At 37.7% G+C, this 213,862-nt stretch overlaps 1 protein-coding gene across 8 annotated transcripts; it reads right to left on the reverse strand.

Annotated features, from left to right (window-relative positions):
* Positions 1 to 6,310: 6,310 nt before the first annotated feature.
* On the reverse strand, positions 6,311 to 178,884 carry DMXL2 (Dmx like 2). Of its 8 annotated transcripts, none has more exons than XM_055363012.2 (44): positions 178,326 to 178,884; positions 134,571 to 134,696; positions 127,002 to 127,073; positions 123,624 to 123,702; positions 122,659 to 122,794; positions 121,916 to 121,982; positions 106,077 to 106,255; positions 104,426 to 104,609; positions 101,175 to 101,349; positions 97,069 to 97,308; positions 96,345 to 96,616; positions 95,023 to 95,719; positions 94,529 to 94,650; positions 75,785 to 75,874; positions 73,167 to 73,284; positions 65,869 to 65,988; positions 61,513 to 61,740; positions 57,246 to 58,925; positions 53,709 to 53,819; positions 50,267 to 50,436; positions 47,230 to 47,327; positions 46,636 to 46,801; positions 44,754 to 45,018; positions 39,228 to 40,309; positions 38,636 to 38,827; positions 36,974 to 37,050; positions 35,293 to 35,423; positions 33,051 to 33,299; positions 29,928 to 30,106; positions 24,651 to 24,778; positions 24,032 to 24,117; positions 23,141 to 23,342; positions 21,851 to 21,968; positions 18,079 to 18,141; positions 17,194 to 17,280; positions 16,991 to 17,112; positions 15,814 to 15,952; positions 14,775 to 14,835; positions 14,532 to 14,659; positions 13,618 to 13,695; positions 12,017 to 12,108; positions 10,160 to 10,212; positions 8,638 to 8,855; positions 6,311 to 7,727 (listed from the first exon to the last, which is right to left on the reverse strand). In XM_055363012.2, exons 1-44 carry the CDS (start codon positions 178,410 to 178,412, stop codon positions 7,518 to 7,520), a joined length of 9,177 nt encoding a protein of 3,058 aa, XP_055218987.2. In that variant the 5' UTR covers positions 178,413 to 178,884; the 3' UTR covers positions 6,311 to 7,517. The 8 variants fall into 8 exon arrangements, with proteins under 8 accessions (XP_055218987.2, XP_055218988.2, XP_018866661.4 ...); XM_055363013.2 differs by having other exon boundaries at positions 35,293 to 35,420; positions 178,326 to 178,852; XM_019011116.4 differs by lacking the exon at positions 18,079 to 18,141 and having other exon boundaries at positions 35,293 to 35,420; positions 178,326 to 178,852.
* Between the last annotated feature and the right edge of the window lie 34,978 nt (positions 178,885 to 213,862).

The raw sequence follows: 213,862 nt of genomic DNA on the forward strand, positions 1-213,862 counted from the left end.
ACTTGACTGCTCCAGCTGATGTCTCGCGTGTCCTCTCCAAGTCCACTGTCTGTCTTGGTGTAATTCAGCACTAGGACTTGCCTAAGAGTTGCAGTCCTTATGGCCTAGACTGCCTTTCAAGTTTACCTGGAGACACAGAGCACTGTTGCCCTCAGTGGCAAGGTTTATAGGTACTCAAGTTCAGACTGCTGGGATCAGCGATTCCCCTCTGGGTAGGGTTGGTTTAAATGTTCCTTCCATGGGTGAGCATCAGCTGAGTTTGGTCTGGTTTTCCTTTCTGCTCTAACAGGACAGCCCTGAGTTCACTGCCTCACAATTGCGGTGTTCTCCTTCCCCCAGTGCCCAGAGATCCCTGGCTTATCTCACTTAGCATAATGTTCTCCAAACCCATCCATGTTGTCATGAATGATAGTATCTCCTTCCTTATAAAGATTGAATAATATTTCATTTGTATATATACCTCATTTTCTTTATTCATTTTTTGATGGACCCTTAGGTTGATTTCTTAAGATGACTATAGTAAACAGTGATACAATAAAGATAACTGCAAACATCTCTTCAACAAACTGACTTTTGAGTAAATATCCAAGAGTGTAGTTGCTGAATCGTAAGTCTTCATTTGTTTAGGGTCAGTTGCTGGTGCTTTATTTTGTTCTTTTGGTTGTGTCATGTGTCCCTGATTGTTCTTGATTCACGTGGCCATGCATTCATGTCAGAAAGGGACTGATTAGAGTCTTTGCAGGCTTGCTTTGGTTGGGCAAGGACTTCACCAGTCAACCTGTCCAGAGATTCTGGCCACTATCTGCTATGGCCCATGGGCAGGCTTGCTTCTTGTGTTCTTGGGCAGGCGGGCCTGGTGCCTAGGTCTATGAACCTAGATTCACTGGAGTGGACCTGTTGATTAGGTCCATGGGAGCTGATCTAGTGCTGGGGTACATACAGGCTTTGACTTTGAATCTGCAGGGTCTAGCCAGGCAATGGGATGATCCTGGCATACAAGTCCACTGGGAGAGACTTTGAATCTGAGTCTGTAGGGCTAGGTCTGGGTCCTGAGTCTGCACGGGCTAGCTTGGTACTAGGTCTACTAGGACAGGTCTGAACCTTGGGTCTGCTGGAGCGTGGGTTTGTAAAAACTGGACTGGCACTGGATAGGCCTAGAGCCCGTGTCCACACATGCCAGCTTGGGACTGGGGTTTGTGGGTGCTGACCTAGTGCTAGGGCCTAGACCTAGGGCCTAGGCATAGAGCCTGGGACCATGGGGGCCAGCTTGGTGCTGGGAAAACCTGGAGGCTGGGTCTATGGATGCCAGCCTGGAGTCTGGGACTGCAGAGGCCAACCTGGAGCTAACACAGACTGATTCCTGAGGCAGCAGGTGCCAATCTGGTGCCTGAGGATAGGGGTATCTACCTGGTGCTGGGGTGGGCCTGAAACCTGGGGTTATATGGGCCAGCATGCACTGAGCTGCTCTGGAGCTCAGGACTGCCAGGGCCGTCTGGTACTGGGGTCAATGGCTGCCAATCTAGTGCTGGAGCAGGCCTACAAGATGGGTCTGCATGTGCTAGCCTGAAGTCTGGGGTTGTGAAGGCCCAGCCTGGCACTGGGGCAGACTGGGTCCCTGGTCTGCAAGGGCTGGCTGGAGGCTGGGTCCATGAATGCTGGCCTGAGGCTGAGGAGGACCTGGAAACTAGGTCTACAAAGGCCGGTCTGCAGTCTGGGGTTGCAGGGCCAGCCTGGAGCCTGAGGCTGCTGGTGCCAGCCAGCCAGGTGTTGGGGCAGTCTGGAGCCTCAGGTCACTGGGGCCATCCTGGCAGTGTGACAGGCCTGGAGCCTGAGAATGGTCTGATACCTGAGGCTGCAAGTGCTAAACTGGTGCTAGGGCAGGCCTGGAGCTTGGGTCCATGGGTGTCCCCTTGATGACTAGGGCTGCAGGGACCGGACCAACACTGGAGGGAGCATGAAGCCCAGGGCTATAGAGGCCAGCCCAGCCCTGGGAACAGTCTGGAGCATGGAGCCACTGGGGACAGCCCAGCCCTGGGGTAGGCCTGAGAGAATAAGTCCACTGGCACCAAGGCAGGCCTGCAGGCAGCTCCATGGTGTCTTGTCTGGAGCCTATATTCACTAGGGTCTGCCTGTTGCTGGATGGGTCTGAGGACTGAGTCCTTGGGGCCATCCTGGAGCCTGACTATGGTGTCTGGCCTGGCATTGGAACCAGTCCAGAGCCTGGGGCTGCTGCGGGCAAGCTTAGAAATTGTACGGGCCCAGAAACGAAGTCCAGTGAGGGGCCTGGGGCTGCAGGATCCTGCCTGGTGCTTAGATGGGCTTAGAGGCTCAGTCTGCGGGTACTGGCCTGAAATCTGGGCAATAGGGATCTAGCACTGGGTTTTACTGGGGCAGGCCTGGTGTTGGGGTCCGAGGCACCATTCTGGTGCTCACCTCCCTCTCTATCCCCCATGCAGAAGGTATCTCTCCCCACGTCATACTACCCAGGGTTGGAGGGAGGGTGGCATGGATGGGTCATGTAAAACTCTTTCCTATCCTCTTCACAGCATCTTTTCTGATTTCTGTGCAACATTCAGGTGCTGTAATCTCTCATTTGGTTTCCTTAGCTCTTGTGAGTGTATTTTCATGCATGGATAGTCCTTTAAATTGGTGTTTCTGTGAGGGAGTGAGCACTGGAAAGTCCCATCCTGCTATATTGCTGATGTCACTCCCCAAACTAATTATACTGTAGATTTTTATCTAACTTTAAGTGATATATCACTTCACATATAGTGTAAAAAGTTTACAACAGTATACTTCTAGTTCTCTCCTGGCCTTTATGCTGCTGTTGTCATACATTTTACCTGTACATATACACACAATAAATTATTACTTATGCTTTTTTTTATTTTTTTGAGACAGAGTCATGCTCTGTCACTCAGGCTGGAGTGCAGTGGCGCAATCTCCGCTCACTGCAATCTCTACCTCCCAGGTTCAAGCAATTCTTCGCCTCAGGCTCCTGAGTAGGTGGGATTACAGATGCCCACCACCATGTATGGCTAATTTTTGTATTTTTAGTAGAGACAGGGTTTTACCATGTTGGCCAGGCTGGTCTTGAACTCCTGACCTCAGATGATCCGCCCCACCTCGGCCTTCCAGATTGCTGGGATTACAGGCATGAACCACCATGACTGGCCTTACTTATGCTTTAAACAATTGTCTAGGAGAGATTTAAACAATGAGGAAAAGTCTTTATGTAATTTACTTATGTAGTTATAATTGCTGGTATACTCTTTATTCCTTTGAATAGATCCGTATTTCCATCTGGTATCATTTTGCCTTCTGATTGAGAAACTTTCTTTATATTCCTTTGATATTTCTTATAGTGCAGATTTGCTGGCGATGAATTCTTTTACCCTTTTCATGTCTTTATGTAAACTTCATTTTTGAAAGGTATTTTCACTGGTCAAAGAATTCTAGATTGACAGCTTTTTTGCTTCCAGTACTTCTAAAGATGTCGATCCACTTTCTGGTTTGCATTGTTCCTGAAATAAATCTGCCGTCATCCTTATCTTTGTTCTTGTGTATGCAATGTGTCTATTTTCTCTTTGTGATCCTAACATTTTTCTCTTATCATTGATTTTAAGCAATTTGATTATGATGAGTATGGCTCTACTTTCCTTGTTTCCTGTGCTTGAGTTTCATTAAAGCTCTTGGATCTGTGGTTGAATCAAAACTGGAAAATATTTGGCCATTATTTTAATTATATTTTTCCTTTACCCTCCTCCCTCACGGACTCCAATTACACATATATTAGGATGCTCAAAGTTGTCCCAGAGCTCACTGGTGTTATTTGGTTCCAACATTTTTTAAAAGTGTTTCCTTTTGGATAGTTTCTATTGTGCCTTCATATTCACTAATTTTTCACTCTGCAATGTCTAATCTGCTGTGAATCCCATCTAGTGTATTTCTTTATCTCAAACATTATACTTTTCATTTCTGTAAGTTTGATTTGAATCTGTGTGTCTTCCACATCTTAACATTGAATTTTTTCTCTAGCTTCTTGGACATATGAAATAGTTATGCTATTAATTTTATCACCTGTGTTATTTCTAGATCTGTTTTGATGTATGTTTTCCCTCTCATTATGGTTTGTATTTACCTACTTTTCATGCATTTTTTTTAATGTCAAACATTGTGAATTTTACCTTGTTGAGTGTTGGATATTTTTGTATTCCTACAAATATTCTGGAGCTATGTTTTCAGATAAAATTTAGCTATATGGCTTTTGGTCATTTCCTTTTTAGCTTTCTTAGGCAGGACCATGATAGTGTTTATCCTAGGACTAATTTTGTCCTGCTACTGCAGCAAAATCCTTGAGAGTACTACCTAATGCCCCATGAATTATGAGGTTTTCCAGCTGGTTGGTGAGAATATGAATTACAGTAGTCCCCCTACCTTATCTACAAGGGAGATGTTCCAAGACTCCAGTGGATGGATGCTTGAAACTGCAGATGGTACTAAGCCCTATATATGTGTTTTCCTCTCTCTATATACACATATGATAAAGTTTAGGCCAGGCATGATGGCTCATACCTGTAATCCCAGCACTTTGAGAGGCTGAGGCAGGCAGATCACTTGAGGTCAGGAGTTCAAGACCAGCCTGGCCAACATGGTGAAACCCCATCTCTACTAAAACCACAAAAATTAGCCGGGCATGGTGGCACATGCCTGTGGTTCCAGCTACTTGGGAGGCTGAGGTATGAGAATCATTTGAACCCGGGAGGCAAAGGTTGCAGTGAGCTGAGATCGCACCACTGCACTCCAGCCTGGGCGACTCACTGAGACTCTGTCTCAAAAAGTGTAATTTATAAATTAGGCACAGTAAAAGATCAACAATAGAACAATTAATATACAGTAATAAAAACCTATGTGAATATGGTCTCTCCGTCTCTCAATTTCTTATTGTACTGTCCTCACCTATTTTCAGACCACAGCTAACCACAGGTAACTGAAACCACAGAAAGCAAAGCCACAGATAAGGGGGGGCCTCCTGCTGAATTCCTAGCTTTGTGTGATTAGATTGTTACCTCTAATCCCTTTTGATGGCTATTGTTCTGGGTGCCAGCAATTTGCTCATACACATACACTGATTCCTTTCTCAGCAAAATATTGAGGAAGATCTTGATGTGGTTTGACTTTGTCCCCACCCAATTTCATCTTGAATTGTAGCTCCCATAATCCCCAAGTGTTGTGTGAGGGACCCAGTGGGAGGTAACTGAATCATGAGGGCAGGTTTTTCCCATTCTGTTCTTGTGATAGCGAATAAATCTCAGGAGATCTGATGATTTTATGAAGGGCAGTTTCCCTGCACATGCTTTCTTGCCTGCCGCCATGTAAGATGTGCCTTTGGTCCTCCTTTTCCTCCTGCCATGATTGTGAGGCCTCCCCAGCCATGTGGAACTATGAGTCCATTAAATCTCTTTCCTTTATAAATTACCTAGTCTCAGGTATGTCCTTATAGCAGTGTGAGAATGGACTAATAAATACAGACCTTCTGTGTACCTCTCCCTGTGCCCCTCTGTGGCCTTTGGCCTGCAAACTCTATCCTCATTATATTCCCCAGACTCGCAGTTCTATCTTGGCAACTTGGAGAAACCATTAGGCTCTGCCTGGGTTCTCTCCCTGCCTGTGGCCTGGAAACTTTCTTGAGGTGGTAAGTTGGGACAATTAAAATGCTCACCTCTCAAGAATCACTGTCCCTCCCTACCTGATGCTTAATGTCTTGAGAACCACTGTTTATATATTTTGTCTTCTTCTTTCTTTTAGTTGTTTCAAGCTAGAAGGTGAATCTGGAGTCTCTTACTGCTTTTACCTGACAGAGAAAGTTCTCTTCCCTTTTTTCTGAAAGCTCCTTTGAATCAGTTTTGCTTTAGGCATTGAGATGTCGCTCACAAGCTAATTTTCCTGGCTCTTCTTATCAGTGGGCATATTCTGACTTCCCTTACTTACTTACGAGCAAGCAAATAGCCAAGACTCAGATTTGAGTTTTGGGTACGAGGTTAGTACTTCATTCAATAAACTTCAAATCTGTCTGGAGAAGGTATAGTGAGGTTAGCTCTTGCCCCGCTAAATCTCAACATTGTGTGCTTTCTCTGTCTGGCTCTCCACTGTATCCCATTTCCTAGAATGGCTTTTGGTATAGAAGGTATTCAGTAAATACTTTACTTATGAATGAACAGACTGCCAAATAGCTTGCAAATTCTCTAACAGTTAAACATTTTATCAAATTAAAAATCTCAACGGTCAAAAACAGTATCAAACTAAAAACTCTAACAAATAACATTTATTTTTCTTTTACATATATATTTCACAGCCTGAACATCACATCTTCAGAGAAAGTTACTTTTATGCCATTGTATTTACTATTTACCACACAGGCATTGAACATTCTCATTAACATGATAAGACAATTTGCTGGTAAACATTTAAACACACAGACATTAGTTTCAGTATCTCAACATATTTTTGGTCATAACCAAGGAAATACATCAAAATAATGACAACATTGGCTAATATTTTACAAGCAAATATTTAACTCTGCATAGTTTATACAATAGGCTGTGGCAATAAATAATATCACCAATCTCATCAACTATTAACTGGCCACAAGAAGCCTAACATTCATTTTAATTATGATATGAAATGCTCTATTGGTGTAGTTTCAACATATCCTTAAATGTTTGGGTGTTTAACCTTGAATACACAAAAAGAAAAAATACTAAACTGGACTAAGAAGGTGTGTTTGGTTAACTACAAATATGTCATGTTCACATAGTACATTCCTAACATGAAGGCAAATATTTAAATAGAAAAACTAGCAGTCCAAAAAATGTGAATGTGCAAATTGTGAGTAAAACATTGCATTTAAATTTGCACTCATTTGCAAGTTACAGTACTAGCTCAGTATAAACACTAACAGGAAAAATATTCAGCAGGAAAGAATGGAAATGGCCTCTCACAGCAGAGAACTGGTCACTGCGCACTGCTCCACAGCTAAGAAAGTTTTCCAGGTGGTCTAGCGCTCCTAACACCTTATGATTATCCTTCATTCAACAGAGGAGGAGACTGCAGGCATGCTTCAGTCAGTGGTAAGAACAGGAAGAAAAACCCAAATCAGCAACATTTTCTTCCTTAATTTGGTATAAACGTCCTTTTCATTATTTCAAGTTACTAATTTCAAGTTACTAATTTGCTAATCTCAAATGTTTTCTGAATCAGGTTTGCTAAATGCTGTAAAGAATAGCTATCCTTCATACAATACTAGGTTTTATTTTTTTTAGTATGTCAGCATAATAAGGTACATGCGCATTCATTCCACCAACCTGTTTAGATAATACTCAGCTTGGGTCATATTCAAATTCTACACAGAGAGAGATTCTCTGTTTTCAATACAACTGCTTAGAAAGCAGAATTGCCTAGTGATGACTGTAGTGTGCCTTTTAACTGAAATGTATATAAAAATAAAACCCCAATCTTTATAGAATGTCAAGAATTCTGTTAGGGATGTTAAAAGCATTGGGCAAAACCCTGGTTTTCAGCGTGCCATCTGCACCACAGGAGAAGAGCCGATTGCCCTGGATGATGTCAATCTGCATGACTCCAGCCCCAATGTTTCGAAATATGGACTGCTTAGCATGTTCACTTTTAAATGAATGAATTAGGCCATGGCCTGTCAGTCTCCAAACCTAGTGCAAAACAAAAGGAGTTAAAAATATATTACGAAAAGACCAAAAGCAAAAACATGGCCCTTCTGCTCCCTTGGCCCAAGTGATCTCACTAAAGCCCAACCTTCCCACCCACTGCCTCTTTCCTAAGAGCTTATCTAAGTGGGAAATGATAACACCACTCCCACGATTCATTTACTGTCCTTCTTTCATATTTTCCTTCACATCCTCTTGTGGCTTCATATTAACCATATGTAGCCCATCTCTAATTCAATTAACTATTTGAGTTAATTCAGTTAAATGTGTTCCTCATGCTGAGCTAGGTCCTAAGGCTATGTAAAAGTAGTATGGTACAGACAGTCCCCTACTTACGATGGTTTGACAAGACTTTTTGACTTTATGACAGTGTGAAAGCAATATGCATTCAGTATGCTCCTTGGCTTATCCTGAGGTTAGTCTCAATAAACTCATAGTAAGTTGAAAATATTAAGTTGAAAGTATGTTTTTCAACTTAACAATATTTTTAACTTATAATGGGTTTGTTGGGACATAATCCCACCATAAAGTCAAGGAGCATCTGCACTAGCTCACTTACTGGAAACGTCACCTCCACCACACACAAGAGTACTGAGGGAGAGGGGAGAAGCTTCTAAGGAGCCAAACTAATGTCATCAAAAAATTTCATGCATTAAACTCATACACTTTATTCAAAATAGAATGCTTTAAAGCTTTCTAATGGCCTGAGTCCAATGAGTTTGATAATCTCATTGACCATAACAGTTTAGAAAGAACCATACAGGAGCATGGGGAGGCGGCAGAGTGTTGAGATATGCAGTATCTCCATGAAGCTTTATTTCAAAGAATGTGGAGTTTTTGTTTTTTCTCTTTCCAATCAGTCTTTAGCACATTCCAACCTCTTGTACTGACTCACCTTTATGTTACCTTCTGCTGAACCTGTGGTAAAATATTCCTCATAGGGATCCAAGGCCAGAGCCTTAATAGCTGAGTCATGGGCCTGGAACGTGTGAATGAGCTGCCTTTGCCTGATGTCAAAAATGCAGACGTGTCCTTTCCTACCCCCCGAGATTAGGAGTTGCTGTTTGGGTGCATACTGAAGTACCGTGGCACCATGATCGTGGCACGTGAAACCTGAAGAAGAAAAACATCAGAGAATTTCTCAAAACAATTTCTTGTCTTGGTAATTATGATGTCTAAATCCACATTTAAATACAGACATTACTGATGCATTTTTCATTCTAAGGTACATTTATTGTTTTGTAAGTCATTGAATTTCTGTAATCACATGATTAAAGAAAAATGTTAAGCAATGTCAGAACAAACTTTTTATCCATAATCCCAATATGAAATGAACACAGAGAGAAAAAGAAAGTTTAAACCTTAAGCCCTAAGTGATACTGCCTCATAAAAAGTATACAGAAGAGCAGAGACCAACCTTCTCAAAGTTGGTGAGTATTAACCCAGCCAAGTGCTGTACCGTACAAAAAGTTCTTTTCAGGTAAGTAATTGAAACAACGACACTATGAGAAAATGTGTGAATATTTTCAGTTAGTTACAAGTTAAGAAGTTCATTATCCTTCCCAGGAGTATTTGCATTTTAATATGATTAAAGATTCAAATTAACATGCAGAAAATTTGTAAGCAATGTTAACCACTGTTCGCAGAATTCTGCAATAAAATTGAGAAGTAACTACATGTTTCAAAATGCACATCAGTGTATTAAAAGACAGAATCTTTCTGTCTTTCTGACAATCTACTTCATTTAACCAAACTTACTTGAGCATGGAGCACTTTTTGGGTGGTACTATGTGGAAGACAGAGTTAGGACACTAATTTGGCAAGTATTGTCTTAAAAGGAATAATATTTAAATGGCACTGTTTACATTTCTAGTCATTATAATAAGGTTAACCTTTGTTTTATTTTATGGTTAGGGCCAGGTGTGGTGGCTCATGCTTGTAATCCCAGTACTTAGGGAGGTAGAGGTGGGAGGATAGCTTGACCCTAGGAGCTTGAGACCTGCCTGAGCAATACAGCAAGACCTTGATCTCCACAAAAAGGAAAAAAAGACAAAAAGTATTTTATGATGAGGTTTAATTCTTTAAAATATGCTATTTTCTATTAAGCTCAATGAATACTTTGCAACTAATTTCTTAAATAGCCTTGTTAGTAGTACCACTATCCATACCATATTTTCTGAATAGAATACAAAGAAAGACTATTTTGGATTTCTGAGACCATATATCTTTAACTCAGCAAGGAAGCCAGATATGCTAATTAACTTTCCAAATTTTTAGTCATTCATTCTAAATATTTCTCCATTTTCAACCTGTCAATAAATACTCACTGGATTCACTAATTAAAACCAAGAAAGCATTCCTTCATGGTGTATTATTCCTTCATGGTATATTTTTAAAAATCATAGACCTTAACTCACCATGAATGAGGCTGTTTCCGGGTGATATTAATGTGTCCCAGAGGCAAACATTTCTTTTAAAGAAACACAATAACAAAAATACATCATAAATGATTGTTCTAAGTCATCACCAGGGACAACCTGTCTTTCAGTCAAATATTTTGCTTATTCATTCTTATCTTTTTTGTTCACTCACACCTATAGAGAGTAGTGATTCCCAACTAGGATGGGGGTAGGGTCAAACTACACAGTTCCATCTCACATGGTCCTACCCGTCTCTGCATCCTCTACCCCATCTCCTTTCCACTGCCACTCCAGGAAACTGATATGACTTCCTGAGTATAAGGAATGCTTTTATATCCCCAGGTGGTAGCCACTGCAGGGAAACAAGATGTTATTCATGGGCATGTGTTGCTAATGAAAACCATGTGAGGTCAAAATAAATGTTGAGAATGATGGGGACAGTGTCAAATACCTGTTAGTCCCTGAATCCTCATCTCTCACCTTATACAAAAATTAACTCAAGATGGGTCAAACTTAAATCTAACACTTGAAACCATAAAAATTCTAGAAGATAACATCAAAAAAAACTACGCTAGACATTGACTTAAAGAATTCATGACCAAGAACCCAAAGGCAAATGCAACAAAAATAAATAAATGGGACCTAATTAAACTAAAACGCTTCTGCACAGCAAGAGTAAAAAGGCAACCTGCAGAGTGGGAGAAAATACAATGTATATATCTGACAAGGGACTTATATCTAGAATCTACAAGGAACTTAACAAGAAAAAACAATCCCATCAAAAGCGAGCAAAGGACATGAACAGATAATTCTCAAAATACAAATGGCCAACAAACAGGAAAAAATGCTCAAAACCACTAATTACCAGGAAAATGCAAATTAAAACTCCAAAAAACAATAGACGCTGGCATGGAGGTGGTGAAAAGGGGACACTTCACTGCTGGTGGGAATGTAAACTAGTAAAACCACCATGAAAAACAGTATACGGAGATTCCTTAAAGAACTATAAGCAGAACTACCATTCAATCCAGCAATCCCACTACTGGGTATCTACCCAGAGGAAAAGAAGTCATTATATGAAAAAGACACTTGCACATGCCTGTTTAGAGCAGCACAATTCACAATTGCAAAACTATGGAACCAACCTAAATGTCCATCAACCAACAAATGGATAAAGAAAATGTGGTACATATACACCATGGAATACTTCATAAAAAGGAATGAGATAATCACATTTTGCAGCAACTCAGATGGAGTTAGAGACCATTATTCTAAGTGAAGTAACTCAGGAGTGGAAAATCATATGTTGTATTTTCTCACTTGTAAGTGGGAGCTAAGCTATGAGGATACAAAGGATCAGAATGATATATAATGGACTCTGGGGACTTGGGAGGGGTGGGAGGAGGGTGAAGAATAAAAGACTACACACTGGGTACAGTGTACACTGCTCAGGTGATGGGTGCACCAAAATCTCAGCAATCACCACTAAAGAACTTATCCATGTAACCAAACACCACCTATTCCCCCAAACCTACTGCAATAAAATAAAAATGTTGAGAATGATGGTGACAATATCAGATGCCTGTTAGTCCTAGAGAAACTAACAGTGTTAACAGTAGTAGTTTAAAAAAGACTGAATAGCCTTAAAATAAAAATTACATATGTTAGGAATAACTTTCATTTTTACTTTTCTCTTTTTGGTAAGAAAAAACACTCTGAAATAAGAATTATGTAACAAAGTTTTTTTTTTAATGCCTAGAGTGGAAAAAACCCTACTAATAGAAAAGTATTCTTGCTAAAGGTATGGATTTCTAACGTTTTTATATTTCTTACTTTGCTTTTCTGTCAACCTACCTATTGTCATTGGAGTGTCCAGATGTGGCAACTAGACTTGAAGAGGTAATAAATGCAAAGTCACTTGTGGCTTTACTGTGGCACTGCCAACTCTACGAAAAACAAAGTGCAACTGATGTTATTTTACCATCGGATAAAATTTGATACAGTACCAACATACATGTCTGCTAATAACATACTATATGCATGAGCTAAAAATAGTTTTTAAAAACTCAGTCCAGGATAAAAGAATAAGTGATAGTACGAGGCTTAACTGTCATGTGTATATTATTTGGCTACTGTCCAATAATTTTTAATAACTGGAGTTGGTAAAAACAGAATTAAAGGTCATGTTTTTCAGATTATGTAAGAATAGGACATCAAAGTACATGAACCTACCTAAGACCCGTCAATTTTAGTGCTAATGATCTCAAATACATGTAATAAACTTTAACAGTCACAAAGGAAATGCTTACAGACCCAACTAGTCTTAGGATGTCAAGGTATTTTAAAATATAATGCATGTTTTTCTGTCTGGAATTATAGTGGTACAGATCTGACTGAAGACAAAAGTATAAATTTAAGATTACTTCCATTTCTGCATAGACAAGGTACAGTCTATAGTGTCCTAATTTAAGAGAAATATCTTATACACATAATTAAGAACATATGTATAGTTTACCCAAATACTTTTTAAAATTTTTCTAATCTATCTGTTCCCAGGAGGTTCAAGGCGTTCTGAACCTCCCTCCATATATGTGAAACCTGAAGTTTCACACAGGACAGCATCACCTTCCACCCTCCCCCATGTTCCTTTCCCCCACCATATCTCCATCAGGTAAAGATCTACTTGTCTTCATCACCAACTATTTTGTAATCCAATTTGGATTAAGGTGGCTCATTGGGATTGGTTATTTTATAATCTGGTAAGCACAATTCTGGAACAAATTGGAACAGATGTTTGGAAGCTGATTCTTTTTTTTTTCTGAGACGAACTCTCACTCTGTCGCCCAAGCTGGAGCGCAGTGGCACAATCTCAGCTCACTGCAACCTCCGCCTCCTGGGTTCAAGCGATTCTCCTGCCTCAGCCTCCCGAGTAGCTGGGACTACATGCACGTGTCACCATGCCTGGCTAATTTTTGTATTTTTAGTAGAGAGGGGGTTTCACCAGGTTGGTCAGGCTGGTCTCGAACTCCTGACCTTCTGATCTGCCCGCCTCGGCCTCCCAAAGTGCTGGGATTACAGGCGTGAGCCACCGTGCCCGGCGGAACCTGATTCTTAATGACAGAATTTTATCATGTGTATATTAAGAAGATAGAATTTTCAAAATGGATAAAAGTATAATAATAATTTAAAAAACCCCAAGTTGTACCACACACAGGGAAAGCCCCCAAAATTTTTAAAATATAAACTGTACTTCAAGGTGAAAAGCAAGGCTTTTTGTTTTTCAGGTCACTTCAGTCTAAAACTAGGGTAAAGATGGGTGCTGCTGTTAGGCTGGGATTGCTGAAAAAAATCATCCTTTTCCCAATAGGACCGCCAATGAGATTCACTGTCTGAAACAGACACTTCATGAACAAAATGTTGTATATATGCGCCCTGGGAACATTAGTGATACTTACCATATAAGGTTTAGGATTTGATGCAGTTTGGTTAACTTGCCAGATACTCAGAAAACCCTCTCCATCCGCAACACCACACTGTAAGAACAGTATAACTACTAAACACATGTTCTTAGCATCCACAGCAAAGGTAAAAACATGGAAGGAAGATTCACTAAGGCCCTACTAAATAAACATTCTGCCTCTAACTATGTTTCTGTTGCTGTCATTCCCAAAAAGTTCAAGTGCTAAAATATTCCCTGTCACTTTTTTTTTTTATTTTTTTAGAGACAGGGTCTCATTCTTTACCCAAGCTGGAGTGCAGTAGTGCAATTATAACTTACTATAACCTCAAACTCCTGGGTTCAAGGGATCCTCCAGCCTCAACCTTCTGAGTAGCTAGGACTAGAGGCACATGCCTGGGCTTTTTAAAAAATTTTTTGTAGGGATGTGGTCTCCCTTTGTTGTTCAGGTTGTCTCAAATGCTGGAGTTCAAGCAATCCTCCTGCCTTGGGCTCCTAAAGTGTTGTAATTACAGGTGTGAACCACTGTGACTGGCCCTTCCATTACTTCTTAACTGCTTACCTGTTTCACTGTTTTCCTCTAACCTCTTACTGATGAAATTTAGTAAGAAACTAGGTTTCTCTCAAGAACTTTACTGTGCTTACAGGAATCACCAACACACTCAACACAGGCAGTTTTTTAACTCTCGCAGTATATTTAGTATCTTTAAATAGATGATTAATCCATACTAAATTTTGTAGATTTTTGCTTCTATTGGAAGAAAAGAGAGTGTATGAATAGACTCCAACAAACTGTCTACTCAGTTTAAATCCAGGGTCACTGAATTAATTTTTCGATGCACTTTTATCACTTACTCCTAAATATCCACAACTATTTTCAGATGAATTTAGCAGTAGCCCCCAGAAACTAACCTTGTTGCCTTGTGAATTAAAATATAATCTAGTAACTCTTGCATTGCCAGCTTGACGAAAGCAGACAAGTTGCTGAGGCCGCGTCCATTCAAACATTCGTACACTGCCGTCCTGAGCACCTGTAAGATCTGAAACACAAGAGAAAAAGCAGGAAATAAGAAATTAAAGAGTTCCAATATTTTCTATTCTATAAATCAACCTCCAAATGAGGACACTTACAATTATTAGGTCATAAATACTTACAGTATTGATGGACTGGGTGTGAAGTCATTCTCTTAACATTATGTAGATTCCTTTTCATAAGCTTTAAAAGAAAATTTTAAAAATTTTATTTTGTGTATGCAGAAGAGATGAGGAAGGATATGCTTCAGGATAAATTCTGACATTTATTCTCTTACACCTTGCTTATTACTGAGATAAAGCCTGTTATGGATGTTCTGAACCACTACATAGAACACTTGTCTGAAGAGGGTGAGGAAGCACAGTCACTTGCTGGTATAGCCCTGGCCTGTGAGGTTACCAAGGTGCTTCATCTCATAATAAAGGAACTCTTCTTCAAGTGCCCCTCCCTGAGGATATTCAGGAGCACCTCCAGATGCTTCAGAGCAGAACATGAGAATGGGACCCCTCCAGCTACAGTGACAAGAATGTTACTGACGTGCTTTCAAGCACTTAGAAGTAGACATGAATTCCCCTTTAACTTTGCTTTACCATTTTGTATCTGTTTATTCATCTGTAAAACGATAATGGAGGGTAATAATAGCACCTACCACCTAGGATTGTTGTGAGAAAAAGCATGCATCTGACACTAAGAAAGTCATATGAGGCCAGTGTGGTGGCTCATGCCTGTAATCCTAGCACCTTGGGAGGCTGAAGCGGGTAGATCACTTGAGCTCAGGAGTTCGAGAACAGCCTGGGCAGCGTGGTGAAACCCCATCCCTACAAAAAATACAAAAATTAGCCAGGCACGCTGGCATGCACCTGTAGTCCCAGCTACTTGGGAGGTTGAGATGGAAGGATCAATTGAGCCCAGGAGGTCAAGGCTGCAGTGAGCCGAAATTGCACCACTGCACTCCAGCCTGGGCGACAGAGCCAGACCCTGTCACCAAATAAAAAAGCCACAATAAATAAAAAAGCCACAATAAATGTCAGCTGTCATTATCATGGCCTATCTACTGGTGTTTGTCGCTGAAATTTAGGATCATTCCTATGTCAAAGAGATTCCAACTGATTTTTCAGAGAGTCCAAATCCAGAAATGATACCTATAAGTAAATAACATACCACACTAGCTCCAGTGCTAGTCTGTCCAGTGCCCAGCCATGGCAGAGATGAAGGTGGATGCACCTGACTTGCTGAATAGGATGTTGCACTGGGTTGATAAAGAGTTGTAGTGGAACCACGATAATCAACATCATCTGAACTGTGAAAAACATTCATGTGTTACTGTGAACATTCCCTTTTCTCTTAACACAAATTCCAACTAAAAATCTTCTTATGTACCCATAGGACAATCTTTATTTTAAAAACTAAGTAGCCATGAGAAAAACTTAGGTACAAGTCCTAATCGCCAATGTTAATACTGGTTAACTTTTTTCCCTTTTGGCAAAATGTAAATTTAGTCTAATGTTGTTTGGGGACAACTTTATTGCTGCACAAGTTGAAACAAAAGTTTGTTTTTATCTATGGAAAAATATTATGTTCTCTTCAAGTACAGATAGCTCAGTATCAAATTAACACGTTTAAAGAAATTTGAGTTTAAAGATTTCTTGGAGTAAGATATATAAAATGTGAAAGTAATTGTTGTGATGGATTGTATCATAGTACATGGTTATATCTACTCTGAAATGTGATATTAAATCCTAGTTATATCACATACTAACAAAAAAAAGAATTCAACAAAATGAAGAGAGAAACTATCATGGCACCATCCTCAAGCATGAACAATTTCTAAGAGTCTGGAGAAAAGCAGGAGGGAAGGCAAACCACGAAGAAGAAACCTCAAAATAGGTAAGAACGGCAAAACACTCTTGGTGCAGTGTCCATAGCTTCATGAAAAGTAAAGCCGTCTACATTTTTATGTTTAAAAAAAGGTATGCTTATCAGGTGATAAGAAGAAACACTGCAAAATTACTCGGTAAATGTGACTCAGTGTAATTAACATATTTGTGTATACTGTTTTAATTATCCAGATCAGATTAATTTACTGAATATCATGAAGCCAAGTGTTAGGGATTATCCTTATTGAAATATTATCAATAGTGTAGGGTTTAATGGAAGTGTAATTCATTCAGTTAATGTAGACAAAGACTTTCACTGGCAGCTAAACCAATTATATTTGTCACCTACCCAAATGAAGGAGATACATGTATACCTTTTGAAATAATTCAAATCATGTGCATAACCATTTAGTGGGTACTTCTTACAGAAAACTATATGTAAAAGTGACTATGCGACAAACCTTTTGGATTCTCTGTCATATTCTTCTCCGATCCATATGTATGACTGACAGGCCAGTAGAGAAGTAACATCAAGTTCTTGAACATCATGTGTTGAAGCCAAAACAATTTCATTACAATTTGCCTATAAAGCAAAGGCAGAATCAATGATTTAAGCAATTTCACTAAGGAGAAATACACTGTTTATAATGATGAGAGCTTTTACCTTATTAACAGAAAATGCCATGATCATATCAGATTCCTTATGGATGACTTTCGCCTTTCCACCTGGATAGCCCAGATCAGCTTCAACCTAGAAAACATTCATCAGCAGTTTTAGTTGCTGCAGCACAGCTCTATTTAGAGTTATGCACATCCCATAAGATTTAAAAGTAGGATAAGAAGAAAATGTAGCAGCAGCAGCAGCAAGAAAAAAGGGTAAAAGTAACTTTAATGTGTTGAAAACGAGCTTTGGAAAATTTGCTTAAATTCTCTGATGTCCTGTAATCACCCCAATTTCCACTGTGATGGTAAGATACTGATTAATTATAAAACATGGCTAATACATTTTTATTAGTAATTTATACAGTAGTATGTCTCTCTTAGCTCTTCCAAAAGTGCATAAATATTCTGCAATAAGAATGTGTATACATTAAGAGGCACAGAGTGGAGTAAAAAGCCATAGAAAACCACAAAGAAACCACCCTTTGAAGTAAGGGTGGTGAGACAGAAATAAGGAAAAGTTGGAAAGAGGGATACTTCGAAAGGAATAAAAGAGACTGATGAGAGGAAGATGCAATGGCTTAGGGTTGGTGATGGGAAGGAAAGAAAAGGCAGAATCAAGACGGAAAGATGAAACAGCCATGCTTAAAACAGAAAAAGTGACAAGTGAAGATGGGACAGGGAGCAAGAAAGAGAAGAACCAAGGGCAAGACAGAGCAAGCCAGATACAGTGAAGCATCTCCTCCCCTGTGCCACTGAAGTGGCATGGGAGTACTATGAGTTCTCTGAGTAGTTAGCCAGTTGGGCAGGTCATGGTTAGTATCAGAGATGAGGCGTTAGCTCCTTGAACTTTAAAGAATGAGCTAAATACAAGATCTTGGAATACTACCTTGATGTGGCAATCTTCTGCTACGCAGTTTTGGTTGACCTGCTCCACATGTTCTTCTATAGACTAAATACCACCACACCGTCACAAACACAAAACACATGCATGGAATGAAATTATAAAGACAGTGAAATATTTCAAGCTGAAATGGCCACTCCACCACTTAAAGATGATAAAAATGAATTTGCAAAATCAAGAAAAAATTAAACCGAATAAAACAGTCATCAAATATACACAACACAAAGCCAAAAGGGCAAAATTAATGTGACTATTACATAAACACAAGAACATAAAAGCTATTTCAAAATAAAAATTAGTTATCTGTATACAGTTTTAAGAAATTTAAGTTACATAACTGGTAATCTATAAAATTAAAAGCCCATTTGTATGAGCAGATGCAGAAGATGCTACATAAATTCCTGCCCTATAGGGGTTGATTTAAAATACAAATTAAAATATTTATTTCTAAGCATAGATTCAAAATATTGATAATTATTTCACTCTTTTAAGGAATATGATGATTTTTCTCTAAGTAAATAAATGTTTAATAAAATCAGGCATGGAAAAAGAAATCACTCAGTAATTTGCTCCCGGGTTGATGCAGGGTCCAAAGGATGGCTGCAATCAGAAGTTATATTTCTGCTCTGCTGTGGAAACTCTGAAGGTTTGATCAGAGAAACAAACTCTTCCTCATACCTTTTCAGGTGACTGCCTCCCTTTCATCACGAAGGGCCATTCAAATTTTCTGCCCATGCCTCTAGGGACTCCCCTATGGCTGCTGCAGCTGATAAAGATGCATCCAAGAAAACTTCCAAGGAATGGTCAATGTGTGGCACAGCTAACTCAGTGAAGGCCAAACTGCTGAAGAATCTATTTGTCTTAACTAGCTGAATTCACCAATCTGTTTCCCAAAAACTTGTTTTGTGAAATATTTTCCTGTAATATCTTCAGTGAATAAAAGATCTTATTCTTATAAATATATCTATAACTTCAGCATTTCTCAGGGATTTTTTTTAAATGCACCCAGCATTTTTAGGATTAGCCTGCCAATTTTATTGGTCAATTTTCTGAATTTGCCAAATTCAGTGATTACCAAAATCCTATTTGACAATTTTAAAGATGTAAGCACTCTTACTGGATTGGGTAGAGTTTTAGTAAGTTTTGCATATTTCTGAGCCTAGCGACGAGTTTTTATTTTGTCCTAACAGCCTTAATGTTTCATTCATAATTTTTTTCTTAATGAAAACACCTTTTTTCCAGATCTGAGCTATTCAAAACAGCAATCACTAACCATATGTAACTATTTAAATTTAGATCAATTAAAATTAAAATTCAGTTTCTCAATCATGCTAGCCACATTTCAAGTACTCAGTAACCACATGTGGCTGGTGACTACTATGTTGGACTATGCAGATACAGATTTCCATCATCACAGAAAGTTCTATGGGACAGTACTGGACAAGACAGTAATTCCATTCAATGTTTTAAAATTAAAAGGGTACATGATAAAAATTCTTCCATCCTAACTCCCAGCCATGTACTTCCCTTCCTTGGAGCCAACTGATGCTTATATAGCACTTTAAGAAACATTCCGTTTATCTCTGTCCTACTTCCCTGTTCATGGGGACCCACTACTGGAAGAAAAATAGAACACACAGAGACTGAGGAGCATAATGGAAGGGAGACTAAGGGGCGGAGAGGGGGAGAATTAGTTAAGGAAGAAGCAAACTCGTGGGGAAGGGCAAGACGAGAATGGGAGGGTCCAAGAAACCCAGACACCTGGCTTCCCACAGCACTCTACACTCTGACAAGTCAACCAGTCAAGCTGCTATCAACCTTACCAATACTTAAAACATACTTGTGATAAATCATTAATTTTAATAATTTGAAGAACAAAACACTCAGAAAATTGATCACTCAATGAACTGGTTTTCTGTGAATAACAGAGCCCCTAACTGACCAGAAATCTTATTGATTAAGATAGGGTCTCACTTTGTTACCCAGGATGGAGTGCAGTGGTGTGTGATCTCAGCTCACTACAACCTCCACCTCCTGGGCTCAAGCAATCCTCCTGCCTCAGCCCTGCAAGTAGCTGGGATTACAAGCATACACCATCACACCTGGATAATTGTTTTGTATCTTTTGTAGAGACAGGGTTTCACCATGTTGCCAAGCTGGTCTCAAACCCCTGAGCTCAGGAGATCCCCCACCTAGTGCTAGGATTACAGGTGTGAGCCACTGTGCCTGGCTAAAATCTTTTATTTTAAATCACTATCTTAGATTCCTATATTTTAGTTTATGGAATTTGGACTCAGCATCACTATAGGAAATGCTATACACAGTGGTTTAAATAACAGAGGCAAATAATTTGCCTCTGATTTCCCTAACAAAGTCACATCAATAATTTCAATGCCATAAGGGTCTTTTGTTATGAAAAAGCTTATAACTAGGACTCAAAAGGTCTCTACAGTTCATTCTTCTACTTCCTCATTTAAGTATATAATTTTTAAATCCATAGAGAAAACAAATGACTGTTCATAAGGGCTGACCACAATTACTATTCAGGTAAGTGGGTGAGTGGGAAAAAGAACAAGTATGGTAGGTTCCACTGCCCTGGGCATGAGGAAAAACTGAGAAGCAGTCTTATACTTTATCTCGGGAAATCGAGCCATATGGACTCTCTCTGTTTTCACTTTTCTAAGCGAAATATAATTCATTTCTTCTCTTCTCATTGATTGTGTTTGCCAAATCTTTATTTTTTTTGAGACGGAGTTTCGCTCTTGTTGCCCAGGTTGGAGTGCAATGGCACAATCTTGGCTCACTGCAACCTCTGCCTCTCGGGTTCAAGCAATTCTCTTACCTCAACCTCCCGAGTACATGCGCCACCACGCCCGGCTAATCTTTTGTATTTTTAGTAGAGATGGGGTTTCTCCATGTTGGTCAGGCTGGTCATGAACTCCTGACTTCAGGTGATCTGCCCGCCTCGGCCTCCCAAAGTGCTGGGATTATAGGTGTGAGCCACCATGCCCCGCCATGTTTGCCAAATCTTTAATTACATCAGACACTCAACTCTGAACACTCTTCAAACTGCTCATTACCTCACTAATTACCTCACTAAATAGCCAAACAGACTGAAATGCTCATATAAAAGGTCCTACTTTTATAAGGAAGAGGTCACTTGCCAATCTCCCAAACTGCTAATTCTTCTTGAACCATGTCTGCTATTACATTACTAATTGTATTAGCTTAAAAATAACCATGCAATGCAGAACCTCTGTCTTGCTTTGTAAGAGCAATCTTCCTTCATCTTGTATTTGCTATTTCTGTAGTTTATTCTCTCACAAAAGTATCCTGAATTTGTTGCTTCAAATCATCATTCTGTTCATTTCTAAGTGCTAAGTAAAGAAAATGCTTTTAAAGGGCTATTTTATATTTTAAGTACATATTTGGAGAATATTATAGAGTAAGCTTATATATTAAATTCCTCAAACCATCCATCACAATGTTTATTACGTGTAAAAACCTAATGACAAACACTGTAAAGTACCAACTTTCACTTGAACATATGTAATTTATCAAAGTACCTATATTGTTTCATTGCTATGAAATGAAAATTATAAGGTTTTAACTTAAAAGTAGTTCACGGTAGTTTAGTGAACTTTGACTATTACCCAACCAGAAAGAAAATTTCAGAATAAATCAAGCACTGATTTCCTTAGAAATGTTAAAGAAAACTAAAGAAAAATTACAATAGAAAATATTTTTCTCAAAATACCTCACTCTGCTTTCTTTTCTTAGTGAAAATATATCTAATAAATGTCTCTTGAAGGACCTCTTGTTTAACAAGGAAATGCCAAAGTCGTTTGACTGGAAATGCAGAAGAATCCCGGGACCTATTAAAAAAAATTAACATATCAAACTACTTTAGTCTATAGAAAATATGTTTATATTTGCAGATATTTATTTTTAAAACCTTCACAATCTATTGCAAAGATATTTATTTTTAAAACCTTCACAATCTATTGCAAAGAAGACACACCATTAAGCTCAACAAAACTGTACAGTTTACTTTTAATTTTTAGTTCTCCTAAAAATCATTTCATCTAGCAACTAATTCTCTAATTACACTGAATGAACCAGTTAAGCTGAGAGTCAAATGAATCTCTTATTATTCTCTTTTTAAATTATACTTTATGTTGGTTCTCTTGGTTAAAGCATATCAGCAATGAATACAAGTCATAGATACCGATTCTAACAGCCTAACAAGCTAAAAAGCTTTGTTCTTTCAAGCTTATTTTAATAGTAAAAACTATTAATCAGGGTCCACTACCTCAAAAAAAAAAAGCATGCTGCTTATCAAAAGGGACCTAGATCGGCAGGTAAAAGATCAAAACATCAGTTAAAAACCTGTAATGTGTTTACTGTTAAATTACTGACAAAAGTCAGAAGCACCTTATTTGCATATATAGATTGTTAGAAAAAAATTCTGTAAGAGTTCTGACAATAAGAACATAAATATGCCGTACGCAGTGGCACATGCCTGTAATCCCAGCACTTTGGGAGGCCAAGACCAGGGACTGCTTGAGCCCAGGAGTTTGAGACCAGTGTGGGCAACATGGTGAAACCCTGTCTCTACAAAAAATACAAAAAAAATTAGCCGATGGCGCTCGCCTGTTGTTCCAGCTACTCAGGAGGCAGAGGTGAAAAAGATGGGTTGAGCCCAGGAGGTTGAGGCTGCAGTGAGCTGAGATTGCACCACTGCTCTCCATCCTGGGTGACAGAGTGAGACCTTGTCTCAAACAAACAAACAAACAAAAAACACCACACCGGAAATTAATACAATAAAGACTTTTTCCTTTATGTAAATGGAATGCCTATGAATTACAGATAATACTGGGAAAAATTCTATTCAAATTTCTGATATTTTTCTTAAGCGTATTCTGCTAAAAATAGGACTGCAGGTTCAAAATTATGAATGTTTTAAAGTATATTGGCATACTTAGCCAAACTGTCTTCCAGAAAAGTTAAGCTATGCTCTTTATCAGCATTATAAGAGCTTTCTTACTTGAATGGGGTATTTTCAGGTTCTAGCATTGCTTTATTTCGAAGAATAGCTGGTCCAGCTCCCACTGAAAGGTCAGTTGGATATGTGTTGATATAGTTAGGGGGTGGACCTTCAAACTGATCCATTTTCTCTTGCAAGATCTGTTCCCAGTTCTCCAAGTTTTTAATCACAGCAATACCTAATGGTGATGTTACAGGCAGCTCTACAAGGTGACAGAATATGTTATTTATTTTAATAAAAAATATCGATCATCACCCAAATATTTATAGAATCTGAATTCTCAGAGACAATACTTCTGAAAATACAAATAAATCTGCAAATGTTAATGTAATACAGTTTAGATTCTTAATGCTTTCAACAAAACAGAAGTGGGTTTCTGCTCTTTCTCAATCTTCTGTGTAGAGAGTGATTCTTGATATAAACTAAAGTATTAGACTGAAGCCAGGTGTGGTGGCTCACACCTGTAATCTCAGCACTTTAGGAGGCCAAGGCAGGTGGATCGTTTGAGCCCAGGAGTTCAAGACCAGCCTGGGTAATGTGATGTAACTTTGTCTCTTACAAAAAATACAAAAATTAGCCCAGCATGGTAGCACATCTATAGTTCCAGCTACTCAGGAGACTGAGGTGGGAGGATGGCTTGAGCCTAAGAGGCGGAGTTTGCAGTGAGCTCTGATCGCACCACTGCACTACAGTCTGGGCAACAGAGCGAGACTCTATCTAAAAAAATAAAAATAAAGTCACAGATTGGAGCCTAAAATAAACAAGACTTTATAAAATATCTAATGCACTATTTTTTAAGTACCAAATGACCTTATATATAGATTTTGTAAAGAGAAACTTGACGGCAATTTATTATACTTAATAACATTAATTTTTAAATTCCAAACTCACCAGAGAATTCCAGTCCAGCAATAGGAAAGAAATTCTTGACATTGTGAAGTGCTAGTTTAACCATTGTCAAATGTAGAAGAGCCCAGCTGTTCAAGGAGGGGCAAAAAGAGTCTTTAAGTGAAAAATAAAATCATGGGAGAAACAGAGTGGTGTTCCCTGCCAACTGTTTAGCCCACTCTCCAACCCAGAAAAAAAGCTGTCATTGAGATTTACTATGCAAAAATGGCACCTCTGTGGTCACTGAATATAAAAAACTTGCAATACTATATTACACTTGCTGAAAATTACCTCGTGGAAAAAGATTTACCACGTAGTCACATGAAACCTAATAGTATACCAATAATTTATATATTAAACTCTAACAGTATATCCATGAGTTACATATTTTTTCCTCACTAAAGATGCTTGTGTTTGCACTCTCCATAAAAGCTAGTCTTTGGAGGTGGAGAAAACACTATGTAGACATTGACCTCAAAGGTGTAGAATTTGTAACCTGGAAACATAAGTCATTTCTTATATAAATTCAGGATAATAATGTTATTTAAAATTAATAACATTGGGGTTTTCTACAAAAAGAAAAGCCAAAAAAAAAAATGAGAGAAAGGAAAGTCTTATTTACCTATAGGAATTTGGATCTTGGTGCTCCTGTATTTGTGTATCTGAAAAAAAGGCATCATCTTCTTCATCACTATGAATGCTTTCATCAGAATCATATATAACACCACTATCAGACAAAGGAAGAAATGGCTGCAATAAAAGGTAAAATTATTTTTTAAAGATTATAATTTCATAAACATATAAAATATATTTTATGTAACGTATATATATTTAATATAGAAAATATTTTTAGTATATAATTATTTTTGTTCTAACATAAAAGTAAACATTTTAAATGGTGTCAGCATAAGTAAAAATTTTCTTTTGCAGATGATGCTACATCTACAAAAGTCAAGATGACTAGGTAAAACTCTCAGATTCAATAACTGAATAGCTAGATACGAAATTTTTTTAATCAATAGTTTTCTTCTTATAGATCAGCAATAAATAGTTAGAAAAGTCTAAAGAAATACAAAAGGACAAACTATGAAAGCTGTGAGAGAGCTATTGTGAAGGAAATTATAAATCTTTATAAAATTATATGAAGGGAAGGACTGAAATGTGTAAAAACTGTAATTCTTTATAAGTTAATTTACATAGGCTTTAAGTAATTTCAATAAAAATCTCCCTGGGAATTTCTCTTCCTGTTTTGGAACTTTAAAATGATTCTGAAGTTCGTAGAGAAGAAAAAATAGATGAGATTAGCTGGGGAATTTTTTTTTTTTTTTTTTTTTTTTTTTTGAGGCGAAGTCTCGCTCTGTGGCCCAGGCTGGAGTGCAGTGGCGCAATCTCGGCTCACTGCAAGCTCCGCCTCCCGGGTTCACGCCATTCTCCTGCCTCAGCCTCCCGAGTAGCTGGGACTACAGGCGCCCGCCATCACGCCCGGCTAATTTTTTTGTATTTTTAGTAGAGACGGGGTTTCACCGTGTTAGCCAGGATGGTCTCGATCTCTGGGAATTTTTTTTAAATAAAAAAATCCCATTTTTTTAGTGGACATTAAACTAAGAAAAATGTAGTCTAGATTGATGCAAAAATATAATACAAAAATCATATACGTATAAGAAGTTAATCTGACAAAGGTAACATCTTAAGTCAGTAGGAGAAAAAGAAAGATTATTTAATAAATAATAATGGAACAACTAGTTAGCTAAGTGTGGGAATGGGAGATGAAGTCTGATCCAGTCTGTTCCTCACTTTATTCTAGATAAATAAGAGAATTAAAAGTTAAGGAGGAGGAAAAAGAAAAAGAACAGGAGGAAACAGAGAAGGAAGGTAAAATAAATGTACACATTTATTAGTGGAAAAGACTTCTGCTGAAAAACAATGTAATCAATAAGGAAATGTATGGATGGATCTAATTTTTAAACTTTTTAAAATTTCTGTGCATGATAAACTTTTTAAAACTTCAAATGCATAATAAACAAAATTTTAAAGCAAATAAACTAGAAAAAGCTTAACAAGATAAATTAATAATATCCCTAGATAAAGTATCCATAAAAAGGAAAAACACCATAATCTCAACAGATAATTTAGGTAAGAATATGAACAGTCAATACCTCAAACTGGAAAATCAAATGGCAATAAGATCATTAAAATTTTAATGTCACTAACAGAAAATAAAAATCATTTAATCTATCAAATTAACAAAAATGAAAAAGGAATACTTAATGCTAATAAGGGGGTAAAGTTAGATGCATCCTCTCACTATTCTCAAGAGAGTACAAATTAGTAATGTGGAAAATAATCTGGCAATATGTATTAAAAGCCTTATTTAAGTTTATAGCCTTGGACCTAGTACTTCTTTTTTTTTTTTTTTTGAGACAGAGTCTCACTCTGTTGCCCAGGCTAGAGTGCAGTGGCATGATCTTGGCTCACTACAAGCTCCGCCTCCCGGGTTCACGCCATTCTCCTGCCTCAGCCTCCCGAGTAGCTGGGACTACAGGCGCCTGCCACCACGCCCGGCTAATTTTTTGTATTTTTAGTAGAGACGGGGTTTCACCGTGTTAGCCAGGATGGTCCCAATCTCCTGACCTCGTGATCTGCCCACCTTGGCCTCCCAAAGTGCTGGGATTACAGGCGTGAGCCACCATGCCGGGCCTGACCTAGTACTTCTTAAGGAAATAATCTGCTCATAAACAAGTCATATTTTAAAAGATACTATTCTTGGCATTATAAACATCAAATCACTAACAAAGTGAAAAGTTACATGGTCACTATAATTGATGCTTATCTAGAAACAATGATCAACCAAGTAAGAGCGAGCACCCCAGCATCTGACTGTAGTTTCTAAATATAATTTCTCACAAAAAGGAACCAGGTTATTTCAAAAAAATGATTGTTCTCAGTCACGGGCAGGAAATATACATGATTAGCCTAGAATAAAACTAGAAAGCAGGCAAACTCAAACACTAGTGGAATAATCTCAAAAAGATTCGGAGCCAATTGTGGAAGAGGCTCTCACTGGCAAAGATGGATAATCTGAGTCCCCATGAGAAAAAAATAACTGCAATAGATTAAAACATATAAAATATGTTTAAATCTATAAGTTCATAACAAAACTGAAAGCAAAACAAAACTCACTGGCCTCCTCTGAAGGATGCTTGGGAACCAACTCATCATTTTGAAAACTGGTACACAAAAGCAAAAGAATAAAGCATTTATCCTGTCTTTCCGACTCAAAATGTACTTCAGGGTAATTGAATAGGTTGATGAAGAGACATTCCAGCAAATACATGAAAAATGAATGACAGGATTATATTATCATAATTTAAAACTTTCACTGAAATAATAAATGTAGGCAAAGATCAACTAAAATCATAAAAAGCTTCCTGACAGAAATATACAAAACCACCTATGAAGTTAATCCTGTACTCCCTCTTCCTATCCAATCAGAATGAAATTGGATTTAATTTTCACTTGACAAGATTCAGAGGAACAAAATATGGTGATGCCATCAGCAAAATCCATTGAAAAATTCTAAAGGTCAAAATTCTTTCAGGGCAAATGAAAAAGGTGGGAGTTAAGTTAAAAAAAGAGAGAGAGAGAGAGAGATGGAGGTGGAGCCTATAGATTAAAAGAGACTGAAGATGTAGCAACCACTTGCAAGGTATGAATCGTATTTTAGATCCTGATTTGAACAAATCAACTATATAAAAACATTTAAGATGCAATTGGTGAAATGTGAATACTGTCTGAATATGTGATAATATTAAAGAATTGTGGGTGTGCTTCTGTGGGTGTAACACTAATGTAGATCTATTTAAAATCCTTTTTCTTTTTCAAAAACAAATACTGAAATATTTTTGAATGAAATTTCATGATGTTTGGATTTGCTTCCAAACAAAGTAGTGGGGAGAGGTATAAATGAAACAAGACTGTCCATGAGTAGATAATTTTTGAAGCTACATGATGGTAGATAAAAGATTCATATGCTATTATCTCTCCTTTTGTGTATGTTGGAAGTTTTCTACACTAAAGTTTTTAAAATGACAGCTATATAAGTTTTTAATGGCATAAAAACTGTTTACCTTGTTAATGTTAACAGAAAAAAAACTACATATACTGATCCAATTATACATTTTTTTAATCTGAGGAAAAAAGATTAATAGTAAATTGGCCACAATGGTAACAGTTATCTTTGTTGCATAGATGAGTGCTATTTCCCTTCTTTATAATATTTTGCATTTTCCAAATTTTCAGAACATATATCAGGAGGAAACATTTTTGAAAAACAAAAATTTAGCACATTACCATTTACAAATCTTAATGTTGTTATCACTCACATTAATGATGCAATGAGCTTTCATTCGTGGCAAATAAAAATTTTAAAAAGGTAGGAGTGGGAACTGCCTATACATTTTTAAGAGTACTTTATTACTTCCCTGGTTTATTAGCTAAATACAACTAAGTGCAACTCAATTGGCAGCCTTAAGGGATAGGCCAGAATGACTCTGGAAGTATAACTCGGACCCTGATAGAGTGTAAACCTGGAAATCTGCACTCACAATGTGCCTAAGCCATAGTTCTCAAACTTCAGCACACATTAGAACCATCTGGAGAGCTTGTTAAGACATAGATTGTTGGTTCTCACTCCCAGAGTTTCTGATTGAGGGGTCTGAGGGAAGACCCAAGAATTTGCATTTCAAACAAGTTCCCAAGGAATGCTGATGCTGCCGGTTCTGAGACCACACTTTGAGAACCACTGACGTAACCAAAGTCTTTTTTTTTTTGGGACACTGTCTCAGTCCGACACCCAGGCTGGTGTGCAGTGGCACAATCATGGCTCACTGCAACGCTGACCTCCTGGACTCAAGCAATCCTCTCACCTCAGCCTTTCAAGCAGCTAGAACTACAGGCAAACAGCACTGCACCTACTTTTTAAAATTTTTTTGGCAGAGACATGGTCTATGTTGTCCAGGCTGGTCTCAAACTCCTGGATGTAAGCAATCCTTCCACCTCAACCTCCCAAAGTGCTGAGGTTACAGGTATGAGCCACTGCACCTGGCCTCAGAGTCTTTAGATAACAAAACAAAGCTTCCAAACTCATGTTGAAAGACTTTTTAAGGATCAGCTTAGCATACGAAAAATGGAGCGGGATCAGCACCTCAATAACTCTGAGATCTAATAAAAATCTAAAAATGGGAAGAGGCATGACTCTGGAGATGTATTCCCTAATGTGTATGCACAGCAAGGTAACAACAGAGTTAACACATGTAAAAGAGGGAAACATACCAATAGAAGGAGAATCATGAGCTCAAAAAAGCAAAGTGCAGAAAAGCAAACATTAGCATGCACCCAGCATGGTATGAAATGGGGCTATACCAGATCTAGTCACCATGAGTATTCTGATCCCCTGAGAAGTTTCCTTTGCGCTGGGAAAACAGAGATGTATCATGGGGCCTCATCATGGCCTGATAAAACCGCCAAATGTCCATCCATCTCCTTCTATTCTAATTCCATGCTTACCAAGGGAGCCACTGATAATTAGAAGAGGGGTGCCTAGGTGGTAGATGCAAGTATTCCAGTCACTCGAAAAAGATGGTGCTGATTATATAATAAGCTGACTTCTAATTTATACATAACTCCCATGTGATTTTAATTTTGTCTCCTACATCATCAGGTAACTGACCATCCTCGAATTTACTATGACTATTCAGTTTCTGGACTTCATAAATTAAACGTCTAACCTATGGTGATTCAATCCAAAAGCTACCCCATCATTCCTATGTGAGACACATGCAAGAGTTAATAAAATAGATGATAGACTTCTCTTAAAGCTTGCATTCCTCACACTCCTTACCTTTGCAACAAAATAATCCCACATACTAAGTTCGGGAGGAATAAATTTTTCTTTGTAAGATGGTCTTTCTGCAGGCACCGGTGGTGGGGTAGCATCTTTTACAGGCCTTCCAGGGACGAGCATTCTCATGTTAAATCTCCTACGGTGTTTATCTATGTCTTCAGAAAGGACAGGAGGTGCTAAATGAAGATAGAAGGAAAAAAAAATCTAGCATTCATTTTCCATTGTTAATTGATAGAGTTAAGCTTTCTTTTTATCCTACTCTTGTCATGTTTTGGTCTAAACTAAATTACTTATTCCTGTGCTTCTAAACTTTTCTAGTTACTGAATCAGCTTTCCAGCAGTCATGGCAGAAATACAGATGGAGATAAAGCATTAAAGGCTATCTTGCCCTGTGCTCCCTAAAATAAGGATTAAAGTAATTCTATATAAAATATACTAAATAAGTGGTATATTCAATAAATATTAAAGTGAGTGATTGACTGATTATCCCTGGCTATGAGGTTCAAGAAAGATTCACTGAATATGTAGAATTTAATAGTGTGCCTTAAAAGAAGGGCAGAAGTTCAATGGTAAAATGGAAAAGGACAACATAAACAAATAAAGAAGGTTTGGGTAAATGAGGAGTAAATTACTTTTGGTAGACAGGAGTCATGGAGGGAAGTAATATCAACAACAATCTAGAGTTAGGTTAGGACAAGTCTGTGGCTATGAACCTGGGAACTTATGTTTTGGGCAATTCTCACTAACACCTCTTAAGTTTTAGTCACACAATGAGGTATGGCTTGTCTGATCAATTAGAGAGGGAGATGGAAGATGACATAAGAACAGCCTGCACTAATATGGTGGGTGGTAAAAAGTAGAGGAAGGGTTGTATATGAGTGATACACAAAAGAAATAGCAAAAGGATTCAGGAATTGGGTATGGGAGGGCCAGAAAGTAGAAGTCAACCTGCTCCTCTCCTAAACCTCCCCATCACAGAAAATAATTTTATCTCAACTCTTCTTTCTTCCCTACCCCAGACACAATTCATCAACAAATCCATTGGCTCTAACCTCAAACTATACCCAGAATATGATCACTTTTCACTCTGACCATAACTAACACCCTAGGATGAACCACTATTATTTCTTTTTAATTGAGGCAAAATTTAAATAACATAAAATTAACAATTTTTAACGTGTACAATTCAGTGACATTTAGTACATTTAACATGTCATGCAACCACCACCTCTATCTAGTTTCAAAGCATTCTCCTCACCCCAAAAGGAAACACTATACCAAATAAGCAGTCACTCCTTATTTCTCCCTCCCGCTAGCCCATGGCAACCACAGTCTACTTTCTGTCTCTATGGATTTACCTATTCAGGATATTTCATATAAATGGAGCCAGACAATATGAGACTTTTTGTGTCTGGCTTCTTTGGCTTAGCCTATTTTTGAAGTTCATACAGATTATAGTATGCATTAGTACTTCATTCCTTTTATAGCTGAGTAACACTCCACTGCACGAATATACCACGCTTTGTTGATCCTTTCATCCTTGATGGTAACCCACAATTATCTTTTAAGTGAACTAGCCTCCCTACCACCAGCCTCCCTACTCTTATTTATGTTACCCAGTCTATTCTCCACAAAGCAGCTAGAGCGGTTCTTTTGAAAAGCTGAATCAGATTCTGTCACCTCCTCTCTTTCTTTAGAACAACTAACGCTTTTACCACGATCCTAAAGGAACTTGCCCCAGCTACTCTTCTATTCTCATCTCCTACAACACTCCCCCTCTTCATGAGAGCCATGATGGTCCCTGGGTAGTTCTTGGAAAAGGCCAAACTCAATTCTACCTCAGGACCTTTGCATTCATCTGCCTGGAATGCTCTGGTCTCAGATATCCACATGGTATGATTCCCAACTTCCTTACAGCTCTCCTCAAATGCTATCTCATCAGAAATATGTCTTCCAATCACCTTAACTAAACTGGTCCATTCCCATTCCCTCATCACTGTCTTTCCACTTACTCCATTTTTATCACAGTTCTTATCATTACCTGAAATATCTTTGTTAACTGCCTGATAGGTGTTAAGTGAATAAATTAATGCAAATATTAATATGTACTGGCAGGTTTTAAGCATGGATGATTTGATGGATAAATTACCATGAACAAAAAATCAGAAAACTCAGGCAGAGAAATAAACAATTTTGGAGAAAAACTTTCAAGTTTAAAGTGGACTATAACCAAGCAGCAAGAAAGAGATTCAGATATCCACATTTGATGGGAATGGAAGCAGTGGGAGTTGATAAGATCATCTCCCTTACAATGACTTACACAGGAACCTATTTATTTAACTCAATCACAGACAATGAAGACAGAGGTTAGTGTCATTAAACTTGTGTGCCACTGATTTCTCATCTGTAATATGTCCATTTCTAAGGATGAATTAAGATGATTTCTGTATATCAGCATCAAGATAGAAATCTTTCCTGTGGCATCAGTCTATACCTCACCATATCATACCATTTTCAAAAGTGGGATGAAAAATATATTCTGGCCATGAGGGAAGAAGAAACACACAAGGAAAATGGAATAATACTATCACATTGAACACTAAAGGAACATATTTTGGAGAATAAAAAAATAGAATTTAAAAACTGTGTGTATGATTGGAATGGCTATCTTGCACATGACCACACATTTAATCTGAAGCCAACTGCTGGTATGCGCTAAAGATTTTGAACACTTACTTAAATTTTCTTCTTTCTGTAATTAAGAACTATCCGTTTTGTTTTTGCTTTTTTTTTCATTTTATTTTCTTATGAACTACTCTTTTTGTATGACTTTGTTCCTTAACATTTTTTCTGTATTTACCTTTACCTTTCCTCTATTTTTAATCTTCTTCAAACATGTCCTGCTTTACCAACCTCAAAAATGTTATTTCTATAAAAATAAAAGTAACAAACTACATGTTTATTATATCATGGGTTTAATTATTTGCTGTCATAACAAGAGTGATTATACTTTAAGCATCGCTTATTTTCAAAGTGAAATTTCTTAAAACATTAAAAAAATTTTTAACATTCAAAATGATTACATTTTACATACATTACTGGTATCAAACGTTATCTTACCTGAAATATTTTCTGATTGTCTTCGAGGTTTCACAACAAGTTTTACACCACCTCCAAAAACAGCAGCCCACATTCGATTATTTAATGGGTGGGCTGCAAGCCGAAATAATTCACTGGAGGAATTGGTGGCAAGAGCATGTATCAATAAACTTAAGTAAACAGCAACAACAGCTTCACATAGCAAAATGTTCAGTTTTGGCTGGTCTTCATCTTGGGCTGAACTCAAGAGATTAATAAGTGAGCTCACACCTATAAGGGTATATAAAATCATAAGACATATGTCAGGATGAAGCACCAGAAGGAAAAAACATCCAAATTTGCAACTTATCCAAAATTATGCATTTATATTTTACAAAATATTTCCATAATTTGAGTAACAAAATAAATAATGATAGGAATGGATTATAGCCTATTGAATAAAATCATCCATTTGTCTACACTGATATAATGAGTAGATAAACAAAAGGTAAGAAGGGGAAGCTCTTCCTTAAAGTACAATTTCAACTAATACATAAAATGAGTGATAGTGTTAGAAAATCACCATCTAGTAACCCCACAGTAATACCTGATTCAGGCAAAAATCATCACTAGATGCTAAAATTAGCAAGTGAAAGTATAATATTTTACACCATCTCAAACTAACTCTTCACAAGATACTGATTAATTACAAAGAAAAAAAAGTAACTTTACAATGGAGAAACCTGGCAGAAACCACCTTACCAAGTGATCAAAGTTAACAGCAGCTGGGGCCAAATGACATCATATGCCTCTTGATATCTCCTACTGAGAAAGACACATCTTTTTTGTGGTATCCCTGCCAAAAAATACGTAACCTGAATCCAACATTAAGAAAAAAATCAGGGCTGGGCACGGTGGCTCACACCTGTAATCCCAGCACTTTGGGAGGCCGAGGCAGGTGGATCACCTGAGGTCAGGAGTTCGAGACCAGCCTGACCGATATGGTAAAACCCTGTTTTTACTAAAAATACAAAATAATTAGCCGGTCATGGTGTTATGCGTCTATAGTCCCAGCTACTCAGGAGGCTGAGACAGGAGAATTGCTTGAACCCAGGAGGCGGAAGTTGCAGTGAGCCAAGATTGCGCCACTGCACTCTAGCCTGGGCGACAGAGCAAGACTCTGTCTCAAAAAATAAAATAAAATAAATAAACATAAAGAAAGATAGAAAAAAAAAATCAGAAATGCCCAAATTGAGGGACACTTAAAAAAACAACTGGCTGGTACTCTTCAAAAGTGTCAAAGTTGTGAAAGAGAAAGAAGGAAGACTTTACTCAATATAAGAGGAGACTAATGAGACATGACAACTAAATGTTACATATGGGCCCCCAAAAGCACATTAGTGGGACAACTGGCAAAATTCAAAAAAGGTCTGTAGATTAGAGAACATAAATGTTAAGTTGGATAATTATGTGAGAATGTCTGTTTATAGGAAACACACATTGAAATGTTTAGATGGAAAGGGACATCTGGTCTGCAACTTACTCTCAAATTTTTCAAAAAAAATACACTTAGATACACAAACAGCAAGTGAGTGAGAGAGAAGAAATGAATGACAAAGCAAGCATGGTAAAATGTTAACATTTGGGGAATCTGGGTGAAATTTAGTATTATGTTTGCAATTTTTTGCAAGTCTGAAATTATTTTGAAATAAGAGGTTAAAATGAAAACAATGTGTTTCTACAAGGCAATGGTTAAAGTAATCTGAAATATACACTTAGGATATTGAAGAGAGTGGAGAAGTTTTGAAACAACTGATGTAGAGAATGAGGAAGAGAGCCAACAAGAAAAAAAGGACTGTCAGACAGCATGATATATGTACCACAGAATAGTCACTCCTACCCCAATACATAAATTTACACGCCCGAGAACAACTAACTGTATTTTCTCTGGTATGTCTGTGAAAATATGTCTGTGATTTTCTAAGACTCTAATTTAAAATTTCTAAGAAAGATAATGTGCTCCATCCTTACGAAGGATGTTAAGACATTGCTTTTTTTATGTTGGTTAACATAGCTGGTTTTATGAAGCCTTAACTTCCTGAGTCTTCAGACAATATTGCAGTACTTAATAGTTCCTAATCCATGGCAGAAAAACATCATCAAAAAACAAAGAAAGAAAGGAACCACTCACTAAATCCAGCAACAAGCAGGAAACTGGTCAGTAGGCTTTTAAGAAGAAATTGCCAACTAGAAGATTTTTTTTTTAAATCATTTAAATTCTCACCAGGCCATTGAGCAGGAGATGAATTTGGTGTTGCATGTTCTTCAATGCTTTCTGTCCTTAGTCTTCTACGATCACTTAAAAGAAGTCCTTGATAAGCCATTCCTGTAAACTGATTTCCTTCTGTTTGACTGCTAAAACAAATAGGTTCAGTTATTTATCATCCTGAGAGGTAATAAAAAATTGCACTTTATGTACATCATCTATTTTAGACACCTATTTTAAGAAACAAAAATTCTTAAAATGCATTCACTGTTCTAATAAAAATTTTTTTTAGAAAATTACTGAAATTAGTTACAAATGCTTATTGTTTTTTTTAAACAAAATAACAAATTTTATTATGTTGGGCAGATGATACTTATTCCTTTAGAATTTTTTCCAGATGCCACCTTAATACTTTAAAATCTTTTCTATTTGCAGTAATTTTTATTTTGTGTTTTTACAAAGTCTGAGGTAAGGAGACTACTGCTGGTACTAGGATACAGCAGGCAGAAAGTTTCAGGGACTAGTAGGTTGCATTTCTTTTCTCTGCAAAGTTGTGCAAGTTTAACTCTAAATTAAAGTTATGAACTAAAACCCAGAGAATCACATTTTAGAAATACCTAAACCTAAAACCAAATGTCCCTAAATATTATTTAATAATATTTACTTCCCTCTCTATAATGGCTATCTTTGTGAAGCTGGGGAAAATATAAAAGCGGAAAGTCAAGCTGAGTGTAGTAAATCATAGCCGACCAACTGGAAAATATATATTTAAAAACAATGTATTTGCATTTTCATTTGGTGCCATTTTAATGGTGACTTACATCAAACAAGTTATCTTTGATCATTTAGATGACAACAGTCAACTAAATCAATTTTTTTCCTTATTTACATTTCTAATCTTTGGAGTTATTTAGACACAGCCTAATTAGGTTACAATCAGAGTACAGGCCATTTTGATAGATAATTCTTTACTTGATACCAAATGTTCCCACAAAAGGCTGCTACCATTACAAGAAAGAAAGCTAGAAGTATATTTAATATCAATTTAATGTGAATCTACTATTATAAACTTTTCATTTATTAACATAATTCATTTAAATCTAGGTTATCTTTCCAAGTGATTCAATTTCTTGCTACTTACATTGCTCTAGTCATTAAAATGCAAAGTATACACTAATGAAGGCAATTATACATTTAGAAAAATTCAATCCATTTCTTCTAATTGATATCACTTCCAAAGACTTTTACATCATATGTAAATGGGTAGGTAAAAGTAATTTAAATAATTCCATTTTAGGAATGTACTTTTTCATTTTTCAAAAGTATTTTTTATTTCAATGGATAATTAGTTAAATAGCTGCTAATCCAATGTAAAAAGAAATGGTTTCTAAGGAAAAACAATTGGAAAATTTCATATCATAAGTTATTATGGACAGTAAACTCTTCTTTCTTAAAAACAAAAAGGATGGTAATGATGGTAATTTACATTTACTATTTGTTACTTTCTATATTTCTCTGTGACTACTAGGTGACAACTAAACAAATAATTATTTTATTTCTGATTCTCTCACATCTATTAAAATATCATGGCTGTCATATTTAGGGATTTTTCAGTCCCTAGGAAATAGAAACTTAATATAACTCTGGAACAGTTTAATGTTTTTGCTGTATTAATACTATTTTGGGTGATTTTTTTTACCTGTAGCTATGACTGTCACATAATGCTTGGTAAATTGATGCAGAAAGTGATGCTGCTAGTGAATGAAGTGTGTGCACCTAAAACCAAAACAGTCACAATTACATTTTGTACTAACATTTCTACACAACAGTAATATTTCAAAAATTAGAAAACATCCAGGAAACCTAGCAACATCATAAATAAGACTGAATCCTAGATGAGACTACTAACTCTGCTTTAAATCTTCTAAAGTAACTGTCACCCACCTTTATACACATGCCACAATAAAGCCGATTGTTTCAGACACATTTTAATCAAACATTTACTTACTGTGAGCCTGCCGTTTACCAGGCCCTGAGCAAAGTGCTAATGTTCATATTACAGGCATTTGTCCTACCCTAACAATTAGCTTAAATAGTAATATTCAAAAAAAAAAGCAGAAGAAAATAAGAATAGAATTTTCAGAGCTTTTATTTAAGCTTGCCTCACGAAATTCGCCTTGATGAAAATAAAGACTTAATCTTATCAATGAAAATGAAATAAATCTTTTCAGTAAATGTGTCAATCACTGTGTGAAACAGCAAATTTTCCAGAAAGTAATTTACTTGGTACTCATGAATTGAGGACAGTCTTAGAATTTTACATTTAGAAAGTTTTAAATTTCTCCATATAATTAAAAAAAAACCCACCACCCTGAAATGCTATACTGAATCAATATTTTCAGACTCACAAAATCTTTAAATTTGAAGGGACCTTAGAAACAGTTTCATACCTTATACATTACTCTTTGAAAGCCTTATCCAAATTTCTAGGACCTAGAAATGTTTACTTTGAATTCATGTTTTTTATGCCTTTTCTGCGTGTCCCTATTCACCTAACAAATGATTTAAATAATCTCTGCTAAAATACTAATACAGGTTAATTCATAATATGGATGAGAAGTCCCTAATTGGTTATGACCAGGCCTTTAGAAGAATGTGCTGCCAGAGATTAAATGTGCCTGTCAAACAAAACAAATAAAAAATAAGAAAACAGGGGACCTGAATTGTGCATCAGCCACTAGAACTGGAAAAAGCATAGCACAAATACACTTAGGCTGGGACAGTGAAAAGTCTGATCAGCTAGCTCCCCAGATCCTGCCAAGCTCCCTAGTGTTTCTTGGACTGTATCAGTTTTTAAGATCTTAGCACAGGGTATCAATATAGTTCGCAGTAGTAACTGCCAAAACTCTGATTGCCTCCAATAAACAAAACCACCAAGGAAACAGTAATAAGGACACTCTCTCTGGGACCATTTGTGACCAATCATGGTTCCCTCCCAGATACTCCCCAACTTGTATTTTCATAATATCTTGGCATGTAAACAAATAGTCATATTTCCAACTTAATGGTTCATTTAAGGGGAATGGAGGATCTAAAGGGATATTAAGTAGCAAGAATACTGTCAAGAAAATTAGTTTTATTGCCAAAAGTATTTGTCTGTCTTAAAGGAAGACAATAACTTCTCCAGAAGTAAGAACACTTACTTTTAAACTACATTCATTGGACTAATAGTCTTGAACTGATCATGAGTGAGAAAGGTAGCAATTTAAAATATTTCCTCTAAGTTCAAATTAAAAGACAGGTATAACATATTTACCTTCTCAGGGTGTATAATATCAAATGATCATAAACTTTACATTACCTTCACATCTTCAATACTGGGATGAGGTGGTGTTTTCATCTGAACAATAGTATAAAGTATATCATGGATGTGATTATTTAAGTACAATACAGGATTAGCTATGACTGTTTTTGTTGACGCAATACTTGCTGAAAGCAGAGGTAGGGTGGTAGGCAGTGGTAGTGGAGACTGGAGCTGCTTTACTGTAGTTTCCTGTGGGTGATAGTGAATTATTTTTTTCAAAGTAGTTTAAAAAATTTTATCAGTTCTCTGATAGAAATACTGGTGATAAACATTGTGTAAAGGGAATATGTTCGCTCACTCATTCTACACAAATTTATTGAGCACCCAGTATGTACCAGGTACTATGCTAGATGTAGATGGTATAAAGATAAATATGACACAAGAATACTCTCAAGCTGTTAAGCCTACTCCTTATTATCAAAACTTCAGTCTAAGACACAGAGTATAAATATCTGCCTCCTATAAAGAGAGGAGCTGAACATATTTAGATTAACTAGTAAAAAGTAGTAAAAGAGCTTTATAGCTGTAACTGGAAGAGCTACTGAAATTACTGAAATAACCAAGATTGAAAAAAAAGTGATATTCACACCTGTTGTGATTCTTGTAGCAAAAATTTGAGTTCCATCCTCACTGAAGCCAAACCACCACCTTGGGCCCCATGAAGGCTACAGTAGCTGAGAAATACTCTCAGGAGATCTTGGTTTTTCTGCAACCACGACTTTCGTCTTTCTGCATGCTCTCGTTTGGCCTGCAATCTTCTTCTTTCTATTTGATGGCGCTCATAGGAACCAATATCTGGTTTGTCTACCATTTCTTCCTGATCCAGTAGATCACTCTCTACTTTGGAATATGTCTTACTGGAATACTCTTTAATAACTGATTCATGATTACATATCTCATGCAAGGCAGCAATTTCCTTTTCAAGCCAGTTATAGAGTTGAAATCTGAGTTTTCCTCCATCTACTTCATAACCTGTAGCCAATGTTCTTAATTCAGTCATAAGGATCTTTAAACAAGCTCTGAATTTTAGTTGTTCAGCAATCACATCAACTTCAGTATCACCTTCAGGATCATCCTCTTCCTGAGGTGTTAATAACATGTTAGGGTCTGAGGCCTTCTGATCTGATTGTTTATCTTTTTCCCTGGCATCTGTACTTTTCATCACTAAACCAACAGCATCGTCTTCCTCTTCATCTAAGGCACTGTCGTGATCTTCACCCCAATCAAGATTAAGAGGTTCCTCATCAACTTTTACTATTGGCTGACTCCAGTCATACTGTGATGAAGTTACATTTGACCATTCAATGCCAGAACTTCCATTGCCATCACTCAGAGCTTTTGAATGTGAAGGTACATCATCCATCCTGTGAGAAATGAAGTCAGGCTGATCTTTTTTTGCAGATAAGGCAGATGTTTTGGTTACTTTTGGAATTTTGGAGAGTACCTCCAAGGCTAAAACAGGGCATCCAACTTTAAAATGAGCATTTGCAGTGGTAAAGAATAATTTTCTTTCTATGAGGTTAATTTTATCAACAAAGTTTTTCTCAGTTTTGAGACCTAAGGTTGCCAAAGTTCCTTCAGGGGAGGCAAGATTTCTTCGAATGAGCAAAGGATGAGTTCGAAGGTAGTTATAAAAACTAAATGCCACCGGGTTACAAGACTTGATGATAACTATAGAAATCAAACAGATAAAATCACAAAGCATTGTGTTAATATGTATTTACATTATAAAACAATAAAATACGTCAGCATTTCTTCAAAAAAACAACATGTAAATATTAACCTACGATAGGTTAAACTACGGCACATACAATCATTACAACTGTACAGCTGAAACAGAAAGAATTTCCCAATATGCTACGGAGTGATTCCCATCACTATAGAGTGATGTCCAGGATACACTAAGAAAAAGAAGATGCAGAAAGTACATGTAGTAAGCTACCTTTTATCTATCTAAGACAGTGAAGAGGAAATACAAATACACACTCATGCATATTGGCTTATCATTTTTAAATGGAAGACAAACACAAAAAATTTTAATTGATTCCTTAAAAGGGGAGAGCAAAACAGGGAAAAAAAGAGCTAGATTTCTCTGAAAATACACTGGTTTTATATATTTTATTTTAACACCATGTCAACATTTTACATAATTTTAAAATAAAACCAAATCTAAACCACAATTCACAAAAGGCAAAATTAAACAAATCAGTCTATCAAGTTGGTAGCATAATCACACAGAGATGAACTCTAAAAAGTGAGTTAAAAACAAGTAATTTGACTGTACATCCTTAGCAGAATGTACCATAAAACAAAAAAATTCTGCAAAAAAGCTTAAATTATGTTCAGAATCATGTTATTATAAAAATATCTGTATTATTATTCTGAAACTTATATGCACATAGATAGCAAATAACTATGTTCATGCCATGAGAATCCAAACATTTCATTATAAGACACAAACTTGACATCTAAGAAGAAAGAACCCTATAATCTATATGTGCATGAGAAATAGCAGGGTAAACTCCTAAATTCTAAGGAAAAAAAATTTCCTAATTCCATTCATTGCAATAGTCTAGAAATTATGACAAGATTAGTACCAATGAGGATCCTGGTGCCCAAACTATAGTTTCTAAATATTATTCCCCACTAAAAGGAAGCAGAATGCTTTGGAGGAATGGTCATTTCCAGGTCTGGGGCAGGAAATGTACAAGATGACCCTTAAACATTTTGTAGTACCAGAAAGCAAAACTATCAAGAAATAATGCCAGAAGAATTCAGAAACCTGAAGAAGTTCCCACTTGTGAAAGAACAATCTGGGCATCCATAAAAATAAACCAAGAGAATCATGCCAGCAAGATGGCTGCTAGACACACCTGGCATTCATCCTCCGAAAAGAAAGGACCAAGGCAATGAATAAACAGCTAAGATTTGACTGGAGTGTCAAAGGGAGAGCACTAGAGTGCAGCAGGGGAGTGGAGATGCACCTGTGGTGACTGCAAGTCTAGGAGAGCAGTGTGGAGGTACCCGGCCTCTGCAGCCCTATCTCCCCCATCCAGACTGGATCTGCCCACAGTCAGGAAGAACTTCTCATTGCAGAGGGGAAAAGGTAAACAGAAGTCCCCATCAGCCCTCATGGCCACCACAAACATCTACAGTCCTTACAACAGAAGAATCCCACAGTACTTGCAAGCCCTGTGTCCAGTTTGGAGAGATGTGAGAAGTTCACGCAATGGCACTGACCCAGATTAGGAGCATAAGGTGTGTGCCCTCCACCTACCGCCAGTGAGCCAAGCTGCTGCAGCACAAGCACTATCTTGAGACCAGTCACCTCTGGCATGCACACTGCTCTGGGGGCCAGGAGTCATTGTTCCTCTCCAACACTGGGGACCCATCTTCATTCCAAGCCCACATGGGTAGCTGAATGCTACAATCCCAGCTATGCAGAGCCTAGGACCACGACTGGCTATGACTTTGGTCCTGCATGGCACGGAAATCAACCCCTACCATCACGCTTTTGGTCAGAGAAACAATCTGGCAGTCTTGCCCAGGGTGAACCTGCCCTTGAGCCAGCCAAACCACTACATACATACCCTCCCCCAAATGGGAGAGGTCTCCAAGCCTACGAGCAGCTGATATGCCCCCAGGCCAGCAAAGCAGCTACATGCCCACACTCAGGACCTCAGAAACAGCCTGCAGCGCCCCTGCTCCCTGCACTCAGAGTTCTGGCCTGCCAAAGGCCCTGCGCCTGCAATCAAAGCCTGAGAAATAGTCCTTCGGGCCGCCCCTGGCAGCACACCACCAGGCCAGCCAAGCAGCCAAGAGCCCACTTCCACGGCCCTGTGGGCTATCCCTGGTGGACACATCCCAGCCTGGTCAAACAGCCCTGCAGGCTGCCCCCAGTGTGCACACCCCTTAGCCAGCTGAACAGCCTTGCACCAGTCTCAGACCTGAGAAATAGCCCCATGAGCCCCTAACAGAAACGCCCCCATGCCAGCTGAGCAGCCTTATGCCCACACCTCAGGCCTGAGGAGCAGCCTCACTGCCACCTCAGCTAACATAGTACCAGACCAGCTGAGCAGCCCTGCACCTGCATCACAGGTATACAAATAACCCATGGGCAACACCCTGCAGAAACACCCCCAGGCCAGCTGAGCAGCCATGCAATCGTGTCATGGGCCTGAGAAATAGCCTTATCCCCACCCCTAAAAGACAAAACCCCAGGCCAGCTGAGTAGCCGTGAGGCCACATATGAGCCCTGCGGGCTGCTTCTGGCAGGCACACCTCCAGGCTGGCCAAGTGACCATGTACCCACACTCCTGGCCAGAGTAACAGACCTGTGGCCCCAATCCCAGCCAACCAGACCCTAAGCTGGCTGACCCATTGTGTGCACATATGCACCCCAACCTGAAAAACTGCCCAGCGAGCCCACCCTGGCAAAGCTACATGGCCATCACCGCAAACTCTTTCAGCCTAGGCAACTGAGAGGATTGCAAATGCCACTAATGTGGATTACAGGTGAAGAAGCTACATGGAGACTACACTACTGTATCCATCTAACCACTGCACTCCACCAAACCAACACCTCAGGACCTATTCATAGTAACAAGTCTTTCCCTATGAAACCTACTCCATAAAATTAGAAGAGGCAACTTTTTCTGCCAGATACATAGAAATCAATGTAGAAACACACCAACCATGAGAAAGCAAGGAAATATGACACCAAAGGAAAAGAATGGAAAGGAAAATACTAATTCTCCAGTAACTGACCCCAGTCATAAGGAAACACGAAATGCCAGAAAAATAATTCTTAAGGAAATCATAGTCTTAAGGAAACTCATTCAGATACAAAAGAATACAGATATACAACTAAATGAAATCAGGAAAAGAATACATGATGTGAATTTGAAATTCACTAAGGAGATAGATATCATACAAAAGAACCAAACAGAAATACTAGAGCTAAAAAATTCAATGAATGAAATAAAAAATATAATCAAGAGCTTCAACAACAGACTAGATCAAGCAGAAGAAAGAATTTCTGAACTTGAAAACAGGTCTTTCGAAATAACTCAGGCAAACAAAAAAAAAAAAAAAAAGGAAGAAGGAGGAACAGAAAAAAAGAATGAAGAAAGCCTACAGGATTTATGGGACACTATTAAGTAAACAAATATTCATATTATGGGCATTCCAGAAGAAGAAGAAAAGGGGAAAGGTGAGGAAAACATATTTAATAAAGTAACAGCCCAAAATTCCCAAGTCTTGGGAAAGAGATAGGCATCTAGGTCCAAGGTGTTCAAATAATCCGAAATAGATTCAACCTAAAAAGATCCTCTCCAAGGCACATGGTCAAGTTGTCAAAAGTCAAAGACAAGGATCTCCTCATTTTTATTCCCAAAAGGTAGCCAGTGACCAATGACCAGTATTTCATTTCTTATGATTTGTTTCAGGAAACAACCAAAGGAAATGGAGGAGGCAGACATAACATGTGTGCACATTCAGGTGCATGTTTGTACAACATACATATGCCAAGTGCAACAAGAACCACACTGCTGTGCATCTTACTTTTTTCACTTAAAAATACAGCACATATTAACATATGTATCTACCTCAATTTTTAATGACACACTGTTTCTATATGTGGATATATTAAAACGTATTTAACTATTCTATTGACAAAAACTTAAAATGTTCCATTCCTTTCAAATTATTGAAAACAATGCTGATAAATATCCTTTAAGTGCTTGTAATATCTAAATTATTTAGGATAACAAGGAAAAAAGAAAATTTATCACAGAGGCATAAAGTTTTTCCAGGCCCATGTGACAAACCAATACATGTAACAGCCAAAATTTCCATTTAAAAAAAATGGCTATATGATTATGTAAAAAGAGCTACAGAATGTGGCAAACATTTTGTATGCTTGTTAAATATATACGTAATTAGAATAGGATGGTAATCCTATCTAATCCTTTAGACACACAAGAAATTTTAATAATAAATTCTCAAAGTTGAAAAGCAAATCTGGTAATGATTTTTCTTAATCTAAGTGAACATTAGTTCAGAAAGTGTCTCTTCCTTTAAAAAAGAAAAAAAAGAAATCCACAAAATGTCCTACCTTGATGTTCATCATCCTCCTTTGGTGTTTGTTCCAGTAATGTGTCCAAGGCTCGGGTGTAATCTTTCATTACCCAATAGGCAAGACTACGCAGGAAAGGATCAGGATGTAATCTTTTGCAACTGAATCCTGAGCCATCCTTTTGGCAACCCAAAATCTTCTGATTTAGGATGGATATATAAGTGGATGAAGTCTCAAATTCAGATTCATATAAACGGGCAATAACCATGGCTAGCTGAATATCTTCCATTTTTTCAAGACATACCTGCAAATTTAAATATTAATACTTATCTTACTTAATGATAATTATTTAGAGAGATGAAATAGCCCATCAATACCCTGAAATTATCTACCATTTATATCCTAATGGTGGGCGAAGGGACAGTGAAGGGTAGTTAAATGATTGATAGGAGATTAAAGAACAGCAAAAAGAGTAACAGGTTGGAACCCAGTAGCTTCCAAACTAGACAGATCATTTATAAAATAAGCATGAAACAAAGTATATTAATAACATCTCAGACTTAAGATCAACTTAAATAACATTCATTTTTAAATTAAATACTATATGACACTAGAATTTATATACCACTTCCTCTTAATTTCCAAATATATTTCTGCATAATCATAATTATTACTATCTGCCTCATATTTAAATAGTAAATAAATTATGAAATACAGCCATATGTTCTATTCATAGTCTCTGGGAGCCTGTATTCTAATGCAACTACCAGTTCTGAGCATTGGAAGTCATTTAGGCAATATGAGCATCTCTCAGTCAACACTTCTCTTTGCTTGAATACCTTTCTAAGCTAAACTTCCAATTTTAAAATCTTAAGTATTTGTTATTTAAAAAAAGAAACTCACATGTCTGGGATAATTGTAAAAAAAAAACCCAACTAATTCTAAATTTAAAATACTAAAGTACTTTCACTTAATTGAATATTTCCTGTTTTTCTATCATGTATTATTTCCAATTGTATTTGTCCTTTACCTGTTCATATTGTTCATGATAGTAATCTAAGAGGAAGACATCAGAAGTAAACAGAAACATTTGTAATTACTCTCATAATCAGCTGCTAGGATTACATATCAAAAAGTGGGAAGTTTTACCTCCTCACATCGTTTTCTAATATAATATTCTAATATTATAAACTATTATAAAACAGTACAAACTGGAGTTTCAGTTCCTTATTTATGAATTTCATTTAAAAAAAACAGCTTAATGTATCTGCCTTTCTGCACAGAATAAGGAGGTTGTGACCTATGTATTTTAAACAGTTCAGAATCACAAGATGGTCTGGAAGAAGACATTCATAAACTATTTTTCAGCATTTTTTTCATACATTTTACACATAGTCTTGAAATGCAATGTGCCATATATGAAATTTTTCTTTTTTTCTTTTTGAGATGGAGTCTCACTCTGTCGCCCAGGCTGGAGTATAGTGGCGCAATCTCACCTCACTGCAACCTCCGCCTCTCGGGTTCAAGCAATTCTCTTGCCTCAGCCTCCCGAGTAGCTGGGACTATAGGTACGTGCCACCACACCTGGCTAATTTTTGTATTTTTAGTAGAAACAGAGTTTTGCCATGTTGGCCAGGCTGGTCTTGAACTCCTGACCTCAGGTGATCTACCCTCCCTGGCCTCCCAAAGAGCTGGGATTACAGGCGTGAGCCACCATGCCCAGCCTGAAATTTTTCATTCATTTCTCCCTTGAATTTATTCATATTTTCCTTTACCACAGTGCCACTATTTTAAGTACAGCAACCTCTGTAGTTATTCTGTGTCCTAACAAACATATGACCAAAAGTTACAATCTCCTTTACAACCTTCTTAGGTTTTCAATCTTTTACAAGTATTATATAGTGCGTTTTCTTATTTATACCTCTATGGCATCTTTCAATGAACCAGCTAGCAAGAAAAAAGCAGCCGATTGTTCAAAGCGTTGTTTTCCAAGTAAGGAAAAAGCATTTTTCAAAGCAGCTTTTCGCCATCTATCTTCATTAAAGTTGTGGCTGAAAAATGTTGTCATTTTTTCATCATGCTGTGACCTGGGAACCGAGCATAAACATAAAGTGGTTAAACCAAATTTAAAATGTTCTACAGAATGTATAATAATATAAAATAAAAACCTCAAACAGAAATCTAAAAGAAGAACAATAACTTCAAGGACAGGCATTTGTTATCAAGCATCTCTTCACTTCTTCTAAGAAGGAAGGTCAATAATGCCTTATGTATACATAAATAGGAAACAGCATTTTTTACTTTGCAAAGTGCTTTTATCAACTTTTAAAACATCCCATCCTCTAGATTAAGCTGAAAAGATATTTTACCCATTTTTTTCAGCTAAAGGAACCAAGTCGCATAGAAGTGGATTTGATGAAGCTCATACACCTAATTATTTTCAAAAGCATTAGGTTTCTTACTCACAGCACAATCTTCATTCTGTTGAATCACGTTAAGTGTCAAGGCAACTTACCTAAACAGACCCCACACTACTGCTTTCTTCTTCATTGAAAGGTAGAATAGTGCAGAATCTAAGGCATCATTGTTCCTTTGAAAAGAAGCTTTGGCAACCTAAATGATAAATAAAATATTAAATTCACAATTTGACATAAGAATTACAATCAATTAATCAACAATAATGTTCCCCTGCTACTTCCATGGCTGATAGAAACTGTGGAGACAGAAAAAGTTGGTTCTGTTTCACAATCTCCAGTAGGTTATAATATTAATACATGCTCCTAGAGATAACCATTTGCAAGCCAGTAATTATGGTAAAAATCCTAATTACAGCCAGCACTTATTGACTATTTACCACGTACTGGGCACGAGTCTATGCACCTTTTGTTATCTTATTGATACAAACCATGAGGTACTATCATTATTCCCATTTTACAGATGAAGTGACTGAGACAGAAAGGTTAAGTGAATTGCCTACAGTCACACAGTAAGGGTTAGAAGAGGGAATAGAAACCACGTAGAACTGAAACTAACATAGAAAGCAATAAAGAAGGCAGAATATTCAATAGATGTGAGCTTTTTCTTGAAAATTCAACATGTTATATTGTATGCAATCATACTGTCTTAAACATAAGAGCATATAGGCCATACCTTATTTTTCCAAGATGCTGAGATATAGCCTCTGCAAATCATTAAGTTGAAAGGCATAATGACAAAACAACAGTGGATGTTTTATTAATTAGCTCACATTGATGGCAAAGCAGGAAGCTATAATACTAAGGTATGGGAGAAAGGGAAAAGACATCTAAAATTACATCATGAAAATGCTTTACTCTCGGGCCGGACGCAGTGGTTCATGCCTGTAATCCCAGCATTTTGGGAGGCCGAGACAGGCAGATCACTTGAGGTCAGGAGCTCGAGGGCAGTCTGGCCAACGTGGTGAAACCCCGTCTCTACTAATAATACAAAAATTAGCCAGGCATGGTGGCGCACGCCTGTAGTCCCAGCTACTTGGAGGCTGGTTGGGAGAATTGCTTCAACCCAGGAAGAGGAGGTTGCAGTGAGCCGAAATCACGCCATTGCAATCCAGCCTGGGCGACAGTGCAAGACTCTGTCTCAAAGAAAAAAAAAAAAGAAAGAAAAAAAAAGAAAAAAGAAAATGCTTTACTCTCAATACTCTTTTCCCTTCCCCCTTTTAATTGTGTTGTCTGCCCCCTATCATTTAACTTAGTGCTTCAATATGTTAGATCATTTTTAGAGGAATTTTATTTGTATTCAGCTGATTTATAATATACATTTTGAGGCAGAAAATGTACATATCCCTTTGATTTAATTTTAAGAAATAAATTACTTGTGGAAATAAATCATGTGTATATTAGCACAGATAATCATAATGACAAGACACATGTTGACAAGAAGTAAAATCGTTGTGGGATACATCTGAAACATTTCAGATAAAATATGTCCTCTTTTATCCAGTGCTTTGGAATATAAAAAATTTAATGTAGAAACTGTATCATTTATATCCTTTAACAATTAACTTTTCCTGTACATCAGATATCACATTTTTTAGTTGGTGCAGGAATGAATTCCTTCTTATATCTGTGCTTATTTTGAGAAAAGAAATACTGATATTTTGTTGGCAGCCTTACATGTAATAGTAAAATAATACTTTTATACTCACATTTAAAACTGTGATCTGAGAACCATGCACACCAGAATCATGGGATGCTGATTAAGATGAAGAAACCTCAGCCCTACCACTACTAAATTAAAATCTCTGGTTATGGGATGGAGAATATGCATTTTACATAAGTTTACCAGTTGAGTCTTCTCTGGGGAACTACTATTAAGGAATAAATCAGGAAAAGGTCTTTGCATCCTTCGGAGAAACAAATTCATACTTCACAAATATAGTACCACTGATTGTACTCCAGGGAATTCCAAAGGACTAAAAGGAAAATATGAATGAGAATTCCACTTTCCTAATCCTGCTAAAGTAGAAAAGGCACAGGCTAAATCTAACATTTATAAATGACTGGAGTTTGGGCTTGTTACCCATCCTCTCTGAATCTTAGTTCCACCATATGTAAAATGGAGATGATGACATGGGGTTGATTAGAACATAACATGGAATTATTTATGAAAAGCAACTGGCACCAAACCTGGTAGAGAGCTGAACTGAATTTTTTTCCTAAAAGGAATCTACCAGAAAACTGACTCCAAAAACCTGCTTTAAAAACTTTTATAGCCATTTCACTTGCTGCCACAGATATGTTCTTCAAGTACATACAAATCAAAACTGTTTTTATCCAATGAGATTTCAAGTGTGCAAAGAACGTTTGCTACTTATTCAACTAGTGATGCAGAGAGTCCTTTGTATAAAAAGAGTTTTTTAATGTATTGTAAATAACAAACAAGAACTCAAGTTTACTTTCTAAAGTTAGATTTTTCCATTTTCTTAAACCAGGGCACACCTCAACTAATAACAGAAAATATTATTATTCCACGGATATATTATAAATTCAGCCTATATAGAAAGACACAATATCATACTGCACGGACATTTTATAAAGGTCAAGTTTTTGTAATCTCCAAAAACTTTATTTAAAAAAGTCTCACCAGGCATGGTGGCTCATGCCTGTAATCCCAGCCATTTGGGAGGCCGAGGAGGGCAGATCGCCTGAGGTCAGGGATTCGAGACCATCCTGGCCAACATGGTGAAACCCTGTCTCTAATAAAAATACAAAAATTAGCTGGGTGTGGTGGCACACGCCTGTAGTCCCAGTTACTCAGAAGGCTGAGGCAGGAAAATTGCTTGAACCCAGGAGGCAGAGGTTACAGTGAGCCAAGGTCACACCATTGCACTCCAGCCTAGGCAACAAGAGCGAAATTCCATCTCAAAAAAAAAAAAAAAAAAAAAAAAAAAAATTCTCAAGACCTCAAGATAGACACACAAATTTCCCACTACAGGTTTTCTGGGAGATAGTATCTTTTTTTCTTTAGGAAAAGGTTTTTTTAATATAACTCAAAATCCACTAAAGAAAAGTTACCTTTTCAATGCATCTTCGAAGCGTGTTAATGTTCCTCACCCACCACCCTATGCCCATAGCTCTTAATTCAGACCACTGGGGGTCCCCTCTCTGAATTGCTGGAATCATATTAATCAGTTCTTCTTCAGCCTCAGAATGAAAAGCCCAGGCAAAATGGCATGTAGAGACACCTAAATTGGAAATATAAAATAATCTGCGTAACTGTATCAAATAAGAAGAAAAACAATTTTTCATGCAGTCACATACGCATTCATTTTGGAAAGAATTTTGAAGCAGAAAGAAAGAATGAAAGGCAGTCTGTCATCATTCAGGACTTTATACTATAAAAGTTTCTGAATACAAGATCAATAATGTGATATATAAAATCCAAATCTCTTTTTCCCCAAACATTTGTTTTCATTTCCCCTACAAAAATAGGGACACTAAAACTTAATCATTAGAAAGAAAAATATTTGAATATCAGGCCATTCACATGTACGGCACACCAAATTTATCAAGAGGTCATAAGAGCTGCCCAAGCTCACATAACTAAGAAGGTAGGGCCCAGGCCCGATTCCAGGTTTCTCTGTCACCAGGACCTGTGAATCCGGCCCGCCCAAGAGGACACAAGGTGTGTTGTCCCCCACAAGAGCCCAGGGGAAGGAAAGTGTGGTGAAAGCTTTATTCAAGTCAAAAGCACTTGGCTCACAGGCCTGGATGTCGATTCCAGTGCCACTACCCCATTCTTCTCTCTAGCCATGGAGCTAAATATCACTTCAAAGCAAGCTCTAAACTTCATAAGAGTTCCAGAAAATAATAAGGATAAGTTACAATCATGATGTACATTCCTCTGCTTTTAGTGCCTTCAGTTAAAAGTTTAAAGCTGCCTAATACTGATTCTTTTTGGTGAACATTGTTTTTTGTTTTGGGTTTGTTTGTTTTTTTTTTTTACCTGGGAGAAGACTGACAGGGATCTAGGCTGTTTGTAGAGGCAACAAAATCTTTACTGACGCTATTAGACTTTTAAGTACTAATGGATTTATCAACAGTTCAATTACTGATAATGCTCTTACTGATATTCGACTTACAGCAGGTAAAAACGAAACATAATGAATGTGAACCACACAGAATGGTAATCAATAATGGGAATGCTGGCAAGAACTCTGGGAAGCCTTGGAAAGAAGCCAGACTAGTCCAAGTAGCCATCTGTATGAATTCATTTTAGAAACAAAGAAATGTCTGAGGTCAATGAAAGTCACATTACAACATAGGCCTCTCAATGCTATTAAGTATCTATATTGTTACACATAATTTTTTTCATTTTCAACTACTATATGGATTTTGTACATAGTTTAAAGCTTTTCTAATAATTACTGCTTCACTGTAATTTCTTTAGAAAGTATAAAATAAAAACTATTATGATTATTTTGAATAACAATCTTAACTCTTTTAAATTTCCCACTGCCAACACTCATATAACAACTGTGTTTGTAATCATACCACAAAATTAATGCAACATGTCTTGGCTGCCACTATAAATTTAGGGGAAAACACCAGAAAAAATTAATAAAATAAATTTAGTTTTTTATAACCTGAAAGGCAGACTAATTTTTTCACTATTTAAATCTCTGTCTGCTGTGAGAGAATTACTTTATCAAATAATTGATATTCTGCTTCAGAAACTAATATACAGCAACACAAAATGCATAATTTTGCTGATATAAAATGTATAATATAAAATGACAATACATAGCATATTACATTCTATATCCTTAAATTAATTAAAATTTTGGTATAAGAAGAAACAAAAATACACACAGACATGTCAGAAGAATTAGGTTCAGAAAGTAAGATTAAGAGCAGTGAATGTATTTGAAAACCTGCAGAGGTGAAAAAAGTTATTAGGGAAGAAAAAGAACAGGGGCACCAATAGGTATTCTTTTTATTTACCTACCAATGGCAGGCTATTCTCTGCAGTTTACCTCTGCTCTTCTCAGCTTTTCTATCTACGTACTGGCTACTTAACTTTTCCCTGAAAACTGCTCCCAGGACCAACACCTACAACACCAGTCACTTCTCATCGCCAATGTTTTAACTGCAGTCAAAGGGAAAATGGAATTTGACACAGCTTTAGAAATTTGAAGTGTTTTAGACTGCCCTAGGAAATGTATAAAATTGTCATTAATTGATTCAATACCACTTGACTGTCACCCAAAACTAAAATTTAAGAGAACGTGGAGATACCATTTTAAAAACCTATCCAAATGGCATAGATTGCTTAAAATGTTAATATCAAATGTGGGCAACGGAGTTGAGATTTGGCATCATCAAACTTCTTTTTTATTTTATATTTTTTATAATTTTTTGTTTTCAATTTTTGTTGGTACATAGTACGTGTATACAAACTTCTGGGAATGTAAATGAGCACAGTATTTCTGAAGGGCATTTTGGTGATACTTATCAAGACTGAAGAATTTTCATGCCTTTTGATTCAGTAATTCCACTGCTAGAAAACTAGCATGAGGAAATAATCAGGAATGCAAATATTTACATGCCAAGGTACAAGGTTATTCATTAGAGTGATAATTCAAATAGAAAAAAAACCTCAGCAAAATCTATTTCAAAAACAAAGGATTGGGCAGATGAAATATAGTTTAGACACAGAATCTCAGATAGCTATTTATAGTTATGTTTTCAAAGAACATTCATAGGTTAAAGAGTAAGTGCCATGGGTAAGAATAACAGTCTATCAAGCCTAGTGTTCTAGGTTCTATAATACTAAGACGTATATTATGGGACTCTTTCCAAGATGTTGGTTTCAAAAGAAATATAGTCCACTGAAATAAGCTCTGGACTGGGATTCGCACTCCCAACTCTTCTAATAAATAGTCCTGTATCCTGGGCAGGTCACTTTTAATTCTATAGTTTCAATTTTTTAATCTGTAATACAAAGGCTGATATAAATCCTTATGTCTCAAATCAGGTGTGGCAGTATGCCTGAAGTACACAAATCCACTGTTATCAATATGGCAGATCTTCCTGAATCATCAACTTTACTTGCTGGCAAATAACTAGAACATAATGCTTACATTAAAGTAAATATAAAAACACATCGCAGAGCAAAGTTTACATAATTTTTCAAAGAAAAGACATCAAGATATTCAGGACTACTCTGCAGACAGCCACTTTGGGTTACAACCTCAGGCATACCACATTTACCCCCTAAGCTACTACTCTAGTAAATAAATTCTAAAAAACTTAGTTAGATGAGCAAAAGTCACAGAATAGAGCTGAAGGATACATAGAAAAATGGTAAGTGGGTACTATGTGACAGAAAGATCTTAAGGCCAGTGATAGGTGTGCACGTAATGACTTACCTAATGTTTACACACAAACATGATACACCCCATCGCTCCAATATTAAGTAAAAGTTGTGCAAAGCTTCAAACAGTGAGTGAATTACCTTGATGAAGTAGCTGCACTCGGTATAAAGGAGGCAGCGATGTCAAAAGGCATGTGTGTAGGCGCATAGCTAACAAGTATCTCAAACCACACTCATCTAATGTATCTCTTCCTGTAATTCAAACAGGAAATATGTTTAAGGAAAAAAGAATGCAAGAGGCCACAAACTGATAAGCTATAAAACAAACATTAAACTTAGTCATAATTTATATAAAATACATAAGATTTTTTAGTGTATTCCTTCCTGAACACTTTAACATCTTTACAAAAAATTATCTTTACAAAAAAAAATGTGACTACTAAACTCTTAAAAGAAAAATGATTTGGAGAAATACAATTAACTATTAGAATAGATAACAAGAGCATTTATATTGACTCATAATAAATGAAAGACATCTTGAAATCCAATAAAAAATATATTAACTATGGTAAGTTAGGTACAACTTTTAATAATATTTTCTACATGAATTCCAATGAGATGTAATGGAAATTACATAACTGATATGAAATCATTTGTTATATATTTAAGCAGGTAATATTTTCTACTTTGGTTAAATTAACTGAAATATGGTACTATCAAAGATTTAAAATTTGAATACCCAGGCTAGTTAGTGTTACATGGTTAGGTTGAACCTTCACCTTGATTCTACAAATTTATTTATACAAATTAATTCCACTTAGTCGAAGTATGAAGGTATGGCAAGCGTAACCAAAACTATAGCCACTGCTGGATAAAAGCAAAGCAAAAACACTGACAGCACCTAGCCCAATAACTGACACTTTGGAAGTACTCAATGATTATAGAATCAAATAGTATTTTCCAGAAAAAAAAAAAACAAAAACTTTTAAATTGCCAAAGATCAAGCCCCAGCTCTGCTTCCCATTACCTATATCAATCCATCCATCTATCTATTTATTTAGCTAGATAGATAGCTATTAGGTTGGTGCAAAAGTATTTGCAGTTTTGCCATTACTTTTGCACCAACCTGATATGTATCTATTTATTTATTTATAGACATGAGATCTCACTATGTTGCCCAAGATGGTCTAAAAGTCCTGGCCTCAAGCAATCCTCCTACCTTAACCTCCCAAAGTGCTGCCATTACAGGTGTGAGCCACCATGCTCATTCGTCCGTTTATTCATTCAACAAATCAAGCATCTATTACATGTGAGGGACTCTTCAGGTACTGGGAATTCAGCAGTGAATAAGGCAAAGTCCCTACTCTCTTGGGGATCATATTTTAGGAGGTAGAGACAAACAATAAACAAATAATATGTGGAAATTAATGCTATGAAGGGAAATAAAGCAGGACTGAGAGATAGGGAATGCTGGAGTAAGAGAGTTCTATTTCATACAGTGTGGCCAGGAAAGAACTCTCCAATAAGATGACATGCCAGCAGCAATTTGAGGAAGTAAAGGAACAAGCCATGCATGAATCTGGAAGAAGAGCATTCTAATAGAGTAGAAATGAGCATAGATCATGTGGGGCCTTTTAGGCCACTGTAAGGCTCTTAACTTTTATTCTAAAGTGAGACAGGAAGGCACCAGTATATGTTGAGCAAAGGAGAGATTTAATGTGATTTGGGTTTTAAAAGAATCACTGGTTCCTAAGCAAAGAACAGATGGAGGTAAAAAGAATAAAGCAGTTAGGAGATGACAAGGACTTGGACCAGAGTAGTAACTGCAGAGGTAATGAGAATTGATTATTGGATTCTGGATATTAATAGAACTGATAGCATTTGCCAATGAACTGGATATGGGGTATGAGAGAAAGCAGAGTCAAGAATGACTGTAAGTTGTCTCACCTGAACAAATGGAAGAACTCATTTACTTAGAATCCATTTACTGAGATGTGTAACTCATTTAATCTCTGAGCTTCAGTTTCCCACCTGTGAAATGGAGACATTCATTCCTGCCTTATTACCTCATGAATGTCCACTGTGTCCAGGATACACTATTTCTATATTGCTTAGCCAATGATACAGTTTTGTATTAGAAAGTATAAACTATTTTTTACAAATTATGCCATGCCTACTTTCTTAATGTCCCACAGTAAAAACTAATATATATTAAACACACAACACAAGCTTAAGGTTGTTCTGGGAAGAATCTCACTCAACTGCATACAACCTCATAATGGTTAAGATTTTTCTTTTCCAATTAATAGTGAGAAAATAAGTCATAGGCAAAACCCTAGAAGTTCTCTAGTTATTTTAACCTGCAGAGAAGAAAACTTTGGGGGATATACTATAAGGATGTAAATCTATATGAAGAGATATTTTCCAGCTACCTTTCCCCCACAGATCTGGAAATTATGAAATAGTTAAAAGGGTACAGGCTTTGAGTCAACAGTTTATCCACATATGAACCCCACTTCTACTCCTTAATGCCTATGTGATCTCAGATGAGTCCCTTAATTTCTTAAGGATCAGTGTCTTCATCTACAAAGTTAAACATAATAATAGCTATCTGCTAGAAGACTGTGATAATTAAACATGATAAAGTAAAGAAAGTGCCTGAAACATAGCAATTTTTCACTCCTCCAAAATATTTATTGAATTAATGAAATTTTGATCATTAATTTTCAGTTTCCTTTGTCAATGCCATCATTTGCAATCAACACCATTACCCTGAACTATGTGCATTAAAGAGAATGGAATCTAGTTCCAGGAAGCAACCAAAAATTTTCTAGTTACAGAATGAATTAGGCAAAATACGTATGACATTAACTGTATGGAAATCTCGCTGAAGAGACTTTTTGGAGAAAATTAGGTAATTGTAAAAAGTTGTTTATGGCTAGAAATCGGAAGACCAACAAGTTGAGCCCATGAGGTCCCAATAAGCCTCATGATTCCATAGTAACATTAACAAATGGGCTGTTATTATCACAGAAAAAATCATAGGGATCAATCCGTGTTAAAAAACAAGAGACTTGGCCAGTCCATGGTGACTCATACCTATAATCCCAGCACTGTGGGAGGCCAAGGCAGGAGGACTGCTTGAGCTCAGGAGTTCCAGACTAGCCGGGGCAACATAAGGAGACCTAGTCCCTACAAAAAAATAAAAAGAAATTAGCTGGGCCCCATGGTGGTGCACACCTGTGGTCCCGGCTATTTAGGAGGCTGAGATGGGAAGATTACTTGAACCTGAGAGGTTAAGGCTACAGTGACCCGTGACTGCACCACTCAACTCCAGCTTGGGCAACAAAGCAAGACCCTGTCTCAAAAAAACAAACAAAAAACCCACCCAAACACACACACAAAAAACAAGATTATAAATCCAAAATGACACAAAGGTTTCAGTGTAAAAACTCATGAGAGAATGCACACGGATCTCACAAATCCATGCATTCATATGCCGGCCTCAACCGTCTTTTCTAACCGAGCATATTATATAATAGTAATTACCTATCAAGGAGGTCTTTTCCCTGCAAAGTCTGAAAGTTGAGACTGCAATTCAATAAATGAGTCAGTATAGAGATAATACAAATATTTCTATTAGGTACAACTTTATAAATTTTTAGCGAGAATATTTACCTGAGCAACTCTTATCTCTGCTTTCATCAAGCTCAGTACTAGTAGTAGCCACTGTATCAGCCAAAGCTACAAGGAACATCTGCTCCAAACGGGTAAGGCCTGGTAGACTTGAGTGCATAAGATGACTTGAAAGTACCCTTGCATGTTCTTGGCCAAAGTAAGCTGGTCCATATTGAGAAAGATTTATTACTTTTGATTTGTTTTCTCTCTTTTCAGGCTCTAAATCAATATCATCCGTTGTTATATCCTGGATTTGAAACAGCTCTGAATACTGATCCTCTGGTTGACTTACTGTCTGATCTTCATAGCTCTGTGGTATCTTTGTACTTTCTTCTGAAATTCTGTAGGATGTATCTTGATCTGCAGCAAGTAATGCATATAGTGGTAGTGGAGGGATAGAATCTATCTCAGTATAATCTCGAGTACCATCTTTTCCTACGGTGACTGTTTCCTTTGCTGTACTGCCACTTACACTAATAGTTCGAGAGAGATGTCGCTTAGTTCCTTCTCCAGCATCAGGATCTCTAACTATTGCTACTTCACCTGCAATACATTTTACTAAATGAGACAGAATGGCTTTAGCCCTTCGCACTTTCCCTAAATCCATCAATTCTAACAGCTGAGTTGGATGATATTGTGGCAGAGTAGGGGAAAGTACATGTGCAGCCTCAAATAAGCCACCATCTTGAATTACAGTTGGTGAACAAAAAACATCATCAGAAATAGCTGTTCCTTCAACAATACTTTTTCTTGCCAGCATATTAGATTTAAAGGTCGAATGATCTTGCATTGCTGCCTCTTCTGCATTAGGACTATCAGCTTCAGTGTCTCCAAATTTGACTGCATGCTTCCACTGTGCATATACATGCATTTCACAATCCATTCCTACCACCAATATCCCATCTCTTACCCAAGAGAGAGAAACAGGCAGTGAAGGAGTACCATCAACAGAAGATACCAAGTCTATAGATCTAAGAAGAACCCATCTTGACTTAACTCCTTGCTTGATACTACCACCTAGTGGTAAAGTGATGACAGCTACTCCATCCTTACTGTTGGTTTGCTCAGTCACAATTCCTGAAAGCCTTCCATACATGAAGATATTCGCACCGACTCCCACTGTAAGAATGTGGGAGCCATCTTCTTTTGATACCCAGTCCAAATGTACTAAATGTTTGATATTCGGAATAAGATATCTATCCTTGCTCAAGAGTGCATCTGACTTGCTATATACAAACAGATTACTGTCGACGCTGACCCTTGAATCAAGTACACTCCCAACCTTAACCAAGTCATCAAGATGAATTGTTTGTTCTAAAACCCACTCTGATCCTCCTGTAGATTCACATTCAAATATACAAACATGCATGGAAAATTCTTTAGAAACAAAACCATTATGGTGGATAGGCTGCTTATAAGCCACTGCAAGGCGACCTGTGTATGAACAGCTAACAGCAACTGGTCTTCCCACAATGCTCACTGTACTGCTATTATCTTCTCCTTCATCATTCATCAAAGGCCATCTCTTCCAATGATAAATTTCTTTCTCATCACTTTTATTACACTCTGGGTTGGCTTCCATACAACATTTCCAGAAGCGTACTTTATTGTCAGAACAAGCTGTAACCACTAAATAAGGTGCAAGGCACACTGGATAAATTGAAGAAGAACTCAGATGGCCTTAAAAAAGAAAAAGCAAGTAGTTAGTTATAATAATAATAAAGCCACAAAATAATATGGTAGTAATCAAATTCTGGAATGTGATCAATTCAAAGTCACTATGAGCTTCTTCAGAATATCTCTGCAGTCTTCCTCTTAACTAGTATCCCACTAAATGTCCATTGGCCAACATATCTATAAAGGTCTTGAAGAGCCCATCAGTGAAATCAAGGTATGCAATAATAATCACTTAATTTGTTTTTAGGTAATTAAGTTTAAATGAGGCAACCATTTAATTAAAATAAAACTCAAAAGCACTGAAACAAGTCAGTCCTTAATGTGTTTCTATTATTTATATTTACCTTCACAACATGCCTCCTTAGAATTTCATACTATATATTTAATCATTTTCATCATGAATACTTAACTGAGCTTTACAATTTGACTTTCAAATGCCCCTAACCTTCCCTCAAATAATCCAGACCCCAGGTGGTACATCAAATTTTGTTTCAGACCGCAAAACAGACCAATAGATCTTACCCATTTTACCAAGTTTAATTCATCCTCTCTTAGCACTGAACCAGAACCCTCTTATCTATTCCTGACTGCCAAAGACTAACAATGCACATCTGTTGTCAACTGTAAGACAAGGGGATATAGAGATTAAAGATCTGAGGTCAGAAGATCTGGATTTGAGTTTCAACCCATCAATAATTTCATTAACAGTGGGAAAGCTACTTAATCATCTGAGCCTATTCCATCTAAACAATTGGGATCAGTTACTGTTTCCCCTAGATTACTATTGTCAAATAAGACATTTTATAAGGCGTCTGTAAAATATAATTTATTATCATGAACTCCAATAAACTTATTTGAGTATAACCCAAACCTTTCAAATATTTTGAAAGATTAACAAACTGGCCTAGATCTGCACCAGCCACAAAAGCCCAAGAGTACACTCTTCTCAATATGATCTTTCCAACTGTGAATGCAAACCTGTCTTACGGATGAATAAGAAAACACCCATACTGAATATCATTCACCAGTAATTTTAGCAGCCCCGAACCTCCAATTTTGGTTTCCCAAAAACACTATTCTAGAAACTCCCCAATTAAAATTCTACAAGTAGTTCACTTTAAACACAGCTGCCAGACTTGCCCTCAAAACATCTACCTTGCTAAAGTCAGTATCATTCCAGACCACCCAAACTATAGTCTTTTATCCTACATTTTTCCTCAGAGTATCTGCCAACTCTTGTTCAAACATTCTTAATAAAAGACGTGATTACCACAATGTGAATGAAAAGTCTTAAATTTTAAAAAAAGCCTCAGTGGTTTACAAATGAATGTATTTGTTCTTCAAAATTTTACTATCATTATATTCCAAAGTATAGGCAAGACACCTCACATTAAAATATTTTCACTTTTGGCTGGGCGCAGTGGCTCACGCCTGTAATCCCAGCACTTTGGGAGGCTGAGGTGGGCGGATCACGAGGTCAGGAGATCGAGACCATCCTGACTAACACGGTGAAACCCAGTCTCTACTAAAAATACAAAAAATTAGCCAGGCGTGGTGGTGGGCGCCTGTAGTCCCAGCTACTCGGGAGGCTAAGGCAGGAGAATGGCATGAACCCGGGAGGTGAAGCTTGCAGTGAGCTGAGATAGCACCACTGCACTCCAGCCTGGGTGACAGAGCGAAACTCCATCTCAAAAAAAAAAAAAAAAAAAAATTTTCATTATTTTGGCCGGGCGTGGTGGCTCACACCTGTAATCCCAGCACTTTGGGAGGCCGAGGTGGGTGGACCACGAGGTCAGGAGATTGAGACCATCCTGGCTAACATGGTGAAACCCCGTCTCTACTAAAAATACAAAAAAAATTAGCTGGGCATGGTGGTGGATGCCTGTAGTCCCAACTATTCGGGAGGCTGAGGCAGGAGAATGGGTGTGAACCCGGGAGGTGGAGCTTGAAGTGAGCCAAGATAGCACCACTGCATTCCAGCCTGGGCGACAGAGCGAGACTCCGTCTAAAAAAAAAAAAAAAAAAATTTACACTATTTTCTGTCAAGCTGATTACATTTATCACAGGAAATTGTGTGTGTGTGTGTGTGTGTGTGTGTGTGTGTGTGTGTGTGTGTGTGTGTGTGTGGAGTCTCACTGTGTCGCCCGCCCAGGCTGGAATGCAGTAGTGTGATGTCAGCTCACTGCCGCCTCCACCTCTCGAGTTCAAGCAATTCCCCTGCCTCAGCTTCCCAAGTAGCTGGGATTACAGGCACGTGCCACCACGCCCAACTAATTTGTGTATTTTTAGTACAGACAGGGTTTCGCCATGTTAGCCAGGGTGGTCTTGAACTACTGACCTCAAGTGATCCACCCACCTCAGCCTCCCAAAGTGCTGGGATTACAGAAGTGAGCCACTGCACCCAGCCAGGAAATTATTTCTAATAAAGACATGTTTCTAACCATCTAGACATATCATTAATAGAAAATAAATCTTTATTTTAATGTCAACATAGCACATATTTCAGAAGAGTTCATCCATTTTATCCACTAAAGAGTTCATACATTTTATCACTCTGAGCTACCACTGCCCAGTCTTAAAGTGACCTTACCTGCTGAAGGCGTTGCTCTTATTACTTCAACTGATTCTGGGAGATCAAGGGGTTGGCTATACACCAGTCTAGAACTCAGAATAAGTTTACTGGCAGTTTGAAGATTGGCAATTGATGAAGAATGTGGCATGGGGCTCACACTAGGAGAGGTTTCTGGAGAAGAATCTACATTCTTCTGTCCAGGGACTGAAAGTAGACTCTCAGAGGAAGCCCCTTCTGAAGCTTTAGCTTTAAAAATAAATTATAAAATTACAAAATGTATGTATATCATTACTATAAATAGGAGCTAGAATATTACTTTGTTATTATTTAAGAAACATAGCTTCTTAAAAATATTTTGGAGGTGAGGATATAGAGAAAAGAGAACTCTTTTTAAAACAGAATGACCATATGACTCAGCAATCTCACTACTAGGTGTTTACCCAAAGGAAAGGAAATCAGTATATCAAAGGGATAACTGCACTCCCACATTTATTGTAGCACTATTCACAACAGCCAAGACATAAAATCAACCTAAGTATCCATCAATGAATAAATGGATAAAGAAAATGTCATATATATACACAATGGAATACTATTCAGCTATAAACAAGAATGCAATCCTGTCATTTGCAGCAACACAGTTGGAAACTGCAGGTCAGTATGTTAAGTGAAATAAGCCAGGCACAGAAATACAAATATCACCTGTTCTCTCACTCATATGTGAGAGCTAAGAAAGTGGATCTCATGGAGGTAGATAATAGCATAATAGATACCAGAGAATGGGAAGGGTTGTGAGGTGGGTGAAGAGACTCTTTAATAGGTACAAACATGAAGGTAGAAGAAATAAGTTCTATTGTTTGATAGCACAGTAGAATGACTACAGTTAACAACAATGTATATTTCAAAAGAGCTAGAAGATCTGAAATGTTCCCAACCCGAAGAAACAATAAATTTCAAGGTAATGAATATCCTAAATACCATGATATGATCATTACATATTCTATGCATGTATACAAATATCACATGTACCCCATAAATATGTATAATTATTATGTATCAATACATTTTTTAAAAAAAATTACTTTGCAGACAAGATCAATTTTCAAACTTTTGCTTAGTTACCCTGATAAGCTTAAATTTTTTTTTTTTTTTACAATTTTACTCTTTCTTAGCACCAACTCCATCATGCAAGACTGACAGGGAAGAATCACAACACGTAAAAGCTAAAAGAAACCCCTTATACAGTCCAGTGCTTACAACCTTTAAAACACATTAAAAGCTTGAGGAATTTGTTAACACGCAAATTCCCAGGCCTAACCACAGAGACACTGATTTAGATGATATGGGGTAGACCACAGTAAAGCAGCCCAGGTGTTTTTGAAATAGATGGATCATGAACCAAACTTTAAGAAATAACAATATACTGCCTCACTTTTAGATTAAGAAATTTAAACTCAGAGAGCTTAGTGATTTTCCTGAGGCCATGTAATTAGCTAGGGGCAAAGAAGACATTAGACTAGCAGCCTCCTATCAAGTACTCAAATCAGAGAATGATTTCAAGAATAAACACAAAAACCAAAAGTTCTAAGAAAATTTAAGATAGCATTAGTTGACAGCCTTTGTAAGCCATATTGACTTGACTGATCTTCCAAAGAACTTCCAGTGAGTGTAAATCTCTGATTCAGTTATCTGTTCTTCCGTGACATATTAAGAGATACTCTATATTTATTTATTTATCTGTCTCTCCCCATTGGACTACAAATTCACTAAAGGCAGGGATGATGTGTTGTTATTGCCTTGTACATCTCAAAGAGCACCAGAATATCCAATAAATAATAATCAATCCTCTTTTGTTTCTGTTAAACATGTCAATCTATCTTATAATGGCAGGCCACTAAGTAAGAAATATTTTCACATTTTTTTGTAAAATGAAATAAGACTACAAACTTGGATCCGCAGTCAGAAGACAGGAGTCCCACTCCTGGCTTTATCACTAATGAGATGTGTTTCCTTTGGCCAGGCACTTCACCACCATCTCTGGCTACTTTCTCACCAGCAAACTAAGGTTAAACTACATCATTTCTCTTCCTGTAAATCATGCTATTTTCTAACATATATCTCATGCTAAGAAAGAAAATAAGAGCAGGAAAAAAAGCAAAGACTTTAGAGTCAACAAGGCCTGATTTTGAAACTTAGTTCTGTGACAAACCATATAATGGGACTTGGTCAAGTTACATACCCTTACTCTATTAGTAAACTGGGGATAATATCTATTCACATATATAAAGCACCAGTCTCAGTGCCTGGCACCCAGAAGGTACTCAACACGTTTCCTTCTCTAACAAAATTTAAACCAATCATTTATCCTCTAACAGGATATTCACTACTGCAGTAAATTCAAGCGTTAAATGTGAATGGCAGGATACACTGTTAAATCTGCAGCAAAGATTAGAACAAAAAGATAGATGCTTTCTATCACAGCTAAAAAGAGTACATTATTTGCCTCTACTGTAATCTCATTGTCTGTGACCTACTGCTGTCACAAACAGGGTAGGCAAGCAACTCAACTCTAGCCCTGGTTTTAGTGAGACACACGCTTCATAAGCAGTGGGGACAAACAAAATCACATGGATCCTGTCCTCCCACAAGGACCCTGTCCTCCCACAAGGACCTGTTACTACCTCTATAAATCTCTTCAGAGCCACTCCCATTTCTGTGCCCAATTCTAGAAATTACTACATTCTCTGGATGAATCTCTTCCTGATGAACTGGTTTCAGATCCCTTCTCTTGCATTTCTATCAAACAACATATAATGCAAAGAATTAACTCCAAAGGCTTTGAAAGAATTTTTAAATTCCTGGTGCCTCAAGAAGATTAGGCTCAACTAGGTGAAGGTAAAGGTTCTGTCACATAATTTGGCTTTTCTAATGCCAATTCATGGCCCAGTTAGAACTGCTACATTTGTGATAATGTATAATACATGTGAACAAAAAAGTACAAATTATTCTTTCACTGTATTAAATGTTATATAAAAAGTTGTATAAAATCAATTAATTACAAGACATAATAAAATCTTACAACTCAAATATTTTGAGTTAACAGTTTAAAGCAGATTCAATGTGATATGGCTATCCATGCAGTTCTTCATTTTAACAATTATCTCTCAAAAAGGAAAAGTTTGTTTTTAAAAAATCTGTGATCAATTTCTTTGCTTCATACTACAGATTTCCCAATTAGTTTAGAGATTAATCTAAATGTGTACAGCGAAAGAATGGCTGAAGTAATTTTTTAATCATAATTGCATTTCTTTTTTTGAAATGGAAAAATTGACAAGGGTCTCACTTTGTCACTTAGGCTGGAGTGCGGTGGTGCAGTCTCGGCTCATTGCAGCCTCTGACTCCAGGGCTCAAGCAATCTTCCCATCTCAGCCTCCCAAGTATAGGCACATGCCACTGCACTTGACTAATTTTTTATTTTTTTGTAGAGATGAAGTCTCACTATATTGTCCAGGCTGATCTCGAATTCCTGCGCTCAAGCAATCGTCCTGCCCTAGCCTCCCAAAGTGCTGGGATTATACGCATGAGCCACCATGCCCATGCCCAGCCTGTATTTCTTAATGCTGTACAAAAACAGTTCTGCTTATAAGCCTCAGGCACTCAATCATATTTTATCAAACAGCAATTCTGCTTTTTTTTTTTTTTTTTTTTTTTGAGATGGAGTCTTGCTCTGTCGCCCAGGCTGGAGTGCAGTAGTGCAATCTCAGCTCACTGCAACCTCTGCCTCCCGGGTTCATGCCATTCTCCTGCCTCAGCCTCCTGAGTAGCTGGGACTATAGGCACCCGCCACCATGCCCGGCTAGTTTTTTGTATTTTTAGTAGAGACAGGGCTTCACTGTGTTAGCCAGGATGGTCTCGATCTCCTGACCTCGTGATCCGCCCACCTCGGCCTCCCAGAGTGCTGGGATTACAGGCGTGAGCCACCGCGCCCAGCCAATTCTGCTTATTTTAATGATGATAAAGCTGATGATGTGCAGTGTATTGGATGGGAATGTGTATCAACAAAAAAGTACAATATTAGTTCTATGGACATCTAGAACAGTCATAATGTACACTCAATAAATATTCACTGAAAAAAATAAACAAAGCTTTTATTTTTTTTTCAATATGTCTAATGTGCCCTTAGGCTGGTTTTTAGAATTAACTAGTTTCATTAATGATTTATGACCTTGTAATTAAAAGTTTAGAAGAGACATAATTCAGCAACTCAATTTACAGTTTAATGGAACTTCATTTTACAGAATTAACCAAAGTAAAGCACATTCTATAAAATAAATTTATTATGTATCATCTCTGTATAAAACTATAATTACTTACCTAAACATGCTTGTACAGATTTAAGATGAAGGTGCCACATATGCAGAATAGAGTTATTATTGCTGTCCTTCTCAATTACTACTAGAAAGAACTTTTCTGAAAATGGTGGTGGGCGGTATCCTATTATTCAAAGGAAAAGGATATTTAAATTAGTATGTTTTTATGGGATTAAAAAAACACTTTTTAAAAGCTACCACCACCTCTTGATATGCATGGAAGGTGGGAAGAAAAGGCAAGAAAGACTTTAAGGAGGAGTTTTATATAATTTTTGTACCAAAAGTTAGATAGCTATCAAGGACTAATGAAATTACGTCAAAAGTACACAAAAGCTAACACGAAAGGATACCTACTAGTCAAAGAGGGGACAGTTTGAGCATCAAAGAATAAAACTGAATACAATTTGTTAAAACATATTTATCCTATTACAAACTATGAGTTCAAACAAATACCAAAAAAGGGTACATAAAAAAAGAAAGGAAAGGAAAGAAAGCAGCAGAAGAAGAAGGGGAGGAGGACAGAAGGGAAGGAAGCGGGGTGCTAAGCACACAAAAGCTCAAGCCAGCCTCACAGGATGCCCCTGGAGTAACTGGGCCACTTACTCCTTATTTAGAAAACTGGCAATTAAAAAGAAATAATAAAATAAACATTCATCCTGATTTTCTTGCATGAAAACAGCATTAAAAAAAAACTTAAGTTGTGGGGGAAGGAGCAGTGGTAGGGTAAAGAAAAAATTTTGTAGAAATTTCATGCATTTTTTAAAAAAAGACGTTACTTGTATATATAATTTTCCCTGCTGAAAATTAGATTCTTCATAACTGAAAATGAGATCTATGCAGGATAATAAAAGCTTTCCTTAATCATTAAAACTCATAATGACAACATATTGGTAATGAGCGCTGCTAGAGTTAAAATTGTGGCCTCTAACCATTTTCATCAGAAGAAACAGTCTGGCACTGCATGTTCTCACTCATAAGTGGGAGTTGAACAATGAGAACACATAGACACAGGGAGGGGAACATAACACATTGGGGCCTGTTGGGGGGTTGGGGGCTAGGAAGGGGAGAGCATTAGGAGAAAGACCTAACATAGATGACGGGTTGATGGGTGCAGCAAACCACCATGGCACGTGTAAACCTATGTAACAAACCTGCATGTTCTGCACATCTATTGCAGAACTTAAAGTATAATAATAATTTTTAAAAAAGAAACAGTTTGGAAAGATGATTCCATTCTTGCAAAGGACAGCTACAAGATAAACCCAGGAAAATCTTAGGCCTGAAAGAAAGTGAACTATTACAATAATGAGGTTATGTCAAAAGGACACAGGACCTACTTCAAATGCTACTTACTAGCCTAATATAGCACTATGTAAGCATTTAAAAAATGACTGCAACTGATTGAAATATCCTACATACCTAAAAATCCGTTGAGTTATATGAGTACTTCTCTGTATGTATATTATAGTTCATTAAAGAGTTTTCTTAAAATGAGTTCATATTGATACTTAAAAGAAAAAGAAATCCAACAACAACAATAAATTCAACAGTAGCAGCTAGAGATAACCAGCGCGCAGACTCCTCATTCTGAAACTGTCAATTAAATGGAAAGAACTAAGCACTTAACCTTTCCAAAAAGAACTGTTTTTCAAAGTAATCCAATAGCCCTAATTGATAAAGAAATGCTTTTCTTTACAGATGTTTTCCAGCTAATAAATAAATGAGAACTGATAAAATTGGAAAATCATAATTTTTCAATCCCTAGTGAAATAACTGGTTTAAGATCAATAATATTCAATGGAAGAAGCCATGAGATAAAGACTGCTGTCAAACTATAATGACACCACCAACTGAATCTTCTGAATCTTAATATGACTAAAAGTGAGATATCCAAATATTTTTTTTCTGGTATGATACATATGAAGTACACGGCATCACCTAGAATGTTGAACCCAGATCTAATCAAGTCTGTAGAGCTAACTTCCACTGTACAGGCAATATAGTAGACAAGAAAAAGTTTAAACAACATCACAAGTAAGTAGTCAGAGAAACTTCTTTAAAAAAAAAAACTTGCTCTAGAACTGAAGGAGACAGAGACACAAAAAACGCTTCCAAAAATCAGTGAATCCAGGGGCTGGTTTTTTGAAAAGATTAACAAAATAGATAGACTACTAGCCAAACTAATAAAGAAAAAAAGAAAAGAATCAGACACAATAAAAAATGATAAAGGGGCTATCATCACTGATCCCACAGAAATAAACACTACCATCAGAGAATACTATAAACACCTCTACACAAATAAACTAGAAAATCTAGAAGAAATGGATAAATTCCTGGACACATACACCCTCCAAAGACTAAACCAGGAAAAAGTCGAATCCCTGAATAGACCAATAACAAGTTCTGAAATTGAGGCAGTAATTAATATCCTATCAACCAAAAAAGCCCAGGACCAGACAGATTCACAACCGAATCCTACCAGAGGTACAAAGAGGAGCTGGTACCATACCTTCTGAAACTATTCCAATCAATAAAAAAAGAGGGACTCCCCCCAAACTCATTTTATGAGGCCAGCATCATCCTGATACCAAAACGTGGCAGAGACACAACAAAAAAAGAAAATTTCAGGCCAATATCCCTGATGAACATCAATGCGAAAAACCTCAATAAAATACTGGCAAACCGAATCCAGCAGCAGCACATCAAAAAGCTTATCCACCACGATCAAGCTGGCTTCATCCTTGGGATGCAAGGCTGGTTCAACGTACACAACTCAATAAATGTACTCCATCACGTAAACAGAACCAATGACAAAAACCACATGATTATCTCAATAGATACAGAAAAGGCCTTTGATAAAATTCAACAGCCCCTCATGCTAAAAACTCTCAATAAACTAGGTATTAATGAAACTTATCTCAAAATAATAAGAGCTATTTATGACAAACCCACAGCCAATATCATGCTGAATGGGCAAAATCTGGAAGTATTCCCTTTGAAAAGCAGCACAAGACAAGGATGCCCTCTCTCACCACTCCTATTCAACATGGTACTGAAAGTTCTGGCCAGGGCAATCAGGCAAGAGAAAGCAATAAAGGGTATTCAAATAGGAAGAGAGGAAGTCAAATTGTCTCTCTTTGCAGATGACATGATTGTATATTTAGAAAACCCAATCGTCTCAGCCCAAAATCTCCTTAAGCTAATAAGCAACTTCAGCAAAGTCTCAGGATACAAAATCAATGTGCAACAATCACAAGCATTCCTAAACACCAATAACAGACAGAGAGCCAAATCATGAGTGAACTCCCATTCACAATTGCTACAATGAGAATAAAATACCTAGGAATACAACTTACAAGGACCTCTTCAAGGAGAACTGCAAACCACTGCTCAAGGAAATGAGAGGACATAAACAAATGGAAAAACATTCCATGCTCATGGACAGGAAAAAATCAATATTGTGAAAATCGCCATACTGCCCAAAGTAATTTATAGATTCAATGCTATCCCCATCAAGCTACCATTGACTTTCCTCACAGAATTAGAAAAAAACACTTTAAATTTCATATGGAACCAAAAAAGAGCCCTCATAGCCAAGACAAACCTAAGCAAAAAGAATAAAGCTGGAGGCATCACGCTACCTGACTTCAAACTATACTACAAGGCTACAGTAACAAAAACAGCATGGTACTGGTACCAAAACAGATATATAGAACAATGGAACAGAACAGAGTCCTCAGAAATAACACCACACACCTACAACCATCTGATCTTTGACAAACCTGACAAAAACAAGCAATGGGGAAAGGATTCCCTATTTAACAAATGGTGCTGGGAAAATTGGCTTGCCACATGCAGAAAACTGAAACTGGACCCCTTTCTTACACTTCATACAAAAATTAACTCAAGAGGGATTGAAGACTGAAACGTAAGACCTAAAACTATAAAAACCCTAGAAGAAAACCTGGGCAATACCATTCAGGATGTAGGCATGGGCAAAGCCTTCATGACTAAAACACCAAAAACAATGGCAACAAAAGCCAAAATTGACAAGTGGGTTCTAATTAAACTAAAGAGCTTCTGCACAGCAAAAGAAACTATCATCAGAATAAACAGGCAACCTACAGAATGGGAGAAAATTTTTGCAATCTATCCATCTGACAAAGGGCTAATATCCAGAATCTATAAGGAACTTAAACAAATTTACAAGAAAAAAATAACCCCATCAAAAAGTGGGCAAAGGATATGAACAGACACTTCTCAAAAGAAGACATTTATGTGGCCAACAAACACATGAAAAAATGCTCATCATCACTGATCATTAGAGAAACGCAAATCAAAACCACAATGAGATACCATCTCATGCCAGTTAGGATGGCAATCATTAAAAAGTCAGGAAACAACAGATGCTGGAGAGGATGTGGAGAAATAGGAACGCTTTTACACTATTGGTGGGAGTATAAATTAGTTCAACCATTGTGGAAGACAGTGTGGCGATTCCTCAAGGATCTAGAACCAGAAATACCATTTGACCCAGCAATCCCATTACTGGGTATATACCCAAAGGATTATAAATCATTCTACCATAAAGACACATGCACACGTATGTTTATCGCGGCACTGTTCACAATAGCAAAGACTTGGAACCAACCCAAATGCCCATCAATGATAGACTGGATAAAGAAAATGTGGCACATATACACCATGGAATACTATGCAGCCATAAAAAAGGATGAGTTCATGTCCTTTGCAGGGACATGGATGAAGCTGGAAACCATCATTTTCAGCAAACTAACACAGGAACAGAAAAACCAAACACTGCATGTTCTCACTCATAAGTGGGAGTTGAACAATGAGAACACACAGACACAGGGAAGGGAACATCACACACCAGAGCCTGTTGGGGGGTGGGGGGCTAAGAGAGGGATAGCATTAGGAGAAATACCTAATGTAGATGATGGGTTGATAGGTGCAGCAAACCACCATGGCACATGTATACATATGTAACAAACCTGCATGTTCTGCACATGTATTCCAGAACTTAAAGTATAATAAAAAATAAAAATACAAATAAACTTGCTCTAAAACAAGTCAGTGGCATAATAAGGGTGTATATAAGGTATCACTTTAGATTAAAATACTCTTTAAATAGACAATGAAAACACAATATGTAAACTTTGTTTGGATATAGATTCAAACAAAAACACATAAACAAAAAGCTCAACATTTTTTAGACAACTGGAAGAAATATGGAGTAGTTATTGCACGATTCTGAGGAATTATCAATTTGATAACAGCAAATATGTAAGGAAGTTATTTTTAGAAACGTATATGGAAGTGAAACAACACTGTAGGTGGATTTGCTTTAAAATATTTCAGGGGGGCCGGGCGCAGTGGCTCACGCCTGTAATCCCAGCACTTTGGCAGCCAAGGTGAGCTGATCACTTGAGGTCAGGAGTTCAAGACCAACCTGGCCAACGGGGTAAAACTCTGACTCTAGTAATAATACAAAAAAATTAGCCAGGTGGGCTTACAGCCGAGTAGCTGTAATCCCAGCTACTCAGGAGGCTGAGGCAGGAGAATTGCTTGAACCTGGGAGGTGGAGGTTACAGTAAGCTGAGATGACGCCACTGCACTCCAGCCTGGGCAGCAAAGCAAACTCTGTCTCGGAAAAAAAAAAAAAAAAAAAATTTCGGGGGGAAAAGGAAAAGAAAAATTGTGTAGACAAAGCAAGTGTGATAAAATCTTTAACCTACATTATGGGAATATGGAGGTTCATTTAATTATGCACTATAATTTTGTCTATTTTTGGCATTTTTCTTAACTAAAAGAGTAATTAACTTTAAATTAAAACTTAGAAAGTACAAAATAAAGCAGAGGCAGAGAAGAGGAGAAACCTACACAAGTCCTTTAAGAACACAGCTATAAAATCAGGAAGAAAGAGAAATTTCACACAAAAACTAAAGGAAAACCAAGAAAGCACTGAGGAAATCTTTTGGCCTGATTTAGCAGTGGCATAACAAATATCAAAAGCGAGAAATAAAAAAAATTTTTAATGCAAGTCAATTAAAATATTATAAAGAAAAGTACCAACTTTATATAAGCATTGAATTCTGATAAGTTGGCATATCTTTCCTGTTAGAAATAACGTGACAAATGGCAGCGACATTTGTTGGAAACCACATTAAAAAGATTAACCCAGGCAAAGGTAAGATACTACAGAAAAGTAAATTTTAAATTGGTAAAGCAGTACTGCTGTTATAATGATAGTGAAATAAAACTTAACATAATTGAATAACACAAATAAGAAAAGTTTTGTGTATGAGGAAAGATATATGAAAGAAAAACAAGTTAGTCGTCTGACGAGTGAAAAGATGTTTGAGCTAAGCTTCTTAGAATACAGGACCTCAATCTGATTTTCCACTAAAGCGAAGGAAATTGTCTGCACAAATTACATAGAAACAGTTTCCTTAGATGCTATACATAATTTCATGATGAAGACTACACTAAGAAAATTAAATATGTCCATCTGGATATTCACAATTTGTAACCACATGAGATTAATTATCTGAAAACCCTTTGTAAACTAAATATTTGCCATAGACACTTAATTCTTAAAGACATGGCTTTTCAAATAGAACATGTTGGTTTTATAATTATGAAGTTATATATATACACACAATTTTATTTGCCAATTTAAAAAACTTAAAAGTTTAACGTCTGAAGGGAACATTTTAAGCTAAGTTATAAAGTTTAAACTAAACATCATATTGTTTGTTTTTTAAAGGGTTAAACTACTTACTTTCACAAAAAGGAAAAAATACCACACTTCAAAGCGGAAAACTGTGAGACGGTACCTTGCATTCACTATTTCCATGAGGTTTCTAGTGTCCCACACAACATGCTACCTTATATCTTATATTCATCATTGGTCTGAAGCAATTTACTGGTAATTTTTTAAAACCTATAATAAAATTAACTGTTTTCCTTAAGATACCAAATGGAACTACCCACCAAAATAATTTAATTATAGAGTTGAAGAAACTTACTTTTTAAAACAAATTACGGTTCACAGATACCACTTCTTAGTAAAAGTCGATGTCACCAATGAATTGTCTTACAAAATGTAATTTTCACCCACATGCCCTCTTTATCTACAAGCAAGCAATTTTGACAGAACTAACTGGTGTATCTGTCAAAAATTATGAGAGTGGTAACTTTTGAAGATCCATACTCAGTGAAAACTTAGAGATCATTTTTTAGCATGAAGGTAAACAAATGCAGACTATTTTTTTAAAGTACCTTGTGATGGCTGAAAAAATATTTCTGTTTCCTTTTTCTCCATATCTTCCTTATGTGGTTTATATCCTATAATGAAGTCTTCTTGAAACACATGAAGCAACTGTGTATTTGAGCCACACTACAAATACAAAAAAAAAAATGAAGAGGTTTTATCTTTGAAATTCCCTGTCTCCCATCTCCCATCTGTCACCTCCCCAATGCTAATGCAGAAGAAATATATCTAACAATTTCTATTCTTTACCACTACTAATTAGAAAGAAAAAAGCAACAGAAAAGAATCATTAAAACTATCCTGGTCAGAGAAAAATTGCTTTCAAAAATGTCACAGCCAATAGCAGAATAGAAGAGCTCTAGTAGAAACAAATCAACAGGTTTGCTTCTCAGGAAAAAAAAAAGATGCTAAAAAACCCAAATTTAAAGAACAGTTAAGCAACCTTCACTACTTTGAGCCTGAAAGCATCAGATTCACAACTGACTGGGGAGGGCTGCACTATGTAAGACACACTAGACTACTACACAACTTGTAGTTTTTTCAATTCCACTGGAGAACCAAAAAACAAAACAAAACCCAGAAAGCTCCTCGAAGTATCCCAATAGCTCTGTCTAGTGGGAATTATGAGGGATCCTATAACAGCCAGCAGGATGATACATCTCTAGAGAACTAAACTTACACATAAGTAACTAGAACCCCTCGAAGGATGGATGAAACATCACTGTCAACTGCTATGCTCCATGACCATGTTTTAAGACTATCACGAATGGCTACTTAGAACCTTAACGGGAACTGAAGTTCAAGGAAAGGCTAGATCCAAACAAAAGCTTATTTTGGAAGTGTATTAAGACAATCAATCAGATGGCTCCCCCAGAGATTTCAAGAAAAGGAAGCAGCTATGATTATCTTGGCATTGGATGAGGAGTCTATAATATAGAATAAAGGAAAACCTGCCTCTTTACATAACAGAAAGAAATAAAAGGATTATAATATTAGGTTGGGCCATACAATTTTATGAAAGTTATAGGGTATTTTGTGTTTATCTAGGTAGAAACATTAAAAATCTCTTCACATTCATTGTCTAGGAGGTCATTTCCCCAAGGGACAAACAATAGATGAAAGTAAAGAGAAGGGTGATGTCTTCATGGATATAGAAATCATACAACACATTGGGAACAAACCTAGAAAGAATTTTAAACTTTGTCATTCATTGTTGCTTACAGTTTACCAGCCCTTGTGTTAAAAATAGGCACAAGGAGCAGGGGAAAAAATGTTGAGCAAATATGAAGTAAAAAAACTGCTTTGTGAGAGCAGACTGTATTAATATGCCATGGTAATGAGTGCAAAGGAGGCTAAAGTAGGGGATGAATTTAACATCCAATCCATTAAAAATTAAGTTATCTATAGGAAGGAAGCCAACCCACTCTTCTACATTCCTATTGAGTAGAAAAAAGAAATCACAGGCTGAATCTGAAGAAAGGTGGGGCACTGGGGATTAAAAAGTTAAGCATTTCCCAGGAGGTATTAGCAATATGGGTCTGGCAGCCCCAGTTCTGCTATCAAGAGATGATGTATTTTATCTATATTAGCAGAAATGAGTACATTTTCCCCAATAGAAAGTGCAAGACACTAAAGAAAATTTATGATGTAACTATACTTGCTTTCAACTATAGTTGGCTCTTTCTTCATTTCCTTGTTTAAAACTATTGGTAGCTTCCTTACCAAACTAATCCTTTTCACATTTGGAATAAATGTTAGTTCTATCCCTTAGACCATAAACATAGTCCTAAAGAAACAAATATCCTGAGGGCTAAAATGGGTTTTACATCTCCCTGTAGGGAGAAGGGTTCTCCTTCTTTCCTAGGTAGTAGCTAGGGAGGAATACTACACAAAGGACCTGTGATTAAAAAGTATATGTCCACTTGGATCTGACTTTCATCTGCATTTTAAAGGACCTCACAAAAGTACCCAACATGGGGCCTAACAAGGCAAACACTCTGAAGCTGAGGTTACCCTCTATTGAGTTGAAAAGAGTAATAATATAAAATGAGAAACCACAACCCGACCCTCTATGCAGCTGCACTGTATTTTCTCTCAGCATTTCAAGATCAAGGTCATGGTTTCTCTAACTGAATCAAATTTCCTTTGCTACAAATACAATTCAATTGGAGAAGAATAATTCCTTTTTTAAAACATTTTACTTAAATAGCTTTTGGGGTACAAGTGGTTTTTCTGTTACATGGATGAACTAGTAGTGAATTCTGAGATTTTAGTGCACCCATCACCCGAGTAGTGTACACTGTACCTAACATGTGGTTTTTCAAATCTCTAGTTCCATTTCCACCCTCCCCCTTCTGAGTCTCTAAAGTCCATTATATTGCTCTGCATGCCTTTGCATACTCATAGCTTAGTGCTCACTTATAAGTGAGAACATACAGTTCTTGGTTTCCCAAGGAGAAAAATAATCCCTAAATCATTAGTAGATTTTCACTATGGGAATCAACATAAGTTGTCTGCATTTAATAACAAACAAGAAAATTATTCTGAGAATGACATATATCATATACATATAAAACACCATGGGATAAAGTATACGAATATCACCAATTCACAAGCATGTTTTTACTTGGTTGGTTATTGCATCGAGTTCAATAATGCAGCCAGGTCGAGCAGTAGACTGTTGGCTCACAATATTAAACACTTCTCCAATAAGTTTCTGTAAATAAAAAACACAAAATGTTAATGGCCAACAACTTATAATCTAATGTCAATATGATACAGCATCTTGGACATTTAAGGCCCCCTCTAAATATTCACTGATTGGCAATGGAATGTAATACATTCAAAGAAATACTTCAACTTTCCATACTCATTCTCATGTTAACTCTAAAGTTAAGCAGAGAGAAAACTATAATGTTTACAAAAATAGCATATAACTTCAAGGCATCATATCTTCTTCATTTTTGCAACCTTAAAGCCCAAGACAGACATGGCTGAAGATCTCGCCCAATGCCTGAGTGGTCTGCAGATGTGCAATGCCATTTAAAAGTACAACCCTACCAGACCGAAGGTAAGAGCAATGGTTGAGAAGAAGTGGGACTCTTGTGCCTTGGGATAAGGATGTATGAACAAACAAATGAAGCCTAACTTTGGAACCCCAAAACCCCAAAACTTTCTGCTAAAAAGAACAGTCCTCCTCACCCATGTTCCAACCAGCCTTCTCTTGCATAAAAACCTTTCAGTAACTTCATCTGAAACGGTTGCCTCAGAAAGAAATGCCCATTCTCCTCAGCACCCACCTTTACCACTTTTCACTACCTCAAAAAGGCCAATAAGAGGGGTTAAAGGCTAGCTTCGCCTAGAGATATAAGTACAAGGTAGGGGAGAAAGCACCCACCTTTACCACTTTTCACTACCTCAAAAAGGCCAATAAGAGGGGTTAGAGGCTAGCTTCGCCTAGAGATATAAGTACAAGGTAGGGAGATATAAGTACAAGCATATACACTGGAGTTGTAGAAACTTTCTTATTTGTATCAGTAGGATTCCAGGGAGCAGGTAAGAAAATTGATTCTAGGGTTATTAGATCAAAAGAAAAAAATATGTAGTTAGGTAGGGCTGAATTTACTGATATGGGTATGTTCACCCAAGATTCATGATTTAAAGTGTTAGCTCAGACATTTAGAAATGGTGTTAACAGGGCCAGGGTGGTGGCTCACACCTGTAATTCCAGCACTTTGACAGGCCAAGGCAGGTGGATCTCCTGAGGTTAGGAGTTAAGAGACCAGCCTGGCCAACATGGTGAAACCCCGTCTCTACTAAAAATATAAAAATTAGTGGGGAGTGATGGAGGGTGCCTGTAATCTCGGCTATTCAGGAGGCTGAGGCAGGAAAATCACCTGAACCTGGGAGGCGGAGGTTGCAGTGAGCCGATATTGCACCACTGCACTCCAGCCTGGGTGACAGGGCGAGACTCCGTCCAAAAAAGAAAAAAAAAAGAAATGGTGTTAACAGTCTGCTGGGTTTGTTCATTGAAATCTGGACTCAACTGTGGCCTATAGTTGGTGAGGTGAAAACAGTGAAATTTTTGTAGCACACAACAAAGCTTTGCTACTCAAAGTGTAGTCAATGGACCAGCAGTGATGGGAAGCTTTTTATGAATGCATACTTACTCCCTGAAACTAAGACATCTGTATTTTAACGAGACTTCCATAGGATTCATGCATATACTAAAGTTTAAGAAGTACTGCTGTAGATCACTGGTTCTCAATCTTGGCTGCACACTGAATCACCTGGAGAGCTTTAACAATCAATGATGCTTAGGTCCCACCCACAGAGATTGAGGTGCTTCCAATGTGCAGCCAAGGTTGAGATCCCCTCACAGGAATAATTATGTATTCCAGCTAAGGATTTGCTTTCCCTGCCCACAACTCTCTGCCAGCACTATAATTAACAGACTTTCTGAACACTACACTACAGAATTCCAGAATTCTACAGAATCTCACTCAACATCACCTCCAACCAAGGAACTCATTTTATAGTGGAAGATACTACTGGAAATTAGAATGAAGTGAAGCATTCGCCCAGGGTGCAAAATTTAAAAGAGTGCTCAAAAATTCAATAATCAAGAAAAATAACATTTTAATGCAATATTTTAAAATCAAAATTAATGTAAACAATCCATAATGAGCAAAATATCAAACATTTAAATATAGAACCAAAGAGTATCTTAATCACTAATACCATTAATGTGCATCAAAACTGCACATATGTGTTTTGATTTTTTTTTTTTTTAATGGTTAACATTCTTCTTTTCTTTTTTCAGGGTCTTGCTCTATTGGCCTCCAACTCCCGGGCTCAAGTGGTCCTCCTATCTCAGCCTCCCAAGTAACTAGGATTACAGGTGCATGCAACCATGCCTGACAAATTTTTTAATTTTTTTGTAGAGACAGGGTCTCACTATGTTGCTCAGGCTAGTCTCAAACTCTTGGCCTCAAGCAATCCTCCCACCTCAGCCTCCCAAAGCACTGGGATTACAGGCATAAACCACCACACCTGGCTGTAGTTAACATTTTTCCAGAACATCAAAGTAGTTGAAAAATGCTAAAAAATTGAAAAGTAGGTGCATTAAAACTCACATATTACTTTAAGTTTAAATTTATTTATACCAGAAATTGGACTAATTATAGTTTTATTTTTCTGGCTTTAATGGAAACAAACACATTAATAATATTTTCAAAATCTCCTTCTTTGCTTCTCTGGTTTTGACAAAGTCTCTTTTTTGTTGTTGTTGTTGTTGTTTTTTTGAGATGGTTTCACTCTTGCTGCCCAGGCTGAAATGCAATGGCACGGTCTTGGCTCACTGCAACCTGCGCCTCCCGAGTTCAAGTGATTCTCCTGTCTTAGCCTCCCGAGTAGCTGGGACTACAGGTGCACGCCACCATACCTGGCTAATTTTTGTATTTTTAGTAGAGACAGGGTTTCACCATGTTGGCCACGCTAGTCTTGAACTCCTGACCTCAGGTGATCCACCTGCCTCGGCCTCCCAAAATGCTAGGATTACAGGCGTGAGCCACCGCACCCAGCCCTGAATTACATTTTAAGGGCATCATTCTAACTCCTATGTTGAGAACAGACTTTGAGAAAGCAGAGCAAAATCATAAAGAAAGCAATACAAATTTTTTCACAATCTAACCTCTAACTTCCTATCCAGTCTCAGCTATTTCCAACAGCCATTCACATTCTATGTTATGGCTGTAATAAACTACTTACAGTTTACTATGCACATTCTTCTACCTCTGTGCATTGTTAGTTGCTGTTATCTCTACCTGAAATATCCTTTTCCTCCTTCACTTTCATGTCCTACCCATTCAGTAAGTCTTATCTCAGATATCTATCTCCACCAGAAATTCTTTCCTAACCATCACAATCTGGATTAAATGTTGCTTCTAACTAAGAAAAGCCATCTTAACTGACAGCATTGGATAGAGAGAGGATAAATCACTCAGCAAGGTCAGTTAACCCAGAGAATCATTTTTAAAATAATATGTATACTTTAAACATTTTGTTTTATTTTAAACATAAACGTATACAAATAACTGATATTTTGGTGTTGAGTAAGACCCTGGAGCATGGGCTTGCTAATGGGAATTACAGGTCTTTCTTGCGTATGCCACCCCTGTAAGGCCCTGGCTGTATTTTTCAGTTCTTTAAATGGGAATAGGCTGACACGGTGGCTCACGCCTCTAATCCCAGCACTTTGGGAGGCCGAGCTGGGTGGATCACCTGAGGTCAACAGTTCGAGACCAGCCTGGCCAACATGGTGAAACCCTGTATCTACTAAAATACAAAAATTAGTTGGGCGTGGCGGTGCGCACCTGTAATCCCAGCTATTCGGGAAGCTGAGGCAGGAGTATCGTTTGAACCTGGGAGGCAGAGGTTGCAGTGAGCTGAGATCGCACCACTGCACTCCAGCCTGGACGACACAGCAAGATTCGGACTCAAAATAAATAAATACATAAATACATAAATACATAAATGGGAGTAAAAACATTTGCCTACACCTACAAACACCTACAAAGACACCTACAAAGCAATTCGAGTGCAGTTTTTCTTAAACCATTTCCTCCTGAATCTTTTACACTTGTTTTGACCATGCCTAATTAATGATTTTTAGCAAAATTGCTTCCAAAGCACTTATTTTTATAAAAACATTCACGTTTTTTATATTCACATTTCATCAATTTATATAATACTTAATTAAGAATGACACTAATATGTACAACTTGACATATACAAGGTTAAAAATAAACACAGCTGGCTCTTGAGAGACAGTCAACGTAGTTGTAAGAGTTTGGTCTCTAGAGCTAGGCTGCTTGGGTTCAAATCCTGGTCCTACCATTGCTAGCTGACTAAACTGGGACAAGTAATTAAGTTTCTCTATGCTTCAGTGTCCTTACCTCTAAAGTATGGATAGTAATATTACATTTTTCTTAAGGTTACCAGGAAGGTTAAGTGAGTTAATACATGTAAAACATTTAGAAGACAGCCTGACATACAATAATCACTAGATAAAAGTTTGCTAGTAGTAGTAGTAGTAGTAGTAGTAGTAGTAGTAGTAGTAGTAGTAGTAGTAGTAGTAGTAGTAACAGTATTTTTTTCAGGTTAAATAACTTTCCCAGCTGTTATTATTGTTGAGGTTACAAGTCAACTTGTGGAATCAACAAAGCCTGGTATACTATTCCCTATGAGCATCCATCCAATATTTTATAGAAGGAATGGACAGCATCAACGAATCCAATGAGCTGGCTTAAGTGGAGGCCAATTAAATGAATTTCACATCCTGAAATCAGCCTTTTCTTCTAATATACCACTTATTACATACTATGTGTACATATTTATATGACTCTATAGATACAAGATCCTTGAAAGTAGGGACTACTTCTATTCATTTTAACACTCTTAGCACCTGGTACAATATGCACATTTATTCTTCCATGTACTATAAGGTTATGCACAGTGAGTCCTCAATAAAAATTAAAGATTGAGTAAATAAATTACTGAGTGAAAACAAATTACACTTTAGATCATTCCTACTTTAAAAGCTTGTTTTTACTAATAGCAGCACACACTATACCACCCTATCTTTCATCATGACTTCTCCTTTATTTATTTGTAGAATACCTTAGTAAGTACTCACTAAATACCTGAATGAATGGATCTCACCAATCTAGCATCACTGGGTGAAGATATTCAAAAGCTTATTTTTTAGGCACCAAAACAACTGTATCTTTGATACTTTAAATGGAATAAAAAAAACTTAATCCCTGTCTTCATAAATAACCTGCTAAACATAAATCTCTTCTTGATGACTGACAGTCATATTTATGAACATTAACTATTACTAATGCCTTTAGAGATCTAATGACTTCAAGTACTGTCTTTGTAATAATAAATCCCAAATGTGCACCGGTACCTAATGTGGAACATTAGGAATATCTCCAATCTAAACCAAACTTAGGGGCTGGGCACGGTGGTTCACGCCTGTAATCCCAGCACTTGGGAGGCCGAGGCGGCTGGCTCACTTGAGGTCAGGAGTTCAAGACCAGCCTGGCCAATATGGTGAAACCCCTAGCTACTAAAAATACAAAAATTAGCTGGGCATGGTGGCAGACTCCTGTAGTCCCAGCTACTCAGCAGGCTGAGGCACAAGAATCACTTGAACCTAGGAGGCAGTGGTTGCAGTGAGCTGATATCATGCCACTGCACTCCAGCCTGGGCTGATAGAGCAAGACTCTGTCTCAAAAAAATAAAAACATAAAATAAATAAATAAACAAAACAAACAAGCCAAACTTAGGAATCTAAAACCAAGGTCACCTCACATTCAACGTGTCCCAAATTTAACTCATTGTAAATACCTCAAAACTATCTTGCCATAGCTACTGGAACAACTATCACAAATTAGAAACCTTAGAATCCTGTTTTCATATCCATATTCAAGCAGCTACTAAGCTCTGCTCTTCTCCTTTCCTAGACTATGAAATCCCACTTCAGATCAGGTTTGTTTTCCCACATGCTTAGTTGACCTCAACAGACTCCCTGCTATCTCCATGCTTCCAGTACCTACCAATTCTCCTCTACCCTGCAAGTTAATCACTTTATTTCCCTTCCTGTGCTCCCTAAATCTACCCCTCTATCTACAGAACAATATTTATAGCTTTCAAGTATCTGTTACAAAATTTTTAAAAAGCTAGCCTTTACTCGTCATCTACTAAAAATCTCATTTAAGGAATAGGAGAGCATGTGACAAATTCTTGCTACATTTTGCCTCACAATTAGTAGAAGAAGTAAGTAGGAGAACTGCTATTGTGTTAAGAAAATCAAAACGATGAGCAGAAATAATGGAAATGTGACAGAAAGTAGTCATGTCATCTTAAGAGTTTAAGACTGAAAATAAGAGCAAGACTCTATAGTCTATATTTTAGAAAGGTTAAAAAATCCCAGAATGCCTTATAGCGTGGGGGTCTCAAAGTCAAAATGGCTCAAGGTAGTCTGGAGGCTCAAGAGACTTTGAAAGTTCCTGACTATGCAACTACAAAAATATGAGAAAAGAAAGCTGATCAGAGTAGTGGGTTAAATAGTGTCCTCCCAAAATTCATGTCCACCCAGCATCTCGGAATGTAACCTTGTTTGAACGTAGGGTCTTGCAGCCATAACTAGTTTAAGAAAAGGTCATACTGGATTACAGAAGGTGCAAAATCTAATGACTGCTGTCCTTACAAAAAAAGGATACGCAGAGACACTCAGATGGACGAAGGCCATGAGAAGACAGAGGCAGACTGCAGTGATGCAGCTACAAGCCAAAGAACACCAAGGACTGCCAGGAGCAATCTAGGAAGAGGCAAGGAAGGATCCTCCCCTTGAATATCAGAAAGAGCATGGCCTTGCCAACACCTTGAATTTGAACTAAATGTATATACACCAAAGAACAGTGCTGAAAACTATGTGAAGCAAAAACTTATAGAAGTAAAAGGAGAAACAGAAAAATTCACAATTATAGTTGGAGACTGCAATACCTCGCTCTCAAGACTTGACAGAATGATTAGGGAGAAAATCAGTAAAGATACAGAAGAACTCAACAACACCATCAATCAAAACAGGATTAACTAACATTTATAGAACACTCTACCCAATAACAACAAAATACACATTCTTTTAAGTGCTTAGTGAGTGGAACATGTACTAAAATAGACCAGGTCCTGGGCCATGAAACAAACTTCAACAAACTAAAAAGAACTGAAATCATACGGTACATTTTTCTACCATGACGGAATCAAACTAGAAATCAGTAACAGGACGCTTGGAAGCTAAATCTTACACTTCTAAGTAATTGAGGGTGGAAGAGAAATTCTCAAAGGAAATCAAAACATATGAGGAAGTTCTCCTCTAGGTTTGTTAATTTTCTTGATTCCTCAACTTGATAAAGAATATCTACAAATAACCCAACAGCTGGAGGTAGGAATAGAGGAAGATGGCAGAATAGAAGGCTCCCCCAATTGTCCCCCAAGCAAGAACACCAATTTAACCACTACACGAAAAAAAGCACCTTCATAAGAACCAAAAATCAGGTAAGCACTCACAGTACCCAGTTTTAACTTCATTATCACTGAAAGAAGCACTGAAGAGGTAGGAAACACACACTTGAATCACCAACACCACTCTTCTCCCACACCCTGGCAGCAGTGGCGTGGTGCTGAGAGAGTTTCTGTGCACTGGGGAAAGGAAGAGCAAGCAACTGTGAGCACTGAAGTCGGTGCTGCCTTGTTATATAGCAGAAAGAAAAACCAGACCAAACTCAGCTGACGCTCACCCATGGAGGGAGCCCTTCCCAGAGGGGAATCGCTGATCCCATCTGTCTGAGCTTGATTCCCCAAAAGCCTTGCCACCACAAGGCTCAGGTGCTCTGGGGCCTTAAATAAACTTGAAAGGCAATCTAGGCCACAAGGTCTGCAACTCCTAGATGAGTCCTAGGGCTGAACTGGGCCAAAGACAGTGGGCTGGGGAGGCATGCAACCTACTGAGACACCAGGCGGGATGGCTAAAAAAGTGCTGGCATCATCCCTTCCCTAACCCCAGGCTGTACAGCTCACGGCTCCAAAGGAGACTCCTTCCTTCTGCTTGAAGAGAGGCGACAGAAGACTGGGGAGGATTTTGTTTTGCATCTTGGATACCAGCTCAGCTACAGCAGGATAAGACACCAGTCAGAGTCATGAGGCTCCCTTTCCAGGGCCTATTTCCCACACGACATTTGTAGACACATGCTGGGCCAGAAAGGAATCCACTGCCATGAGGGGAAAGACCCCTGGCAGAATTCATCACCTGCTAACTGAAGAGCCTTTGGGCCCTGAATAACCAGCAGCAATATCCAGGTACTATGCCAGGGGTCTTGGATGAGACCCTGAGACTGGCTGGCTTGAGGTGAGACTCGGCACATTCCCAGCTATGGTAGCTACAGGGCAAGACTCCTGCTAGAGAAAAGGAGGGGCAATGTGCTCGCTTCGACAGCACATATATTAAAATTGGACAGAAGCAGAGGCAAAAGTAAAGGGAACTTTTATCTTGCATCTTAGGTACCAGCTTGGCCACAAGGGAGTAGAGCACCAAGCAGGCTCTTGGAGTCCCCAGTTCTAGGACTTGGCTCTTGGACAGCATTTCTGGATCTTCTGTGGGCCAGAAGGGAGCCCAATGCCCTGAAATGGTGAGTCTCAGACTAGGCAGCATTTACGACAAGCTAACCAAAGAGCTCCTGGTCCTTAAGAAAACATTGGTAGTAGTCTGGAAGTATTCCCTGTAGGCCTGAGGTCCTGGAGGCCACAGGGTGAGGCTCGTCTGCCTTTGGAAAGGAGAGAGAACGGTGGGAGGGACTGTGTCTTGTGGTTTGAGTACCAGCTCGGCCACAGTACAATAGAACACCAGGTAGACTTCTAAGATTATTGACTCTGCTCCCTACCTCCCAGATGGTACTTCTAGACCAGCCCAGTGTATGGGGGAACTTGTCACCCTAAAGGGAAGGACACAGGCCCAGCTGACTTTGCTACCTGCAGACTGCAGGAGCCCCAGGGCTTTGAGAGAACATAGGTGGTAGCTGGGGAGTGGTTACAGCAGGCTTTGGGCAAGAACCAGTGCTGTGCTGGCTTCAGGTGTGACCCAGCACAGTCCTAGAGGTGATGGCCACAGGGGTGCTTGTGACACTCCACTCCCATCTCTAGATGGCTCAGAAAAGAGAGAGAGAAAGAGAGAGAGGGGGAAGGAGAGAGAGGGAGACAGAGGGGGTGGGAGAGAGAGAGAAAGAAGGGGGGTGGAGGAGAGAGAGAGAGGGGGAGAGAGAGAGGGAGAGAGAGAATGGGAGTTTGTTAGGAATAAAGTAAAAGAAGAGAACAAGAGTCTCTGCCTGGTAATCCAGAGAATTCTTCCAGATCTTGTCCAAGACCATCAAGGCAGTACCTCGAAGAGTCTGCAAGAACCACAGCATTAATGGGCTTGGGGTCCCCCCAAAACAGATACAGCTTAGATCACAAAACCCAAGTCCTTTTAAATACCTGGAAAGCCTTCCCAAGGACAGATACAAGTAAGCTCAGACTGTGAAGACTACAATAAATACCTAACTCCTCAATGTCCATGCACCAAAGAACATCTACAAGTACCAAGACAATTCAGGAAAACATGACCTCACTAAATGAACCAAATAAGGTACCAGAGACCAATCCTGGAGAAACAGAGATATGTGACCTCCAGACAGAGAATTCAAAATAGCTGTTTTGAGGAAACTCAAAGAAATTCAAGATAACACAGACAACAAATTCAGAATTCTATCAGATAAATTTAACAAAGAAATTTAAATAATTAAAAACAAGCAGAAATTCTGGAGCTAAACAATGCAAGTAGCATACTGAAAAATGCATCAGAGTCTTTTAATAGCAGAATTGATGAAGCAGAAGAAATAATTTGTGAGTTTGAAAACACACAGAGGAGACAAAAGAAAAATGAATAAAAAACAATGAAGCACATCTACAGGATCCAGAAAATAACCTCAAAAGGGCAAATCTAAGAGTCATTGACCTTAAAGAGGAGGTGAAGAAAGAGGTAGGGGTGGAAAGTTTATTCAAAGGGATAGTAACAGGGAAATTCCCAAGACTACAGAAAGACATCAATATCCGAGTACAAGAAGGCTACAGAACGCCAAGCAGACTTAACTCAAAGAAGACTACCTCGAGGCATTTAATAATCAAACTCCCAAAAGTCAAGGATTCAGAAAGGATCCCAACAGCATCAAGAGAAAAGAAACAAATAACATACAATGGAGCTCCAATACGTCTGGTGGCAGAATGTCAGTGGAAACCTTACAGGCCAGGAGAAAGGCATGACATATTTGAAGTGCTGAAAAGAAAAAAAAATTTACCCTAGAAGAGTGTATCTAGTAAAAATATCCTTCAAACATGAAGGATAACTAAAAACTTTTTCAGACAGACAAAAACTGAGGGATTTCATCAACACCAGACGTGTCATACAAGAAATGTTACAGGAGTTCTTAAATCAGAAAAAAGAGGACATTCATGAGCAATAAGAAGTCATCTGGGCCAGGCGTGGTGGCTCATGCCTGTAATCCTAGCACTTTGGGAGGCCGAGGAGGGCAGATTGCCTGAGTTCAGGAGTTCAAGAACAGCCTGGGCAACACAGTGAAACCCCGTCTCTACTAAAATACAAAAAATTAGCTGGGCGTGGCAGTGTGCGAGTCAGCTACTTGGGAGGCTGAGGCAGGATAATTGCTTGCACCCAGGAGGCAGAGGTTGCAGTGAGCCGAGATGGTGCCACTGCACTCCACCCTGGGTGAAAGAGCGAGATTCTGCCTCCAAAAAAAATAAAAAAACTAAAAAATTAAACAGAAGTCATCTGAAGGTACAAAACTCACTGGTAATAGTAAGTACACAGAAAAACACAGGATATTATTACAGTGTAACTGTGGTGTGTAAATTGATCTTAAGTAGAAAGACTAAATGATGAATAAATCAAAAATAATAATTACAACTTTTCAAGATACAGATGGTACAAAAAGATACAAATAGTAACAACAAAAAGTTGTAGCAGGACAAAGTTAAGGAGTAGAGCCTTTATTAGTTTTCTTTTTGCTTGTTTATTTATGCAAAGTGTTAAGTCATAATTAGCTTAAAATAATGGGTTGTAAGATAATATTTGCAAGCTTCATGTTAACCTCAAATTAGAAAACATACAGTGAATACACCAAAAATAAAAAGCAAAAAACTAAATCATACCACCAGCAAAAATCAACTTCACTAAAAGAAACACAGGAAGGAAATAAAGAAGGAAGACCACAAAACAACCAGAAACAAATAACAAAATGGCAGGAGTAAGTCCTTACTTACTAATTACTTGGACTAAATGGACTAAATTCTCCAATCAAAAGACATATAGTGGCTGAATGGGTAAACAAAATTCAATAATCTGTGGCCTGCAAAAAACACACTTCACACATAAAGACACACATAGGCTGAAAATAAAGAGGTGGGAAAAGATATTCCATGCCAATGGAAACCAAAAAAGAGCAGGAATAGCTATACTTATATCAGACAGATATACTGATATCAGTATCATTATATGTCTGATACTATGTATCAGACAAAATAGTTTTCAAGACAAAAACTGTAAGAAGAGACAAAGAAGGTCACTATATAATGCTGAAGGGGTCAATTCAGCAAGAGGATATAACAATTTTAAATGTATATGCACCCAACACTGGAGCACCCAGATATATCAAGCAAATATTAGAGTTACAGAAAGAGATAGACCCCAATACAATCATAGCTGGAGACTTCAACATCACTCAGAATTGGACATATCTTCTAGACAGAAAATCAACAAAGAAACATCAGACTTAATCTGTACTATCAAAAAGAGGGACCGAATAGATATTTACAGAATATTTCATCCAACAGCTACAGAATATACATTCTTTTCCTCAGCACATGGATCATTCTCGAGGACAGACCATACGTTAGGTCACAAAACAAGTCTTAAAACATTTTAAAAAATGAAATAATATCAAGCATCTTCTCTGACCACATTGGAATAAAACTAGAAATCAATAACAAGGAATTTTGGAAACTATACGAATATATGGAAATTAAACAATATGCTCCTGAATGACAAGTGAGTCAATGAAGAAATTAAAAAGAAAATTGAAAAATTTCTCGAAACAAATGATAATGAAAACATGACATACCAAAATCTATGGGATACTGCAAAAGCAGTACTAAAAGAGGGAAGTTTATAGCTGTAAGTGCCTACATCAAAAAACAAGGAAGACTTCAAATAAACAACCTAACGATGACTCTTAAAGAACTAGAAAAGCAAGAGCATACCAAACCCAAAATTGGTAAAGGAAAAGAAATAATAAAGATCAGAGCATAAATAAATTAAATTGAAACAAAGAAAATCATACAAAGATTAATAAAACAAAAAGTTAATTTTTTGAAAAGATAAAACAAAATTGACAAGTTTTTTCCCAGACTAAGAAAAAGAAAGAGAAGACCCAAATAAATAAAATCAGAGATGAAAAAAGGGATACTACAACTGATGCCAAAGAAATTGAAAGGATCAACAGTGGCTACTATGATCAACTATATGCCAATAAATTGGAAAATCTACAAGAAATGGACAAATTCTTAGATACATACAACCTATCAAGACTAAACCACAAAAGAAGTCCAAAACCTGAATAGATCAGTAAAACAAGTAACAAGATCAAAGCCATAATAAACAGTCTCTAAGTAAAGAAAAGCCCAGGACCCAATGGTTTTGCTGCTGAATGCTGCCAAACATATAAAAAGGAACAAATACCAATCCCACTAAAATTATTCTGAAAAATAGAGAAGGAAGGAATACTTTCAAACTCATTCTATGAGGCCGTATTACCTTGACACCAAAACCAAACAAAGACACATCAAAAATAGAACACTACAGGTCAATAACTCTGATGAATATTGACGCAAAAATCCTAAACAAAACACTACCAAGTAAATTCAACAATATGATTAAAATGATTAAAAGATCATTTATCATAACAGGGACACAAGGATGGTTCAACATATACAAATCAATCAATGTGATACATTTCATCAACAGAATGAAGGACAAAAATTTTTTAGCATCAATTAATGCTAAAAAAGCATGATAAAATTCAACATCCCTTCATGATGAAAACTCTAAAAAAACTGGGTATAGAAGGAACATACCTTCTATACCCTAGTATCATGCTGAATGGGGAAAAACTGAAAGCCTTTCCTCTAAGATCTAGAACACAATAAGGATGCTCACTTTCACCACTGTTATTCAACATAGTACTGAAAGTGCCAGCTCGGGCAATCAGACAAAAGAAAGATATAAAAGGCATCCAAATTGGAAAGAAGAAGTCAAATTATCCTTGTTGGCAGAAAGCATGATCTTACATCTGGAAACACCTAAAGACTCCACCAAAAACCATTAGAATTGATAAATTCAGTAAAGTTCCAGGATATCAATCAACATACAAATACCAGTAGCATTTCTATAGGCCAACAGCAAAAAACCTGAAAAAGAAATTTTGAAAAAGTAATCTCAGCTGGGCACAGTGGCTCACCCCTGTAATCCCAGCACTTTGGGAGGCTGAGGCGAGCAGATCACGAGGTCAGGAGATCGAGACCATCCTGGCTAACACAATGAAACCCCATCTCTACTGAAAAAAAAAAAAAAAAAAAAAAAAATTAGCCGGGCATGGTGGCACATGCCTGTAGTCCCAGCTACTCTGGAGGCTGAGGCAGGAGAATCACTTGAACCTGGGAGGCAGCGGTTGCAGTGAGCTGAGATCACACCACTGCACTCCAGCCTGGGCGACAGAGACTCCGTCTCAAAAACAAACAAGCAAACAAAAAGTAATCTCATTTACAATAGCCATACATAATATTAAGAACCTAGGAATTCACCAAAGAAGTGAAAGATCTCTATAATGAAAACTGTAAAACACTGATGAAAGAAATTGAAGAGGACAAAAAAATGGAAAGATATTCCATGCTCATGGATTGGAAGAACTGATATTGTTAAAATGTCCACACTACCCCAAGCAATCTACAGATTCAATGCAATCCCTATCAAAACACCACTGACATTCTTTATAGAAATTTTTTAAAGATTTAAAATTCATATGGAACCACAAAAGACCCAGAATAGCCAAAGCTATCCTAAGCAAAAAGAACAAAACTGGAAAAATCATATTATCTGACTTCAAATAATACTGCAGAGTTACAGTAATCAAAACAGCATGGTACTGGCATAAAAACACACACAGAGAACAATGGAACAGAAAAGAGAACCCAGACACAAATCCACACACCTACAGTGAACTCATTTTTGACAAAGGTGCCAAGAATATACAATGGAGAAAAGACAGTCTCTTCAACAAATGGTGCCAGGAAAACTGGATATCCATATGCAGAAGAATAAAACCAGACCCCTATCATAAACTGCATACAAAAATCAAATCAAAATGGATTAAAGATTTAAATCTAAGACCTCAAACTATGAAACTACTACAAGATAACATTGAGGAAACTTTCCAGGACATTGGTCTCGGCAAACATTTCCTGAGTAATATATGACAAGCACAGGAAACCAAAGCAAAAATGCACAAATGGGATCACATCAAGTTAAAAAGCATAGGATACAATCAGCAAGGTGAAGAGACAACCCACAGAATGAGAGAAAATATCTTCAAACTACTCATCTGAAACGGGATTAATAACCAGAATATATAAGAAGCTCAAACAACTCTACAGGAAAAAATCTAGTAATCTGATCAAAAAATGGGCAAAACATTTGAACAGATATTTCTTAAAAGAAGACATACAAATGGCAAACAGACATATGAAAAGGTGCCCAGTATCACAGATCATCAGAGAAATGCAAATCAAAACTACAATAAGATATCATCTCACTCCAGTTAAAATGGCTTATATCCAAAAGACAGGCAATAACAAATGTTGGCATAGATGTGGAGAAAAGGGAACCCTCATATGCTATTGGTGGGAATGTAAATTAGTACAACCATGATAGAGAACAGTATGGAGGTTGCTCACAAAGCTAAAATAGACCTACCATACAATCCAGCAATTCCACTGCTGGGCACATACCCAAAAGAACAAAAATTGGTATACTGAAGAGGTATCTGCACTCCCATGTTTGTTGCAGCTCTGTTCAAAACAACCAAGATTTGGAAGCAACCTAAGAATCCATCAACAGATGAATGGATAAAGAAAAAAAAATGTGGTACTTATATACGACAGAGTACTACTTGGCCATAAAAAAGAATGAGATTCCGTCATTTTGCAGCAACAAGGATAGAACTGGAGGTCGTTATTTTAAGTGAAATAAGCCAGGCACAGAAATACAAGTGTTGCATGTCCTCACTTATTTATGGGAGCTAAAAATCAAAACAATTGGACCCATAGAGATAGAGTAGAAGGATGATTACCAGAGGCTAGGAGGGGTAGTAAGGGATTGGCAGGGAGGTAGGGATGGTTAATGGGGACAAAAAAATAGTTAGAATTAATAAGACCTAGTATTTGATAGCACAACAGGGTGACTATAGTCAATAATTTAATTGCTCATTTAAAAATAACTAGAAGAGTATAATTAGATCATTTGTAACACAAAGGATAAATGTATGCGGTGATAGATACCCCATTTTCCATTATTTGATTACTAAGAATTGCATGCCTATATCAAAACATTTCATGTACCCCACAAATATATACATCTACTATGTACCCACAAAAATTTTTTAAAAATTTTTTAAACCTGCAACTAACATTATATGTAATGATCAAAGACTGAATGCTTTTCCTCCAAAAATGGGAAGAAGGCAAGAACATCCAATCTCACTTCTTATTCAACATGGAGTTGGAAGTTTGAGTCACCGCAACAAAATAAGAAAAATAAAAGCCATACAGATTAGAAAGGAAGAGATAAAATTGTTCCCATTTATAATGAGATGATTATCTACATGGAAAAGTCCAAGAAATCTACCAAAAACACTCCTACACCTAATATATGCATTCAGCAATGTTACAGGATATAAGATAAACATACAAAATTCAATTGTATTTGTATATTCAATTGTATTTGTATATTCTGGCAATAACTACATGGACACCAACATTAAAAAGACAGCACCCTTTACAGTCAGTAGAATAAATGAAATACTTATGTATAAACCTAACAAAACATTCATAGGACATGCATGCTGAAGACCACAGAAAAGGGAGATTGGGGATACTATTGAAAGTTGTTTACTGTATATATTTAGAGATGGGGGGGGGTTTCACTATGTTGCCCAGGCTGGTCTTGAACTCATGGGGTCAAGTAATCTTCCCATCTCATTCCCAAAGTGCTTGGATTACAGGTGTGAGTCACCGTGCCTGGCTACATTATATTTTGAGTACTATATTATTATTTGAAGGTAGACTATGAGAGGTTAAAGATGCATATTACAAAACCTTGAGGAACCACCAAAAACAAAACACTGAGTATAATGGAGAACAAATAGAACCATAAGAAAACACAAAATCCCCCAAATCATGGAGAATGACATCAATAGCAAAAAACTAAAAACAGGCAAAAATTCCCATTTTCAAAAAGGAAAAGAACATACTTCTGCAGGGCAGACCAAGGAGTTTAATGTCTATCTAGTACAATGTTTTGGTCACCAAGAGATGTCAAGGTGTGTACATTATACCTATCATATATTAAAACAAATCACCTCATGTAACTTTGACTTTCTTCGTTGATTGCAGAAGATAGAAAGACTGTATTTTATTTCAGCAAAGTATATGGCAAGCTGTCTCACAGAAATCCTTGAAACAAGCTGGAAAACATTCCAAAAAATGAAAATGGAGAAAGAATTCAAATGTATACTGCTAGGCTCTTTCTTCAGACCTGCCTGTTTATCATATTAATAACTGACTCAGATGGTGTAGGTGTAACACTCTTCAAACAGGCTGGTGACATACTCATAAAGCAATAACAAATATATTAAATAACATAATCCAGATTCAAAAAGATACTGAGAGATTGGACTGTTTAGTTGTGCTTAGCAAGATGAAATGTAATAGGAAAAATAGGTCTACATTTGGACCCCAAATCCAAATGTACAAATACAGAATGGAGAAGACAAGGTTTAGCAGAGGGCAGGGAGGGGGAAAGACTTCGGGATATTGACAGTCAGCTCATAATGAGTCAATTACATATGAAGAATGTGGAGTGACTGTCAAAACATAAATGTATCTAATGAGAGAGGTCACAATATTGCTATGTTTTAGTCATCCTACAAGGCTCAGAGTACAGACAAACTGAAACCTGCTCAGAAGAGTAACCAGGGTCAAATGTAAAACAGTTAAAGAAACTTGATAGGCACAGGGGGAGCAGGTTTGGCCTGAGGTAGTAAGGTTCACAGGTTACAAGAAAGCTGTCTTTTAATATCTTGAGGTACTCTCATACGCAAGAAATATTAGGTTTATTGTAAGCAGAACTAGCACTAACAAGTAGAATGTACACAAAACAAATAGCGTTTCAATATGATTGTGTGAGCTATTCAAGGATAGAATGAGCTGCATTTAGAGTTGAGTCTCCCTATCGATGGCCAGATGACAAATTGGCAGGAATGAAGCAGAGGGGAATAAAGCATCAGATGGCTGGTGAGACCAGGTGACCTTTAAAATATCTTCCAATTCTAGTTCTATGATTCTATTTTTCTAGACTTTCTCTATGTCAAACCTTAAGCTCCAATCCAAATGGTTTTCTCACTGTTTCTGGAACAAGCTTTACACATGTACTTTCCTGTATCTATACTTACTTCCAGGCAATTTTCTCACTCAGGCAAAGACAAAGAATTTATCTTTCTAAATCTTATCCACTCATCAAGAATGAACCCAAATATTGTCCTTAATAAAGAATTCTATGCCTACCTTAATCTGATCTCTCTCTCTCCTCTGAATAATGAAACACTTCTAGGGCCATCCTTTTGGCAATTAATTACATACCACCCTTAGACTCCTCTTCTTATGTCTTAAACTGCTACTTAACTTTTTATTAATAAGCTCTCTCTTCAACTAAATTAAAAGCTCCTTAAAGGTAGGTCTGAAACTTATATTTTGTATTCCCTCTACATCTAGGAGAACATAGTAGATGCTCAAAAATAGTCATTGGTTTTCAATACTGGAAACATTTTTATTAGAATAGTTGTTTTTATAGGTAAATGGAAAATCTACTGTTCAACTCTAGATACTAACATATACAACTTCCAGCTCAGATACAGAACTATCAGAATGAGATGCTGCCACCCACTGATAACAAATTCTAACCAGAGAATTTTTTAAAATGGTGAATCAAGCTTGAAAAAGTTCCAATTTTCCAACCTAAACATACAGCTTGGTAAAGATGCCTTAAAACTTCTTTTGAGCAAAGTAAGATTAACAGAACCAAACTAGAGAGTAAAATATGTTACAAACAAATAATATTTTAGAAAAAAATCCTTTTTATTTCTTTTTATGTAAAATGTAATAATGTGTGGTATGTACACTAAAATTTTGATTCATATACCTTGGAACACAGCTTAGGAAAAAATAAATGTGTCATATATATGTCATATGCAGCCCAGAACATATGCTTACTCCCTAAACAGCAACTAACAAATACAGGTCCTAGACAAAGTCAAAAGAGAATTCTTTATCTCCTTAGATAAATTAATAAAGATTATTAAATACTTACTGAAGATTCTGGGTCTGACAATTCATCCAATAATTTCCTTGCATCCACTACAGCTTGATAGAGTCTCAGATTTTTGCCATCAGAAGCAACAAAGCAAGCACTTGCAGAATTGCAATATGTGCCTGAGAAAGGAAAACAAGGCCTCTGGGTTCTAAACATGTAGTGTATTGGCTAAAGGATAAGAAACAAGTATTCACATTTTTTTTAGGCTTAACCATGGTCTAGAATCATAATTAAATAGGCACAATAAGTAGATACAAAGTTATTAACAAAAAATTTAATTAAAAAATGGATTATGAGAGAAAAGGTTAAAAACTTCTAGAAGTTCTAAAAATCAGTCTCATGCCTGTATTCTGAATATTTATTAAAAATCATCTTAATGAAAACTGAATACTTATTAAAAATCTTAATGACAACAAATATGAACCATTTTGTATATAACAAATAATAGTTTAAAAGCTTTTGTTAATTTCACAATTACAATGAACACTTACCTAGACAGTAACTGGGAATGAGAGTTGGAAGCCAAGCCACATTAGAGAACGCTGAGGTATGTAAAGAGTTAATTCGAGCCAATTCTGATACTCCTCCAGTGTATGACAAAGGTCCTATTGGGTCTACACGCCACAGAATAAGTTCACTGTAGATTGCATTTGGGTCATGAAATGTACGAGTTGCTGCATTTCTAAGAGGTTGTTTCGAGGAACCTTTTATATGTTTTACAGGGTCCATGAATCTACTTAATTTATTGTCTGAGTCCCACTGACAATCTGATTCAGGAGTCAATAGAGCATTATGATGTGAGGATGTCAATAACAGTGGTAAAACTGAATGACATGCCAGGTCATTGAGGTGAAATCGATGACCGCAATATCTAAATTTGTGAGATACAGTTAGAACAGTGGTAAAGGCAGACTTATCAGCAAAAGTGACTGCCCACTGATTTAAAGAACCATCTATGTGTTTAGAGATCATCATTACTGTGGGAGCTAAGATGTTCATATGTGTACTGTGGGATCTAGAGTGTGGCTGTGATCCGTGAGGACTGCCTACAGACATCCCCTCCTGGAGTAACAGCGTGTGGTGAGAATCTTTTGTCGCATTTATACAGGCATACATCATGATATTTTTACTAAGAGAGCTTGCATCACCAGAGGGAAATGCAACAGGAATCCGAGAAGAAAAAGAAACCTGAAAAACATAATTATATGATTCAGTGCAAATAGTTTACCTCCTCTCAAAAAAAAGACTTCTAGTCTCAAAATACCAAATCTCAGCTTCTTATCAAAAAATGTCATTTTCAACCTCTTTATGGTCCAATCCCCTTGTTCTATTTAGGTAATATCATATCTCTATTCATGGCCTAAGAGAAGGCTGAAGAAAAAAAGTTCAAGTGCTTTGCTTGTACAACAAAATGACCACAGCCACAGATCTAAATAGCAATAAAGTTGAGAGAGATGACAAAGGCAGCTTCGTTTAGCTCATCAAATTGGCCACAAGGAGGAGCTCATCCTGATTCACATTTTCAGGGTAGTTTCTTAATCTTATTCAAAATATTATTAATTCCCCCAAAAATCAACACATATATTTAAATATTCAGTACTGCATTTCAAGGCCAAATTCATTATCTTCTAACTAATCAAGTTTGCTAAGCTTATGGTCACTGATCCCTTCTGAAAGAAAGAAGTATTCTTTACTCAGATGCTTATCAAAACCAAAATTTTCAGTAATTCTAAAAACATGCTAACTCTACAAAGCATTTATTTCTTTTTACTATTTTAAGAAATGTAATAACTATTTCATCAATAAAATATACCTGAACTTGTCTAAATATTCCAGGATTATATTCATCCAAATACTTTACATGCCACACTAGAAAGGTACCATCTACAGGGTGTATTGTAAAAAGCATATCAGGATTCTTATTCCATTCAGTCAGCAGCGTTTCAATCTTCCGATCAAGCAGAACCGTAGGCAGTGGCATTGGTACACTAAGTCGTAAATAAGTTCTAGGACTTCCTTCTCTTTCTCCATCTTCATGTTCTGATGATCCTGTACCTGCCTCAGATTCTCTATCCAGGGATAAATCTGAACCAGAAAATATATTTATCAATACATGCATTAAATAATTCATTTACATACTAGACTATAAATAAATGGCATACTATCTTTAAAAACTAAATCTCTTTTCCAATTTACAGTCAGAAAAAAAAACAAAGGAAACTTTTGTCTGAATTGAAAGTTACTACAGTTACTACTTTTAGATAAATTAAAACTTCATTCACCCTATCATTATTACTACCATTAGCAAAACCTGTTCCCCAGAAAAGGATATGGCTTCCAAAGAACATATAGAGTTAGATGATGTTTGCAGGACCTAGCAGAGTACCTCTTCCAAGGCAGATGGTCAGTAAATACTTGTGTAACAAATAGAAAAGTAAAAAGGAGGAAGAGCAGGAAGGAAGAATTCAAAACTAAAAGTGGTACCACAGAAAGCTGTTAACTTTGGAGTAAGTAAAATCTGAACACAGGATACTAACCATGGTCTAATTTCATATGTAAACCCCGTTCTCTATCCTCCTGTGAATGTTCCTCATCTTCTCTATCTGCATCATCATTTTCATGATCTACCTGCTTATCAGAAAGTTTTCGTAATTGATGCATAAATACTTCTGTAGATGATGTAAAATGAAATTCCTTGTTGTTTAACCAATGAACTACAAAGCCCCCATTTCCATCATCAACATTAAATGCAGTGCCAACCAAGACATTTGGAATATCTGTGGAAATAAAAGAGATTTCAATATAAATTTCTTTAAAAACATGACAAGTGCTTACAATGACTAATCTATACAAAGAAAAGGTGCTAAACAAGTCAACATAATTTTAGCAGCATCTGTAAAAACTTTACTGAATTTAATGGTAAATGTAAATCTTAAGAATTAATGATAGACATACGAAATTAAACTATTAACTTAAAAACAAAATACACGAATGCATCAACCTTCAGTGAATTCCAGTTTGGGGACAGGGGATGAAAAATTAAAGCAGAAAAGCAGCTATAAAAGAGATAACTAGAGAAGTTTAAATATGAACTGGATATTAGATATTATGGAATTACTTATCATTTTCTTAGGTATGATGATATTATGATTATGTGAGAGAATTTTAGGAGATACTTGCTAATGTAAGGGTGATACACCATGATAGGTGTAACTTACTTCGAAAAGACTAAGAAAACATTTCGACCATGTGCGGTGACTCATGCCTGTAATCCTAGCACTTTGGGAGGGAGAGGCGGGTGGATTGCCTGAGCTCAGAAGATCGAGACCAGCCTGGGCAACACGGTGAAGCCCCATCTCTACTAAAATACAAAAAATTAGCCCAGTGTGGAGGGGTGTGCCTGTAGTCCCAGCTACTTGGGAGGCTTAAGCAGGAGAATTGCTTGAACCCGGGAGGCAGAGGTTGCAATGAGCTGAGATCACTCCACTGCACTCCAGCCTGTGTGACACAGCAAGACTCCGTTTCCAAAAAAAAAAAAGGAAGAAAGAAAGAAAAAGAAAACATTTCATACACATACACACAGAGACATTTGCCACATATAAAGCAACTGTGGCAAAATGTTAACAACTGTTGAATCAAAGTGAAGCATATAAAAGTATTAACTGTACTATTCTTCCAACTTTTCTCAGTGTTCGAAACTTTACTAAATAGCTGTTGGGAAATAAAATCAAGAAAAAAACACAAGTACGCAGGCAAAATTCTAAGTATAAGATAATTTCTCCATTTGAGGTAACTGAAATTTATGAAATTGATGAGTTCCTGTAAGATAGTATAAATTGGCCAGGTGTGGTGGCTCATGTCTGTAATCCTAGCACTTCTGAAGGCCAAGGCGGGAGGATCGCTTGAACTTAGGAGTTTGGGACCAGCCTGGGAAACATAGCGAGACACACTGACTCTACAAAAACTACAAAAATTAGCCAGGCGTAGTGGCACACACCTGTGGTCCCAGCTACTCAGGAGGCTGAGGTGGTAGGATTGCCTGAGCCGGAGAGGTCAAGGCTGCACTCTAGCCTGGGTGACATAGCAAGATCCTGTCCTCCTCCGCCCAAAAAATGGTATAAATCAAAAACTTAATCTCCTTAATTTCAATCCATATTATAAATAATTCATTCAACAGAAGGAAAAATTGTCCTTTGCAAAAAGAAGTGAAAATCTAAAGATAAAATGCATGGACATTCTGGTAATGTTCTATTACAATAAATATGAATGTTAAATGCTCTAATTTGTTGTTTCTTTCCAGTTCCTGGATGACTATTCTGGTTTTGTGATAAAAATTAAATAAATCATATAAAATAGGATTTGTGAATTAGCAATCCTATAAAACACTACATCACCTATGTGCCTATGTAGTAATCTTGCTCAAAATGTTAAACCTAAATCTTATGAACAAATATTCAGACTGCGAGACATTTTGAAAGAAAACTGAGAGACAACTTTTTGAGACTAACAGATTTTTGACAATTGAGAAAGGGACTGTTCTAGATTGGAGGAATTTAAAGAAAATAATCTGCATTTAAGAAAGGAATCTATATTTGTGTATGAATGGTATATTACATGATATTATTTTATCTATGTTCCTCACATGCAATAACAGTATTACAGCTATGGAGGCAAATTCCCTTTTTACTAAAAGATACATTCTTAAATATTTAGGTAATGGAAAATATTTAGGATAATTAGGGTATATTTAGGGTACTGTAATCAACAACTTTACTTTCAAATGGTTCCATCAAAAATAAGGGAAGAGGCAGCAAAGACATATCTATACAGGCAGAGAAGGAGAACAAAAGAATAAATGACAAGATGTTAATATGTGGTAAATCTGGGTAAGTGGTATATGGATATTTGCTGTACTATTCTTTCAACTTTCTTGTAGTTTCAAAAAATTTTTTGAAAAAAAGGTGAAGAGGACAAGTCCTAATAATATAAAATTATTTGCATTTAGTAATCTATTTGGTCAACCTAAATGTTATATTTACATGCAGTAACTAAAAATGCATGATGTTAAACATTTTTAACAAAATTGTTTTTAAAATAATATGTAGGTAAGTTAGGATGAGCATAGATAAAATTAGTGAAGGTCAGTAAAGAAGCTGGGGAAGACCAAGGCCCAATGGCTACAAGAACATATCCAGTCCTTAGGCTCAAATGATGTGACAGAATGCTCATCCTCTGTGATCCTATTCCATCTAATTAGGATAGTGTACACAGTTAAAAAGCCAAGGTTTCTAATATGTATTGAATTTAGTGCAGACTATCACGAATTGCATTTTGTTCTGAAGTTGAATTTTTATCACAGTAATTCAAGAAACGGTTCTTTTAAAAAGGTTAAAAATTCATAAAAATCTAAAACCACATTTTGAAAACAAATTATAAAGACATTCTTAGAATACAATTAAGATATTAGATCAGAAAGGATAATATAAGCAAAACAACATTTAATCAGATGGCAAAGCACTGCCCAACAGAAATATAATGCAGACCAAAAATGCAAGACATGTTAAGTAATTTTAGATATTTCAATAGCCACGTTACAAAAGGTAAAATGAAACAGGTAATAGTAATTTTAATAATATACTTTATTTGACTCAACATACACAAAATAGTATTTCAACAAGTAACCAATATGAAATAAAATTATTAATGAAATATTTTTCATTATTTTTTATACTAAGTCTTAGAAATTCAGTGTGTATTTTACAGCATATCTCAATTTGGACCAGCCACATTTCAAGTGCTCAAATAGCTAATACGGGGCCAGTGGCTACTCTATAAAACAACACATATCTAGAGTTACCACTGCAGATCACCCTTTTAGAATTCTATTTACTAAATACTGTATTTACATACAGAAACATTTAAAAATAAAAGCCCCTTCACTCTGAAGCAACAGACCTTCAGTTCAATAACATACAACTATAACTTTATATAAAACTTTATATAGTTCTATGAGCAATGTAATATAAAATTTATAGCCTTTCTCCTACATTTCCATGTAGAAGGAAAACATATTGCCTTTAAATAGAAGCTCTCAAATATGCATTTGTCAACACAGAACCAGCCTCAAAATACTTCTCAGTCACATAGGGGAAAAAGGGAAAAGAAAATATTCAAGTTAGAAGGAAAAGTGTTTTCCTTAGTATAGGACAAGAAAGTCTACAAGGGTAGAAAACAAGATATGCTGAGATATAAGGAAAACTTTGTAAAAATATATTTAGAGGAGGTTATAAAGAAGAGTTGGGAAGATTTAAACTGTGAAGTGAGAGAAATTACACTAATTTACCAGGCTGCCACCACTTGTAATACCAGGTTCAATCACAGCTCTAATTTACTAGGAATGCTTGATATAGTCTAGACAAAGATGCTCAGAAATAGTTACTGAAGTTAATAGCCTGAGAATCACATAGTCCCAATCACATAGGCCCAATTCAAAAAATGGTACTTTATATTATATCTCTATTCCAATTAAGTATTTTTAAAGGCAACATGAAATAATAAAAAACAGGTTATGAAAGTAGTTCCACTTTTCTATTTATTTACCTGACTTCAACATATTTATGGGAAATAAAACTTTATCCTTTACCTGTGGCAGGGTTGATGCTTGCTGCAATATGAAAATGACAGAGTGCATTTGCATGGTGGGAAATGTGTCTTTGAACTTCATGCATTGCTGTCTGGTCGGGCATTAATTCAGCATGAGTTACAAGAACAGATGACCTCCTCTGTCCTTTCCTTAAATTTTTCAAATGGTGTATTGTCTAAAATAGAAAAATAGTTGCTGAGTCCAACTCTGGAAGGTCTAATAAATGCCAACCAAAGTACTCTTAATTATTAAGAGGTTTAAGATTTTTTTCTCCATAAAAACCTGATCATTTTAAAGGAAACTTTTTAAATTACAGTAGAACTATTTTGGATGTATTCTCTACAGTTCTTGTAAACTTTTAGTTCAAGGCAAAAAGTAGTGTGCAAAAATACTTATTCATGGTATCTATAAAACATGAATAAAGATTCCCGTTAATATTAGGAGGTCCAAAGATTTTTTTTTTCAGGATATCCTAGTACTGAGACAGAATTTTCTAGTCATAAGAGTAAAAAAAAAAAAAATTCCTGAATCTTCCTACCAGGAAGAATATTGCCTCCCCAACACTGCCTCTCACTTAGAATTAAACAGCCAGCTAAACAATCAAATTCATGATATCTATGATAAAGAACAAAACAGGGTATGAAAATACAGAATAACAAGGGGAACCTACTTAGATAGGAGTAGACAAGGAAAGACCTCATTAAAATGTTGATCTTTAATTTGTTTAAATTGTTTTAAACAATTTGCAATTTGGATTTGTTTAAATGTAGATAAATCTATATGATTAAAATTCTTCATTAGCATGCATGATCATGTGGACTATTTTAGACATGGGGCCATGTCATTCTTGGCATTATCTTTTTTCTCCATATCACGGCCCCACCTCACAGTAATTCCTTATTCTGTAACTTAACCCACTCCCAAGACCATGTTTCATAATAATTTTTATTACTTTCCTTTGTTCCCCACATTCAATTAAATAAAGTATAAAATGTTATCAATTCTTTCTTCATTAAAGTAACATAACTGGTACATCCTCTCAATTTCTACAGCCCTTCTCATTTTGCATATGGAAAACAGTATCAGGTCAATGGTGTGTCCCCCACCTCTGGTCTCCCGCTACGGAGTTGCTCATTGCTTTGATAATAGGGTTAAGGCTGACATTAGAGACCCCCTGGTCAAAACTGCCTATCAAATTATTTTCACTGGATCTTTGACATTAACCATCATTTTAAATTAGACTGACAAGACTGATATAATACTGGCTATTTTCTCCTAGAAACAAAACATATAACTTAAGAATATATACAATTATATAGAACTAACAGTAAGGAGTTCCATAGGAAAGGATAGGATGTCAGAAAGCCAAGTGGCTCGTAAGTCAGACAATTACGTTTTTTCTTTTAAAAACTATCTTAACATATTAATTAATAATATTCCTAAAAGACAGTAAAAACTTGTCAAATCACTGGTTACATATTTACTTATATTTCTGTTCTATTTTACATGGCAATAATTCAATTTAACAAACACTTGAAAAGCAATGTATCAGGTACCATGGAGGATACAAAGATGTCTAAAAGCCCTTAGTTTCCAAAGGCTCATATATAATTTGAAGATAAAACACGTTACATAAGTATAAGTAAGTGATCACAAATATCTACTTAAAAATTAAGTACTTTGTCCTACTAAATATCAATATCAAAATAAAAGATAACTTTAACTGTTTTGACATCTGCTTTTAATTTCACTTACATTTAAATATTGAAAAAAATGTAAAAATAGTGCCCAATCACAGACAGTGATATAGTTTAGATACTTGACCCTGCCTAAATCTCATGTTGAATTGTAATCCCCAATGTTGGAGGTAGAGCCTGGTGGAAGCTGTTTGGGTCATGAGGCGGATCCCGCATGGCTTGGTGTTGGTATTGCCTTTGCAATAGCGAGTGAGTTCTCATAAGATTTGGTCATTTAAAAGTGTGTGGCACCTCCCCGCAACTCTCTCTTGTTCCTGCTTCCACCATGTGATGTGCCGGCTCCTGCTTCACCTTCTGCCATGGGTAAAAGCTCCCTGTGGCCTCCCTAGAAGCCAACCAGATTCTGGCGCCATGCTTTCTATAGAACCATGAGCCAATTAAACCTCTTTTCATTATAAATCACCCAGTTTCAGACGTTTCTTCATAGCAGTGCAAGAATGGCCCAATACAGACAATACCTGAGGAGGCCTACTTCACATAAAACTTTTAAGGACCACATCCTTAACTTGTCAAAGTTGTACAATATTTCTGCTTGGTAAAATGGCAAAGCCACTTTGACTATGCAACCTTTAAACTGTCAATGTAAATATATAATGTAAAAGTATAGTCAATAATGTAGAGTGTAAACAAATTAAGTATAAAAAACTTATAAAGTATTACTGCATAATATGATCTCAATCGTATAAAGAAAAATACACATATTCACATGACTAGAATAGTTGAATTATAAATTCCGTATTTCTTCTCCTTTTCTTAATCCAATTCTAGAATAAGCATACAGTATTTGAATAATAAAAAACAGCCACAAGAAAAATAGTAATCTAAGTTTACTATAATAAATTTCTGACAATTTAAAATAATGCATATATCTCATTGTATTACCTAATCAAATGGGACACAATCATTTGTGCTATGTGTTATAATGTAATTTCTTATGAAGCACTTTTATTTCATACTGTATTTAAAAATTATAAAAATTATTTCATTTTCAAAATATTCCATCATGGAAACTCCAAAGCAGTTCATTTGTGTCTAATATCTTAATAAACATCTTTATTCTTAAGGAACAAACTAGTCATTTTTAACTAGAACAATAAAATTTTAATCTTTATGAAACAAAAGCAAAATATTTTTAATTACAACTAATTTCAAGGATCTTTACATATTTTACTAATACTTAGTCCCATAGATTTTCACATCTGACATGCAAAACAAAAGAATCAAAATAATATTATCTAGAACTTGAGCATAAAATATCAATTTTAAAAAAACTTTTAATAATATTTACCTATACAGCATGTCTGAGATCATTAATTTCTGCATTTGGCTTCTTAGTGGAATAAATGAGTAGTCTTACAAGCATAAATGAGAGTTTATTGCTATTAATTTCACTCATTACATGTACCATGTGTGCCATCTGCATGTTAGTTTATGAATTTCCACCAGGCTTACATTATCTTCAAAATTCATTTACCATTTTAAATAATATAATACCTCAAGAGCATGCTGTATTCTGTCTTTGTGTCTTCCAGCATGAGAAAGGCTGCTGGCAATGCTGGAAGTGGTAGTCTCACAAATCTGCTCACCCAAAAGACAGTCTTCTGGTAATAAAGTTTCTGCCCAGAGCCGGCACACACCATCATGACATGAAGTTAATAACACATTACAGACAGAACCCCTAACAACAAAGAGAAATAAATAAAGGTTAATGTGAATATCAATCCCATTAACTAATTAATATTTTGGTTCTTCATGCATAAAGATAACATTAGTGCAAAACACTATGGAAAAAAGGAATCAATCAAAGGGCTTGAAATCATATATAGCATCACTGTGAACATCATAAGAACTAGGAAATTATTTTGAAAAAAGAAATAGAAATTACTGCCAGATTTATACATTCAGGCTCTAGAGGATTATTAGTATCTCCTAAACAAAACATACAAACTAAACAGCAAAAGAAAACCTAATCATTGCAAATTAGAGAATGACCATAATAAAAGATCATTAAATGTAATTAAACTATCTGGCTTATGGCAGTAGTTTCATCACTTTACATCATCCTTCCTATAACCCAAACAGTTACAAACAAATTATCTTCATCATAAAACTGTAAGGAGAATATAATTTCAAACTATAAATCCATTTCCATTAAGTTAAAATAAGCAAAAACGGCATGGCATGGAGCAGCTAAAGTAACTTACCTGTTTGTTACAAAGGAACAAAAAAATCATTCTCCCTTTAAAAAAATGCTCACACAGAATCTAAGTCAAAAGTATTCTGCAAATAGATGCAGATGACTTAAGCAGAATAGACTTTTTACTTAGATTCAAAAAGTATATAAATTTCCCACATTATCATTTACTGAGCATCTCTACAATGTGTGCTATATTTCCTATCAGGCATAAACAATCCTCAGATATATTTAGTAGGTAAAATAACCCTCCCTCAAGAACAAACTAGATTTCTAAGCAAGCTCCTGAGTGCCCAACAGCTTTCTTAGACCTGTATATAATAAAGGAATCATTTGTATAAGCTGTTTTGCAGTTTATTTAATCTTCTAAATACCTTTAAGAGGTGCCACAATGATGAGGAAAAAATGTATAATAAAAAATCCTTTGAGAAGCTTCTGTTGACAGCTCTCAGATTTAAAAAAACAACAACAAAAAAACACAACCTGGCCGCTTTTTTCAGAGTACATTATATGCTTTAACACCATATACATAATTGACATAATACTGATATATTTCCCTTCAGTGTGTGCTTTCCTGTTATTTGCAAACATTTTCTTGCTAGGATCTGCTAGTACCACAGCTACTACCAACAATTTCATTGCCTGGACACAAAGTATGTGCAAAGGCCTGTACTAAGCACTTCCCACCCACAAACTACATTTTAGTTTCACAGTAACTCTCTGAGGTAGGTACTATTACTACCCTCATTCAGCAGAGAAAAACTGAGGCATAGACAGCTTAAGAAATTTAGTCAAAAACTCATGAAGCTAATAGTAGGATTTGATTTCAGGCAGCTTGATGCCAGAGCCTATGCTATTAATTGCCACCATGTAAATAAAAGGACTTTATTTTCATTATTTTTATAAACATTTAAGGATGCAGACTAAAGCTGCACGATTCATTCATCTAACCTGGGCATATACTTGCTAGTTTTGCGCCACGAAAAACCTGTCACAGCTCGGGGATGTGCCAAGTAAACAAAAGAAAATTGAGTACAGGACTGTCTCCTTTTTACTTCATGATGATCCTGAGGTATAATTGAAGACTTCCAACCAGTCATAGGATACCACACTTTCAAAAGACAATCATCCTGAAAAATACATAGGTCAATATAAAATTAATTTGTACATACGCAATTCAAAATGTAAGTGGTTTGAAGAAGTTTTAAAAATTAAGTTACATCTAAAAACTAATATGTGACTTATACATAATACAAAACTTATCTTAAAATTACATTACTTTAAAGAAAACTATTCTTGAAAAATAAATGAACAGTCTATTCATTATCAATCTTTTCTGTGTGATATTGTTTTTCAAATGCAGACTGATGCCAAATTCCCCCATTTAGACATAAATTGGTCAGTACAGAAAAAAGATTCTGATGCTAGCCCCTTGAATAAGTTAGTTAAGAAAGAATTAGAAAGATCCATGCTATCTTTTCAGTCATTGTTATCCTTTCCTTTTTGAAGTGGTCTTTAACAGTGAAGCCCTTCACCCTTCACCTCATGAACATGAGTTTCTTGCTCTATATCAAGAGTCAGCAAATTTTTCTGCAAAGGGCCAGATGGTAAATAAGTTAGGCTTTGTGGGCTACACAGGTCTATGACACAGATTCTTCTTTTTTCCTTACATCCCTTTAAAAAGGTAAAAAAACATTCTTAGCTCCTGGGCCACAGTTCTCCGATCCCTACTCTAAGTGATGATAAAGAATGCATGGAGGTAGCTGTCAGGAACCACCTCAATGCCCACTTAAAATATTTACAAGTATAACAATAGGCACTGACTTAATCATTTTACTTAGTTCTAACAATTTAGTTAAAGGCTAAACAATTGTATTTTAACAGAAACTATCTTTTATAGTGCTTTATAACCAATAATAAAAACTGCATTAAAGGGAAATAATAAATGTTATCGCTTATGCAAAAATATAACCTCTGAGGAATTCTGAAATTATGTATTCCTGAAAAGTATGCATTGGTCCAAATATCTTCATTTGGACTAGACAAACAATTCTGTTTTTTCCATCTTGGTACTCATTCTCAATTTATGCTGCATAATGAAACAAAAATTTCCATTAATGTCTCATTTTTTTGGATATTTTAATTATACAGCAAATCTTTTAAGTGCTTGCCCTTAGACAGCCACTTAACAATGTACTAGTTGCTTTCCTCCAAGTATCTTCTTCAGCATAGCATCATTTTCACATAATCAAATTTACAGCACATTCTATGCAGTGGTTTCAGACTACGTAACAAAGAAATTCTACAGGTACCCGAGAGCCCCTCAAAAGTCACAATGGAAATACAAAGAGCCCCAGGAGCAGGTGATACTCTAGCCCTTCTCCCATTCCCACCAATCTCCCCCTCAAATGAAGCAGTCCCTATTTCATCTGTTATTGTCTAAAACTGTAAAACCACAACAAAATTAAGTAACTGGTAACAGAAAGTTATCTAGAAAATTCCCAAATATTTGAAAACTAAAAACTTCTAAATTCCAGGGGAAATTTTAAAATATGTTGAAAATATGAATGAAAATGAAAGTACAACATATCAAAAGGGGGAGTTGCAGTTACCTGAGTGCATGAGGGAAATTCCTAGCTTTTTTTTTTTAGTTCACTTTTGTTGTGTTTTTGTGTTATTTATTTATTTAATCTCCATAGGTTTTGGGGGAACAGGTAGTGTTTGGTTACATGAATAAGTTCTTCAGTGGTGATTTGTAGGATTTTGGTGCACCCATCGCCCAAGCAGTATACATTGTACCCAATTTGTAGTCTTTTATCCCTCACTCTCCTCCCACCCTTCCTCCCTAGTCCCCAAAGTCCATTGTATCATTCTTATGCCTCTGCATCCTCATAGCTTAGCTCCCACTTATGAGTGAGAACATACAATGTTTGGTTTTCCATTCTTGAGTTACTTCACTTAGAATAATGGTCTCCAATTCCATCCAGGTTGCTGCGAATGTCATTTCATTCCTTTTTATGGCTGAATAGCATTCCATGGTGTGTATATATATATATACCACAATTTCTTTATCCACTCATTGACTGATAGGCATTTGGGCTGGTTCTATATTTTTGCAGCTGCAAATTGTGCTGCTATAAACATGTATGTGCAAGTATCTTTTTCATATAATGTCTTCTTTTTCTCTGGATAGATACCAGGAGTGGACAGCTGGATCAAATGGTAGTTCTACTGTTGTTCTTTAAGGAATTTCCAGAGTTTTCCATAGTGGTCGTACTAGTTTACATTCCCAACATCAGTGTAAAAGTGTTCCCTTTATACCACATCCCCACCAACATCTATTATTTTTTGGTTTTTTGATTATGGCCATTCTTGCAGGAGTAAGGTGGTATCGCATTGTGGTTTTGGTTTGCATTTCCCTGATCATTAGTGATGTTGAGCATTTTTTCATATGCTTGTCAGCCATTTGTATATCTTCCTTGGAGAATTGTCTATTGATGTCCTCAGTCCATTTTTTGATGGGATTGTTTGGTTTTTTCTTGCTAATTTGTTTGAGTTCCTTATAGATTCTGGATATTAGTCCTCTGTCAGATGTATAGATCATGAAGATTTTCTCCCACTCTGTGGATTGTCTGTTTACTCTGCTGTTTCATTTACTGTGCAGAAACTCCAGGAAAGGACATGACAAAAAAAGGAAACCACAGACCAATATCCCTGACGAATATAGATGCAAAAATCCATAATAAAATACTAGCTAACTGAATCCAACAGCATATCAAAAAGATTGTCTACCATGATCAAGTAAGTTTCATACTAGAGTTGTAGGGATGGTTTAATATTCGCAAGTCAATACATATGATACACCATATAAACAGAATTAAAAACAAAATCAAATGATCATCTCAACAGTTGCAGAAAAAGCACTTGACAAAATCCAGCATCCCTTTATAATTAAAACCCTCAGCAAAATCAGCATAGAAGGGACAACCCTTCCCCTCAAGAAATCTTCTCATCCTAGCCCTTGCAAAACCCAGTTTTTCACTCAAAGGCATAATCTTCTCTCAAAGAAAATGCTGCATTTTTAATTATAAATTGACAACTTATAATTGTATACATTTACATAGTACGAAGTGATGTTATAATTCACGAATATAACATGATAATTACATCAAGCTAGGTAACATATCCATCACCTCAAATACTTAATGATTTTTATGGTGAGAAGACTTGAAATTTACTCTTAGCAATTTTAAAATATACAATATTCTATCACTAACTATATTCACCATGCTGCATGAGAACTCAAAAAAAGAAAAGATATATTCCATTTTTTGAAGAAAACAGGATACTTTAAATTACTTGCAAATTTTACAAAATAACCAAGTGTTATTTTTTTAAAATGTTCCAATACAAACTTTATGAACATAAACGAATAGAATTTCAGCAAACATCTCCTAGTAAGCAAACCAGAGAAAACCAATTCTTAAACTAAAGATTTAATCAGGTATGTCACGTGGGGTAGAAAAGGCTCTTTAGTAAGTAAGGCTTTATTTTAAGTTCAGATAGAAATTTAAAATACTCTTAAGCCTAAGAAAAATTTAATTTCCCACATTTATAAAAAATAGATCTTACCAGCCAAAGTGCTCAATGAACCGTAATATTAAAAATCCTGGAAGTAATTGAATTTGAGTCTCACAACACCTGAAATAAAACCCTGTCATGTGTAGCAGAGGCGGTGGAAAATGCCTTCTAGTGGGAGATCCACAGTGACCATCTGTTTTATCAATTCAAATTTGGCTTTATTAACAGAAGCAGAACAGATTGTACCAAAAAAAAAAAAAACTGCCCAACACTCCAAAGTTACTTTCTGTTCTTTTTATCAGGATAATCTTAATCAGATGTGGTATATTCTCAAAAATGTGAGAAAATAGCTTTTTCAATCCAAGACACATTTGCTTAACCTCCATAGGATCCTTACCAGAAAAGCATTATCTTTCCGTAAGAATTATGAAACACTTAACTCTTAGGATAACTGGATATAAGCAGCTTAGGGAGACGTGACTAACACAATGAAAAAAATACTTAATAATCTAGAAAATAAAATTTTTGTGGACATTTTAACAGTTCATATGTCTCTTTTAGGGAAGGGTAGGCATCCTGTAGTTTGTATCAAGCTACTATTCTTAATTCAATCTAATTACATATATTTTACTATGTTTCATAAGAACCAATTATTATACATTTGATTATGTCCAGATACAGATTTATTAAAGAGCCACATTTCACTCTAAGCAAACTCAAGGGCTTTCCAACCATTCTCAGGCTTAAAAACAAAATCAGTCCTCAACGTACTAATAGATAATCATGATGTGCCATTAACTGCCTGTACAACTATGGAACATTTACAAGATTTACTCAAACAACAAGTATTTATTGAAAGAAGCCACTATGTGAATGGCTGGGGATATAGCTGAGGCAGAGGAAGAGACAGAAATAATAAAATACATTTCCTAATCCCACAGAGCTTATTCTTTAGAAAGGAAGGCAACATTAAGTAAGGATATAAATTATTGTTTTAATTACAATTGTGATAAGCACTATAAGAAACAAGCAGAGGGCACCAGGAAAGTATTTAATAAGGAGACGTGACCTTGCCTGGGAGATCAGAGGATTCCTTAAGGAAGTGGTATTTAAACTGAGAGTTGAAGGATACATAAAAGATGACCAGGTAAAGAATAAGGAAGTCTGGGTATTGTAGGTATTCCCTAGACAGAGGGAACAGCACATAAAAAGACGTGGAAGCAGGAAAGAGCTTGGCATATTCAAGGCCTTGAAAAGACATCAGTGTCATAGGCATTAAGGTGGGAATGAAGCTGGAGAGGCATGGAAGGGCCAGATCATACAGCAGAGCCTCACAGGCCACGGTAAAGATCACAATCTTCATTTTAGGAGCAACAGGAGTCATTAAAAGGTGGTGAAAAGGAGAATGGCATGTTCAGGTGGCTGGCTCCTGTGGGCAGATCAATCAGAGGATGTTTGCAGGACATCACTTAAGAGACTACTGTAAAGGTCTGCAGCCCCGAAGATGCAGACACAGGTAGTGGCAGTGGAGGGCAGAGACATGGACTTCAAAAACCTTAGCTGCTTCTGTGATCACTAAGATCGCTAAAACTTTATGATTCCACAAAGTTTCTTTGCTTTAATTTATGCACAGTTAGGCCTGTACTATCTACAGATGTTCAAACTGTTCTCCCATGTGTTCTAGGTCTTTTGACAAAATTAACTGACATTCCCTCCTTGAACCTTTTTTCTTGGCTTCTCTAATGTCACATTCTCCTGGTTTTCGTTTTATTTCAGTGGTTACTCCTTCCCAGCATCCTTTGTAGGTATCTCCCCTCTCTCCATCATTTCTTAATGTTTGAGGATCCTGGGATTTGATCCTGAGTCCCATTCTCTTCTCTAATACACACTTTCTCCCTAGTTAATTTCATCCAGACCCATAACTTTAAACACCACCTTTGGCTAAAGAATTCAAATTGCCAGAGAACTCCTGACTGTCTTATCCTATCTGATATGTTAACTCAGATGCATCTTAAACTTTGGTCTAACCACTACACTCCAGCTTTCTGTTGCTCTTTAACAAGCCCTGCTAATTCCTATTTCAGAGCATTTGCACTTGGTGTTTGTTCCCTTGGCCAAAAACACTCTTTCCCCTGAACTTCACAGTTGTCTCCTTCGTAGTATTCAATTCTCAGTTTAAAGGTATCTCCTCAGCAAAGCTTTCTCTAAAGATCAGTCACTCTAACAGACACCCAATCACACTACTATATCATCCTGTCTTAATTTTCTGGATAGCACTTGTTAATACTTGATATTTTTTTCTGTCTTTCCTCACCAGAAATTAAGTCCTATAAGAACAAAAGCCTTGTCTATCATCTTCATCATAAGACTGCCAGCACACACAACAGTTCAGGGTATATGGTGGTGTTCAAAAGAATATCTGCTAAACATGTGAATGAAGGTTGTTAATTTCAGATATAATTTCAAATCAATTTTTTGTCCAAAATGCACTATCAATTTTACGTATATAAAGTCTATTATGAGATGAATACAACTATAAAAGATTCTCATGTGTCTTACAAGTACAGATTGCTAGAATTCTAAAATGCATTTTCTTTGCCCAGTTATATGATAAAAAAAAATCAGACAATATATATGTTAAAGTACAGTTGACCCTTCAATAACATGGGTTTGAACTGCACAGGTCCACTTACACGTGAATTTTCTTCTGCCTCTGCCACCCAAGACAGCAAAGACCAACCCCTCCTCTTCTTCCTCCTCTCTCACCTGCTAAATGTGAAAATGATGAGGATGAAGACCTTATGACCATCTACATCCACTTAATGAACGGTTAATTTATTTTCTCTTCCTTAAGGTTTTCTTAGTAACATTTTTCTTCTCTTCCTTAAAAGAGTATAGTACATATTGGATGCCGCATGCAGGGTTTAAAAAAAAAAGAGTAGAGTATACAATACCTATAACATACAAAATGTGTTAATTTATTGTTTATTTTATTGGAAAAGCTTCCAGTCAATAGTAGACTATTAGTAATTAAGTTTCTGGAGACTCAAAAGTTAGACAGGGATTTTTGACTGTGCAGGGGGTTGGATCACCTAACTGCCATGTTGTTCAAGGGTTAACTGTACATGAGTCAAGGAAAACTTAAGTGTATACAATACCTGCCCATGATCATAGTGCCATTAATGATATTTAAAAGGAGGCAATAGGAAAACATGCTCCAAATGATGCACAGTGTGTACAATATCCAAGCTGACATCAGCAATGACTAACTGGGAATATCATAAAGCTGGATTCCAGTATGACTCTCCAGCAGCTCTCTGACATGCTGAACTGGTCCTATATTAAATCACCCATAGGTTCACCTATTATGGACTTGTTAAGTCAAAGGAATGATTGGCTTTAATAATCACTTATTAACATGTGGTAATCCTAAGAAATATGAGTAACAAAAAAAAAGACAAATCTGTGAGTTTTTTCAGTCAAATTTTAGGAGTAATGGGGTATTTGTTTTTAAAGATCCGAAGTTTTAAAGGTGACTGCCTAGTTTTAGAGATCAAGACATGAATTATGTAAAATAAAATAAAAAAGGAAAAAAAGACATGAATTATATTATTTCTCAAACTGTTTTTCCAGTGATTCTGACAAGTGTACCCTTCATGAGATACCCACGCTTCTCAAGACATTACAGAAAATTCTTCACGTGTCTCTACATTTCTATCTAGAAATACTGTCTTATTATTTGTAGATTATTGAACTGGCTTATCAAAATTTCAGTGTTTTATTTTTAAAATCTAGTTTAAAAACAATGAGGCAAATTAGCTGGAGTGGAGTGTGCAGGGGTGAGAGTTAGCAGGAGATAAGGTTGAAGCAGTGACGAGTGTCCTGGTAAACATGGAGCATGCTAAACCATCACGAAGACTTGGTCTTTTGGTAAATGAAATGGAAAAGCTTTTGACAGTTTTGTACAAAAGAAGAGTGACAAGATCTGACAACATTTTAAAAAGATCACTCCAGGCCAGGAACGGTGGCTCACACCCATAATCCCAGCACTTTGGGAGACCAAGGTGGGCAGATCACTTGAGGCCAGCAGTTCGAGACCAGCCTGGCCACCATGACGAAACTCCGTCTCTACTAAAAATACAAAAATTAGCCAGGTGTGGTGGCACACGCTTGTAATCCCAGTCACTTGGGAGGCTGAGGCACAAGAATTGCTTGAACCCAGGAGGCAGAGGTTGCAGTGAGCCAAGATTGCGCCACAGCACTCCAGCCTAGGCGACAGTGAGAGACTCTGTCTCAAAAAAAAAAATTTTTAAAATCACTCCACCTGCTGGTTTGAACACAGATTGTACAGAAGTGCAGCAAAAATTGGGAAACCAATTAAAAATTTAATACAATAATACAAGTGATAAATAATGGTGGCTTCAATCAGATTATAAGAGTGGAGGTGGTAAAGAAGTAAGCAGATTGTGGATATATTCTAAAGGTGAGCCATCAGGGAGTAGATTGAGGGGTTAGGGAAGTAGACATCAGGGAAGAGGTACAGGCAAAAAATACAAAGTTGAATGTCATCAGCATACAAAAATGGTATTTAAATGGCATCAGAAACTTTAAGACTAGAAGAGCCCCGGGCACTCCAACATTTAAAAGTAGAAAAGATAACAGTAACAACTAAGCAGGGGTAGCCAGAGTTAAAAACAGGCAGAGCACAGAAGACTTTTAGGGCAGTAAAAAGACCTATAAAATTGATAAACTCTTGGTGAGATGAATGAAGAAAGAGGGAAGGCATAAATAATATCAAAACTGAAGAAGAAATCACTATACATGTATTATAGACATTAAAAGATAAGGTGTTTTACACAATTTTGTGCTAATAAATTTGAAAATTAAATCAAACTGAAAAATCATAGGTAAATACAACTTACCAAAACTGACATACAAAAGAAAAAGAAAATCTGAATAATTTAAAAAACTGAATCCTACAAAGAAAATTCCTGATCCAGATGGCTTCACCAGCAAATACTTAAGAATAAAACTATATCAATCTTACACAAACTCTTCACAAAAGAGAGCTTTCCAACCCATTTATAAGGCCAGCATAACATCAACATAAAAATCTGTCAAGGACATTATGGAAACGGGAAAATTATTGGCCGAATCTCACTCTAACACATAAATCTTAAACAGAAGATCAGCAGATCAAATCCAGCAAGGATAACACATTATAATGAATTGGGATTGTTCCAGGAATACAAGGTTTACAAAATCAGTCCATGTATTTCATCTTATTAAAAGATTAAAAAGATGGCCGGGCACAGTGGCTCACGCCTGTAATCCCAGCAGTATGGGAGGCCGAGGCAGGTGGATAATCTGAGGTCAGGAGTTCGAGACCAGCCTGGACAAAATGGTGAAACTTCATCTCTACCAAAAATACAAAAATTAACCGGCATGGTGATGGGTGCCTGTAGTCCCAGCTACTTGGGAGGCTGAAATGGGAGAAATACTTGAACCTGGGAAGCTGAGATTGCAGTGAGCTGAGATTGTGCCACTGGACTCCAGCCTGGGTGACAGAGCGAGATTCTGTCTCCAAAAAAAAAAAGATAAAAATTGTCTCATTAGATGCAGAAAAAATGCTTCCTAAAATTCTATATCGTTTGTGGTTTAGAAAAACAATCTAGAGCAAACAACAAATAGAAGGAAAGTTTCTTTATCTGAAAAAAAAGTATCTACCACAAACATCAACAGTAAACATTATATTTATGATGACACAGTGAAGGGTATCCCTTTGAGACTGGGAACAAGAAAAAGATAGACCTGTTGTCACCACATTTATTCAGCACTCTGCTAGAGGTCCTAGACACTGCAGTTAAAAAAAAAAAAAGGAAAAATACGAAACATGGGAGAGTTACAAAAGATGAACTACAGCTTTCATTATTCATAGATTATATAATTGTGTACATATAAAATCCAAAATGATCTACAGATGAATTATTAGAATTAATGAGTTTAGTAAGGGTGCTGGGCATAAAGCCAATATACAAAAACTGCATTTCTATATACCAGTAACAATTATTTTTTATAAATTTACATGATGATTCCATCTATAACAGTATCAAAAACATCAAATATCTAGGAATTAATCCCAAAAGATATTTGGGATCTACACAGAGAAAATTATAAAACATTACTGAGGAAAAAAAGGTCTAAAATAAATGAAGGGATACATCATGTTCATAAACGGGAAGACTAATTATAGTAGAGATGTCAATTCTCCCCAAACTGACCTACACAGTCAATGTAATACCAATCAGAATCATAAGAGGTTTTCTGCTTGCTTTGTAAAAATTATCATTTATTCTAAAATTTATATAGAAATGCAAAGGGCCAAGAATAGATAAGACGATCTTAAAAAAGAAAAACAAGAGGGGAGGACTTGCCCTACCAGATATCAAGACTTAATTTAAAGCTATAGCAATTAAGTCAGGTGACACTCGTACAAGGAAAGACCAATGAACTAGAGAAAAGAGCCTAGAAACAGACCTACAGAAATATGGACATTTGATTTTATGACAAAAGTGGTAATGCAGAACAAAGAAGAAAGGGAAGATTTTTTCCAATAAATTGTTCAAGACAACCAGATATCCATAAGGAAAAAATAAAACTTGACCTTCTTCAAATCACATCTAAACATTATTTCACATAGATTTTAGACCTGAATGTGAAAGATAAAACATAAAATGTCCATATTCTAGACCAGAGGCTCTTGGCCTGAGGTCCTCTGACCCAAAGGTCCTGTGGATAGACTTCAAGATATAAAAGATACTTCTGACACATCATTTGTATCCCATCATGCCTTAGCATTTTGGTGTGCCAGTTTCAACTGCAAGCATCTACATCTTTTTGTCTGAGGTTTTCTAGGAGCTGGTTATGAGTGCTGAGAACTGATGCCTGGCCCTCACCTGCCTTCAACTGATGTGTGTAAAGAACATGTGTAAGGAACACGATGCAAGTGAGGAACACGGGTTCCCAGAGGACCCAGAGATTCAAGCTTCTTAATACACTTAATAAAGGTTATTAAGTGCCTTCACTTCCCTGCTTCCAATCCAGTATATTTCGTGTGATCATTCCCCATATTAATTACTTACACTTGAATCCTTATCTCAGGGTCTGCTTCTGAAGAAACCAAGAAAACTAAGACCCAAAGGCACCATGAACCTTAATGGGGAAAAACAATTACTTCTCTATTTTCATAAATGCTAATTGAAAAAAACAAACCAAAGTAGTATTGGCAGTACATATGATTTTGTCTCTAACAGAATCAAAGATGTTTTCATATCACATGACAGTTACTGCATATTTCAAAGTATTTTTTACACTCATTTCTACTTTGAAATTGTTAGTTATTGGAACTACTACTAAACCGCACATGATTGCAGTCTTCCTGTCTATATTGTTCATGCAACCGTTAAGCAACTACCTCTGTGCCAACTAACTGCTGAGCAATAAAACAGTAAAGTTTAACGTTTCTACAACTAGAGATCAACCCAAAAAGCCTTCAGTGAATTTTGTTGTTTTTGGAAAGCCTATCCTCACCTTAGAAAGTGAGATACTGAAATTTTAATTCCACATACAATAGCTAAACACAATTAAAACTGCCCATATTTTAAGTGCAATTTTTGTTACCGAATGCATTAATTTAAAAGTACATAATGTCTCTATCACAAATGTATTTTTTAAATATCTTGAAGCTGTATTTCAATAATTTCTTTTGTAATGCTACGTATTTTATTTTATGCATTTAAAAACATCATACTACAAGGAAAGTTATTATAGGCTTCACTAGATTTGCAAAGGAATACACAGCACAAAAAAACTTAAAGCAACTCTGGTCTAGAAGATTATGTAACATAGGAAAATCCTCAGAATCTCACAGTATGAAAAACTTACTAAATAGGACTCAGAAAAACACTGATATATTTGACATTAAAATCAAATATCTCTCATCAAAAGACACCATTAAGAGAATGAATGAGCAACTAATGGAGTGGGAGAAGATCTTTGCAAAACATGTAACTGACAAAAAGCTCATACCCATAATAAAGAACTCCTACAAATCAACAAAAGACCAAAAACTATTTTAAAAACAGGCAAGGAACTTGCCCAGTTACTTTCTTTTAAATCAGTCATCCAAATACCCAATAAATAAATGAAAAGGCATTTAGCCTCATTAATAATCAGGGAAATGCACTTTAAAACTACAAGGAGGCCAGGCACAGTGGCTCACGCCTGTAATCTCAACACTTAGGGAGTCCAAAACAGGAGGATCACTTGAGGCCAGGAGTTCAAAACCAGCTTGGGCAACATAAGGAGATACCAACTCTACCAAAAAAAAATAGATAAAACTTAGCCAGCCATGGTGGTGCATGCCTGTAGTCCCAGCTACTTAGGAGGCTGAGGCAGGAGGATCGCTTGAGCCCAGGAGTTCAAGGTTACAGTGAGCTATGATCGGCCAATGTACTCCAGCCTGGGTGACAGAGTGAGACTCTGTCTCTAAAAAAACAAAAAACAAAAAAAACTACAAGCAGGTGGTACTTGACATCTACCAAATTTATAAAAGTTTAAAAGTCAGACCATATCAGCACTGGCTAGGAGCAACAGGAACTACTGTATACTATTAGAGTGTAAATTAGTATATCAACTTTGGAAAACAGATTGGTATTATCTACTGAAATTAAAGATACATATAACATATAACCCAGCAATTCTATTCCTACGTATATACCCAAGAGAAATCCACACAAAAGCCTAACAGACATGTACAAGACATCTGCTGCAGCATTATTTAATGCATGTCAGAAATGGTATGGCAGATCAATGGAAAAAGAATGAACTATTCAGTAAATGTTATTGAGACAACTTTCATTTGGATTAGGGACTTAATTATAAGAGATTAAAATTTTAAGATTTTAGGAGAAAATAAAAAAGAATACTTTTATAGCATCACAGTAAGAAATTTTCCTAAACAAGATTCAAACTACAATTAACTCACTATATATTGTGGATATTTTTGTAAAATCTTTATACTTCAAAAGTAGATACTGAAATATTTACAGACGAATGACATCAGTGACACAAGCCTAAATAATCCAACTGGGGGAGGAGTAGTACAGATGAAACAAGATTGGCTGAGTGATAACTGCTGAAGCTAAGTGATGGGTACATAGGAGTTCAGTACCTTTCTATTCATGTTTGAAGAAAAATTTTTTTAATTTAGGGCATCATAAATAAAGGGAAAAGAGACCAGCCTGGGCGACATAATGAAACCTTATTTCTACAAAAAAAAACAACAAAAAACTAGCCAGATGTGATGGTACACACCTGTATTCCCAGCTGAGGTAGGAGGACTGCCTAAGCCCAGGAGGTCAACGCTGCAATGAGCCATGACTGTGCCATTGCACGCTAGCCTGGGTGACAGATTGAGATTCAGTCTCAAAAAAAAAAAAAAAAAGAAAAGAAAAGAAAAAAAAGAAAAACACAAACTCTGTTAAGTTCAGAACTGTGCAAAACTAAATATTACCTTATTTGGGAATTTAGATGAGTGAAACTTTTTTAAATAAATTAATAAACATGAAAATCAGGATTCTGCTTGCCTGGGGTGGGAGGGGAGGAAGGAGATGCATGGAGAAAGATAAAGGACCCATTTGTTTTATGTTCTTTGTCTCAAGTTGAGGAGTAGGGTACATGTGTATTTGTTTATTCTTTATTATATCTTATATAACATGTTTTATATATACTTTTTTAATTCATGAAATATTTTGTAATTTAAAAAAAATCAGAGAATTTTAAAACCTCTTAAAAATTAAAAATTTAATAGCAGAAAAAAATTACTTTGAAGTTACATCTGAAAAGTCCCCCAGAAATTAAAAGAAAAAGATGAATAAGTGGACAACAGTAAAGGGGGAAAATAGTAAAATAGAGAATTAGTGTAAAAGTATCCATATCTGAATAAGAAAAGATTCAGAGAGAGAAAGAAATAACATGAAAGAAATAATATAATCTCTCAGAATTGAAAGACATGAGTTTCAGATTTAACAGGTCCCCCAAATGTCGTAGTGTTAGCTGGATAGTGTGCTTTGGCTTTGATTCTGGGTGAGTGCAGGAGAGTAGTCTTCATACAATTTCTTCAGGTGTAGTCAGTGTCAGTGGTGGCTGTGAGTTACTCATTGGCTTAGGCTGTGGTTGGTAGCAGAGGCTGTAGTGAGGCTTTGCTGCAGACAGGGACACCAGACAGGCCAGTTCTGAGGCACCCGTGGTGGCAGAGGCAGGCCAGGCATGCAGGCCCTTGGGCTCCCAGGCAGCATACAAGGACGCCAGTAGTCACAGATCCAGGAGGACCAGTCCTTGGGCCTACAGGCAGCTTGCTCAGGTGCCAGTGGTTATGGAAAACAGTATGGAGTTTTCTCAAAAAAACAAAACTAGAACTACCATACAGTTCATCAATCCTACTAATGGGTATTTATCCAAAAAAAAGGAAATCAGTGTATCAAAGGGATAGCTACACTCCCATGTTTACTGCAACACTATTCACAATAGCCTAGATATAGAATCAACCTACATGCCCATCAGTAAATGAAGGGATAAATGAAATGTGGTAAATATACACAGTGGAATACTATTTGGCTGTACAAACGACAAAATCCTATAACTTGTAGTAACATAAATGGAACTAGAAGTCATTATGTTACGTGAAATAAGACAAGCACAGAAAGAAAAAATACCATTATTTTCTCAATCTTACGTGGGAGCTAAAAAAGGAGATGAAGAGAAATTGGTTAATTGGTACAAATACACAGTTAGATAGATGGAATAAGTTCTAGTGTTCAATAGTACAGTAGGGTGGCAATGGTTAACAATAATATATTGTATATTTCAATTAACTAGAAGATTTGAAATGTTGCCAACACAAAAAGAGATAAACATTTGAGGTGATGGATATCCTAAATACTCTAATTTGACCATCATTACACATTACGCATGTATCAAAATATCACATGTATCCCATATATATATCAATTAAAAAGTTTATTGAGATATAATATCGAAGGTCAGTGATTTTTCAACCCAATTCTATGCCCGAGAAAATCAAGCATAAGAAAAAAATCTTTCAGACACGTAAGGCCTGAAAAAATGTTTTTTCCTATTCACCTTTCTTCAGGAACCTATTGGGGGATATCTCCATCAAAACAAGAAAAAAGGAAGATAAATGATGCTAAGAAACAGAAAATTTAACAAAGGAGAGAGGCAAAGAGAATTTCCCAAAGTTGGTAAAAGAAAATCCGAAAATGGTAGCTCTGCTATTTTAGACTGGTAGAGCAATTAAGCTGAATGAGAGCAAAGAGAACTCATGTTCCCAGAATACCTCCTATGTGGGATTATACTGAGAAAAGAGTCAAAGCAGTTCTAAGGATGAATTGGGTATATAGAAAAAAAAGCAAACCGTAAAACAAAGCAATTATTATCTCCAAAGTAATTACTATTAAGAATAATCTGTACAATCTTAATAACATAAACAATAACTTCTGATTTACCCAAAATCATGAGATACCTACATCAGGAAGATAGGAGCAAGTGAAATGAATATGTGTATATATTAGATGTGAAGATGAAGTTGGGGATATCAACCCCTCACCTTTATCAAGCTAAAGCCTCAGCTTCTACAGTGGGAAGGCAAAAAATAATATATATAACTCAGGGGGCTGGGCAGAATCAAGAAATGGGAGCACCTGCAAGTTACTGAAGGACATGGAAGGAAATAGCAAAATATTCACCTTGACAAATAACTGCCTCCTGGACACAGGAATTAGCGTTGGAATAATGAGGCAAGCAGTACATCTTTTCATTGTGAATCCAGTATTATTTTACTTTTTAAGTTATGTACATATGCTATTTTTAAACACAAAACTTAGTTTTTAAAAATGCAAATAAGCCAAGGTCAAATAAGAGTAATAAGAATAGCCATTATTTTCCAAGTGCCTACAACCTGTGAGCAAAATACCAGGTCTTTTACAAACACCACTTTTATTCTTCAGGCCAGCTTTGCCAAGGAGGATTATCCCAGTTTTACAGATGAGAAAACTGAAAATAAAAATAAATAAGGAACATTTTTAATTCTTTTATTTGTTTATTTCGTATGTTTTTGCTTGATCCTTTACCTTTCCAGCAGTGGCAAAATATTCACCATCAGGAGACCATTCCATCAAATGTACAGATACTGAGGTTCTAAAAAAGAGAGAGTTAGGCAATTAGCCCTTTTAAAATCTGGTGTACTGTATATAAAAATGGTCAAGATGAGATTTTTGTAACATCAAAGTCAGAATCCTCAGAATAAGACTGTTTTTGCTTCCCTAAAAATATAAATAAAATATTTCACCTCCATAAAAATGTAAATTAATTAAAACTAATCCAACATTCACTTTGGGAAAAGAAGAATGTAAGTAACATGAATACAGTATATCTCCACCTACATGTCCCACCAACATCCTAAATATAACATGTTAAAAGCTGAGCTTATCATCATCCCTGACTAGTCTTCGTCACATAATCTATATGACTGTTAATAGTACATCTTCCACTTGAAAGAGTGGCTGGCAACTTTCACATCTTCCCCCTCCCCATCCTTACCTCAATGTATTAATGAGTAATTCCTATGTATCAACCCTGTCAACTCCTGTCCTGGGGCTATAACTATGAAAATACTTTCATCCTTTTTTTAAATGATTAACTGTAGCACAAATTAAAGAATGCTATTATATGGGTTTTGGTTAGAAAAAATCTACTTTCTAGGCATCTAAATGCAATGGTACCATCAAAAAATAAAGATCTTTGTGAAAGGAAACATATTTTAGGAAGCACTTGCTTTTAATTAATGAATATAACAATAGAAATAGACACTAACTTGCACTGCCAGACACACTTCCAATCATTTAAAACAGGAGGAATTGTATTATCAATTTCTTCCTCCTCTTCCAGAATATCATCTCCTGGAGGAGCCCACAACTGAATAGAATCAGTTGCTGTCAACAATCTATTATCTGAAAATTAAAGAATGTTATGATGAATATGCAAATATTATATAGGGAAATAAATGCACATGGGCTTCTGTTTAGATCTGTAAACTATTAATATTATGTGAAAAGTAAGCAATATCGCCAATGAAAAACACTTGGTATATATTTTTTTAAAGTCCCTTATAAGAAAAAAAAGAATCTTCTGGACAACAAAGATTCTTAAGGAAGATTTGAGAACAACAAAGTAAAGCTTACTGGCAAAGAGCTATTATTATCAAGCAAGTCAAAAAAACTAACAACAAATGTATTAATAGAATAACAAAGTCCCCAAAACTCTGATATATACCACATAAAATGTTCTCGAGATATAAGGCATAACTACAAATTAATAAAATGTGGTTTTACACATGAAATATAAAAAGAATCCTTATTAATTGTGAATATAAAAAGGGACAACAGCTATTATCATTAGAAGTTCCTAATTTTTCAAAATTAAAGATAGTAATTTCCTGATACAAATGATAAAATGAGGTGAAGTTTTTTTGGTCTCTGTTTTATTTCCAATGGTGTTTCTTAGCAAATACAACAAGAGTAAAGGGCAGTACACATTAACTAGGAAACAAATCATAACTGCTTCTTGAAATAAAACACACAAAGGCAGGGGAAAAAACAGAATAGTAAATTAAGCATTGCACAAAGCACTGTATACCAAGAAGGAAAAATTATATTCATCAACAAAAAGAAAATATAATACATTGATCATTTTCTTATTATGGGAGACTATATCACATTATTATCATACATTTAAAACAAATATTTAATTTAAATAATTTTAAATATAATTGCTAAATACCTTGAGGATCCCATGCTAAGTTGTATGTCACAGAACTCAAAAAAAACTGCCCAGTTTTAAGCCACTGGCACTTGAGTTGCTGAAATATGTAGACAAAAAGAAATAAGAAAAAAGAAAAAGATGTTTTTCAAATAATATCCCAAAACACTACCATTTTATCATTTTCTTCAACTTAAGACTTTAAGATCTGGAACAAAGATGAAAATATTTCACTATTATTTTCATATACTGTTTTTAACGTAACTTTCATTGGTTCCACTACTATTTATTATACCATATTGAGCTCCTTGCCATGCCCAAACAAAGCAGGTTCTCTCAGGCTTTTTCTCATGCCTATAAATACCTTCTTATATTTAGGATATCCTATTCCTCACATCTCCATCTGCAAATCCCTATCCTTCCACTAAGATTAGCTAACTCATCATCTCTGCTATGAAGCCTTCTCTGACATCCTGGCAGCATCAATACCACTTTAACATTCTGCCATTATAACACTGATCACATGGAATTAGTATTTGTCTATACACCTGACTCTCCTCCCATTAAATTGCAACTCTTCAAGGGCAGAAACTATGTCATAATTTTGTTATCTTCAGCGTTTGTAATGGCTGGCACAAAGATGTTAAATGTTTACATATTTCTTTTTAGTACATAAATATAAAATGTCCTTTTGTGAGAGGACATTTGTGAAAAGCTTTGCAAAGCTATGTTACCTTAGGCAAGCTATATGTTAACTGCTTGGCAAATAATACTTTTTAAACGGTAATGCCATTTTGTGTTATAATATTTTAATAATATTTAACAATTTTAAAATGTATACAAGGTTTCCTGACTACCTCAAGGCAGAATTTTAAAACATAACTGCATCCCAACAATTTGGGAGGCCATGACAGGAGGATTGCTTAAGGCCAGGAATTTGAAACCAGCCTGGGCAACATTGCAAGACCCCCATCTCTATAAAAACTTTAAAAATTAGCTGGGCATGGGAGCTCACACCTGTGAACCCAGCTACTTTGGAGGCTGAGGCAGAAGGATCACTTTAGCCCACGAGTTTGAGGTTATAGTGAGCTATGATGATCACACCACTGTATTCCAGCCTGGGTCACACAGCAAGACTCTATATCTAAAAAAAATGTGTGTGTGGGGTGTGTGTGTGTGTGTGTGTGTGTATCCGCAAACCCTGCACTTCATTATCCAAAAATTATTTGATATTTTATAATCAGAGAAAATGCTATTTTTAAACCCTACCACTGCTGACCAAACAACAATCACAACAGCATAACACTAAATACTGTTCAACAAATCTATTTTAGTGTAGTAATTAAATAATTCCTAAAATTATAGACATCCCTAATATTCTTTCCTTTAGTGTTCCTCAGAGTGCAATCTGTGGAGCAACTACCTTGAAGAAATTTGGGGAATGAGACCTGGAAACCTAAATGTTTAGTATGTGCTCTAGGTGACTCTTAAGTAGTCCAAAATTTGATATCCATTTCACAATACTATTATAGGGAAAGATTAATATTTTAATTTATACTGTTTTGGGGGAATGTAAAAAGATATATTCAAATACATATATTTAATGAAAAAATACCAAAACCATTTGTTTTAAGGCATTTCACTTAAAAACATACTTTAAAAATTACTTGTAAATATATACTCAGCATTCAGATTTAGCATTTGCAATTTTGATTATTTCTGAGTGATGGTAAAAATGTAATGCATGCAGGATGTTTTAAAGGGCTTAATTCTAACCACATTAGATGTTTTGAACATTAAGTAAGACAAATATAATATAGCACCCAGTATGAATCTGAATGGTTCACAATGTGGTATGCTTAACCACTTAGCTGAGCCGGTAAGTGAGCTTTTTAAACTCCTAACTTCTTCATTCAACCAACATTTAGGAACACCTACTATGTTCCAGATACCTTTTTTTTTTTTTTTTTTTTGAGATGGAGTCTTGCTCTGACTCCCAAGCTGGAGTGCAATGGTGCAGTCCAGGCTCACTGCAACCTCCACCTCCTGGGTTCAAGCGATTCTCCTGCCTCAGCCTTCCTAGCAGCAGAGACTATAGGCACGTGCCACCACACCCGGATAATTTTTTTATTTTTAGTAGACACAGGGTTTCACCATGTTGGCCAGGCTGATCTCAAACCCCTGACCTCGTGTTCCACCCGCCTCGGCCTCCCAAAGTGTTGGGATTACAGGTGTGAGCCACCACACCTGGCTGTTCCAGATACTGTTCTAAGTACTGGGGACTCATCAGTGAAAAAAGCTTCCTACCCTTATGTACCTTTAGATAACTTTCTACATAGTAAACAATAAATAAATAAATGCTGTAAAAAAATTTTTAAATAGCAAGATAAGTGGGGGTACAATTTTTTAAAGGGTGGTCAAGGTAAACCTCATTGACAAGGTATTAGTGAGCAAAGACCTAAAGGATCTATGGGAGCTATCCTTGGAGATAGCTGGAGGAATAACATTCCTGACAAAGAAAACAACCAACACAAAGGCTCAAAGAGGGAAGGTTAACTGAGAAACAGTAAAAATGCCAATGTGGCCAGAGTAGAACCAGAGAGGACAAGAACTTATGAGGTGAGCTCTGAGACACAGTAAGTGTGGTACTGAGTAGAAGGGAAGTTGTAGTCTACAAAAGGCTTTTGGCTTTTTATCTGAAAGAAATATGGAGCAGCTGGGCATGGTGGCTCATGCCCATAATTCCAGCAATTTGGGAGGCTGAAGTGGGAGGATCATTTAGCCCCAGAGTTCAAGATCAGCCTGAGCAACACAGGGAAACTCCATCTCTACGAAAAATTTAAAAATTAGCTGGCCATGGTGGTACATGCCTGTAGTCACAACTACTTGGGAGGTTGAGGTGGGAGGACCATTTGACAGGTTGAGGCTGCAGTGAGCAGTGATCATGCCACTGCACTCCAGCCTAGGGGATACAGTGAGACCCTGTCTCAAAACAAAAGAAAAAAGAGAGAGAAATATGGAACCATTACAAAGTTTTAAGCAGAGAAATGTCATGATCTCCTCTGTTGAGAACAGACACTGGGGTTGAAAGCAGCAGGAAACCAGATATCAGATAGAGATTAGTAATCCAGACAAGAAATAACAGTAGTTCAAACTAGGGTAGATCTCAGTTAACACAGTAAATGTCAATTTGCAATATTCTAGAGACTTGGGTTTCTAAAAGCACTAGGGATGTATCCGTAGTGAATGTAAGGATCCTAACATAAAGCACTAGACCAATTTTTCACTGATACTCTAGTCTATTTTCAGCACTAGCTCCTAAGGAGCTTTTTATTAACATCAATTGGATTCTAAAGTTAACTAGATTCTAAAAGTATTCTATTATTGGTTAATACTTACACAATTTCTTTTATGAGAATTTATGCCCAAGGGCTCAAATATACAAACAGCATTACCATATGAAGCTGCAATCTAAAAAAGAATAAATACAGCATTAATATCTAGAAAAGGGTAACATAAAGATATCTTCCTTTTCATAATAATGTATAAACTAATTACATATAATCTCAATACAATATTCATGGTTTATTTCCTTCCATAAATATACCTGGAAGTGTACTGGAGTTAAGAGTCTCTCCTCTGTTATCAAAAAATTCAGCAGGCTTTATTTTACATATCAAATACAAGGTTGACCTATTCAAAGAAATCATATTTGGATGGACAGCTGCCAAGATGGCTGAATAGGAACAGCTCTGGTCTACAACTCCCAACGAGATGGACACAGAAGGCAGGTGATTCCTGCATTTCCAACTGAGGTACCAGGTTCATCTCACTGGGACTGGCTGGACAGTGGGTGCAGCCCACAGAGGTTGAGCTGAAGCAGGGTGGGGCATCACCTCACATGGGAAGCACAAGGGGTCAGGGGATTTCCCTTTGCTAGCCAAGGGAAGCTGTGAGAGACGGTACCGGAAAGAACAGTACACTCTGGCCCAGATACTGCACTTTTCCCATGGTCTTCACAACCGGCAGAACAGGAAATTTTCTCCAGTGTCTGGCTCAGCGGGTCCCACCCCCATGGAGCCCAGCAAGCTAAGATCCACTGGCTTGAAATTCTCACTGCTATCACAGCATCTGAGGTTGACCTGGGACACACGAGCTTGGTGGGAGGAGGTGCATCCGCCATTGCTGAGGCTTGAGTAGATGGTTTTACCCTCACAGTGTAAACAAAGCTGCTAGGAAGTTTGAATTGGGCGGAGCCCACCACAGCTCCCTGAGACAGAGCACGTGGGGGAAGGGGCGGCTGCAGGCGCAGCTTCAGCAGACTTAAACGTCCCTGCCTGACAGCTCTAAAGAGAGCAGCAGTTCTCCCAGCACAGCATTCAAGCTCTGATACGGGACAGACTGCCTCCTCAAGTGGGTCCCTGACCCCCCCGTGTACCCAGACTGGGAGACACCTCACAGTAGGGGCCTACAGACACCGCATACAGGAGAGCTCTGCCTGGCATCTGGCGGGTGCCCTTCTGGGACAAAGCTCCCAGAGGTAGGAACAGGCAGCAATCTTTGTTGTTCCGCAGCCTCCGGTGGTGATACCCAGGCAAACAGGGTCTGGAGTGGACCTCCAGCAAACTCTAGCAGACCTGCAGCAGAGGGGCCTGACTGTTAGAAGGAAAACTAACAAACACAAAGGAATACTATCAACATCACCAACATTAAAGAAAAAAGGTAGATAAATCCATGAACACGGGAAGAAACCAGTGCAAAAAGGCTGAAAATTCCCAAAACCAGAACACCTCTTCTCCTCCAAATGATCACAACTCCTCGCCAGCAAGGGAACAAAACTGGGTGGAGAATGACTTTGACAAACTGACAGAAGTAGGCTTCAGAAGGTGGGTAATAACAAACTCCTCCAAGCTAAAGAAGCATGTTCTAACCCAGTGCAAGGAAGCTAAGAACCTTGAAAAAAGGTTAGACAAATTGCTAATGAGAATAATCAGCTTAGAGAGGAACATAAATGACCTGATGGAGCAGACAAACACAGCACGAGAACTTCATGAAACATACACAAGTTATCAATAGCCGAACTGATCAAGCGGAAGAAAAGATATCAGAGATTAAAGATAAACTCAATGAAATAAAGCAAGAGGACAAGATTAGAGAAAAAAGAGTGAAAACAAATGAACAAAGCCTTCAAGAAATATGGGACTAGGTGAAAAGACAAAATCTATGTTTGATTGGTATACCTGAAAGTGACGGGGAGAATGGAACCAAGTTGGAAAACACTCTGCAGGATATTATCCAGGAGACTTTCCCCAACCTAGAAAGACAGGCCAAAATTCAAATTCAGGAAATACAGAGAACACCACAAAGATATTCCTCGAGAAGAGCAACCCCAAGACACATAATCATCAGATTAACCAAGGTTGAAATGAAGGAAAAAATGTTAAGAGCAGCCAGAGAGAAAGGTCGGGTTACCCACAAAGGGAAGCCCATCAGACTAACAGCTGATCTCTTGGAAGAAACCCTACAAGCCAGAAGACAGTGGGGGCCAATATTCAACATTCTTAAAGAGAATTTTCAACCCAGAATTTCATATCCAGCCAAACTAAGCTTCTTAAGCAAAGGAGAAATAAAATCCTTTACAGACAAGCAAATGCTGAGAGATTTTGTCACCACCAGGCCTGCCCTAAAAGAGCTCCTGAAGGAAGCACTAAACATGGAAAGGAACAACTGGTACCAGCCACTGCAAAAACATACCAAATTGTAAAGACCATCAATGCTATGAAGAAACTGCATCAATTAATGGGCGAAATAACCAGCTAGCATCATAATGACAGGATCAAATTCACACATAACAATATTAACCTTAAATGTAAACAGGCTAAATGCCCCAATTAAAAGACACAGACTGGCAAACTGGATAAAGAGTCAAGACCCATCAGTGTGCTGTATTCAGGAGACCCATCTCATATGCAGACACACATACAGGCTCAAAATAAAGGGATGGAGGAAGATTTACCAAGAAAATGGAAAGCAAAAAAAAGCAGGGGTTGCAATCATAGTCTCTGATAAAACAGACTTTAAATCAACAAAGATCAAAAGAGACAAAGAAGGCCATTACATAATGGTAAAGGGATCAATTCAACAAGAAGAGCTAACTATCCTAAATATATATGCACCCAATACAGGAGCACCCAGATTCATAAAGCAAGTTCTTAAAGACCTACAAAGAGACTTAGACTCCCACACAGTAATAGTGGGAGACTTTAACACTCCACTGTCAATAATAGACGGATCGACAAGACAGAAAATTAACAAGGATACCAGGGCTTGAACTCAGCTCTGCACCAAGCAGACGTAATAGACATCTACAGAACTCACCACACCAAATCAAGAGTATACATTCTTCTCAGCACCACATCACACTTATTCTAAAATTGACCACATAATTGGAAGTAAAACACTCCTCAGCAAATGCAAAAGAATGGAAATCATAACAAATAGTCTCTCAGACCACAGCGCAATCATATTAGAACTCAGAATTTAAAAACTCACTCAAAACCTCACAACTACGTGGAAACTGAACAACCTGCTCCTGAATGACTACTGGGTAAATAACAAAATGAAGGCAGAAATAAAAGATGTTCTCTGAAACCAATGAGAACAAAGACACAACATACCAGAATCTCTGGGACACATTCAAAGCAGTGTGTAGATGGAAATTTATAGCACTAAATGCCCACAAGAGAAAGCAGGAAAGATCTAAAATTGACACCCTAACATCACAATTAAAAGAACTAGAGAAGCAAGAGCAAACACATTCAAAAGCTAGCAGAAGGCAAGAAATAACTAAGATCAGAGCAGAACTGAAGGAGATGGAAACATGAAAAACCCTTCAAAAAAATCAATGAATCCAGGAACTGGTTTTTGGAAAAGATTAACAAAATACATAGACCACTAGCCAGACTGATAAAGAAAAAAAGAGAAGAATCAAATAGACACAATAAAAAATGATAAAGGGGATATCACCAATGATCCCACAGAAACACAAACTACCATCAGAGAATATAATAAACACCTCTACACACATAAACTAGAAAATCTAGAAGAAATGGATAAATTCCTGGACACATACACCCTCCCAATACTAAACCAGGAAGAAGTTGAATCCCTGAATAGACCAATAAGAGGTTCTGAAATTGAGGCAATAATTAATAGCCTACCAACCAAAAAAAGTCCAGGACCAGATGGATTCACAGCTGAATTCTACCAGAGGTACAAAAAGGAGCTGGTACCATTCCTTCTGAAACTATTCCAAACAATAAAAAAAGAGGGAATCCTCCCTAACTCATTTTATGAGGCCAGCATCATCCTGATACCAAAACCTGGCAGAGACACAACCAAAAAAGAAAATTTTACACCAATATGGCTGATGAACATCAATGCAAAAATCCTCAATAAAATACTGGCAAACCAAATCCAGCAGCACATCAAAAAGCTTGTCCATCACCATCAAATCGGCTTCATCCCTGGGATGAGAGGCTGGTTCAACATACACAAATCAATAAATGTAATCCATCACATAAAGAGAACCAATGACAAAAACCACATGATTATCTCAATAGATGCAGAAAAGGCCTTTGACAAAATTCAACAGCCCTTCATGCTAAAAACTCTCAATAAACTAGGTAATGATGGAACGTATCTCAAAATAATAAGAGCTATTTATGACAAACCCACAGCCAATATCATACTAAATGGACAAAAACTGGAAGCATTCCCTTTGCAAACCGGTACAAGACAAGGATGCCCTCTCTCAACACTCCTATTCAACATAGTGTTGGAAGTTCTGGCCAGGGCAATCAGGCAAGAGAAAGAAAGAAAGGGTATTCAATTAGGAAAAGAGGAAGTCAAATTATCTCTGTTTTTAGATGACATGATTGTATATTTAGAAAACCCCATTGTCTCAGCCCAAAATCTCCTTAAGCTGATAAGCAACAAACATATGAAAAAAAATGCTGGTCATCACTGGTCATTAGAGAAATGCAAATCAAAACCACAATGAGATACCATCTCACATCAGTTAGAATGGTGATCATTAAAAAGCCAGGAAACAACAGGTGCTGGAGAGGATGTGGAGAAATAGGAACGCTTTTACACTGTTGGTGGGAGTGTAAATTAGTTCAACCATTGTGGAAGACAGTGTGGCGATTCCTCAAGGATCTAGAACCAGAAATACCATTTGACCCACCAATCCCATTACTGGGTATATACCCAAAGGATTATAAATCATTCTACTATAAAGACACATGCACATGTATGTTTATTGTAGCACTGTTCACAACAGCAAAGACTTGGAACCAACCCAAATGCCCATCAATGATAGACTGGATAAAGAAAATGTGGCACATATACACCATGGAATACTACACAGCCATAAAAAAGGATGAGTTCATGTCCTTTGCAGGAACATGGAAGAAGCTGGAAACCATTATTCTCAGCAAACTAACACACAAACAGAAAACCAAACAATATGTTCTCACTCATCAGTGGGAGTTGAACAACGAGAACACATGGACACTGGGGGGAACATCACACACCGAGGCCTGTCAGGGGGTCGGGGGGCTAGGGGAGGGATAGCATTAGGAGAAATACCTAATGTAGATGATGGGTTGATGGGTGCAGCAAACCACCATGGCACGTGTATACCTATGTAACAAACCTACACGTTCTGCACGTGTGCCCCAGAACTTAAAGTATAATAAAAAATATATATATGGAAAAAATCATATTTTTCATAAGAATTTTATTTTTAATATAAAATAACTATTAAAAAATACATTTCAAAAGCATGCATCTTTGTCAGAAACTTTATAATCTAGTGAAAATAATATAAAATCTATGAGAAAAGCATCAACTAATAACAGGTCTTAAAAATATTTCAAATAAAATGGCCTAATTATACCATCAAACAGAAAATACCAATTGGGACACCATCTAGAGGAAGGAATACAAAAAACAGGCTAAGGAGAAGTCAGGGAGCCATAAACTGCACCTGGGGGAAAGAGCTGATGAAGACATCTCCAGAGGACTGAAGCAAGAAATTTAGGGACCAGGAGGATTTTGTTCCAGGTGACATACCTGGTAAGAAAAGACATAAATCCCTCTGTTCCCAGAAACTACCACAGCCTGTTTTCCAATAATTTCTTGAAGGCTATTTCTAAGTTCACTCTCCTCTTGGTAAGATGGAATTAACTACAGGGAATAGACCAAAAACCGTCCTTTCTGACACCTCTGCACCCTGGTTAACCTTTAAAACTCAATTAGGTATATATTCTTTTAAGGCCTGCCAAAAATATCCCCTGTGATTTTAAGGCACTGTTATACCAAAAAGTGATTTTAACTCTTACCCAACATCTAACATTCTTTCCAAGAAAAATCATAATCCACAACAGAAAGCTACTTCAAATAACACTTACGCAAAAAGTGTTGTGAATGATTCCATTCAACATGTCAATCAACGAATGAATGATTATAACAGACTAATACAAAGTCACCAATGTGAAAGTTATCACCACAAGGACTGGGGGATAAAAGGACTAAACGAAGATGTCAATAAAGACAATAAAGATATTATAATTTTGCCTTATGTACATTAAACCATCTCAAGAAAAGTAGAAACACAAGTTGCTCTGTTTCCCATGGTATGAATACCAATGTCTTATATACTTTTTTAAAAAGTTTTACTCCCAGAGAATGTGTGTTCATTGCGATTATCACCAGCACTTGAGTTATTTACTAAAATTCACCTCTGACAACTATCATACAACTTTAGGCAGGCTTAAGCTACCTTGCTTGGCCTAGAGAGAAGAGCAACAAAAAATTAAAGAGAGAAATCTGACACTCCCCGTGTTTTCTAAACTAAGTGTAAGCAATGCTTGAGGGTGGGGAGTACCTGGGGGGAAAAATTAGAAAAGCAAGAAACAAGTACCAGGAAACACCAGGAAATCCAGTGTTTCAATACTAGGTCAAATGTATCACTGAATTGTCAAATACTGGTACATTTACACAAATATTAAGGCTTGATATGGGCAGTAGGATAGGGCAGGATAAATGGTATGATAAAGTAACCATAATTTATCATTCAGTATAAATTTGTATGATTACTATTTATCACCATGAATATTCTGATTTAACATATTCTTGATCAAATTTGTTACCCAATAAAGAACAATTTCTAGAACACTAAGATTGTTTAAACTGTTACAATGATTACAGGTAAAAACCTTATTTCTCTATTCTCGTAGAGACATTCAACTCGGCTACATAATACTGGCCTTATTGAATTGCTGGAGTATACAGCAAACATCCTATATTTACTTGACATGCAACCAAAATTTGATGTACATTATGTTTGAAAATTGGGGGAGAGGTACATATGATGAAATTTTAACTATTTCAAAATAAAACCTCTGTTTTAAAGCCTGAATGAACCATAAGACTCTTCACTCAACAAAAAATCTTTCAGTATGTTAACAGACTTTACAAAGCACTTCCTATATGACAAGCATGATATTAGATATTAACAACTTGCAGAGTTTCTTAATAAAACTTTGATGTTATAGTATGAGTGATATAAGGGGTGCTAGGTAGAGAAGAAAAAAGTTTACTTCCCCTTACTGGCTTAATGGCTGCTAGAAGTATTAACTGGCAGAATATCAGTATGCACAGGATTGTAAGGCCTACAGATCTTTGAAGACAGTATACATACAGCTGTAGAACAATTATCAAATTATCAGTTTAATGGCACTTTACAATTTGTATAAACCTATCACTTTGCAGCTTCTGCTAATAATCACCCAAGCAATACATACGAAATTATACACAAGCTTTGCATAAAAGGATAAGAAGATTCTGAGATTATTAAACACATTTTTAAATGACATTCGGTAAAGAAATTAAATCCCTTACTCTTCCTTGTTGGTTAGAACACTCCACACAGCTGACTTGGATGTTTCCATGCTTAGCACCAGGAATGATCTGTACACATTCAAAGTCATTTGCCAAAATAACAATATCACAGCCTGATCCATATGCCTAAAAAAAAAAAAAAAAAAAAAAAAAAAGTTTTACAATACGTAAGATATGTAACTTTTGAAATCTTATTACATACTATTTTATCTTAGATTTTATTGCCATTATAAAGTATACCTTGGGACATTTTACAAAATAGTTAATATAATAAGAATATCAATTTCTAAATAAGAACATTAAAAGTCACATTAAAAAATAAACTGATGACACTCCATGCATTATCATTCAACAACTGTTACTAACAGGAAAAGGGTTCTTCCAGTTCTTAGAACAGCCACTGTTCCTGCAGGTCATAAGTCATTCTGTTTAGACTTTCTCTCCAAAGTTCATCTCAGTAAACCCTAAAGTATAAAAGCTCCATCTAAAAATACTAAGACATTGAAGACTGTAAATCTGTTCCCAGGGTTCAAACCAGGCTTAAGAAATATCAAGATAGAAATCAGGCATGCATTTTCCAACACAATTCCACATGCCTTAAAAAGCTAGTTAAATAAACATGAACAACAAAGGCAGAATTAGATGCACTAAGGCAATGGCTAAACTTAAATGCATCAATGACTCAAATGAATCCACAACGCAGCCTGCCTCCAACATCCACCATCCATCCCCAACATCATCAGGCCTGAGGGAGAAAGGAAACCAACCCAAAGTTGTTTTACCAAAGGTAAAAAAGTCAAATAAAATAGAAAATGAACAATTTATATAGAATATTGGGCAAATACCACTATATGATCTTGAAAATAGACTACAACACAGAATTAAATTGTTGGGAAAATTCCCATGTCCAACTCTAATGAGTAAAACCACACATTTCTTCCTATTGCAACACTTCTTGCTGTATGCTATTCCTGTTTTGCAACTTTGTGAATTTTATGACCTAAGGGTCAGAGAGTTGGGACATATTTCTTTTTCTTCCAAACTACTTATGATTAAATATTCAAAACAACCTAACAACCCAATTCTCAAAAGAAAAGCTCCATTAAAAGCAAGATAAACATAAAACTTATGAAATGGTATTTTTCCTCACTGTTTCCACACCCTTAAGCAGTGTGGTTACGACCTACAAAATAGAGATATCCAATAGCCAGGGCTGACATGTGATGACATCTGAATCAGTGACCCATGCCCTGAAGGAATCCATATAAGGCTGCTAATGAAAGAGGGAAATGAAGATAAAGACCAGACAGGAAGACATTACTTCTACTAAAACTTCCAATGTTACCAAAATCCTGCCGTAACCACTATATAAAACATCTTCAACCCATGTGTTTATAAAAATCAAAAAGTTCACCAAAAGAAAAGCAAAGACAGAATTTCAAGCAAGAAAAATATGGAGAAAATCACTCACAGGAGGAAATGATCACTTACATTCTTATAGACAAGGCAGACTTGGTTATACCATGAATTCAGGAAAGCTAAACTGAAGGGGAATATTCAGTATATGCAGAAGAAATGTTTGGATCACCATGCTAATTTTTAAAGTATAGTATTAAAATAACAAAAATCATCTTACTCTTGAGGAACAATTTCAAAATTTCCAACGTGCCTTATATCATTATCTCAGCAAAGTGGATTCATGTTTTAAGCAGACTTTATCTAGTTTGAAATCAAACACACAGTTTTCAGTTTTGGTTATGCCATGTTGTGCTATCTTAAGAAAGTTATTTAAGTTCCCTAAGCATTTCCTCATGGTAAAATGAAGCAAATAATACTTGTCTCTTAGGATACTTGTGAAAATTAAAATGGAAAATTTACACAGTCATTTAAGAAACAGAACAGTGCACCAAGTCTCGAGTCTGGGCTAGGGACTGAGAACACTAAAGTACAAGACATGGTCCCAGTTACTCTAATGGGGAGATGACTAGGTAAATTACTAATTACAACTAAATGACAAACTGCCATGACAGAGACAGTCATAAAATAGTAGAAGACAGAAGTACTCAACAAGTGTTGGATCACTCTCTCTTTAATCTTTGCAACAAACCTGGAGGGTAGATATTATCACTCTTTAAAGAAAAATTCAAGTTCATTAATTTGCCCAAGATTACAGTTACTAAATGCAAAGTGTTCAAACTCAGGTCCTTACAATTCTTACATTCTTTTCCCTACATTATATATCAAAAAGACATAAAATATTCCATATAAATATTAGTACACTTTGTTTCTCTAAAGATGTGCCATCCCTAGCAACTAGTGCTACTTAAGATAAATTCACTCTTACGGCTCAGTCACTGAAAAGGCTTTTTACTCTTCCCTAGATAACCATAATTGCCTGATGTTTTCCAGAGAATGTGTACTATACTCCATTTTTCTGATCCGGCAATAGTTCAAATTGGATGCATCAAAATCACCTAGGAAACCTATCAGAAACACAGACTGCTCAGTCCCACACCAGACTTTAAATTAAAATCTGCATGGATAAAATAATTTGGCAATATCTATCAAAATCTTAAGTACAATATACCTTTTGATCAAATATTCCCTATTTTACCCTATAAGTATATGTACAAAAGTTTGCCAAAATATATGTAGGACATTCAGAGCCGCAGTATTTATAGTAGCAAAAACTAAATATAATCATACCACTCATCAGTGAGGAGTAGTTAAATAATTACTGAATTACACTGGAATACTACACAGCTACTAAAAGTTAAGAGGCTGGGTACAGTGGCTCATGCCTGTAATCCCAACACTTTGGAAGGCGAAGGCAGGAAGATCACTTGAGCCTAGGAGTTCGAGAATAGCCTGGGAAATACAGTGAGACTTCATCTCTACAGAACATCCAAAAATTAGTTGAGCGTGGTGTCACACGCCTGCAGTCCCAGCTACTCGGGAAGCTGAGGTGGAAGAATCACTTAAGCCCGGGAAGTCAAGGCTGAAGTGAGCTATGATTGCACCACTGCACTCCAGCCTGGGTGACTAAGTGAGACCCTGTCTCAAGAAAAGGAAAAAAACGGAAAGTTTAAAGACCACTGGTTTAGAATGGTCTCAAACCCCCTACCAAACTAGTAATTCCCATCAAAATGGAACAACTTGTGTCTGGTGCTAGTTTCCTGTTGAACCAGAGTTACGCAATGCCTACCATTTTATATAATAACCATGATTACTGCTAGAATGGAATCTCTTAAACTACTGCACACTAACAGCTTGAAAAAGTGCACAGGGGCATTTTCTAAAGAGTCTAATGCATAAATAATCCAAGTGTGGAAGAAAAAGGGACTCATATAATCAGTCAGTACTGAATCACATGCATTCTGTAATTGAGGGCCCATGAGATTTTAATGGCTTTAAGGCATGTTTAATGTCTATCTGGTTCCCACTATACTGAATGGTTCATCAGAGCAAGGACCTTACCTTGTCCTTGTTTACCATTGTGGTCCCAACACCTAGCACATAAGCAGCTCTCAATAAATAGCTGTATAGTAAATAAATTATTAAAGTCTTCCTAACCGAATGTCTGGCTCCAGAAGTCTATGTACCTAGAAACTTAGTCAAAGAACATGGAGTTGAAACACTGACACTGCCTTGTTGCTAATAATTTGGCCAACCTATCCTCATAAGCTTAAGAAAAGAGGGAGAGATTGTGACTGATTTTCCAGCTAACAGTATCAACAAATGTAGAAGATCTATTAGAAGAGAATCTACCAAAGCCTTCCTTATAATTCACCATTTACTGAATACCTACTATGATCAAGCTGTTTTGCTAGGGTCTTTACAAAAATTATCATTATCTTCACAGGCCTGCTTTTGAAGACAGAGAAACTGAGGCCCAGAAAGGGTAAGTAATTTGCCCTAGTTCACTGAATGAGGATTCATTTGCTTCACAGCAAAGTTCCTGCTCTTTCCACTGCATTGCCCTACCTCTATTCCATGAAGATCCTGTTGGTGCTAGAAGGAGTGTGTTCATTTTTGTAATCCCAATTAATTTACCACATCATGGAGCACAGAATAAGCATTCTGTAAAGACCAACAGTTTATACAAAATCTATAATTTACTCAAAAGATTCCCATTCTCTCAATTTTAGAGAGATCAAAAATGATTTTGTTCCATTCTTTTTCAGAATCTAGTTTTACCAGAGGAAGAATTTATAGTGCAGGAGGAAAACAGGGTGTTCGTTAAGACTACAAGCAAATACTAAATTGACCCCAGAGAGTATGGATGTGGGCTCCTTTGTGTTAGATAAATGAAATACTTCTGACTAAGCTAAGTTAGTAAAGTTAGTAAACTAACCTCTTCACATGTGGGAGATAGGCCACAGGATTATTATAGGGAGGCAAGGAAAAGGACTGCAAGCCTTTTCTGGAGAAATGGAATCCCTTGACCGGATTATCCCTCCTTGGATTCTTTGTAGAGCTGACCTGTGCCAGAGCACAATATACGAGTGTACTGCTCTTCTAACAGTACTGACCTATAAAACACTTTATCTTGAAATCAAGGATATGGCTCAGCCCCTACACACAGAGAAGGCCCAAGAAAAGAGGAAGGGTCTTAGAAAAATGGCTTTCCTTCCATTCATGTGGGAGGATTTGTTTTATAAAAGGACTAAACTGTTTATCTGATGATAAAGAATGATTAGCTGATATTAGTAATTCACAGCTCAGAGATAATTCTGTAGCATAAACTGCTACATCCAAAAAAAACTTTAAAAATATTAACCCTCACTTGTTATAATCCTATTCTTAGAGACCAAATCCATCCTATTAGGAAAGAGAAAAGTATTCTCTGCTTTGAACATTGAAACTAAAAGTTTTCCACCTGAAGTCTAATAGACGTTAAGTCATAGATGACCTCAGTAGGTCTTTGAACTCCTAAAAATTGTATTTAAAGTTGTGCGAATGTGTTTCTTTTCTTTGCTGTGGTACTATTACCACAATAAAGATATTGCTGCTTTCTTTAGAGCAGGGGTCCCCAATTCTTACTACCAGTCCATGGCCTGTTAGGAACTGGGCCTCACAGCAGGAGGTGAGCAGTGAGTGAGCGAGCAATACTGCCTGAGCTCCATCTCCTGCCAGATCAGCGGTGGCATTAGATGCTCATAGGAACGCAAGCCCTATTGTAAACTGCACATGCTAGGGATGTAGGCTGCATGCTCTTTATGAGAATCTAATGGTAAACATAATGTGCTTGAATCATCCCAAAACCATCCCTCTCCTTCACCCCTCGCTGTAGAAAAACTGTCTTCCACAAAACCAGTCCTTGGTACCAAAAAGGTTGGAGACCGCTGCTCTAGAGGGTTTAATGTCCTCATGAACAATGCAAATTTTGAGATCACTGACAACCACAGACAGATGCGTCTAAATTTAAGAGACAAAAAAAGCACTGATAAGGGAGTATTAGGCATGTTGAGAGGTCGTTTAATATGCAGTGTGAAGAGGCATAACACACTCATTCAGTCTTCTCTAACTTTAGTTTTATATATAATTGTCTTAACTACATTATTTTCAGAAAAGAAAACTAATACTCTAATCCCACAAACACTGTTCTAATTTCTCAAATTTCCTTTATGTCTCAGATAAATTGAAGCGGAGAGTAACAAAAGGAAAACTTTTAAAAAGCTTAAACAAACATGACCACATTTCCTATGAAACTATAGCATACAACAGATTAATTACATTAGCATTTACTATAGAATAGTTGGATGTTTTAACATCCTGGAAGTTACAGGGTCAAAGTTTGAGATCATTGACAACTACTGATACATGTCTAAACTTCAAAGACCAAAAAAAAGAAACAAAACCTGATAAATCAAGGTGTATTAAGCATGTTGAGAGGTTTAACAAAGTACTATAATCTTACCAAGAATACTATATCAAGAGTGTTACTATTAAACTCCCACCTCTCCCTGGGAGTGAGTTTTGATCAATGTAAATATGTCTACTTTTATACTGAAGAAGGCACATTTTATTAAGAGTTAGAAAAATAATTACAAGAAGGAGGTACCATTTATTAAAAACCTACTGGGTGACAGGTATTATACTATTTTCATTCTATATTCCTAATCTTTCTTTCAAGACTGCAACAATCCTAGAAGTTGGTTATTAATCCCACTTTAATATTTTTGAAAAAGGAATTTCACAGGATTTAATCAAATTCCTAAGTCACAAGGTAAATACACGACTATAATTCAAACTCATCCCTCTTTACTGTTTTTTCCACTTTACTAATGACATTTTTCTATCGTTTTGTTTTCTGTTGCTCAAATTTTTTGCTCTTTATTAATTACATTTAAATTCTTCACTTCTGCTGTGATCTTTGCTCATAAACAAAAAAACTAACAGGAAGGCAGGGTTGTCTGGGCTTTGATGGTTACTTGGCTGTACCAAGAGATCTTATAGAAGAGTCTTAAGAGGCCAGTGTTGACATAAGAAAAATCTTACAACCAAGAGGACAAAACACAGATTAACAAAGATTTCCCAGGAAAACACCCATTCCTTCTCTCCATTTTAGTCACCTAATTAAAACCCTAGCTCTTTATGATACTCTCAGAATTATTAATTTCTAAAAAGGACAAATAAGTTTCCTTATTAAATACATTCCTGATTAAGCAAGAAATTTCACAACTCACATATCCATTGAAATCATGTACAAGGTAAATAAGGCACATAAAATGTTTAATATTAATGTTTTTAGTAACAAGATTTTCTTTTTCATAGAGGAAATAACACACATACTAAATTTTAAAACTAAATAAGAAAATGAAGTCACCTTCTCATCCTTTTCACCCTTCTTACCCCTCCCCTCCTCATTCCCAGGAAGCAATTACTTAATAATTACCTATGAACCCTTCCTGAAATGTTCAATATATAAAAGTATATCTTTTATATATCTTCTTTTAACATAAATGGGATCATGCTATACACAATTCTGCCACTTATTTTCCACTTAGTTAACAATGTATCTTGAAGAACTTTCTACATCAGCACAGAGGAAATTACTTCATTCTTCTTAATAGCTGCACAGTATTAATATTTCATGTTGTGGCTTTGCCATAATTAATTTTGGTTGTTTCCAGTCTTTTACTATTTCAAACAATGCTTCGATGAACATGTATGTATAGATGATATATGCGTATGTGTCCAAGAATCCCTACAGAATAAATTCTAAGATATAATATGCTGGATCAGTGATTAAAATTAATTGCAACTGCAAATTGTCTTCCAAAAAGATTATAGCCCCAAGCTGTATAAAAGTACCTATTTCTCCACTTACTCACTAACCCCAATCATTATCAAATGTTTTAATCTTTCCATTCCAACAAAACCTGACATCTCCCTGTTCTAATTTGTATTTTTATTAGAAGATAAGCATTTTTTCACATATTTATCAGCTATTTATATTTCTTTCTCTGTAAACTGACTATTCATATTATTGGTCCATTTGTCTTTCTGCAGTTTTTCACACCTACAAACAAACCCTTACCATTATTAACTCCCACCCACCACCAGGCACCGCCAATTCCAAGATACATAAAACTCCTACCATGAGATATAAGTCCACACTACAGTAAGAAAAGCAGGGAACGGGTAGCATTTGAATAAGTTCTTTTGTCCACATGATTGAGAACACACTTTACTGACATGATTCAGTTATTCTAACTGCCCAAAGTCCACTCGAGAGTGCTGAATAAGCAAAATAAATACATGAAAAAGGAACTAGACAGTATGAAGAAAGCTTACAGCAAAAAAGTTTAACCTAAGTCAATGATGAGTACGGAAATGTTGGAAATAACCTAATAACGACTGCTTGTGTGGTAATCAAAGAGACTGTTCCTCTTAGAAACAACTCATATCAGAAAACGCAAAATTAACAAAATTTATGCAAGAAGCAGTAGAAAAAAGCAAAGCTGTGGGTGCTCTGTCGAGGGAAACATAACACAAAGCTTGACTACAAATATGTAAAAACAAAAATCTACGGCCAGAAAAAAACAACAGAAGAAAACTTAAGAAAACATTCTAAGCGTTTATGAGTAAGTGGTAAAAGGCAAGATGATTTCAAATTTCTTCATAACTACTCCAAAACAGCAACTGGCCTGAAAGAAAGAACTTTCTTTATAAAAGTAAAATTTTAAATTTAGACTTTAAAAAGAGCAATTTAATGTTACTAAAAAAAACTAGCCAATTTTGATAATTTACTAATAGATGGAGCTATAACAAACTTCTAAGTACTAAGCTAAAGAGAAACAAACTTGTGATCCAAACTAAGTCTATTTATATACCTCTGATAAAGAAGAAAAACATGTTTTTTTTACTGGTGGTAGTAATATCTGAAAGGAAAATGAGACCTTGAAAAGCAAAATATGCAATAATTAATTATTTGCTCGAATTAACCATTATAAAACCAACTCTATCTCCAGCTTGCCTGCATTCTCAATAAAAGGTAGATCCGGAAGTGGAAATAAAAAATCTTATATCTTACATTTTATATGTCAGTGCTTTTGATAACTATTTATATGTCAGTGCTAAGAATAAACCATTCAAAGTATTCATTGTCAAAAATCTCTAAAAAAAAAAAAAAAAAAATCAATACTGTAAAAATCAGTCCCATGGCCTGGCCAACATATACAAAAACATACAGTCACCTTTTAGCCTCAAATTTATTCTCAAAAGCTTGGAGTATGTAACAATCTGCTTCATAACAAATAATGAAGTAAAATACTACTTTTTAAAATAGCTACTTCTAAAGAAATAAAAAGAACTTTTTTTATTATACTTTAAGTTTTAGGGTACATGTGCACAATGTGCAGGTTTGTTACATATGTATACATGTGCCATGTTGGTGGGCTGCACCCATTAACTCATCATTTAGCATTAGGTATATCTCCTAATGCTATCCCTCCCCCGTCCCCCAACCCCACAACAGGTCCCGGTGTGTGATGTTCCCCTTCCTGTGTCCATGTGTTGTCATTGTTCAATTCCCACCTATGAGTGAGAACATGCAGTGTTTGGTTTTTTGTCCTTGTGACAGTTTGCTGAGAATGATGGTTTCCAGCTTCATCCATGTCCCTACAAAGGACATGAACTCATCATTTTTTATGGCTGCATAGCATTCCATGGTGTATATGTGCCACATTTTCTTAATCCAGTCTATCATTGTTGGACATTTGGGTTGGTTCCAAGTCTTTGCTATTGTGAATAGTGCTGCAGTAAACATACGTGTGCATGTGTCTTTATAGCAGCATGATTTATAATCCTTTGGGTATATAGCCAGTAATGGGATGGCTGGGTCAGATGGTATTTCTAGTTCTAGATCCCTGAGGAATCGCCACACTGACTTCCACAATGGTCGAACTAGTTTACAGTCCCACCAGCAGTGTAAAAGTGTTCCTATTTCTCCACATCCTCTCCAGCACCTGTTGTTTCCTGACTTTTTAATGATCGCCATTCTAACTGGTGTGAGATGGTATCTCATTGTGGTTTTGATTTGCATTTCTCTGATGGCCAGTGATAATGAGCATTTTTTCAAGTGTTTTTTGGCTGCATAAATATCTTCTTTTGAGAAGTGTCTGTTCATATCCTTTGCCCACTTTTTGATGGGGTTGTTTGTTTTTTTCTTGTAAATTTGTTTGAGTTCATTGTAGATTCTGGATATTAGTGCTTTGTCAGCTGAGTAGGTTGCAGAATTTTTTCCCCGTTCTGTAGGTTGCCTGTTCACTCTGATGGTGATGACCCAATATTGTTTAGGGTTTGTTTTTTTTTTGAGATGAGGTCTCACCCTGTCCCCTAGGCTGGAGTGCAGTGGCATAATCTCGGCTCTCTTCAACCGCCACCTCCCAGACTCAAGCAATCCTCCCACTTCAGCCTCCCAAATAGCTAGGACCACAGGTGCAAGCACCACACCCTGTCAATTTTTTGTATTTTTTGGTAGAGATAGTATTTCACCATGTTGTCCAGGCTAGTCTCGAACTCCTGGGCTCAAGTGATCTGGCCAGGAGCGCTGGGATTACAGGCCTCATCCCCCTAAAGTGCTGGGATTACAGGTGTGAGCCACCACACCCAGCCACAATACTGTTTCTCAATTTGTTCTTAATACATTTTACATTTGAAAGTTTTAAAGTTAATTGTATATTATGTCATATATACCAACATAACTTAATATTTATGACAACTTCAAATTATTTTTGTAACTATTGGAAATTTCTGGAAAACCATTTAATCTAAATGTTGATATTTTGAGGGAAATAGTCGTAACAGTGTCCCAAAAAATTTGCTCAAATAGTATGATTAAACTATTAAATTGTGATTAAACTATTAAATTGTAATTAAGCTTCCAACACCTTCAGTATGATGGAAAGAGCATATTCCTGAGAATCTAGAGGAGCTAACACTGTAACAATGGGTATATCACAATCTTCCTATAGATGTTTCCTTCAGCAGCCAAATGAAAGATTTCAGCTAGATCATTTGAGACCTCTTTTTTACACTGTATTTCTGCGGCTGTACACAAATTTGCTTCAAAAAGTCTCCAAAAGATTAAATAATCCAGTGTGCACTATTTTACATAGAGCCGTAGGTAAGCAGGCACAGTATGTTCTTTACTTTGTGATGTTTCCCCTCCTCACAGATGGCAGAGTTAAAGGATGGTCCAGAGTAATGACTAACAACCATCTGGAAATGATGGTGGCTAATAACCAGCTGGAAAAGATGAGCTAAGCCAATCAAAGTCTACTCCGGGAAATTTAAACCAAAAGACCCAGAGTTACCAGAAAGAGTGGAGCTGAAAAGTCATGCATATTCAGAAATAAGGCAACTATTAAGAATCATGTGCAACTTGAAGAGGAACTCACAAGTTTCAGAAGCAAATAGATCAGATGCCCAAAGACAAGAAAGACCTATAAGAAAACAATGCATAAAATCCCTAAAACAAAGCAGTTGATACTACCAGCTTTCTATTTCCAATTACTCTGAAGTCCAACTGCTCTTCCTTGATGGTTTATTGTGTATCTTAAAATAAACCTTGCTCTTACTTCAGTACATTTGTCTCTTGCCCTGACTAGAAGCAAAACTGGTACAAAGATTAGGGATATACAGAGCAGGGCTTCAAAGAAAATGTGGATTTGGCCATGAAATTAGGGTAAGGAGTACAATGAGAATTCTGGGAGGAAAGAGAGCAAAACAGGATGCATATAGTGATAGCAGTTACTAAAGTTATCTGTGATTGCTTGGAACCCAGAATACGTGATTGCAAGGCTTTTGAGCATTAGATAGCTAAATGTACTTTTTTTCAGCCTTTAATAAAGAATAGAAAAAGCAATGAGCAAGAGTATGGTACAGCATCAAACCATACAACTTCTCTAGAAAATAATTCGATATTATGAATTAACAGACTATAAAGAGAATTAAATAGAGTACTCTGATTCAGTAAATCTGTTTTTAGGACTCGAGCCTAAGAAAACATCCAGACATGCAAACAAAGATCACAATTAGTATTAAGATGTTTATTGCACCATTATGTAAAGTAATAAAAAAGCAAACAATCTAAACAACACATAATAGAAAAATTATGCTTTATCATGTCAAATGTATTGTTCATCTTATTCACAGGCCTTTCTAGAGAAAAGTGCCCCATCTACAGTCCTTCTGAAAGAGCAGCCCTGGCAGACCACGTAATCAACAGTATAAAACTGACTGGATCTGGCGTTGACACTTGATTCCAAAGACCAAGAATTTAATACCAAAAGCCATAGGCTAGCCAGCAAGCTATGATGTGGTCTGGCTTAAAAGAGTGAACTGGGTCAGATTCTACTTCCTAGATATTCAACTAGTAAAATCAAGAAATGCAGCAGGTACTAACAGGCACTAAAGCCAAAATGGCTTTATGTACACAGAGGCCAGGGAAGTCACTGTGATTCTCATGTAAGCCAGTTTTAATAGACCCAACACAAAAAGAGGAACAGACACTGTAAGAGACCACATAGCCCACTAGAAAGAGTAAGCAGTCCACAGAAATGAGTCCCTGATAACTGAGGCTCAGCTGTACTACAACTTGTGTTACAAGACTCTTGGAAGATTTGTCTACTATTCTCTTTTCTATATCCTTACAATAAATTTCCCATTACTAAGGTAATCTGCCTTGACTACTTCCATTTTAATTTCTTTTTTTTTAAGAGATGGGGTCTCAATATCTTAGTTGGACTCAAACTCCTAGGCTCAGGTGATCCTCCCACCTCAGCCTCCCAAGTAGCTGAAACTACAGGCATGCCACTGCACCCAACTTCCATTTTAACTCTTTATTCAACAACTATTTATAACATGATAACTGCTAAGCATTAAGTCAACGAATGTCTATTGAGCAGTTACTCTAGACCAGGCATACAGGGCATAATGTGGTAGAAAATACACACAGGATCCTGCCACATGTGCTTATATTTTGCCAGGATAGGAGGAGAGAGAGAGAAGTGGACAATAAGTTTTTGTTTGTATTTTTTTAATTTGTAAAGGCTTGAGATTCTCATTAAAAATAGCAGACAAGGGGGGTGGAGCCAAGATGGCCGAATAGGAACAGCTCCAGTCTACAGTTCCCAGAGTGAGCGACGCAGAAGATGGGTGATTTCTGCATTTCCAACTGAGGTACCGGTTCATCTCACTGGGGAGTGTCAGAAAGTGGATGCAGGACAGTGGGTGCAGTGCACCGAACGTCAACCGAAGCAGGGCGAGGCATCGCCTCACCCAGGAAGCGCACGGGGTCAGGGAATTCCCTTTCCTAGTCAAAGAAAGCGGTGACAGACGGCACCTGGAAAATCGGGTCACTCCCACCCTAATACTGTGTTTTTCCAATGGTCTTAGCAAACAGCACACCAGGAGATTATATCCTGCGTCTGGCTCGGAGGGTCCTACGCCCACAGAGCCTCGCTCATTGCTAGCACAGCAGTCTGAGATCAAACTGCAAGGTGGCAGTGAGGCTGGGGGAGGGGCGCCCACCATTGCCCAAAGTGGTGGGAAGCTCGAACTGGGTGGAGCCCACCTCAGTTCAAGAAGGCCTGCCTGCCTCTGTAGACTCCACCTCTGGGGGCAGGGCACAGCTAAACAAAAGGCAGCAGAATCCTCTGCAGACTTAAATGTCCGTCTGACAGCCTTGAAGAGAGTAGTGGTTCTCCCGGCACTCAGCTGGACATCTGAGAACGGACAGACTGCCTCCTCAAGTGGGTCCCTGACCCCCGAGTAGCCTAACTGGGAGGCACCCCCCAGTAGGGGCAGACTGACACCGCACATGGCCGGGTACTCCTCTGAGACAAAACTTCCAGAGGAACGATCCGCTGTTCACCAATATCTGCTGTTCTGCAGCCTTAGCTGCTGATACCCAGGCAAACAGGGTCTGGAGTGGACCTCCAGCAAACTCCCACAGACCTGCAGCTGAGGGTCCTCACTCTTAGAAGGAAAACTAACAAACAGAAAGGACATCCACACCAAAACCCCATCTGTACGTCACCATCATCAAAGACCAAAGGTAGATAAAACCACAAAGATGGGGAAAAAACAGAGCAGAAAAACTGGAAACTCTAAAAATCAGAGCGCCTCTCCTCCTCCAAAGGAACGCAGCTCCTCACCAGCAACAGAACAAAGCTGGACGGAGAATGACTTTGACGAGCTGAAAGAAGGCTTCAGACGATCAAACTACTCCGAGCTAAAGGAGAACGTTCAAACCCATGGCAAAGAAGTTAAAAACCTTGAAAAAAAAATAGACGAATGGCTAACTAGAATAACCAACGCAGAGAAGTCCTTAAAGGACCTGATGGAGCTAAAATCCAAGGCACAAGAACTACGTGACGAATGCACCAGCCTCAGTCGCTGATTCGATCAACTGGAAGAAAGGTACCAGTGATGGAAGATGAAATGAATGAAATGAAGCGAGAAGAGAAGTTAAGAGAAAAAAGAATAAAAAGAAACAAACAAAGCCTCCAAGAAATATAGGACTATGTGAAAAGACCAAATCTACGTCTCATTGGTGTACCTGAAAGTGACGGGGACAATGGAACCAAGTTGGAAAACACTCTGCAGGATATTATCCAGGAGAACTTCCCCAATCCAGCAAGACAGGCCAACATTCAAATTCAGGAAATACAGAGAACGCCACAAAGATACACCTTGACAAGAGCAACTCCAAGACACATAATTGTCTGATTCACCAAAGTTGAAATGAAGGAAAAAATGTTAAGTGCAGCCAGAGAGAAAGGTCCACCCACAAATGGAAGCCCATCAGACTAACAGCTGATCTCTCGGCAGAAACTCTACAAGAGCCAGAAGAGAGTGGGGGCCAATATTCAACATTCTTAAAGAAAAGAATTTTCAACCCAGAAGTTCATATCCAGCCAAACTAAGCTTCATAAGTGAAGGAGAAATAAAATCCTTTATAGACAAGCAAATGCTGAGAGATTTTGTCACCACCAGGCCTGCCCTAAAAGAGCTCCTGAAGGAAGCACTAAACATGGAAAGGAACAACCAGTACCAGCCACTGCAAAAACATGCCAAATTGTAAAGACCATCGAGACTAGGAAGAAACTGCATCAACTAATGAGCAAAATAACCAGCTAACATCATAATGACAGGATCAAATTCACACATAACAATATTAACCTTAAATGTAAATGGGCTAAATGCCCCAATTAAAAGACACAAACTGGCAAGTTGGATAAAGAGTCAAGACCCATCAGTGTGCTGTATTCAGGAAACCCATCTCACGTGCAGAGACACACATAGGCTCAAAATAAAGGGATGGAGGAAGATCTACCAAGCAAATGGAAAACAAAAAAAGGCAGGGGTTGCAATCCTAGTCTCTGATAAAACAGACTTCAAACCAACAAAGATCAAAAGAGACAAAGAAGGCCATTATATAATGGTAAAGGGCTGAATTCAACAAGAAGAGCTAACTATCCTAAATATATATGCACCCAATACAGGAACACCCAGGTTCCTAAAGCAAGTCTTTAGAGACCTAGAAAGAGACTTAGACTCCCACACAATAATAATGGGAGACTTTAACACCCCACTGTCAACATTAGACAGATCAATGAGACAGAAGGTTAACAAGGATATCCAGGAATTCAACTCAGCTCTGCACCAAGCAGACCTAATAGACATCTACAGAACTCTCCACCCCAAATCAACAGAATATACATTCTTCTCAGCACAACATCGCACTTATTCCAAAATTGACCACATAGTTGGAAGTAAAGCACTCCTCAGCAAATGGAAAAGAACAGAAATGATAACAAACTGTCTCTCAGACCACAGTGCAATGAAACTAGAACTCAGGATTCAGAAACTCACTCAAAACCGCTCAACTACATGGAAACTGAACAACCTGCTCCTGAGTGACTACTGGGTACATAACAAAATGAAGGCAGAAATAAAGATGTTCTTTGAAACCAATGAGAACAAAGACACGACATACCAGAATCTCTGGGACACATTCAAAGCAGTGTGTAGAGGGAAATTTATAGCACTAAATGCCCACAAGAGAAAGCAGGAAAGATCTAAAACTGACACCCTAACATCACAATTAAAAGAACTAGAGAAGCAAGGGCAAACACATTCAAAAGCTAGCAGAAGGCAAGAAATAACTAAGATCAGAGCAGAACTGAAGGAAATAGAGACACAAAAAACCCTTCAAAAAAATCAATGAATCCAGAAGCTGGTTTTTTGAAAAGATCAACAAAACTGATAGACCACTAGCAAGACTAATAAAGAAGAAAAAAGAAGAATCAAATAGACACAATAAAAAATGATAAAGGGGATACCACCACCGATCCCACAGAAATACAAACTACCATCAGAGAATACTATAACACCTCTATGCAAATAAACTAGAAAATCTAGAAGAAATTGATAAATTCCTCGACACATACACCCTCCAAAGACTAAACCAGGAAGAAGCTGAATCTCTGAACAGACCAATAACAGGATCTGAAATTGAGGAAAATTTAATAGCTTACCAACCAAAAAAATCCAGGACCAGATGGATTCACAGCCAAATTCTACCAGAGGTACAAGGAGGAACTGGTACCATTCCTTCTGAAACTATTCCAACCAACAGAAAAAGAGGGAATCCTCCCTAACTCATTTTATGAGGCCAGCATCATCCTGATACCAAAGCCTGGCATAGACACAACAAAAAAAGAGAATTTTAGACCAATATCCCTGATGAACATCAATGCAAAAATCCTCAATAAAATACTGGCAAACCAAATCCAGCAGCACATCAAGAAGCTTATCCACCATGATCAAGTGGGCTTCATCCCTGGGATTCAAGGCTGGTTCAACATATGCAAATCAATAAATGTAATCCAGCATATAAACAGAACCAATGACAAAAACCATATGATTATCTCAATAGATGCAGAAAAGGCCTTTGACAAAATTCAACAACCTTCATGCTAAAAACTCTCAATAAATTAGGTATTGATGGGTTGTATGTCAAAATAATAAGAGCTATCTATGACAGACCCACAGCCAATATCATACTGAATGGGCAAAAACTGGAAGCATTCCCTTTGAAAACTGGCACAAGACAGGGATGCCCTCTCTCACCACTCCTATTCAACATAGTGTTGGAAGTTCTGGCCAGGGCAATCAGGCAGGAGAAGGAAATAAAGGGTATTCAATTAGGAAAAGAGGAAGTCAAATTGTCCCTGTTTGCAGATGACATGACTGTATATCCAGAAAACCCCACCATCTCAGCCCAAAATCTCCTTAAGCTGATAGGCAACTTCAGCAAAGTCTCAGGATACAAAATCAATGTGCAAAAATCACAAGCATTCTTATACACCAATAACAGACAAACAGCCAAATCATGAGTGAACTCCCACTCACAATTGCTTCAAAGAGAATAAAATATCTAGGAATTCATCTTACAAGGGACATGAAGGACCTCTTCAAGGAGAACTACAAACCACTGCTCAATGAAATAAAAGAGGATACAAATAAATGGAAGAACATTCCATGCTCATGGGTAGGAAGAATCAATATCGTGAAAATGGCCATACTGCCCAAGGTAATTTATAGATTCAATGCCATCCCCATCAAGCTACCAATGACTTTCTTCACAGAATTGGAAAAAACTACTTTAAAGTTCATATGGAACCAAAACAGAGCCTGCATTGCCAAGTCAATCCTAAGCCAAAAGAACAAAGCTGGAGGCATCACGCTACCTGACTTCAAACTATACTACAAGGCTACAGTAACCAAAACAGCATGGTACTGGTACCAAAACAGAGATATAGCCCAATGGAACAGAACAGAGCCCTCAGAAATTATGCCACATATCTACAACCATCTGATCTTTGACAAACCTGACAAAAGCAAGAAATGGGGAAAGGATTTCTTATTTAATAAATGGTGCTGGGAAAACTGGCTAGCCATAGGTAGAAAGCTAAAACTGGATCCCCTCCTTACACCTTATACAAAAATTAATTCAAGATGGATTAAAGACTTAAATGTTAGACCTAAAACCATAAAAACCCTAGAAGAAAACCTAGGCATTACCATTCAGGACATAGGCATGGGCAAGGACTTCATGTCTAAAACACCAAAAGCAGTGGCAACAAAAGCCAAAATTGACAAATGGGATCTAATTAAACTAAAGAGCTTCTGCACAGCAAAAGAAACTACCATCAGAGTGAACAGGCAACCTACAGAATGGGAGAAAATTTTTGCAAACTACTCATCTGACAAACGGCTAATATCCAGAATCTACAATGAACTCAAACAAATTTACAAGAAAAAAACAAACAGCCCCATCAAAAAGTGGGCAAAGGATATGAACAGACACTTCTCAAAAGAAGACATTTATGCAGCCAACAGACACATGAAAAAACGCTCATCATCACTGGTCATCAGAGAAATGCAGATCAAAACCACAATGAGATACCATCTCACACCAGTTAGAATGGCGATCATTAAAAAGTCAGGAAACAACAGGTGCTGGAGAGGATGTGGAGAAATAGGAACACTTTTACACTGCTGGTGGGACTGTAAACTAGTTCGACCATTGTGGAAGTCAGTGTGGCGATTCCTCAGGGATCTTGAACTAGAAATACCATTTGACCCAGCAATCCCATTACTGGCTATATACCCAAAGGATTATAAATCATGCTGCTATAAAGACACATGCACACGTATGTTTACTGCGGCACTATTCACAATAGCAAAGACTTGGAACCAACCCAAATGTCCAACAATGATAGACTGGATTAAGAAAATGTGGCACATATACACCATGGAATGCTATGCAGCCATAAAAAATGATGAGTTCATGTCCTTTGTAGGGACATGGATGAAGCTGGAAACCATCATTCTCAGCTATCGCAAAGACAAAAAACCAAACACCGCATGTTCTCACTCATAGGTGGGAACTGAACAATAAGAACACATGGACACAGGAAGGGGAACATCACACAACGGGGCCTGTTGTGAGGTGGGGGGAGGCAGGTGGGATAGCATTAGGAGATATACCTAATGTTAAATGACAAGTTGATGGGTGCAGCACACCAACATGGCACATGTATACATATGTAACTAACCTGCACGTTGTGCACATGTACCCTAAAACTTAAAGTATAATAATAATAATAAAAAAGCAGACAAACATGCACCTACATAATCCCTCATAAAACCTCACAAAACCCACTAAGACAATGTTTTAAATTCAGAGGTGTTACCTAAAACATCCTCCACAAAGAATAAATTAAAGTGAGTACATGTGTAACCACCACCCAAGAAGAGAAGAGTATTTCCAGCAACTCAAAAGATTATCTGTCCCTTCCAAATTACACTTCTCCGTCTCAAGCAAAAGTAGCCACTACCCTTTTTGGGAAATCACCCCCTTACTTTTCTTTGTAGTTTTTCAACCTCTGTATGCATGCCTAAACAATATGGTTTAGTTTTGCCTCCCCTCTGAACTTTATGTAAATGGAATCATACTGTATGCTTTTGTGTCTCTTTCTCTGAACATTAGGTCAGAAGTTTATCCTGGTGTATGTAACTGTGATTCACTCACTTTCATTTCTTATTAATATTCCCTGGTATGTATCACAATTTAGCCACTCTAATGTTGATGGACATTTTGCCTATTACATACAATGCTGCTATGAACATTCTTGTAGGGAAATCTCGCATATGTGCATACATTTCTCTAGAATATACACACAAAAGAGGAACTGATGGATTACAGGTTAGGCATATCTTAAATTTTGGCATTAATGCTATATTGTTTTCCAAAATAGTTGTACCAATTTATACTGTCACTACCAGTGCATGAGAATTCCCATCACTGGACATCCTTGCCATCACCAGATACATGTGAGAGTAAGTAATTTTGTGCAAATCTGTTAGGTATATAATAGAATCTCCTGATTTCAATCTGTCTTTTTGTGATTATTAATGAGCTATGGCTCCTTTTCAAATATTTACCGGTCATTTAGATTTTCTCTTGTGACGCACCTGTTCAAATATTTCATCCATTATTGTTATCATTTTCTTATTTATTTGTAGATATTGTTATATTCCGGATACTAGTCCTTTGTCAAATATAGATGTTGCAACTCTTTTCTCCAACTCCACAACTTGCATTTCACTTTTAATGCTATCTTTGAGGAAGTTCCTAATTTTAAAGTAGTCCAATCTATCATTAATCTCCTTTTATGATACAGTACTTCATTTACTTTTAATTTTTTATTTTGACATAATTTCAGGCTTACAAAAAGTTGTAAAGTTATACAGTTATACAAAGTTATAAAAAGTTCCTGTATACCACATTCCCCAAATGTTAATATTTTACATCTGCTTTATCCTTGTCTCTATATACATCCATATATTTTTTTCTGGACCATTTGAAAGTTGCAGGCATGATTCCTTTTTATTCCTTAATACTTTAATGTTTCCTCTTAAAAATGTCTTATATGACCACAGTACAATTATCAAGATCGGGCAATGGATACTGATAAAATACTATTATCTATAGAGCTTAGATTTCTTGAACTGCTGCAATAGTGTCCTTTATAGTAAAAGAAAATTCCAGATTAAGTGTTTAGCTATGTCTTTTTACACTCCTTTAATCTGGAATAATTCTTCACTCTTTCTTTGTCTTTCATGGCATTAACAGTTTTGAAGAACACAGATCAGTTATTTTACAGAATATCTTAAAATGCAGGTTTGTCTGATGTTTCCTCTCAATTAGATTTAGGTTATGGGTTTGGGGCAGGAATACCACAGAAATGTAGCAACGTTCTTATTGCATTTTATCAGGTGGCACTTCTGTTAATTTGCCCATCTCTGATGATGTTTACTTTGGACAGCAAATGCAGATAGTATCTTCCAGGTTTCTCCTCTATATTGTTTTTCCTTTATAATTAATAAGTATACAGTGGCAATATATTTTGAGATTATGTAAATATCCTGTACCTTACTAAACTTTCATCCATTAGTTTTAGTATTACTATGATGGCTGCCAAATGGCAATTTTCTAATTCCATCGTTGCATCATTTGTCAGTTTCCCTCTGTAAAGAAGAGCGTTCCTTATTTGTGTACTTACTTATATCAGTAAAAATTCATGGATTTTTATCTTATTCAAAGGGTTATAATCCACTATCATTTATTTTCATACCCAAATTGTCCCAGATTTGGCCAGTGGAAGACCTTTAAGCTAGCTCCGGTGTCATTATGACACGCTCTGACCATTCTTTGAGCAATTCCTTACTTTCTGGCACAAGAAATTCCAGATTCATCTCATTTTTCATGCTCCAGCCTAAAATCAGCTATTCCTCCAAGAAATAGTGGTTCCTTTTAGTGGACAAAGGTATTTAGAAACCAAGATCTAGATGCCAGTTGTGTTCACTGCTACAGGGGTATCACTGCTTCTAGGCCTCTCAGCTGACAGTTAGGAAAACAAACGTGTGTGTATGTTTATGTATGTATCTATAGACAGACACACACACATCTATTTTCAACTGTCCACTGAAAGGGCTTAGGATCAAAGACACACCAATACAAACATCCCTATCGTATCTACATATCTCTATACCTATACATCACTGCTCTATGTCTGTTTAAATATATACAAATATATGCATGTATACATACACACATCATTCATATAAACACGTAATATATTCATATGTATATAGACACATACACATATATGAGGTCACACTAATGCCTCTAATGCAATTATATTGACAAGGTTCATTCTAGCCTTCCCACTTTCTCTTTTTTTTGAGATGGAGTCTCGCTTTGTCACCCAGGCTGGAGTGCAGTGGTGCCATCTTGGCTCACTGCAACCTTCACCTCCCAGGTTCAAGCGATTCTCCTGCCTCAGCCTCCCAAGTAGCTGGGATTACAGGCGCGTGCCAACATGCCCAGCTAATTTTTTGTATTTTTAGTAGAGACAGGGTTTCACTGTGTTAGCCAGGATGGTCTCAATCTCCTGACCTCGTGATCTGCCCGCCTCGGCCTCCCAAAGTGCTGGGATTACAGGTGTGACCCATTGCACCCAGCTGCCTTCCCACTTTCTACACTTGTAACTCTCTTCTTCCATGAGAAACCTGGCTCACAATATCCAAAATACATCTATCTGCAATTGTGGTTTATTTGTGTAGTGAATTCTTATAATTTTAGGTTGCCTTGGCATTCGTTTCAAGTATAAGTCTGACTTTCTCATTCAAGAATCAGGGCTCAGTCGCCCTTGACACAGTTTTTAGTTTTCCATTTCCTCCCAGGTCCTCAATGTGGTCAATCAAGATACCTGCCTTTTACAACCACCTCCTGGTTATCACCTCCTTTTAGGAGAGCTAGGTAGAATCTACCTGACTCACCCTAATGACCCCAAACCCTGCACAGATATGCCTCAGTGACCACCTCTTAGTCACAGCATGACTCATGCCTGCTTGCTCCAACCTACAAATTAGAACTCCTCATAGGAAACTTGCTTGGTTAAGAACACCCTGGACCCCAATAAAGGCTTTAGTTCCCTAGGTCCTTTCTCTTTCATCCCATCCACTGGTTGCACTTGCGTGTCCTAGGTGGCACCCCTCTTCCTGTTGACCTTGCAAGGTGTGCTACTTTCTCTTCTCTCTAAAATCTGAAATTAAAACTGCTTGTTATTTCATGCGTTTTGTTTTACCATCTCCTCTGTAGCTCACCTGACCAACACACCTGAACCTAATCCTCCTCTTGGTCAGGGTTCTCCTAGAGCGTGGCTGTCTTGGTCAAATAAACTGGACACGGATAGGACAAGAACCACAAGGGTATCTGCCAGTATAAATAAGTTTCCTGTGAGAAGAACACCTGGCCATAGGTCTGACATTTAAGCATTAGGACATCTACCAAGATAAAAAACTATCTCATGAAAGACAGACTGTAAACATCCATGACCATCTCATATGGTCATATCCCAGCTCCACAATAATCCCTGGAGCCCCATCAGGACAGACATACAGTTTACAGCCACTCTCCAGAGAGTTTATAGACACTCTCAAGAAAGATCAAATTAGAGGAAAATAAAACAATTTGGCCAGGCACGGTGGCTCATGCCTGTAATCCCAGCACTTTGGGAGACCGAGGCGGGCGAATCACAAGGTCAGGATATTGAGACCACCCTGGCTAACGTGGTGAAACCCCATCTCTACTAAAAATACAAAAAATTAGCCAGGCGTGGTGGCAGGCGCCTGTAGTCCCAGCTACTCGGGAGACTGAGGCAGGAGAATGGTGTGAACCCGGGAGGCGGAGCTTGCAGTGAGCCGAGATTGCACCACTGCATTCCAGCCTGGGTGACAAAACAAGACTCCGTCTCAAAAAAAAAAAAAAAAAAAAAATTTGATGTTTTAAGAAATCTTTTGCAACCTCAAGGTTAGCAATACATTTTCCTCTACATGTATTCCTCTGAATTCTCCCTTCCAAAATATGTATTGTTCTGTCTTGCACATCTCTAATCTACTTGGAGTTAATTTTTATGTATGGGGTGAGATAGGGACCAAGTCTTCCTTCTTTCCTATGTAGATAACAAGATGTCCCAGCACCACTGACTGAAAAGATCAACCATCTTGTTACTCTACCATGCCAATTGTGATATAAATCAAACATCAACAAATGTGTGGGTCTCTTTCTGGTGCTGATTTTGGTGTATTTGTCCTCAGACTGCCATCTCACTATCTTAATGACTACAACTTGTATAAGTCTTGAGCTGGTAGAAGTCTTCTTTATTGCTCTTCAATATTGCCTTATCTATTCTTGACACTATCTAGCTCCATAAAATTTTAGCATCATTCTATCAAATTCCACAAAATTCTCTTAAAATTTTGATTGGGAATGCATCAAAGATACATAAATAAGCTTGGAAATGGTTGATATTTTTACAGTAGTGAATCTTCCAGTCCATGAACATATAGTATTTATCTCCTTTAAGTCTCTCAATAAAGTTTATTAATTTTGCTTATAGGAGTTTTACACATATATCATTAGATTTGTTGCTAGGTCCTTTTTGATGGTATGAAAAATGACATCATAGCTCCAGTTCCAAGTAAAATAAAGTAACCACAGTGATGTCTCTCCCACTTGATGCAGCCATAAAACATAAACAGAATGCACAGGACAGCTATTTGAGGACTCTTCATACGGTAAATTGCAGCAGATAAATGCGGTAAGAAGAATGGAGTTTGAAGTTCACTATTCTAGCAGAGAGTTTCCCATTTTACTGAACTAAGTTAGGCCTGGACTGTCAGGCCTAAACCAAGCAGCAAAAACAGAGAGCTCCAGGAGAAGCCATTTACTTTTGGCTTAAGGAATGGGAAAGGAGACTCTTAATGTTCACAGAAGGGGAGGAAAAATTCTCCCTTTATCTTTTTTTTCCTTTTCTCTATTTTCTGATATCACAGCCCCCAAATAATTCCACAGTTCTACTCTGAGGAGCCATGACCCCAAGAGAGTAGAGTGGATCCACGTTGCTCTTTTTCTTTCTCTACAGGTACTTTGGCACTGAATATAGACAGGTACAGTCACAGGAAGTGACTGGTTTTCCAGCCAGAAAACCAGAAAGTACCAGGAAAGTCACAGAAAGAGGAGTCTGGAAAGGCAACTCAACAAACTTGCTTGTAAACTCCCGGGCTCATCCCCAGGCTGCGCAAGCATAATCTTAAGCTTAAACAGCAGAGCAAAGACCTTGAGACCACTGCCCAGGTTCCATACTGGCCACTCAGTGGCACATCACAGGATAGAGTATATTCAGCTAGCACTGCAAAGGCTTTGAAAATGGAACTTACATGGAAACTACAATATACAGAAGGTTGGTCAAACCTTTCCATCTCAACCCAGCCAGCTCTAATTCCTGCTAAAACAAAAATATCAACATTCTCCATAGGATTTACAAAAGGCCCAAAGTCGCATAATGTAATATTTTTAAATGTCCAGGCATAATCCAAAATTACTCATATAAAGAACTAAGAAAATCTCAACTTGCAAGAGAAGAGACAACAAGACACAGATGTTGAAATCAACTGACAAAGATGTTAAAATGGCTAGTAGAAAAATGTTTAAAGAAGTGTGGGCACTCCCTAAATCAATAACATAGGTTTCCATCTTAATCAATTAGAAAAAGAAGAGTAAAACAATTCCAAATCACATAGAAGGCAGGAAACAATAAAAAAGCAGATATCAATGACATTAACAGAAAACCAAGAGTGAATATGAATGAAATCAGAAGAGCAATATAACATAAAAACTTCAGCAAGATAGGCAAAGAGAAAAGACACAAATTACCAATATCAAGAATAAAAGAGGGGTATCAGTACTAACCCTGCACACATTAAAAGTATAATAACGAAATGCCACAAACAACTCTATACGCAAACCTATAAAAATGAAACAGATGAAAAAGACCAATTCCTCTAAAACCAAAAACAGTAAAAACACACCCAAGCTGAAATATATTACTAGGATAGTCCTTTAACTATTAAATAAATTAAACGTATAGTTAAAACCCTTCTGAAAAAGAAAACTCCAGGCCCAGATTGTTTCACTTATAAATTCTACTAACATTTAAAAAAGAAATAACACCTATTCTACATAATCCTGACAGAAAGTAGAAAAGGACAAAATACGGCCGGGCGCGGTGACTCACGCCTGTAATCCCAGCACTTTGGGAGGCCCAGGCAGGCAGATCACGAGGTCAGGAGATCGAGACCATACTGGCTAAGATGGCGAAACCCCATCTCTACTAAAAAACAAAAAAAAATTAGCCGGGCGTGGTGGCAGGCACCGGTAGTCCCAGCTAGTCACGAGGCTGAGGCAGGAGAATGGCGCGAACCCGGGAGGCGGAGCTTGCAGTGAGCTGAGATTGCACCACTGCACTCCAGCCTGGGTGACACAGTGAGACTCCGTCGGAGTCTGAAAAAAAAAAAGAAAAGGACAAAATACTTCCAAACTCATGAAGCTAGTATTACAATGATACCAAAACCAGACAAAAACAGTACAGGAGAAAAAACATAAAAAAAAATATTCTTAATGAACACAGATGTAAACACACTCAATAAAATGTTAGCAAATCAAATCCAGCCACAAATAAAAACAATAATATACCGTAACAAAGTGGGGCTTATACTGGTACTACAAGACTGATTCAATTTTCAAAACTCAATCACGGCAATCCACACATTAATAATTTAAAGAAAAAATATATAACCATATTAATGCATACAGAAAAAGCACTTGACAATATTCAAGATTCCTTTATGATAATAACTTTCAGCAAACAAGGAATAAAAAAGAATCTTCTCAGCCTTATAAAGGGCATCTATAAAAAAAAAACCTAGTACTGCAATAAGGCAAAAAAAAAAAAAGAACACATAGATTGGAAAAGAAGAATTCAAACTGTCTAATTTGCAGCTAGTGTGGATATCTACACTGAAAATCCCAAGAGATTTACAAAAAAAAAAAAAAGAAGCCTAGTGCTAATAAGGTCACAGGATACAAAATCAACAGAATTTCTGTGCAGCCATGAACAACTGGAAACAACTGGAAAATAAAATGTTTAAAAAGATACCATTTTAACATAGGTCTGAAAAATTAAATACTTCTAACAAAACATGGATCAGATCTATGTGCATAAACACTGATGAAAAATCAAAGAAAATCTAAATAAATATAGACATACGTTCATAATTGGAAGACTCAAAGATGTCACTTCTCCACAAATTGATCTACAGATTTAAAAGAAAGGCAATTAAGTTCATTCCCAGTAGGATTTTTTTTGTAGCTATGGACAAACTGATCCTAAAATTTAAATGGAAAGGTAAAGGAACCAGAATAACTAAAACAATTGTAAAAAAAGAGAAGAAAGTTCAAAGAATCACACTACTCAATTATAAGACTTACCATAAAGTCAATAATCAAGACAGTGGTATTGTGGCAAAAGGACAGAGACATAGATCAGTGCAACAGAATACAGATTCCAGAAATAGACCCACAGAATACAGATTCCAGAAATAGACCCACAAAAATATAGCCAATTGATTTTTTACAAAGGTACAAAGGCAATTCAATGGAGAAAGGGCAGCTTTTCAACAAATGGTGTTGGAACAACTGGATGTTCATATATCAAAAAAAAAAATCCAATCTGATATTTTACACAAAAATTAACTCAAAATGAATCATAGGATCTAAATTTAAAACACAAAAAGCTTCATGAAATATACAAAAACATCTTAGCATGATACCAAAACCAGACAAAAACAGTACAACGGGGGAAAAAAACATACAAATACATGTATTTTTTTTAAACAGCGTCTCACTCTGTCACTCAGGCTAGAGTGCAGTAGCATCATCTCAGCTCACTGCCACCTCTACCTCTTGGGTTCAAGTGATTCTAGTGCCTCAACCTCTCGAGTGGCTAGGACTACAGGCGTATGCCACCATGCCTGGCTAATTTTTGTATTTTTAGTAGAGACAGGGTTTCACCGTGTTGGCCAGGCTGGTCTCGAACTCCTGACTTCAAGTGATCTGCCTGCTTTGGCCTTCCAAACTGCTGGGATTATAGGTGTGAGCTACCCGGCCCAGCCCATACAGATTAATATTCTTAATGAACATAGATGTAAAAACACTCAAAGAGCTAAAAAAATAAAAAATACTGTGAGGAATTAGTGGGCCAAAATCTAAGAGAAAAGGAGAACATAAGGCTGTGCTCAGCACTGAATGCCAATTTGTCCTAACAGCATTTGCTAATCTAAAAGAGTGAGGGTAAAACTGAGCTACATTTTGATGGTCTCTTGGATCTAGAGGAACAAAAACGAAAGTGCTCCATCTGACAAAAGATGGGACTCCAATAAACTACCCAACACTTTAAACTGAAATCTTGAAGATTAATCCACATAACATTAGAGACCTAGAATTAAACCAACACACTTATAGAGATTTTGTATGTGTGTGTGTGTGGGTGTGGATGTGAGATGGGAGTTTTGTTCTTGTCACCCAGGCTGGAGTGCAGTGGCACGATCTCAGCTCACTGCAACCTCTGCCTCCCGGGTTCAAGCAATTCTTCTGCCTCAGCCTCCCGAGTAGCTGGGACGATGCTATGCCCAGCTAATTTTGTATTTTTAGTAGAGACAGGGTTTCACCAGTTGGCCAGGCTGGTCTCGAACTCCTGACCTCAGGTAATCCACCCACCACAGCCTCCCAAAGTGCTGGGATTACAGGCATGAGCCATGGCGCCCGGCCACTTGTAGAGATTCACATCTGTCTTTGCATGATTTAGATGGTTTAGAAAATTTCAAGCCTTGGGCTTGAATTAATGTCTTCCCTAAACAGTAAAATCCCCAAGACATGTCACCTAATTAAATTAAAATTCCCTTTTGGGTAAGATACCACCATCTTGGGCCTTAGGTTATTCCTAAAAGTCTTTTTTCAAATACACATAGTCAACAATATCTATCACACAAGGAAAAAAGACCTCATGAAAGAACCAGTGTAACAACCAAAACTAAGAACTTACGGATGGCTTTAACAGCAAATTAGACATGGCTGAATATAGGATTTGCAAATTGATTAGAAAAAAACATGTAGAATGTTGCACAAAAGGATAAAAAGATAGAAAACATGGGGCCGGGCGAGGTGGCTCAGGCCTGTAATCCCAGCACTTTCGGAGGCCAAGGCAGGCAGATCACCTGAGGTCAGAGTTCGAGACCAGCCTAGCCAACATGGCGAAACCCTGTCCCTACTAAAAATATAAAAATTAGCTGGGCATGGTGATGGATGCCTGTAATCCCAGCTACTCGGGAGGCTGAGGCAGGAGAATCGCTTGAACCTGGGAGGTGGAACTTGCAGTAAGCTGAGATTGCTCCACTGCACTCCAGAGCCTGGGTGACAGAGCGAGACTCTGCCCCCACCAAAAAAAAAAAAGGCCGGGCGCGGTGGCTCACGTCTCTAATCCCAGCACTTTGGGAGGCCGAGGCAGGTGGATCACAAGGTCAGGAAATCGAGACCACCCTGGCTAACACAGTGAAACCCTGTCTCTACTAAAAATACAAAAAATTAGCCAGGCACGGTGGCAGGTGCCTGTAGTCCCAGCCACTCAGGAGGCTGAGGCAGAAGAATGGCTCGAACCTGGGAGGCAGAGCTTGCAGTGAGCCGAGATCGCACCATTGCACTCCAGCCTGGGCGACAGAGCGAGACTCTGTCTCAAAAAAAGAAAAAAGAAAAAAAAAGACAGAAAACATGGCAAAAGGTATTAGTCACAGAAATAAAGTCAGAAAGTCTAAAACATATTTATTTGTTTTATAAGGTCAATCAGGGCAGAGGCAATATTTGAAGAAATAACAGCTGAAATTTTTCAATAAATGATTAAAGATATTAATTTACAGATTTGAAAACTCCCAAGCAGATTTTTTAAATGTATACATAGACCAAACATAGCAAAACTTCAGAAACACAAAGGAAAAAAATCTCAAAGGCAACTAAGAGAAAAAAATATATAACTTTCAAAGAACCAACAGTAAATTAGCAGTTTACATCTCAACAGAAACAGTAGAGACCAGAAGACTATAATCCTCAAGGTGCTGAAAGAAAACACTGCCATGCTCTACCTACCTGTCTACCTGCTAAAAGACAGCAAAACGGCCTTTCAAGAATGAAACAAAATAGGCTGGGCTCACACCTGTAATCCCACCACTTTTGGAGGCTGAGGTGGGCAGACTGCTTGAGGTCAGGAGTTCAAGACCAGCCTGGCCAACATGGTGAAACCCTTCTCTCCTAAAAATACAAAAATTAGCCAGATGTGGTGGTGTGCACCTGTAATCCCAGCTACTTGGGAGGCTGAGGCAGGAGAACCATGTGAACCTGGGAGGCGGAGGTTGCAGTGAGCCAAGATCACACCACTACACTCCAGCCTAGGCAACAGAGCAAGACTCAGTCTCAAAAAAAAGAATGAAACAAAATAAAAACAGAACTACAATTCAACCCAGCAATCCCATTATTGGGTATATGCCCAAAGGAATATAAATTGTTGTACCATGAAGACACATGCATGCATGTGTATGTCCACTGCAGCACTATTCACAATTGCAAAGACAGGGAATCAACCTAGATGCCCATCAATAATAGACTGGATAAAGAAAATGTGGTACACATATGCCACAGAATACTATGCAGCCAAAAAAATGAGATCATGTCCTTTGCAAGAACATGGATGTAGTTGGAGGCCATTATCCTAAGTAAACTAAGGCAGAAACAGAAAACCAAATACCACATATTCTCATTTATAGGTGGAAGCTAAACACTGAGTACACATGGACACAAAGAAGGGAACAATAGACGCCACGGCGTACTTAAGAGTGGAAGGAAGGAAGAGGGAGAGGATCAAAAAACTACCTATCGGGAACTATACTTATTACCTGGGTGACAAAATAATCTGTACACCAAACCAAGCAACACACAACTTACTTGTATAATAAACCTGCACATGTACCCCTGAAACTAAAAGTTTAAAAAAGAATGAAAAAAAGGCTTTTTTAGACAAACAAAAGACAACATTACAACACTAACAGATTCATACCAAGGAAATTCTAATGGAGATTCTCCAGGAAGAAGGAAAATGATCTCAAATGGAATGTAAGAGAGGAAGGAAGAAACGAAGAGCAAAGTAACATATGGGTAAATCTAAATAAGCATTGACTGTGTAAAATAATACTGTCTTCCATGGTTATAAAAATAGGCTTACCACGAATGATATATTATAAGCAGGAAGGGAGTTAAAAAGCAATACAAAAGGTTCTTGAATTGTCTAGAAAGAATGTAAACCTTCATAAGGCTTCAATAAGTGAAATAAGTTAAGAATGCATCCTGTAATTTCTAGAGTAACTAGCAAAAGAATAGAAACAGAATATGGAGTTTTAGGACTAGAGGGAAAAAACTGAATGAAAAAATTCATTTCAAAAGACACAAGAAAGGAGAAAAAGGAGCAAAGAACAAAAGGAACAAATAAAAAGCACATAGTAAGATTGTGAATTTAAACACAAACATGCCAGTAATTACATTAAGTATAAATGAACTGAAAGTTCTAGTGAACACAGAAATTGTCAGGCTGTATTTTTAAAAATCCAACTATGTTTCACAGTCATGTGCCACGTAACATTCTACAACGGACCCGGTCTACAATGGACCACGCATAAACTATGATGGTGGTCCCATAAGATTATAATGCCATATTTTCACTGTACCTTTTCTACATTTAGATATGTTTAGATACACAAATACCAATGCGGTACAACTGGGTACATTATTCAGTACAGTAACAGGCTATATAGCTTTGTAGCCTGGGAGCAACAGGCTATACCATATAGCCTAGATATGTTCTAGGCTATACTATCTAGGTTTGCGGCCGGGTGTGGTGGCTCACACCTGTAATCCCTGCACTTTGGGAGGCCAAGGAGGATGGATCACTTGAGGTCAGGAGTTCGAGACCAGCCTGGCCAACATAGTGAAACCCCACCTCTACTAAAAATACAAAAATTAGCCAGGCGTGGTGGTACATGCCTGTAATTCCAGCTACTTGGGAGGTTGAGGCAGGAAAATCACTTAAACCCGGGAGAACGGAGGTTGCAGTGTGCAGAGATTGAGCCACTGCACTCCAGCCTGGGCAACAAGAGTGAAAGTCAGTCTTAAAAAAAAAAAAAAACTATCTAGGTTTGTGTAAGTACACTTTATGATGTTTGCACGACGATGAAATTGCCTAGCAATATATTGAATGCATCTCCATTGTTAATCAATGCATCACTGTATTTGGAAGAAAGATCTGAAACGTAACTATGTAGAAAAGTTGAAAGTAAAAAGATAAGACTGTACAAATGCCAACCAAAGAAAGCTAATAAAACTATATTAATGCCAGAGAAAGTACACTGCAGAAGCATTGTTAGAAATCAAAAAGGGTTACTTCCTAATGGTCAACAGATCAATTCACCAAGAAGATATAATAATTTTAAACTTGTAAGCACAAATAAATAAAACAAAATTAACAAAACCACAAGATAGGAATAAATGCATATTTATAGTAGATTTTAACACATCTCTCAACAAAATGAATAAGCAGACAGAAAAGCGGTAAAGTTTTAGGAGATTTAAACAACATGATTAACAACCTTGACCTAAAATATATAAAATTCTGTCCAACAATTGAAGAGGACACATTTTCTTTAAGCACATATGAAACACTTATAAAGGCCAGGCGCGGTGGCTCACGCCTGTAATCCCAGAACTTTGGGAGGCCAAGGCAGGCAGATCATGAGGTCAGGAGATCGAGACCATCCTGGCTAACATGGTGAAACCCCGTCTCCACTAAAAATACAAAAAATTAGCCGGGCATGGTGGCCGGCGCCTGTAGTCCCAGCTACTTGGGAGGCTAAGGCAGGAGAATGGCACGAACCCAGGAGACAGAGCTTGCAGTGAGCCGAGATCGCGCCACTGCACTCCAGCCTGGGTGACAGAGTGAGACTCCATCTCAAAAAAAAAAAAAACTTATAAAAACTGACCAACTGAAATTTCAATAAACTTAAAAAGATTAGAAGTACATACTGCATGCCACTTGCACACAATACAGCTATGCTAGAAATTAGTAAGCATATTTGTAACTTTAAAAGTCTCATATATTCAGAAATTTACTTCCAAATTACTTATGAGTTCATGGTTTTAAAAACAGCTTTGTAGAATGCAGAGAATGCAGATCTTGGAAGAAAACGTACATTCTAAATTCATCTATTAGGGAGAAAGATAAAAATGAGCTAAGCATTTAGCTCAATAAGGTAGGGGAAAAACAGCACAATTAATATAATATAGAAGAAAGGAAATAATAAATTAAGAAAAACATTAATAAAATAGAAAATAAGTATATAACAGAGAGAAGTGGTAAAGCTAAAGTGGGTTCTTTAAAAAAGATTAATAAAGTTGATAGACCTTTGCTGAAGAAAAAGGGAGAGGCACAAATAACCAATGGCAGTAATGACAAAAGAAGAAACAGAGATGCTGCAGACCTAAGAAGATATTAAGAGGCTGCTGTGAATAACTTTATACTCAAAAATTTGAAAATCTACACAAAATAGAATAAATTATTAGCAAAATAACTACCCAAAAATCATTCAAGAAAGAAAATTACAGGTAAATATTCTCAAATCAGTAATAATATGAGCTTCCTCCATGAGGCCTCAGTCCAATTTACCAAAATGTTAAGTGGGGTTATCTCTGGATTGTGCCATTATAAATGATTTTCTCTTTCTCCAGCATTTTTCAAATTATCTACAAGGGCATATGTTACTTTTTACATCTTGCGGGGTGGTGGGGAGAAATGGGAGCTTTGTGTTCCAGTCTTAATTCTATCACAGTACTAACTAACAGTACTAACTAGGTGGCCTTCATTAAATCATTTAATTTCTCAAAAGTATTAGTATCCTCATCTATGAAATTGAGAGGTGAAGCTAGCTGGACTTCCTGGGTCGAATGGAGACTTGGAGAACTTTTCTGTCTTGTAAGAGGATTGTAAAATGCACCAATCAGGGCTCTGTAAAACACACCAATCAGCAGGATCCTAAAAGTAGCCAATTGCAGGGAGGACTGAAAAAGGGGCATTCTGATAGCACTGAAACGGAACACAGGAGGGGACAAGTAAGGGAATAAAAGCTGGCTACCACAGCCAGTAGCGGCAACCTGCTCGGGTCCCCTTTCACGCTGTGGAAGCTTTGTCCTTTTGCTTTTCACAATAAACCTTGCTACCACTCATTCTTTGGGTCCATGCCATCTTTAAGAACTGTAACATTCACCGCGAAGGTCTGTGGCTCCATTCTTGAAGTCAGGAAGACCACGAACCCACTGGCAGGAACCAATTCCAGACACAAAATGAAGATACTAGACTAGATTTAATTTGTAAAGCAGATTTGATTTCACGTACCAATTTAATATACAAGATAAATATTAATCCTACTACTTTTAAAAATTGCCTTGTTTTCTATATATCAACCACATAGAGATAGCACTATTTAATACCGCCAGGAAGAATGGCTATAGTTCAATTATTCCATAATCAAATCGTCACATTAGTACATGATCCCCAATTTAACTAATTTATAGCTAATAACAATATCGGGGGAAATTCACCCCCAATATTTCATGTAGGTTATTTTCTATTTTCCCTAAGTGTCGGCCAGTCTGGGAAATAAAGGGAAAGAGTACAAAAGAGAAATTTTAAAGCTGGGTGTCCGGGGGAGACATCACATGTCAGCAGGTTCCGTGATGCCCCCCAAGCTGCAAAACCAGCAAGTTTTTATTAGTGATTTTCAAAAGGGGAGGGAGTGTACGAATAGGGTGTGGGTCACAGAGATCATATGCTTCACAAGGTAATAAAATATCACAAGACAAATGGAGGCAGGGCAAGATCTCAGGACCGGGTTGAAATTAAAATTGCTAATGAAGTTTCAGGCATGCATTGTCATTGATAACATCTTATCAGAAGACAGGGTTTGAGAGCAGACAACCAGTCTGACCAAAATTTATTAGGTGGGAATTTCCTCATCCTAATAAGCCTGGGAGCACTAAGGGAGACCAGGGCTTATTTCATCCCCCATCTATGACCGTAAAAGACAGCCATCCCCAAAGCAGCCATTTTAGAGGCCTCCCCTTAGGGATGCCTTCTCTTTCTCAGGGATGTTCCTTGCTGAGAAAAAGAATTCAGCGATATTTCTCCTATTTGCTTTTGAAAGAAGAGAAATATGGCTCTGTTCCACCCAGCCCACAGGCAGCCAGACTTTAAGGTTATCTCCCTTATTCCCTGAACATTGCTGTTATCCTGTTCTTTTTTCAAGGTGCTCAGATTTCATATTGTTTAAACAATTTGTGCAGTTAACGCAATCATCACAGGGTCCTGAGGCGACATTCATCCCCAGCTTACGAAGATGACGGGATTAAGAGATTAAAGTAAAGACAGGCATAGGAAATCATAAGAGTATTGACTGGGGAAGTGATAAATGTCCATGAAATCTTCACAATTTATGTTCAAAGATTGCAGTAAAGACAGGTGTAAGAAATTATGAAAGTATTAATTTGGGTAACTAATAAATGTCCATGAAATCTTCACAATTTATGTTCTTCTGCCATGGCTTCAGCCTGTCCCTCCGTTTAGGGTCCTTGACTTCCTGCAACATAACAACATACACCAAGTCCTCTTGTACAACAGTACACTTCAATAGCTAGTTTATCCTGTATGCACAATGCCTAGGCGCCAAAATATTTTTTGAATAAAGGATAACCAGTAAGTTATGCGAATTCTTCTGGGAACTGGAAACTTTCAGTTTTACTTTCTATATTTCAACACTGTTGGAATTATAACTTTTTTACAATGCAGATATTATATTAATTTTTTAAACCAAAAAAATCTGAATTCTTTGGGGTTTTTATTTGCTTTTTGCTTCTAATGGCCAAACTGTGCTTGTAATTATGTCTATATAAAATTTGTCTAGCATAAAATTATCACAGCCATGTTTGAATTTTCCATTTGTCCACATATTAGCATATTCTTAAAATTTCTTTAACAGAATCTTGCTTCTATCCAAGAGCACTCCTTTGGTTGAGCTGAGATTACCACCAAGTAGGGCAGCCACCTCAATCATGTCTTTGTTAGGCTCCTCAATTTTCAATTCCAGGACCAGCTCAGCTGATTGTTAACACGTGTTGTGGACTATATTGTGTGCCCCCAAAATTCATAGCTTGAAACTCTAACTACCAACGTGACTGTGTTTGGAGGTAAGGCCTTTCAAGAGGTAATACAAGGTTAAATGAGGTCTGAAGAGTGGGGCCCTATAAGACTAGCGTCCCTAAGAAGAGAAAAAGACACTGTAAGTGCATGTACACAGAGGAAAAGCCATATGAGGAAATAACAAGAAGGGGGCAATGTACAAGACAAGGAGAAAGTCCTCCAGATAAACCAAATCTGCTGACACATAGATCTTGGACTTCCAAACTCCAGAACTGTGCGGAAAAAAAATCTGTTGTTTAAGCTACCCAGTCTGTATTATTTTGTTATGGCAGCCCCAGCAAATTAATACAACATATTAAACTCCTAAAGTACAGAATCTCTACACTCCAGGTATTTGTCAGGCTAATCTCTAATTCATTATATACTTAAGTCTTTCAAAAGCATCACTGAGGAAAATTTGAGAACCACCTGTCAATTCCTCCTGATACATTAATATATATCCTTGGAGTAAACCAGGGCAGCACAGCTTTACACCTATATTATATGAAAGCTCTCTGCCTTCATCGTATAAAATTGATTTTTCTAAATATGACTTAATGCCACCGACCTATACCAAGAAGTATTATAAAAAAATAGCCTTATGAAAAGATCACTGTTTTTACTATAAGAATGTGTGTATTACACTAAGTATCCTTTCCATTTACTAATTTATTGAGTACTTTTTTGTACCACCTTCTGTTTTAGGTGCTAAAGAAACAGCAATAGAGGGCATTGCAGGCACTCAGGTTTTTATTCTGAGTGGAAAAAAAAAAGCCACGTAAAAGTTTGGAATAAGGGGCTAACAAGATTTTATTTGTATTTTAACAGGAGCATTCTAGCTACTATGTTGAAAATAAACTGAAGGAGGATAGGCTAGAGTCAGAAAAGGCAGGAAGACCATTTAAGATTCAACTGCCATTATCCAGGGGAAAAAAATGATGCTGTCTTGCACCAAGGTGGCAGCAGTAGAGATAAGAAGTAATCAGATTCTGGACGCATTTTGAAGGTATAACCATTAGAATTTGCTAACATTAGATATGGGACATAAATGGAAGAGAAAAGGTAGATTACAAGGGAAGTAAAGAAAAGTGGAGTTGCTATTTACTGATTTAGGGAAGACTGGAAGAGGAAAATGTTATGAGGTCTTTGTGATAGCTATTAGACCTTCAAGGAGGAGATGTCAAAGAAACAGCTGAGTATACAAATCTGGAATCAGGCTGAGAAGAAGCAATTAAGCATGGTAGGAGAAAACTAAGAAGGCTAAATGAAGACAGTGTTTCAATAGAGCAGAAAAAGCATTTTTATGAGAGAAAGGAGAAACTGCTAGAATCGTGCACTTGAGTAGGAAAGAGAGATGCAAACCGTAAGGTACAAATCAGGGTTTCTCACAACTTCAGTACTACTGACATTTTGGGCTTGGTAACTCTTCATTGTGGAGGACTATCCCGTGCACTGTAGGACGTTTTATCAAAATCTCTGGCCTCTCCTCACTAGATGGCAGTACCAATTCCCCACCTCCAGTTACAGCAATCAAAAATGTCTCCAGACACTGCCAAATGTCTCCTGGCGGACAAAATCACACCCAATTTAGAACCTAATGGAGGAAGTGGCCTTTGCTGAAAACACTGGTTATTCATCCACATAAAAGGAATGATGGGAGTTATTATGGGAAAGGTACATGATGATAATATGATTACCTCCTGCTGATTAGATCCTCTTAAGTATGGATGCAGTCAAGGCCAGAGATGATATGAAGAAGTTGCTAGCACAAAACCAAAATAATTACTCCTAAGAAAATGTATGGAATTTTGTTTTTGAACTACAGCTAACAGATGAGCTACATATATCTGTGAAATGAGTCTAAGCCAGAATGTTTATGAGTTTTTTGTGTCCATCTATGCTCACTTGCAAAACACACTTACGACTTTTTGAGTTTCTCCTAAAATCACAAGAAGAAAACACTACTGATTTAGTATGAACCAATGGGTTTCTCCTAAAATCGCAGGAAGAAAACAACAATTATTTAGTATGAATTAAATTAAATGTTATTACTCCCAAGGCTCAGTTTTTAGAAGACAGTGGACCTAAAGGAACATCTCTCCAATGATAATCCATCTAAGAGGGTATTATTTATTCCCCTAAAATCACTCCCACCAAATTACCATGTATAATATTTAGAGGGGCCTAACTCTATTTTCTGTATCTGAAAGAGATAAATGATAACCATTACATTTTTTAGGTGTTCAGGACTAGGGGTAGATAGCATTAAAGGAAGCCTCAGGAATCATGAAATGAGAAGATTTGAGAATAAAACTTGCAGGCAAACAAAAAAAAAAGAAATTTAAGAAAACAAAAACCCACACACAAAAAAATAAGAAGTGCAGGCAACTGGTTTCATATTTACATCAAATTCCAGGATTACATGAGCTATCTTTAAGAGAGAGTGAATATAGTCATGTCACCTTTGTTAAGTTGTACTTGGCCCTCAATACCAAGTTACATCATGGATCAGGGTTTCAGAGCACTAACATAATGCAAAAGGATTCTACAAACTCGAAAGGACTGAAAACCCTAAAACTTCTACTAAAATATTTGGCTTCCAAATTTGTTTTAAAAAATTACTGACAAATGGCCGGGTGCAGTGGCTCATGCCTATAATCCCAACACCTTGGGAGGCTGAGGCAGGAGGATCACTTGAGGTCAAGAGTTCAAGCCAGCCTGGCCAACATCGTGAAATCCTGTCTCTACTAAAAATACAAAAATTAGCCTGGCATGGTGGCACGCACCTGTAATTCCAGCTACTCAGGAGGCTGAGGCAGGAGAATCGCTTGAACCTAGGAGACGGAGGTTGTGGTGAGCAGAGGTTGCACCACTGCACTCCAGCCTGGGTGACAGAGTGAGACTCCATCTCAAAAAAAAAAAAAAACTGACAAGCTAGAGAAGTCTGACTAAATCTGAATTTTAGATATTCTATATTATATCCCATTTTAAGTACTGCCTTGGTTTCACAAAAGGAAATTAAATTGGTCAGGCATGACTTGTTTTTCTACTGTGCCATTATGGTTGTTACCCAACATCCTGTGCTCTTTCAGATAATTAAATACTGAGACTCTGATTTGTTCTGAAAATTTACCAAGATCCAAGTTAAGATAATCTGATTATAATTTCTAAAGTAATATTTTAAATACCCCAAATCCTAAGAACAGAAACTAAAATAAAGGCATTGCATGGGAAAAGGAAAGCTGCGAAAGGAGAACCTAAACACCATCACACTGGTCCCATCTCCCACCCAATACTGTACTATGGCAGTTGCAGGCAACTATTATCTGCCAGGTGCCAAGGACCAAAACCTAATCAAGAGGCTTCTCCTCAGCTGTAAGCCCAAAGACTCATTCCTAGACCCACTACTTCATAAACGCTCTGAATGGCCTATCTACTGAGCCAGAAAGGAGGTCAGACTCCCTGACTGTGAGGTCTGATCAAATCTTGTAAATACAAGTGAGATCTGATCAAGTCTTGTAAATACAAGTGAGAAGCAATATACGATAAAGACTCCAGACCTACAACTTCAACACAACCACTTTATGTTTCTAGTCCATTTTCTCTTTTGGCCCCTGAAAATCTCTAGAGAAGTCCATATAATTTTCATTCGTGGTCTAAATACTTAAAGAATATCTTTAAGAACTTCTTTTACAGATCAAAGACCTAAACATGTTTAAGTGATTTAGCCAACACCATACAAGTAGTTGGTCTCTAACCTCCCATTTTTGGGGAAGACATTATTCAGAACCTTACCAGAGTTTCTGAGTAGTTGCTAGGAGTCTTCTTGCTACAAGCAAGAAGGCTAATTAACAATCTACACAGGGACATAAGAACTTATAAACCCTATATTCACATACTGGTTGACACTAAGCCCAAGCCCACAAGGTTTTAAATGTATCCGTTTAAACAAACAAGAAGCTACACTCCAAGCACAAAAAGGCCAATTTCTCTTAGAAAACAAGTCCATTCTAAATTCTTGACTTCTGTCTTTCACTTTCCTCTCAGCACAGGTTAACACAATAATAACCAGCCAGTACAGAAGCATGTTTCTAACCAACCCCTTGATTCCCCTGGCCAAAAGTTATCTCTTAGTCTTCCTGAATTCCCACTTAAATGCTGGTAATATTGCACAGCTGGCCTACTGTGGTTAGGTATGTGTCTTTTACTCTCGTATTAGACTACCAGGTTCCTACACTTCTTCAATAAACTCCCTGAAATCAAGACTATGTCTTGTAATTCTTTTTTTTTTAATACCCAAAAAGCTTAGCACACCTATGTGTTCAACATTTGCTAAATGTATAAACTGGTTGATCATTTTCAAGGTTTGGTGTTGCCATAACTCTAGGACTGAAATTTTATTCTACAATAGAGTTAAGACAAATCTAAATGCCATAAAAGAGGTTATACAACATTATCTTCTAATTTTTAAATGAATGGTTTTCCATTTATTTCCAACCTTTTGTTGGTATTTTAATTTAAAAAAAAATCGAATGTCAGAATACCAGGTATGTTTTCCTGAAAAGCTACAGGTAATGTTTGCAAATTATATTTTTTCAACATTCTAAGAGTGTCTGTTATTTAATGAAGAAGTCCTGTGGTTAAAAAGTAACTTTTGCAAAGAAAACAGTCACTCAATAATTTATCCTTCGTATTATGCCATTCCTTTGCTTCTGTTGTTCTTATCTTTCCAAACCTTAATCTTCCATAAAACCTCTTCTTGTTTTCCCAACTACAATCTCTTCCATCTGCCTTATGTTATAATTATATAAATCATTTTAATCTCTGCCAGTATATTATAAATTCCCTAAGAGTGCAAATGACTTACTAATTTTTGTAAACTTTGATCAATGTGTTGAAATCATGTCAGACTGGAATAATAGTAACTGTCCCTATACATCTCAAAATAGTCTGCATTTTTAATTTAAATGAATTTTAATTTAAAAAATCATCATGTATGATCATTATTTCAATTAATATTTTAATATGTGCAGTAAAGTTTAAAAAATAGCCAAGGACTATCTTTCAGAAAAGTAATAACATAAATAATGAGAAATTTACAATATCTGTTGCATAAACCCTCAAAACATTCACTGAAGGGTAGTAAGAAATGTCTTAAAGGCAAAATAAAGTATAATAAAGCTCATACACGGGAGAAGATCATCTCTTTGAACTACCAGAGATTTGACTTATTGCAGGATAACATTTCCAAAACCTAGATCTTACACTGAAAAGAACAAAATTGTTCAAAAGGTGATGTTTTAAAATGTGATATCTACAGCTACATTTACGAAATCACAACTGAATGTTTAAGAAAACAGCTGTATACTGCCTAAACACAAGTGAAAAGCATCATAGCTTAGGTGATACCACTAAAACCACAGACATCAGCTGAGATTGTCCGCTACAGACTGCACTACCATGTCAATATTGCACAAATTGGGACATCACGACATCAAGTAGTCATTCACAGCCAACCAATCACGCCACCCACCATGCACAGCAAAATATATAACACACATTTCTTTCAATTATTACACTGTCATAAACTCAAAATCCTTTTAGAACAATTCTGTTCTTCAAAGATGTATCAATTTTAGACTCTGAAATAAAGTATGTATTGTATTTTGAAAAGGTTCTCAGGTTACCATGAAACACAACATCAGCTAAGAATCATGAGTTAGTTGCAAGACAGTAGTTCCTTCTACACTATGTCTGGGAGGCCTTCCATCCAACCACTAACCCACCTACGCACCCACACACCCTCTCCAGAGCACGCACTCTGATATTAAGAAGGAAATACTACCAAGAAAAGCCCACACGATGAGAAGTCACAAGACCTTCATTCCAAGTCCTGGCTGGTCCCCCTTTTAATCATCTGATCCAGAACTAAAGTCTCTTCATCTGATTGCTCTAAAATCAAGTGACAGGCTCCATGAAGAGGAGCTTGCTTTTTATTTTTACTATTATATTACTTTATTTTATTTTACTATTATTACTATTTATTATTCCTATATTTACAAACATAGGAACTCAAGTATTTGTTAGTTGATTATATATAGACTGCTTGAAAGCAGCTTGTTTTTTTGTTTTGTTTTGTTTTGTTTTTCAATCTGTTTTTCACAAAACCCAAGAGATCATTTCTAGTTCACAGCAAAATTAAAACTGGATCAGTGCGCTCAAAACTAAGGTAGTAAAATGAGATGGTGTGCAAAATGGGTTTGTATTTACATTTGTCAAAAGACCAAAATAACAGTGTCACAGGCAGGCATCCTAAACCACGTAAATTTTGAGTTGAATTTGGAAACCCAAAAGGACTGTCTTGTTGCAACATAAAAATGCAGGTTAGAGTAAGAAGATCAGTATGTAACAGAGGGGCCAAAGTGAGGAGTACATATAAACAAAAATAAAGTCAAAGATGGAGAACACTTGACAAGTTTACATTTCCTAACACAGCTATTAGAAACAATTACATATTCTTAAGCCAAGAGTAATATAGTAAAATGACACTTGAAGAAAATTATCCTAGCAGCGGTGTGGAGGATGAAGAAGTTATCAGACATGACAGTTTTGAAAGCTTTTATATTAATACCAATAAGATTGTAAAATAAGGTGGTGGTTAAGGATAATGAAAAGGAGTAAATCTGGTAGACAGTGCACAGTCAACTAGACTTCGTGAAACGCTGAATTAGGGAGGTGCAAGAAGATTTGAAAATGACTCTAAGCATCTGGTCACAAGTGGCCTACAGCATAACCACACCTGCACAGCACTAACAGTTCTTACACAGGCTTTTCCAGGCTGCATCGGAACCCGTTCATTTAGTTCTACATACCAGACCTGCCGTGAGACAGCACTCCACTTTAGATGGAAGCAGAAAACTACCACCACCATTCTAGCAGGAAAATATAACCAAAGATTCCAGCTTTGTTTCTTGATGAAAGAGGCCCACTCTTCTAACCCTGAGGAACTTCCTATCTGCACTACTGGGGAACAGGGAAATTTCTTCTCTCTATCCCCAAAAGATTCTCCACACACTTGAAGACAAAGCTCAGCTCTATATGAATATTTTAAGTCACATGTACATAAAACACAGATGACAAAAGGGGTCGTTCTAAACTGGAGCTAGGCCAAGTGGATTACACTAAAAAATTAAAATGGCTAAAAAGCAATCTTCTGGGGTTAATGTATCACAAAACGTCAAAAAATAAATTCTGTTCCAGAATGCACTGCTACATAATGATTCTGCAGTTTTGCTGAAGCTTTATTTTCCGCAGTTTTGAAAACACTGTTGGAAAGCAGACATCAAAGGGTTTTCCTTGTCTAAAAAGCATATCATTACGGAATTTCCAATTTTATCAAGAAGAACAGTTTACAAAATATATTTAACAAAGGTCTGGCTGCCTACAGTTCCTTTTAAGGAAGACCATGTATAAATTTCATTCTTTAAAAAAGAACTCATATTAATTTATGGGAGTCTATCTATGAGTAAACGAAGCTCCAAGGCTTGGTTTGAACATTTCCACTCTCAAAAAGGACTGATGAGTCCAATCTCCTTGAGAAACATGTCTACTTCATCTAGCTTTTAAGGAGATTCTAAAACGTTATGTATACATACACTTTTCTCAAACAAGCACTGTCGTAAATTTTTCACATTGCCTTACTATATTAAAAAAAAAGCTACCTTACAGATTAAAATATTATCTAGAAGGATTACCAAACTACGACCTCCTGATAAATGAGACAGCTCTCCAAGCCACTGTGACTCTAACCCTTCCATTCTAAATCTTTCGGGCGCGGAGGATGAATTTTTCTTTCTTCTTGTTGGAATTAAGATCCTGCATTATCAGGAGATACACAGAGTCAGGCTTAAAGCCACAGACTCCAGCAGCTCCTCGCTGCCCTAGCACAGCGGGCAGGGGGAGCCAAGGCGCAGCATCGCCTCCACGCTCCGAGACCAACACCAAGTCTCTTCGCCTCCACGCCGAGAGCAGCTGCGAAACGGACGCTCTGGGGTTTCAGCCGCACCACCACTTTCCTCCACCGCAGACCGAAGGGCCGCCCTAGGAGGAGCCTTCTAGTCCAGTCACCTCAGGCCCGTTTGCTGGGGGTGGAGAGTGCGGTGGATTCCTAAGCCTTTCCCCTAACGGGTGATTTCCTACACCAGACGCAGGACCCACGGTCCCACGGGTCCCAGGGGGAACTAAACCCCAAGGCTGCAAAGGGGCCACGGGTGGGGCCCACCAACATCTCACAACCTCCTGAGGAGGCGTGCGCCCTGGACAGGAGGTCCCTGCCCCCGCGTCTGGCCCCTGGTATCTTCCCCTAGGGCTCCCGGCCGCCGCTCACCGTGAAGGGGACATCCCCGACGCTGCCCACGGAGTAGCAGTTGTCTCCAGGGTTGACAGCCCCGGTGAGGACCTGATGCAGATGCATCTCCGGAGCCCGGGCTGGACAGAATGCGCAAGAGGGGCGACAAGCTCCGCGCCTGGCCCTCCTCGGGCTGCGAGAGCCGTTTCCCTCTGTGCCTCCCTCGGAAACCCGCCCCGCGGAGGCTCTGGCTTAACTCCTCGCCCCCCTTTCGCCTTCCCTCCGCCTCGTCCCTGCCATGGGAGCTCCTCGACCGCCGCCGCCGCCCGGGTCGCCGCTCAGCTGCGGAAATGCCCGGATGTTCCCACTGCCTGCTGCACCGGCGCACAAATGCGGGAGGGCAAGGGTGCTTGTGAGGCGGGGGAGGGCACCGGGGGGAACGCGCGAGCCGGGAGCGTGCAGCAAGGGAGCGGGCCAGCGCGCGCGCCCACCGCGGGGGAGCGACGGTCGACGGGAGGTAGAGCCCTCCTCCCGCGGCAAAGCTCTCAGCTCAGTCTTTCTTCCCCCCATCACCCGCGTTTGCGCGTGCGCGCGCCGTGGTTTCCAGGGCAATTGCGCGCGCCGCGCCGACCCGCCGTCCCGTGATTGCGCGCGCAGACGTGCGGGAGTTCCCTTGGATCCTCCCTGGCTGTAGCCGCTGCGCACTGAGGCGGAGGTGGGGGCGGGGGCGAGTGGGGTGCAGGTCGCTCGGGGCCACGCAGCAGTCGGACGCCGGGGACGCGCCACGAGCCCGTTTTGCTGTGTTGAACGTATTCCAGAATACACTGTGCAATGGTCAGTGCAGTTGACCTCAGAAGGACACCCGTCACCGGGAATTTCCACCTGGAGATATCTTAGATATCTTCAGTCTTTTCGAAAGTGCAGTACATAAGATATTTTATTTTACATATACAATGTAGGCATCTTGCAACTATTTAGAGAAGCCGTACTCCCCTGAAAGCTAATTATTTTGCTCCCACCTTTTGTCACGGTTATTCTAGACAGCAAAAAGCCGCCTTAGAGACGGGTGACTCCTTTCGACTTTTTTTCATGAGTAATTTCATGAATTAGCAGAATCGCCTGATTTTCCAAACTATCTGCTAAACTTTGAATGGTTGATAACAAGGATCATCAGATCCCTGCCACAGGCCAATTCATGGCAAGTTTTTTACCCATACTATGCTTAAATCACAGGGTAAGGAAGTAGGGGACACCAAGACATAACTCTGTAAAACCAGGCAGAACGCCAAAGGTGGTGTGATTGAGATGTAAAAGTCTATGCACCACAGAAGACGAAGAAGAATGTTGACTAAGGGCGTGGATAAGGCATTATGGAGACATAACCTGACATAAACGCTGAGTTTAATTTTGACAGGCTGAGATAGATAAGAAATGCTGCAAATACAGTACAGAAAATAGAGGGGGTGTTGAAGGTACAAAGATTAATGTTTGAGACAGATGATTTATAGGGTAGGGAAAGTAAATAATACTTAGCAAGAGATCAAGGTATCCAAGTGGTCTATCTCTTGGCCTACCAAAACATATTATGGAGAGTCTTGAATGCTCCAAGAAGCCCAGATTTCACTCTGCATGCAGTGGGGGTATATCAGATGTTTCTGAGCAAAAATTTATATAATCAGAGCTGCTTTGGGAAGATGACTTTGTAGCATTTTGAAGCATAAAGGGAAGGGTGGGGAAGATTGGAGGCAAAGATCTGTCAGTCGTTGGTAATCTTTTCAGTAGAAAGTTGCAGGAGGAATGAAAAATAATACCTAATGACCTGCGGCATTCTCTGTCTTTCTCTCTCCCCCCTCCCTCCCCCCGCCCTCCTCTCTCCCTCTTCCTCCCTTCCCCCGCGCCATATCCAAGGGTTCCTTTTTGTTACTACTAGATTCTAGATGAGTCTCTTAATCTTTGACCTTCACTGCATTAGAAACCAAGTCAAAACTATCATCAAACAACAAATTGTACTCAGGTTTCCAAGAGTGTTACTAATTCACATTATTTAAACCATTTCACATATGGCTCTTGTTTTACAGCATTCCATGAAGTTTTGGCCCATTCACACAGTTGTGAAGTTGTGAGCCTCTTTCTTCCTCTCGGTATCAAACTCAAAATCTGAAGCCTGTATCCACCTGTTCTCTTCCCTCATGAATCCTTTAAATGGCTTCTTGATAGCTGTATCTCAAGGTTGCAAATGACTAATTAAGTCTCCTGGAATTACAGCTGAGCCTTTTATTGTCCAATCTGATCAGTCAAAACTCACTCCAGACTAATATGGCAAGTTTCCTTGGTAGCCCACCAGGGCAGCTAGACCACACTTTTGACTGTCCACAATTTCATCTCTTCCTTGTTCATGCAAATTTTTTCATGGACCTAAAAACAAATTGGAAATTCTTTCTTCTAATTTTGGAAAGGGCTTTCTTTTAAAAATTAGAAAAAGTAGCAGTTTTGTATCATTAACAAAATATGCTAATCGAATTGTAAGATATAATTTATCATGTCCACAACTCTTTTTTTTTTCTTTTTGCTTTGATTTGAGATCCCAACACAACTCTTAATAGTACCTTTGGGGTTGGGTTTAATGGCCCATTGAATGTGTGCCATTAAATGTGGGACTTAGTTTCCCAGCAGTATCACATACCGATGTGTACTAGTTATCAATTACTGTGCAATAAATTACCCCAAAATTTATCAGCCAAAATTAACAGTAGAGATTCATTACCTCACAGTTTCTGTGAATCAATAATTTAGTAGTAGCTTAGCAGGAAAGTTCTGGTTCAGAGTCTTTCATGAGATGGCAATCAAAATGTCAGCTACATGCTAAATAAAAGAAGCTGGACACAAAAGACCACATAATTCGTTTGTATGAAATCATTTGTATGAAATTTTCTGAAAAGACAAATCTACAGTCACAGAAAATAGGTTAGTGGTTGCCTGGGGCTGAAGGTGGAACTGAGAGTGACTGCTAATGGATATGAGGTTTCTTTTTGGCATGAGATAAACATTCTAAAATTAGATTGTGGTCATGGTTGGGCAGTTCTGTAAAATTACTAGAAATCATTGAATTGTATACTTGAAATTAGTGAATTGTATGGTAATTAAATTATACTTTCAATAAAGCTATCTAAAAAAGAAATAGCCAGGGATACAGTCATCTGAAGTCTTGACTGAAGTTAAAGGCCCTGCTTCCAAGATGGCAGGCTCTCATGGCTAGCAAGTTGAGCCTAATAGACGGAGGCCTCAGTTCCTATGTGTTCCTCTCCATAGTGCTGTGTGAGTGTCCTCAAGACACGGCTGCTGGCTTCTCCAGCAGCAAGTGATCCAAGAGAGAGACCAAGGTAGAAACTGCAATGTCTTTTATAACCTAGCCTTAGAAGTCACACGCCATCATTTCCACCATATTTTATTGGGTGCACAGGCCAGCTATAACTTAGTGTGGGAGACTATTTCCCAAGAAAGTGAGCGCCAGGAAGGGAGAGTCGTGAGCAGCCATTTTGGAGGTTGTCCACTACACCACGGAACTCAAGGACTTTATCTTCAGGAGTCAAGGCGCAGCCAGGCGCAGTGGCTCACGCCTATAATCCCAGAGCTTTGGGAGGCCGAGGCAGGCAGATCACCTGAGGTCGGGAGTTTGAGACCAGCCTGACCAACATGGAGAAACCCCGTATCCACTAAACATACAAAATTAGCCGGGTGTGGTGGCGCATGCCTGTAATACCAGCTACTCAGGAGGCTGAGGCAAGAGAATCACTTGAATCCGGGAGGCGGAGGTTGCTGTGAGCCGAGATCACACCATTGCACTCCAGCCTGGGCAACAGAAAGTGAAACTCTGTCTCAAAAAAAAAAAAAAAAAAAAAAGAGTCAAGGGGCGTGACTTGTGTCATTATTACTCTTACCTACAGAGGTAACTGGAATTTCTACTCATAAATCTACAGCATCGTAATGTTGATCTTTGATATATCTGTTATTAGTTCTTGTTGAGCTATCTATATAATTTAAATATTAAATTTCTCAAGTGATTCCATTTGTTTGAGGATCTAATACCTATTTTTAAAAAATATTTCTTCTAGTTGTGGGGACCTTACAGTTTTCCTAGGGATGTCTAACACTTTAAGCTTCTGGTTTCTTCAGTAGTATAGCAATGGAAGCCCTGACTTTCTGTTACCAGTTCATTTTGCAGTCTATTGTGTTAAAGCCTGAAATTGATGTTGTAGCAATACCTGTATTGCTTTTCAGTCATAAACTATAGCAATGATGCATTTTAATCTAAAATATCATAGGTGTGAACCTATATCAGTTATCACTTTAACAAACCCCTCTGAAACACAGTGGCTTAAAACAACAATTATTATTATTTCGTATGTTCTGTTAATTGGTTGGGAATTCTTCTGCTGGTTTCACTCATACAACTGCAGTGAACTGTGGTAGAAGGTCCAAGATGGCCTCATGTCTAGCAGTTGATACTAGTTGTTGTCTGGGGTGCCTCAGTTCACCTTTATGTGGCATCTTGCCCTCCATAGACTAGACCAACTGTTGTACATGGCAGTCTCATGCTTAGCCTTGAAGGGCAGAGTCACTTCTATCATATTCCTTGGTCAAAACAAGTCACAGAGCCAGCACAGATTCAAGAACTAGGAAAACAAATCCACCTTTCAATGGGAAGAACAGAAAAGTCACATTGAAAATGGGTATAGAAGAAGTTATCAGCATCTTTGCAAAAAAATCTGTATCACAGCCTCAAACTCTAGCTTTGACCATCTCTGTGGCCTCTGATTTGTTATATTTGCTTTTGCTTTAGGTAAGAATGCAACTTATAGGATGAAAAAAAAAACTTACGTATCTGCTCTCTTTCTTTGCTAGAGGCAGCATTAAATTATTGTCTTTTTGGTGACTGTAACTCAGACTCTTAGCTATTTCTCATTCATTATGCATTTGGCTTTTTATCTCTAATGTAAGTGCATTGGACATGGGGCAGTTTTTAAATACCTTTCTCTGGTGTAAAGGTGAATCTTTATGCATCTTATAAGCAGGTGAATACAATAAGTTTTCATCTAGTTAGATTATTTTGTTGCTAGGCTCTGAGAACACTGACCATTTACAAGGAGTACAGAGAAGATCGGTTCATATTTTTGCAGGTACCTATTTATGATTGTACTGTGAAAAGTAATATGCTCTATGTATACAATTTATTTCCTTAATGATCACTGATTAGCACTTTTATAAACTCATTTAAGCAAGAGCTTAAGTGGTAACTAATTTTTTAAACATTTTATCGTATGAATGATTATACAGAGTAGACCAGACACAAAAACTATTCACCCTTGCTTATCTTTTCAACTTCATCTTTCAACATTCCTGACCTCTAAATGTAGGGTACAACCACACTAGTATACAGTAATTCCTTTCAAGCCTCTGGCCACTGGCTAATTTCCCTTTCCAGAAACTCCCTCACTATTATCATTACCACCACTTGGTCGGGCGTGGTGGCTCATGCCTGTAATCCCAGCAATTTGGGAGGCCAAGGTGGGCAGATCACCTGGGGTCAGGAGTTCGAGACCAGCCTGGCCAACATGATGAAACCCCGTCTCTACTAAAAATACAAAAAAAAAAAAAAATAGGTGTGGTGGCATGCACCTGTAGTCCCAGCTACTTAGGAGACTTTGCTTGAACTTGGGAGGTGGAGGCTGCAGTGAGCTGAGATCGCACCACTGCACTCCAGCCTGGGCAACAAGAGTGAAAACTCTGTCAAAAAAAAAAAAAAAAAAAAAAAAAAAACCATACTCTTTGCCTATTTCACTCTTTCACTCCTACTCTTCCCTAAAAATTCAGTTCAGGCACCCCCATTTCTGGAAAACTTTGCATAGTGTGAATTAGATTCCTTTGTTATATACTCACAGTATTCTCTTACCTTTTCTGCCTAGAGGGCAGGGACTGTGTCCTGATGTTGACAATTTCTGATTGCCTTACCTATTATCTGTTTTCTCCTCATCAGGACCCTCAGTTTTTAGCTGGGAAATAGATGCCTGGAATAAAGAATACATTTCCCAGTCTACCTTGTTGCCACTTGGTTATATGGCTAAGTTGTGATCAATTAGATGTTGATCAAAGCAGAAGTACAGTAGTTTCTGGAAATTTTCCTTAAAAGGTAGCTATCATACCTTTTATGCCTTCATCCTTCCTTCCTCCATCCTGTTTCCCTAGAACATAGATGAGATCGCTGAAGCTCCATTTTGGAGCATGAGGATGAGGGTTCAACCCTGGGGATGGTGGAGTAGAAAACTGGAAGCTGCCGGGTTCGGTTGATCACACCTGTAATCGCAGCACTTTGGGAAGCTGAGGTGGGTGGATCATTTGAGCTCAGGAGTTCCAGACCAGCCTGGGCAACAAGGCGAAACCCTGTCTCTACAAAAATACAAAAATTAGCTGGGCATGGTGGTGCATGCCTGTAGTCCCAGCTACTCTGGAGACCAAGGTGGGAGTTTTGTTGGAACCCCAGAGGTGGAGGTTGCAGTGAGCCGAAATTGCACCATTGCACTACATCCAGCCTGGGCAATAGAATGAGATGCTGTAAAAAAAAAAAAAAAAAGAAAAAGAAAAAAGAAAAGAAAGAGAAAAAAAAAACAGCTGGAAGCTTGTCACTTGTCACTGAATTCCAGGCAATTGTGGAGCCTTCTCACCAGCCTTGGTCTTCTCCATCTGGATTTTTACATCAGAGAGAGATAAACTTCTATATTATTTAAGCCACTATGTTTTGTGTCTCTGTTAGAGATGTTGCTAATTCTAACTCATACTCTTAGCTGTGTGTGTGTGTGCGTGTGTGTGTGTTTAATTGCTAAAGCCTGGCAAAGTACCTGGAACACAGTAGGAACTCAAGAAATGTTAATTAAGCCAAGTAGTTATTAACTGTATCAGGGTACATTATGTAAATTTAGTGAAAATGTCACAAATATTTTAGAACTTACGTACCTTTCCAAGGCCTCAGAAAACAAAATACTACATCCTGTCGGGAGGGCAGATGGTAGTTGTGGGATAGAAAGCCAGTAGTATTGAGATAAAGGATAAGGACTGAACAAAAGTTGAAGTTAGTTACTAAATCAGGCATGGCCTGCTGGGTAGTCAACAGACCATTTTGTGCATCTGAAGAAATGAATTAATTTTGCTGGCATGGTACTTAAGCAAAATACAATTTTAAAGAGAGAGAGAAACAAGTTCATTTGGTGCTAGACTTAGAGAGCAAAATGAATTTGTGTTGTTCTGGTTGCTGAGAGAAAAATCAGTCAACAATCGGCATTGTGGTGTTGAAATCACCAAGTATTGCACAGTACTCTCAGGGGTGGGCCAGGATGGTCACACTCCTAAAGGGAAGTGAGAGGGGAGAGGAATCAGCACTTCCTCATGGTGAAGAGATGGCATCCCTGCCTGCAGGAAAAAAATTGTATCTGGGGGCAGCAGAAACAAGCATGTGCCAGAGGGTCTGGGTTCAGTGTCTGTTTTTTGTTGTTGTTGTGTGGTGGTGGTGGTGGTTTGTATTTCCCTGCATGTGGATGTGCCCACATGCATCAGGTGTTAACCAAAAAAATCTGACGTTATCAATTGACTCTCCTTTTAATCTAGTTCCATATACTGCAAGCATATTTGTATAGGCATATTCCTGTGACCATTAACCCTTTTACATATGAAGCAAGATTATGAAAAATGTTCAGGATAGATTAAGGTTTTTATTGCATTTTTCAAAAAGAAGATTGTAAAAAGAAAAAGCTGACCACCAACATATGAATGGATAAATTGTGCTATCTATATACAATAGAATATTATTCAGCCATGAGGAATTAAGTACTGACATATGCCATAATGTGGATGACCTTGGAAACATTATGCTCAATAAAGGAAGCCAGACACAAAGGTCCCATTGGCTACACATTTATATGAAATTTCCAGAATAGGTAAATCCATAGAGATCTTAGAAAGCACATTGGCATTGCCAGGGCCCGGGGGAAGAAATGAATAGGGGTACAGGGTTTCCTTGTGTAGTGATAAAAATGTCTTGGAACTAGATAGAGTTAATGATTGCACAACACTGTGAATGTATTAAGTGCCCCTGAATTGTTCACTTTCAAATGGTTAATTTTATGTTATATGAATTTTACCTCAATAAAAAGAAACAGTCATTTTTTGTTAATTAACAGAAACAAACTCCATGTGTGTACAAAGAAAAACTTCTAGAAAGTACGTTAACAGCACTCATGTCTCGTTGATAGAATTATAAACAAGTTTAATTTCAATCTTTTTCCACATTTGTTTCCAATTTTTCTACAATGAATATATATGAGTTGCTTTTATATTGGGAAAACAATGATTTTAAATTTTTAAACAAAAGATGGCCTTTCTTTAAGTCTATGAAGAAGTTTAATTAAGAAACTAGGAAATCATGCTCAGATTAACATTATGTATTCCATATCAGTTGCAAAATTAAATTTTAAATGAAGATATAAAGTTTTATGGAGTATATTTCATTATTTTTAAAACACAATAATTTGTCCACACTTATATGTAAAATTTCAAATGCAAATGCAAAAGACATGTTTAAATTTGTTTAAAAGACAGGCATTGCAGAGGGTTCCTAAACAAGTCTATGGGCCTGCTGGGCCTTTGATCTTGGAGTGGATGATGACTTCCATAGCTCTGCAACAGTGTCAGTAGGCCTACAACCTCAAAATCTCACCACCTTTGAAAAGCAGTTGGTAAGGAGCCAGTAGTCTTTCTGGTAAACAGAGTCCATGAACCCCACCGTATCAACAGTTTTTTTTGCCTAGAGGTCTTTCTCCGTTCCCCTCTCCAAACACGGCTCCACCCCAATTCAACATTGTCTTCAAAGCCCAGCTTTAAAATCACCTAGGTAAAACCTTTCCTCCCAATGATGTTAAATAAATGTATCCCACCCTCTGTTCCCCTAAATCTTTGTGTCTTCACTATGAGATTTATCTTATTACTTATATCACAATATACTTTTTCAGTGAGTTAGCAGCACAACTCCCATGCAAATATAAAATGAAATTATGCCAAAGATTTTATTCAACTCATTCCTTGATTAAGAAACCAGTAAGATGTTAAAATAGTTCAAATAAGAATTTGACTTATGGAGATTTACATTTTCTACCTGACAGTTCATTTGCATTGCTTATGAAAATGAGTTAGTTATATTGCTATCAGTTTTCCAAAAATTTAGCTTTTATTCTCAATGTTTTTAAATAGCCTAGTTAATAGCAAATCAATCAAATAACATCAGACAATCCTTAAAATTCTCCTAGGCAATGCCCAGCTCTTCACTGAAGGTATACTTGACAATTTATTTTGCCTATTTCCAAGTCTTGAATAATTTTTCTTGACAATTCATAGCTTAGATCTCTGTCTACAGAGTCTGTCTGCTAGAGTATGAGCTCAAAAGTATATCTTCAGAGATTGGTTAAATTAAATACTGAGAGCGTCTTCATTCCAGGCAGCAACAAATACTCTAGGGATACAAAGATGAGGCAAAGGCAGAAAAACTTCTTCCCCTGACTTCAGGGACTTATTTAGTACATATTAAAGCACATAAACAAATAATTTATACACAGTATGAAAGAGCTATACCTTAAGATAAATCTGTGGCAAGTACAAAATGGAATTGTAAGAGAGCACGATTAGGATTATTTTTAGGGAATCGATACACATATTCCTAATGCAAAAACTCATTCATGACTTCCCTACAGAAAATTCAGTTCAAACACACACAAACATTTTGGCACGTGAGGAAAGAGGCTATAAAGAAAAAAAGATAATATGATAGGTAATATTTATGGAGCACATTATCTTTAATGCTTATGACTACCTAATAACATAGGCACTTTTATGGAACCCGTTTTTATAGATGAGGAAACAGAAGCACACTGAAGTCATACAATGCAAGACTCTGTAGACAGAAATCTAAGCTATGAATTGTCAAGAAATTCATGGGAATAGGCAAAATAAATTGTCAGATGTACCTTCGGTGAAGAATGCTCTAAGAACTGAAAGTCTAATGAAGTAGGAAAAATACAAAAATGATACAATCCCATACAATGTAACAATGGTATTAAGAGTACAGTGTAATAATTATGCCAAATATAGTGACACGTTTTGAGATGCCAATCCAAATCATGCCCCCTTTGAAATTTCCTCCATCTATCATCTCTGCTAAAAGGGGGATCCTAACTGACTATGTTTGTCCCATCTGATCTCCACAAAGTCCTGGATCAGCTGATTGAATTGAGGCTCTACATCTATTCAAGTGAAAACTAATTTATAGGCTGGGCTGAACCAACCAGATTTTCTGAGCTCGGAATGTGAATTTGGGACACAGAGATCCTCACTTGAACAATAGAGGATGTGGGGCTTTAAAGAACTTGCAAAGGTGGGATTGAAGGGAGCACAAGGACAGGCCAAAGTGTGGAGCTTAGGAACCCTAAATGAGCAGAAAAGGCTGTGCTGCAGAGAGAAGCAGGATACAAGGTAGAGCACAGCAGGAAATGGAGATCAGAGGCCGCAGCAATGGAATTACAGACTCTGATCCTGGCTTTCCAGCTGCACATTCTCAGTGGCCCAATTGCCTTTTCTTTTCTGAAGTCCATGAAATGGCTGCTGCATCCTTTTTATTAAACTCTTTTGTTGCCCTTCCTTTTTCTTGATCAGTCCTAACTTGCCCAGTTCCTGAAGCATTCACCAGGCAGAGGTATGAAAAGCATATGTGAAAATAGAGGCAACAAGTTACATGGTACGCTCAGAGAAAGCTAATCACTTTACAGCGACTGAACAGCACGTTACGTTGTGATTTCTATAGGCATCCAGACTGATGCTTTGATCAATTAGTATTCATTAACCTGAATTGGCTCCTTCCACCCAAGCCTGCTCCCTGTACTGCTTCTCACATGGTGGCTTTTCTCGCTATCTCTTCATCTACTGCAGTATGAGTGTGCTTCTGCACCCCTATATTCCTTTATGTCCAGTTGGATGAGTGACTTTCTCATTTATTTGAGTTGGAGTCATGATGAGTACCAAGTCCAAAGCCAGCAGACCACACTTAACTTTTGTTTAGACTTCTTATGAATTATAATTTTTCTAACCATTTTTTCTAACAAAAGTTGGATAGTTTTTTGTTTGTTTTTGAGACAAGGTCTTGCTCTGTCACCCAGACTGTAATATACTGGCTCCATCACAGCTCACCGCAACCGCAACCTCCAGGACTTGAGTGATCCTCTCACCTCAGTGTCCTGAGTAGCTGGGACTACAGACACCTGCCATTACACCTGGATAATTTTTATTTTATTTTATTTTATTTTTTTGAGATGGAGTCTCGCTCTTGCTGCCCAGGCTGGAGTGCAATGGTGCGATCTCGGCTCACTGCAACCTCCGCCTCCCAGCTTCAAGCGATTCTCCTGCCTCAGCCTCCCAAATAGCTGGGATTAGAGGCATGTGCCACCACGCCCAGCTAGTTTTGTATTTTTGGTAGAGACAGGGTTTCTCCACATTTGTCAGGCTGGTCTCGAACTCCCAACCTCAGGTGCTCCTCCCACCTCGGCCTGCCAAAGTGCTGGGATTACAGGCGTGAGCCACCATGCCCGGCCTACACCTGGATAATTTTTAAATGTTTTGTGGAGACAGGGTCTCCCTGTGTTGTTGGTCTCAAACTCCTGGGCTCAAGCGATCCTTCCACCTCAACCACCCATAATGCTAAGACTACAGGTGTGAGCCACGGCGCCTGGCCAAAAGTTGGATAGTTTTTAAAAAACACTGGCTACTTACAGAAAGAAGTCTAACTTAAGAAAACCGTAATTCCCTAAAACTCTTTCAGAGTTAAAGAAAAAAAGTCATATTTGCTTTTATGGAACTAAAATAATTATTAGAGTTTTGGCTATTGATCTGTGACCAGTGATTCCTATAGGACACTCTCTGCCTATTCTCACACTACAAAATCAAGCCAGGTTTCAGATTCTCTTCACTTCACACCCCCAATAAGATGCTTTTTCTGCCTTATCAGCCTCTAATAATTTTTTTTTAAGTCAAAGCAAGTTTATTAAGAAAGTAAGGGAGTAAAGAATGGCTACTCCATAGACAGAGGAGCCGCATGGGCTTCTCAGCTGCTTATACTTATTGTTAATTCTGGATTATATGCTAAACAAGGGGTGAATTATTCACGAGTTTTCCAGGAAAGGGGTGAGCAACTCCCAGAACTGAGGGTTCTTCCCCTTTTTAGACCACATGAAGTAACTTTCTGATGCTGCCATGGCATTTGTAAACTGTCATGGCACTGGTGGGAGTGTCTTTTAGCATGCTAATGCATTATAATTAGCATATAATGAGCAGTGAGGACAACCAGAGGTCACTTTCATCACCATATTGGTTTTGGTGTGTTTTGGCCAGCTTCTTAACCACAACCTGTTTTATCAGCAAGGTCTTTATGACTCGCATCTTGTGCTAACCTCCTATCTCATCCTGTAACTCAGAAACCCTAACTTCCTACACATGCAGCCAATTTACCCAGCCTCTATTCAAGATGGAGTTGCTCTGGATCAAACGCCTCTACATATTTCCCCCCTTTCTTTTACAAGGGAACCCTTAATCCTAAGGGTTATGAAGGGATGAAGATCTATATTCTGTAAGAGATGGATCAGGCTGAATAGGGGCAATGATATTCCTGCCTAACTATTAGGGTCTTTTGCATCCAGGGCAAAGAGGAGCTCAGTCAGAAAGTGTTGGTATGGCAAGGGCCATTCATAAATCTTGAGTTTCTGGAAGATTAATAAGTGTTCAATTTAAGGAAACATTCAGTAAGCTTATCCTGCATTCCTACACAAAGAGTACAACAGCAATATATTCCACAACAGTAAAGCAAAATAAATAAAATTATCCCAAATAAACTAAATTAGAAAGCTTTCCATGAACTGGCAACTGTTGGAACCAAGCTGATACTGGGTTGCTAGCTGATTCCAATAAATGTCCAGAATTAGAATACTGAACCAGATTTTTACACTACCCATCCCTCTTGTTTCTTCTGAACTATAGTCAGAGATCACTGATTGGTTCACAGGAATAAGCAGGGTTAATCTAAATTGCAACTAAGCTATAGCACTGGGCAGTTTCCATTGCCCTTCCCAGAAGGAGCCTAGAGCAGCCAATTTTGAGCTTGCACAGGCTTTTAACTGCTCAAGATAATTTTTAGGGCTAAGTATAACATGAACCCCAAAATTCCTGTTCCCTGGATGGCAGAGACCAAGAGAAAGTAACAGCACATGGTTACAAGGTCAAGCTCCCAAGGACATAAAACATGAGAGGGAAACTTCATCTAATTTTTTTTGTTTCAGAGACCTGCAGCAAAGTTTGTAACTGACCAGTTTCCTGGAGTGTCTTGAACAGCAGGCTTACAGGGGTCCTAAGCCGATATTCTATCCTAAAGTACTCTTCTTTATGACAGAACAATGCAGAAAGACAAATTAATAGCACAAAGTACACCAGATTCACTATATCTTAAGATTGGCCTCACACATCCTTTTTTCCATTAATCAAAACTTTGCAGAGAAGATAAACGTTGATTTTTACCATTCACTCAACCAGTTTGCACAGGGAGAAAGACGAGAAGTCTGACTGGTAAGAAATCCTTACCCTTTGGCAAGCATGCCAGGTTTCTGGATTTTCTTTCCCTGAGCAGCCCTAATGACCTTGCTCACCTCATGAAAGCCCTGGGGGCCAAGCTGCAACTCAAAGGAAAATCATCTTTTTTGTTTCATGGAATCATAGGCAAAACCCTCTCAATATTGTAAGATGCCACCCAGCCAGCGGCATGGGGAACCTGAATTAACATTTTCTATTCCATTTTGCTCTAGCCAGGGTAAAATAAGTGCGACAAAACAGACATTAGCCACTCCTCCTAGCATCCAATATTGAACTGGCAAGGGTCAAGCTTGCCCCCGGATGAGCCCTGTCATCTTTAATCCAACTTCCGACCAGAAGTTTCAAAATGTGATCTCTGGGCAAGATGGTCGCCCTGTGTAACAGGAAAGATAGGAAAGGGAAAGGAGAGAAAAGGAGAAAACCATTGTCTGTGGCAGTGTAGGGAAGGTGAGGAGCTCAGAGAGGCCAGAGAGAGACCCACCCATTGCAGCAACACTGAATCAAAAGTTCAGGCAGCTGCTTGTCGGTAGTGAAGGGATTTTTTTCCAGCAGTCCCATCAGCTCTCTAGTTTCCCCTTTGGGGGAGAAAAAAAAGCTCCATATTTCCCACGATCCTGTACATACCTAATCCTGTCACCTACAACCTTCAACAAAGACTGCAAGGCAGATTAATTCAAAGAGAATAGCAGTTAACATCCCACAGTGCCAAATCCATTTTTAACCAAGAGGGACTCTACTGAGAGGGGCCTCTAACCCCATAAATCTTAGGAAAGACTCTAACCTTCCTAAGTTGGGCTTCAAACCCAAGTTTGGTCAAGCATTCTTGCCTTTTATTAAGAGGGGCCTTTAACCCTCTCTGTCTTAGGAGGGACTCTAACTCCCCTAAGTTGGGCCTCTAACCCAATCCCACCCTTTACCTGAGTACCCCACCACTTACCCAAAGTCAGCCAATTAGTGTTGCGGTCTATTTTCTTCGGGTCATGGCCTCCTCAGTATCATCCCTTCATGGTTCACCAGGAAGATGTTACCGGAAAGGGGTCTGGATCCACATCCAAAGAGTGGGTTCTTGGATCTCACACAAGAAAGAATTTGTGGCAAACCTATAAAGTAAAGTGAAAGCAAGTTTACTTAAAAAGTAAAGGAATAGGCCAGGCGCAGTGACGCAAGCCTGTAATCCCAGCACTTTGGGAGGCCGAGGCGGGCGGATCACAAGGTCAGGAGATCGAGACCATCCTGGCTAACACGGTGAAACCCCGTCTCTACTAAAAATACAAAAAATTAGCCGGGTGTGGTGGCGGGCACCTGTAGTCCCAGCTACTCAAGGGAGGCTGAGGCAGGAGAATGGCGTGAACCTGGGAAGCAGAGGTTGCGGTGAGCCAAGATCACACCACTGCACTCCAGCCTGGGCGATAGAGCAAGATTCTGTCTCAAAAAAAAAAAAAAAAAAAAGTAAAGGAATAAAGAATGGCTACTCCATAGGCAGAGCAGCCATAATTTTTCACTTTTTAAAAAAATATTTTGAATCACCCTGTGTAATAATTGATTACGGGCTAGCTTTAGAACCCTTGCTTTTGTTTCGTCTTGCTTTTGTTTTGTCTTGTTTTTTAATAGCTTTCTCTTAGAGTTTGGTTAATAAATTGGCAGTGGCTTACAAATTAATTGTACATATAGGAGCAAAGTAATGTTATTTTGAGATCATCTCATTACATGATAACAATATAATAGGCTCCTGCTTGAACCGTAAGAGGAGCCAGCATGACAAGCTAAACACTCTGGGATAATTACACCATCTTTATGATAAATTATTTACACCTTTAGCGCAAAACCTTTCAGATCAGCCAGTTATTATTCTGTCCTTGACTTCCCCCACCACACGCCCACCTCAAACATCTCGACCAGGTTGAAATAATGTGAAAGAAAGGTGTGGAGATGGGAGAGCATTCTTTTTTTCTTTTTTCTTTTTATTTGTGACAGGTTCTCACCAGATTGGAGTGCAGTGGTGTGATCACAGCTCACTGTAGCCTCTACTTCCCAGGCTCAAGCGATCCTCCAACCTCAGCCTCCTGAGTGGCTGAAACTACAAGTGCGAACCACCATGACCAGCTAATTTTTTTTTATTTTGTGTAGAGATAGGGTTTCACTTTGCTGCCCAGGTTGGAAGGAGCATTCTAGACTCTACCATCTAGTCCTTTGGGTTCACAAGATTTTTTTTCACCTTTTAATTCACTGTTCTGGTTTCTTTCCAAATAAGAATCCAGGTTTACTGAGAAGGAATTTTGATATCACATTCATGTATCAGGAACCAAAGGGTAATTTTTTCTTTTTTAAGATATGGAGTCTCACTATGTTTACCAGGTTGGTCTTGAACTCTTGGCTTCAAGCAATCCTCCCACCTCGACCTCCCAAAGTGGTAGGATTACAGGTATGAACCACCACACCCAGCCCCAAAGGGTAATTCTTAAAGACTAAGATAATATGTCTTGTATTTTTCTTTTCTTTCTTTTTTTTTTTTTGAGATGGAGTCTTGCTCTGTTGCCCAGGCTGGCGTGCAGTGGCGTGATCTGGGCTCAATGCAACCTCCGCCTCCCGGGTTCAAGTGATTCTCCTGCATGAGCCTCCCGAGTAGCTGGCATTACAGGCACCCACCACCATGCCCAGCTAATTTTTTGTATTTTTAGTAGAGATAGGGTTTCACCATGTTGGCCAGGCTGGTCTCGAACTCCTGACCTCAGGTGCTCCACCCACCTCGACCTCCCAAAATGCTTGGATTACAGACGTGAGCCACTGCGCCTGGCCTCATCTTTTGTATTTCGTCTAATCTAAGATGTCACTGATTCTAAGACAAACCATTATGTTATATAAAACAAAACAAAAAAAAGAACAAAAACAGCCAATTAAACTGTGACACATTGCTTTCTTATTACTTGGGATATTTATTTCAAACTTATCAAAAGACCTCTTGATTTTTTTATCACATTTAGCTCTCTTGAGCCTACACCAAAAAATATATATATGAGCAAAATAAATTGGTCAAAACTTCCCAAAACTCTCTCTCACTCAGACTTCAACTCTACTGAATTACTTTTCAACTCAGAATTGTCAATGTCAGGTTTTTCCACACATCATTCTCTGTTCCATCAAAAGTATTAGTGTTGCAGAATTTCTGCGAATGTTTCAGTATTATTTCTGAGATTTTCAATAAGCTGTTGACACCTGTTCTAAAGAGTTGATGCAGATGCACAGACAACAACCACTATGTCATGGTGATTGCTTGACTAACAGTGGCAAGACAAAGGAAGAGGAACCTAGGGTTTTGGTTCCCAAATACCACCTGGAAAGCCTGTTGAAATTCAAGATGGTGGGCCGGGCGCGGTGGCTCAAGCCTGTAATCCCAGCATTTTGGGAGGCCAAAGTGGGCGGATCAGGAGGTCAGGAGATTGAGACCATCCTGGCCAACATGGTGAAACCCCGTCTCTACTAAAAATACAAAAATTAGCTGGGTGTGGTGGTGAGCACCTGTAGTCCCAGCCACTCGGGAGGCTGAGGCAGGAGTATTGCTTGAACCCTGGAGGCGAAGGTTGCAGTGAGGTGAGATCACGCCACTGTACTCTAGCCTGGAGACAGAGGGAGATTCCGTCTCAAAAAATAATAATAATAAATAAAAATAAGTAAAAAAAAAAAATTCAAGATGGTGGACTCCTACTCCCAGAGATTCTGATTTTGTAGGCTGGTGTAGGATTCCTTTGGTATTTCAAATGAACAAAATCCTAAGTGGGAGGCAATCTAGCACAAAGACTTGAGAAACATGCTAAGTTCAAATCCTAGATCTATCACTTGCTAATTATGTGATGTTGGGCAAATTAACCATGCCATACTCTAGCTTTCTAATCTGTAAAATGGGAGTGATAATACCACTTACCTCATTGACTGTTATAAGAGTTAAATAAATTAACACGTATAAAGCAGTTAGGACACTGCCTAGCACAGAATAAACGCTATACAAGTGTTTCAGGTCAAATTTAATAATAAAAGTTATTATTATTAAATTTTACCTAGCATAGTGGAGACACTATGATGCCTAGGGAGAGTGCTGGTGGAAATAATCAAAAGACCAATTATTTAACATATACTGTGAACCAACTGCTCAAAAAATAGCACCTTTCTTTTTCCTTATATATTTGGAGAATTCAATAGAAGTTTATAATAAAGCTATAATCCAGCCAGGTGCAGTGACTTATGCCTGTAATTCCAACACTTTGGGAGACCAAGGCAATGGATCACTTGAGGCCGGGAGTTCAAGACCAGCCTAGCCAATGTGGTGAAACCCAATCTCTACTAAAAATACAAAAATTAGCTGGGTGTGGTGGCACATGCCTGTAATCCCAACTACTGGAGAGGCTGAGGCACGAGAGAATCACTTGAACCCGGGAGGCAGAGGTTGCAGTGAGCCGAGGTGGTGCCAGTGCACTCCAGCTTGGGCGACAGAGCAAGACCCTGTCTAAAAAAAAAGGGGGCTGGGCGCAGTGGCTCATGACTGTAATCCCAGCACTTTGGGAGGCCGAGGCGGGTGGATCACGAGGTCAGGAGATAGAGACCAGCCTGACCAACACGGTGAAACCCTGTCTCTACTAAAAATACAAAAAAGTTAGCCAGGCGTGGTGGCGAGTGCCTGTAATCCCAGCTACTCGGGAGGCTGAGGCAGGAGAATTGCTTGAACCTGGGAGGCGGAGGTTGCAGTGAGCCAAGACTGCGCCACTGCACTCCAGCCTGGGCGACAGAGCGAAACTCCATCTCAAAAACAAAAAAAAAGTAAAAAGAAAACAAACTAGGCTGGGCACGGTGGCTCAAGTCTGTAATCCCAGGACTTTGGGAGGCTGAGGCAGACGGATCATAAGGTCAGGAGATCGAGACCATCCTGGCTAACACGGTGAAACCCTGTCTCTACTAAAAATACATAAAATTAGCCAGGTGAGGTGGCGGGTGCCTGTAGTCCCAGCTACTCAGGAGGCTGAGGCAGGACAATGGCGTGAACTCAGGAGGCGGAGCTTGCAGTGAGCCGAGATCACGTCACTGCACTCCAGCCTGGGCAACAGAGCAAGACTTCATCTAAAAAGAAAAATAAATAAATAAGAAAGAAAGAAAGAAAGAAAGAAAGAAAATAAATAAATATAGATATATATAAATCCAGGTCCTATCTTCTAGTAAAATCAGTAGAAGTAGAAAAAGTACCCCTCTCACTGAGCCCTCTCTGGCAAATACTACATATCTTTTTTATAATAACAAAATTTCACTTAATATATTTTATGATGAGAATGCCTAATTCCAGTTTTCTTAAATAAGGGTCCATCTCCAATATTGGATCCAGAGCTGCTGGGAGGGAAAGACTTTGTTTTTGGCTTTGGTTTAGGATTATTTTGGTTTTGCCCACTTTTACTTTATTTTTATTTTATCCTGTGTTTCCTTTATTTCTCCTAAATTTACCTCATAAATGTCAAGGCATATCCCTTGATTCTAGTCAGTCGTGTTTAAGTAAACAAGCTTCCTTTCATCCTGTCTTTGTTGTGATTTTTAGAAGTGCTTGTTATTTATTCTCGCATTCATTCAACAAACTTTATTTGTGCTCCTCACTTGGCTTGGGACCTGTTAGCAGCTGGGACTACACAGAGTCTGCTCTTAAAGAACTCGGGGTCTAGTGGCTCCATAAACTATATTATTAGTGCCTATGTCCAAAACTAAAATAAGCACTCAGTAAACATTTTTGGTGGAAGCAATGGAACTTCCTTGTTTTCTTCTCTTAGGATTTGTAAATTGAGAAGTTCCTGCTAGTTCTTGACTTACCCCTGGCTCAGGCTAATGTCGAAATACAAATACATTGGGCCTCAAGCTCTCAAAGATTAGTTACCACCTTAAACAAATGATTAACAGATTAAAACTTTATGCTTTACCCTGCAAATTTTTAATAAATACCAGAAATGGAAATGTCACTTAACAACTTTTAAAAATTAAACTTGAAGGTCTATATGCAAAGCAAGATCAATTAGCTTTCTATATGATCTTTATCTTGTTCCATTTTCCTGATTTAGTTGTAATTTACAAAAAGATTATTTCTGGGAACTATGAAGTAAGTTCATTTATCCAATACCAGAACCACTAAAAGACAGAGTTCTCCCCTTTACTGCAAATATGACAAAAATAATGACAATGGGGAATATATATGGAGACTAAGGTTACCAACTATTCTTTCTTTGGAGGAACAATCCTTTGTTTTCAAATTATATTTTTCCAGTTTGGGAGGAGAGGAGGGCTAAAATGTTTAATCTTCATGGAAACAAAGGTCATAGTACAGAGTAGTGTGACTTTTTTAAAAACATCCTCACTGGGCAAAATAAAAAAGTTTGCAAGGTTATTTTTATTCCTTTTCCCACTTTGTTATTTATTTATATCTCTGAAGTTCAAAAGTCTGGAAACTATTATCAGAGAGTGAGATCCATAGGCATTTGGGACATCAATGACGTTGACTTACTCACTTATTTAAGACATCTCTGGGCTTGAACCCAGTCACCATAAGTAGTGTAGTGACTGTTCTCAAACTTCCCAAAGCAAGATCAGATCTTATCCTGTACTATGATCTTGTCCAATAATTTATCTTATTAAATTGTTTTTTTTATGAAATCTTGTCTACCTAATGCTCTACTTTTCTATGATTCAAAACTAAGATGTTGAAGAACCAATGATCTTAAAAACAGGACAGGACTTGTTTCCTGAATGTAATGTGGAGGAAAGAGCACAGGCTGTAGAATCAGAGGGCTGTTCAGATGGTGCTTCTGCCAGCTACTCACTGTGTAACCTTAGGCAGTTTATTTCTCTGATCTTCAGTGTTTTCATCTGAATAATGAGAATAAAACTACATTTCTGAGTGTAAGGACTAAATGTAATAATATATGGCTATTCTTAAGATCTGGCACACAATGGTTGCTCAATAAAAGTAGCCATTATAGCCGGGCGCGGTGGCTCACGCCTGTAATGCCAGCACTTTGGGAGACCGAGGCAGGTGGATCACCTGAGGTCAGGAGTTCGAGACCAGCCTGACCAACATGGTGAAACCCCATCTCTACTAAAAATACAAAAATTAGCTGGGCATAGTGGAATGCACCTGTAGTCCCAGCTACTCAGGAGGCTGAGGCAGGAGAATGGTGTGAACCTGGGAGATGGAGCTTGCAGTGAGCCGAGATCGCGTCACTGCACTCCAGCCTGGGCGACAGAGCGAGACTCCATGTCAAAAAGAAAAAAAAAAAGTAGCCATTATCACCTATTTACTTTTTTTTTTTTTTGAGACAGAGTCTTGCTCTTGTTGCCCAGGCTGGAGTGCAATGATGTAATCTCGGCTCACTGCAACCTTTGCCTCCCGGGCTCAGGTGATTCTCCTGCCTCAGCCTTCCCAGCAGTTGGAATTACAGGTGCATTCCACCATGCCCAGCTAATTTTTGTATTTTTAGTGGAGATGGGGTTTCACCATGTTGGTCAGGATGGTCTCGAACTCCTGATGTCAGGTGATCCACCTGCTTCAGTCTGCCAAAGTGCTGGGATTACAGGCGTGAGCCACTGCACCCAGCCATTACCTATTTTCTAACATTACCTCTATGTAGTTGGAACATTTTTGATGACTTTTTAAATAATATAAATACACAAAGACATTTTGGGTTTTTTTGTTTTTGTTTTTTGGGCTTTTTTTTTTTTTAGACGGAGTCTTGCTCTGTTACCGTGCAGTGGCATGATCCTGGCTCACTGCAACCTCAGCCTCCTGGGTTCAAGTGATCCTCCTGCCTCAGCCTCCCGAATAGTTGGCATTACAGGTATGCACCACCAAGACCAGCTAATTTTTGTATTTTTAGTAGAGAGGGGGTTTCACCACGTTGGCCAGGCTGGTCTCAACCTCCTTATGTCAGGTGATCCACCTGCCTTGGCCTCCCAAAGTGCTGGGATTACAGGCATGAGCCACCATGCCTGGCCACAGAAAGATATTTTGAACAGAAAGACAGTACAGTTATATCCTTCAACCCCCCACTTCTCACCTTTCACTACCTTCTTATCCAACTATAAAGCATGGTATTTCAGAGCTAGTTTTTAAGGAAGAAATTGTTGAAGTTAGTCAAAGATGAAGTATGAACAATTAAAGACAATGATGTACCCCCGAAAGCCCACAAGATAAAGGTTTCAAAAATGAAATGATAAAAATGAACATGTAATGGGTAAGATTAATTATCTACCCACAAAGATCATTTACAGTCAGCAGTAAGGTCTAAATGGGTGCCTGTGTGTCATCTCCAGTGAGCGCAATTCTATTGGCATGTCTATAGCTGTAACCTAGTTTGGTGCCTAAGAGGAAAGGGGTGTTTCCAATGGAAGGAACAATGAGCCTGTACTAATCAAACCACCTTCATAGATAATTTGGCTTCCCTATTATATGTGTAAGGAAAGAATATATTGATGCAGCTGTCTTTTGTCATTACAAATGAATAAATAAGCAGTTTCTTGTGAATTTGATGTGTGAATTGATCCTTCTGAACTCAGTCAGTCAGTCGGCAGAAAGAAATCAAGCTTTTGGCCCATGGAGCACTCTACTGAGGTTCACAAAATACTGCCCTGGAAAATCAATCCAAGAGGGGCTGGCTCCTGTTAATGAAGATGAGGAGGATGAGGCTGCTGATAATGTTGATGATGATAGCTACTATGTGTCGGGTGCTGTGTTAAGTGCTTTACAAAAATTTCCCTGTGTAATTGCCATAGCAATCCCTCTTACAGATTAGAAAAAATGGGGTTTGGAAAGGTTAAGAAACTTGCCTAAGGTGACACATCTGTGAGCTAAGATTCAAACCAGATCTAAATGGGAAGCAAAACTACTTGATCACTGTTCTTGATTGCTTACCTCAAAAGAAGAGATCTTCTTTGGATTCTTAATGAACTTCCCTAGGACATTTCCTTTCAATTCCATGAAAAAGTAAATACATTTTATGACTCCAACTTGCCTCTTAATAAGAAATGCCAGAAGGTTTAATTCAGGCAAATAATGTATTAATTTTCTAAAGAGAATGTTGTGGGTACCAAAAACTACAAACTAGTAAACTTGGAAAAATCTTTAATAGAGAATAAAACACAATTTGTGGCAATTTAAAAAAGAAATATATTTATCAGGAGCCAAAAACGATTCACCAAGAGCAAGTCATGTCAAATTTATTTAAAGTCTAGTTTTCAACAGCAAAACTAATGCCATAGACATCTTTTATTTTCTTTCCAAGAAAAATATGACAAAATCCCTACTGATTATCACACCAAAATATTATGCTGACCAAGGCCCCCACAGGCCTCTATAAAATGGCAGCTCCCTTGGTAAATTTACCATTGATGAGACTCTGACTTCAGCCTGGCCAACTCAGAAATTTAATTTCCTCATGCTTACAAAGCCCACAAGAAACTAATGACTAAAACCAGCCACTTTTTATTGAAAAGTCATACTATATTGAAATGTATTTTACATACAGAAAGAAACACAAATCCTTAGTGAACAGCTTGGAGAATTCTCACAAATAAATATATATATACTGGTATAACCATCAATCATTCCAGAAAAGTTCCTCATCCCCCTTTCTGGCCAATACCTCCACCTCAATAGCTTTCTCGTTTCTACCACCACGGATTAGTTTTACCTGATCCTGAGTTTTACATACAGGGGATTTTACACTATGCATTCTTTTGTGTCTAGCTTCTTATACTCTACACTATATTTTTGAAATTCATTTACATTGTTACGTGTATCAGCAGTTTTTTCTTTTTTTTTACTGCTAAGCAGTACTCCATTGTATGAATATAGTTTATGAATTTGGGTGATAGACATTGGAACAAAGCACCATTTTATTTAGACATGATAATATTAATCTTAGGCATTTCCCTTTTTAAGGATATGCTTGCATATCACAGCTTCTGGGTTTTAGTTGAATTATCTGAAATCCCCCTGTACCTCCATTTCCAGTTCTTGCACGAATGACTTTGATATTACCCTGGCCTAATGGGTGACCTGCAGGATTTATCCCAGATGTCTGGATTAATGGTGCTCTGGCCACCTGGAGGAGTCACAAGAGTCAGTCCTCCTCTCTGCCTTAGTCTGAAAGGTGTGGCTGAAGACACAGTATAATTGTCAAATCTATAGATGGCCAGAATAGCTGATGTGAAAGCTAACAGAATCAAAATTTATAAGAATTTAAAGCAGACTGAAGCACAAAATCAAACCAACAATATAGACATTGAGAACTAGATATAGGTTCAGAAAACATCACTCACAAGTACAGTTTTGGAGTAATCTGGTTTGCCAAAATTTCAATTTGAATACACAGGTTTATAAAAATGACTGCATTAAAATAAGCATTTTTAAATCCTACTCTGCATTGATTCAGACTGTAACTGGGAAATAATTTTCAATTCTGGCCACCACAGTTTAAGAAAAATTATAATTCTGGTAAGTATATTCACAGCGAGATGACCAGTACTAATTCATTCATTCAACAAGTATTTGAGCATTTACTTTGTGCTGGGCACTGTCATGCTGATGGGGGTATAGCAGCAAGGAAAACGACTAAGGCCCTGCCTCATGGTACTTATATTCTAGAAGGAATACAGAAAATGAACAAATAAAAATATAATATGTTAGGGCCCAGGAAGTTCAATGAAGAAAAATAAAGCCAGGTAAAGTAATAGAAGAGAAGGGAAGGGCTTTTGGGAGGAAGTGGCCAAAGCAGACCTCTCCAAACAGATGACATTTGAACAAAGACCTGAACGATGTAAGGCAGGGTTCAGCAAACTATGAACAGTGGGCCAAATTTGACTGCACACCTGTTTTTGTGTGGCTTGAGAGCTAAGAATGGTTTTTATATTTTTAAAATAGTTAACAAAAAATTTTTTAGAGAATAATACTTTTTGACATGGGAAAATTATATGCAATTCAAATTTCAGCATCCAAAAATAAAGTTTTATTGGGACACATCCGCACTCATTTATTTACTTATTCTCCATGGCTGCTCTTGCATTATCACAGCAGATTTGAGACCATATGGCCCACAAAGCCTAAAATATTTACCATCTGGCTCTTTATGCAAAATGATTGTTGACCCCTGATATAAGGGAGCAAGCCCTACCATTATCTAAGGGGAAAACACCCTGGAATAGATAATGGCAAGAGTAAAGGCCTTGAGTCAGGCCTGTGGTTGGCTTGTGATCAACAAACTGGAAGGAAGCCAGTGTGGCTGGATGGCAGGGAGAGAGGGTGAGACTAGTGGGAAATGGCAGGAAGTGAAATCAGAAAGGGAACTTCAGACCAGATCGGCTTGGGGTAAGGATTTTGACTTAAGTGACACAGAAAGCCATTTAAGAGGTTTGAAAAAGGAATGACATAGTGTGACAGCTGGCTGGAACATGGCTGGATGGGGAAAAAATACATCTATTTTCTCTAAGCATCAGCTGCAATTTAACATTTCAGTCATAAATATAGACAACAAAACACCATTGTATTTAGCAGTACCTGTGACTTTGTCACCAATGAATATCACTTTTTTTTTTTTTTTGAGATGGAGTCTTGCTCTATCGCCCAGGCTGGAGTGCAGTGGCGTGATCTCAGCTCACTGCAACCTCTGCCTCCTGGGTTCAAGCGATTCTTATGCCTCAGCCTCCAGAATAGCTGGGATTACAGGCGCCCACCATCACACCCGCCTAATTTTTTTGTATTTTTAGTAGAGATGGGGTTTTACCGTGTTGGATAGGCTGGTCTCAAACTCCTGACCTTAAGTGAACTGCCTGCTTCGGCCTCCCAAAGTGTTGGGATTACAGGCGTGAGCCTCTGCACACTTTTTTACAGATAATGATTATTGCAATTATCTTAAAATATCATTTATGAATAGATCTATTCAGAAATTATTAGACCTTGTACTATAGCTTGTTATTAAATGAATTAATAAAGATGTATGTATGTGTATTCAGAGTGAACAGGCAACCCACAGAATGGGAGAAAATTTTTGCAATCTACCATCTGACAAAGAGCTAATATCCAGAATCTACAAAGAACTTAAACAAATGTACAAGAAGAAAACAAACAACCCCATCAAAAAGTGGGCAAAGGGTATGAACAGACACTTCTCAAAAGAAGACATTTATGCAGCCAACAGACACATGGAAAAATGCTCATCATCACTGGTCATCAGAGAAATGCAAATCAAAACCACAATGAGATACCATCTCACGCCAGTTAGAATGGTGATCATTAAAAAGTCAGGAAACAACAGATGCTGGAGAGGATGTGGAGAAATAAGAACACTTTTACACTGTTGGTGGGAGTATAAATTAGTTCAACCATTGTGGAAGACAGTGTGGCAATTCCTGAAGGATCTAGAACTACAAATACCATTTGACCCAGCAATCCCATTACTGGGTATATACCCAAAGGACTATAAATCATGCTACTATAAAGACACATGCACACGTATGTTTATTGCAGCACTATTCACAATAGCAAAAACTTGGAACTAACCCAAATGTCCATCAATGATAGGCTGGATTAAGAAAAATGTGGCACATATACACCATGGAATACTATGCAGCTATAAAAAAGGACGAGTTCATGTCCTTTGCAGGGACATGGATGAAGCTGGAAACCATCATTCTCAGCAAACTATCACAAAGACAGAAAACCAAACACCGCATATTCTCACTCATAGATGGGAACTGAACAATGAGAACACTTGGACACAGGGTGGGGAACATCACACACCGGGGCCTGTTGGGGGCTGGGGGGAGGCAGGTGGGATAGCATTAGGAGATATACCTAATGTAAATGATGAGTTGATGGGTGCAGCAAACCAACATGGCACATGTAAACAAACCTGCACGTTGTGCACATCTACCCTAGAACTTAAAGTATAATAATAAAAAAAGATGTATGTGTATATATAAAACTATATCACAAATTTGATTTTTTGATATTTTAATAACTGTATTCCAATGTAATTGGTTTCCTGTTTAATGCTTTGTATTTCATATTATGTGTTTTTAAATGTCTCTCTGGGGCCCATATGCTTTACAAGATTTTCCAAAGGGTCTATAGCCCAATAGAAACTGATATAAAAGCAGTGAGAAGCACTAGAAGGACTAAATTAGAGAAGGGAGGACAAGGCAGGTCCAAGATAGGTATTTTAATTTCTCTGGCACATAGTAAGCACTGCATATATGTTAATTACTATTGTTATTGCTAATATTTTTATGTATACCCTTGTAGTTTTTTAGCTGTGTGGCATATACTACTTTGTTATCACCATTTTTCACTCAAAAGTATATCATAAACATCATTCATTGTCATTACATACTTTTAAACCTCATTTTAATGGTCAAAGAGTGGTTAATTGCAGAGACGTATCATTATTTATTCAATTAATCCTCAATCGCAAGATATTTAGATTCTTGTTTTACTTAGTAAAAATAAACACTGCAATAAACACCAATGTTAAGTCTTTGCAGCATCAGTGTTAAATCTTAAAGTATCCATAATTATTTCTTTAGGATAGACCCTAAAATTAGAATCAGGATGCATTACTCAGTGTGCCGGATGTGAAATCCAGTCTGTCCAAGATTTCCACTTCAGCTGTTCTCTTAGTTGGGATTTCATCTTTCCTCCTTGGTTCACACATACATAAGCAACTGTCTGAGCTTACCCTCCTGGTTCAACCAAAGCCCCCAGTGTTTAAACACACACACACATACATACACACACACAGAGTCAGTTTTGTCTGTTCTGACTTTCTGTACAGAATTAAGGCAACAGGAAGGATACATGAAATCAAGGGACAAAAGCTAAATTCCTACCATCCACCTGGTGGCAGTATTTCCTCAACGTTGGCAGAATATACAGGCAGTAATAGGTAACTTCTGTTATTTCAATAGTATTTTCTATGCAAATCCAGTCCTATAAAGTGGTGTACCATGTCACAATGGATGAAAAAAAGAATTATTCTGGCAAATGCTAGGTCAATACAGTTGTATGGTAATTCTAGACATTTCCTTTGAGGATTGCCAAAACAAATATCTTTGTTTAAAAACAAAAAAAAAGCTATTTTTAAAAAGCTTGTAAAATTAATTTTTCTCATTAAGAATATTATAAGATTGCAGACATTTTTAGAAATAGAGAAAAGAAGTCACATATATTTTTACTAACATAACCCGTTAGCATATTGTTATGCTCCTTTCTGATCCTTTTTTCTCTAAGCACATTTTTATAATTGTAATCAAGCTATACATAAAATTGGCTTATACTCTCCTCTTGGCATTAATCACATTGAAAAATTAATATACTTAAATAAAATATATTAAAGTATACTTATAAATATACTTATTTCTGGGAGAGGTGGTCACAGGTGATATTTACTTCTTTAAACACTTTTGTATTTCCTACTTTTAAAATCAGAAAAAATTTAATCCTAAAAAATCTATTTGATTCCATTTACATCCTATACAACCCAACATTTCTATCCCTAGGTGAATCTCCAACAAATAGGTATAAAAATGTGCCTCAAAACGCAAAGGTACTAAGAAAAACAAAACAAACAAAAAAGGCAAAGGTACTAAATTGTTTACAGGAACATCACTTCAATTCTCAGTTGATGGCTTTGCTTCCCATTCACTGAGAAAATGACCTAGGGCATCTTGTCTTTATTAGCTCTCTGACTTCACTCCATCCCTCTCTACTCCTTTCCTCCTTGCTCACTTTACTCCATTCCCACTGGCCCCTTTGCCATGCCTAGAACAGGCCAGGCACAATCTCACTCCAGGGACTTTTACCATACTCTTTCCTCTGGAGGCTTTCCCCCGGATATCCACAACGCTAGCCCCCTCATTTCCTTCTCAAGTCTACACAAAAGTCACCTCCTTATTGAGACCTTTCAACCCCACCTCTAAATGTCATGTCCTTCTTCTCTGCTTTATTTTTTCTCCTATACACCCATAACTTTCTAGCAATGTATATTTTGCTTATCTGTTTTATTTCCCTTTCCACCTGAATGCAAACTCTGTGAAGGCAGGTTTTGTGTCAGTTTTGTTCAGTGATGTTCACTGAGTGTTTTGTTCACTGCTTATTCTATTTGAGGCACAGAATATGAATGGCACATGGTATGTACTCAAGAAATACTTACTGAACAAATAAATGAATAAATGATGGCAGCCTGAACTAGGGCAGAGGGGAGATTGAGAGGAGGGAGATGGACTGGACAAGCAGAATAACAGTGAATAGCAGGTAGTGGGATATGATGGTGCAGTCGCATAGGACCCTCAGTGCCTCTGGATAATTGGCTTACATCTTCTTGAGATGCAGCATGAGTGAGGGAGGAAAGAGCTTGAGTAGTTGCATTTGAGACTTGAGATGCTTGCCGGTCATCCAGTGCTCTAGGTAACTGGATATGTGTGTGGTCAAGGGAGTGGTCAGGGGTGGAGATACAGAGGATGACCTTAAGTCTGGAAATACAAATAATATTATCTCATATATTTTAATATCAATAAAAAATACATTACATATTTACTCCTGTTTCCATTGTAGAATCTTCATTATTATTGGGGAGAGAGTAAATGAAATGAGTTCGATCTTCCAAGGATGGCTAATCTTATGTATGTAGCTGCCTATATAAACTTTCCAATAATTCACCAAGTGTTGGCCTATTTCCATTACCTTGGATTCCTTAATCTTCACATAAATGGTCATAAGAAATTTCTGAAGTGTAAAGGACAGCCTCAGAAACAATACAGCAAATTCCAGGCGGCCTCCATAAAAACATACAGCATATAGAGTTCTATATACCAACAAAAGGCTACAAAACCCCTGTAATTAGCCTTTTGCCTGTGGAATTAGTTTAAAGATAATGTCTATGAGTACTGTAGATGTTTAGATCTTAATTTTATAGTCAGAGTTATACTACTGAGAGAGGAATAATATAAGGTGGCCGTAGGAGATTAGAAAATTCCAGGCAACAATTTCACATGACTAGCAAAAGGAAACTGTTGAAATAGCTGCAGAGGCTATGGGCTGATAAGACCCTGAGAAACAGGGTGTGGACCAAGATGGCTAAGACTGACTGAACCCAACATGTCACTGGATTTGACGTAGGTTTCTCCTAGAACCTCATTATATGCTCATTAATGTAATCACATGCCCACCAGCACCATGACACTTCCAGGAACACCCATTATTTAGTGCAAAAGTGGGTGGCACCACAGTTTTGAGAAATCTTCACCTTTTTCCAGGAATCTTCATGAATATTTCACCCCTTGGTTACAGAAACCCATAAAGATAGTACCCGAAAACCTTGTGTGCAACTCTCTTGAGTACACCTGCACTCCCCTTTCTTGAGTGTGTACTTTTCGCTTTGCAATAAATCTTCATCTTTTCACTATTTTCTGACTCATCCCTGAATTTCTTCTTGCGATGGTGTCAAGAGCCTGGATACCAGTTGAGGTCAAGGTCCCACTAGTGTTTGTGGACCTACCCCAGCCCACCAGTATCATTACCACCTCAGGACTATCATATATATATATGTATACATATATATATATATGTATACATATATATATATGTATACATATATATATATGTATACATATATATATACACACACACACACACACATATATACATGCTGGGGAATATATATATGTATATATATATACATACATATACATGCTGAGGAAAGGTGATTCGGTTCCTGATTTTGAAGGCCCTAAAGCCTCATTAATACCTAAATAATCCCTTTTTCACTGCCTTGGACATACTTACCCCTAACTCCCTCACTTCTTGAATTTTTCCTGCCTCCTTACGTTAGCAACACCTCTCTCCACCAGACCACCTAATGAGAGCACCATGACTCCTGAGGTCAAGGACCATATTTTGTTCACCATCATATTCTCAGCACTGACACAAAATGGGTGCTCAATAAATGTTCAGATAGCAAGTGGCCAGGGGAGGGCAGGTGAAAGGAGAAGTTCTATCTGAAACATAATCCACTTTATTACCCAGTGTGGCAAACACTGCTGGTTATCTTATGGCAGTCATTTCTCCCTCGAATCTTTCCAGTTTTGACCATTGGGAGCTCTTTCAGTTGGCTTTCATGCCTCCATCAATGTAGATTTGTTTTGAACACTTTCTTACTTTCAGGCACTACAAGATGCTGCAGGGTCGTCTTGTATATCTTCTGCCCGTCTTACAATCACCTGCTTCTCCAAGGAGCCTTGATTCCTTTTATTGAAGGATGGTGTTAGAAACCAAGATTTCTGCATTAGACATGCTCATTGTTGTTGGAGTGTCATTGCCTATAGATTCAACATACATAATTTAAAATGTCCTAGTAGCCCCATTATTTAAAAAAAGCAAAAAAAAAAAAAAAAGACTGAAATTGACTTTAATTAAACCAAGTGTTTCCAACATATTATCATTTCAGTATGTAATCAATGCAAAAAATGATTAATCAGGTTTTTGCATTGTTTTTCTTTCACACCGAGTCTTTGAAATTCAGCCCATCTCAATTTGGATTAATCACATTTCAAGTGCTCCATAGCCCACATGTGGCTAGCAGCTACTACAGGAATAGTGAAATTCTAAAAGCTTTATGATTTCAGCCTTTGCTATGTGGCCTATTATCCATCTTGAACTATTTTTTGTATATGGAATGAGTGACTATCAAAATTTGTTTATATTCAGTATCAAAAAATTAAATCTTCAGTGCCATTTGTTAAAATGACTTTCCTGGCTAGGTGCGGTGGCTCACACCTGTAATTCCAGCACTTTGGGAGACCGAGGGGGGTGGACTGCTTGAACTCAGGAGTTTGCAACCAGCCTGGGCAACACAGTGAAACCCTGTCTCTACTAAAATACAAAAAATTAGCCGGACGTAGCGGCGAGCGCCTGTAGTCCCCGCTACTCGGGAGGCTGAGGCAGGAGAATCACCTGAACCCAGGAGGTGGAGGATGCAGTGAGCTGAGATTGCACCATTGCACTCCAGCCTGGGTGACGGAGTGAGACACCGTCTTGAAAAAACAAACAAACAAACAAAAATGACTTTCCTTCTCTATTGAATGGACTTGGCATCTTGGGCCTATTGCTAGATTCTTTATTCTGCTCCATTGATATTCATCTAGTTGATTACATAACTTTACATAACCTCACAGTAACTTTCAGACTCAAGTGGTATAAGAAATCCAACTCTATTCTTTTTCAAAATGGTTTTGGCTCTTCAATTCCTTTGCATTTTCATATGCAAATTTAAGAATCAGCTTGTCAATTTCTTCAAAAGACCTTGCGGGGATTTTGATTAGGGCTGTGTGAAATCCATAGGTCAATGTGGGGAGAATGGAAATCTTAACAATGTTGAGTCTTCCAATATATGAACATTCCCTTTCTCTCCATTTATTAAAGTCTCTTAAAATTTCAGTGATATGTTACAGTTTCAGCATAAGGATCTTGCACATTTTGTTAGATATATCCCTGGACATTTGAATTTTTTTTGTTTGGTTGGTTGGTTTTGGGTTTTTGTTTTGTTTTGAGACAGAGCCTCACTCTATCGCCCAGGCTGGAATGCCCTGGCACTCTCTCGGCTCACTGCAACCTCAGCCTCCTGGGTTTAAGTGATTCCCCTGCCTCAGCCTCCCAAGTAGCTGGGATTACAGGCATGCACCATCACACCTGACTAATTTTTCTATTTTTAGCAGAGATGGGTTTTCACCATGTTGGCCAGGCTGGTCTCAAACTCCTGACCTCAAGTGATCCACCCGCCTTAGCCTCCCAAAGTGCTGGGATTACAAGCACAAACCACTGTGCCCGGCCCATTTGATGTTTTTTAAGGCTCTTATAAATTGTATTTTAAAAATTCTGTATTTTTAAAATTATTTATTTTCTCATTGTTACAAGTATAGTCATACTTCAGTATCCATTTGAGATTGGTTCCAGACCACCCCCATCCCCTACAGTTACCAAAATTCACGGATGTTAAAGTCCTTTATATAAAACTGTTACCGGGGGGTCCTTGCTCCCAGAGCTCCCAAGATGGCGATGGGCCACTTCCAAGATGGTGGCAAGCCTCATGTTCTCTGACCTGGGGTTCTTGGCCTCACGGATTCCAAGGAATGGAATCTTGAGCCATGCAGTGAGTGTTACAGCTCTATTAGAAGCCGTGGGTCACGGAAGAGAACCATGGAACCCAGTGACTAGTGTTCAGCTCGATAAGGACGAACCTGGGCACTTGGCCGTGCAGGAACAATCGCAAGCCTTTAGCCCAATCGGGAGCGGCAGTGGGCGCCTCACTGGATCAGGAGCACAGCAGACACCCTGCCGGATCCGGAGGGATGGAAGTCAGCGGCAGGTCTGCGGCGGCGGCAAACAGCAATGGTGGACGGCGAGCGAAAGCTCAGCTCCAGCCGTAACAAACACAGACCAGAAGAGTGCAGTTGGGAGATTTAATAGAGTGAAATAGAGTGAAAACAGAGCATACAAAGGGAGGGGACCCGAAGAGGGTAGCCGTTGCTGGCTGGAATGCCTGGGTTTATATCCCCCGATTATTGTCCCGCCCACTGTGTTCTCAGGCGATAGATGATTGGCTATTTCTTTACCTCCTGTTTAGCCTAATTAGCATTTTAGTGAGCTCTTTTTCCTACCTGACTGGTTGGGTGTGAGCTAAGTTGCAAGCCACGTGTTTAAAGGTGGAAGCGGTCACCTTCCCAGCTAGGCTTAGGGATTCTTAGTCGGCCTAGGAAATCCAGCTAGTCCTGTCTCTCAAAATGACATAGTATTTGAATATAACCTACTCACATCCTCCCGTATACTTTAAATCATCTCTAGGTTACTTATAATACAGAATACAATGCCTATAAATCACTTCATTTGCGTGATTCAGCATAGCACTCAGCACATGGCAAATTCCAGTTTTGCTTTTGGAACGTTGTAGAATTTTGTTTCTGAAGATTTTCAATCTATGGGTGGTTTAACCTGTGCATGCAGATCCCATGAATACGAATGACTGACTGTCTATAGAAATATAGGAAAGTTTCAGGTATTTATTTTGTATTCTGCAATTTTGCTAAATTCATTTATTCCGTTAAAAAACTTGACTCTAGGCCAGGCGCGGTGGCTCACACCTGTAATCCCAGCACTTTGGGAGACCGAGGTGGGTGGATCACGAGGCCAGGAGCTCAAGACCATCCTGGCCAACGTGGTGAAACCCTGTCTCTACTAAAAATACAAAAAATTAGCCGGGCATGGTGGCGGGCACCTGTAGTCCCAGCTACTTGGGAGGCTGAGGCAGGAGAATTGCTTGAACCTGGGAGGCAGAGCTTGCAGTGAGCTGAGATCACGCCACTGAATTCCAGCCTGGAGCCTGGGCAACAGAGTGAGACTCCGTCTCAAAAAAAAAAAAAAAAACAACTAGACTCTGTTGGGTTTTCTACATACACAATCATGTGTAGGAGAAGAAAAATAATTTTTTACTCAACTGTCATAAATTCTTAGCTGAAATGGACCCCGGTAACAAAAGACAGATTAACAATGGCCAGACATAGTGGATCACGCCTGTAATCCTAGCATTTTGGGAAGCTGAAGCGGGTGGATCACCTGAGATCAGGAGTTCGAGACCAGCCTGGCCAACATGGTGAAACCCCATCTCTACCAAAAATACAAAAATTAGCCAGACGTGGTGGCGTGTGCCTGTAATCCCAGCTACTTGGGAAGCTGAGTCAGGAGAACTGCTTGAACCCAGGAGGCGGAGGTTGCAGTGAGCCCAGATCACGCCACTGCACTCCAGCCTGCCTGGGTGAAAGAGCAAGACTTCGTGTCAAAATAAGTAAATAAATAAATAAAAGATTAACAAGAGAAAAGCAAACATGTTTATTAACAAGTACATTTCATATATACATGGGAGAGACCCAGGAAATGAGTGGTTCTCAAAGAACTAGCTTTGAATTCCAGCCTATATACTATTTTCAACAAAGAATGGCAAATTTTTGGAGAAATGACAAGACATAGGAAAAGGACTTTGAGTCTCTAGGGGAGGTAACTTGTGAGAAGGCAAATAAAAAGGCCAGTTAGTAATACTTTTTTTTTTCTTTTCTTTTTTTTTTTTTTTTTTTTTTGACAGAGTCTCGCTCTATCACCCAGGCTGGAGTGCAGTGGCGCTATCTTGGCTCACTGCAAACTGCCTCCCGGGTTCACGCCATTCTCCTGCCTCAGCCTCCTGAGTAGCTGGAACTACAGGCGCCCACCACCGCGCCCGGCTAATTTTTTTGTATTTTTAGTAGAGACGGGGTTTCACCATGTTAGCCAGGCTGGCCTTGATTTCCTGACCTCGTGATCCACCTGCCTCGGCCTCCCAAAGTGCTGGGATTACAGGCGTGAGCCACCCGGCCCAGCCAGTAATGCTTGTTAATGTAGAGCTCTCTGATGCCGTCTCCAGACCCATAAGGGTCTACAGTTGTTTTCAATGGTTAACTTTTGTTCTCTCTGGTAGAAAGTGTATGTGTGTGGAGCATGGGGTCATACCTCTTGTCTTTGTCAAGGTATGTTCTGCTTCTATGGAAATACAGGGATGATAGAAAGTTTTCCTGCACCTGCTGTTTCTTAATTACCTTTAGCTCAACAATCCTTATGCCAGAGGCATATTTGTGGTGGTGTATTCTGGTCTCCCACACATGTTATTTATGAATAAATGGTTTTATTTATTTTCCCTTTTAATTGATATTTTAACCTAAATTAATTTGTATTTCATACCAAGAGAGTGGACAGTTTTTGATAC

This window comes from Gorilla gorilla, chromosome 16, assembly GCF_029281585.2.
Source record: "Gorilla gorilla gorilla isolate KB3781 chromosome 16, NHGRI_mGorGor1-v2.1_pri, whole genome shotgun sequence".
NCBI lineage: Eukaryota > Metazoa > Chordata > Mammalia > Primates > Hominidae > Gorilla > Gorilla gorilla.

Bases quoted from the DNA above. Each gene is read 5' to 3' on its own strand.
- DMXL2 (XM_055363012.2), bottom strand. From the start codon at position 178,412: ATGCATCTGCATCAGGTCCTCACCGGGGCTGTCAACCCTGGAGACAAC. The intron at 53,820-57,245 runs GTAAATATTCTC...TTTGAATTACAG, and splicing joins CAGAGATAAGAGTTGCTCAG to GAAGAGATACATTAGATGAG. The intron at 33,300-35,292 runs GTGAGAATTTAA...ATACCCTTATAG, and splicing joins ATCTCCTGCTCAATGGCCTG to GTGTGAGCTCACTTATTAAT.